This window comes from Amphibalanus amphitrite, unplaced genomic scaffold (genome assembly GCF_019059575.1).
Source record: "Amphibalanus amphitrite isolate SeventyFive unplaced genomic scaffold, NRLGWU_Aamphi_draft 000032F_arrow, whole genome shotgun sequence".
In the NCBI taxonomy this organism is placed as follows: Eukaryota; Metazoa; Arthropoda; class Thecostraca; order Balanomorpha; family Balanidae; genus Amphibalanus; species Amphibalanus amphitrite.
In genome coordinates this window covers 828,650-1,104,286 of record NW_024881528.1, presented here as the reverse complement: position 1 = coordinate 1,104,286, position 275,637 = coordinate 828,650, and the positions used below count along the sequence as shown (strand labels likewise).

At 51.2% G+C, this 275,637-nt stretch overlaps 10 protein-coding genes across 17 annotated transcripts; 6 read left to right on the top strand and 4 right to left on the bottom strand.

Annotated features, from left to right (window-relative positions):
• Positions 1 to 39,598: 39,598 nt before the first annotated feature.
• Positions 39,599 to 59,491, top strand: LOC122368685 (serine/arginine repetitive matrix protein 1-like). Its single transcript, XM_043342881.1, has 3 exons — positions 39,599 to 41,870; positions 47,666 to 47,830; positions 59,186 to 59,491. The coding sequence occupies exons 1-3, from the start codon at positions 39,828 to 39,830 to the stop codon at positions 59,489 to 59,491; spliced, it is 2,514 nt and encodes an 837-aa protein (XP_043198816.1). The 5' UTR covers positions 39,599 to 39,827.
• A 3,040-nt stretch (positions 59,492 to 62,531) lies between these two features.
• LOC122368680 (serine/arginine repetitive matrix protein 1-like) lies at positions 62,532 to 65,185 on the top strand. The gene is made up of 2 exons (XM_043342869.1): positions 62,532 to 63,773; positions 64,199 to 65,185. The coding sequence occupies exons 1-2, from the start codon at positions 62,532 to 62,534 to the stop codon at positions 64,208 to 64,210; spliced, it is 1,254 nt and encodes a 417-aa protein (XP_043198804.1). The 3' UTR covers positions 64,211 to 65,185.
• Positions 65,186 to 65,442: 257 nt separating this feature from the next.
• On the bottom strand, positions 65,443 to 89,579 carry LOC122368444 (mothers against decapentaplegic homolog 3-like). Of its 3 annotated transcripts, none has more exons than XM_043342394.1 (7): positions 89,559 to 89,579; positions 69,729 to 69,972; positions 69,014 to 69,207; positions 68,313 to 68,528; positions 67,675 to 67,953; positions 67,353 to 67,463; positions 65,443 to 67,012 (listed from the first exon to the last, which is right to left on the bottom strand). In XM_043342394.1, the coding sequence occupies exons 2-7, from the start codon at positions 69,923 to 69,925 to the stop codon at positions 66,744 to 66,746; spliced, it is 1,266 nt and encodes a 421-aa protein (XP_043198329.1). In that variant the 5' UTR covers positions 69,926 to 69,972; positions 89,559 to 89,579; the 3' UTR covers positions 65,443 to 66,743. The 3 variants fall into 3 exon arrangements, with proteins under 3 accessions (XP_043198329.1, XP_043198317.1, XP_043198322.1); XM_043342382.1 differs by lacking the exon at positions 89,559 to 89,579 and adding an exon at positions 86,028 to 86,052; XM_043342387.1 differs by lacking the exon at positions 89,559 to 89,579 and adding an exon at positions 79,415 to 79,593.
• Positions 89,580 to 91,214: 1,635 nt separating this feature from the next.
• Positions 91,215 to 114,999, top strand: LOC122368676 (trichohyalin-like). Its single transcript, XM_043342853.1, has 12 exons — positions 91,215 to 91,266; positions 110,477 to 110,727; positions 110,950 to 111,081; positions 111,224 to 111,336; positions 111,517 to 111,828; positions 112,154 to 112,596; positions 112,847 to 113,109; positions 113,428 to 113,598; positions 113,857 to 113,958; positions 114,244 to 114,438; positions 114,542 to 114,804; positions 114,975 to 114,999. The coding sequence occupies exons 2-12, from the start codon at positions 110,581 to 110,583 to the stop codon at positions 114,997 to 114,999; spliced, it is 2,166 nt and encodes a 721-aa protein (XP_043198788.1). The 5' UTR covers positions 91,215 to 91,266; positions 110,477 to 110,580.
• On the top strand, positions 114,978 to 118,163 carry LOC122368435 (translation initiation factor IF-2-like). Of its 2 annotated transcripts, XM_043342359.1 has the most exons (5): positions 114,978 to 115,125; positions 115,350 to 115,481; positions 115,847 to 116,180; positions 116,640 to 116,771; positions 117,345 to 118,163. In XM_043342359.1, the coding sequence occupies exons 1-5, from the start codon at positions 115,023 to 115,025 to the stop codon at positions 117,649 to 117,651; spliced, it is 1,008 nt and encodes a 335-aa protein (XP_043198294.1). In that variant the 5' UTR covers positions 114,978 to 115,022; the 3' UTR covers positions 117,652 to 118,163. The 2 variants fall into 2 exon arrangements, with proteins under 2 accessions (XP_043198294.1, XP_043198304.1); XM_043342369.1 differs by lacking the exon at positions 116,640 to 116,771.
• A 98-nt stretch (positions 118,164 to 118,261) lies between these two features.
• Positions 118,262 to 124,236, top strand: LOC122368429 (dynein regulatory complex protein 10-like). The gene is made up of 7 exons (XM_043342346.1): positions 118,262 to 118,688; positions 118,819 to 119,386; positions 119,557 to 119,795; positions 121,385 to 121,534; positions 121,916 to 122,045; positions 122,239 to 122,364; positions 124,048 to 124,236. Exons 1-7 carry the CDS (start codon positions 118,654 to 118,656, stop codon positions 124,177 to 124,179), a joined length of 1,380 nt encoding a protein of 459 aa, XP_043198281.1. The 5' UTR covers positions 118,262 to 118,653; the 3' UTR covers positions 124,180 to 124,236.
• Positions 124,237 to 125,125: 889 nt separating this feature from the next.
• Positions 125,126 to 131,694, top strand: LOC122368401 (dnaJ homolog subfamily C member 21-like). 4 transcript variants are annotated; one of them, XM_043342333.1, is made up of 11 exons: positions 125,126 to 125,286; positions 127,235 to 127,338; positions 127,553 to 127,681; positions 128,065 to 128,173; positions 128,349 to 128,454; positions 128,790 to 128,957; positions 129,281 to 129,475; positions 129,646 to 129,779; positions 129,931 to 130,067; positions 130,339 to 130,667; positions 131,205 to 131,694. In XM_043342333.1, the coding sequence occupies exons 2-11, from the start codon at positions 127,239 to 127,241 to the stop codon at positions 131,397 to 131,399; spliced, it is 1,602 nt and encodes a 533-aa protein (XP_043198268.1). In that variant the 5' UTR covers positions 125,126 to 125,286; positions 127,235 to 127,238; the 3' UTR covers positions 131,400 to 131,694. The 4 variants fall into 4 exon arrangements, with proteins under 4 accessions (XP_043198268.1, XP_043198248.1, XP_043198261.1 ...); XM_043342313.1 differs by having other exon boundaries at positions 125,131 to 125,151; XM_043342326.1 differs by lacking the exon at positions 125,126 to 125,286 and adding an exon at positions 125,623 to 125,764.
• Positions 131,695 to 148,998: 17,304 nt separating this feature from the next.
• LOC122368389 lies at positions 148,999 to 170,893 on the bottom strand. 2 transcript variants are annotated; one of them, XM_043342300.1, is made up of 5 exons: positions 170,763 to 170,893; positions 165,324 to 165,407; positions 153,229 to 153,412; positions 151,252 to 151,408; positions 148,999 to 150,206 (listed from the first exon to the last, which is right to left on the bottom strand). In XM_043342300.1, the coding sequence occupies exons 2-5, from the start codon at positions 165,370 to 165,372 to the stop codon at positions 150,120 to 150,122; spliced, it is 477 nt and encodes a 158-aa protein (XP_043198235.1). In that variant the 5' UTR covers positions 165,373 to 165,407; positions 170,763 to 170,893; the 3' UTR covers positions 148,999 to 150,119. The 2 variants fall into 2 exon arrangements, with proteins under 2 accessions (XP_043198235.1, XP_043198227.1); XM_043342292.1 differs by lacking the exons at positions 165,324 to 165,407; positions 170,763 to 170,893 and adding an exon at positions 163,165 to 163,466.
• A 728-nt stretch (positions 170,894 to 171,621) lies between these two features.
• On the bottom strand, positions 171,622 to 212,340 carry LOC122368664 (dedicator of cytokinesis protein 3-like). Its single transcript, XM_043342844.1, has 34 exons — positions 212,191 to 212,340; positions 209,913 to 210,093; positions 202,192 to 202,288; positions 198,010 to 198,158; positions 194,366 to 194,500; positions 188,588 to 188,672; positions 187,888 to 187,923; positions 187,306 to 187,451; positions 186,329 to 186,413; positions 184,959 to 185,262; positions 184,601 to 184,733; positions 184,282 to 184,396; positions 183,284 to 183,449; positions 182,781 to 182,911; positions 181,945 to 182,086; positions 181,271 to 181,461; positions 181,006 to 181,106; positions 180,464 to 180,707; positions 179,999 to 180,185; positions 179,584 to 179,708; positions 178,886 to 179,158; positions 178,612 to 178,734; positions 178,147 to 178,306; positions 177,558 to 177,792; positions 176,369 to 176,531; positions 175,685 to 176,122; positions 175,161 to 175,469; positions 174,663 to 174,881; positions 174,335 to 174,466; positions 173,862 to 174,088; positions 173,357 to 173,614; positions 173,027 to 173,163; positions 172,705 to 172,799; positions 171,622 to 172,519 (listed from the first exon to the last, which is right to left on the bottom strand). Exons 1-34 carry the CDS (start codon positions 212,225 to 212,227, stop codon positions 172,139 to 172,141), a joined length of 5,940 nt encoding a protein of 1,979 aa, XP_043198779.1. The 5' UTR covers positions 212,228 to 212,340; the 3' UTR covers positions 171,622 to 172,138.
• A 34,644-nt stretch (positions 212,341 to 246,984) lies between these two features.
• Positions 246,985 to 270,760, bottom strand: LOC122368385 (putative ferric-chelate reductase 1 homolog). Its single transcript, XM_043342279.1, has 12 exons — positions 270,489 to 270,760; positions 262,537 to 262,877; positions 256,079 to 256,273; positions 255,568 to 255,780; positions 254,960 to 255,070; positions 254,549 to 254,699; positions 252,016 to 252,129; positions 251,460 to 251,581; positions 249,483 to 249,606; positions 248,336 to 248,565; positions 248,040 to 248,126; positions 246,985 to 247,793 (listed from the first exon to the last, which is right to left on the bottom strand). Exons 1-12 carry the CDS (start codon positions 270,490 to 270,492, stop codon positions 247,695 to 247,697), a joined length of 1,791 nt encoding a protein of 596 aa, XP_043198214.1. The 5' UTR covers positions 270,493 to 270,760; the 3' UTR covers positions 246,985 to 247,694.
• Positions 270,761 to 275,637: the final 4,877 nt, after the last annotated feature.

Sequence of the window (275,637 nt, the reverse complement as noted above, 5' to 3'; positions counted from 1 at the left end):
CGAGGAAACCTACAGATACCTGCTTGCCTACATCCCAATAAGATTATCAAAGCAGATCGTTACAAACAGTGTGGCATCACCACATCACTTTCTGTGATAATCCGTAACACTCGGGTATAAACTGATAATGAAATGAATCGATCGAAACCAATACTTTGCGTATCAGTCATCCATAACATCAAATTTTCTTTGTGCAAACCACTTAAGAAAATAATTAGTTTAGGCCATAACCGGTGACGCCAACAGCCCTATAAATTCTCTTCCTCTATGGGCGCCATACCATCTTTGCAGACATGAATGGGAGGCACTGCGCGGCACGGCCGGTCGCGCCCGGCCCCGCCTCCGTGGCGTGGCCTTGGCCATGGGCGGGTCGCCGGCGCCGGCGCCGCCTCTCGCAGGCCTGTGCCAAACGAGCGTCGGTTTTGGAGTGGCCGAGGGGTACTGGGGGCTGGGCGGCGACCGCGCCAGACGTGGTTATCGTACCCCGAGCCGGACCTGCGGCCGCCCACAGACGCATCGGCCGGCGGCCAGGAGGCAGATTATCGGCAGGTTTTACTGACAGAGGGCAGTGGCCCCATGGGGTGCTCGCTTCAAGGTCGTCATATGCATAGCCTTGACAATTGCCGTTAAGACCCGGCTTATACCCATGTCCTTGTGTGATTGTTCCAACTCCCTGTGCGAATGTGTAACTAACCAAGGTATGAATGTATAGGTACTGAAGAAAAAAAAAACAAAAAAAAACGTAGTGTCTAGTCAAAGCTATTTTTAGCTTTGATTTCTTTCCGCCCCTTGTATGCATGACTCATAACACTACTTGCATCTGTATTTGGCTGCACAGGTTTTTTCGCTTCTTTTTGTTATTTTCCTTTTCTTAGCAGGGAGTGTCACGACTTGCATATTTTTGTTTTTGGTGTTAACGTATGGTTCTATGGTCGTGCGGGACCGTGGGTGGACACTCCTGGTCGTCTGTTCATGGGCGGCGGACTATTTCGTAGATTAGTTAGAAAAAAAAAGACGTGTACTTCCTCTGTTTACCTGGTTTTGTTAGATAACATCTGTTTAAAGTATGCGTTGCGTTTTAGTTACTAATCAGCATACCTATACGTAAACGAACTATCTGCAATCTGCATGGTAGAGGGTTTCAGCGCGGCAATACTCATTCATTTTAGCTGTTCTGTTTTCAAGATTTAATCCGCGCCGTGCTGGGGGGGGGGACGTTTTCACGCCCCCCCCCCCCCAGGTTTTTCGCGAATATCTCAATTGGCAATTGGCATTACGTTTTTGTTAACCTGTTCATACATCTTTTCCGCACATGTGAGAATTTCAGACCCGGGTCGTTCAAGGTCAGATCACCAGGTCACGTCAAATGACCTTACCTCAGAAAAAGTTCAAAGACTCGCTGTAGCTACACTCGGATTCTCGATATGTCTGACCTAAGGTTAGGTAAATTTTGCGACCTCTCCATTATAAGTCAATGGGAGAAAATTAAATTGCTCCTCGTTTGGACGGATGTCGTTCTAAACCTTCTCAAACATCTGTTCATATTAAACATGACACACTGAATTGGAAAATTTCACCTGTGACCCCTTTGTGTGCCCTTGAGGTCATCTCGAGTCATGAAAGGTCACCAGCAGTTTTTTTACCATGACTTGACAGAGACGTGCTAGAGCAGTGAAAACGCGTCAGATGTGTCCAACTCAAAGATATGGATCGTCTGATATACAACATGACCCTTTCCGGTCCAGTCATGACCTTGACCTGAGGTCAAATTTTCAAAATAACCTTTCAAGGTCAACTCACAACTTATTTGACGCGTCTCGACGAGAGGAACACGATGCCGGCAAAAGTAATGTCGTGGCGTGGCTTTCTTGAGCCAAAAGTTATTACCGAAAAACATTTTTTCGTGAAAAGTGCTATTTTTAGAGTTTGTGCCCTCTGGGGACTAAACCGTTGATCTGAGGTCAAATATGAGAACAGTACTCAGAAAGGTCTGTAAAAGGGATATCGAATGCGCTTTTCCACGGCGCTGTAGCTCTATTGGTTCCCGAGTTAGCCGTTGGCAGTTTTAAAAGTTGTTGAAATGGACAAAAATTGATCTTTGATTACCTCTGGTAACCTGACCTTTGACCTGACCTTAAAAATGACCGAAGTATTTCCGCCATTATTTTTTACGCTCTTGCTTGTTTCCATCATAAAAAGCTCTCAGGTATTTAGTAAAGGACCAAACGCGACGTCTGTTCCACCTTGTGTCATTGAATGATTCACAATGGTCAGTAAAGGCGAACGTTTCTTGCTACATTAGAGAAACGGTTATCGTGAAAATTGACTTTCGCAAAGAACTCTATCTCTAACAAGTGCATTCATGTTTGACGAGCAGGCCAGAGCACGGAGAGCACAGAGCCCTCTATGTATCCCTGCTAGGCTGAGTGTCCCGAGTACCGATCCTGTGCGATCTGACTGGAAACACTCGACTCGCCGTACAGACCTCGGGCGCATTAGGTGGCGCTGCCGTAGCTGGCGGACAGAGGTCGCCGCTAACCTCTACAGGAGCCGGTAGGCCTGTGAGCCTCATCGATGCAGCAATAGATATGAGCCAAGACAACACATGCCTGTACTGTATGAAATCCGCCGGACCGCCTCACTTCTCGTACTCATGCAAAATAAACACAAAAAAGTAAAAGAGTGCATTTGTTTGGGATAGCTCTAAATTAGGGACCTTTCCTGGCTTCAGGAAATTCATTGGACACCCACAGCGGGGTGATGGCAAAAGCCGATACAATTAGGTACGGTGGCAGGAGAGATCCAGCAAACAATAGGGAGACACTACATAAACCGTGCTTTTGCAACTTACTCATTGAATGGGCGGTGCTACTCATTGCCAAATATGCTGGCTTTACCTACCCATCAGCCGGGGCCGCCGATTCTGACGCAGATCCGGCCTCATGGGGGTCGAGGGCTAGATAAATCGGCGCTCTGGGGTTCCTTAGAGGCGTCTTGCAGCGCAGGCCGAGGCCACACCTGCCGTGAACGCCCCACGGGCCTCCACAAACGGCGCCCGGCCCTTTACTGCAGCTATGGCAACAGGCGCACGGCAGCTTCTGCCGGCCGAGCCCCCAACAATCGGCAGCGGACGGCTCGAAAATGCGGCACTGTAACAGGTGCGCCCCCGTAATACAGGAAACATAGTAGAGCGCCGTACCCAGCGCCAGCACTGCCGACAGCAGCAGACACAGCGACAGGAGAACCATCGCGGCGCGGCAGGAGTGCGGCTGGACGTTGCAGGTGCCGGGACAGGTCGAGTCTGAGATCGAACACGGTGGCCCGTTGCTGTTCAAGTACCCAGACCGGTGACATTATCGAGCCGTCCGCCGCCGGCTGCGCCGCTCTCGGCCGGCAGAAGCTGCCGTGCGCCTGTTGCAGAACATGCCGTAACGGGACGGGAATCGTGTGCGCGGAGCGTTCACGGCCTGTGTGGCTTCGGTCTTTTCTGCAAGACGCCCCGAAAGGATCCCAAAGCTCCGATTTCACCAGGCCTCCTCCCCCCCCCCCAAGGATTTTGCGGCAGAAGAAACGGCTCCGGCTGACGGGCGAAGCCAATGGACCCAGCGCCATCAGACAAACGGCTTGGCTGATAGCTGAAGCCGATAGAGCTCGTTGGCAATGGCGGGTGACGCTCAAAATTGAGGACACCTTACGGTGTGTAACGGCTTATTGGTAGCTGTGCCTGTAAATGATGCAGATAAGCTTCACATCGCTATGTCTTGCCACGTCTCTGTTATGCAGTCAAAATGAATGGGTATTGGGTACATTTGGAAAATGCATTTCTCTGAGGTCCGGTCAAAGATCCATAGATCGGGTCCGATTTGACAATTTGCGAGTAGGTATAAGTATAATGACAGTCTAGCTGAAAATGTACAGGTCTCGCGGGTTTTAGCGCTAGGTTTTGCACCTGGAAAATTTAGTGTACTTCAGGCTATATCTTCGTCGTCTTAAGCTTTTAAGTGTTGAAGATGCGATCGACTTGTTGGGTAACAAGCCGGCCATGATCGTGTAAAATGGCTTCATCGTAGATCGATTAGTTTCTGAGATATAACCGGAAATGTAAAAGTGCAAAACCTACCGCTTAATCTCGCGAGAGCCGTACCAGCATTACTCTGTATATCGTGTTGATGATCTTAAATGACTTGTAAGCTTATGTTTTGGCTTAGAATGGCTCTGGTTCTTTTTTGTAATGCTCTTCTAAAAGGTTGTCTTCGCCAAATTGCCTTGTATTTGTCGATTGCCATCACACACCACCGTCCAGTCACATGGCTTGGACACGACTCCTCCTCCGTGCCGTCCGACGAGCTGGCATGGCCCCGAAACTGGGACGAACGGCCGCCGGGACCGCTCCGACGCCATATGTGCCCCTCCGTCCACATCGGAGGGGACGGGGCAGACGGCGGCCAGCCGACGCTCCCCGCGGCGCCGAGGCGACAGGCACGGTTCGTCGGAAGGTCATCTCAGGCTCAAAAGAAACGATATATACCATTCGAAAGCTGACGGTGAGCTGAATCCAAAAATGTAATTTTTATCAAAATCGATCGATGGCCTTTTTTGAAAATTGTGTTTTTGTAAAAACTTTATAATTTTTTATTCAACGGGCTGTCCCGGACATTCTTGAAAACATAAACATGTATTTTTGAGTTCCAGTGAAAGCTGAAAGCCAAAAGAACAATATTTAGCGAAGCAATATTTCCTAACATTGATATGCGTCTCCCACAGCCGACAATAAGGCGCAATCACACAGCTCAGTGTCACGATGGACTAAAGTCGGCCACACAGAAGCGTGAAATGACCCTTATCGACTCGCAGACCCGGCGCTCTCAGCCCGCCTGACCGGCCACGGTAAGGAGGTTCGGCTGTCGTTCTACTAAACGGGCGTCATATTTGTTAGTTTAACGATTCAAGTCGGTACTTGAGTTATTCAGGATACATGAGCAGAAGATTCATTGCTCTGTCATCTTCACATCATGCATTAATTTGCATTTGTTCATGTCTACTTTGCTCAATTGAGCCTGGTATCATGCCCATATAAGGAAAATTGGCCGCGCTGAAATGTCAGAGGTTGCACCGGCCTCAGCTCGGGTGGAGTGGGGGTAGCGCCCGGGTGGGCAGGGTAACCTTTGACCGGTCGCACGGCCGAGCAGCTGTCACCAGTACAGCCTCTGACAGTGATACCCCGCTCACTTCCCCTGCGCGGGCACTGAGCGCAGCTGGATGGAACAAAACATGTATAAGAAAAATGTAAATTAAAGCATGTTGTAAATCAAGCAGAACAATGAATTTTCTTCACAGGTATCCTGAATAACTTTAATAGCGATGTGGACAGTTAAACTGACAAATATGACATTTATTTAGTAGAACGAGAGCCGAACGTTCTTTCCGTGGCTGGTCAGGCGGGCCGAGAGCGCCGGGTCTGCGAGACGATAAGGGTCAATTCACGCTTCTGTGTGGCTGACTTTGGTCCATCGTGACACTGAGCTGTGTGATTGCGCCTTATTGTTGGCTGTGGGAGACGCATATTAATGTTAGGAAATATTGCTTCGCTAAATATCGTTCTTTTGGCGTTCAGCATTCACTGGAACTCGAAAAAACATGTTTATGTTTTCAAGAATGCCCGGGACAGCCCGTTGAATAAAAAATTATAAAGTTTTTACAAAAACGCAATTTTCAAAAAAGGTCATCGATCGATTTTGATAAAAATTAAATTTTTGGATTCAGCTCACCGTCAGCTTTCGAATGGTATATACCGTTTCTTTTGAGCCTGAGATGACCTTCCGACGAACCGTGCAGGCTCCTACACTCAATTCTCACACTACAGTTCTTTTGCCGCTTTCGAAAGTCGTTTGTCGTTTGCTTCTTATTTAAATCTTATTTTTCTTATTAGAATAAGATTGCAACATTGGAGAAAAATGGTCAAGCAAAACACCCATCAACTTGAATTTCGGACATGTCCTGATCAAAACATATCTCTCGACTCTCACACTTCAGAACTGCACTACGAGACAAACCGATTATGCTAGCATTGGCTGTTTTTATCATTTCATCGTTTGTAAAGTTGCCCGTGTGTTATGTGATACTGTTACAAGATACGAAAGGAAGTCTTGTGAAGTTCTCAAGAAGCGACCGACCATGACTGAACAGTGCGCATCCGTGTTGTCTCGGAGTGCCCTCGAACTAGTTCCCATGGTGTCTGCTCTCGCAGTTCCGCTCCCGCCCCCCGTCTCTGTGACCCCGTGAACCCCGGCTACTGCTGCCGTACCCGGGCGCCCCGCCCCCGACCTGTGACGTCACACGGCCAGGCCCCGCCCCGCCGCGTGCGTCTCTGAGAGGCAGGGCGCCCGCGTGGGTTTGTTGTGGTGCGCTGGGCGGTCGGTGCGCAGCGGCACGTGAGGCTGCGTCTGCACTCTGAGGAAGACAGGACAGTTTCGGAGATATTTCAAGCAGAGAAGCGGCAAACCAGAAAAGTCTTGAAGCAGGAACGCCCACAAGAGCACCTGTGCGGGCCGACGAAAGTTGCGGGGGCCAAAAGCGTTCAGCTGATCGGTGAGTGTCGCCTGGCCGACATATGACACTGACATGTCATGCATGACCTTGCGTGTAAATTTGATACTACCTGAACCGGTGTCACTGACCTGAGGTTCGACATATTTGGCTTGTTTTATCATGAAGCGAAATTCGAGCTTGTCAGTCAAGCAGAAGTTGCAGTTAGCTACCTCATTGGTCATTTCAATTACCATAGATAACATGAATCTGGATTGGACACGAAATTTGATAAATGCAGAATGGGGCCGAAAATTTATCAGTAGGATCCTTTGTCTGTTGTCCGCGCGATCGATCTACTGAAATTTACCATAACTTGCATTGGACGATGCATCATTTAAACCAAGATTTAAACATTTGAAACTGTATTCTGTATAATTTCGCAAAGTATTGAATCAGAGCACAAGTATTTGTGGTTTACTTTTATTTATTGTGATCATAATCGATTCAACATATTTTCCGAATCATTCAAGTGATTGATGCTTAGGCATATGCGCTTCGTTTACAATTTCACGCTTGTTAGCTTATGGCTTACATTACAAAAGGAAACACGGTAAAGGAATGGTGACTGGAGAGCCTTTCAAACAGCAAAGCAAGGAATAAGAAGCGCTTTTACAGAGAAGACGAACAACAAGCGACAAGCGCGTTTTTCCTGACAAAAAAAAAAAACTCCACTCCGATGAAAACCCTACCACACAGGATCGAGACCTCAACCAGGAGCGTTCCTGGACTTTAGACGGACTTCAAATGTTTGCCCTCTTTTCGTTAAAGAGAGGAGCTGCAGTGCTCTTGGCTTCGTAATGCTGAAAATCTCGTCTCTTCGGAAAGGCCACAGTCACACCAATATGCATAATGCTCACATAATAGTAAGCCAAGCGTCCACTCTCATCAGGTGCCCAGCTAGGCCGTCAATTTGAGAAAGACTTACTTTGGTACCTAGTAACTATGCTTTGAAACGAAAGTTAACAATTTTAAGAAAACTGATGAAATTTTGGCGCCGTAAATTGGATACAGTACGGATCAGCGAGCCGAGGCACCATGGGTCGTCAGCACTGCAAGTTCACCGATACAGCTACAGGGTCCCTGGAACCATAGTAACATCAAGACGCCTTTTGGGGCAACAAACGAGCGAGCGCCAGAGTGAGCCATGTACAGAGTTAAGTTTTTGCGATTTGCGGTCGGCGAGATACAGACTCAGACGCACGCTCATAGGCACTGGTATAAACGGCTCTATAGAAGACCCGTTAACTACTCTAAAATGGCTCACGCCGGGTGAACTTCTTGCCCTCTACGCCAGAAGAACGTCGAAGCTGCTAGACTTTCCAACGGCTACTGGACGCTGTAGGAGCTTACAAGCACTGCATCGAGCTGTATGGAAGACGACGCGTTCCCAGAGTGCGAGGACTCGGACGAGGGAAGACCGTCACCCAATGGCTGGTCTTCTGCTCAGTTGCCCGCCCACTGCCCAGTGGCATCGAGAAAGAGGATCGTTTATACGATTGACTAGATTCAACCGTAGATGTGATTTCAGAGGACCCGAAGTGAACAGCTTTGTGGAGTGGCTAGGGCGGCTGGGAGTTGAGACGCCTGTGTGGTGGTAAGGTAGGAAGCCCAAGGACAAAAAAAAAACAGACTATCCTACTCATTGCTCCTTCGACATGTAGCATGAACCAAAGACAACTGTTCTCTAAACAGCCTTCTGCCTAAACAGTAAACGATTCCCAATCCGCCCTCGCCGCCTCTCTCCGCAACAGCTCAGCCGTCCAGAGCTCCCTGCTGGGCTGAAGGATTCTCCGAGGACTGTCAGCCGGCCACCTCAGCATGGGTGCCCTCGCGCTGCGGCCTGGAGTGCGATGTGAGAGTCGATGTCATTGCCAGGAAAACGAGCGATGTCGACCAAAATCGAGTCCCGGTGGACCTCTAGACGGCCCACGGAGACGCAGCCGCACACGAGGGCCCGCACCATCCAGGCCAAGGCTATAGAACTCCATCCAGGCATGGCTGGCCGGAAGGCACAGACAGCTGATGGGATCACTACTACCACCAGCTATCACTGATGGCGACAGGACGGTTCCTGCGGCTGACGTCCACCAGCTCCGAACCGGTCAATTGCGGAGTGTGAGCACTGCAACGACCGCCACTGTTGAGCGGCACCCGGCTGTCGGGAGGATTCAAGTCCACCTGCGTTGCCCGGCGCTGCGATGCACGTACCTACTCGACGTGTCACAGTTTGGAGGGGCGGAAAACGGCGAGTGTACCCTCTCAGGCGTGAGGCGAACATGCTCATTAGTCATTAATGTTTTATGTTGTCTGCGTATTTCGCCCTATTTCCACTCGTTGTGGCGTCTTGTAACCACTGCATAGCTAATGAACCACTTGTCAATGTTGCAATATACGGTTCTAATACACCCGTTTTTAATTTATTTCTTAAGAAATATGAGCAAAAAACATCAAAACGTCGAAGCAAAGGTATTGCCATTTAAGAGGCAGCCCAAACGACACTTGAACTTGTTTTGTTTGACTTATTTTGACAGAAAAGCAGTCGATTCCCCATTCCGAAAATTTCGGCCCCATTCTGCATCAGCCTGATTTCGTGTCCAATCCAGATTCATGTTATCTATGCAATTACCTATCCGTAGATATATTTTGTGATACCATACCCTACTACGGGCGAGAATAAGAAGGCATGCTTTGGTAATGTGAATGATACGATAGGTTCTATATTCATGTTTTAGGTACTAAGGCAGCACATCTTTGTTGTTCCCTGGCATATCATATAGTTAGCCAGGTGATGATTAAATATCCCCGTGAAACTTTCGTGTCTATTCCTAAACAAAAGTGCCGGCATTTCATCCCATCTTTGACCCTGAAAAAGATGGACCAACTAAACGTAAACACAGTAATTATCATGGCTTCTGGCGCTTTCCGTGTGTGTGAATGATCTTACGTACAGATGAGACGCTGGAAGAAATGGTTAATGAAACGCATTGCTTGATCGTTTTTTATATTAAATGGAAAACCAACCACAAGAACGTATTTTTATTCATTAACCACCGTGTCTTTCTGACTTACCCTTTCAAATATGTCCACATATCGTCTTTTCGTTTTTTTTTGGGGGGGGGGCTGACGTCCTTATCGCCGTTATTTGTTAGCTCCTGCATGAAAGCTGATTTAATCAGATGACAACTTAACCGGTCTGGATTACTTTAGTAATATAGGTATGAATATGTTAGAAAAGGCCAAAGAAAACTTTCGCCAGTTTGCAGGTGATAAATGAAGACCAAAACATTGTATTGAGGATCACTTCACACTTGTAAGCTTTACAATCACACTTATATGTGGCGTCCACGCTGAATTTTTACTACGCTTCTGATGTACCGGGAATTTCGGATTTCTTTAGAACTGGGTATTTGATGTCTGCGTGCTTTTAAGAATCACCCGAAATGCGTTGTATGTTGCCACTAGCCAGTAAGTGTGATTGAAATCGGAGAAGAAAAACACCGGTGTTATGGTAATGTCATGAAGTGTTTCGAGTTACCTCTGTTGACCTCCCAGGGCGGCTACGCTCCTTGACGCCCCCTTGTTGCCGAATGTTCAGACGATTTATCTCTCAATAAACTACGCAGTTGTTTAACTCTGTGCTGGTCTGGCGTTGCCGACAACAAGCAACTCACCGATCATTTCCAATGTAGATGCTGACTGGAGCTGGGCTGGAGGCGCTGTGCCGACCCTGCCACCGCACTATATACGGGCAAACAGAATGCGATCTCTCATTGGCGAGCCACGCGGAGACTCATCACGAGGTGCCGCCTCGTGCGCAGTCAGCCTGAACCATCCGGGTGGACGGCGCCCCTCCCCTCACGTGCCCATGTCCTATGGGTGTGTCTGGTCACCCGTGACTGACGCCCGTCTAGTGACCCGTGGCCGGCACCTCTTCTCTTGGACTCCATGTCCCATAATCATCTGCAGTGATCACAGGCCTTCAAAGTCCACTCCTTTTAGCTGCAGAGGTGGCTCTAGATATTTGGGCCGTCATTATAGCCCCTCATCTTACGTCTGCGCACAGCTGTTCCGGGGCTCGTCTCTTACGAAGTAAAGCGGATAAGTTGGTTCGGGATGTAAGCTCGCCGACCTCAAAAACAGTCTTTTTCGAAGGATGGTTTTGGGCCACATTTAATATTGGGCCACATTTAATCCCAATAGGCAAAAGGCACTTATATACCAGCCGTCAACATACAAGCCGTCTGTATGTGTGGATATTCTATTTGTCGTTTCCTGTCAAAGTAAAAAAGTCACAAAACATTGTCAATCATTCGAAATGACCTGTCAGGTTTTAGGGAGTTGTTGATGAGGGATTCCGAATTGGACAAAGGAAACGTTGGTCGGGGTGAGTAGTGTCGAATTCGATTTTTACAGTCGTTTTTATCCGTGGTTCTTCAAGTGTCTACGAATATACAGACTATGGTGAAACTTGTTCATTGTCAGCTTATCTCTAGGTATTTTTGAAGATCCCGTAATTTATGCGCAATAGCTAGGTACCCACCCATCTATAGCGTCCCAAGTACACCGCAGTTTTTATGCGTTATCTATCCGCAATGCCGCGGTATTGCGGCCAGGCCTTCTAATTCTATACTGTGTGATCCAGCTCGGATGGTGTCTCTCTTCTGCATAGCTCGGTGATGGAGACAGAGCTGACCTAATGAGACAACCGACCGGGGAGACCCCGGTCGGTATCTGCCCGACCCCGCTCAATCCGAACAAAGACCGGCTGACCCCCGCTGCTGAAATGAGCCGCCGCGGCCACGCGCTGAGAAAGTCGCCGCCCGATCGGTGCGGCGGCGCGCTCATTGATTTGTTACCGGGCCCGATCTCGGCAGAGATAAGCAGCCAGGCCGGAGACAAAAACCGGCTAATCGGTTTTTCCTCGGCGGCCGCTGGCGAATGAGTTGCTCGTTTCCAGCTCGCTCTCAGCAGAGGTGAATGGCAGTTCCACGCTCCAATAAAACGGACCTGGTGTTCCCGGGCCCCGACAAACGGACAAAGCACTGCGGCGTGATGGCGCATTGCGTACGAGCTGCACTTTCAGATGTTGAATCATTGAACCTGTGTGTCGTGCAGGCTCGTTAACTTTTTTATACGTGATAAACCTTACGTTGGGGAGGAATATCAGCTGCTCGTTCCGGTGATATATTCGTCCCAATGCCTGCTGCAACCGGTGCCAGTCAAATTGCAGTTTCTGATAGATGGCTGTGATTTACGGTCGTGTTTGCTTTACGAGCGCGCGGCGAGGCAGATGCGGCGTCGTTAGCGGCGCAGTGCGGCGGTCGCTGCGCGGCGCCGACACGCGACTCCCAACTATGGCGTGCTGCGCCAGTCACGGCGCCGTGCCGCGGCGCATTTGTCGACCGGCCGAGCTGTCACGTGATTCACTGGCCGTTGGTGACGTTGAATCACGTGACAAATGGCTCTCCCACCGGGCACGAGTGGCGTGCTGCGCTCTTAGGTCAGCGTGGCGCAGAAGCATGGCACAGACCGGTACGGCCCACTCCTTCAGGGCAATCTTTTCTGCTGCAAGGTCTGACCAAAGACGAGTACCGGTGGTACGGCGCAGAACGGTTCAAGAGACTTTCGTCATGAAGAAATGCAAACTTTTTCACTCACAACGTCTCGCCGCCGACTTAAGGCATGTCGATGCTTTAGATAAGCACCGGAAGGACCAAGCTAGTGCTGGTGGGAAATGCGGAACTGCTCCTGAGGTCACCCCTCCCCGGACGTTAGATGCCTCCTTGCTGCCAGCCCGACAACGGAAGGAGTGAGCCGGAACTTGTCAGAGGGCCAATTACGCCAATTACCGTGAGCTCGGCGACCTGCCGGCCCGATGATCGCGCGATGAGGTCGCCGCGTCCCTGACCCTGTTCGCCGCGTGTGCGGGGATGATGGCGGTGCGGGCCCCGCAGCCAGGCCGCCGCTCCTCGCCGCTCTCACGTGCACCGAGCAAACACGACAACGCTCCTACCGCTCCGGACAGGACAGACGGGACAGGCGGAATGGACAGACCGCGCAGACAAACCAGACGGTGCAGACCAGACAGATTGGACAGTTCTAGCTGTCGCAACCCAAAAATCTGTTAATTTCAAATATATGTATGTCACATGTCCACTGGAAATCGCCCTGGACGATTGGTTTCTTTTGTCAAGAACCGACGTGTATAGAAGGCCTGTGCTAATAAGTCATTGTCTTTTATGACGTCGACCAGTTTCTGATCACAATGCCGTAATCTATCGACATCCACGGTCCTTTCAGAGGAGTTGTGTAACGTAATTTCAGTTAAAATTCCGCGGCTACTCACTCACTTTCACTGCAAGATCACTCCCTAAACACTTTCAATAAGATTGCTGAATGCCTATACTCGTACTAGTATGCTGAATGAGCTACCAAACAAGGAGAGATCGCTTCAGCACTGCCTATCACGCCCATCATGGCTCATTAAGGGCTGACACAAGTTCGAAGATAGCCATCAGTCTGTCAACTGGTGTATCCCACAATTGACCGTGGTTTCTGACCGGCTGTCATGATCCGATAACGATCGCCATCGTCCGTCAACAGGTTCCGTGGTTCACAATCAAACAGCATTTCCCATCAGCATTTGCAGCTGATGATCGCCTCGGCCGATCAGCCATGCTCTCAGCCGTCCCGGTCAGTCTTCCGTTCACTTCCGCCTGCCCTGCGCTGCCCTTCCGAGCCGCGGCGGCCGGGTCGACCACGCCGCTCGGAGTCGACCAGCGGCTGACCTTGCCGGCCAGGAAGCGGCCGCTGCGCGCACGTCCGAGCTCAGAGCGGCGCGCGCGGCACGTGACCGGCATACCCACTGATCGAGTCGAGTCTGCGGTCTGCCGGGGCACTGGAGCACAGGCGCGCTCAGCCGGACCTCACACACGGCTGACCCCGTGTATGGTGGAGAGGATGACCCTGCAGTGAATCGGCACGACTCTCCTTTACTTCACGACCTTCTTATTGGTCCGAGTGGACCAACCACGTCTGTAGAACATGTGGATGGTGATGGAAGGTCAAACCGCTCAGAGTACTGATTAGAATGTAGTGGTGGTTCTGTACAGACCCAGTACTCGCAGACCAGCTCGTGTTGCTTCCTCCCAAAATCTGGGCCTTGTTCTAGCTATTGAGGAAGTAGTGAGGAGGCCAGTAGCCTCACTCGCTCTACGCCGAGCCAAACACAGGTTCACGGGAGCGGAGTGAACGTCAGTGATAACTAGTGAAGGATTCCTCCCAAAGCACTGTTTCCTGGTCGAGCTGAGGAAGCCCTGGTCAGCTCTTAAAAGTCATCTCCGACCAGACACCACTTACAACAACGCCAGCCCCTTTCACGTTCGTACATAAATGTTACCGCAAGCGTCCGGCACCTTTTATATGTATGTGCGACTGGCAACTGCCCAGTGTGGGGACATGCTCCCAGCAGACAAATTTTCGTTAGCTGTGTTTCTGGGACAGCAGCTAAGCAGCTGCGTCACTGCAGCGGTCACTGGGCGCATCCACACGGCTCCTCATCAGCCAGCCTGCGTCATCCCGCGGTGCATGATGAAGCCCTCGTGAGTAGGAATGTGTAATGCTAGGTTCTGGTTACAGATGCAGGCTCCCGCTCTCTGCTTAACAATCAGCGACCCGGTAGTTGCACTCTGCACAGTCACGTTGAAGTGAGGCCCGTCCTAGCCCATCATTGTTTGACACACTTGGCCGCATCGTACGTTGTTGGATATTTTGGCATTCACACCATCTAACAGGCACAACAATGGTCTATTAACCCGCGCCCTGCTGGGGGGGGGTGTTTGAACACCCCCCCCTGTGGTTTTTCGCGAATATCTCAAAAACGGCGGCGCGGAGCGCCGCCGTTTTTGGTACACCTTATCATACATCAATTCTACACATGTTGTGAAAATTTCAGACCAAGGTCATTCAAGGTCAGGTCACCAGGTCACTCGAAGTGACCTCACCTCATAAAAAGTTTCAATGTCTGTCATAGCTACACCGAGTGACCGATCGCTTTGAAACTTTCAGCGATTGCTAAGAGCATTAGCATGTACAAAATGTATATCTCAGAATTTTGATATCGATGACCTAAGGTCAGGTCAATTTTGCGACCTCACCATTATAAGTCAATGGGAGAAAATTGAAATGCGCCTGTTTTGGACGAAAGACATTATAAACACTCCCAAACACTGGATTACAAGTGGTTTAGACACACTGAACATGAAAATGGTGTCTGTGACCCCTGTTTATGCCCTGAGGTCATCTTAGGTCACGAATGGTATCTAACAGTTTTTCGCAAATAACTTTTGATAGAGGCATGCTAGAGCGATGAAAACGCCTTAGATGTGTTCAGCTCGACGATACGGATCGACTGATATGCAACATGACCCTTTCCGGTCAGGTCATGACCTTGACCTGAGGTCAAATTTTCAAGTTGACCTTTCAAGGTCAAATTATAGTTCGTTCGATGCGTCTTGACGAGAGGAACACGATGCCGGTAAAAGTAAGCTCGTACAATGCTTGGGTCAAAAGTTATTGCAGAAAAACTGTTTCCGAAAAAATCGGCTATTTTTGCAGTTTTTGCCCCCTGCAGGCAAAACCGTTGACGTTAGGTCAAATCTGAGAGAATTACTCAGAAAGGGCGTTAATAGGGCTATCGAATGCGCTTTTCCGCGGCGCTGTAGCTCTATTGGTTCCCGAGTTATGCGTTGGCTTCTTGGAAATTTTCGACATTCGACCTGGAAATCGGCGAAAATTTGCCTTCAATGACCTCTGGTGACCTGACCTTTGACCTGACCCAAAAATTGACCGAAGTGATTTCCTCATTATTTTTGACGCTCTTTCGAACGCCGCCTTCCGCGTATCGCTACGTGGCCCAGGAGCCGAGTTAGAAGGGGGGGGGTGTTCAAACACCCCCCCCCCCCCCAGCAGGGCGTGGAAATCCAGGACCCCCAGCCGGGCGCGGGTTAACAATCGACAGTGGCAACCGCCGATATTTCGAGCTATGCATTACCCCGAGGCAGGTCACACACCGAATACGCATTTTCTGGAGATACAGAGGCGCCCCACCGATTTCTCATCGTCCAAAAACTGCCAACATCAGGATCTGTAATAACAGTAGCAGCAACAGCAGCAGCAGTAGCAGCGGCAGCATCCCTGCCGAGCGGCGGGTCCGACTCCGAGAAGGGTCGACCGCCTACGTGCCCGGTCATCTTGGCAAGGTCGTGTCTCGGTCAGAGCGTATCGCGCTGCTCCGGTCTGGCGACCCCGTGTGTCGCGTGGGACGAGCTCTGCGAGCCGCGGTGGTCCGACGACCCTGTGTGTACCGTGTGGGCCGAAATCTGCGTGTGGAACGCGCTGCAGCTCCGCCAACACGGCGCGGTGACGACACCGGGCAATTAACCCGACACCGCGCGCGCCGCGCCGTGGGAGGACGGCGGTAGACAAATAGAGCCGATTGATTCGCCGAGTGTGGCAGTGGCAGCGGCGCCGTCACGGCCGCCAGATAATCAGATAGGCCCGCGCCGTCATCGCCACCCCGCAGCTCCATTCTACCGCCGCGTTGCATCACGACGCTAGAACAATTCAGTGCCGTCTTGGCCCTCGGCTGAGACGCGTTTTATGCGGCTGTTTTCAACAGTTGGCGCCTCACCAAGGCCGGCAGGCCGAGAGGAACGCGTTTCATCATGTGCCGGCTGTAACAGCCTTCTTGGCCCCTGCAGGCGGCGCAAAAACGAGCGCCGTCCCTCTGTTCGACGACAATGGCGGCCGGCGATTCGTTTTCACTGCTCCGGCGGCGCCGCCGGACATTCTGGGTCAAGAGCGACGCCCGGCTACTATGCTGATCGGCGCGACCGTCCACGCCCCGGCGCGCTGATTCCACACGCGTGTCACGCTCCCCGGCGGCCGCCATTAGTTCTATGCGTGACCGGCAGTCCACGGCAGCCGCCGGGCCCCCGGTCTCCCGGACTCTCAGAGGCACAGAGGCCGTTACGCAATGTCGTGATACCGTGTTGGTGTTAGTAGCTGGGTGCCCTCGGAGTAGCAGAGGCGGGATCAGGGCGGCTGTCTCCGGAGAAACACGCTCTGCTTCCGACCGTGTTTTGACAGATGCGCGCCAAGACGCCTGATGTCAGAAGTGAGCTTGAGCACCGCCTCCGCCGGTGTGGCGGCCCTGTCTCACCTCAGCGACTACTATCCGCTGCATCAGGACACTTATTCAAGGGTCGTGTGCCCCAGTGAGGGATCGGACCGGAGCTTAGGGTGTTGCTGGTATTACAGAGTGACTAGGGGAGAGTGGGGTAATTTGGCCGGTGGTGTAAATTGGCCGCCCCCACCTGTACGAGCGCTAATAAAAGTGAATGAAATAACTTTAGTCTCTATCCATTTGTCATCGTCATAACTAACTCCAGAACAAATGTCAAAACTTTCCCCCTCTTAGTTTTATTCAAAATTAATAAAGCGTGAATTTCGCTAGAAAATGGTAACTTTTACTTCCGTTTAAAAATTTGTATAACATGTAGTATTTGGGCTGTAAACGAATTCAAACATTATAGCGCCATTCTTGAGGGTGTTCAGCGGTTCCAAGAGCAATTTCATCTAGTTCTATACAGCCATGACGACTTTATAGACAAAAATTTTCAGAATGGCGATGTGGGGTTATTTGGCCGGGACTAGCGGGGCAACTTGGCCGGTGCGCTCAGAGTCACTATGCTGGGACGGCCAGGTTGTCATGGTCAATTATACCATAAAGGACATAATTCATTACCAACTTTGACTACCTTGATGACATATTTCCTATTGGACAGCTGTAAGGGCATGTGACGTCATCAAAGGCTACCTAACGCTTTTTTGCTAATAAATACTTACAGAAAAAAGATACAGCCGCGCAAATGGTCTCATTGTGTTCAGCTCGTCAGGGCGCATCGAATGATATACATGATGACCTTGAACTCGCGTAACCTTGAGGTCAAGCGACCTGAGGTAACGTGACCTAAAGTCAACCTTTGACCTTGACCTCTCGAGGTCAACACATACATGTTTCGATGCGGAATGACGAGAGAATTACGATGGTACTTTTAGTTTTGGCCTAGCTTGATTACTTCAAAAGCTATTCGTAAAAAAACTGTCATCGCATCTAGAGCCGCTATTTTGACTATTTTCGACCCCTGTGACGGATGAGTCAACCTCCAAAATGCTTCAAATGCGTCGTAGGACACGCGTCATTGCTGAATGTGAAGCTGACTCACCTATAACAAAAATCATGGCCTGAAACTAACACCGGCCAAATTGCCCCACACCCCCGGCCAAATAACCCTGCTAGTGGGGCAATTTGGCCGCTTTGCAGACCTTTGTAATACGTCACAATTTCAATATAATTAGTTACTCTATCATTTCAAGTTTACTGTCCAGGAAAGTAAAATGTATGCCACACCTGGCAGCGTTGAGAAAATGCAGAAATGTGTTGTCGATTTTTAGTTACATCGTTTTCTAAAAAAAGCGACCAAATTACCCCACTCTCCCCTACTCATGTCGCAGGGTCGCGGCCCGGCTCACTGTGCCCCATTTTAGACACATATCCTGTGCGTCATCAGAATATCACGCGGAATCGTTGGTGGGGAGGGGTGTGGTCGACAGGGCTGCACGTTTCCGCCGATCACGTGCTAGCCTGCAACCGGGAGGGGGACGGGGAGGAGGTCTGTTCTCGGAACGCCCCGGGCTGCTCCAACAGCGCGCACTTTTCCTGGGCCGCCGCGTGACCGGCGGCGCCGACCCAGTCCCTGGAGCGTGTATACCGTGTCCGACTCCGCCCAGTCACGGCCTGGGGACACTGCGGTCGGTGGGACTTGCAAGGCTGATTGATTCGAAAAATTATGAATGGATCCATTTTTTAATACAAGTAAAGTAAACATAGTATTTTCAATTGTTTCAGCTGAGCTAATTTCTTTCTGTAACTCTTTCGAATGAAACTAGCCTAAGGCACAATTTGAGACACTGCTTGCGCACACGTTTTATGCACATCAGTTTGGTTAGGGTGATACATTTTCGTTGGTTTTGGGATCAAGATACTCGCTTGTCGCAGCTCAATTCATGGAAATGCTTGCAATAAGAATGGTCGGGAAACGTAAACAGCATTTTTTTTATTTTAGCCGGGACTAACACGGTAATTTTACTAGAGGCCCGCATTGCACAGTGTAAGTCCTGGGAAAGTCACAAACAGTATACCGGAAGTGGGACAAAGTAGCAGCCTGCAACAAATCGGCGGAACTTGGATTGCGCAACAGAATACGTAAAGCGACATTATACATCTTGAAACACACAGTCATACATATCCGACTCTAAGACGTGAGATTATGCGTCACCCTCCGTATCGGTTTTGTTCCCTCCCGCCGCGGTCGTCCGGTCTCGGCTGAGTGGGCCGCTGAGGCGCCGCGGGGCCGGCCGTGCCGCACTCAATAGCGCCGTCCCGAGCTGCCATTGTTGCCGCGACCTCCGGCGCCTGTGGCCGCAGCGGCGACCTCCAGCTCCTCCGCGGGCCGGAGAGCGTCTGTTTTGCAGCGGCCGGGGACGGGAGCCGGTCATTACTAGGGGTCACACCGCGCCGGAACCGCCGCCGCCGGCGACACAACGAGCGGCGCACAAAAACCCCGGTCCGCGCGCGGCGCTGACCCGGCCGGGTCGCCGGTTCAAGGCCGCGCCGTATGTGGGTCACCGCGCCGGTGCGCGGAGGTCACGGCGCTGGCTACTTCCTCCTGTGGCGACCGTCCCACTGCGCGTCACGCACACACACACACGCACACAAACAGACTCAGATGGACACTTACGTCGTCGCGCACGTATATGTAAGCACGCATGTCGCATACACAACCTGGAGAGTGACAACCACTACCTTGAGAGAATCGAGGTTGGCACGACATTGATGTATCGCCTCATTCCCGTTCCCACCGTATGCACCGCGAACGGTATATTTTGGACAGGCGATACGATAAGATCCATCTACATTCGACAGTTTCTCCTGTGCTCGGCAGGCTTCACTGCTTCAATTCTCCTCTGTCATAGACATAGGATTTCCGGTTCTTTTCAAACGACTCTCCACTTTGGTCTTGCATCCTGCTCTGTATTTCTATTAGGACTCAGGACCTTCTTGAACGGCTCATATCCAACCTCTCTGTGGGTCTAGCCTTCCTCTCCGAGGGCGCTGCCGTCTGATCTCCGCAGCCACTGCACCAGGAAGCGCCGGTGGCACAGGTCGCAGGGCCCCGCTCTACTCGTGGGAGCCGCCGCCGCCGCTCTCAGAGATTTCCCGTCCCAGTTCGTTCAGGGTCAGCGCGCAGCCAGTTCCCATGTTCACCGAGAGTAGAGTGGAGCGCCGGGTGGCGTAAATGCTGGACATTACACTGCGGCCTTCCTCACCCCGCCCTCCGTGCAGTAGATGTGGTAAATGGGCCAGCCAGAGCCGTGTAAACTCATACATCTTCCGTGTATACTTACTCATACATGTGGCATGCACCCCAATTACAACCCGCTTGTACTTACAAGAGCACGTGCCATGCCTGCGTGCATGGCGTTACGATGTGTCTGAGTGCTTATCAAAGTAGGAAATGCAGAGTCCTGCCCCAATCACACTCGGCAGCCTTTTTTCGTTTCGCGTTGATGTGGTTTATGAGGGGGAGTGGCCGACTCCACCGTCTATTCCGCATTTTAGACCTGTGATCTGAACTCTGCATACTCTGCAGCAGCGCGTGTGGCAGGCAGTCATTATAACGGACCTTGGTCGTGTTTGTCGGCCCCACGCCGAGCCGGCCGCCCCGCTCTCGGTCTCGTGTGTCACGGAACGTCGTGTTATCCGCGGGATGCATCGAGCGCCGTTCACGGCCGTCACAGAGCGCGTGTGTGTTTGTCTCGTACGAGCGTCAACCATCCATTGTCACAGTCGGAGTTGTTGGAGAATGGAAGGGCGTGGCGGGCTCGTGCTGAGTAGAACTTGATGTTTGTGTGTTGTGACGTCTGTGCGACCGGTTCCGTTTGTGTGTCACGCTCGCTCACGAACCTGCAGCCCCGCGGTGCCCTTAGATGACTGCTGAGCTCCTAGGTTAATATCGAGCCATATGACCAGCGCGTGCGGGTGCACAGTGATACCCTGCGCTGCCCGGTTGTGACGGTGCGCACTGTAGGGTCTTATTAGGATCTCCAGACGTAACTAGATGGCGTTGAGCCTTAGTCGAGTCCATGTCAAATTCAAGGAGAGGTCACTACCGAGCTGGGCCCGATGGGGAGGTGGGCGGGGGCGGGGGTGGCGAGGTCACGGTGCGGGTGACCTGTCAAACAGCCCCGGCGCGGTGGGGCACTGCCGTAGGCAAATGGCGCACTCCAGTGTTGTTCCATATCGCGGTGCCGTGGGCCAGGCGGCCGGTTAGCTTGGCAGCTTGGAAGGAAAGGATAATGAGGCATGGTTTTGCTGTGGCCGGTTCACCTACTGTTACTTATGATGCACCCAGAGTAATGCAAATGTGGCGTTGATAATGCAGCTGGCAATGGAATGCTAGCGAATGCTCCGAGCGCCTAGCTATAAGGATTAAGATTATTTATGTCTCCTGAAATTTTCGTTGAATATAATTCAAGCACTAGAGAGATCGTATTCGTTCGCCAGTTTTTTGACCGGCTGGCGTTTCTTGCGTAGAGCGCGCCCTTGGGCAAAGATTTAGGTATAACGCAGGTGATTTTTTTTTTTGCTGGTAAGACGCCTTTAGGGTCAAATCAAGCAGGGGCGGCGGAACACCTGTAATGAAGTGGGGGCACTGCCGACTTTTGGTCCCATTCTTTCCATGCAACGCCCATAGGGCTAATGTTAAAATGCCAAAATCAAACGGGGGCACGGTGCCCCGATGCCCCCCTCCCCACCCCAACCCCCCCCCCGTTCCGCCACCACATGAAATCAAGTCGCTAAGAGACGATGAGGAAAAGTGGACGAACGCCACATTTCTGTGCATGAAGTCTCGAGTTATAAAAAGCTTAAAGTTATTTTACGTGTAAGCTAAAAAAAAACAATAAGATCAGTTAATAAAAAAAATATTTGACCCGAAATTAACTTCTGTTTTGTCTGACCATGATTCCATGTATGGTATGACCCCGGTCCAGCCTGGTTCAACTCGGCCCAACCTGGTTCGGCTCCCCCTATGTTAATATAAATTTGGCCCGAACCTTTTGAATGGAAGGAATCACAAGGACAGAGTCCCCGCTAAGCTGAGCTTGTTAAGCGTTGAAACCTGCCATCTACCATCCGATCAAGCAATTCCTGGTCTATTGCAGACTATGGTTTTGAGGTTTAGTCTATGGCAAAATGGTCTGTGGTTTAGAGTCCAAATTTTAACGTGCGCACATAGCCGCGCACGGCCGGTCCCCTCGCTGACTTCGCCTGGCAGCGGCCTGCCACCAACCACAACCATACCCGTCAGGAGGCTAAAAAACGTCAAGCACACGTCGTGTTTCGAACCCGGACTTTTGCAACCGGGACGTGCGCCTTCACCACATGGCACATGGAGTCCAACGCTCTACCGACCGAGCTACCGGGACGGACATTTACCTTGGGGTTTCGCCTCGTGACATTGACAGACGTCAGACACTTTGGCCGAACTTTAGCCGAAACACTGAGCAAGCTGCGCAGGGCGATAGGTGCTCGTAGCGTTGAGGTTGGGTAACCTGTGAGCTGAACGCGATGTCGTGAGTTCGAGCCCCACTCCCGGGTCTGGTTTTATCTAGACACAACCAAAACCTTTCCTTCTACTGCAACACAGCTAAGCACGATGACATCTTTCCCCAATATCTTTCCCCAATATCCTCCCCAAAAGTCAAAATTATCGCTTATAAACGTTTAGCTAAGTTTCATTTTTTTTTAGGAAAATGTTTTTGGTCATTTGTCTGGAGCCATTTCAACTCTTTTTTCTTTTCTGATTCTTTTCGACCCGATAAAACCCACCAAAACTGAACGTGCCAAATGAAAAATATCTAACTCAAATAACAGTTTAGAAAAGCCTCATCATGCATCATGAAAAGCATCATGCAACTATCGACTGAAAAGTTGCATGCTATGAATACGTCCTAGATTGTTTCAATTATCATTGTTCAACATTTTGGCTGGAACTGACGCTGCATCTGGCTTGCCCGTTTGTTTGAGATAATGATTCCCTTCAGTCGCGTTCTTGCCGGTTCCACATGAACAGGATACCACCATACCGGAGTGAACGCACCCGCAACCATCATCCCCTCCCCTCAGCCTCGGCGCAGTGGCGGGCGGCCCTGGGCGGCCGACTCCCGGCGCTACGCACGCCCCATGCGCCGTGATACCGCGTCACTCCCCCTCCCTCCTTCCCCCACAATGACCGGTGACCTCACTTCCCTCGGGATTTGGACTCGCCCTACCCCGACCGTAGCGCCACGTGGTGGCTCTGGAGATCTTAAATAGACCCACTGTACACCCGCCCGGTGGTCACAAAGGGAAATGTCATCGAACCTCGTTAGCAGTGGGCGTGTGAGCCAGCGGGGAAAAATCTGAACGATATCACCACCAATTACCAGATCACTCTCTCTGAACGGACCAGGACACCGGCGTGCACCAGTATCCTGGAAAACGGTACCAGCCTCGGGCAGTAGCAGCGCCGCCGTAACGGGGCCGGGTTAGTGTACTCTTATCGATTAAAAATTGCGGTCGAACCATTTTCATACCAGCACTGCAGCTGGTGGGTATATTATCATCGCTTCTTTCCGTGATTCCACCTTTGTATTCTTTTCTGTCGTATAATTGCATTAGGTCTTTATCATCTTAATTCCATTCCGTGCGTAGCTGTAAGGGTTGGATCGTGAACGGCCGGATATAAAATGGATTCAGCCAACCCCTGGCATGACGAAGCATCAGAAAAAGAGGGTTTCATTTATGGTATTTCACGCGGCGTTTTCCTTTTGTTCGTGCTGGCGCGCTCGGGAACAGGCTGATCGTGAGCTCCACGAGGGAAAAGAGTTACCTTTATGGCACATTACGGACCGGCTCCGATTGTACGTGAATGCGGAGTGTTTTATTGGCATTTACGACCGATATTAACCTGTCGACTGGCGGGACTGGGACGATCACAGCTCTTTGATTTGGCTCGTAACCGCTCAGTGCTGCGTGCGCCCGGCCGCCCCGTTCGGTCTGTAGCCGCTCCACACTGGGCCGATCGCCAGGTCTAGCACGACATGAGTAAAAAAATCGAACTTTGTGAATGTGCAATGAAACCTATACCAATTTGTTCAAAAATGATCATACTACATTGCTGTGGTCTTTGTTTTCCAACACAATTGCTATTTCATGGCGAAAACTCAGCTTAAACACGAACTTCGGAATCGTTTGGACAGAACTCGTCCCCCGCACTCTTCGACAACGTATCTTTGATCCACGAAAACAATCACAATTTGAGGAGGAATTCCACATTTATATACATCAAACGATAGCTCCGGGTCTGCAGAACACACATATTCACATGAAAATGGCGAACTCATACTTGGTTATGATGTATTGGCACCGCAAAGATTTAAAGACGAAAATATAATTTCACATAATTGATGTCACACACAAATAGAGTTTTGAAAAAAGTACCGCAGAGTACCGCTTCGAAAATCTCGCTACATGTCAATGATTCATTGCACTACAAGATCCAACAGTCATTTTTTTGCGACTTTTTGCGACTTTGGATGTAGCAGCCAAACATCAACCCGCGCCGGACCGGTGCTCGGCGTCAAACGCGCCGGGCCGGGAGGTGTTGATTGAACACTCCCCTTCTAACTCGGCTCTTGGGCCACATAGCGACACGTAGTAAGTGGCATTCGAAAGAGCGCCCGAAATTCCAGATGGAGTAATTAGTCATTTCTAGGTCAGGTCAAAGGTCACGTCACCAGAGGTCATCAAAGGTAAAATGTTGCATATATCAACATTTCTCGAAAACCGGCCCTTACCTCGGGGACGAATAGAGCTACATCGTCGCGGAAAAGTGCATTCAATTGCTCTTTTAGCGGTCTTTCTGAAATAAGCCCTCAGATTTGGCTTAACCCTCGCCCCTAGTGGTGTTTTTCCAGCCGCGAACGTATAGAAGGGGTCCGTTGGACCCCCCCGCCGTTTCGCCCCTGATCGAGCTAGAGCTTCGCGGAAAAGACGAGCGTGTTGCCCGTGACAAGAGGAAGCTGATGATACCCAATTGTAAGGTCCTAGGTCATCGGTTGACCTTCCAAAGTCAGGTCAATGACCCAAAAGTCGGGAAAATCGGGACCTGTTAGAACGTCGTAAAGGGTGGCTGGCGGCTGCTATGGGTTTTTTGGGTGCTGATCACGAATATAATGTTATTTACGATCATACATGATGTCTTCATACATTTAGGCCAGGTCGGGTCAGGTCAGGTCAGCTCAACCAGTAAGGGTTTTGCCGGGTATTTGCAGTAGCTGGCAACCGCCTCTGACAGCTTTGTAACATGTTACGAAGGCACCAAAGCTACATAGTAAATGTTAAAATGGTTGCTAGATTCGAATTCAGCTTCAAAAACTAGCCTAGAAACATGTAAAACTCGAAAAAGTGAACCAAGGTCATCAAAGGTCAATGACCTTACCTAACCTTCTGGTTACCTTGACACCCACCCTAATGCATGGGAGCAACATAATATCCCATGTTTGAACGCTTTAAACCAAGAAAAGACTGCAAACCCGCGGCTAATGCGAGGCTACATACGCTGAATCGCGATTCCGGCCAAACATGGTCTCGAAAGAAAGTCACAGGTCAAAGATAATTAAGGTCAGGGTCATGAAATTTTCAGGTTAGCTGTAAAAGTAGTTATCGCGAGGGTACTGAAAGTTTCGTTGCAATCGGCCGCTTTTTACGCGAATTACTCGCGAAAAACCAAGGGTTCCGTTCGAAGATTCAGGCCCTGTCGCGCTAGAATGGCATATCGGCCCACTGTGCGCTCCGTGCACGGTCGCTCAGGCCGGTTGAGACCGGGGAGAGGGTCTGGCTGATGTCGCTTTGGGTGGGATGCTTTTCTCCGCCGCCTTTGTCGACTGGACGACAGACGGATCGCTGCCATCACCCTCCCACCGCCGCAGCAGGGATATGGTGGCAGTATTGCCATCAGACACTAATGAAACCCATATTTCCACGCTGCTGTGGTATCTTCAATGCGTGGATGTGGTGCAGCGGTCTCCTTCGAGCTCGGCTGGCTTCTAATAAACAGTACGCTCAGAGAATTGTCATTGATGTTTTCTCGACTCGATCCCCTCTCCGGAACCACCATCGGAAGCTGCAACCATCACCGGTCCACTCGGTGGCACGGTGACAGCGGCTGTATCTAAAATCTAAATGCGTGGCTATGTGGGTGTCAAATGACTCGTGACCGGCCGCCGCCCAGCCACGTCCCTCTTTGACCACGCACTTATGGCACTGCACCAGGGTAGGGCTGTTTCACGTCTGTGAAGGGCGTCACACAGTGTGTTAGCCGCTTTGAGCACGCAATATAGTTTATCTACATCTGGATTCAATCATTTTTATCTCACTCTGCTACACACAACGTTATCTATAATGGCACCCAATTACAGTTAATTGGTTTTGTTCTAAATTGAGCACATACCTGCCAATTAACATCGTTAATTAGCCATCTTGGAGGCCACACCAACCTACATACGTGCTTCACTTTCCTTGGGGTCAGACTTGTGTTGCAGCGTGTGTGTTGCTACCGCTTTTGTTTTCTTTCAGTATATTTTGTGCTACTTGAACTATGCATTTTAAAGCTAGGCTGTAAGTGATTCGATGCCTATGAATCGGGCCTTAAATGAATGTTAATGATAACACATTTTTATGTTTGAACCATTGAATAAATGACAGCTGAAGCGTCCTGTTTACAGGTATATATCATCATTGTCAAATTATCAGGGAATCTGCCGGGGCAGGTGTGACCTGAGTGACCCGCGGAGGTCCTCCGTGACCCGGAGAAGCCCAGTGCGACCTGAAGCGGCTGGCTCTCCGTCCGTAACCGGGTGTGACCTGCCACTCTGCTACAATGCCGTCCTTCGGCAGCGGCCGGGATGACGAGCACAGGATGGCCGTCTACCGTTCCGGCGACCACGCTCTCTCCACGGTGAGTAGACGGAGATCATGCTCTCAGTTCTATCACATACACATCACATGTATAAGCTCAGCACGGCTATCCTAATGGAGTTCGCCCTCGCTGCTGGCTGGGCTGGGTGCTCTGCTCTTCCACTAAAGTCATTCATGTGAAATTATTTTGACTTTAGAGAGTATTAATCCTGCGAGCTGGGAGGGCCAGGAAAGTTGACACCGACTGTCACTACTGACCTGTCACATTACCGGGTGAGGGCGGGCTCCCGCCCCTCGCCCACACAGCCCGCCAGTCGTCAGCCGACACCGGCGCCTTTCTGTCCACCATCCGGAGAGAAACGTTCGGTGTCATGTTTACATGCACCGTGACGGAGAGCGGCGGCCGTCGGGCGGCCCGCCCCGGTCGGTGACGGAGAGCGGCGGCCGTCCAGCCGGCCCGCCCCGGTCGGTGACGGAGAGTGGCGGCCGTCCAGCCGGCCCGCCCCGGTCGGTGACGGAGAGCGGCGGCCGTCCAGCCGGCCCGCCCCGGTCGGTGACGGATGTGACGGTACCTTCCCCGAGGGAGGGGCGGGGCGGGGCGGGGCGGCTGTCGGGGCACCCCGCCGCGACCTGTCAGCGCGGAGCCCACGCCCGCGACCGTGGCGCCGCGCGGCGGCCGGCGCCGGAAGCTGCGATACGCCGCCTGCCCACGCCCTACCTCGGCGTGTCGCCGTGAGCGGCCAGTCGGAGAATCGGGCGTCCGTAAAGTAAAGAATCGGGATTGTCACGGAGACTAGGATCCCGTATGCTTCGAATCTGTGTAGTCCTCTCAATTTTGATCTCAAAGTTCATCCTCGGCTTAGAATCGACGGGGTTCAAAAGCTGAACTGGAACGGAGCCCCTGGGACTTCTAAACTGTAGTTCAGCCGAAAAATCCAGCCAACATACAACTGACTGCATAACTTAATAAATACTACCTACACTTGTAGAGTAGCTTACCGCAGCTTGTTACAGACATGACAACTGCCACTTGCCTAGTAGATTATTGCCTGAGCTGTAAGTTGTAGCGTAAGATTACTAGCCTATCTTCCTAAAACTATAAAAAGGGTCGCTAATTATTGCGCCCGTTTTCGTGATTTTTTACTACTCACGAAAACTTTCTCCTGACGCTTTATATGAAGCAATGATGCCCTAGATCAAATGATGTGTGAACTAATTTTCTATCTTCTTTTCATGCATGTGCCAAAGTACAGCAAAAGTCATATGCGTTGTTACAGCGTGTCTTTATTTGAAGAAAAGTATTGGCCAGTCTGCCGGGGACTACTTTTCCTCGTGCCTCGCTATGATATATGCATTACGACTGCTTTTATCCTGTGCGTGAATGCTGAACCGCCCTAGCTGAACTTCTGTCACAACGCTATCGAGCTCTGCCGGGTTTGGTACGGATTGGCCGGGAATTTATGGTCTATGCAAATGTCGGGCCCGGGGCGGCCACCGATCTTCCGTTAACCGCAGCCCGATCGGCCGGCAGATGTATGACAGCGTACAGCGCTCCTCCAAGGGTGTCATTACACTCATACCTATGCATGCCACGGGTAGATGTGCATGAGAGCCGGCAATTACTGAGTGAGTTTATCGGACACGGGCTGCTCTGTACCGGTTCACTTATATCGCCGCCGAGCGTCGGCCTAGCTCAAACTATCGCAAGCAGTCCCTAGCTCAGAATCTCAGAAACTAGAGCTAAAAAGCTGAAATTGTGAACATGATTATAAAAATAAAAATACCTACGTTGAGAATGAAAATCCAAACAAAATGGAATTGTGTCGGCTAGGTGTGTCGTTCAATTGAGAACTGTTCGTCTATCTATTCTAACTACATGGGTGATAATGATGTGATAAACGATATCACATAGAGTGCGTTCCTTCTGTTTCAGAGCAATGGATCCGACAACGGGGATGAAGGTGAGTGTATCAATGGTCGATTCCTCTTGCTCTGACACTGTTAACCTGACTAGCCGTCAACTCGGACCTTTGAACCATCGACAGTGCTAAAGCTAGTTCACTTCCCATGAACAGCCCGCTTCTACGATCCTCACTCTTCTCATTTATAAATTAGTCTGGAAATATGCCTTTATCCTGGACCTACTTGGCATATTTGAGCTATTTGTTTCGATAATTAATCCACGCCTGGGCTCTATTCGCGCTAATGTATTCATTAGTTTTCTTATGGTTGAGCCGCGTAGCTGATAAATACAGGGTCATGTCTGCCCACACGGCAGGATCTCCGGGTTTTGGCTAATGGCTCCCCGCCCACGAACCCAGACACACACCATGTCAGGTGGAGGTCGGTGCCAGAGATATGACACGGTGTCATTGTCATGACCCTAGTCACGCACCGTGTCAGGTGGGGGCGGTGTCGGCGATATATGACACGCTGTCACTTGTGTGATTTTACGACCCCTGTCACGTACTGTATCAGACCGTAGTCGGTATTGTGAGATGACACGGTCTCACAATTTGTCACAGCCATAAGGCGCCTGTTGTTTCGCACAGAGTTGCTGTCAGTGAGCTGAAACGGTTTCCTCTATATCATTTTCACAGTCTGCCTTCAAGATGCACTGTGTTATGACCAATATAAGCATCTCGTGTAGGTCATACCATTTCACTTTATTGATTCAGGGATGTTATATCACGTGTCTCTCGATATTGTATATATGTATGTATATATGTATTTACGATCATGGGCGATCCACACATGGCGTGGCGATTACTGCCCATCGCCACGCGGGCATATTCATACAGCTCTATTAGCTGTGTAAATTATTTGCGCACGGTGGTTGACGGCCTGGTCCTCTCGCGCGTGAGGTACTGTATTGCGATTTATGGCTGTGGCACATCCAAGAATGACGCTAGACTGATGAGCGTGGTTAACTTCGCCACCAGAGTCGTCACTGGCCTGCGGAAGTATGACCATGTGTCTCGCGCGCGGGAGGAGCTTGGTTTTATCTCCCCTCGACTGATGTGTGACGTGTCCACCATGACTGTGGCTCAGAAGGCGATTGTATGCGGGGAGCCCACGGACATCTCATCCCAGTTTGTGACATTTGTGGACTCACGTCAGCGCTGTGATCGTGGTACCCGGCAGGACCGGCGGCTGCGGCCTCCACTCATGCGTACAGCCGCCGGCCAGCGGTCTTTTGCCTACCGTGCCGCATCACTCCTGAACGAACTGCCTGCGAGCACATTGGAGCTGAACCCGGCACGCTTTAAGCGAGCAGTCAAGTCGGTGGTGTGCAATAGGGGTGGGGAGGGTGGACGGGGTTAGCATTTTCTGACGTATGAGTGTTGTTTGACTGTGTGCCTGTTTTTACCCCTCAACCATATTTCCCGTTGATCGTTTTATCTCTTGACTTGTGACACAGAATAGCCACAATGAGTGATGTGGAGTTGTCAGCAATTGTCAATACAATTAGCTGAAACACACTGGTCGGAGACTGCATTCTATCACCTCTAAGTAACACTGAATACTGTGCCGTCTTACATTGGAGATTGCGACACCGCACAAGTAGCTACCACCTTTGAGCGGGAAACTGCAAGGCTGCACACACAAGTAACACCAAATACTGTGCCGCCTTACACTATTGGAGACTTCGTCACTGCACAAACAGCTAGCAATTTTTTAGGGGGAAACGGCAACTTGAACTACATTTGGGCATTGGGGCGCTGCGTAGACAGCTAACACAAGAGTGGAAACTGCAACCCGATCATATACACGTACGAGCTGGTTTGCAGTACGTAACTTCAGGCCTCCCGGGACTGTATTGCCACACAGACAGACAACACTGGCGGGAAACTGCAGTGCCTTGCATCTTGCACCAGTATCGCTAGCACCTAGTGCTGTTTCTGAGGCTCACTTCCTCAGTGAGACTGGAGACTCGACTGGAGACTGGTCCCATGGCTCAATTGAGGAGTGTTTGGTTTTGTTTAGCGAGGACACGTGCGGGCTAATCTCTTCTTGCTGTGCTAACTCGAGCCGTTTTGACGCCGTACCCAGGCTTTTGCGCATAATTAAAAGCGGTGACTTTGCGAGCAGTTTTTGATGCTTAAATACATATTATGCCTTGGTTTGATAATTTCCCGTCTAAGGTCATCAGATTACTTTAGTTACCACTTACCTCCCCTCAAGAAGAAAAAAGTTCCTGAATGCTCGGCCTAGCCTTAACGACTGAAGCATTACTTCCAACATTAATCATCCCTCCTTCCTGTCTCCAGACGAGTGGGTCACGCGCCGTCGAGTGGAGGTGATCACCACAAAGAACATCGAGACGCGCGTGCAGCGTCAGCTGCTGGTGGACGAGGACGGTAACGTGGTGGAGGACTCGGGACCCATCATCAGCACCGATACCACCGTCGACACCACCGAGAAAAAGGACGAGAATACCGAGGTGAGTTCTTCCACCGATACCACCGTCGAAACCACAGAGAAAAAGGACGAGAACACGGAGGTGAGTGGATGAGAGGTGGTGTAATGTTCAAGTACGTACGCTCAAGCTAGCTGCAGTAGGTATGTAGCTGTATATCGGTTGCTCTCGCTCCAGTTAAATTATTTTCCACTAGAAAGTGATCTCACTTTATCAGTTAAGTAATCTTGGCTCAGTAGTAAAGTGATCTTTTCAGTAGGTAAAGTGTCTTGAAGGTGAGGGCCAAGAGTAATCTTGGCCCTCACCGCTATCGCAGACTACCCCGTTGGGAGTCTGATGCCTATATCGAACACAGGAGATGCTCGAACCCGGCTCCCGGGCTAATGCCACCAGCCAGGAATTTAGCTCTCAACCAGCTCAGCACGCCATTCTTCTGGCTAGCATGTTAAATTGTTTTCATCTGCAAAGCATCGTTTGCTTGATTCATTCACCATGCTTTACACCTCCGCGGCACGCCGGCACTGCGCACTAGCGACAGCGCCTCTAGCGGCGCACTCTGTACTAATAGTATTGCTTCTCCCAGGAGGTGACGGCCGCGTAGCTCGTATGTACCGCTACGGTAAATACCTGCCACGATTTCTGTGGCCCGTACTTATTTCGAATAAAATGCGCAGGCTGCAATTAGTGACAAATCGTTCTTAAACTTTTCGTATGACCAATGGGTTTTCTCTTCTTCCCTTTCTCTCCGAACGACTGACTTAGTAGTTATTTCCGTCAGTTAAGCACTCTCATTTAATTTCAGCTCTCTCCTGTCAGAGTTTTTAGATCGGATGCCTCTTAACCCACTGCGGTGAAGCTTTGTCACATGCCCTGAATAAGTTTCTGAAGAATGATGGCTATCCTGCTCCATCAATACTACATTTTCCGAGAGTAGGTACAGGAAATCGCAGAATGCTGTCGGTTCAGACTAGTTCTCTCTCTGTGCGCGCGCAGATTAAATCTCCTATCTGTCACTGTCGCACGTCGTGCCGATCCGCCGCGTCTTCATAATCGTCCCGTAAGTGTGCCGTTTGACGGAGCGCCTTTATTGAGCTGCCAGTCGTCAGGCGCGCTCAATGTACAGTTATTCACCAATTGAATGTGCTGACCGGTCGCTCAGGGTCTCTGTGGGTGGGTGTCGCGCGTCACACACTTCATACGGCCGTGGCACAGAGGCCGAGAGCTCAGTGACCCCAGACCGACTGAGCCCGAGACCAACCGTGAACCTAAGACCTGCAGAGTCGAGATGATCGGTAGATGAAGCACAATAAAAATAGACAGGCATAGACGGAAAACATGATCACTCCACGAATGGTGATTACAGCTAACCACTGGGTGACCCGACCAGGTTGGTTAGGTCTGGATGGGACGTAATGCTGTCAGTAAGGTTAAAGTGCGGCATTTACGTCACTCCCGCCTCAGACCGTATGGCGTCACCGCCATCTCAGCCCGGGCCGCCGGCAGTCTCAGTCTCGGTCGCGGCGGTCGCGTGCGGCGGTCACCTTCACTGAGGGATCATCGGGGTCACAGAGGTCACCCCGCCGACCCGTCGCCGCCGCGGTCCGCCCCATCGCGGGTCAACGGGTGACGCGTCGGCCGACTCCGCGGGCTCAGAGCGCCATCAAACCCGGCCGCCGCGCTTTATTGGCCTCGTTCGGGGTGCCTAACGACTGATGGCTCTTACCAACTCAAATGTCAGAGGCGACCGGTCTCGTTGCATGACCACATACATTCACGACCGCCAGCAATGATGCACTTACACATTACAATTTCAGTGCGTTGCACAACACCTTCTAGGCACTCTAAGAAGTTCTTCGCAAATATCGGAGTTACCATTCGATCTCCTTGATAAGAAATGTTGCAACTCGTGAAGATATTTCAACTGATTTCGAGAAGCGCTAGGCCCTCACAGGTTCTGTTATGCGATGCATCTGATAAAATACCTTCGGGCGGGCGCTGTTCGTTAAAACAAGCCTGATACCGCCGCCCCACACGAAGCTGCACTCTCTGTGTTATTGAGACTCTGAAAGGCGACTTAAAAGGCACGGCGTGTCCCGCTGACAGGGATGATATGTGGGGGCCATCTGCGCGTGCAGGTGACAATAAACAGCCTCGTTACCTGAGTGTCCACTGCGGCGACAACACGGCTACGGTTCGGCGTATGTATGTTGGTACGTGCACAGGTCCATTAGCTTTGTCTGCAGAGTCGAGTGACTTCGGGGAAGGAGGGGCACTAGCAGTGGATCACGTGATGTAGCCGGACAGTGGACTCTTGAGAGTGCAGGGCCTTATCATTTTCGAACACAGTGTCGGAGAGTGGCTACTGGCTAGGGTTGGACCATCTTTGCCGCCAGGTATTTAAATGCACTGCGTGCGTGAGCTGTCACCTTCCATCCATAGTTAAAAACCGGCCCAGTATCCCATGTCTGTCACGGCCTTCTGTCTGTTGACGCTTTACGATGCTTGGTCTGGTGTGTAGGTTCCAAGAGCTGCGTCTGAACCAGTTCGGTGGACCATCTGCTCGCCACGTCTGGGTCTGGTTACCCGTCTGGGTCTGTCCGCTCCGGGCTGTAACTGGAGCGCCGTGAGCGGCGGTCTGTCGGCCGGTGTGTGGGCCGCGCCGAGATCCGGCGAGTGCCGCCCCCGCCCCCGCCCCCGCCCGGGTCGGTGACGCCACGCCGCCGCCGGCGAGGTCTGAGACGGTGAGCCGCCGCGCCCGGCCAGCCGTTCACTCATGCGCCGCCAGAGTATGTGGAGGGAGGAGATAGGGCGAGGTGCTGGCTCCGGGGCATAGTCACCAGTAGAGCGGGTAGGAGTAGCAGGACTCAGGAGACATGATTCACTGGAAAAGTGAGTCCGACCATTATACTCCGGCACTCCAAAATTGACCGCAGAAGAGCATCTTATATATCAAAACAAAAATGTGCGAGCCAAACCGAATACAGAAGCGGTAAAACATACATAGAATAGAGCTGTTGATTACAAGGTCGCTGGCTGCCTGCCTGTCTAGGTTACTGTGGATCTCCATCATATTCATCTGCACGAAGCGGATTTTGCCCAGAATGAAGGGTGTTTAGCATTTCTCACTTCGATCGATGGTGTCCCAAACGTGTTGTGAAAGGTTAGCCCAGTATGTCACCGTCTCCTTGATTTCTCCGAGTCTGGTTGCTCATGCAGCAAGAGGGAGACGTCCGCCTGGTTATGTGCACCCGGTTGACGCACCTTTTAGAGGCGGGGTGACCCACTCTTCCCACCCGCTGACTTGACTGTATGAGTGACGTCGCATGACGTCATCCGGCAGTGACATCACCGCCTGTGACCCACCGCCGCGGTGGCGTCTCCAACCCTACCACCTTCCTGTGACGCTCTTCTCGGACTGCTGGGTTTTTGGAACCGGCACCGGCTGCTGTGGGGAGGGAGAGAAGCTGGGGTCAGACCCCACCGTCAGTGGCGGCCGCTCTCATCGCCTCAGTGATCTGCAGACAGCTCGGTCAGAGGGCCAGTAGCGCCGGACACGCTCACAGTGGGGGCTATTAACCGGCCCACCGCCGACTGATGGCTCCATTCAGCGGTTCGTGGGAGGTAGATTCTCGGACTGGCTATCACTGAAACAGCTCAACACCCTCGTTGGATCGCAGGTGGGCCGTGAAGTGACGCCGAGCGTAACATCACACGGACCACCAAGCCACGAGAGAGCCGAACGGGCAAACGGACAACGAACAAACCCTAAATAAACCCTCAGCTTTTTACGAAGAGACACCCGGCACTGGCAAACGGACCGTCTCACCTGTGCTCTCTCGTCTCGTCTCGTCTCCTCCAGACGACGGCCGCCAGCGGTGACTGGCTCCAGTCGGAGCCGTTATCGGAACGAGCGGCTCGCGTGGGCGGCGCGGGCGGCGCGCGCCAGAGATTGATTCACTGCGTCGTCACATTCGCCGTTTGCGTAAGCAGATCGGCACAGCTGCGTCTCGATCGTGGCGGCCGGCGTGTCCATTTGGCGCCGCCGTCTCCGCCATCCATCAGCGAGGCGTCCCGGGGAGCGCGGCGGCCGCCGGGCCGTCCCAGAACAATACGGACAGACAGACGGGCGGACAGAGCCGCACGTGGACGGATGGACGGGCGGGCTCGGGCGGGCTGGAGGAAGGACTGGGCGGGTGGACAGACGGGCAGACGGGCGGATGGATAGGTGGACGGGCGGGTGGACAGACCTGCAGGTGGATGGACAGACGAATGGATGGACAGAAGGAAGTGTGAATGGACAATGGACGTTTGACATATGGACATTCATTTTACAATAGGTGTAAGTAGCTACATGTAGCCATGGTGTGTAGGGGTTGGTAGTGTAGGTGGGTGGGCTGTCCTTTCAGTTTTGCGCTTCACGGCCACCGGATCCGGAACTGCAGGCTAAATGGCTCTCCTGCAGATGCTGTAACTGAGCTCTGGCTGAAGATGGAGTAGCTTATACCGGATGTGAAATTTGCTCAGCTAAAACTAGAGCGATAGTGATCGTTAAATGACAATATGCAAGCATCAAAGAGCCTTTTCGCTTGGGAGCTAAACCTTGCTTGGGCGTGTTGCCTTTCAACAGTTGGTTGGACAAATTAATATTAAGCAACCGTACCACGTCATTACATTAAATCTAAAATATAATGAAGAGGAGAAGAATGCACCGTTGATATTGAGAGATGCGAATGATGTAGACATAAAAAGAACGCTAATGAACCCCTCATCTCAGCAGCTGTGCTATCTTAATAATTACATCTCCTTTGCAGATCGATACTGTAATGGATGTTTCAGTGAAAGGTAAATGCTCGGGTACTCGGAGATATTACCAGACACATTATTCACCGTCCAATCTCGCCCATCATCGCATTAGGCGGGCGGAGGCCTTGCGGCTGTGAGATGTGAGCCTCATTACACTCGGATCGTATTGATTTTGCTGCGAACGCTGCTGGCGGCGGCGCCTCTCCGGGAAGCCTCGTTAATGACGCTGCACAAAGCACGATGCCGATAGCAGAGAGGTACCGCCTCTGCCTCCACCGCCGCCGCTGCGGGTGGCAGCCGCAGCGGCGGCGGCGGCGGCACCTGGTCCTTCGGCTGCCCTTGCCCTCGGCACCGCTGCACTGAAAACAATTTTACCCGAAGCTGGCGAATTAAGCGTTGCTCTGCGGGTGGTATATGTGTATTAACCCCCGCCCCAGTGGCGGTCTCAGCCAACTTCGCCCTAGTGGGGGGGGGGGGGGGCATATGTTACCACCCACCTCTAACTCAAAAACTAAGAGGGCTAGGAAGACGCGGTAAAAAGCAGTCGATAGCTCTCAATGCGTACGTTTGAAAGTACTTAGGTCATTTTCATCTTAGAACAATATTGGGGTCACTGGAGGTCATCAAAGGTCAAAATTTGCCAAATGTCATTATATTTCTCAGAAAACATGCATTTATCTCAGGAACTATGATAGCTAGAAAAACGAATAGAAAAGCAATCGATAGCTTTTAAACTCTTCTTATGAAAAGGTCATCATCAAAATTGACCTCAGGTCAATGGTTTAGCCTCCAGAGGGCAAAAACTCCAAAAATAGCTGTTTTTACGAAAAGTGTTTTTCGAGAATAACTTTCGACTTAAAAAAGCCACGACATTTCTATTGCCAGAATCGTGTTCCTCTCGCCGAGACGCGTCGAATGAACTATAATTTGACCTTGAAAGGTCAACTTGAAAATTTGACCTCAGGTCAAGGTCATGACCTGACCGGAAAAGGTCATGTTGCATATCAATCGATGCGTCTCGGCAAGACAAACACAATGAGGCCATCCCCAGCGTTCTATCTCTTTCCAATCGAGAGTTATTGGCAAAAATCTGTTTCTAGCCTCAAATGACCTCGGATGACCTTTCTAGAGGCTATCAGCAAAAATGACACCTTGGTCATCACGGGTGGTCCAAATCATTGTGATTCTGAAATATTTGGACTGTTCCTATGCGTACACACGGATCTAGAGACATTTTCATTTTTCTCCATTGCCTTATAATGGTAAGGTCACGACACTGACCTGACCTTAGGTCACAGATATAAAAAATCCGAGATATACAAATTGTAGGCGTCTATAACATCATGCAATCCACCAAGTTTGAAACCTTTCTGACAAACACTGCAGGCTGGACATGATCGCAAACTTTTTTTTAGGCTTGGTCAGTTAACTTGACCTGGTGACCTGACCTGACATGACCTGGGGTCAAAAATTTCACACATTGTCCAAAATTGATGTACCAAAAGCTACCACAAGCGGCGCGGCGCTACGCGCCGCGGTTTTTTATTTACACGCAAAAAACGCGACAGGGTGGTAACATATGCCCCCCCCCCCACTGGGGCGAAGGTTAACTCGCCATGTCCAGATTCTAGCTAGCGGGTAAGCAGACTTGCCTGCCTTATTACTCGTAAATATGCACCGTACCCACAGTCTGCAGTAAGGTAGCTACTCAGCACCGGATATTGTCCCCGCGGGTGTCGAGTCATTGGCATAGCCCTCACTGAAAGAGTTGGAACTACTCGAGATATCGTAAACGCGTATCCGTGGATGGCGAACCTTGACATAACCTGCCCTGAAGGAGTTGGATCTACTGGCACAACTAGATGGCGTTGTCTCATACAGTTTTGAATTACAGCAAATTTTGAACTTTTTTTTGCACCAATGATATATTGGCACATTGTTTGGCGGTTTCAAGTGGGGGCGAAAGTACAATTGTTAGGGTGCATCTTTAAAACCTCTGCAATATTCATCACGGGACGATTGGCAACGCCTTTTCTTCCGAAACTACCAAGTGAAACCATTTTGATTCTTATATATGGTCACGAAAGCAGTCGCGAGACATCTTCTTGATCTCGGGCGGTCTGTACGACTACCGGTGACTGGGTCATGTCGAATTTTCTATGGGAATTCGATTTGACCGTTCCCACCGACGTGAAACTTTCTCACCGATGTTTTCTAGGTGTGCGATTGTCATAATATAGATAATTTCCCTCAAATATGGTCAAGCGTGGGAGTTTTTTTGGCCCTCGTGACTTGGTCGGCGAAGGGTAGGCGTGGAGGGTAACCCCTTTTAGTCATACCTGCTCTGAGCGGATATAACCGCTGAGGCAGATACGGCTACACTGCAATGGGACCTTACTGTACTCCTGGGAGGGTGGTTAAAAATGGTTGCGGATAGGGGTACCCGCGAAACACCGGTTTACTCGCCGGCCCTGGGTTAAACTGTTTTCAGTGTGTGGATGACCGGAGAAGTCATGCGGACGGCCAGTTTTGGCAGAGTAAACGCGCCGCCGAGAGGTCCCGTGCGGCATCCGAGAGAATCGCAGCCATTGCAAGATAATTGCGGAGATGCGAGTGGGTTTTCAGTGCAGTGGTGGGCCGGGTTGTGCGGCAGGCGGTATCAGTGGAGCAGCGCACGGCGCTGCTGCGCTGCGCCGAATGCCGGCAGCTGGAGGCCGCCGGCTGACCTGCCAGCAGCTCCGAGTCCGTATTTGGGGAGCGGGCCGAGCGGCGCTGTCGGCGGCGCCGACCGGGCGCCCCTGATTGACTCACATCGCTGGTATCCTGACCGGAGGCCGCCGGCGCCAGCCGCTGCCCGAGAAAGGAGAGAGCGCCTCCTGCGGCAGCCTGTCAGCTGGAGAGAGAGGGGGTGGTGCACGCCGGCTGAAAACACACCCGCGCTTTTTATATAGAACATTCCGGCACTTGCTGATTGCTTTAAACACGAATACTCGCCAGCTCGGTATAACAGGTGTTCTCCAGTTTGGCACAAATAGCAGGCGTGAGCCGAATTTCAACCACGTACTAACTAGATTCCACTTTGGCTCAAGGACGATAGGGTTGCAACAAAGGCAGCGACTGAGGAATGAGCTATTGGTGCAAGTTCGGAACGGGGACACATGCCAACAACTGGCAGCCGATCAAAGGCCGTTCGGCCTTCAGGAGAGGGCGTGGACTTCAACAAATTTACTCGCTAAGAATGGATCCAATTCGTCATAATATACAAACTCATCGGTTCATCTTAACATTAGATGATAACATCTTAATGAAACGATGTTTTATGTTAATCTCTAACGCAAAAATTGGCTAGTGATCCCGATCGAGAAAAATGCAAATTCATCGCGGGGCTCTGGCCTTTTGTAAAAAAAATGTTTTCAAACATTGAGGACCTTCCCCGTGGCTTTTGCGGGTTTGCTCGCGTGCCCTCGCACTCACCGCCACCAGCCTTCTGCGGGCAGCGTTTTGTCCATATCAGAGCTGACGTGACGTCATTGCTGACTGACCGGCCGGCCGAGCGCCGTGGCGGCGGCGGCGGCGGCCGTGGCGGCGGCGGCGGCGGCGGCGGCGGCGGCGGCGGCAGTCACCGACGGGAGGTGGTGGTGCGTGGAGTGTGAGCGCGCGCCGGCCGCCCAGAGTCGCGGAGTGGGCGGGGGACGGAGGGCGCGGTGACAGTGGACAGTGCCGGACCGGTGCCGCTGTGTGGCGGCGGTCAGTGTCGGACCGCAGCTCCGCCCGGCGCCAGCGGGTGTCTGAGGGAGGGTCGCGGGTCGTGTGCCGGCCGCGTCCGTCGGTAGGGCAGGCGACGCGCCGCCCGCCCATCCAGCTCACACCATGCTACAGAAGGTCTCCCCGGAACCCATGGAGAACTCGAGCGGCTACGTGTCCAACACCAACTCGATGAAGCCGCCGCCGGTCAAATACGCCACGGTGGGCCGCAGCCGGCCCGGCGGCGTGAAGCGCACCTCCTCTCTGGTGGTCTCGCAGCCAGTCGTGCCGCCGCCCGCCGTCTACAAGGCGCCGCCGAGACAGCGCGAGCTGCGCAAACTCTACAAGAACGACCTCTCCCGGCCGTCGTCCCAGGCGTCCCGCAGTAGCGGCGGCTCGGGCGCCGGGCGACGGCCGTCCTCGCGCAGCTCGCGTGAGGCCATGTCGGAGCGGGCGTCACGCCAGCGCGCTGGCTCCACCCGCCGCTCGTCCTACTCCAAAGTCCGCCGACCCGAGTCTCGCACCTCCTCCAAGGCGCTGATCCTGCGCCGTCGCGAGTCCAGCCGCCGCGACGCGCCGCAGCGGTCGTCCTCGATCCGCTCTGGCCGCGAAGCGCGCGATGTGCGTCCCGACTCGCGCGCCTCGCAGGCGAGTCAGCGGCCGGCCGGGAAGCAGTCTCGCTCCATTTTTGGCTCGTGGAAGCCGCGCATCACCCTGCGCCGCTCCAAGTCGCTTCAGGTGAAGCCGGAGCCGGTAAAGAAGCGAGAGATCCGCTTTGGCGACGAGTACGAACCGAGTGTGATCATGATGAAAGGCGTGGAGCACCGGCGGTCGGAGGCGGGCGCGCGCTCCATGTCGGCGCGTGCCGACGCTCCGCCGTCGGGTCGCCGTCTCACACAGACCCTGAACCGCCCGCCGCGCCGCTCCAGTCCGCCGACCCGCTCTCAGCGCGCCTCCAGCGCCGACGTGACGCGCCGACTGGAGCCGCTGGGAGAGGCGCCCCAGGAGAGTCCGCCGAGGGCCCGCCGGTACCGACCCAACGAGCGGGCCGGCCGCGCGCCCTCGGAGCTCTCCAGCTCGTCTCCGCGCGCGCCCGTGTGGCGGGCCGACTCGGATGGCTCTCTGTCGGACACGATGACGGCCCGCTCGCGCGGCTCGACAGTCCGCTCAGCGCGGCACGGCGACAGGTACGCGGCGCGATCGCAGCGGTCCCGCACCCGAGTCTCAGAGTCCAGCGGCGACAGAAAGAATGCCGGAGTCATGGGCTTCCTGCGGCGCAAGTTTTCACTGAAACCTCGCGACAAGCCGTCACCAGCGCCTGTGAAGAAACGCGAGCGAGCATCATCGTCATCACTGTCCTCGCTGGAGCGACCGGCGCGTCACAGCAAGCTGAAGACGGCCAAGTCTCACGAGGTACTGACGGTGGAGCCGGGGCGAGCCGAGGTGGACACGGAGCGGACTACATATCGCTCTCTGCCGCGCACACAGCACCGGAGCGGCGCCGGCGGAACGAGTCTATCGCGCCGGCTCTCCTCCCTCGGCTGGGCCACCGTCGGGCGGCCGACCGAGCGCAGCCACAGCTTCCGCGACGAGCCGCGCAACAACGAGCGGCTGGACCTGCCGGCGCCGGTAGCGCCGCCCAAAGCCACCAACGAGACGAGTCGCGGCCGGCCGCGCGCGCCACCCGAGGAGGAGCAGCCGATCCAGCCCATCATCCAGCAGCGGCGCGCCCTCTCACAGCCGTCCCTGTTCCACCCGGCTGAGGAGCGCGAGCCGCCACAGGAGCCGTTCACGCACTACGCCAACCTGCCGTTCCAGCTGTCTGCACGGCACCGCTCCTCGCCAGACCTGACCGAGCCGCTGGCGACGGCTCCGGCCGCGCGCGCCGCCTCCCAGCCGAGCCTGGTGGTGGCGGGCCGGGCGAGTCGGCGCTCCTCCGCCTCCTCCAGCAGCCTCGAGTCTCCGGACGAGCGGCGCCACTCGTCGCGCGGCCGCAGCTCGGCGCACGGCGCGCACCGCAAAGGCATCCTGAAGCGGCAGCGCTCGACTGAGCGGCGCCACGACGGCGTCAAGAACGTCAACGTGACGCGCGACCTGGACAAACACGGCCGTCAGCGACAGCACGGCGTGCTGCACGACATCGCGCACAACATCAAAAACGTCTTCCGGGTGAGTGGCCGCCTCGGAGATAGGTACGGGCCAAGAGTTTCCTTCCGGCGGGGCTGACTCCGGACCGTGGGAACCCGCCTTTGAATAATGTCACGCGGACGGGTGAGTGAACCTGGGTCACACTGCTCGAGATGACAGTGTTATCGCTCCGGGAGTTAACGAGGTAAAAAGGAGGATCTTACCTGGGCATTAGTCGTAACCTTTTTGACTTCGTCATCACGTTTGTTTCACTTCGTGGCACGTTTTTGCAATCGTGTATGACTAGCGATGCAGGCCATGGCTTTCAATGGCTTAATCCGTGCACTCTGGTCTTTCCGCAATTCTAATTTCACGATTGTTGTGCTCTTTTTTGGTCACGCTGTGGCTGATCAATCACCTTCATGTCACCCGAGCATGTGCAAAACGTGGCTCGACTCGCAGAGGAGTTTGGAACGGAGCTACTGTTTTTGACGACGTAAAGTAAAAATTCGCGGACACGGACTCGTATCCGATCAGAGATTTACTAAGCTGAACCCCTGAGTGAATACATAATGTTGGCGTCGTTCAAGAGACATTGGTTGGTCATGGTGGTTGGCTCGTGTCCTCAATATTCATAGGCTGTTGAAATCGGTGTTTGGCATGGCTAACTAAGCTAAGCCGTCGTCAGCTTGTCAGTCAATCTCGTTAGTGGCTGTTCGTTGCGGTTGGTCAGGTCGGCCGTTGACCACATGACTATGATAGTTGGACCGTATCTTATTACAATTAATGTCCGCGTCATTCTGTTGATCGGGTCATGTAGGTGGCTGTCCTTCAGAGACAGAACAGTCATGGGCTGTCACAGCCACTGTCAGGGAGAACGCAGCTTTGAATGTGTGCTATGGAGGCCATTTTTCGTGGTCACAAACATTATGCAGGAACGGCTGTGTCGTGACTTGGCTATTTGGATAGAATTCGCCGTATTTGCTCAATGTAAAACCAAACCGCCGCATGGTATATTGGTATCTGCTAGGGGACAGTTGATCCGTATACCCGACCAGCCACCCAATCGCAGTCTGGCGTTTTATTCAGTCGATAGACGGTTATCATCTCGGATAAGCGCAGCGGCAGCGCGGATCCGACATTGAGTTATACGGGATCCCCGAGCAGGGACGACCAGGGGGCGCTGACCGGTGGGTCGTCTCTCTGCCGGTCCTCTGTGACAGGCTGCGGGATACAAATGACCCCGGGTCGTTCTATACGCGGTCACAGACCGGGCGGTCGCCCTGCCGACTGACAGGCCGGCTCGATGTCAGTCGTGTCAGACGGCGCCGTACTCGCTTCATGGACCGCTGTTCGACAGGAAGTAATGCCGGCCATTGTATGACACCGCCCGGTTTTGTCAACCGCTGTCATTTACTGTGAAGCAACTAACAAGGAGCTTTGTTATGTAATGTGGTCTTAAAACAGAAAACATTGCCTGAGTGCATTTTAAATAATTGTCGCGATGCGAAGCCTTGGAAATAGAATAACCGACTTACTTGCGTTGCTCTTTCGCAGCACAACGCTAATGTTACTTCGCTCGGGATCAAGCAAGATCATTTTTTTTTCAAACTTGTATGCCTGCCATTGAATGGCAACTGACTGTTACCAACTGGTCGATATCGCTGAGTTATTGCGTATCAATCATCGCATGAATGGACCAACTCAGCCGGTTTCTTCTGCTCTCCGGACGCATGTCTCCGTATGACTCCTCCCTGATGTGTGTGTCCATGTGTGTCCTCACGCCGTTAGCGGCGGACGAATACGACAGGTGTCCGCGGTCCCCGATCTGCCTCTGCGACCGGTCGCATGACTCGGCGCTCTCCGGGGTGCCGCCGCGCGCCGTATACTAATGGTGCTGATTAGTGCCGGCCTTGGCTGCTGTTTGAACTGGTGGCCGGCGTAGGAGGCCTTAAATTAGTCGCGTCACGTGCCGGGGCGACTGGTGCCGCCTCTCGGCGAATCGCGCGTCCAAACTGAGTGGTGAAACGACTCCGTGGCGACAGGCCGGGCTGGCGTCTGACGCCGCCCCCGCTCATCAGCCTCCGCTCCGAGCGGGGGTTCACGTGAGAGTCCACAGCGGCTCCGCTGTGCTACCACAGACCGGCGCCCGGAGCAGGCGTCAGCGCCTCCCTCCACCCGCTGAGACGCCCCTCCGATCGATCCGCGCCGGCCTGTTGTGAAACGCCGCCGAGCTGTCACCTCGGCTCTGATGGCCCTGACCGCCTCCGCCTCATCAATCTCTGACGCCAACGCCGATCTTTGATAGCTCACCTCCCTCGCTGCCGACGCAAAGGGCGGCGCTGATTGTGGCCTCGCCCTCTGTTATATGACAAACGTCAGCTCCTGTCACATGATCGCCTCTGACAGATGGTACCCGAGGCAACGCCGTCGATGGCTGTTAGCTGTCGAATCCAGAGCTATCGTTACATAAACTATCGCTACATTTAGTTAGCCTTTCATAACAGATCATGTACTTTATCCCAATCAGGTCACCTCTTACTCTGTCACCTCTCACTAGTGACAACTACCCTGACGTGCTCGATCTCAAGGAGTTTCGGGGGGGGGGGGGTGATGCCTCCCTCATTGTTTCCTCTGTTAAAGACTGCCATCGCCGGCGGCCTAGCCTAGCGTCTGTAGACAGACGCAGTGACTCGCCGCCCGCCCGCCCGCGCGGGGCGGACAAGGGCGGACCGCACGCCTGCTCCGCTCCCGTTAGACGGTAATTGATGACAGATGGGCCCGTGATGGGCGGCGGCGCGCCGCGCCCTCCTCCAGAGCACCCGGCGGAGAGCGGCCCTGTCCTCCGCGCCCTCCTCTAGAGCACCCTGTCCTCCGCGCCCTCCTATAGAGCACCCTGTCCTCACAAAGCACCCAGTCCTCCTCCAGAGCGCCTGTCCTCCCCGCCCTCATACAGAGTACCCTGTCCTCCTCCAGAGCACCTGTCCTCCGCGCCCTCATACAGAGCACCCTGTCCTCCAGAGCACCTGTCCTCCGCGCCCTCATACAGAGCACCCTGTCCTCCAGAGCACCTGTCCTCCGCGCCCTCATACAGAGCACCCTGTCCTCCTCCAGAGCGCCTGTCCTCCGCGTCCTCCTCCGGAGCGCGCGGTCCTCTCGGAGAGCGTTCAGTCCTCCACGCCCTCCTCCGGAGCACCTCACATCATCTACAGAGCACCCGGTCGTCCGCGCCTGCATCCCTTTGTGTCTGTATCCCTTTCAATCTTCTCATTATTTCTGCCTTCCCTTCTTTTGACTTTTCTTTCTTTATTTCTTTCTCCCTTTCTTCTGTGGTCTGACTTTCTGCGCTAGATAGGAGCCCGGTTTAGGAGAGAGGGCAAACCCACTTCAGTTCTCTCCTCGGCTTCCGAGTTACACCCTGCAGCGCAGCAGCTCTAGAAGCTAAAAGGGTCTCATGACGTATGGGGGCTCCCTAAGGGCCGGTGGCATAACGCTCTATCAACTCTCAGTGCAATTTGTCAGTCCTGACGGTACTATTCAGAGCAGCACCGGACCATGACAGAACGCCGCGGCGCTGGGAGGGAGAATAATAGCACGGATACGGAGGGGTTTGGGTCTAATACAGCGTGGTCTTAGTGGGTCATTTTACCACAGCGCGGAAAGATAATGGGGTAAAAATGGTGTGCCAACTGGCCAGACTGCCACAACACTGCCAGATGGTGCTCTACATATACTGACGACAGACAACTTTGGTGAATGATGACAGTGCATCTGATGACTGACATCTGACGGCCGGCTGCTTACTAACATCTGACGACCGATGGTTGCTGACTGGTGGCTGTCTGCTGGTGTTTGCTGACAAACATCTGACGACCAGTCATCTGACGAGTAGTTGACTGGTGGCCGTCGGCCGGCGTTTACTGACTGACATCTGACGTCCGGCGGCTCGCCGTCTCCCACTGACACCTGACGTCTGGTCTCCACTGACGGCCGGCGCTGATACATTGTTCTGGACCGTGGGACGCCGTCTCTCTCCGCCTCCCCGCCTCGGTTGTCCGTCAGCTGTCAGCTGGGGTGCTATCTGAGCGGCCGCCGCACACAGCTCAGTCCGTATTCAGACACATCGGGTGGGCAGTGCGGTGAGGGTCGCTGCCCTCCAATACAGGTCAGGTCAGCAGTCGGGAGTGCCCAGTCCGCCCCGGTCCATCGCGGGGCAGACGCCGATCGCTCAGCAGCGACACACGCAACATGAGAGCGGGCGCCCGCGGCACCGATTCCACCCCACCGAGCGCTGCACTGTGCATACGAGGCCAGCCACTGACGGTGGCAGGCTATCTGATATCGGATTACCCTGCACCGAGGCGGCATTAAGGACGCGATCGATCATGGTTTCTGCGGGGATACTCCGGCGGTTAGCGGTCCCGTCCGGCGGCCGGTGTAGTTCGTCTGTGTTGGTTAGTGGTCGGGGACCGACGACTAGAGGAAGATGGCGTGCCGTTGCCACGTCGCGCCGCTCCGGTGACGTCCTGTGGTCGCTGTAGCCGGCCCGGGCCGTCCTGGCGGCGCCACGTGCCCAGTAAGCGGGTCTGAGCCGGCCGGCACGGGCCGCGCCACCACCGAGCCGCCGAGCCGCCGGGCCGCCGAGCTGATGGCCTTGTGATCTAATGACTCACCGCGCGCTCGTTAATCCGTGTTGAAACTGGCCTGACCCCGGTGTCGGCTGAATGGCCGGCCGTTGGGCGGCCAGGTCGTGCCCAGTCGACCGGTTGTTACGGCTTAATGAGCGGCGCGGCGCCGCCAGTACCCTATCAATGCAAGCCGCCGCGCTGAGCCGCTCCAGCCGACCGGCCGGATCTGAGGCCGCCTGGGAAGCCCGCTCCGCCCGCTCAGAGCTGCGTGTCCGGGCGACACCGGTATGTGGCGTCCCGACCTTGACCGTGGGACCTTCCGGAGCCGTCCCAGCCGCCGTCTCTGAGCGAACCGGGTCCTAATGTGCAGCGGCAAGGACGGTGTCCGAGTTTGAATGGCGCTCCCGTACAGCGATGGGCCGCAGCACAGGTGTTCGACACGTCCAGGCGGGATTACTGCAGTAGCTGACACAATGTCATCCAACTGTACCCGTGTGAACTGGCACTTTATGAAGGTAACGGGAGAAGCTTACAACAGTGGTCAGTGGTAACCCATTTAGACAACAGATACCACCTGCGCACTCGGCGAGAGTTTTACTATATTGGTGCGAGCAGAATAGGCTCAGAAGCACTGAGGGTTTGGGCAGAGCTCTCAACGAAAACAGCCGATAGCATCCGGCCATCACCGGTTACCATGCCCAACTCCGCGGGACTCGAGTTTCTGCATCATCCCAACTATAAGTTTCTCGTCCACCCCTTATACGGTGCCGCTCACTGCGGAGTCGCCGGTTAGGGCCAACGGACGGAGCAGGAAATTCGCCACCAGGAAAGGCGCGCTGCTGGCTGTGGCCGGCGCGGGCTGCCGCAGAATGTGTACCGGCCCGAAACGAGCCGACAGTGCGGAATGTATGGCGGATCTGTACAGGACGCAGCTATGGAATGTAATGACTGCGTGTATAGTGTGTGTACTTAACTGCTGAGCGTGCAAATTATCAGGAGGACGTTGTTGAGAATGCGGACGAAGACAAGGATGTACAAGGATGTACAAGGATGTATGTACGATGCAAGGTCGCCACACTTGTGATCTGTATATTTTTCTCACTCTATCTAACTCCATCTCTCTCCACCTCCCCTATCTCTTTTCACTTTCCATGTCGTTTCCCCTGGCCCGTCTGCTTATTCTAACCCTGTACCCCTCTGTGTTTTCAGCACCGGAAGAGCAGCGACCGGCAGCCGTCCGAGGGCCGCGCGGTCGTCCCCTCGGGCGACTCGGTCGTCTCGGAGCGCTACGTCAACGTGACCAACTCGCACGAGGAGCACGAGTCGGGCCGCCGCGAGGAGGAGGTCCACCATCTGGGCTCCGTCTCCAACGAGGTAAGGCGCCGCTCAGGCAGCTCACTCACATATCACTGTCTACAATCATGACTTAGTGACACAGACACAGAACAGACGGCTCACTAACTCGAGTATATCACACAGCTTTCTGGCTCGGGAATAACACAGGGACAGGTCACTGGCTCGGCTCGGATGTAGCATGGGTAGTTCACTGGCTCGGGAATAGAACACAGTTTCCTGGCCCAGGTATAGCACAGGCACAGTTCACCGGCCCGGCGCAGTTTGCAGCTGCAGACCTGCGGCGGTGATGCTCGCTGATCAGCCATGACGCAACAATAAAAAGCGCTCGCTGATTTCATAAGTGCCAATGGAGCGGGAAGCCCCACTGTCCGCCGCTGTCGGCCGTAATCAATTACATCTGTCGGTGCGCCGTGTGGCTGGTTGCGTTAGGCTGTGCTGACACAGTTGGGTCGCGGCGGCCGGGGTCGTGAGAGGCCGGGTCGTTTCGCCACCGGCAGCGGCGCGGGCCGGTCGTGTTGCACGTCAGCCCCGCCTCCGTTTGACCCGCTAACGAGCGGCGCCGCGCCGCGGGGGGTTATTAGAGGCGCTCCCAGCGGCCGACCCGGGCCGCACATTGACCTGTGACGTCACCAGAGCAGTGACGTCACAGAGGGATGGGCTGCAGGTATTGCAGCGGGTCTGGGCGTCATGGCGGCTCTTCTTTGGGGCCTTTTAACCTGTCGCGGATGGACGGTGTTACTGCGAGAGAGACTCAGTAGCTAAGTAGTTTTCAGCTGTAACTGAAGGGGTATAAGGACTGAAAAACGCACTCGTTGATCAGATCACTAGGTCCGAAGAGATTCGTTCCTCTGCCTCTCTTCTCTCCTTTCTCCCCTGTCTAAGTGCCCGCGATACCTCGACGCGATCGGCTACTCCTCCTTTCAGCGATTGACGAGCTAACGACGAACAGGCGAGAGAACCGTCATCGTAACTTTGACTGGGATCGTCCACTCCACTGTGCAGAGTGAGATGTCTCAGCCTTGTCTCTCCTCCATCGATATACGACATCCAGGCACCTGATAACTACGACCCGCCCTTGTCTGTTCAACACGTGGCCCATAATCAAGGATTGTGTGACCTACAGAAGCGAACCACAGGTCTGCTATCGAGCGCTGTTGTGAATGCCGTAAAATGGGCGGTTGCACGAAAGAGTGAACGGAAAGAGATCGGCACACAGAGCGGTAGTTTTTCTGCTCACCATCTGCTCGGTCGACCTGTGTGGGTTAGCAGTTCGTGCTGTTTATGCAGTGGTAAACATACATGTAGGTCTACTATTTGGGCGATAAGACAGACAGACCTGTGAGAAGGCGGGCCAGCAGCCAGTCAGCCGTTAGTGACTGCATGCGTCCTTGTTTAGCTTGCGTTCCTCTTGTCAGGTATGCGTGAGACCTGGAGGCCTGCAATGGATCTGTGTGAGACATAGGATGTATTCCATCGGTAACTCTGTTCCGGGGTCGGAAGGTGTGCACCTGGTCTATGAGCCTGCACCTGGATACCGGGGGATATAGTGGAGCGCGGCTGCTCCCCGGCCGGCGGCACGCCACTCCCGTCCGCGCCCGTCTGCAATGGAAGGCCACCCGGATATATCGGCCGGCCAGGGCCACAGGTGTGTGCCGTGATAGCGCGCTGATCTGCATTTCTTCACGCCCTGCCATCGGGCCGGCAAATCCTCGGACAAAGCCGACCCTGGCGGGGCGCCCAGGGCCGCCCGCCAGTCCGTCTCTCAACGAGCTCAGCGCGGGAGTATGGGGCTGAGAGGGAAGAGGAAAGGAAGAAGGCTAACACCCAGGGGGAGAGAGAAAGAGAGGAGAGAGAGAGAGAGAGAGAGAGAGAGAGAGAGAGAGAGCCGTCGCCGTCCCATCCAGCCGTCGCCACTACCTCCCCGGAGCAGTGCCCTACACGGCAGCCGACGTGGCCGTGGCAGCTGTCACGAGACTAAGTTATGGCCCGCAATGTGATACTCAGCAGTAACTGAACCCACCCCGTACTTCTGCTGCCGACTGCCGCGGTGGTTACAGATGTGCCGCGGTAACGGTAGACGGTCCGGGGAGCTTGAATGGTCATTATAGCGTGGCTGAGTCGGTAGCAGTTTGGGAGAAATTGCCACAGTTTAGCGGGAATGATAAGCGGGACGCTGTTATCGCCCGGACACAGCCACAGCCAGTTGTTTGAACTCGCAGTCCATACCAGCCTGCACTCAGTGTTGCAGTCTATAGCCATGCAAAGTCCATACAGGTATATTTTTATATTGTTCTACCGCTTCAATCAACTGTCAGGACTTCAATTCCATAACAAATTACTACCAATCGGTGGGGAATTGGGGACTTCATTGTTGAGTAATGCACAAACACCAAATTGTTGGAGACGTCAACCATGCAGTGCCGAGTAACACCAGCTGAAGACTTCAACACCGTACGATATACCACTGGACTGCGGTGATATTTTCACGCTGAACGTATATGCTGCAATATCCTGATCTCTTCCTTACACAGTACACACACAAAACTGTGCTATGGAGACTGCATTTCCGCACTGCAATAACACCAGACGGAAGAATAAGCCTCACATACCACAAGATAGGTACTGACTTCGATCGGAAACTGCATGGTGACTTCGTTTTGCTGATGCTCTAACACTAGACCGTGGAGACTTCATCTCGGCATACTCCACTAGCACTGGGTGTTTGTGGAAGTACGGACTCCACCTTCACCAACATCAACACCGTTCGCCCGGTGCAGGAACTGAGAAAACACCACTGGTCAGCAGCACAGCGGCACAGAACAAAAACACCCGGAGCTGATACTGCGGGCGAGCGGCGACTTAACAAACATACCAGTCAGAGCGCCGTGCCGGCATCAAGACCCGCCGCCGCCGTCACCGGACATAAAAACGACGCCGTCGTCGCGGATGTTGTCTTTCTCTGGACGTTCTAAAGAAGACGGTCAGCCGCCGTCGGACTGTTGTCTTGCTCTGACCTGAGCGGAGGAAAACGGCCACCCTGGAGCGGTGTTTTGCCTAAAATGGTTGGACATCAGACACTAGGTCGACATGCGCCGGTCAGTCGGTGACCTCAGGGGCCGGGCTGGGGCCTCGGTCGTGACCCCGGGTCATGAGAGGCCCGTACTGAGGCCGAGGATCAGCTCACGGTGACCCCGAGAGCGAGGGTGCGATCTGCCCGTGTGTCGTGCCGATCAGATTAGTGAGCGTTCACGCCGTTCGCTCCGGCGGCACGCGGAGGCACCTGGTGCTGGGCGGGCTGAGCTGCTGGCCCGTGGGAACGGACCGCTGCCCGTGTGAAGGCGCCCGCCGCCCGAGATACCCTCAAAGGGCCTGACGGCAACGGCACGTTTCTACCGAGCGGCCAGCCGAACAAACGAGCTGTTTGCACAGGCGTCAAATGAAAGTCGGGCAAACTGACACGGCGCAAAAATAGAGATCATGACCCACAGCAGCGCCACAGAGCAGATCGGGATCCGCGGCTGGCGTGCAAGACCGCAAACTCCCGAGTCGTGCGCCCACTACGCCTTCTGAAGTTGTTGCAGAATGGATGGCGTGTTTCGCTGATTACCGCGGCGCTAAAAATGAGGGCCGCACGGTCGTTTCAGAGCCGAATGCTCCAGGTACAGAATCCGGCCGATTTTGGACCACAATGCACCTTACACGTGCACGCAGTGACCAAATATGGTGGCGCCCGTAGACGCCAGTCAGGGTTTGGCGAAATAGTTGCACCTGATCGGATTATTCATAATTCGGCGTTGTTGGGAGGGATTGTCTTGTGATTTTGCTGGAGCGCTGAGTCAGCGACTGACTGGTCTGAGCTGAGCCGGTCATGGCGAGAGCGGGCGCTGCCGAGAAGCGCCTTGTTTGGACGGTGTCACCCGAGTGGCAGTGTCAGATACTGAGGAGTGTCAGTGCCAGATACCGTTCGAGTGTTAGCGTGAGACACCGCCTGGATGTCAGTGTCGGACCATCATGTCTCTCCACTCCGCCGCGGAGATCATGTCTCATGGAGAGACAGCTCCGCTAGTCTCTCTCCCCCTCGGCAGTGGGGCTGAGCCGGAGACCTGTCCCGGTCCCGCCGCGCCGCGCCGTAAACGGAAGACAATTCGTCACCGCCGCCTCTCGCTGCTCGCCACAAACGGTGTGATCTGGCGATAACAGCGACCGTTTTTGGTCACTTCCGCAATGGACACGTTCGGCGAGACGCGGGCTTTATTTGGCTTCATATCAAATGGTTGTTACCTGTCTGGAAAATTGATGTGCTTAGTTAAGCTTATCATAATGTTTGTCCATCAACCGCACGCAGCGTTCAACACATGGAAGTGCTTGACAAAAGTCATACTTGAGAGGAGCACGAATTACTGGCAGACACACCCTGGCGTGGCTGCACCTCTCGCCGCGGGCTGGCCCTGACGCCGGGGAGGGTCCGTCCGGCCCACAGGACACACCTATGAGGGCGGGGTGCCGCCCGGACACCGAGTCAGACCGGCACCGCCGCCGGCCGCTCTGAGAGCACCTCCCACGACCGGCTCCTTTAACCGTGAGCACACAGCGCTGCAACCCGCAGGAGCGCATCCAGCTCCCGGCGGATCGAAACGACACACAACAGGGCAGGCGTGCAGCGGAGGAAGGGTCGGGCGAGAGAGCTAACCAGACGGCAGCTGACCCTTCAGTGCTGGTCGGCGGGCAGGTCTGTCAGCTCTGACCGACCGGTGCGGCGGTGGACCGTGCAGGGTCAGCTTACATGGGACGCATCCACTGACGCGCGACGAATGGCAGCCGAGGTCTGCGCGGCCGACGTCTGCGCTGCACGTCTGTCTTCTGTGCTGCAGCTCTTACCCGCTGTGCTACCTGAGCTGCACCTGTAAGGCATCTCCTACTCATACCGCATCTTCCTCCACCCGTGCCGCACACTCCTCCAGCGCTAACCAGGTGTTCACGGACCAGGCCCGGCGGCCGTCTATCGGCGATCTGGCAGCTGTTAATGGGCTTCGTGCCGACGCGCCCGTGCCGCCACCCATGACCGGCGCTCACTGAGGCGGCGCGGCGGGTCACGCGGCGGGTGCAGGCCGAACGCCGCGAGTCGCCACTCTGGCCGTCTCTGCCACCTCAGCTCTGTTTGTCCCGCTGTCCAGAGGGCACGGGCGGCCAGCTGAAGGAGTGTCTGTCTCTGTGTGTGCTGTGTCAGCTGTGCACCGGACTGTCCGACGCTCGGACATGGAGCGGGCTAACGGTTCGGTCTCGTCTGCGGCGCCAGGGCGGGTTGGCATAACATAGCGGAACTGATTTGCATGTTTGCCGTGTGACCCGATGCATCTGATACTCGGCGTGAGACTGTCCACCGACTCAAGAACATTGCAAACGTCTCATTGTCTGGTTAGATCCAGCTGTACGCGCGTAGGCTCCGGAGTGTCAACTCGTTTCTGCCGCCGCTGGCTGCACCCGACTGCCTAATGATGGCCTCAAACCGGCTGAGTGACCCCGGCCCAGCGGCGGCTGATCTATGCAACCCATTCTGGCTGCGGCACTGAGTAATTGTGTCACCGTCTCAGGATGTCAGTTGTGTAACTGGCTGCCCGCACCCGGCCGGCTGCTCGGCCACTGGGAGAGTCGATCCAGCCTCCCACCGCGGCCTCCCGTCAGCTCCCGAGCCAGCAGACATTCCTGGGCGAGCCTGCACGCCGTCGACCGAATATGGCCCGTCCTGCCGCGCCCCCAGCAATGCCCAGAGCTGGATTCCTTTCGCAAGCGATCAGATTATGGCTCGTTACTTATGCCAGCGGTTCATGTAAAGAAGATATCATTGGGTTTCTCATGAACTGAAATAAAACTCCGCTTCGGTGAATTATGGTCATGTTTTATTCTTCGGGTGACAGTTGTGTTGATTGGTTAGCTCCTTTCAGCCCATTCTCTTCGCGTTACCTGTCAGGCTGGAGCTGACACATACATGTTGCAATGTTACTCGCTCGTCCCACCTGAGGCTTACGTGTCTCTCTTCTGTCCAGCAAAGCTGATGTATATATATATATATATATATATATATATATATATATATATATATATATATATATATATGCGCCCCGTGCCCGGCCTAGCGTGGACGATTTCATGCATTGTTGATTGTTCCGCGTCCCGGCCAGGCCCGTTCATTGGGACGGACGCAGGAGACGCTTACCATCGAATCCGCCGGGCTTATAAGACCCCCTGTTCGCTCACTGAGCCTGATTCAGTATAGAGTCGGCTTTCAGTAGGGCTGGCGTATCCTCTTTCCATGGGGATGGTGCTTGCCCAGTGCATAAGGCTGATGCACCCTGTCCTACTCGGTCAGGGTTTGATATTTCTCTATATCGTGCCCAGTAGGACCTGTGTCCGTGGTTCCCCGCCCGGCGCAGTCCGCTCCGTCAGAAGCTGAGGCGCCGACCGGCTGCGTCGCCGGTCGCCCATACAAGGCTTGGCGACCTTGGCGACACTGGGCCGGCCTGCGCGGCACGACCCGGACCAGCCGCGGCGCCCCGTGCCGGCGGCAACGTGCACAGGGCGCCGCGCCGACCCGGCTGGGCGGGCCGGCCGCCGATCCTGCCCCTACGGCCCGCAGCGCCAATTTTCCCGGTCAGTTCACAGCTGTCCCGCCTGCACGCGTAAAGGAGGCCCGCATGGACCACCGATGTTCGGCAGTCAGTTCGGTTGTCTCAACCTGCGGGAGGTTGAGTTATGATTGCAGAGGCTCGTGTATGAGGTCCAGCAATTCAGAGGTTTATGCGAGGTTAGCCTTGTGTGGGCCCAGCTGTGCACAGGGTTGCGTGAGGTCCGGCTGATCAGATGGGTGCCCCTCCAGCGCTGTGAGGCCCCGACTGTTCAGGAGTTCGTGTGAGGTCCGGTTGATCTGGCGAGTGCCCACCAGCCCTCTGCGTGTGCTCGCCGTTCCAGCTGCTCGCTGCGTGTGAGACTCGGTTGGACAGGGACTGTTAGATCCGGTTGATCAGGTGTGCGCCCGCCACCTCTCTGCGTCCGCCGGCCGTTCCAGCGGCTCACGGTCACCCGTCGAGCTGCAGTTCCTGCTGGCAAACCGGTTATCGGGGGCTGGGCGGCGGCCCGGGCTGCAGCGCCGCTCTGCCCGTGACTGGAGCCGCCCGGGGCTCGGGGAGGACGCACTGGACCCACTGCACGGACCCCCGTCACCCACAGGGCTGTCCGACCCCGTGTGATATTGCAGCACCTGACGCCTTAAATCACACACTAACACTCGTTGACCCTGCAGGGAGCGGGCTCGTGCTGAATAGGGCCTAGGGCTGGGGCTCTGGCTGTGCTCTGGCCGCAGCCGTAGTGAAAGTGCAGTCAGTGTGTGCGGCCGAAATAAATCCTACGAGCTTGGTGCCAGACTCTGGCGCCGTTCGTGATTACATCTGTACTACATATGTATATTGCGACCTTGAGTTTGAGAACACGTCGATAGCTATCGTGGCGAGGCCGTCCGGGCGGGAAGGCTGCGCGCCATTTTTGCGCTGGTTATTTCAGTCATGTTCTTATGATCGGTGAGCGCGGCCAACCGTAAACGGAAGGGTCTGCACTTTGCATGCTTATTACTCGCTGTGACGGGAAGGCGCGGGTCGACCAGGGAAAATAGACCCATTGAATGATGGCAGGTGTCGCTGCTAACCTAGTTGTTACGTTGGCATGACAGCTAGTGATTCTCGCCGTGAACACCTAGAATTATTCGAATTACATCCATGGTACGTGCTTAGTGCCGAGTTAGACGGCGCTCCGTGGACGGCGTGCTAAAATGGCCATCTTTTATAACGGCATATCCGCTGTAGTGTCCGGGATGGGGATGACCGACGGCTATTTAAGACTCTGACGTTAACCGGGTACGTCCCATGTCATCCCTCCCCTGTCTCCCTCCCTCTGCAGTTAGTCCTGCTGATTACGGTAGACTGACCGCCTGCACTCTGCAGTTCTCAATGAATTGGCCTGCTGCAGCACAGGCGTATTTTTCGCATAACTGGCGGTTGCAGTAACTCTTTCACTAATCGGACGTTCCTGTCCCAATTAGAATGGTGCGGTTGTGGATTTCATCAATGAACCTGGCTGGCTGGTCGGGTTACGTCAGGCACGCTGGGCCTGTTTTGTATTCGGGACCGCACCCTCGTTGTGTCCGTCCGCAGCGGACCGAGATCAGCTGTCTCGGCGCAGCTCCTGTCGAACGCAGCTGTCTCCTTGGGCCGGCGAGGACAGCCGATCAGACCAGCTGGGTCATCACGTATCGAATCAGCCTCTGTCCTCGGCAGTCAGCAGGTCCAATCATCGACATGCCATCCCTGCCGGCGTCGCTGTCCGACCCAGCCCTCCTCAGCCGCCGACAGGCATACATCATCAGGTTTACATCAGGTTTACCCATTCAGCCAACTATGCGGCGATGTCGACAGCGGACGCTGCGCCAAACAAGGCGGTCGCAAGGACAGGGTCCGGTTGGCCGGCCGGGCGCTGCGCTGAATAAAACATGAGCCGGCCGGCCGGGGCCGCTCGCTCGGCCGGCCGGCTGCCGCTGTTGCATAATGACCCGGGTCACGTCCATAGCCGCCGGCTAGCGTGGGAGAGTGGCCACAGAGCGGCGAGATACGATCGGGGCGAGTGCCGCGGCCGCCGCAAGGTCGACCGGCGCCTGACGGCACAGGGCGGAGCAAGGGCGATACGGATAACGATCTTCCACCCACTCTCGAGGAAGGTGGGATGGGGACTCCGAGTTCAACTGACACCCTAGCTCGTACTGGCACTTAGAGGTCCTTCTGACACTCTCAAGGTCCGACCGGCACTCACGAGGCCCGGCGTGCCCTCACGAGGTCCGACCGACCTCAGTTTTCCGGGTCGGCGGCGGTCAGTGCGTGGTTGTTCTCGGCCGGGCCGGCTGTTTGCACTAGAGCGGACCGTGAGAGGTGGCCCACGTGACTGCTGACTTTCCGGCGACCTTCTGTCGACTGCACGGCTCGGCCCCGCCCTGCACTACCTGATCCCGGTCCTACACCGCCCGATCCCCGCGCCGCCAGCAGCGCTGTCAGGGAGCCGGGGCCGCCCAGTGTGACGGGCCGGCCTGTCGGCTCCCATTAGTCCCTGCAGCTCGGCCCAGTTTCTCAGGAAAGCCGACGTCTGACCGCCGCACACTGGGCCGATCGCCAGGTCTAGCACGACATGGGTAAAAAAATCGAACATTGTGTATGTGCAATGAAACCTATACCAATTTGTTCAAAAATGATCATACTACATTGCTGTGTTCTTTGTTTTCCAACACAATTGCTATTTCATGGCGAAAACTCAGCTTAAACACGAACTTCGGAATCGTTTGGACCGAACTCGTCCCCCGTACTCTTCGACAACGTATCTTTGATCCACGAAAACAATCACAATTTGAGGAGGAATTCCACATTAATATACATCAAACGATAGCTCCGGGTCTGCAAAACACACATAACCACATGAAAAAGGCGAGCTCTTACTTGGTTATGATGTATTTGCACCGCAAAGATTTAAAGACGAAAATATAATTTCACATCATTGATGTCACACACAAATAGACTTTTAAAAAAAGTACCGCAGAGTACCGCTTCGAAAATCTCGCTACATGTCAATGAGTCATTGCACTACGAGATCCAACAATCATTTCTTGCGACTTTTTGCGACTTTGGATGTCAGCAGCCAAACTTCAACCCGCGCCGGACCGGTGCTTGGCGTCAAACGCGCCGGGCCGGGAGGTGTTGATTGAACACTCCCCTTCTAATTCGGCTCCTGGGCCACATAGCGACACGTAGTAAGTGACATTTGAAAGAGCGCCCAAAATTCCAAATAGAGTAATCAGTCATTTCTAGGTCAGGTCAAAGGTCACGTCACCAGAGGTCATCAAAGGTAAAATGTTGCATATATCAACATTTCTCGAAACACCGGCCCTTACCTCGGGGACCAATAGAGCGACATCGTCGCGGAAAAGTGCATTCAATTGCTTTTTTAGCGGTCTTTTTGAAATAAGCCCTCAGATTTGGCTTAACCCTCGCCCCTAGGGGTGTTTGTCCAGCCGCGAACGTATAGAAGGGATCCGTTGGACCCCCCTCCCCCCCTGCCGTTTCGCCACTGATCGAGCTAGAGCTTCGCGGAAAAGACGAGCGTGTTGCCCGTGACAAGAGGAAGCTGATGATACCCAATTGTAAGGTCCTAGGTCATCGGTTGACCTTCCAGGTCAGGTCAATGACCCAAAAGTCGGGAAAATCGGGACCTGTCAGAACGTCGTAAACGGTAAAGGGTGGCTGCTATGGGTTTTTTGGGTGCTGATCACGAATATAATGTTATTTATGATCATAGATGATGTCTTCATACATTTAGGCCAGGTCGGGTCAGGTCAGGTCAGGTCAACTAGTAAGGGCTTTGCCGGGTATTTGTAGTAGGTGGCAACCGCCTCTGACACGTTCGTTCGTAACATGTTACCAAGGCACCAAAGCTACATAGTAAATGTTCAAATGGTTTCTAGATTCGAATTCAGCTCCAAAAACTAGCCTAGAAACATGTAAAACTCGAAAAAGTGAACCAAGGTCATCAAAGGTCAATGACCTTGCCTGACCTTCCGGTGACCTTGACACCCACCCTTATGCATGGGAGCAACATAATATCTCATGTTTGAACGCTTTAAATCACGAAAAGACTGCAAACTCGCGGCTAATGCGAGCCGACATACGCTGAATCGCGATTCCGGCCAAACATGGTCTCAAAAGAAGGTCACAGGTCAAAGATCATAAGGTCAGTGTCATGAAATTTTCAGGCTAGCTGTGAAATTAATTATCGCGAGGGTACTGAAAGTTTCGTTGCGATCGGCCGCTTTTTACGCGAATTATTCGCGAAAAACCGAGGGTTCCGTTCGAAGATTCAGGTCCTGTCGCGCTAGAATGGCATATCGGCCCACTGTGCGCCGGTGAGCGGCTCGGTCTGCAGCCGCCGCCCTGTCGGCCCCCGATCTCGGCTCCGCGGCGGCGGTCGCGGCGCCGCCGCGCCGGTTCTGACGCGCCGCGCGGACGGCTGATCCGGCGCGATCATGTTCTGCTGGGTGGCGCGGTACCGCTGGAATGTCGCCCCTGTCGGTCGTTATACCAAGCCGACGTGCACCCTGAACAGCTGGGTGACGCAGAACGGACTGGGATGTCCCATGACCGCAACTTGTCGGTCATCAGGTCCTTCTTTGCGTACAGCGTACCGGTATGTCCACCAGTGTTCTGACACTGCCAACCTGTGACCTGTCCCTGACTTTAACTGACCTCTGTGTAACCTCCACTGACCCATGACCCCTCTCTGCTCTGACAGGAGGTGCAGCGCGCCATCCGGGACGGTGTGGACGCCCGCCGGCTAGTCCAGCGCCAGGTGAGCGCCGGCTCCGGCGGCGGCGGCGCCGTGGTGGATCCGCGCGCGCCGCAGCGCCGCCTCCTCCACCAGCACGGCCGCAGCTGGCGCACCGTCGACACCGACGACCTGCGCGAGACGAGCCGTCGGGACCGGCACGGCGAGCTGCGCACCGAGTCGGCGCATACCCACCAGCACGAGGAGTACCACGACGCCAAGGTGCGGCCACTAGAGGGAGTGCTTTCAGGGAGGGAGACGGGTGATGTGTAGGGATCAGTGTCGCCCCGTCCTCGTGATCTGGATTAATGTTTATCGATGTCCACTCCCTTGCCGGTACGCTATTGAAGTCAAAGTGGGATGTACTGCGTCGATAAGTGCTGAGAATCGATCAGGGTCAAAGACTTGCTGAGAAGAGTTCCCATGCCTCGATGTCGTGAATGTCATGGTTCCTGGTAAGATTGATATCTATTTACGTTTGAGCTGGGGTGAGTGCGCCGCTCATCCCGTAGACTCGCCGGCAGCCGCAAAGTGCACCTTTCATGACCTTTTACGAAGTTACCTTTTATGCTAACGTAATGGGGTATCTGTTGAAGGCTCATGGCTCTACGGCCATCCGTATTTTACTGGCTGGTGGGGCGGCCAGATAATGTTTCCCGATTGTGCCGCTGGCGGTTACAGAGCGTACTCCACCCTGCCGCCGCACGGCGCGCCCTCCGGAGAGAGGAGGGCTGGGGAGAGAGGAGGGGTGACCTCTGGGAACAACTGCGTCTTCCATGGGCGCCGGCCGGCCCACGCGGTATCCTTGCAGTGGCCGTGCCGGTGCGATCAGCGATCCGAATATGGTGGTGGTTGATCTTGGAGGGGGGAAGGGGGGCTGTCATGGCTTCCGGTGACAGCCCCCCTCCCTCGCTCCCCCCCCCCCCCGCTATCATATAAGCTACTGCCCCCTCCCCCTCCCGACGGGTACTCGGATGTCAGTACAATCCTTGCAGATATTTTATCGTGAGCCAGATCTGGTGAGACGGTGAACGAAGACGTGCATTTCGAAACGGCAGGCACCGATCGGCGAGAGAAAGAACATGACCGGAACCATGTTACTACAGAGGCTCACCTTCTGACATGATCTGCTCAGATAACTGCAAATATATCGAACAGTATCTGATCGTTCCAATTCCAAGTTGGTCTCATTCAAAAGTCCTGATGGAAGCTATCTATGAATGTTAAACTACGCGACTGCCATGCAGTCTGCGACAAAGCACGCTGTCGCTGACAGTGAAATGTGGCCCTGCTGGGTGCTGAGCGCTGCTGTTTCGGATTCCTCTTGCTCATACGGAGGACGGGCCTCCCGTCCACCCGACGTCGTCCTCCGTAAAAGGAGCGGCTGAGTGACAGCTGCCACTGGTCCGCGATATATCGGCCAGTCATGCAGACTGAACAGCGCACATACGCTGCCGGCCGGCCCGTGCTGCGGGGTACCGCTCCGCCCCGGCCACTCACCACCGCCGGGCCGATCCAGCCCAGACTGTGTGTCAGGACGTGACGCCGCCGACCGATACCCGCCGCCGTATACGGAGCGCCGGCGCGACCGGCGTCGCCCTCACCGCCAGATTAGGAGGCGGCCGCGCCACGCCACGCCACATCTGATACGGCCACGCCAAACACAAAGAATGTATGGGAGCGTGGCGCGGCCGACGCGTGATCAGCCTCGGAGTGGCGGACGGCGGGACCCCGGGCCGGGCCGTGGGCTCCCCTGGACCCCAGCAGTGGGCAAAAGGTCATATAGAGCACGATATCATTTCCAATGGATTAGAACTCACATCCGGAAATTGTCTCGCGAGATATGTCCTCTCACAGTGACACTCCAAGCCCTACCTCAGCTCAGGTGTGTCCGTCGCTTCTTAGAAATATGTTCGACTTATAGCGCCACTGTATGGCCCGTGTGATTGGTATCCCCAGCCAGCCCTCGCCGTCCACTGTGGTAACCTCTCAGCCGCTCTCCGCTGTGCAGGTGCCTGAGGACGGTCCTGACGAGGAAGCGCGCGAACAGGTGCGCTCGTCCAGCCACAGCCGACGCCACACCAAGGACGTGGACATGCTGGAGCACTTCTCGGTGCCGAGGGGAGGCCGACTGGCGGACGGCATCAAACTGGGAGACGGACTGCGGTGAGTGACTAACGTCTCAGGGTGACAAAGGTTGGGAGGGGGTTACCTAGAGGTTAATTAATCGTGAGAGAGGTGAGATGGATACCTGGGTGTGAATTCTGAGAGGCAAGAGAGGTTCACTAAATGACGGTGACAGTGTCAGCGGTATGACGGAATCCATCAGGAGCGAGGTAGGGAACAAACGGTTACGTTTTCCTGGTGAAAGGTGCTACAGTGCGTGTAGTAGCTGGGCTGCACGTATGTCATCCGTTTTTCCTACATTTTCTCAGGGAGAACTTACATTCCTACATACCATTTATACGGCGTTTGGTCATAGTTGTCTGGGGCTCAGCGCTCGACTGCAGCATATGTATGTTGTCCCGCATGTTCTTGCTATGTCTGACCGTCCGTTGGCCTCCCTCTCCCTCACAGGTATGTGAAGGAGAATGTCGAGGAGCAGCGGCAGGGCGACCCGGAGACGGGCGGTGTGTCGGAGCGGCTCCGGGAGCTCCACCGGCCGGCACTGCAGCACTCCAGCACTTCGATCGAGTACCGCCCCGGCGAGCATAGGGCCAGGGGTGGCCCCAGCAGCAGCTGGCTCAACGGCCACCTCAGCGCCGAGTCGCCGCCGTCGCCGCGGAGTCCAGAGGAGGACGGCCGCCGGCAGACCGGCTCCAGCCACCCGGAGACCTGGCGACGCACCGAGAGCTACACCCGAGAGGTGCGCGAGACGCCCGAGCGCACCTACATCAAGGAGACGCGCGAGTCGCCGCGCGGCGGCTACGAGCGCGTGCAGCTGGTGCCGGCCGGCGCGCCGCGACCGCCCGTCAGCTCGGCCATCTCCGACCTGGTCTCTGAGGTGGACGAGGACCCCATCTTCGCCAGCAAGTTCAGCTCGGGCAAGTCGCGCGGCGGCGGCGCCACCCTGGCGTTCACTAGCGTGCCGCGCGAGGTGGAGCGGCCGCCGTCTCCGCCCGCGCCCACGGCGCCGCCGCGGACCAAGAGGAAGAACCGGCAGAAACAGCAGGCGCCGCCGCCGCCAGAGCCGCCGCGGGAGGTCACCCACACGCCACCTCAGAGGCGCCGGACGCCACCACAGGAGGCGCGCTACTCTCCACCCCAAGTGCGCCGCATTCCCTCCCAGGAGGCGCGCTACTCCCCGCCCCAGATGCGCCGCATTCCCTCCCAGGAGGCGCGCTACTCCCCGCCCCAGATGCGCCGGTCCTCGCCGCAGGAAACGCGCCACTCTCCGCCGCCGGTGCGACGCTCTCCGCCGCAGGAAACCCGCTACTCTCCGCCGCAGGAGACGCGCTACACACCTCCCCGTCGGTCGTCAGCCGGTGAGCGCGACAGTACTCCGGTGCGCGTGCAGACCACTCAGCAGGAGGACGGCCGGATCGTGAAGGAGTACCACTTCTGCAGCAGTCCGCGGCCGCAGCGGCCGGTGCGGCGCGACTCGCCGTCGGCTGTCTGGGAGCGCAGTCGCAGCTCGGACGAACCGGACGGACCGGCGGCGGCGCGGCTCGGCGGACTGGCCGGCCGGCGGCACCAGAGCACCGAGCAACTCGACTGGCGCGCCGCCGAGCCGCCGTTCAGCACACAGACGGTGGACCGGCGGCGGCCGGCGCGGCCGCACCAGGAGCCCGTCCTCCAGACACAGACGCTCCCCAGGAAACCGCGTGAGTCGCGCGACCCGCCGTCGGCCAGTCGGCTCGGCGCCTCCTCCAAATTCGGCGGCAGCATGATCAACGTCTCCGTCCGGAACAACGTGTTTGGTAGCTCACCGGTGACGCGTCAGCCGCCGCGCCGCACTAACAGTCTGTATGAGAAGGAGGAGGGGCCGGCCGGCGGCGGCCTCAAGAGCCCCGACATCATCTCGGCCATTCAGAGGACGAGCGGTACGCGGCGCGAGGAAGACGACGATCTCCAGCGTCGGAACGTCGAGAAGGAGCCCGAGTGGCGGCCGACCGTGTCGGCGCACCCGCCGCCGCCGCCGCCGCCGCCCCCGCCCGCCAAGGTTCCCAAGGTGGCACCCAAAGTTGCGCCCAAGGTGGCGCCCAAGCCGCGACCAGCGACCAAGGAGAACTTTATGCGCGGTCTGATGCAGAACGCTCCCGAACTGTACTCGGCACTGCACGGCGACGAGCGGAAGGACTCCAAGACGCCGTCTCCGAAGCAGAGTCCGCCTCCAGCGCTGTATCGTGCCCGCTCGCCGGCGCCGCTTACCCTCGACTACGGGGCCATCTACCCGAAAACGCCGCCCGTGTTCAAGCGACTGGAGCGGCTGCGGGCCGACGAGGAGGTGGTGACCAAAGAGGGCCGCTCGCGCTCCACCACGCCCGCCGAGGACGTGCACAACTTCCGACTGGGCACCATGTCCCCGACCGGGGAGCGCACAGATCTGATCAAGGTGGGTGTCTAATGTCTATGTGGCAGGCCGGGGAGTGGTAGGGACTCTCCGCATTCCACTCAGCTGATCGAGCTCTTGGGGACTAGAGAGGGATCCGGGTTGGGAGCTGCGTGCAGCAGGAGATTATGCCCTAGTGCTGCCTGGGCCGAGCCCAGGTGTAATGTGGTAAACAGCGCAGTATTCGCAGAAGGCAGCTTTGTGCACGTGGCCAGAGCTTTCCACGAAGTGCCATTTTATCGGCGAGCTTCCGGCTCAGCAGCGTTCCGCTTCAATGCTGCATTTTGCAGTTAAGGTGCAGCCAGGTGGGGTCACTCTAGCTTTGCTTTATAGCGCATTTCCTCTCAGATAACTGACGGGTCGTTCTATGATGTTTCCGGCCCCATCTCTCTGTCAGAACCCTGCTGACGGATGGCTGTGTTTGCCAGGTACAACGGTGAGCTGCCGAGTTCCGAGTGAGCTCACAGCCCGCTGACTGTCGCCACAGCCGCCAGTACCCACCAGCCGCCACCCCGGGTCGGCCCGGCCGACTCGACGGCGCCCTGCTGCCTCAGCGTGCGGAGAGACACGGCGGAGACACAGGCCACTCTGCCTCAGCGCTGGAGAGACACAGCGGAGACACAGGCCACTCTGCCTCAGCGCTGGAGAGACACAGCGGAGACACAGGCTGCTCTGCCTCAGCGCCCAGGAGACACGGGCTGTTCTGCCTCAGAGCTGAGAGACCACTCTGTCACCAGTGGCGAGAGAGAATGTCCGCCCGTCGCCCAGTGCTGGTAGAGCAGCAGTGTGTCATGTTCAAGTGTCGTGAGAAGGACGTCCGTGCCGGCCGTTCGCCCCCGTGGATTCACTGAACCGGGAGCGTCTTAGAAAAGTGGCCGGCTCGAGCTCGCTAGGCGCCATCGAACGTTCGGCGAGTTGTTTAGGTCGAACGACCCCTGACGCGAATACCGATCGAACTGGTGAATGTTTATCGATGTAGGCACCTAACGCTTACTAGCGTGCACAGTGCGCCGCAGAGATGTTATGCCATGGTAAGTGTGTGCCGTGAATTAAACCATGGTGCTGTGTTGTGCCAATGCCTGCGTGACAAACCTAATATTAGGAGTGGCTTATTTAACTAATAATTGCCTTTTATCATCTCTAATCGTTTTCCATATCTGTAAATAGTTCGAGAAGTAGCGTTCATTCTATGAGTGTATGAGCGAGTGTCTTCGTAAAGCACAGAGCGAGTGGAGGTTGATTGAATCCATAGACGGCTGGACGGCCAGCCCGGCCGACGGCTCTGCGCATGTAAGAGAGAAAGAGAGAGAGAGAGAGAGAGAGAGAGAGAGAGAGAGAGAGAGAGAGAGAGAGAGAGAGAGAGAGAGAGAGAGACGTGTCTCTATGCATAAGCCAGTCAATAAACTGAAGACGCAGCTTTTTGTTTTGCCCTGTTGGAGATCGGTTTGAAATGCTAGCGTCAGGTTTCCACTTTGATCGTGTTAAGTCCATCTTCTGGTCTAACTTTATATTATTCATATCATTCATTCATGTCATATAGACATATTCTCCGAACTCCCGCAATTCCCGAGTAGAAATACGCCATCCTAATCATCGTCCGACCGCCTCTGTCTGAGAGCCATAGCGAACGAATACAGTAAAACTTCAAAACCAGGGGAAGCATTGACACCAATGGAGACATTACCGACTGTATTGGTACTCCGTTCTACACGCCGTCCATCAGGTCAGCTCAGGTCAGGTCAGGTCACCAGGTCAGATGGAGGAATCGCTCCCCCTGCCGCTCACACGAGTGACCGGATCACTCTTCTCTCACAGCCGCCCTCCAGCGGCGGCCCGAGCCGGCCGGCCGGGCCGCCGCTCAGTTCCCGCACATTCCCCGGCGCAGCGGAGACGTCCCCACTGTCGGACAGTCGACCCGGGCCGTCCGCCCCGGTCCGTCTCCCCCCCCCCCCCCGACCTAACGGACGCCGCCGGCGCGCGGCGCGTCTCTACACGACATGCAGTATAGCGCGGCGCACACAAGACAGTCCAGGTGAAACACAAGCAATAGCAAAGCGAGTCGCGCTCGCGCGATGGGCGCCAGCGCCGCGCAAAAGCCACAGCAAGCGCGAGTGGGGAGAGGTGCGCGCAGTCCGAGCACCGAGTCCCTGCAGAGAGTTGGCTGCTGCCGCCGGAGCCGGCCGCGTGCGGCGCCGCGGCGGCAGCCTACATGATTGTTAGCGTTTCGTGCCGGGGCACACACGACACTCCGGTCGGCATTCACACCAGCTCAGAACACCAGTCGCACCAGATCAGGGCACCAGTCGCACCATATTCACGTCAGAACGAAGCACCACCGTCCACTTCAGGGCAGACCACTGCCCACACCACCGTCCGTGCCAGGGCCGAGCGCCGGGTATGACTGTGTCGATAGCGCGTTATATTTACGTCAGTCGCAGCCCTGACTTGGTTCAGATGTTACCACGCCCTATATTTCTGTGCCGCGTTCACTTGCTGGTGGACTGGGCTCGGTCGTTTCTCACTCAGCTGCCTTCTCAGTCCCTGCAGTTCCGTCCCGCGGTCCTCCTGCCCGCGATATCCGCTGTAAGAGACGACCGGGCCGTACTATCCGCTGTAGCAGCGGACGAGTCAACTATATCCACTGTGACAGCAGATAAGGGGGCTTGGTATTCACTGCGGCAGCGTGGTATCCGCTGTAAAAGGAGAAGGGCCCGCAGCGGCCACTGTAGAAGTAAAAATGGGCCGCAGTATCCGCTTTACGAGCAGACGGGCCCACGAATCCACTGCTAAAGCAGACGGCCCTGGTATCCGCTGCAATAGCAGACGGGCCCCGACATTCTCCGCAGATCAGTCCGGCAGTGCCCGTCCCGCCGACAGACCAGCCCGGCGGCGCTGTCTGCCGCAGCGACTCAGTCTCGCAGCTTCACAGACCGGTGACTCGCTCTCAGCTGGGTGGACAGGCGGTCTGCCCGCCTACGACATGGACGAGCAGGGCAGGTGCGGCGAGCCCATCTGTGTAAGCACCCGGTCCAGCCACTGCAGCGGTCCGTTCAGGTGCAGCTCGATCCAGCAGGGCGTCGAGGTGACGATCTGCCGCCGGTACTCGGCGCCCCAGCCCTTGACGAAGCTGATCCGAATGGTGCACATGCGCGTCAGGCTGTAGACGGCCTCGAAGCCCTGGTTCACCGACTGGGCCAGCATGGCGGCGAACTCGAGGTTGTTGAAGATCTTCAGGTTACACTCTGTCGGGGAGGAGAGCCGTCAGACATCGGTGGGGTCAGAGGGAAGAAGATCGTCGAATGTGGTAAAAGGTATTCCCTGACTACCTAACGGGATCGATACCAACTAGACCAACACTACCATCCGAAAGAGAAAGGGCTCAGATATCAAGGCAGGCGGGTAAGGAACATATTTTTGACTGTGGAGGCGACCGGCAGCGACACAGCCCAATAAAGGTTTTCAGTAGCGTGCATTCACAAATAATGATGATAAATTGTGGTCTACATAACGAACGAACTACGAAACACTACATCTACAGTACTTGCACCCCATACCCCTCCACCAAGTCCCGGGTCCACTGACTGGGCGGTATTTTGCAGACAGTGGCCGGGTGCCAGCCGAACCGGTGGTTACAGTTGGGTGACTGGACAAAGATGGCCGACTCGCTCAGACACTCGGCAAACACCTCACCGCCTGAAATGCAAAGGAACGGGATGGGTAATTACATTTCTTACTATACCCCTTCAACCGAAAGATTATTCGATTGAATCGATAAGCTATCCGCGCAGCCAGCGGCGCTGACCACCTGAACTCTTCGTGCATCTGCCTCTCGTCTATGCCCCCGCTACGACCTAGATTCTACTTTTTGGTTGATTTGTTTGATTCCGAGACTTCTCTTGCTCACCGATGTAGTAGAAGCGGACGCCGTGCCCGATGTTGCGCCGCGTCTGCTCCACCACCGGGTTGCGGTTGATGTTGCTCAGCAGGCCCAGGCAGAAACGGTCCGAGCTGCTCGGGTCCGTGAAGCCGTCCACGGTCAGGCTCGGCTGGGAGGCGTGGAACGTCTCGCCGACGCGGCTCGACAGCTCGTAGTAGCTGACCGAACACCAGAAGGTGGGCTCGCAGTAGGTGACCGGCTGGGCGTCGGGCGCCACTACCGGCGGCGGCGGCGACGGCAGCACGCCTGCGGGGAGGGGGGGGGGAGGGGTCATGGTCACTGACTGTCGTTGCGGTTACCGTTGTTCCCAGCCCGTTTCCCCATCCAACGTATGCCCCTCTTGTTACCCCTCTCGCTTTCCCCTCCACTGACTGTTGTTAGTGTTCCTCTACCACTTCACCCAATGCTCCTCTCGCCACTGATTATTGCTTCGGTCACTGTTGTTACCCCTCTCCATCCCCCGCCCACTGATTGTCGTCGCAGTCCCCGCTGTTACATTTCCCCGTTGCCCGTCGACTCACTGTCGTTTCGGTCACTGTTGCCTCCCCCTTCACACACACACGCACACACACACACCGGTCCCGTTCCACGTCCCGTCGACTCACTGTCGTTCCTGTCGCTGTTGTCGCCGTCCTCTGACATGAACGAGGCCGGCGGCGAGTCGGGCACCGAGGTGGCCGGCGACTCGGTGGGCGCCACCTGCTCCATCGGTGACGTCATCTGGGCGTTCTCCGGGGGCAGCAGCGACAGCTCGTCCACGGCCGGCGGCTGCGGCGGAAACTCGCTCGGGTCGCGCTTCGGCACCAGAACGGCGGGCAGCGCTGCCGGCGGGGAAGGAAGTGTCAGTGGAACCGACGTCAGAGGGGCAGAAAAGCGTAAGAGGGACGGGAATAGTCAGAGAGACGGACGCCAGAGGGGCAGCGATAGTGTCAGGGGGACAGGGAGATGTCAGCGGGGCAGAAAAGCGTAAGAGGGACGGGAATAGTCAGAGAGACGGACGCCAGAGGGGCAGGGAGATGTCAGAGGGACAGAGAGACGTCGTAGGGTCGAAAGCGTTTCCCTCACGCAACCAGCAGGCAGCACTGCAGAGAAAACAGCACACCAGTCGGAGAGACCAGAATATACGCTGGGTGCGCACAGCCAGGCGACTTTTTACTAGATTCTGGAGTTCAGTGTTCTGCCAGGTAATTAACAGCCACTTGACGAACATCTGTACTGATTGAAACGTTTGGGGCGCTCGTGAGTTCCAGACCGTAACCACCTATTTAACCATGCTCATCTAATTTTCTTACAAAGGGTCACTCACCGAGCGCCTGTGTCCGCAGGTAGTGGTACGGGTTGACGCAGACCTCGTCCTTTTTGGATGTGAAGGAGAACTGGCAGTGCTCGATGGGTTTCAGCTCGTGGTGCGACTGTAGGTCCGGGAAGCGCCACAGTCGGCAATAGATGACGTGAGGCAGGCCTTTCTTCTCAGAGACCTGTAGCCGGCCGTCTAGGGACCTGGAGACACGGCACAGGTCAGTAAGGAGCGCGGAATGCGCTCAGCGTTCTGACCATATTAGATTAGGCAGGCAACATAACTATCATAGAACAGGGGTGCGGGACAGGAGGCTGTAAGGCAGTCCAGCCAGATGCATAGCGCACTATGACGTACTGACTATCCGGGTAATGACAATCGCCATTCGCCAGTATTACCTAGACAGTCGATTACGCAGTTCAGTAGCGTAGTCGGTACGCAACGCTCACGACAAAGGCTCCCTTAGACGACAGCAGCGGCAAGCTGACCTGACGTGATACCGTCCCGCATTACTCGCCAGTTGTGTCGTCGATAATTTAGTGGCGTAATGATATTAGCAAATACCTCTGCAACGCCGGACGACAGCACTAACCGTACCTTTGTAGCATCAATCCTACTTCTGCAGCGTCATGTCTGCCTATCGACGACATTTTTCGAACGGGACCACCGTAACACATACACGTAACACGGCGGCAGTTGTAACCGAGACTGGCCACCGCCTCACCTCGGTATGGTGATGCACTTGGTGGACGGATCCTGGCCAGAGATGGCCCGCTCCAGCTCCTCCACCGAGCCGGGACACTTCTTCAGGCGCTTGATCAGGCTCTTGACGGCCTTCTCGGACCACTTATCCTCGCCGTCACTCTTCTTCCAGTGCAGCAGTCTCTTAACGACGGGAGGCGTGAACGGGTTTATGGACATGATCCAGCCTCTGTTTGCTAAGACCAGGCATGAATAGCACTAGAGATCTGAAAAAGAGAAAACACTTTTCATAAAACGAATACAGTAAAACTTCAAAACCAGGGGAAGCATTGAAACACTAAGAAAGCCAACCTTAGATTGAAAATATGGGTTCAAGAATCAAAATCACTATAGACAGGTTGCTTTGCAAGAACAGTTCGAAATTGCATTAATATTTTCATTCTGCAGCGACATCCTTCACCGGTCAAACTGGGAATAGGATGTATCAATGATCAATGCCGCAGCATCTAAAGGAATGAGTAGGCGCACTTATTTGGGTACAGGTCGGATAATACCTGCAGGAGACGGCTGGCGGGCCGAAAAAATGTCATATAGTTTCAAATAATTACCACATACACGATCGCATGTCATATTTTAATAGATGACAGCATAATAATTTAATTGTATGGTCGTAATTCTTGTGCTGTGCTGCTCAGTGTCATAAACGGACCAGTATCTGAGCTCTTGGACGCAGTTGCGATGTGCGGCACAAGCGGGTTTCGATTTAATGACAATACCAGACACGGACTGGATACCTGACGCCTAGAGACCGAATCCGGCCTTTGATATACGGCACTGTGATTCCAGGTAATCAAAAGAAATTCGACACCAAGTTTAGTGCAACCATAGTAACTGGACAGGTAGGTACGCCCCGCTCACTGACTTCAAATGGCTGCGCGCGTCAAGACTCGCATATCCATCGACCGACGGATCGACTCAAGCCCATACTCCAGACTACAAAGCATGGCAATTTCGATGATATCTCGTCGATGTGAGCGATGTGAGCTTCGTTCTGTCGAACCCGTTGAGTCTCGGGCAGTTTTCTCCCTGCAGCTGCGGTGCCCTTTACGTGCGTACCTAGACGTATTTTAGCGGCGCCAGGTGATGACACACGAGTATAGGTACCAGCACCGCCCAAAATAACGCTACATTGGAGACAGGGCTGCGCAGTGCGCAGTCGATGTATTTTCGGTGACTCCGACTCTGGCTTTCAAAAACCTACTCCGACTCTGACTCCGACTGACTCCAACTCTGACTCCGCTGAACTAGCAGGGCTGTGGGTATCGCTAAAGCTGACGTCACCGTCGCCGCTAACCGGTAAATGTGTAGATGAAGTTAGAGTAAAAAACATCTAACCTGACCTAACCTTGCCTACTTAATCTATAACCTACCAACCTATACACCTACCAAACTACAACCTACAACCTAACAATCTACAACCTAACCTACCTACCTAACGCCGACGGTGACGCCAGCCTTACCGATACCGGACTGTGGAGGCGACAGATTTTCGGCGACTCAGACTCTGTTTTTTTTTAATCGACTTCCAGCTCCAGTCAGAAGTGTACTGTTGACTCCGACCGACTCCGACTCTGGCTCTGGCTTTGACTCCACAGCCCTGTTGAAAGACTTCAATGCAGCCAGTCATCTACCAGTATTTTCATACAATTTTTGCCTATAAATAAATATGTGAAATTCCTACTTCTGTGGTGTAATATTCATCATTTTTCAGTCCAGCTGGTGCATTTTCAGTCCCTTTTGTTGGTGGTTTTCTGCACAGCTGGTGCAGCTCATGGACTCTCCTGTCAATACCCATTGGTTGCAGTCTTGCCCAGGTTCTACCCACCGGAATTCTGAAACTCTGCTGACTGAGCTACTAGATGAACAACTTTATTGCCCTGCCAGGCCATTCTGATGTGTCAACAACATCTGAGACTGAAAAAAAAACATGATAATTGATAATTGCAAATATTTTTACTGCTAAATTTCAAGTCAAGAACATGTGCAATTTAGTGTTTAGCCTGTTTCATATGTAGGTAGAATATTCAGCATTATTGAATATCAGGTCCAATTACAACAGCACACTCAACTGCAGCACACTGCACAATGCGCATCAAATATGTTAGATATGCTGATTCCATTTTTAATTATTGATCCTGCAAGATGATCTCACCTAAAAATGGAGTGTGGCTAGAGCTGTTTGACAAAGATAGGGGTACCTGTTTCTGTCAAGTGTCACCTTATGACAGACACAGAGGAAGCTGTTTGATGATGGGACTCTAAGGTTACCTAATTAAGGCTTAAGCTGTATTAGCTTTGATAAAGTTGGGTTAACTGTAGTTGGATTGGGTAATGGGTTAATTATCTTGTCTCAAACTCATCATCATCATTAGGTATTGTAAAAATTTGCATCACTGCCTATCTTGCTATGAGCAATTGTATGTAGCTCAAAAACATCATGTCTTGACCAAAGTAACCCATCAGATCCAAGTGCGCACCTTTCTTGTCATGCGGCTACACACATCCAGACCTTATGACCCAAGTCCCAAACAATTATCTATTGAAGAAACAAATGTGAGTCTTTCACCATTGGTAGATTCTAAAAGAGCCACTTTGACTTTACAAGTTTTACACAGCCAGTGGCGTATCTAGGATTTCTCTCAGGGGGGGTCCGCAGTCAAAAGGGCCCTTGTAGCCTGAGTTGAAAGGGCGTTCAACCCGCGTCCCGTGGGGGGGGGGGGGGGGCGAAACGGCCCCCTGTCCTCTTCCGTAGCTATCTCCTAAATGACTGCAGATATCCCCACCAAACTTTCAGGACCTCTACGAGCATCCATTTTATACATTGTGACCAATTTTTTTCCAGAGGCTATGATAGGTTGGCCGCAAATGACGTCATGTTCTGCCATTTTCGACCCAAAAAAGGTTTCGCAGGAAGAGCTGTCAGCCCTACAGAGCTGTAGAAACATAAAAATGTTCCGAGATAAAAGGTGTACAATTAACCCGCGCCCCGTAGGGCTACCGGCGGACCCTACCACCCGTAGGGGGGGGGGGGGGGCCGTTTCGGCCCCCCCCCCCTAAGATCTCGGAAAGTTACCGGCCGATTTTCAAAATTCAAACGGCGTTCGATAGCCCCACCCGGTAACTACCTTGTGACCAAATTTCATTGACCTAGGTCAAACCGATGACGTCACAGGTCAGGTCAAAGGTCAGATTTTCACCGTTCACAGGCAATTCAAGAAATGTGCTGTGAAAGCGAGTAAATTGGTAATTTATTGAAAACCATCGATGGTACATTGTTCGTCAAACACATAATTTGCTATCTGAGGTCACTGATACCAGGTCAGGTCACAGCGAGGTCAGGTCACCGGGGGTCACAATATGAATGTGTCGTGTGATACATGTTTTATGGTCCATTTTACATGACAAATGCGATTATGTGGGTTAGGCAGCCTTTGGGGCCAGCCTAGGTCACGTTTTTGTGAAGGTCAGGTCAAGGTCAGGTCAAATTAGGTCAAATTTCAAAGTTGATATTTTTGCATAAAATGGGTATCGATTCGATGCAGCTCGTCACGGGGAGTCTAATGGTGGTCTTCGTTTTGCTCTACGAGTTCTAGAATTGCCAAAAATTGAGTTTGAAAATTTGACGTCATCATTTTTGAACAGTTTTTTCGCTATAACTTGGCCAAAAAACGAGGTATTGATCTGAAATTTGGTATGTAGATAGAAGACGGTAGGCACTATCACATATATTCCGGTTTTTTCGAAACTCAAAAAACTTTTTGGATTTTTTGGCGAATATATCCAAAAAAAATGCTTTTTTGATTTTTGGGGGTCAAAACTCAAAAATTTCAAAAATTCGAGATAGCAGTTTTGTAGCCCTGTCAATTCTACACCTTTTATGTCTTGATCATTTTTCTGTATCTTCAAAGCTGTAGTCCTGACAGGTCTTCTCGCGAAGGTCTTTTTTCGGTCGAAAATGACAGAACATGACGTCACTCTGACGTCATTTGTGGCCAACCTATCATAGCCTCTGGAAAAATTTTTGGTCACAATGTGTAAAATTGATGCCCGGAGAGGTCCTGAAAGTTTCGTGGCAATATCTCCAGCCGTTTAGGAGATATCGACCGAAAAGGACAGGGGGGGGCCGTTTCGGCCCCCCCCCCCTACGGGGCGCGGGTTAACAGGCCTAGGTCAAATCTGAGCACAAATTACAGAAAGAGTGTCAAAAGAGTTTTGTTTGTTTTGTTGGGCGGTCAGATGGTCAAATGGTCTGGTCAGACCTTTCGGTCTGACCAGACCATTTCAGGGCCGGAAGGATGATAGGAATTGAGGGAGACATTGGTCTGGGCGGGCACCTTGGTGAGTCACCGGGGCTGAGCCTGTCCAACAGGACAGGCCGACCAGCCCCCCAAGTGCTCACTGCACCCGGTTACGAGTGTGCTTCCTTAGGAGCTGCAGTGCGCTCCAATGGGAGCCGCCCGCATGGTATAAAGTTGCCCGTCCAGGTCCAGCCTGGATCATGGGTTGCGGCATGAAGGAGAAGGATTTGAATGTCCTGAGGATGGAAACGGCGAAACGGGTGTTAACCCGCGCCGGGCCGGGGGGGGGGGTGTTTGAACACCCCCCCCCCCCGCGGTTTTTCGCAGATATCTCAAAAAACGGCACCGCGGAGCGCCGCCGTTTTTGGCACACCTGTTTGTGCATCTTTTCCGCACATGTTGTAAAAAATTTCAGACCCAGGTCGCCTTAGGTCAGGTCACCAGGTCACGCCAAGTGACCTCACCTCAGAAAAAATAAGAATGCTCGTCATAGCTACACCGATTGATCGATTGCCTTGAAACTTTCAGCGATTGATAAGAGCAACATTATCTATAAAATGTTAATCTCGGAATTTTGATATCGGTGACCTAAGGTCAGGTCAATATCGCGGCCTCTCCATTACCTATCAGTCAATGGGAGAAAATTGAAAAGCGTCTGTTTTGCACGAACGCTATTCTAGAGACTCTCTAACATCGAGATGTAAGTAAAATTGGCACACTGAATCGGAAAATGGCAACTGTGACCCCTCGTTATGTCCCCGAGGTCATCTCAGGTCACGAACAGAATCTAACAGTTTTTCGCCAATAACTTCTGATAGAGGCGTGCTAGAGCACTGAAAACGCCTTAGATGTGTTCGACTCGACGTTGCGGATCGACTGATATGCAACATGACCTTTTCCGGTCAGGTCATGACCTTGACCTGAGGTCAAATTTTCAAGTTGACTTTTCAAGGTCCAATTATAGTTCATTCGACGCGTCTCGACGAGAGGAACACGATGCTGGCAAAATTAATGTCATGACTCTTTTGAGTCAAAAGTTATTGCCGAAAAAACGCTTTTCGTAAAAACGGCTATTTTTGGAGTTTTTGCCCTCTGGAGGCTAAACCGTTGACCTGAGGTCAAATCTGAGAACATTACTCAGAAAGGTCTGTAAAAGGGCTATTGAATGCCCTTTTCTCTGGCGCTGTAGCTCTATCGGTTCCCGAGATAGTCGTTGGCGGTTTCCAAAATGTTGAAATAGTCAACATTTTACCTTTGGTGACCCCTGGTGACCTGACCTTTGACCTGACCCAAAAATGACCTTAGTGTTTTCGTCCTTATTTTGGACGTTCTTTCGATTGCACTTTTTCGCGTGTCGCTACGTGGCCCAGGAGCCGAGTTAGAAGGGGGGTGTTCAGACACACCCCCCTTCCGGCCCGGCGCGGAATCTCAGAGCACCGGCCCGGCGCGGGTTAAAAGAGCTATTAACTACGCTTTTCCCCGGCACGGCATTCATTTCCGAGTGATGCGGTGGTTTGTTGAAAATTGTCGAAATTGGACCAGAAAATTGGCGAAATTTAGCCTTGGATGACCTATGTGAACTGACCTTTGACCTGATCTAAAAAGTGACCAGAGTAATTTCGTCATTATTGTTTGCGTCCTTTCGAACGCTGCCTTTGGCGTGCTGGTACGTGGCTCAGAAGCCGAGTTAGAAGCAGGGGTGTGGAGCGGGAGCTGGAGCCGGAGCCGCGGGAGCCGGCATAGTTTGCCCGGAGCCGGAGCCGGAGCCGTCCAAAAAGGCGGCGACTCCGGCTGCTTTTTTGAAGAGGAAAAAATTATTGACTTACATAGTTCGGTTTGACAGTACAAGGCAGTAAAACATGTGGTATTCAAAATAGCCTTGTTATGCAAATACAGAAGCAACGTGAACCAATCCTTCATCTTTTCTATTCCACCCGTATTTAATTGTATACAGGATGTACTGAGTATTGGAGCCGGAGCCGCCGGAGCCGGACCATTTTACTCGGAGCCGGAGCCGGAGCCGAATCCGATTTTTTCTCCAGAGCTGGAGCCGGAGACGTCTGAAATTTCCAAGGCTCCGCATCCCTGGTTAAAAGGACCCTGGCCGGCCGAGTGGGAGGGTGGGTGCCACCACATCGTTTTTTTTTTGCGACAGCTCGGAACGCGTCGGCAACAGAGAGCCAAAACTGGGCATAGCTACCTGACCTTTGATGCAAACCGGGCCTTGTGACACCTGCATTTTCAAGGGGGGCCTCTGGTCGTCTTAAGGACCCTCTGTTACCCTCAGAGGGACCCTCTGATGGCCTCTGCAGACCATCACTGGCCTCAAAGGGCACTCTAGTGGCCTCCATGGACCTTCTGGGTACCTGAAAGGGCCCTTTGTTTTCTCTCCAGGGGCCCTTGTTTACCTCAGAAGGTCCTCTTTTACTTCAGATGGCCGTATGTTTGTCTAATACATGAGGCCCCTGGTGGCCTGAGAGGCCCTGTTTGTGTCCCAAAGGGCCCTTTGTTGACCTCTTAAGGCCCCTAGTTGGCCTAAAAAGTCCTCTGATTGTCCTAAAGGGCCCTCTGTTCCCCTCAGAGGGCCAGTCTTTTCCTCAGAGTGCCTGCTGACCTCATATAGCCCATAGTGGCCTGACATAGCCTTCATATCACCTCAGAGGGCCCTCTGGTGTAAGGCTCAAGTGACCTTCTCAGAGGGCTCCGGCTGCCCTGTGACTGACAATTGTCCACTCTTATCCCCCTTTTGGGTGACCTATTTCCCCCTCTGACACCCAAGCCAAAATACAATTTTGGGACACTGACTCCGAGGACCAGTTGATTTTCAGAGGGCCCTCTTTGAAGTGGATGTGAGGACCCGCTATTCGCCTCAGAGGGCCCTCTGGTGGCTTCAGACTTCAGAGGACCCTATTTTGGTATCAGCGGGCGCCTCTCTGTGGCATCAGAGGGCCCTCAGAGGCCTCAAATGGCCCTATTACATCTCAGAGAGCTGTCTTTGAACTCAGAGGGATCTTTTTTACTTCTTTGTGGTGTCTAAGGGGGCCCTCTGGCCTTTGTTCGCCTCAAGGGGCCTCAAGGGGTCCTCCGATGACTTCCAAGGACCCTCTTTGATCTCAGAGGGCCTGATGACCTCATAGGGCTCATGGTGGTCTGACATAGCATCATATCACCTCAGAAGGCCCTCCAGTGGCCTGAGAGGGCACTTTGTGGCCTTTGAAGGCCCTCCATTCGCTATAGAGGGCCCTCTTTGATCTCTTTGATCTCTTCGATCTCAGAGGGCCCTCTTTGAGGTGGCTGTGAGGGCCCTTTGTTCACCTCAGAGGGCCCTCTGGTGACCTCCAGGGACCATCTTTGATCTAAGAGGGCCGTCTGGTGGCCTCATAGGATACCTTGTGGCCTGAAATTGACCCTCGTACCTCAGAGGCCCTTCTGTTCGTCTTAACAGGCCCTCTGCTGGTCTTAGCGGACCCTTTGTGTGCCTGGGAGGGCCCCCTGAGTACCTGAGAGGGCCCTCTGTGTGTTTGAGAGGGCCCTCTGTGTGCCTGAAAGGGCCCTCTGTGTAGTTTGCCTGAGAGGGCCCTCTGTGTGCCTGAGGGGGCCCTATGTGTACCTGAGAGGGTCCTCTGTGTGGCTGAGAGGGCCCTCTGTGTGTCTCAGAGGACCATATGTGTACCTGAGAGGGCCCTCTGTGTGTCTGAGAGGGCCCTTTGTGTGTCTCAGAGGGCCTTTGTGTGCCTGAGAGGGCCTCCTGTGTGCCTGAGAGGGCCCTCTGTGTGTTTGAGAGGGCCCTCTATGTGCCTGAAAGGGTCCTCTGTGTACCTGAGAGGGCCCTCCGTGTGTTTTAGAGGGCCCTCTGTGTGCCTGAAAGGGCCCTCTGTGTACCTGAGAGGGCCCTCTGTTTGCCTGAGAGGGGCTTCTGTTTGCCTGAGAGGGCCCTCTGTGTGCCTGAGGGGGCCCTATGTGTGCCTGAGAGGGCCCTCTGTGAGCCTGAGAGGGCCCTCTGTGTACCTGAGAGGGCCCTCTGTGTACCTGAGAGGGCCCTCTGTGTGTCTCAGAGGACCATATGTGTACCTGAGAGGGCCCTCTGTGTGCCTGAGGGGGCCCTATGTGTGCCTGAGAGGGCCATCTGTGAGCCTGAGAGGGCCCTCTGTGTGCTTGATAGGGCTCTCTGTGTACCTGAGAGGGTCCTCTGAGTGCCTGAGAGGGCCCTCTGAGTGCCTGAGAGGGCCCTCTGGGCTCTGGCCCCCATTCATCTCAGAGGGTCCCTTCATTCGCCCCTTCAGAGGGCCCTCTGTTTGCCTCAAAGAGCCCTCTGTTTGCCTAAAAGGACCCCCTATTCGCCTCAGATGGCCCTTTGGTGACCACAGGGGGCTCTATTGTTGCATTGTAGGCCCTCTGTTGCCTCCGAGGGCCCTTTTATCTCAGAGGGCCCTCTTTGAGCTCAGAGGGCTCTTTTCGACCTCTTTGAAATGTCTGAGAGGGCCCTCGGGCCTGAGAGGGCCCTCTGAGTGCTTGAGAGGGCCCTCCGAGAGCCTGAGAGGGCCCTCTGAGTGCCTGAGAGGGCCCTCTGAGTACCTGAGAGGGCCCTCTGAGTGCCTGAGAGGGCCCTCTGAAAGCCTGAGAGGGCCCTCTGAGTGCCTGAGAGGGCCCTCTGAGTGCCTGAGAGGGCCCTCTGAGTGCCTGAGAGGGCCCTCTGTGTGTCTGAGAGGGCCCTCTGTGTGCCTGAGAAGGTCCTGTTCGTTGTAAAGGGCCCTTAATTTACTCTACAAGGTCCCTCGTTGGCCTAAAGGGGTCCTCTAATAGTCCTAAAAGGGTCCCTAAAAATGTAATTGATACTTTTCATTATGTAAAAAAAATGTATGTGGTGAAAAGGGCCCATAAAGTGTTTTCAATTTTTTTCGAGAAAAAAAATTTGCTCCAGGGGGGATCCTAGGACCCCCAGGATCCCCCCTTGGATACGCCACTGTACACAGCACACCATACCATGCTATGCTAAAATCCCACCACTGATCATTCTGATTCGTTCCAGGCACAAGAGCTTCAGTTGTTAAGGGAAAATTGGTGAATAAAGCGGTGATTTCGCTAACATTTCCATGATGTTATGATGCTATTACCTAGGCCAGGAATTCCGAGGCGGAAGGTATGGAGCGACAAATCGAGAAGCAGGACTAAATGTCACTGTCATTTTTGCTTCATTTTACGCAAGACAGTTGATATCAATATTCATGCATGTTTGTATAATATCTTTATAGATGAATGTGTGCACATGATATCCAACTGAAAAAACTCAAATGACAACTGATAAATATAATATTCTCACTGCAGGCGTCCTGCCCTGACTCAGACTCACCTTGTAACGATTGTGGCATGGGTAGTTTTAAGTGAAAAAACGAATTAAAGCAGATTTTTATAATATACGTATCTGAATGCGATAAGGCAACCAACAGCAATCACCAGATGCCACACAAGAAGACACGAAAAACTCAATTTGTAAATAAACAACTCTCCTTCGCAACTCCCGTCCTCACATGTCCGTGAAGTTGGCGACGTCGCCAGCGACTTTTCCAGCGACGAGCACCGATTTTAGCCAAAACCTCGTTCAAGGTCAATTGGACCATGAGGATCACGAAAATCGAACCCATTCTCCCCTAAACCTTGACTTTCAAGGTCAAATTCAAGGTCAAAGGACGGGGAACTGAAAAAGTGCCAGCAAATATTGTCCGATTTTCAAAATTTTGGCACCAAAATGTAGCCCGTGCAAAGTTCTAGCCGCACATCGAAAACCATTTTCATCAAGGTCAAACTTCAAGGTCAAATTCAAGGTCAAAGGACGGGGAACTGAAAAAGTGCCAGTAAATATTGTCCGATTTTCAAAATTTTGGCACCAAAATGTAGCCCGTGCAAAGTTCTAGCCGCACATCGAAAACCATTTTCATCAAGGTCAAACTTCAAGGTCAAAGTCAAGGTCAAATGACGGGGAACTGAAAAAGTGCCACTAAATATTGTCCGATTTTCAAAATTTTGGCACCAAAATGTAGCCCGTGCAAAGTTCTAGCCGCACATCGAAAACCATTTTCATCAAGGTCAAACTTCAAGGTCAAATTCAAGGTCAAAGGACGGCGAACTGAAAAAGTGCCAGTAAATATTGTCCGATTTTCAAAATTTTGGCACCAAAATGTAGCCCGTGCAAAGTTCTAGCCGCACATCGAAAACTATTTTCATCAAGGTCAAACTTCAAGGTCAAATTCAAGGTCAAAGGACGGGGAACTGAAAAAGTGCCAGTAAATATTGTCCGATTTTCAAAATTTTGGCACCAAAATGTAGCCCGTGCAAAGTTCTAGCCGCACATCGAAAACCATTTTCATCAAGGTCAAACTTCAAGGTCAAATTCAAGGTCAAAGGACGGGAAACTTTAAAATGCTACGTCGCCAGCGACTTTTCCAGCGACGAGCACCGATTTTAGCCAAAACCTCGTCCAAGGTCAATTGGACCATGAGGATCACGAAAATTGAACCCATTCTCCCCTAAACCTTGACCTTCAAGGTCAAATTCAAGGTCAAATGACGGGGAACCGAAAAAGTGACACTAAATATTGTCCGATTTTCAAAATTTTGGCACCAAAATGTAGCGCGTGCAAAGCTCTAGCCGCACATCGAAAACCATTTTCATCAAGGTCAAACTTCAAGGTCAAATTCAAGGTCAAAGGACGGGGAACTGAAAAAGTGCCAGTAAATATTGTCTGATTTTCAAAATTTTGGCACCAAAATGTAGCCCGTGCAAAGTTCTAGCCGCACATCGAAAACCATTTTCATCAAGGTCAAACTTCAAGGTCAAAGTCAAGGTCAAATGACGGGGAACTGAAAAAGTGCCACTAAATATTGTCCGATTTTCAAAATTTTGGCACCAAAATGTAGCCCGTGCAAAGTTCTAGCCGCACATTGAAAACCATTTTCATCAAGGTCAAACTTCAAGGTCAAATTCAAGTTCAAAGGACGGGAAACTTTAAAATGCTACGTCGCCAGCGACTTTTCCAGCGACGAGCACCGATTTTAGCCAAAACCACGTCCAAGGTCAATTGGACCATGAGGATCACGAAAATCGAACCCATTCTCCCCTAAACCTTGACCTTCAAGGTCAAATTCAAGGTCAAATGACGGGGAACCGAAAAAGTGACACTAAATATTGTCCGATTTTCAAAATTTTGGCACCAAAATGTAGCGCGTGCAAAGCTCTAGCCGCACATCGAAAACCATTTTCATCAAGGTCAAACTTCAAGGTCAAATTCAAGGTCCTTGACCTTGAATTTTGACCTTGACCTTGAATTTGACCTTGAAGTTTGACCTTGATGAAAATGGTTTTCAATGTGCGGCTAGAACTTTGCATGGGCTACATTTTGGTGCCAAAATTTTGAAAATCGGACAATATTTACTGGCACTTTTTCAGTTCCCCGTCCTTTGACCTTGAATTTGACCTTGAAGTTTGACCTTGATGAAAATGGTTTTCGATGTGCGGCTAGAACTTTGCACGGGCTACATTTTGGTGCCGAAATTTTGAAAATCGGACAATATTTAGTGGCACTTTTTCAGTTCCCCGTCATTTGACCTTGACTTTGACCTTGAAGTTTGACCTTGATGAAAATGGTTTTCGATGTGCGGCTAGAACTTTGCAAGCGCTACATTTTGGTGCCAAAATTTTGAAAATCGGACAATATTTAGTGGCACTTTTTCAGTTCCCCGTCCTTTGACCTTGAATTTGACCTTGAAGTTTGACCTTGATGAAAATGGTTTTCAATGTGCGGCTAGAACTTTGCACGGGCTACATTTTGGTGCCAAAATTTTGAAAATCGGACAATATTTAGTGGCACTTTTTCAGTTCCCCGTCATTTGACCTTGACTTTGACCTTGAAGTTTGACCTTGACGAAAATGGTTTTCGATGTGCGGCTAGAACTTTGCACGGGCTACATTTTGGTGCCAAAATTTTGAAAATCGGACAATATTTACTGGCACTTTTTCAGTTCCCCGTCCTTTGACCTTGAATTTGACCTTGAAGTTTGACCTTGATGAAAATGGTTTTCGATGTGCGGCTAGAACTTTGCACGGGCTACATTTTGGTGCCGAAATTTTGAAAATCGGACAATATTTAGTGGCACTTTTTCAGTTCCCCGTCATTTGACCTTGACTTTGACCTTGAAGTTTGACCTTGATGAAAATGGTTTTCGATGTGCGGCTAGAACTTTGCAAGCGCTACATTTTGGTGCCAAAATTTTGAAAATCGGACAATATTTAGTGGCACTTTTTCAGTTCCCCGTCCTTTGACCTTGAATTTGACCTTGAAGTTTGACCTTGATGAAAATGGTTTTCAATGTGCGGCTAGAACTTTGCACGGGCTACATTTTGGTGCCAAAATTTGGAAAATCGGACAATATTTAGTGGCACTTTTTCAGTTCCCCGTCATTTGACCTTGACTTTGACCTTGAAGTTTGACCTTGATGAAAATGGTTTTCGATGTGCGGCTAGAACTTTGCACGGGCTACATTTTGGTGCCAAAATTTTGAAAATCGGACAATATTTACTGGCACTTTTTCAGTTCCCCGTCCTTTGACCTTGAATTTGACCTTGAAGTTTGACCTTGATGAAAATGGTTTTCGAGGTGCGGCTAGAGCTTTGCACGCGCTACATTTTGGTGCCAAAATTTTGAAAATCGGACAATATTTAGTGTCACTTTTTCGGTTCCCCGTCATTTGACCTTGAATTTGACCTTCAAGGTCAAGGTTTAGGGGAGAATGAGTTCGATTTTCGTGATCCTCATGGTCAAATTGACCTTGGACGAGGTTTTGGCTAAAATCGGTGCTCGTCGCTGGAAAAGTCGCTGGCGACGTAGCATTTTAAAGTTTCCCGTCCTTTGACCTTGAATTTGACCTTGAAGTTTGACCTTGATGAAAATGGTTTTCGTTGTGCGGCTAGAACTTTGCACGGGCTACATTTTGGTGCCGAAATTTTGAAAATCGGACAATATTTAGTGGCACTTTTTCAGTTCCCCGTCATTTGACCTTGACTTTGACCTTGAAGTTTGACCTTGATGAAAATGGTTTTCGATGTGCGGCTAGAACTTTGCAAGCGCTACATTTTGGTGCCAAAATTTTGAAAATCGGACAATATTTAGTGGCACTTTTTCAGTTCCCCGTCCTTTGACCTTGAATTTGACCTTGAAGTTTGACCTTGATGAAAATGGTTTTCAATGTGCGGCTAGAACTTTGCACGGGCTACATTTTGGTGCCAAAATTTTGAAAATCGGACAATATTTAGTGGCACTTTTTCAGTTCCTCGTCATTTGACCTTGACTTTGACCTTGAAGTTTGACCTTGATGAAAATGGTTTTCGATGTGCGGCTAGAACTTTGCACGGGCTACATTTTGGTGCCAAAATTTTGAAAATCGGACAATATTTACTGGCACTTTTTCAGTTCCCCGTCCTTTGACCTTGAATTTGACCTTGAAGTTTGACCTTGATGAAAATGGTTTTCGATGTGCGGCTAGAACTTTGCACGCGCTACATTTTGGTGCCAAAATTTTGAAAATCGGACAATATTTAGTGTCACTTTTTCGGTTCCCCGTCATTTGACCTTGAATTTGACCTTGAAGTTTGACCTTGATGAAAATGGTTTTCAATGTGCGACTAGAACTTTGCAAGCGCTACATTTTGGTGCCAAAATTTTGAAAATCGGACAATATTTAGTGGCACTTTTTCAGTTCCCCGTCCTTTGACCTTGAATTTGACCTTGAAGTTTGACCTTGATGAAAATGGTTTTTGATGTGCGGCTAGAACTTTGCACGGGCTACATTTTGGTGCCAAAATTTTGAAAATCGGACAATATTTAGTGGCACTTTTTCAGTTCCCCGTCATTTGACCTTGACTTTGACCTTGAAGTTTGACCTTGATGAAAATGGTTTTCGATGTGCGGCTAGAACTTTGCACGGGCTACATTTTGGTGCCAAAATTTTGAAAATCGGACAATATTTACTGGCACTTTTCCAGTTCCCCGTCATTTGACCTTGAATTTGACCTTGAAGTTTGACCTTGATGAAAATGGTTTTCGATGTGCGGCTAGAGCTTTGCACGCACTACATTTTGGTGCCAAAATTTTGAAAATCGGACAATATTTAGTGTCACTTTTTCGGTTCCCCGTCATTTGACCTTGAATTTGACCTTGAAGGTCAAGGTTTAGGGGAGAATGGGTTCGATTTTCGTGATCCTCATGGTCCAATTGACCTTGGACGTGGTTTTGGCTAAAATCGGTGCTCGTCGCTGGAAAAGTCGCTGGCGACGTAGCATTTTAAAGTTTCCCGTCCTTTGACCTTGAATTTGACCTTGAAGTTTGACCTTGATGAAAATGGTTTTCAATGTGCGGCTAGAACTTTGCACGGGCTACATTTTGGTGCCAAAATTTTGAAAATCGGACAATATTTAGTGGCACTTTTTCAGTTCCCCGTCATTTGACCTTGACTTTGACCTTGAAGTTTGACCTTGATGAAAATGGTTTTCGATGTGCGGCTAGAACTTTGCACGGGCTACATTTTGGTGCCAAAATTTTGAAAATCAGACAATATTTACTGGCTCTTTTTCAGTTCCCCGTCCTTTGACCTTGAATTTGACCTTGAAGTTTGACCTTGATGAAAATGGTTTTCGATGTGCGGCTAGAGCTTTGCACGCGCTACATTTTGGTGCCAAAATTTTGAAAATCGGACAATATTTAGTGTCACTTTTTCGGTTCCCCGTCATTTGACCTTGAATTTGACCTTGAAGGTCAAGGTTTAGGGGAGAATGGGTTCAATTTTCGTGATCCTCATGGTCCAATTGACCTTGGACGAGGTTTTGGCTAAAATCGGTGCTCGTCGCTGGAAAAGTCGCTGGCGACGTAGCATTTTAAAGTTTCCCGTCCTTTGACCTTGAATTTGACCTTGAAGTTTGACCTTGATGAAAATGGTTTTCGATGTGCGGCTAGAACTTTGCACGGGCTACATTTTGGTGCCAAAATTTTGAAAATCGGACAATATTTACTGGCACTTTTTCAGTTCCCCGTCCTTTGACCTTGAATTTGACCTTGAAGTTTGACCTTGATGAAAATAGTTTTCGATGTGCGGCTAGAACTTTGCACGGGCTACATTTTGGTGCCAAAATTTTGAAAATCGGACAATATTTACTGGCACTTTTTCAGTTCGCCGTCCTTTGACCTTGAATTTGACCTTGAAGTTTGACCTTGATGAAAATGGTTTTCGATGTGCGGCTAGAACTTTGCACGGGCTACATTTTGGTGCCGAAATTTTGAAAATCGGACAATATTTAGTGGCACTTTTTCAGTTCCCCGTCATTTGACCTTGACTTTGACCTTGAAGTTTGACCTTGATGAAAATGGTTTTCGATGTGCGGCTAGAACTTTGTAAGCGCTACATTTTGGTGCCAAAATTTTGAAAATCGGACAATATTTAGTGGCACTTTTTCAGTTCCCCGTCCTTTGACCTTGAATTTGACCTTGAAGTTTGACCTTGATGAAAATGGTTTTCAATGTGCGGCTAGAACTTTGCACGGGCTACATTTTGGTGCCAAAATTTTGAAAATCGGACAATATTTAGTGGCACTTTTTCAGTTCCACGTCATTTGACCTTGACTTTGACCTTGAAGTTTGACGTTGATGAAAATGGTTTTCGATGTGCGGCTAGAACTTTGCACGGGCTACATTTTGGTGCCAAAATTTTGAAAATCGGACAATATTTACTGGCACTTTTTCAGTTCCCCGTCCTTTGACCTTGAATTTGACCTTGAAGGTCAAGGTTTAGGGGAGAATGGGTTCGATTTTCGTGATCCTCATGGTCCAATTGACCTTGAACGAGGTTTTGGCTAAAATCGGTGCTCGTCGCTGGAAAAGTCGCTGGCGACGTCGCCAACTTCACGGACATCGTCCTCACACAGTGACGAGGACATGTAGTGCACCTTGGATTCCAGGACAAATCTTCGTATGGCATTTCTTCGTCGCGCAATTCTTCGTCCGCATTTCTTCGTCCGCAAATCTTCGTCGGCGCATTTATTCGTGTCGCATTATTTCGTCTCGCATTTCTTCGTAAGCGCAAATATTCGTAGCGCATTTCTTCGTTTCCGCATTTCTTCGTCGGCGCATTTCTTCGTCAAGCATTTTTTCGTCCACGCATTTCTTCGTCTACGCAAATCTTCGTCCGCATTTCTTCGTCCACGCAAATCTTCGTCTGCGCATATCTTCGTCCGCAAATCTTCGTCCCCGCAAATCTTCGTCCGCAAATCTTCGTCCGCATTTTTTCGTCCACGCATTTCTTCGTCTACGCAAATCTTCGTCCGCATTTCTTCGTCCACGCAAATCTTCGTCCCGGCAAATCTTCGTCCGCAAATCTTCGTCCGCAAATCTTCGTCCGCAAATCTTCGTCCGCAAATCTTCGTCCGCAAATCTTCGTCCGCAAATCTTCGTCCGCAAATCTTCGTCCGCAAATCTTCGTCCGCAAATCTTCGTCCGCAAATCTTCGTCCGCATTTTTCGTCCACACATTTCTTCGTCCACGCAAATCTTCGTCCGCAAATCTTTGTCTGCGCATATTTTCGTCCGCAAACCTTTGTCTGCGCTATCTTCGTCTCCGCAAACATTCGTCCACAAATGTGGTTCAATAAAACCATGAAGAAATATCAGACCATTGCAAGTGAATGACGAATTTAATGCATGGAATGGATGATCGAAACTTTTGAAGTCAGGTAGATGAGGTCAGTCAGGTGAAGCTATTGCTGGGAGCCGACAATTGTAACATATCCATATCATTTGTGTCCCGGACATTCTTTTTTTCGCGGTCGATGAATGACAATATAATCTCTTGTACCCTCGCCGGCATAGGCGGCGGAACGGGGAGGGCACCGGGGCACCGTTCCCCTCTTTAATTTTGGCCTTTTAACAGTAGCCCTATGGTCGTTGCATGGAAAGAATGGGACTAAAAGTCGGCAGTGCCGTGCCCCCCCCCCCCCCAATTGAAAGTGTTCCGCCGCTACTGCTCGCCGGACCTATTTGTTTTCTACATACACGCCGGCCGAGGGGGGGTGGGTACGACCCCCCCCCCCATCGCCGTTTCGCCACTGGTGGAGCTAGCGCGTCGCGGAAAAAAACGAGCGTGTGCGCCGTTACGAGACGCAGAGATTAATACCCGATTTTAAGGCCTTCTAGGTCAGGGGTCGGCTTACGGCCCGCGGGCCGGATCCGGCCAGGTAGGTGACGGTTGGATCCGGCCCGCGACCATCTGACGTCCGGCCCGCGGCTGGTATCAGCGACTTACATCGTGTTCCGGCCCGCGGTTCTTTCAGAAATCGATTCCGATATAAAAGTGACTTAAATGTGCTTTGGCACAATAGTTCTTCCTTCGCACACTTCATGAGTTTATAAACACCATTTGCGGGTTGGGTTCATGTGGTGACCCTTGGTGACCTGACCTGCGACCTGACCTGGTATGACCAGTGACCTCTACTAGCAACATACCTATGTACTAGATAACTGACGCCCTATCGCTGATTTTCGACAAAATGCGCTTTACTCGGTGTTATACCGCTTTCCCTAGAAGACCCGTGAACGGTGAAACATGTTATCTTTGACCTGACCTGTGACGTCATCGGTGACCCCGAGGTCAATGAAATTTAGCTTCCTTCCACAAATTTGACAGGGCTATCGAACGCCGTTTGAATTTTCCGGATCCGTCCAGTAGTTTCGGAGATACGGGGGGGGGGCAAAAAAATCCCCCCCCCCACCGCCTGGAAGGTTAAACGAGTAGACCACGTGAAGCCGCCAAGTGCACGCAGCCAGCAGTCGTTGAAGCTGCGCGCAAAAGCTGCTGACCAAATCTTACCGTTGCAACTTTTGTCTTTAAGTAGAATTAGACAAAAACACCCGCAAATGGTGTTTATAAACTCATGAAGTGTGCGAAGGAAGAACTAGGTATTGTGTCAAAGGTCATTTCAGTCACTTTTATATCGGAGTCGATTTCTGAAAGAACCGCGGGCTGGAACACGATGTAAGTCGCTGATACCAGCCGCGGGCCGGACGTCAGATGGTCGCGGGCCGAATCCAACCGTCACCCACCTGGCCGGATCCGGCCCGCGGGCGGTATGTCGACCCCTGACCTAGAAGGCCTTAAAATCGGGTATTAATCTCTGCTTCTCGTAACGGCGCACACGCTCGTTTTTTCCGCGACGCGCTAGCTCCACCAGTGGCGAAACGGCGATGGGGGGGGGGGGTCGTACCCGCCCCCCTCGGCCGGCGTGTATGTAGAAAACAAATAGGTCCGGCGAGCAGTAGCGGCGGAACACCTTCAATTAAGGGGGGGGGGGGCACGGCACTGCCGACTTTTGGTCCCATTCTTTCCATGCAACGCCCATTGGGCTACTGTTAAAAGGCCAAAATTAAAGAGGGGAACGGTGCCCCGGTGCCCTCCCCGTTCCGCCGCCTATGCCGGCGAGGGCACAAGAGATTATATTGTCATTCAACGACCGCGAAAAAAAGAATGTCCGGGACACAAATGATATGGATATGTTACAATTGTCGGCTCCCAAATACAATAGCTTCACCTGACTGAGTGATCTCATCTGCCATGACTTCAAAAGTTTCGATCATCCATTCCATGCATTAAATTCGTCATTCACTTAAGATGGTCTGATATTTCTTCATGGTTTTATTCAACCACATTTGTGGACGAATGTTTGCGGAGACGAAGATAGCGCAGACAAAGATTTGCGGACGAAGATTTGCGGACGAAGATTTGCGTGGACGAAGAAATGCGTGGACGAGAAATGCGGACGAAGATTTGCGGACGAAGATTTGCGGACGAAGATTTGCGGACGAAGATTTGCGGACGAAGATTTGCGGACGAAGATTTGCGGACGAAGATTTGCCGGGACGAAGATTTGCGTGGACGAAGAAATGCGGACGAAGATTTGCGTAGACGAGGAAATGCGTTGACGAAAAAATGCGGACGAAGATTTGCGGACGAAGATTTGCGGGGACGAAGATTTGCGGACGAAGATATGCGCAGACGAAGATTTGCGTGGACGAAGAAATGCGGACGAAGATTTGCGTAGACGAAGAAATGCGTGGACGAAAAAATGCTTGACGAAGAAATGCGCGTACGAAGAAATGCGGATACGAAAAAATGCGCTACGAATATTTGCGCTTACGAAGAAATGCGAGACGAAGTTATGCGACACGAATAAATGCGCCGACGAAGATTTGCGGACGAAGAAATGCGGACGAGGAATTGCGCGACGAAGAATTGCCATACGAAGATTTGTCCGGTTACGGCACCTTTACCGGGGTTACATGAGCGATCCGTTCCAAATACGCACTACGCTAATGCGCATCAGCTCCCCACAAACGGATCTACGGCACCGGTTACATGAGACTAATTCGTTTTATCTACGTCAAACGGATCTTGTTTGGCTCACCCGGGCTGACTCCTCGACGGCCGGTAATTCGCATCACAAACGGAATAGGATTAGCGTACAGTCATGGCGCAGTTGCGGCATTTACCGGGACGACTGAGCTAAATTTTAAATAATTATATCATTTGATAGGCTCAAAAACATTTAAAATTAACATGAAATCAAAAAATGAAAACAAAGTTTTCTTGTTTTAAGTCAATGGGCACTGATTCGCCATGCAGCGACAGCAGGGTGGTCAGAAAAAATTATCTATCAAAATATTTCATTCATTTTATTTCACATGCAAAGACTAAACCAAAATACCAACATTTTTTTTGTTATTTTCTACGAGGCAGCCAATAAAAAAAAATGCTTAGTATTTTGCATTTTGACGCTTCCAGTCAGCAAAGAATAGTTCTTGTGAAATACGGCCCGAATCGTGTGCCTCGGACGTTTCGGTTACATGAGCGATCCGTTCCAAATACGCACTATCGCTAATTCGCATCAGCTCCCCAAGAACGCATTCAGTGCACCGACTACAAGAGCAAATTCGTATCAGTGACGTCAAACGGGTCTAGTTTGGCTCTCGGCCCGATGCGCATTACAAACGGAATAGCATACAAATGTGGCGCACTTCCGTAGCAAAAGAGGTGACTGAATTAAAAATTTAATATCTCATGTCTTTTTTGCATTTAATCTGCTCAGAACATCCTCAATTAACTTAACAAAAAAAGTTGAACATAAAGTTGTCTTGCTTTGACTCATTGGGCACTTGCCTCTCTTGATTCGTCTGTAGTGCTGTCAGAAAAATGTTTCAACTGAAAGTACTTTGATATTTTCTTTTTGGTTTTCACTATATTTATTGACAAAATACCGATATATTTTTTTAATTATTATTTCAAAAGAAGCAAATGAAAAAAATACCTATTATTTTGCATTTTAATGTTTCTTTTTGGAAAGAAATAGTTCCTGTAATACGTATCTTGGTCCTATTCGCTTCTAAGCCTCTTTCTCAGCGGATTTTGTTTGGACCGCCGATTCGTATTAGCAGGTGGATACATGAGTCGGTAGTACGCTCCTGATTCGCATTAGCGGTGAATCCGATCGTGATACGTATTTGCTTTGCTCATGTAACCGCGGATCGGATCGCCGATTCGTACTAGCAGGTGGCTACATGAGTCGGTAATGCGTTCCTAATTCGAATTAGCGGCTAAATACGTATTTACTGTGCTCATGTAACCCCGATACTTGTGTTCATTCAATTCCCTCCTTTGTTGAAACCTTACAGCTGTCTTTTGTTTTGCAAGCCGATAAATGATAAATACATGCTTCTGTATTTGCCTTGCTTTTAAATTAAAATAAGATATTTCATTTATTCTTTGTAATATGCTTCAATTATCAGTTTGATTTTCATAATCATTATAAAAAATGTTCATTTTGAGAATGCTCATGAACATGAAAATTAAAATTGACGGTTTTCAGCATTTTACTGAAGTTTTACACTATTTTTTATTTTTAGAAGAGTTCGTTACATATATTTTTTCATAAGAAATAACGAATATAAGCTCTTTTCTTGATGAATTTTTAATTCCCCCAAAATAGGCAAAACTCATCAGCTGAGCACGTTTTGAACGTATTTCTGGAGGAAGTGCATGAAGTAATGCTTTTCGACAACTGTGGCGCGTCAAAAATAGCAAGCTCCCAAGCCTTGCCCCCAAGCCCCTTCCAAGAGGTCAAGAGGTATAAGGTTAATTTTTTAGCATGAGTGTGGGTTGTGATAGTTGTTATCAATATGGATAAAATATACAAAAATGTTAAGCAATTTTCCCCTACCAGCTACTCATGTCAGCTATAAGGTCACTCGTATAGGTCTGTTCGTGCTGGCTGGAATCATAGAGATCTTATGACATGCACTTAAAATCGTGGCGATTCAGTGGGTCTTTTTAAGACCCCGTTTTTGAGATATTCGCGAAAAACCACAAGGGGGGGTGTTCAAACACCCCCCCCAGCAGGGCGCGGGTTAAGCAACTTATTTTCAGCCAGTAGCGTGCCAATATGGCTGAGGCATTGTCAGCCTGAAGAAATCATCAAAAATATTGCTGTTCTTTCCTTACTGATTTCATTGCTGAGGTAAGCAATGAAATTTGTAGCATGATTTCATTTTCAGTGTTTTTATTGGATTCCAAGCTTGCCTAAAAAGATTCCCTCATTCAGGTTCTCATTAATCAAGGTCATAATTTGACCGGACAGGGTCACCGGTCATGCTGTATGTTAGTCGATCCGTATCGTCGAGCTGAACACATTTGACGTGTTTTCACCACTCTAGCACATCTCTATCTCTATCGTTTGCAAACGGCCTGGGCGGCCCAGTCAGTTTGCAAACGGACTGAAAAGTCAGGCCGTTTGAAAACGGTTTGAAGTTCCAGGCCGTTTGCAAACTGCATGAAATTTCAGGCCGTTTGGAAATCGCCTATATAGGCCATATGGCAGCTATTAGGCATCAGGCCGTTTGCAAACGGCCTAGCTAGGCAGTTTGAGAACTGTCTGGTCAGTGTGAAGACAGCTGGACAATGTTGAGAGCAATAGTTTGTTGAAACACGACTGTTAGCAATCTGTCGCCCCATGGACTGCCTGTGGCATGATTTCACCAGGTTCCATAAGCTGGATGAATCTTAACCCTTGCCCGTATAGGGGGGGGGGGGGGTCGAACGGACCCCTCCCCTTCGGTTTTTCGCGAATAGCTCGCGTAAAAAGCGGCCGATCGCGACGAAGCTTTCAGAACCCTCACGTTTATCATTTTACACCTACCCTGAAATTTTCATGACCCTGACCTTAATGACCTTTGACCTGTGACCTACTTTTCGAGACCATGTTTGGCTGGAATCGCGATTTGGCGTATGTCGGCTCGCATTGCCGCGTGTTTGCCGTCTTTTCGTGGTTTTAAGCGTTCAAACATCGGATATGATGTTGCTCCCATGCATTAGGGTGGGTATCAAGGTTACCGGAAGGTCAGGTCAGGTCATTGACCTTTGATGACCTCGGCTCACTTTTTCGAGTTTTACATTTTTCTAGGCCACTTTTTGGAGCTGAATTCGAATTTAGCAACCATATGAACATTTACGAAGTAGTTTTGGTGCCTTCGTAACATGTTACGAAGCTGTCAGAGGCGATTGCCACCTACTACGAATACCCTTACTGGTTGACCTGACCCATGACCTGACCCGACCTGGCCTAAATGCATGAAGACATCATCTGTGATCAAAACTAACATGTTATTCGTGATCAGCACCCCGAAAAACCCCATAGCAGCGACGCTTTACGACTTTCTAACAGGTCCCGATTTTCCCGACTTTTGGGTCATTGACCTGACCTGGAAGGTCAACCGATGACCTAGGACCTTACAATTGGGTCTTATCGGCTTCCTCTCGTGACGGGCAACACGCTCGTTTTTTTCCGCGAAGCTCTAGCTCGATCAGGGGCGAAACGGCAAGGGGGGGGGGGTCCAACGGACCCCCTCCCCCCTTATACATTCGCGGCTGGAAAAAAAACACCAATACGGGCGAGGGTTAAAACCTTTTAGTTATTGTCGGGAACAGGGCCGAGACGAGCACATGGACGACTAGAAAATGTTCGACGTAGACTAGTCCTTCCGCAGACCCGAGCATCTACCAATCTGGATCAATCAAGTTACCTTCAAAGGTTGTTGTACTTCGCCAGGCCGTTTGAAAACTGACTAAGCCGTTTTCAAATTGCCTATAGGCCGTTTCCAAACGGCCGGTGTTTTCAGGTCGTTTTCAAACGGCGTGACTCGGCCAGACCGTTTGCAAACGGACGGAGGTTTCATACGGCCTGTAACATATATGTACATATGTTGTATGCTCCCATTCAATGATACATTAACCCTCGCCGGACCTATTGGTTTTCTACGTACGCGCCGGCCGAGGGGGGGGGGGGTTGGTAAGTACGACCCCCTCGCCGTTTCGCCCCTGATGGAGCTAGAGCGTCGTGGAAAAAACGATTAAGGTCTCAGGTCAACTGGTGACCTCTGAGGTTAGGTCAAGTAACCAAGGGCACAGGTTCAGTTTTCATAAATAGCTTGGCAAAAAAAAAACGGTGGCAGAGCCGCGATTTTGGCATCATCGTGTTCGCCTCGCTCAGGCGCGTCGAATGGCATTTTTTTTTTTTTTTTTTGTTCGGGTGAGGTCAACTTGAAGTGTTCACCTCGGGTCAAGGTCAGGTCAGCGCCCCCCAGGTCACGAAGTTGGTCGGAGGAGGTCATGTTGCACATCAGTCGATTCGGCAGGTCTTCCCGAGTCCATTGGTGGCTTTCCCGGCTCGCTACATAGCTCAATTTGATCAGGAGTTATTGACGAAAAACTCCAAGTTATGACCCTAGTGACGTCATAAATGACGTCACGCAAGGTCAGCAATACAAAAGTGAAGAATTGAATATTGCAAGGAGTGCATGAAATCACGATTCCGTGTGGTTGATATAGTGTGAGATCGTTCCCGGCGCCAAAATAGCAGTTTTCATTTTTTCCCCCATTTACCTATAATGGTGAGGTCACGTGACCGAACTGATCTCATGTGATCTTTAGAAGAAAAAAAATCCGAGATATAAAAGTTGTGAGACCTCTGGAGGATACTACGTCCTGTAAGTTTCATCTCCCTGTTAAAGCTCCTTTGGCACTGAGAGCGTTGTGAAGTTGCGACATCTGAAGACCGTGCAGAGGTTCACGTATGACGTCATAGGTCAGTGACCTGACCTGACGCGAAAATGCGGTTGGTGTCAAAAGATCTGGCTTGAATCAAGGGTCAGGCTTGCGAAGTTTCAGCTCTCTATCGCCAGCGTGTTTGGAGCTATCGCGAAAAAAATCTAGGGGATGGCACCCGCCCTCCCCCCTCGGCCGGCGAGGGTTAATGATACATTTAGTAGGTACCTGTTAGGAGCATAAGGTTAAAACATGCCTAATTTCATTTCATTAATAACGCTCTAAAGCGTCATAGCTATACAAAAAAGAAAAGGTGTACCTACTTAAAGGAAACAGTCCACTTTCCTGAAATCAGTATTTTGCTATTGATTTATGATTTTTTATGCTCAAAATAATCATGAAATAAAATAAAACCTTTTTGTAAAAACAATTATTTTCTTTATTTTAATATAGGGCGAACTATATTCTATGTAAAATAATGTTTGACGCGGAAGCTTATTACGCATTGACCAATCATATTGCGTAGCTCAAACCTACGAATACTGCATTGGCTGTAAGCAGCACGCTGATTGGCTGACGATGACGTGGCTGCATTCCTGTGCAAGGCACGCATTCCTCTACAAGGCACTCTTTTCGGAACGAGAAATGGAATTTCTTCGTCTAGGGTGATCGTTGAGCCGTAAAAGCTCCTGATTTGTGCTAGTCTCAGCTCAAGCTACGAAACTGCTATTCCAGCTCAAAACCCCATGTTAAAAGTGAACTATTTCCTTTAAAGCCGATAGCCCTACGGGGCGCGGGTTAATGAAGACTTTGAAGAGAGTACCTGATTCAGTCAGTTTTAGGTCATGTCATATATCAAGTCATCAGATGTCATGTTAGCTCAAAAATTTCCTTTTTGATGCCCTGAGATTAGAAAAGAAAACATTTCAACAACCTATGTTCTGCATCAATTACAACAAAATTAAGTCTCTGTGCCATTTCTTGCACCACATCTTTCAAATTACACATCTCAAAGCAGGAGTGTTATGCACTGTACACCCTTAGTAGCAGTGACTGCAGAAGTCCTAGAGCTGCCATGAGTAAGCATGCACTGCTGGGGCTGTACCAGTACACGTTTCACACCCTCAGCAAGTCAGCACACTCTGCCACAGGTGTTAAAGTTGAGTTAGAGATGGCATCAATACACCCATCCCATCCCACTGGCACCACCTCGATTTGCAGCAATATGACCACTACATCAATGCTGTATTTACATGGTGGTATGATGATCCTCTTGGGCAGAGGTTGGGCATGCGGCATGCCTCTCATTAACCAGTTGTCAGCTAGCCCACCTGAGAGGGTTAAACAAGGTCAAAATGCTGTTTTTGGTCGTGAACCAGTTGCCTGCAATGGGCAGATATCTTACCCACCAAGCCAGGTGATGCTCCTCGTCCCTGTTGTTTTTGCACCCGCAATGTGATGAGGAATTTGGTCCTGTTGTCCCACTTCCTGCGCAGACCGGGAGTGGCGGTCGACTTAAAATGCGGCAAATGCGTATCCATTGCTGGACAGCTGGTCTCTAACGAGTTTAGCTAATGATTTCCATCATTCTCTGTGTATTCGTGTTGCGAATAAGTCCTCTAGCTCAGTCGTTTAGTCGGTCTTTGTAAACTTACGTGTTGTCGGGGTTTTAGCTGTTCGTGATGAATAAATCGTGTATTCAATGAATATTATATTCATTGTCTTCCGTTCCAAGATTACTCGTGATATACATATTTGGCGGGATTCAAAGCAAATTCCGCGATTCCACTAGATCGTGGAATGACGTGTGTGGATTGCGTGCAGTGCTTGATTCCTCATCCATCCAGCATCTAACCAGGGCCCAATCTTACCAATGCCGTGGATGCAGATGCCGTGGATGCCTACCACGGCGGCTGAGCCACGGCACTCCATTTACCCAATCTCACCAATGCCGTGCCACGGCATTTCTATTCACGGCATTTTGCCCACGGTACAATTCAGCGCCAGCAGAAAACACGCAACGTGATTGGTCAATTCTTGTCACCTTCGCTATCGGAAATTGTGCGTATTGCTTGTGAACAAGTATAGCTCTCTATTTAAAGTTTTGTCGGGCGTTTATTTGTTTTAGAGCCATACATATGTGTGAAGGACAAGTTATTTGTGGAAAACGTGATAGCAAGCTAAGAAAAACTAAAGCCTGCCTAAAGAATTCTCCTGAAAAGCGGATTACTGGCCTAGTAAACTTTCGCGAGGACATTCTCGCGCTGAGAAAATCGAGTGGATTAGATTTCAACTTCGTTTCGCTGCTCATCATTTCTATTTACTTGCTGTTAAGATATTGCAACAATTTTGAGATAAAATTATTGAAGTAACGATCTAGTGATAGCTCCGCTGTTGTTTCTAAGACATTGGAATAATGCAATTGAAATGCAGCTCGTAAAGTTTAAACTTTGGGTACATGCACCCGGCCAGCTCAAGCTATAGCCTTATTTGCTGCTTTTTACGAGCACGATAACAAAAGGAATTACTCAAAATATTGAAGAAACCCGTCTACATCTCAAAACCATAACATATCAAGAAAAAGGCATTCAGTTCAGAAGTCAGATTGAGACGCATGAAGACAGCATGCTCCGTAGCTGTCTGTGCCAGACAGAAAGTGGTAAAATATGCATTGTGAGTGCTGATACTTGTTTGACAAGTTTACGGTATTTAATTGTTTTAAATATTTACTTAGAAATCATGAAGGATGTTTGTGAGACGTCCGGACGGGGTGAACACTGAAACACCCATATTATAGCATATATAGATAGGTTTGGCATTGGTATGATTGGGCCCAGATGCTAAAATCGCCTCCACGATCTCGTATGGATTTGAAAAATAAGACCATATAATGAACAAACATGTTTATTTTTATGGATTTGATTGTGATTTTAACCCTGGAAAATACATGTTTTTTGAAATAATAACTATGCGTGTAATCGTCGCTCTAAGATGTCAAGGGCATTATATGAAGAATTCTTTACTTTAAAAAAATAATCGTGTCAAATATTGCATAGTAATATCCTCCCAGCGACCTATCCCTTTCACAACACCCGCCATTCACGGCACTAAAAGGTGGCGTGAATGGAACGGCCACCGACAGCGCAAACAGCTGATTATTTGTGTTTGTTCTGCCGCCTTCGCGGCAGCTTGTGCCACTGCCCATGTTAAAGCACTGCCAAAATGCCGTGGATAAACATCGACCGCATGCCGTGAATGAGATGGCGTGAATATCTATCCACGGCATTGGTAATATGCCGTTGCCGTGAATGGGCTCCATTCACGGCATTTTGCCTATTCACGGCATTGGTAAGATTGGGCCCAGATGCCGGAAGGTCAGCTTGCCCCTCCAGTGCGAGGATGTTTGAAAGACACAGTTTGCATCCTCTAATTTTGTTATCGATAAAACATTCGTCTCTAGTAAGGCGGACGCGCTCGTGTTTTCGTTGTTGAGGGGGCCCATGTGAACATGAAAAGACCACAAGGTCGATCGGCGTAGGACGATCTCGGCATCACGACGGACTCGCATGACGCACAGATTGAACGTGCATCAAGTGCTATGATATTCAGATACACTTTCAAATGCACATTCAAAAAAACTCACCAAATGCAAAGTTTTGGCTACCATCGTGTAGCCAGGAAAGCCCTGATTCTGAAAATATATATCCCAATACATGACACTCAATAGTTTACGAGATATACCTGTTTTCCTTTTGAAGGTCATTCAAGGTCATATAGTGGCAGGTCATCAAAAAACTCACCAATATACACCAAAATTACAGGATATATAGTACAAAGCAGCCTCCATCGAATGGTGGTAGTCGCTATTCATGACATTTCTGCGTTTTTGGTAGAGGGGCCATTTTTATTTTCAAATGCCTATCTCGCTAATGTTAACACTGCCTGACTTAAAGGCCAATAACTCCCAAAGTACATCACCGTTCTCTTTCATCTTTTGGTGACACGTTTGCAAGGCCCTGGGGCAGTTTTTGGTCAAATGCCTACCCATGACGCCTTCTCAAAACTTGTGTACGCGGCTTTGAAAATATGACATTTTTGGTGATGCGGTCAAAGTCATAAAAAAGAACTCACCAATATGCACAAAATTACAGAATATATAGTCCAAAGTGACCTCCATCGAATGGTGGTAGTCTCTATTCATGACACTTCTGCGTTTTTGGTACAGCGGCCACATTGATATTCAAATGCCTATCTCGCTAATGTTAACAGTGCCTGACTTAAACGCCAATAACTCCTAAAGTACATCACCATTCTCTTTCATCTTTTAATGACACGTTTGCAAGGCCCTAAGGCAGTTTTTGGTTAAGTGCCTACCCATGACGCCTTCTCAAATCGTTTGTACGCGGGTTTGAAAATTTGATATTTTTGGTCATACGGCCAAAGTCAACAAAAAAGAACTCACCAATATGCACAAAAATTACAGGATATATAGACAAAGTGACCTCCATCGAATGGTGGTAGTCTCTATTCATGACACTTCTGCGTTTTTGGTACAGCGGCCACATTGATATTCAAATGCCTATCTCGCTAATGTTAACGCTGACTGACTTGGATGGGTATAACTCCAAAAGTACATCACCGATCTTGTTTAACTTTTAGTGGCACCTTTGCAATGCCCTGTGGCAGTTTTTGGTCAAGTGCCTACCCATGACGCCTTCTCAAAACTTCTGTACGCGGGTTTGAAAATTTGATATTTTTGGTCATACGGCCAAAGTCAACAAAAAAGAACTCACCAATATGCACAAAAATTACAGGATATATAGTACAAAGTAGTCTCCATCGAATGGTGGTACTCACGATTCATGACACTTCTGCGTTTTTGGTACAGCGGCCACATTGATATTCAAATGCCTATCTCGCTTATGTTAACACTGCCTGACTTAAAGGCCAATAACTCCCGAAGTACATCATCGTTCTCTTTTATCTTTTGGTGACACGTTTGCAAGGCCCTAAGGCAGTTTTTGGTCAAATGCCTACCCATGACGCCTTCTCAAAACTTGTGTACGCGGCTTTGAAAATATGACATTTTTGATGATGCGGTCAAAGTCATAAAAAAGAACTCGCCAATATGCACAAAAATTACAGGATATATAGTACAAAGTGACCTCCATCGAATGGTGGTAGTTTCTATTCATGACACTTCTGCGTTTTTGGTACAGCGGCCACATTGATATTCAAATGCCTATCTCGCTAATGTTAACAGTGCCTGACTTAAAGGCCAATAACTCCCAAAGTACATCACTGTTTTCTTTCATCTTTCAATGACACGTTTGCAAGGCCTTAAGGCAGTTTTTGGTCAAGTGCCTACCCATGACGCCTTCTCAAATCGTTTGTACGCGGGTTTGAAAATTTGATATTTTTGGTCATACGGCCAAAGTCAACAAAAAAGAACTCACCAATATGCACAAAAATTACAGGATATATAGTCCAAAGTGACCTCCATCGAATGGTGGTAGTCTCTATTCATGACACTTCTGCGTTTTTGGTACAGCGGCCACATTGATATTCAAATGCCTATCTCGCTAATGTGAACGCTGACTGACTTGGATGGGTATAACTCCAAAAGTACATCACCGATCTTGTTTAACTTTTAGTGGCACGTTTGCAATGCCCTGTGGCAGTTTTTGGTCAAGAGTGCCTACCCAAGACGCTTTCTCAAAACTTTTGTACGCGGGTTTGAAAATTTGATATTTTTGGTCATACGGCCAAAGTCAACAAAAAAGAACTCACCAATATGCAGAAAAATTACAGGATATATAGTCCAAAGTCTTCTCCATCGAATGGTGGTACTCCCGATTCATGACACTTCTGCGTGTTTGGTACAGCGGCCACATTGATATTCAAATGGCTATCTCGCTAATGTTAACGGTGACTGACTTGGATGAGTATAACTCCAAAAGTACATCACCGATCTTGTTTAACTTTTAGTGGCACGTTTGCAATGCCCTTTGGCAGTTTTTGGGTCAAGTGCCTACTCATGACGCCTTCTCAAAACTTGTGTACGCGGCTTTGAAAATTTGACATATTTGGTGATGCGGTCAAAGTCATAAAAAAGAACTCACCAATATGCACAAAAATTACAGGATATATAGGCCAAAGTGACCTCCATCGAATGGTGGTAGTCCTTATTCATGACATTTCTGCGTTTTTGGTACAGCGGCCACATTGATATTCAAATGCCTATCTCGCAAATGTTAACACTGCGTGACTTAAAGGCCAATAACTCCCAAAGTACATCACCGTTCTCTTTAATCTTTTAATGACACGTTTGCAAGGCCCTAAGACAGTTTTTGGTTAAGTGCTTACCCATGAAGCCTTCTCAAATCGTTGGTACGCGGGTTTCAAAATTTGATATTTTTGGTCATACGGCCAAAGTCAACAAAAAAGAACTCACCAACATGCACAAAAATTACGGCATATATAGTCCAAAGTGACCTCCATCGAATGGTGGTAGTCTCTATTCATGACACTTCTGCGTTTTTGGTACAGCGGCCACATTGATATTCAAATGCCTATCTCGCTAATGTTAACACTGCCTAACTTAAAGGCCAATAACTCATAACGTACATCACCGTTCTCTTTCATCTTGTAATGACACGTTTGCAAGGCCCTAAGGCAGTTTTTGGTCAAGTGCCTACCCATAACGCCTTCTCAAAACTTTTGTACGCGGGTTTGAAAATTTGATATTTTTGGTCATACGGCCAAAGTCAACAAAAAAGAACTCACCAATATGCACAAAAATTACAGGATATATAGTCCAAAGTGGTCTCCATCGAATGGTGGTACTCCCTATTCATGACATTTCTGCGTTTTTGGTACAGCGGCCACATTGATATTCAAATGCTTATCCCGCTTATGTTAACGCTGACTGACTTGGATGGGTATAACTCCAAAAGTCCATCACCGATCTTGTCTAACTTTTAGTGGCACGTTTGCAATGCCCTGTGGCAGTTTTTGGTCAAGTGCCTACCCATGACGCCTTCTCAAAACTTTTGTACAAGGGTTTCAAAATTTGAGATTTTTGGTCATACGGCCAAAGTCAACAAAAGCGAACTCACCAATATGCACAAAAATTACAGGATATATAGTCCAAAGTGGTCTCCATCGAATGGTGGTACTCCCTATTCATGACATTTCTGCGTTTTTGGTACAGCGGCCACATTGATATTCAAATGCTTATCCCGCTTATGTTAACGCTGACTGACTTGGATGGGTATAACTCCAAAAGTCCATCACCGATCTTGTCTAACTTTTAGTGGCACGTTTGCAATGCCCTGTGGCAGTTTTTGGTCAAGTGCCTACCCATGACGCCTTCTCAAAACTTTTGTACAAGGGTTTCAAAATTTGAGATTTTTGGTCATACGGCCAAAGTCAACAAAAACGAACTCACCAATATGCACAAAAATTACGGCATATATAGTCCAAAGTGACCTCCATCGACTGGTGGCAGTCGCTATTCATGACACTTCTGCGTTTTTGGTAGAGCGGCCACATTGATATTCAAATGCCTATCTCGCTAATGTTAACGCTGACTGACTTGGATGGGTATAACTCCAAAAGTACATCACCGATCTTGTTTAACTTTTAGTGGCACGTTTGCAATGCCCTGTGGCAGTTTTTGGTCAAGTGCCTACCCATGATGCCTTCTCAAAACTTTGTACGCGGGTTTGAAAATTTGATACTTTTGGTCATACGGCCAAAGTCAACAAAAAAGAACTCACCAATATGCACAAAAATTACAGGATATATAGTCCAAAGTGGTCTCCATCGAATGGTGGTACTCCCTATTAATGACATTTCTGCGTTTTTGGTACAGCGGCCACATTGATATTCAAATGCTTATCCCGCTTATGTTAACGCTGACTGACTTGGATGGGTATAACTCCAAAAGTACATCACCGATCTTGTCTAACTTTTAGTGGCACGATTGCAATGGCATGTGGCAGTTTTTGGTCAAGTGCCTACCCATGACGCCTTCTCAAAACTTTTGTACAAGGGTTTCAAAATTTGAGAGTTTTGGTCATACGGCCAAAGTCAACAAAAACGAACTCACCAATATGCACAAAAATTACGGCATATGTAGTCCAAACTGACCTCCATCGAATGTTGGTAGTCTCTATTGATGACACTTCTGCGTTTTTGGTAGAGCGGCCACATTGATATTCAAATGCCTATCTCGCTAATGTTAACGCTGACTGACTTGGATGGGTATAACTCCAAAAGTACATCACCGATCTTGTTTAACTTTTAGTGGCACGTTTGCAATGCCCTGTGGCAGTTTTTGGTCAAGAGTGCTTACCCAAGACGCTTTCTCAAAACTTTTGTACGCGGGTTTGAAAATTTGATATTTTTGGTCATACGGCCAAAGTCAACAAAAAAGAACTCACCAATATGCAGAAAAATTACAGGATATATAGTCCAAAGTGGTCTCCATCGAATGGTGGTACTCCCGATTCATGACACTTCTGCGTTTTTGGTACAGCGGCCACATTGATATTCAAATGCCTATCTCGCTAATGTTAACGGTGACTGACTTGGATGAGTATAACTCCAAAAGTACATCACCGATCTTGTTTAACTTTTAGTGGCACGTTTGCAATGCCCTTTGGCAGTTTTTGGGTCAAGTGCCTACTCATGACGCCTTCTCAAAACTTGTGTACGCGGCTTTGAAAATTTGACATTTTTGGTGATGCGGTCAAAGTCATAAAAAAGAACTCACCAATATGCACAAAAATTACAGGATATATAGGCCAAAGTGACCTCCATCGAATGGTGGTAGTCCTTATTCATGACATTTCTGCGTTTTTGGTACAGCGGCCACATTGATATTCAAATGCCTATCTCGCTAATGTTAACACTGCGTGACTTAAAGGCCAATAACTCCCAAAGTACATCACCGTTCTCTTTAATCTTTAAATGACACGTTTGCAAGGCCCTAAGACAGTTTTTGGTCAAGTGCTTACCCATGAAGCCTTCTCAAATCGTTGGTATGCGGGTTTCAAAATTCGATATTTTTGGTCATACGGCCAAAGTCAACAAAAAAGAACTCACCAACATGCACAAAAATTACGGCATATATAGTCCAAAGTGACCTCCATCGAATGGTGGTAGTCTCTATTCATGACACTTCTGCGTTTTTGGTACAGCGGCCACATTGATATTCAAATGCCTATCTCGCTTATGTTAACACTGCCTAACTTAAAGGCCAATAACTCATAACGTACATCACCGTTCTCTTTCATCTTGTAATGACACGTTTGCAAGGCCCTAGGGCAGTTTTTGGTCAAGTGCCTACCCATAACGCCTTCTCAAAACTTTTGTACGCGGGTTTGAAAATTTGATATTTTTGGTCATACGGCCAAAGTCAACAAAAAAGAACTCACCAATATGCACAAAAATTACAGGATATATAGTCCAAAGTGGTCTCCATCGAATGGTGGTACTCCCTATTCATGACATTTCTGCGTTTTTGGTACAGCGGCCACATTGATATTCAAATGCTTATCCCGCTTATGTTAACGCTGACTGACTTGGATGGGTATAACTCCAAAAGTCCATCACCGATCTTGTCTAACTTTTAGTGGCACGTTTGCAATGCCCTGTGGCAGTTTTTGGTCAAGTGCCTACCCATGACGCCTTCTCAAAACCTTTGTACAAGGGTTTCAAAATTTGAGATTTTTGGTCATACGGCCAAAGTCAACAAAAACGAACTCACCAATATGCACAAAAATTACAGGATATATAGTCCAAAGTGGTCTCCATCGAATGGTGGTACTCCCTATTCATGACATTTCTGCGTTTTTGGTACAGCGGCCACATTGATATTCAAATGCTTATCCCGCTTATGTTAACGCTGACTGACTTGGATGGGTATAGCTCCAAAAGTCCATCACCGATCTTGTCTAACTTTTAGTTGCACGTTTGCAATGCCCTGTGGCAGTTTTTGGTCAAGTGCCTACCCATGACGCCTTCTCAAAACTTTTGTACAAGGGTTTCAAAATTTGAGATTTTTGGTCATACGGCCAAAGTCAACAAAAACGAACTCACCAATATGCACAAAAATTACGGCATATATAGTCCAAAGTGACCTCCATCGACTGGTGGCAGTCGCTATTCATGACACTTCTGCGTTTTTGGTAGAGCGGCCACATTGATATTCAAATGCCTATCTCGCTAATGTTAACGCTGACTGACTTGGATGGGTATAACTCCAAAAGTACATCACCGATCTTGTTTAACTTTTAGTGGCACCTTTGCAATGCCCTGTGGCAGTTTTTGGTCAAGTGCCTACCCATGACGCCTTCTCAAAACTTCTGTACGCGGGTTTGAAAATATGACATTTTTGGTGATGCGGTTAAAGCAATAAAAAAAGAACTCACCAATATGCACAAAAATTACAGGATATATAGTCCAAAGTGACCTCCATCGAATGGTGGTAGTCCTTATTCATGACACTTCTGCGTTTTTGGTACAGCGGCCACATTGATATTTAAATGCCTATCTCGCTAATGTTAACACTGCCTGACTTAAAGACCAATAACTCCCAAAGTACATCACCGTTCTATTTAATCTTTTAATGACACGTTTGCAAGGCCCAAGGCAGTTTTTGGTCAAGTGCCTACCCATGACGCCTTCTCAAATCGTTTGTACGCGGGTAAGCGAGTTAAGTCAGTCAGTGTTAACATAGGCAAGATAGGCATTTGAATATCAATGTGGCCGCTGTACCAAAAACGCAGAAGTGTCATCAATAGAGACTACCACCATTCGATGGAGGTCACTTTGGACTACATATGCCGTAATTTTTGTGCATATTGGTGAGTTCGTTTTTGTTGACTTTGGCCGTATGACCAAAAATCTCAAATTTTGAAACCCTTGTACAAAAGTTTTGAGATGGCGTCATGGGTAGGCACTTGACCAAAAACTGCCACAGGGCATTGCAAACGTGCCACTAAAAGTTAGACAAGATCGGTGATGGACTTTTGGAGTTATACCCATCCAAGTCAGTCATCGTTAACATAAGCGGGATAAGCATTTGAATATCAATGTGGCCGCTGTACCAAAAACGCAGAAATGTCATGAATAGGGAGTACCACCATTCGATGGAGACCATTTTGGACTATATATCCTGTAATTTTTGTGCATATTAGTGAGTTCTTTTTTGTTGACTTTGGCCGTATGACCAAAAATATTAAATTTTCAAACCCGCGTACAAAAGTTTTGAGAAGGCATCATGGGTAGGCACTTGACCAAAAACTGCCACAGTTCATTGCAAACGTGCCACTAAAAGTTGAACAAGATCGGTGATGTGCTTTTTGAGTTATACTCATCCAAGTCAGTCAGCGTTAACATTAGCGAGATAGGCATTTGAATATCAATGTGGCCGCTGTACCAAAAACGCAGAAGTGTCATGAATAGCGACTGCCACCATTCGATGGAGGTCACTTTGGACTATATATGCCGTAATTTCTGTGCATATTGGTGAGTTCTTTTTTGTTGACTTTGGCCGTATGACCAAAAATATCAAATTTTGAGACCCGCGTACAAACGATTTGAGAAGGAGTCATGGGGAAGGCACTTGACAAAAAACTGCCTTAGGGCCTTGCAAACGTGTCATTACAAGATGAAAGTAAACGGTGATGTACTTTATGAGTTATTGGCCTTTAAGTCAGGCAGTGTTAACATTAGCGAGATAGGCATTTGAATATCAATGTGGCCGCTGTACCAAAAACGCAGAAGTGTCATGAGTAGAGACTACCACCATTCGATGGAGGTCACTTTGTACTATATATCCTGTAATTTTTGTGCATATTGGTGAGTTCTTTTTTGTTGACTTTGGCCGTATGACCAAAAATATCAAATTTTGAAACCCGCGTACAAACGATTTGAGAAGGCGTCATGGGTAGGCACTTTACCAAAAACTGCCATAGGGCCTTGCAAACGTGTCATTAAAAGATTAAAGAGAAAGGTGATGTACTTTGGGAGTTATTGGCCTTTAAGTCACGCAGTGTTAACATTAGCGAGATAGGCATTTGAATATCAATGTGGCCGCTGTACCAAAAACGCAGAAGTGTCATGAATAAGGACTACCACCATTCGATGGAGGTCACTTTGGACTTTATATCCTGTAATTTTTGTGCATATTGGTGAGTTCTTTTTTACGACTTTGACCGCATCACCAGAAATGTCATATTTTCAAAGCCGCGTACACAAGTTTTGAGAAGGCGTCATGAGTAGGCACTTAACCAGAAACTGCCACAGGGCATTGCAAACGTGCCACTAAAAGTTAAACAAGATCGGTGATGTACTTTTGGAGTTATACCAGTCCAAGTCAGTCACCGTTAACATTAGCGAGATAGGCATTTGAATATCAATGTGGCCGCTGTACCAAAAACGCAGAAGTGTCATGAATCGGGAGTACCACCATTCGATGGAGAATACTTTGGACTATATATCCTGTAATTTTTGTGCATATTGGTGAGTTCTTTTTGTTGACTTTGGCCGTATGACCAAAAATATCAAATTTTCAAACCCGCGTACAAAAGTTTTGAGAAAGCGTCATGGGTAGGCACTTCACCAAAAACTGCCACAGGGCATTGCAAACGTGCCACTAAAAGTTAAACAAGATCGGTGTTGTACTTTTGGAGTTATATCCATCTAAGTCAGTCAGCATTAACATTAGCGAGATAGGCATTTGAATATCAATGTGGCCGCTGTACCAAAAACGCAGAAGTGTCATGAATAGAGACTACCACCATTCGATGGAGGTCACTTTGGAATATATCCTGTAATTTTTGTGCATATTGGTGAGTTCTTTTTTGTTGACTTTGGCCGTATGACCAAAAATATCAAATTTTCAAACCCGCGTACAAAAGTTTTGAGAAGGCGTCATGGGTAGGCACTTGACCAAAAACTGCCACAGGGCATTGCAAACGTGCCACTAAAAGTTAAACAAGATCGGTGATGTACTTTTGGAGTTATATCCATCCAAGTCAGTCAGCATTAACATAAGCGAGATGGGCATTTGAATATCAATGTGGCCGCTGTACCAAAAACGCAGAAGTGTCATGAATAGAGACTACCACCATTCGATGGAGGTCACTTTGGACTATATATCCTGTAATTTTTGTGCATATTGGTGAGTTCTTTTTTGTTGACTTTGGCCATATGACCAAAAATATCAAATTTTGAAACCCGCGTACAAACGATTTGAGAAGGCGTCATGGGTAAACACTTGACCAAAAACTGCCATAGGGCCTTGCAAACGTGTCATTAAAAGATTAAAAAGAACGGTGATGTACTTTGGGAGTTATTGGCCTTTAATTCACGCAGTGTTAACATTAGCGAGATAGGCATTTGAATATCAATGTGGCCGCTGTACCAAAAACGCAGAAGTGTCATGAATAAGGACTACCACCATTCGATGGAGGTCACTTTGGACTATATATCCTGTAATTTTTGTGCATATTGGTGAGTTCTTTTTTATGACTTTAACCGCATCACAAAAAATGTCATATTTTCAAAGCCGCGTACACAAGTTTTGAGAAGGTGTCATGAGTAGGCACTTGACCAAAAACTGCCACAGGGCATTGCAAACGTGCCACTTAAAGTTAAACATGATCGGTGATGTACTTTTGGAGTTATACTAGTCCAAGTCAGTCACCGTTAACATTAGCGAGATAGGCATTTGAATATCAATGTGGCCGCTGTACCAAAAACGCAGAGGTGTCATGAATCGTGAGTACCACCATTCGATGGAGACTACTTTGGACTATTTATCCTGTAATTTTTGTGCATATTGGTGTGTTCTTTTTTGTTGACTTTGGCCGTATGACCAAAAATATCAAATTTTCAAAACTGCGTACAAAAGTTTTGAGAAGGCGTCATGGGTAGGCACTTGACCAAAAACTGCCACAGGGCATTGCAAACGTGCCACTAAAAGTTAAACAAGATCGGTGATGTACTTTTGGAGTTATACCCATCCAAGTCAGTCAGCGTTAACATTAGCGAGATAGGCATTTGAATATCAATGTGGCCGCTGTACCAAAAACGCAGAAGTGTCATGAATAGAGACTACCACCATTCGATGGAGGTCACTTTGGACTATATATCCTGTAATTTTTGTGCATATTGGTGAGTTCTTTTTTGTTGACTTTGGCCGTATGACCAAAAATATCAAATTTTCAAACCCGCGTACAAACGATTTGAGAAGGCGTCATGTGTAGGCACTTGACCAAAAACTGCCTTATGGCCTTGCAAACGTGTCATTAAAAGATTAAAGAGAACGGTGATGTTTTTTGGGAGTTATTGGCCTTTAAGTCAGGCAGTGTTAACATTAGCGAGATAGGCATTTGAATATAAATGTGGCCGCTGTACCAAAAACGCAGAAGTGTCATGAATAGAGACTACCACCATTCGATGGAGGTCACTTTGGACTATATATCCTGTAATTTTTGTGCATATTGGTGAGTTCTTTTTTATGACTTTGACCGCATCACCAAAAATGTCATATTTTCAAAGCCGCGTACACAAGTTTTGAGAAGGCGTCATGGGTAGGCATTTGACCAAAAACTGCTTGAGGGCCTTGCAAACGTGTCACCAAAAGATGAAAGAGAACGATGATGTACTTCGGGAGTTATTGGCCTTTAAGTCAGGCAGTGTTAACATTAGCGAGATAGGCATTTGAATATCAATGTGGCCGCTGTACCAAAAACGCAGAAGTGTCATGAATCGTGAGTACCACCATTCGATGGAGACTACTTTGGACTATATATCCTGTAATTTTTGTGCATATTAGTGAGTTCTTTTTTGTTGACTTTGGCCGTATGACCAAAAATATCAAATTTTCAAACCCGCGTACAGAAGTTTTGAGAAGGCGTCATGGGTAGGCACTTGATCAAAAACTGCCACAGGGCATTGCAAAGGTGCCACTAAAAGTTAAACAAGATCAGTGATGTACTTTTGGAGTTATACCCATCCAAGTCAGTCAGCGTTAACATTAGCGAGATAGGCATTTGAATATCAATGTGGCCGCTGTACCAAAAACGCAGAAGTGTCATGAATAGAGACTACCACCATTCAATGGAGGTCACTTTGGACTATATATCCTGTAATTTTTGTGCATATTAGTGAGTTCTTTTTTGTTGACTTTGGCCGTATGACCAAAAATATCAAATTTTCAAACCCGCGTACAAACGATTTGAGAAGGCGTCATGGGTAGCCACTTGCCCAAAAACTGCCTTAGGGCCTTGCAAACGTGTCATTAAAAGATGAAAGAGAACGGTGATGTACTTTGGGAGTTATTGGCCTTTAAGTCAGGCACTGTTAACATTACCGAGATAGGCATTTGAATATCAATGTGGCCGCTGTACCAAAAACGCAGAAGTGTCATGAATAGAGACTACCACCAATCGATGGAGGTCACTTTTGACTATATATCCTGTAATTTTTGTGCATATTGGTGAGTTCTTTTTTTATGACTTTAACCGCATCACCAAAAATGTCATATTTTCAAAGCCGCGTACACAAGTTTTGAGAAGGCGTCATGGGTAGGCATTTAACCAAAAACTGCCCCAGGGCCTTGCAAACGTGTCACCAAAAGATGAAAGAGAACGGTGATGTACTTTGGGAGTTATTGGCCTTTAAGTCAGGCAGTGTTAACATTAGCGAGATAGGCATTTGAAAATAAAAATGGCCCCTGTACCAAAAACGCAGAAGTGTCATGAATAGCGACTACCACCATTCGATGGAGGCTGCTTTGTACTATATATCCTGTAATTTTGGTGTATATTGGTGAGTTTTTTTGATGACCTGCCACTATATGACCTTGAATGACCTTCAAAAGGAAAACAGGTATATCTCGTAAACTATTGAGTGTCATGTATTGGGATATATATTTTCAGAATCAGGGCTTTCCTGGCTACACGATGGTAGCCAAAACTTTGCATTTGGTGAGTTTTTTTGAATGTGCATTTGAAAGTGTATCTGAATATCATAGCACTTGATGCACGTACAGATTGATTGAAGGCTGGTCACTCAGCGTTCGTGACATTAATGGCCCCATTCGGCTGTTACAATCTTTAACGTTTTACACCCATCTTATGGGTTCAGTTTGACATCTTACTGTGTTTCAGATGCATTTGTAATTAACGATATGTTTTGTCTTGTTTCCAGACCATGGCTCCATCTAATTCCAATGATTACCCATTATATTTACCTCTAATATGAGTTGGTTTAGTTCAAGATATTTTACCATCGGGTAATAATTTTCAAGAGAAATGGCTGAAGCAAGTTCGGGGCAAGATTTACATGTTCTCCGTGCCAACACTGGAATGGCCAAAGAAAATGACGTCGCGCCCCTGGACCCAACAATTAGCAGCGCTGATGTTTACAGAATGTGTAAAAAGATTGCACAACTGACAAAGGTAAGTGACAAGTGTTATTGTGCAATGTGTAGTCTTTATTTCTCTCTGGCATATCCAGCCAGCAGTGCATTTCGACACAAACTTTTGGGGTATGGTTCCTGATATAAATGTCAAAACACTTAAATTTGATAAAAGTGAACCTGTTTTATGCTCATTGAGATAAGCATGCACTTATTTATGGGACACACTTTCGTCGGTGATTTCACATTTCTATGCTTTCAGGTAATATATAATCTGAATGTGAAGAACGACGAACTGGAAATTTACCAAACTCGCATGCAGCATGACTACGAAAAGAAGATGTGGAAGCTCACTGCTGATGTGCAGCAGCACGTCAGCAACGCTGCCTCCCTGGTAAGTGGATCAAGGCTCAAAGCCTGTGCTTTACCCACCCACGATTATGATGTGTCTTGTGCTGATATCGTTATATCGTGTGCTCGCATCACTGAACTCTATAATATGGCCCACATTGAAAAGTTCCCATTTGCCTCGACAGATGCGCACCGAGTCGACTCGCTCGGCTGAAATGTCTCAGCTGCGGGCCCATCTGGACGAACAGATGGCGCTGTCTAATAGCCTTGCTGAGGAGCTCAAACGGACCAAGCAACAGTAAGTCCAGTGCTTGAATAGACTCAGTGTGTTAGTACTATATCAGATAAGAACGGACATAGTTCGATGATTTAGTGTTTTGTCGCACTTATAAACTTTGCAGGCTTCTTTGTCATTACCACGATAAAGTCGTAAGTCTGTGTTTGACTGCCCATCTCTGCCTTTGTGTGTATTTCCCAGACACGAAGCGGAGCTGTCTGCCGCCGCCGAGGAGTCGGAGCGGCGGCTGGCGGCGCAGCGGGCGGCGCTGGCCGAGGCCGAGGAGGTGCAGCGCTCGCAGTCGGACAGGCTGACGGAGGTGGAGACGGAGCTGGCGGCCGAGCGGGCGGCGCTGCTCCGGAGCGGCCAGCAGAGGGACGCCCTCCAGCAGAACGTGCTGCGACTGGAGCGTCAGCTGCGGGAGGAGGCCGACCGGGCGCAGACGTGGCGCGCAGAGAGCGAGCGCGCCGCTGCCGAAAGCGAGAGGACGGCGGAGGAGGCGGCAATGCTCAGGTGGGTGTGGGCCCGGGCGGTTAACTGGTGGATTGTGGGATTGTGCTATACCACATTGTCAGTTTGACGGAAATGGTAGGTAGTTCAGGTCTAATGGTGATAAATCAGCAACCATTCCAATTTATGGTTAGCATTTTATCGGTTTATTTGGCCGTCTTTTGCATGCGCTTTGTTTGCTTTTGTTTTATGAGCGTTTCCCTCATTCCACGTGTATTGCTGATTCAAGGTCGGCATTCGGACGTGCGCTATGCTGCTGCTACCCGTCTCCACTGGCCGGTCTCACTGGTTGATGCGACTTCTGACATGTCTCTCTCCGTGTCACCAGGCGGGAGCTGGCGTCTGAGCAGCAGCGGTTGGAGCAGCTGCGGTCCGAGCTGAACGAACGCCAGCGGCAGTTGGAGGAGACGCTCTCCCGGGAGCAGGCGCTCGGCGCCCGGCTGACGGAGCGGCAGCAGGAACTGGACCGGCTGACCTCTGAACTGTCCGCCTCGGTGGCCGAGCTGCGGGACCGGGACGGACGGCTGGAGCTGCAGGAGGGCCGGCTGCGCGACCAGGACGCCCGGCTGGTCACGCTGACGGAGCACCTGCAGAGCCGCTGCGAGCAGCTGCACAGCGCGCAGGCGCAGCTGGAGGCGGCCCGACAGCAGGCGCGCCAGCAGACCGCCGAGACGGAGCGGCTGACTGAGCGACTTCAGACACTGCAGACCGAGGGCGCCGCCGCGCGCAGCCGCGCCGACCAGCTCTCCCAGCTGCTCATCGCCAGGGACGGTGGGTTCAGCTTGTTACAGGGTTATTTTGTTTTTGTTTTCTATGCTAATAGGTAACATGATTTACTATTAGTCACCATTTCATCTGCTGGGTGTGGGTGATGTATTCTCTTTTATTAAGCGGTTATTTCACACTAGAGTTTTGAAACTTGAAGAGCATGGGATCGGACGTTATTTTATGTCCTTGACTATTTTCCGTTAACGCTCGGCCTGTCCCTCTCACCCCTGACCATGCGCCTCCTCCCTGGCAGCCACCATCAGCCAGCTGGAGTCTGATCTGGCCGCTGCCGAGTCTGCCGCCGCTGAGGCCAGGGCCGCCGCCGAGTCTGCCGCTGCCGCGTCCGAGGCCAATCCTGCGGGGACTGAGACCGAGTCGGCCACAGCAGACCTACAGACGGAACTGGAGCAGACCCAGCGCCTGCTGGAGGAGTGTCGGAGCGAGCTGGAGGAGGCGCGGCAGCAGCTGGAGGAGTTGGAGACGCAGCGGGAGGAGCAGTCGCAACTGATGCAGGCCGTGAGAACTGACAGATATCTGAGGGGTGGTGGAGTATTCAAGACAGGAAACTGGGACCACCGCTCGGCTGAAGTGGGTCACAATGTTTGATTGAAGATGCGAGAATACCAGAAAAGAATTATAGTTCAATACAGTGTCGTTTCTTGTTTTACCAATTGTTCCATGCATTAATTTTCACCTGAAGTTTACGTTTTACATTGACACTGCTATCAAGCTTCGCTGATTTTTTTCAAACATGGCCTGACTTTGATGCTTGATCACTTACCCTGTCATGGGGTCGCCCTTGACGACAGTGATATAACCGTGTTTTGTTTACAGGCGCTGGAGGAGAGCGCCTCTCTCGAGTCCGACTGCCGCCGCCGGGTGGAGGCCCTGCAGACGGTGACTGCCGAGCGCGAGCAGCAGCTGATGGACGACGCTGAGACCCGGCTCAGGGAGGTGCGCCGAGACTGCAAACGCAAACTGGACGAGCAGCAGCGCGCGGCAGAGGTGAGAGTCTGAGCGCCGCGGCTGGAACGGGCAGGGGATGGGTAGATGGGGAGTTCAGTGCGCTGTTGCTAACTAGCTGACTTCGAATGACGAGTAAGCCTGTTCGGGGCCAAGTTCGCTGTTGGCTGCTGTATTAAGTATCAGCGTTTGCAGCAGTTAGCAGTCGTGGTTATGCATTGTTGCCAAGTTGAATAATGGACAGAAGATGTAGACGTCGTGTCGTTTCACGACTGACCGTCCGTTTTCTGGTTCGTTCAGGAGCGCCTGGCCAACATGCGTCACACGGTGGAGGCTGAGCTGGCGGCCCAGAGAGAGGAGCTCGACCAGCGCAGCGCCAGCGTCGACAGGAAGCTGGCTGAGGTGAGGTGAACGCTGCCGACATCGGCAGTGGGGTAGCGAGATGTGGGGCAGACGGTTCATGGCATGGCGACTCCGTCACCACCGATGTACGGTAGTATGCTAAAGTTCTTCCTCACTTGGCATCGTTTTTCTGTTCACTTGTGCAGTTGAATGCCACTGTCACATGCCACATTTAGAGGAAACGTTCTTTAGGTGAAGAGAATACGCATAATTTTTGTTGATTTTTATTCCAATGTTTTTTTTTTAGTGGAGCTGTCTGTGTAATTATGGCCATTTTCCCCGCAGATGGAGTCTCTCCGTTCGTTTGAGGCGGAGGTGGTGCAGCTGCGAGGCCTCACTCACGAGCTGATGCGTGAGCTGCGCGTGGGCACGCGCCAGGTGGAGCTGTGTCGAACACAGGAGGCGCGCACGGCAGAGGAGAACCGGCGGCTCACTGAACTGGTCAACAAACACAATAGCACGGTGGCCAGTGTACAAAAGGTATGCTGACTTCCGCACTGCTCTTTTTTCGACATGAGATGTTTGGTTATGAAAGCAAAAGGCATAAAACTCGTCGAAACTTACCCGCCCTGTGTCTCTGCAGGAGCAGCAACAGCTGCGACTGCAGCTGGAGCAGCAGCTGCGGCTGCAGGCTGAACAGGAGCGCGCCGCCCTGGACGCCCAGTGGGAGGACCGGCTGCGAGAGGAGCGGCGCACGCTCAAGGCCGAGCTCGACTGTCTGCACTCGGAGGAGAAGCACCTGGCCGTCGAGTCGATGCGGCTGGGTCGGGAGCAGCGGCTACAGGAGGCCGAGCAGTGCGCCCGGCAGCTGCAGCGGCAGGTCAGTCGAGTGCCCGTCGGTAGAAGGTAGATCCTGTTACAGGTAACATATTGATGTCTTTATTTTAGGCGTATCCAGCATAGATAGTTTATGTTTATCGGGATGTTAAGACATTGTAGGTATGAAAATGAACGTGTGTAGCGTTGTTTTTGCCTTTTAGCCGGCTGGTGACCATCTGTCTCTCCCTGGCCCTCAGCTGGAGTGTGCCGCTGATGAGCTGAGAGAGCAGCAGAACCGCCACGAGATGGAGCTGGAGGAGCGGGAGCGAGAGGCGGAGACGGTGATCGCCAACCTGCACCGTCAGCTGCAGGCGGCCACCGCCACCTCCGGAACGGAGAAAACAACAGGTCAGACGTCGGGCCTCGCTTTCCGCCGCGATTGTTTTTGGACGCTTCCCGTCAGTTGACTTTATGTACTTCGTAAATCTAAGAATATTTTTTCTTCTTCCAGGCGTCCGACTCTGAAAGGGCCCGCTCTTTCTCATTTTGCCAGATGTATCCCGCATTATTCACCCAGTTGTGAGGCTAGCTGTACACAGTTTGATAATTCACTCCTCTGCCCCTGTCTACAGGGCTGGTGGCGGTGAACGGCGGTGTAGGGGATGCGAACGGGAACGGCAGCGCCGCACAGACGCCGTCACTCGGCCGATCGCCGGACGGCAGTGATGACGAGGATGGTGGCGGCGACGCCCGATCCCGGATCGGTAAGTGTTGAATGGGGCTCGGCATCGGCAGGTTGAATTCAGAGTGAGACGCGGAAAAACAACGCAAAGAGCGGCACAACGTAGCAGCGAAAATGTCAATGTGGGAAATATGATAAAACGTCACGAATAATTATGCGTGTCATAATATGGCCATGGCAACGTAGGGTGTAGTGCAAGAAAGGCGTGAATCGGTCACAAAGCAGTCGAGTAACTGTGGGTCCAGATTTACAGACTAAATACCGGATGAAGAGAGTAGATGTTCGGAATGTTTTAGCGGGACACTGAGAGAAGGGGGACCGGGCAGTGTGGGGCTGGATAGCTTCACAAAACGGTGTGTGACTGACTGGTCCGTTCCCCGCGGTCAGAGCACGCGCTGCGGCACCGTCCGCCGCTGCGGGCCGCGCTGTCAGCGCTGCTGGCGGAGCGGGACCGGCAGCTGGCGCTGCTGCAGCACCAGCTCAGCGCCGCCGGCGAGCAGCACCGCTCGGAGCTGGCCGAGCGGGCGGCGGCGGCCGACCGGCGCGCCGAGCTGCTCCGCCAGCAGCTGTCGGACGCCGCCGACCGCGCCGAGCAGCTGCAGCGGCAGCTGGCGGCGGCGCACGGGCGCGCCGACCAGCTAACCGGCGAGGTGGCCGAGCTGAGACGGGAGCACGAGCAGCTGGCTGAGCGGGCGGCTGAGAGCGACCGCCAGCACCTCAGGTGGGTCCGGCCTTCACTGACATACGGTTTACTCGTCACCTTCTGTGGTAGATAAGAGTACGTAGCTATTTAGTTGCCGTTCCATAGATCGCGCTGTAATGATTGTGTGCGACCATAGTCTAACCTTTTGCTTATTGATCCTGCTTAGTTAATTCATATGGTTACCTGATATTAATCTAGCTTGCTATGAAATATGTGGAAATGATGTTGGCAGTTAGCCTAGTTAACCCGTAGTTGACCTGTATCGTTCCGTTTCTCTTCCAAACGGTCTCCCTCCTCCACCGTTCCCGACACTGCGTTCCTGTTCCCGATGCTCGCGTTTCTGTCCCCACCACCGGCCACCCCGAAGCTTTCCATCGGTGATTTATCTCCTCCCTCGCTGCATGACAACCCCTCGTGCCCGACCTCCGACCGCTCCCAGTCATGTATCTAACCTCCCTATCCTGGCTGGGGCGGCAGTGAGCTGGAGTCGGTACGAGCCCAGTGTCGGCTCCAGGTGGACAGTATGCAGCAGCGTCTGTCCGGCCGGCTGGCGCGGCTGCAGGCCGCCGGCCGCGCCGCCGCGGACCGGATCGCCAACCTGGAGAGACTGTAAGGACAGCTTTATGTTCCTTCTTCCTCCTCTATCACACTGAAGAGTTTAACGTGCGAAGCTTCTCTCTGCTTCCTGAGAACTTGGTTGATAACGCTCTTTTTGCAATATGAATGGTCTCTTTTATTACCGTACGAGTTCGATGTTTAGTTTACGATCCTGGTGCAGCTATGGAGAAACACTTTGGTATAAAGTACAATGATAGGGTGATGGCACAATGCACATGTTTAACGTTCATCATTGAAGTAAATGGCCTGACCTGGCCTTATTGAACCGATTGGTAAACTGAGCGATCTGAAGCCACTATCCGTAGTACACTTTAAAAATAAGTTATCAGGCGTAGGCCTGATTGTCTTGGGGTCAATGTCACGCGTGTCCCTGTCTGAACCCGCCGCTGTCTGTCCTGTCGTATGAGCTCACTTCTTATGGTCTTTATGCCTGAACGATTTGTGTTGCAGACGTCGTATTCAGCTGTTGTCGTTGCCGTTTTATGGTCTACATTCCGCGCCGTTGCCTGATCCCTCTGCCCGTGTTTCTCGTGTTCTGACTCCGGTGTGCGCGTGTGCCGGCAGTGCAGCGGAGGCGGCCGACCGGCAGCGTCCTGAGGACGCCGCCACCATCCTCCGGCTGCAGGAGGCGCTCCACCACACCGAACTGCAGATGGACGCGCTCCGCCGCGAGAAGCAGCAGATCGGCCTCGAGCTGGCCAACCGGGACGCCAGCTACAGCCGTCTGTTCCCCACGGGCGCGCCGCGCGTCGGCGTCATCGATCCCACGGCGGCCAGCGGCGGCGGCGGCGGCCGGGCCCCGCCGCCGGCGCCGCCGGCGCCGCCGGCCCGCCAGCAGCGCCGGCCGGCCGGCCGGCCGGGCAGGCGCTGACACCCGGCCCGTGCCGCCGCCGGGCTCCGTACTGCCCTCTGTCGTCTGTGGTACATGGTCCGCGGGTATAACAGAGTCTAGTCCTCAGCTGTGAACTGCCGCCCTGTTACTTGTTGTAGCTCACTAAATTGTTGCAAGTCTTTCCCGTCGCAAAGAGGTGGTAGCTTTTCACTTGTATATAGTGAAACTGGTATCTTGAAGCTCGAGGGAACTGGTATCGAAGAGTAGAAACAAAGCCAAAACCTTGTTGCTAGTCATTGGAAGGTAGAAAATGAGTTGCAGTAAACTATATATTATAACATTTGTTGCCTTTTAAATGCTGGTTTGTGCTGTTCTCTGTTAGCAACTAGGCAATGAATCGTTGTTATTATGAACTCAGGACTCAAATGTAATTCGAATATGCTGATCTTGTGAGCTAAAACAGCGCTTAGTGCCTCGCACACGAACATTATGGTGCCTTACTTTGGTCGTTGCTGTGCCTCTAACAATAAATAAATGAAAAGTAAAAACAGCCGTGGGTTATGGTTGTTGTTTATTATTGTTTTGTGAGTGTTGTGCATAGCTTTTTCGTTCGTCGCGGGAATTAGGAAGACCTTGGGAAGACCCCAATCGGTTGCCATGACAACGATCGATACGAAACAACGCTTGTAATTCTGCGAGACTGGAGGCCAGCGCGGCCAGCGTGGGTCGCTAGGACCGTTGGATTTTGTATTACGGAGTGAGCGCGTGCGGCGTGTGGGCCTTGGCGGTGCACGGATCATCGTGGCTCAAAGCAGTAGCACTTCTATGTAAACGACTTCAGTCTCACCGTGGTTGTGCCCCCTTCCACGGGTGTTTTCATAGGAATGCCTAACGTCCTGAATCCTTTCATGTGATTTATCGAAGTTGTATCTCTTTTAATTTGGCATCGCTCAATAACAATATGCGTTGCGTGCTATCGTGACTGGCAGAGCAAAGACAGTTTGAAGATAGCCATTTCACCCGGCAAATAAATGATCAACGATGGCCACACCATCCAATGAACATAGGACAGAAATGTAAGTTTCATGCCGTTATTAGCAAATTTGAAGATAGCATGTTTGGTTCGTCAGTTTCTATTACTTAGTGAACGTTTGAGACGATGCGTTTCATTGCCGCTGCTGATTGATCTGTCCTCCGTGTCACCAGGGGCCCATGCGAGCAGCGCGGCTCTGGTGACAACGAGACCACCAACGAGGTCTCGCTGCCGTGCATCGAGTCGGAGCGGATCCTGAACGCGCTGGACGAGCTGCTGGTGAAGCTGCGCACGGTGCTGCGGCTGCCGCTGGTCTGGGCGCAGCTGGTGGATGAGTGCGGCCACCACGTGGCCGAGCCGCTGGCGCACGCGGCCGCCGTCTACCTGCAGCTACGCCAGCAGTTCCACGAGGACGCCGAGCGGCTGCGCGCCAGCGTGCCGCCGCCCAGCTCCAGCCACAGCCTGGAGACGTTCGACGTGACGGATACGGCGGCCGCCGAGCCGACCGAGACGGCCGTGCCGCTGGCGCCCAGTAACGGCCTGCTGGGCACGCCGGGCGCCGACCCGCGCTGTGTGGCCGCCCTGGCCGACACCATCGAACAGCTGGCGGCGGCCAGCCGGCGGCTGGTGCGCCAGTGGCGACACCACGCCGCCTCCGCCGGCCTGGACGGGCCGCTGGCCGGCCCCGCCTCACCGCCGGCCCAGCAGTTCCTCCGGCAGATGGCCTTTCTCCGCCGCCAGGTGGGTGGATGGATTCAATGGCACGCTTCGGGGTGCGTGCTCGGTGACTGGCCAGTCATTTCTGGCGATTGGAAATACGAGGGTTACGTTGGGCTTACTTGCAGGCTGTTTTCGCGGTCTCCTTCGTTCGCTCGAAAGTACCAGTCCCGCCCCTTGACCCGTCCGTCCAGATGTACCTGCGCCTGGTGACCACGCCCGACCAGGAGGCCAGTCGCACCGAGCGTCTGAGAGAGATCTGGCGGCGCGACAACCACAACCGGCAGTTGCTGGACATGCTGCAGACCCGGCTGGACGGCCTGCTGCAGCAGCGCGATGACGACCGGCGAATCAAGAACGCCGTCATCGACAAACTGGAGGGCAACATCGCCGGCGTCGAGCGCAAGTCCACTGAGGACGTCGCCAACGTCATGTGAGTTGGAGCGTGAGGGGAGATTGGAGAGAGGATGTAAAAAGCGGTGGGGGATAAAGGCGGATGGAGAGAATAACGGGTGTGCACTTAGTTTCTGGAAAAAGATTGATCATCCGTATCTTTAAAACTATTAAAGCTATCAATACAAACTTTCGTATAGTTAATAATTACTCATTTGGGAATGAGCATGCCAAAATGCAGACCAAACCGACAATTTTTTCATACAGAAAGGTGCTTACAACCAAGTCATGAACGCGGAAAAGAGTGGCGGAATTTTCACAAAATTAACAAAAATTCCAGAGAAACAACTTCTCTTCCCACTGGCGCTTTCTGGGTATTGCTAGAAAGAGAGCTTGTGCCATTAGAGGAACGGCACAAGCACGGGGAAGTGCGTGGCACATGCACAGTGTGCAGGTGTGTTTATTCGTGGCGAAAGTGCCCCAGCAGAAGAGGCTCGTTCTGGTAAAAGGTATTCACCATCTTGTGAGTGTTCCCGATACGCTTCCCGTCCTCCCGTTTTCCATGCTTGTAAGAAAAATTTTAAATTGTGATATTGTATACCAAAAAGGGTAGAGATACCATGATCCAGCACTCGGCAGCCGATAAAAGCAGCAGAGGAGCAATGAGACATGGATCTGTAAGTTATCACGATAAATGCTGAGTGCACAGACGAATCAAGCAATCACCTGTGGATGCTGGAATTAGATCGCCTAAAAGGGAAATTTTGTGTAATGAAGATGGGGTAAAACACCACCTCCAGAAGCAGGCGCTCACAAAATGTGGAACCTTAGCCTGCTGACCACTTTCGACGCAATCTCCTGGTCAGTGGACCGCCATATCCCCACGTGCGGTATCCAATCATTATGTTAGCCCTATGTAGCCAATGCATACGTTGATATCTTTTGACAGCAGTGCTTAAATAAATAAATTTTGTCACATTGGGAACATCACTACCCGAGGAAAGTATAGGTGTCATGATCACACCACAATGCAGTCACTGTGCGCGCGGAGCGCTGGATCTACGGGACGGCGCACATGTACCGTTTGTGAGCCGCGAAGATAATCTTCTTGGCATATCTCAACGGCGACCGAATGGGGACTTATGAGGACAATGTAGTACTAAGGAAGATGTTAAGTGCATATTAGCGCCTATTTGAAGTCCATAACCCGCTAGCCATCGCCACACCTGGACCCGGAGGTGCCGCGCAATTTCAACAGGGGGCGTCTGTATAGCACGTGGGCTGTAGACCGCCTGGGAGGAGAGAGCGCCTAATTCTTTTGACAACTCTTAACTATTGTTACAATTTATATATGTGCCAAATATCATCTTAATCTAAGTTCAAACACTAAAGTTAGGTATGGCAGCACAAACTTTTTCCGGAAACTAAGTGCACACCCGTTATTAGGTTTCTGGATTTTACATCCTTTTTCTGGAATCAATAACTGACTATCTGTCACATTTATAATCTGCCTGACTAGTTCGTTGACACGTCTGTACGCGGGCTTATTGGTGAGCTTGTATGTCCCCCTGTGGATCTATATAGATGTATCTTGTTTATTCGTATCGTAACCATGTTCATATACTGCAGCGCTGAGGCCGAGGGAGACATCACAGCAGCGCGTGCGGCCTACCAGATGGAACGTGAGCGACTCAAGGTCATCTACGAAAAGAACATGGCCGGACTGCAGGAGCTGCGCGTCAGTAACAGAAAGGCCGAGGCCGCGCTCAAAAAACGGAAGTGAGTAGCGGGAGACTGAGAGCGGAGCGGTACTATAGGAACATCGGGTCGTCAGTATCGTGGGTAGCGTGTTGTGACTTGTGAGATCACGTATTAAAAGTCTGGTTTCATTTGCATTAGATCTCGACACGCTCAATGTCGTTCCAGGGTTGAAGTGCATCATTGCGCCCCTTTTTACCGATAGGTTTCCAGTCATAGATTAATACTTATTGCCACTACTATCTACCACTATCCGGCTTTAATTGAAATGTTTTCGATGTTTTTATGCGCACATTGCTCTCAAAACTACTAAAGATATCGTACTTATTTTTCCACTGAAGAAGTGGCATCGTCGTTCCTTACAATCAGTGACAGCTGACTGGTTTCTCATGCATATTTCAGGTACAAAATTGAGTCTGAGCTGGAAAACTGGTTGCAAAAATACGATGCCGAAATGATGGAGAAAACTGAAGAAATCGAAGGCTTGCAGGCCGAGTTTGAAAAGGAGACCGCTGAGCGCGAAGAATATGACGTAAGACTGAGGATCGTTTTATAGGAAATGAGACCTTATATGTGGACTCTTTTGTAAACACCGAATTGTATGAAGTAAGCAAAGGATGTTCAGTCACTGCAATAAAAAAAGCTAAACATCTGAGTGTAACTATATGCGGCTCACTGCATTATATTAGCACAGCTAACGTGCTCACTGTCCTGATATTTGGCAGGCAAAAGTGGAAGCGATAAGAGATCGATATGATTCGATCATTTTGAAGCGAGAACGGCGAGAGGAGCAGCGCATCTTTGAAGAGCAGTTGGCCATCAAGAAAGCCGCTGCAGCCCTGTACATTCAGGTGAGTGTGGTCGGCAGAACGTTACGCTCCGTAGTGTGCCTTATTGAGTTGGCGAAGTGTGGTATTTAACCCGCGCCGGGCCGGGGGGGGGGTGTTTGAACACCCCCCTGCGGTTTTCGCAGATATCTCAAAAACGGCGGCGCGGAGCGCCGCCGTTTTTGGCACACCTGTTCGTGCATCTTTTCCGCACATGTTGTGAAAATTTCAGACCAAGGTCACCTTAGGTCAGGTCACCAGGTCACGCCAAGTGACCTCACCTCAGAAAAAATAAGAATGCTCGTCATAGCTACACCGAGTGATCGATTGCCTTGAAACTTTCAGCGACTGATAAGAGCAACATTATCTATAAAATGTATATCTTGGAATTTTGATATCGGTGACCTAAGGTCAGGTCAATTTTGCGACCCCTCCATTATAAGTCAATGGGAGAAAATTGAAAAGCGTCTGTTTTGCACGAACGCTATTCTAGACACTCTCAAACATCGAGATGTAGGTAAAATGGACACACTGAACCGGAAAATGGCAACTGTGACCCCTCGTTATGTCCCCGAGGTCATCTCAGGTCACGAACAGAATCTAACAGTTTTTCGCTAATAACTTCTGATAGAGACGTGCTAGAGCGCTGAAAACGCCTTAGATGTGTTCGGCTCGACGTTGCGGATCGACTGATATGCAACATGACCTTTTCCGGTCAGGTCATGACCTTGACCTGAGGTCAAATTTTCAAGTTGACCTTTCAAGGTCAAATTATAGTTCATTCGACGCGTCTCGACGAGAGGAACACGATGGTGGCAAAAGTAATGTCGTGGTTTATTTGAGTCAAAAGTTATTGCCGAAAAAACGTTTTTCGTAAAAACGGCTATTTTTGGAGTTTTTGCCCTCTGGAGGCTAAACCATTGACCTGAGGTCAAATCTGAGAACATTATTCAGAAAGGTCTGTAAAAGGGCTATCGAATGCGCTTTTCCGCAGCGCTGTGGCTCTATCGGTTCCCGAGATAGCCGTTGGCAGTTTCCAAAATGTTGAAATAGTGGACATTTGACCTTTGGTAACGTCTGGTGACCTGACCTTTGACCTGACCCAAAAAATGACCGAAGTGTTTTCGTCCTTATTTTGGACGTTCTTTCGATTGCCGCTTACTGCATGTCGCTAAGTGGCCCAGGAGCCGAGTTAGAAGGGGGGGGGGGTGTTCAGACACCCCCCCCCCCCGGCCCGGCGCGGAATCTCAGAGCACCGGCCCGGCGCGGGTTAAAATCATGGAAAATATTGTGCAAAATACGTTGCGAATTTCTCATGATAACGACGTCTTTTTTACGTGTTGTGATGATTTTGCGTTGTTGTGTTTACCTCTATGGTGATATTTAATGTAGTTACTACTTACTTGTTATCGGACACAGTTAAACGATTTTTTGCCATCGCAATTTAGAAGTCAGTCAAGATTCAGCATACAAATTTATAGCTGTTAGATAGAATTTTATAGCTGTTAGATATTAAGGTCCTGTATTCTGTATCACAGAAAGGGTTTATAATTGCCCAACGCCGAATGCATTTTAATGCCTCGCCCTCGTATGACATCTTGTATTGTTCTCAGTTCTACCTGCAGCGATTCAATTTGCTTAGCATGCAGCTGATCGCCCATTCTCGTATTCCTCGGATTCTGAGCTGAACTCCCTCTCGCATTGTAGGCATTTTGGCGTGGCTACCGCGTCAGAAAACGACTCAAGAAGGGAAAGAAAGGCAAGGGCAAGAAAGGCAAGAAGGGTGGTGGCAAGAAAGGTGGAAAAAGTCCTAAAGGAAAGAAAGGGAAGAAGAAGTGATGCTGTCAAAGTAGCTCAAGCTCGGACTGTGGTTTGCAATATACGGATGAGAGATGAGCTGTGTGTTTGATGTCGGGCGGAGTGGCACTGGTGGGACAGCGGCCGACTTACGGCACCACACAGTTTCGCATGTCGCAGAAATCCGGCTGATGGGCGCCCACGCCTGCTTCAACTTGATCATTAGATGGCGCGGCAGGGTGGCGGCTTGAAGCTGAGATCATTTGAATCGCCACAAGGCACCATTCATCCGGTAAACATTACATGGTTGATGGTAATGCTAGCTAGTAGCTACTAAACTACGCTAGTGAGGTGTCAGGTGTGTACGTGCATGCAACTGAAACGGAAGAACAGAGGGCTCTCGCTTGCATGCGGCACGCTGGAGACTGACCCCGCATTTTTTGTCGACATTCTTGGATCACTTGTCTCCCCTATAGTAGACTTGCGTCACCTATGGTTCCCTTGGTTCTTCCCAAAGGTCAAGGCCCTGAAAACAGTTCTTCCCTACCTGTCTCATGTGACGTCATGTGACGGGAGGTTTAAGACTGCTACAATATTGATTGCCCTCATTAACCCGGTTTACATAGCATATTTGACGAGGCTCTAGCTCGTTAATTTGGCGATAATTTTGTTGCAGTGGTCTTTAAATATTTAGAGGGGATCATTTTGTAAATTGTTAAGCACCATTGGCATCTTTTGCAACATCACGGACGGAGATATAAGCTTGCAACAAACCCTATGTAAACGCGTCTATTGTCCGGTCATTATCCATTTGAGCTTTATTATACGGCGTTGAGCGTTTTCAAGGCCCTATATGACTTATGAGCGTAATGGGATTGTGCTGTGCAATGAAACGGCGAAGTGAAACTTTAGTGTGCAGGGTGTGCAGTTTCCTTCATCGAGAGAACGGAAGATTGCTGCCATATGCTGCCTGAAAGGACGGCGCTTATGGCGTGAAGAGGCGAACTGCGCCATGTGAATCTCGATGGGCTTGTTTTATTTTCATTTGCACAATAATACAAATTATTCGCGAATCAGATAATGAATTTACCCTTAAGCTTTTTTGAAATCTAACTAATCTAACTCAAGAGGCATTTCAGTTTTTGCCCGGTGAGTTGGTGCCTGGTGGCGTAGGCAAACCATTATGCTCGGCTGTTACGATGGGTCTCACGTGGTGCAATAGCAGGACGAGAGTCGATATAAGGGGCTCTAGTATTAACTGGATTATTTGCCAGCTGGCGCCGTATGGTGGCGCTAGCAGTGCTTCTTACATGTTTAGGCTTAGATATAAAAGAATGAATATCTACCTATCAATTTTTCATTTAAAGCCATTCAAGATATTTATGTCCAACCTAATACCTCGCTTATATCTATATTTAAATACCTATCGTACGTCGCCAGCTGGCCAGCCAGCTGCCGCAATCCAGTTTTTACCGAAGCCCGATATAAGAACAACAATACCTATCATTTGAAATGTCTTGAGAAAGTAAATTCCTGATGACAACACATGTGTCTGTCAGTGTCTGTACCAGTGTACTTAACAGGTTTAGTGCTACCAGGAATACTTACCAGGAATAAGTATTAAAAGGTAGGTATGCTGCAGCATGCTGCGCTCAGCAATGTATCAGTTTTGGGTATTCATTCATATTTCATTGAAACATCAACAAACTTTGGTGCTCACAACATTGAAGTGTCAAGCCAAATTTGTCTCAAACCAAACGCTGCACCAATATAGCAGTGCAGTGCAATGCAGTGTTGGGCCATGAAACATGGCCATGTTTTCTAACAAAAATTGCTTGCTGCCATTGTATTTATATATTTGAATAGCTTCAATCAAGCATAACCACATAAAAAGGGTATTAGTATATATTAGGTCCGAGTGGACAATTGTGACGCTGTTGATACAAATATGTAACAGCAAAAAATTTAGGATTTAGGTTAGGTTAGGTTGTAGGTTTGTAGGTTTTAGGTTAGGTTAGGTTGTAGGTTTGTAGGTTCTAGGTTTTAGGTTGGTAGGTTTTAGGTTGTAGGTTGTAGGTTTGTAGGTAAATAGGTAAGGTTAGGTCAGGTTTGATTATGTTTTCCTTTTATTTCCAAGATATATAAGTATCATTTTTGGATTCAGGATGTCAAATAATGTAAGAATATGAAAACTTTATCTTAAACAGTCACTCAGACTCAATGTATACTTTTACCATAAAAAGTAGGCAACTACTGAATGAATATTGACATCAGTAAGTTCTCAGAATTCATATGTTTTCTATCAGCTATTTTTTCTGGCTTTCAAAATTAATGGGTGACTAGACTGAAAATAAACACAGTCAATATTTTGTCAGTAAAACTAGCCTCTGGTGGTAAATTTAAGACCAGTTTTACTGGCATGAAACTTGTTGGCAGCTGATGTTTTAAGGTTTAGCCCATAGCCCACAAGTATGAGTCACTAAAATATAGCCACTGATAGTGATATGTGAGAATGTAAGGCGTAAGCTAAGTAGTTTTACTTTTATTTTTAGCATCAAATCATTTTTTCATGTCAGGTGAAGCTTGTGGGTGACTATATGAGGCCTAAAAATAACTGTAATATGAAACTTTTGTTTTGATATAGCTTACCTACCTCATGTCGATAATAATCCCTTTGGCCTTTTTTGCCCCAAGCATTCGCTATATGTTTGATCACCTTGGCTTTTTTGATAGTTCACAGTAGATCACTTTATCATTGGTTTACTATATCTCATCAATTTACCACTTATCAATTTGTGCTCAGGATCATAAAAGGACATGTAAACTGATGGCAAGGTGTTACTTATATTACAAGAGATATGCACAAAAGTATTTCAACCCTCCTGGACCTGGCATAGCATGCTCCCGCCCAATGATGTCATTATGAATTATTGCAATAGTAATGATAAAACTATACCATTTTAGTGCACATTTTCTGGTTTTGTGGAGTGGAATTAGGAAATGTGACAATCATTCTTGGCATTTGCCTTACATTGGCACAATTTGGCTGTTTTTGCATGTATTCTGTTTAAACAATGCCCACCTACCACTTTTTTAGATTCATGATGAAGTGCCACTACGAAGTGCTGGATGTGGAACGGACTGCCACTGATGAGGAACTCAAGAAGGCATACAGGAAGCTGGCCCTCAAATGGCATCCTGGTAGGCTGGCCCTCCACTATATTAACATAATGAATAATGACAATTCTAATTGATTTGGCTGAGACACAATTGATCCTTTTTTAAATGCAACAAGAAACAGGAATCCCTTCTACAGAGGAAATAGCATGCTAACTTCAAATGGGGACCGACGTGCTTTGGTATGACCTTTTGCTGGGCATTCACACTAATGTTCTCTTGCTGCTGCTATTTGCAGACAAGAACCCTGACCAAATCGAGGAGGCGACCGCCCAGTTTCGGCTGGTGCAGCAGGCCTACGAGGTGCTGAGTGACGCTCAGGAGCGGGCCTTTTACGACCGACACCGGGAGCAGATTCTGCGCGGCGGTAAGTCTGATGACGTGCGGCGGCGAGGCTCCGTATTCTGCGGTGGTTGGGTTTGACGCTTTACGGTGGTAAGATCGATCGATACACCAGCATCGATGGTGTACCACCATCGATGCTGTATGGTGGTACGACCTGATAGTAGTTAGGTAATGGTAGTGTCTTGTGCTTCACTGCATTAAAGTCTGATGGCACGTGGCAAGACAGTGATGTGATGTAACGTGGCATTACTGACGTAATACTGCAGAGTGGTGGGGTTAAGCACTGCAGTGGGTATTGTGTGAGCATGGGTCGGGTATGGACTAGGAATGACTTTATCTATGTTGGCGGTTTGGCGCAATTCTCACTGCATTCTGCCGTTGAGTTGTCCCGATGTGTTATTGCAGGGTTTGACAATGACTACAAGGACAACAGTCTGAACGTGTACCAGTACTTCACGGCGTCTTGCTACAGCGGTTACGGAGACGACGACAAGGGTTTCTATGCCGTTTACAGGTACAGAGACAGATAAAAGGGAATCTAAGCAGATAAAAGGGAATCTAAGCATTAGTTATCGTCTATAAAGGCTATGGGCTTAGGTCTAGGATACCAAATAATTTAGGGTACTTTTTCTTGTTTGAAAGAATATCAATTATCGATTGTGCGCAAATCTAACACTTATTATTTTCAGAGAGATTTTCAAGACGTTGGCTGCTGAGGATTCGGATTTCGCCAAAGATGGAGACAGTGATTTCGAGATTCCCGAATTCGGTAACAGCCAGAGTGTTTTTGAAGAGGTAAGTTGGCCTCGGAGACTCCGGTTTGTACCTATACCTACTTGTATTTCCTGATCATGTAAGTCTGCTTTTGAGTGTTTGGATTTGGAAGTTGGATGTTGCCATACAGAGGACAACATCGACTCTTGGCCTAAATGGTATTTATTTGTCCTCTTCATGAAAGGAATGCCATTTCTCTCAAGTTAAATTGACATTCTTTGCATATTGGAATCCAGCCACACCAGTTTTGCTGTCTCACTGCTGGTCCTGACTGGTGACGGTGCCGGCGCTCGGCGAACTACCCTGTTCCTTTAGCCCTGTGTTCCTGAAACTGACCCTGTATCCTGTTCATACAGGTGGTGCAGCCGTTCTACGCGCACTGGCAGTCGTATTGTACCCGTAAAACGTACACATGGCTGGACAAGTACGACATACGACAGGGCCCCAACCGATGGACTGTGCGGCAGATGGAGAAGGAGAACAAGAAGATTCGCGACAAGGCGCGCAAGGAGCGCAATGAGGAGGTGAGAGTATTGTAATGAGACAATTCGTAGGTGTGGTCGGAACTTTGCACTGAGTGCTGTCTCACTTTGTACGCACTTTTTCTAGCTTCTTATGGCTAAGGCTGTGTATTATTATCTCCGCCTGCACATCAATGAAGGATCATGGAATGCATGGATGCTCATGAAGAACGGTCTAGCAGTGGACTGATCCTGTGCGGAATTTACTGACGCGAACATTTAATGAGCTGATGACGACTATGCCGTTGCCGCTTGCGGCGTTACTAGTGACTTGGTTACCAATGTAACACTACCAGTGACTCTGCCTCCCCTTTTCCGGTATCCAGGTGCGCGCGCTGGTGGCGTTCGTGCGGAAGCGAGACCGGCGCGTGGCGGCCCAGCAGCGCCGTCTGCAGGAGCGTGCTGCCGAGAACGCGCGGCGCGCTGAGGAGCAGCGGGACCAGCAGCGGCAGCAGCGGCTGCGGGAGATGGCAGACTACACGGAGGCCGAGTGGAGCCGCGCCGACCAGAGCCAGCTGCAGGTGAGCAGAGCTGACCAGAGCCAGCTGCAGGTTCGTCTAATGTGGATCGTCGTTGATCGATTTGATGTTATCTTCCACTCGTTTCTCGTGTTTTGGGTATTTTGCGATTAGATTTTGCGAACGGCCGCAGCCCGCGGCGCTGCCTGAGTACCGCCTCGGTCTGGTTTCAGCAAATGGAGGCGGCGATCGCGCGGGAGTTTGGTGAGGCGGTGTCGGACAGTGAGGACTCGAACAGCGAGCAGGAGGCCGAGGACGACCACCTTTACTGCCCCGCCTGCGACAAAGTCTTCAAAACAGACAAATCGTGGGTGTGCGCTGAGGAACGTATGGGAAAGTGTTGGAGCTTTCCGATTTGTCGTTGGTCTGGTAGGATGAGTTCTATTGTGTGTAACTACAATGATTCAATATAGTTTTTCTTCCAATTGTCTTCTGACTGTCTGTCCTACTGTCGCCAGGTTCAAGAACCACGAGGGCTCGAAGAAGCACCGCGACAACGTGGCGCGCCTGCGGGAGACACTGCTGGAGGAGGAGGAGACCCTGAACGGCGACACCGGGGCGGCGGTCAGCAGCGGGGAGGGCGACCGATCTCCCGGTGAGTGGGGACCGGCGACTAGAGCGGGCGACGGAGATATAACTGTCAGCTCTGTGATGTAGCGGTGTTACGAGGCACAGGTGTCACGTGTTACCGGTGATACTCTGCGACCTGTTTCCGTGTACGTGCATTTTAACAACGTATTGCGTGCTTTATGACTATGTACTGCATGCATTTGCACTATGCGTCATTGCACTCAAGTGAGTATAGTTGAAACCGCTGACAGTTTGCTCTCTCCTAACAGCAACTTGCATCTTCCGTGCTGTTTCAGACGAGGGTCCGGCGCAACCCAGCAGTGCCAAGTCCAAGAAAAAGAAGCGTCAGAAGCGGCGGGCGGCGGCGGCTGTCGCCGACCCCGGCCTGAACATGTCCCGGGGCGCGGGTGGGGGTCTGTTCGCCGAGACGGCCGACCTGGCCGGGGACTCGGGCTCGGACGGCGAGGCACCGGACTCGGCCGATGACGCGGAGCTGGCGGCGGCCGCGGCGGCACTGCGGCTTCAGGAGCAGTCGGAGCAGCCGCAGGCGCCGCCCGCCGCGCCCCGGCTCAAGGGAAAGAAAGCCAAGGACGCGCGGAAAAAGGCCAGGGCGGAACAGCAGCAGGTCAGTTCCTTCCTAGGTGTGGTAGGGTCAGTGGCTGATCCAGAGAGAGAGAGAGAGAGAGAGAGAGAGAGAGAGAGAGAGAGAGAGAGAGAGAGAGAGAGAGAGAGAGAGAGAGAGAGAGAGAGAGAGAGAGAGAGAGAGAGAGAGAGAGAGAGAGAGAGAGAGAGAGAGAGAGAGAGAGAGAGAGAGAGAGAGAGAGAGAGAGAGAGAGAGAGAGAGAGAGAGAGAGAGAGAGAGAGAGAGAGAGAGAGAGAGAGAGAGAGAGAGAGAGAAACAGTCAGTCACTACTCAGGTCCAAATCTGTTTGACTTTTCTTCGTTTTGTCAGGTTGTATTTTGCATTTTGCTACTACTTGCTTGAAAAGGTCAAAGCAAGTCGTTTTTATGTGCGCCGTGTGACAATTCGTGTATCGATAGGAGTGTTTTGCGCACCACATGACACACTGCTGCCTTGTACGCATCTGTTTCACGCGCTGACACACCGGTCTCCGTATTCTTAGCGTGCTCCTAGTCCTAACGCACTGTTCTCTGTCGGCAGGCGGCGCCACCGTCCGAGGCGCCCGACTCAGCAGCCGCCATCCTGGCCTGTGAGGTATGTCGGTCCTCCTTCCCCTCCAAAAACAAACTGTTCGACCACCTCAAGAAGACCGGCCACGCTGTGATAAAGAAGGCGTCTGGCAAAGAGGGCGCGCCTCCGGCCACAGCCGACAAGAAGGCCAGGAGAAAACGGTGACCGCCGCGGTCGGCTGCTAGTGTCTGACTGTTGGGGCGGGACGGAGGGTATTTATTGAGTCGGCAGGGATGGGAGGCGATAGCATAACATTTCCTCCCATCTAGTCGCCCTCCCACGCCCTTTATAGGACAATTTTGAGCCAGAGTGCAACGTAATGAGGTGGTTTTCGTGTCATATCGAGGCACAGCCTATGCGGCATAGTTCGCAGTGATATATCTCATAAAGGCCTACCATTATTTGTTGAATGGTCTGTTTTAGGCTAAAGGTGTCAGACAATACATTTTGAGACTGCTAATGTCTGGGTTTCATGCTGTCCTTTCCTATAACGATGATTGATAAAACGGTTTTCAGTATTGTGTAACCAATTAAATGGGTAGCCACCAGCCGGGACCAAGATTACTTCACCAATGCATGGACCAATGCCGGGACTTCATCACAGGCCAATGCTGGGGGGTCATTTGAAGCCGATTGGTTGCCAATCTTAGGTTAGGTGTATTTATTTCTTCTGTGAATTCTGCCAGATTTCCTGTAACCAAAATTAATGAATATTAGTTCTCATTTCAGTTCTTTGGTGATTCGTTTTCCGCCTGGTGTTCCTCTCCTGATTTGGCAAAGCCGCGGTCACAAAGCTTTATGTGAGGTTTGCAGGATCACTGTGGCATTAGGTATTGAATGGAAATCATCTGGATTCTAACATCGGTGCCACTGGATCTGTTGACCGGAACTCGGTTCTAATCAGTAGCTCCAATATACGCAGAACCCATTCTGAGAAACTAGCGCTCTGAAAGTCACAAACTAAATATACGTGATAGCGGCTGGAATAACACTGCACACATTGACCGGATCTATAAACAAATGGACTACGTCATACATCACGTGACCGTCGGTCTGTTGACTCGCATGTGGTGAACCGCAGCTTATTTGTGGTTACAATCAGTTGTTGCGCTTATTCTGGATCAGGTTGATCGATGTATAATTGTTCGGCTTACTTATTGTGTTAGTGTTCCCTGTGCAGTGCTGCACTTTCCTTTGCCGCTTGTCACGTTCGTTCTTGTCATTGTCACATCATAGTCTTTCCACTGTGAAGGGAGTTTTTAATGGATGCAGTGCATAAGTGATACTTGATATTGCGCACACTGATATCTCATCTTTACCAGAAACAGTACCCACTTTCTCTGACGTTCAGTTTATGTTTGTTGATCTGCACGGTATCACAGAGCCGCAGTGGCGTGGAACTATCTCCAAAACAGACTGACGTATAGGCGAACCTATTCTGGAAATGGGATGAATGTTTCATACGATCAAGCCGAATGACATCGGTTTTGTTTACTGCGCACTGCTCTCGTGGTCTTGCAATCGCACTGACTATCGCAAACGGGTCTTCCTGCACTTCCTTTCGTGGAACTTCATCTCACGAAGCTGAAAGTCGCTGCAATATGAAACCGTGCAAGATGGATCTGCGATACTTGTCCATCTCGACCGGAGAGGACACATCAATTTAGATTATGCTGGTCACAGTTTGTTCCGTGGCGTGGTCTGTTTTCTTTCTGGTGCGATACGGGATGGGTCCCCGGGGTCCGTTCGCCCGGCGCCGGTGTATGTTGACGTTGGGCTGCCTGGCGCCGTCTCCTCGGACTAATCGCCGCGCCTCTGGCGACATGGTGACTGGGCCGGCCGGCCGGCGCGACAACATGGAAAACTCACTCCGGCGTCAACAGGGGATACACGGTATGGGCTGGTCGGCATCAATGTGGAACACTTGGATTGGTCAGTATCAGTATGACAGATCTAGCTCGGTTGGTGTCAACATGGAATATCCCAACTGCTCGTTGGTTGGTCTCGAAGGAAGGATTTCAAACCCAACCTGGAGGGGGTGCGGAGCGACCAGATCGCCGCGACCTCGGCGACTGAATCTATGCGCTTCAAACGGTCAACTGTGCTGGTTCGACTTCGAGTGGATCCAACGACAACCTGGATGGTGCTGTCATTGAAGGCTGGAATCGGTCGATGTCATCTCAGAAAGGACAAGACCATTACAGAACTGGAATGGTGCGATGCCATTCAAGAGTAGCATGTGTTGGACACAAAGCATCTGATCTGGTTTACATGTGTTGAATTTGTAGTTGAGCTAGGTGAATTGCAGTCTGCAGCAGTTTAGCTCTCGGGGGCGTGGGATGACCACTTGTATCAGCGCTGAAAAACTCGCTACTTGCAGTTGTCAATGTTGTGAAGTGATTCGTTACCGTCGGGGTCACGAGACGTCAGCGACCTTGTTGGGATAACCGGAGCCAAAGTGCGTTTGGTGCTAGTCGTTTGACGTTTCTCTGTTGTGCAGGATGTCTGAGTCAGAGTTTAATTCGGACGTCGCATCTCCAGGCGATAACGAAGCTATCGGCTTAGTCGAGTGCTGCATAAGTGCCTATTGTCACGGCCTGAGTGGGACAGGCTCAGCCTGTTTATCGAGGTGATGGGTTCAAGTGGGTACTGTGTAGGACGCTCGACCTTCCCTGTCCCGCTGAGGTGGAGGGGTATTCTGTAGATATTATCTCTTAGTAGGTAGGTACCCATGCTTCCTATAGGGGGATTTTTCTCTTCCACCCAGCAGAGTGCGTTCAGCTATTAGTAAAGTAATCTTGCGTTCAGCTGGATATCCTTACGGGACTCTGGATATTGGATAATTTCTGTCCTGGGTACACTCGGGGGCAGATTGATTTTCTACAACTCTTTATCCACCGGGTTCCTATGGCTCAGCATTGGCAGCAGCCGCCTGGTACCGGTAGACTGTGCCGCTTCACTTACTTGTCAAGCGGCACAGCCTACCCACACCGTATGCCACCGGTCTGGGTCGGTGGCTGGAAGGCGATGTGGGCCGCCTGTGACGTCAGCGCAGCGGTGAGGGCCGAGCCCGGAGGCATGGCTCGGGTCGGCGCGGCGCGGCGGCTGGCGAGGGCTGGGGAGTGAGGTGGGGTGGGAGCACGGACCATCGCGCGGCTGAGCGAGTGTAGTTAACTTTCGCGTCTCAAGGCGCCAATTATTCTACCTAACAATTGTGCTAAAGCAGTTGTTAAAATGTGAAATGTCCTATCCCCAAGACAGCGCCTATCATCATACTTGCCATGCACATTACGACACACTTAAACGTGGCATGGGGACAGCCGATAGAATTTATATCACACGTGCATCGAGTTGCGGAGCTACATTGTTTTCAACAGATAAGTATAAAGGCCTTGATTGAGCTCATTGGTGTCTATTATTTCGCACAGCAATCGTCGAGAGACGTGGGAACTGGGGTTTTTGGATAGCGCGGCGTTCCAACTTTAAGCAACTCTTACTTTTCCTCTAATGTGTGGTCGCAGCCACCAAAAGCAAACCGTTCCAACTAGGAACAAATAAGTCGCGCACCTGGGACGGTTCGAACCGGGTTTCTCCAACCCGTCACCCTACGACGCTAGCGTGTATCCTGTCGTAGGCTGCTGTGTAGAACGAACGGTCTGTGTCAATCTATCCGTGAGCCGTACGACGGCCGACAGGGTCTTAGTTGGCTGTGGCCGATGCGACCTAGTAAGGTCGTTCGAGTGAATCTCCGTGTTCTTCCCTCGCCTCAGAGTAGCCGCTCTTCTCCAAATGCCCGAGCCGTTTTCTATGTGTATTGGTCTTGCAGCGAACAGCAGAGTCGAAAAACGAATTGACAATGTCGCCGAAAGCCGCGGTCATATTGATATGCTGGCCGTCCCTAGTACTACCAATATGCCCGCAGGCGCGGCGAGAAACAAGCTTAACGTATGAGTCACCGTCCGGCTGCCGGGAGAGCCCCTACCGCGACCTTTGTTCAGTCATGACGTCACGACAATGGGTTCGTAAACGTACGAGCAGCGGCCGCCTCAGGGGTGCCGCCGTGACCTTTGCACGACACGTTCTATAGCGTATGGCACAGCGGTTACTAGCAAGGTTGAGGCCAGCGGCAGGCCCACAGCCTCCCCTGCGCAAACCTTGGATTCTTCGATATTCACGCACCAGTTCGACGCTTCACGTCAGTTAGCGCACGGTGTCCTCACTGAGCTCCAGGGTCGTCCATGGACGACCTTGGTCGCTAACTTTGAGTAAGCCTTCAGCTCTTTTTGCTTTATGTGACTGTAGGTAGGTCATCTAGGTTAACTTTGCTCAGTCCGGGGGAAACCTAGCGGTGATAACGAACCGGACTATTTATCTTTGCCTGTAACAGACCCCGATCATGGCCATGGACTCGACCGGACCGCCTCCAGGGGCGCGTCTCCCACCCGACCTTGACCCACCAGAAGGCCGCGCTCTCATCCTGATGAGCCGGCCTGATGGAACTCCACTGCGAGGGAACCCGTTCGCCATCATCAGGGAAATCCGCTCGATCTGTGACTCGGAAGTTGAAAAAACGAAACAACTCGGATCTGGCAAAATTCTCATCTCGACCTTCAACAAAGACCAAAGTTCTGCCCTTCTCTCCTGCCAAACCATGCTCGGAAAACCTGTTTCGGCTATTCTCGCTACCAACCTGATGTCATCACAGGGTCTCATTCACTGTCCGGACCTCAGCGACCTCTCTGACGAAGAGCTTCTCGCCGAACTAGCCCCGCAGGGTGTTATCGAGGTGCAGAGACTGAAATCTAAAGATCGAACTCCAAACCCCCTGATTCGACTTCGCTTCAAAGGACTCGACCTCCCAAGAAAGCTCCTCTGCGGGTACCTCTCCGTCCCTGTTCGACCCTGGATCCAGCTGCCAAGGCAATGCCGTAGGTGTTGGAAGCTAGGTCATTCCATGCGCTCTTGCCGACGGAAAGAGACTGTCTGCGGGCAGTGCTCTGCCAGGGACAGCCACCCCACAGGTGACTGTACCTCGGTCCCAAAGTGCCCTCTCTGCTCTGGTCCACACCCAGCATGGGACCGAAACAGCTGCCCCGTCTGGAAAGCCACCAAACGAGACACTCGAGAGCGAACGCCATTCCAACCCCCGCCGCTCAACTCCACAGCCTGGCCACCACTCGAGAGCCAGCACCGAACGACGCAGCCCCCTCTGGCTCACACAGACGCCTCTGTCCAGACAGATGGTGAGGTCATGGCCCCTAAGGCGACCGCAGTCCCTATTCAGACCCAGACCGAGACAGCCAGCTCTCAGACGACCGACGCCAGCACCCAAACGACCAAACTGACCACCTTCGACTCGACGTCTCAAACTCGACCCGCCCGACTGGTCTCCGCCAAAGTCCAGACTGACACCCCCGACTCACCGACACCAACCACGGACCCCGACGACTTCGGCTGCTCTCGAAGCAGGCCGTTCACCCGAGGCTACACGGCGAGCTTCCAGCCTGACAGCCCCCGAAACGACACCGACGATCCCGATCCAGACCTGATCCCGAAGAGACGTCCCAGGGGTGAGATCCCTCCACCTGAAATCGGGTCGCTGAAGTTTGAGTACGCCAGCGGCAGGCGACTTCCCTACCCTCCCTCCACCCTCTACTGGTTTGACCATGAAATCCGACTATACGACCTTGACCTTCGCCCAGAATCCAAAGCGTACAGGGCAGCCGTGGCTGGCTTCTATTTTGACGGACCCCCTCACCACGGACGCCGTATCTTCCTTCAGAGAATTCCTCCAACGGGTAACCACTAGCCCTACCAACATCGCTGCCTAGGAGTCGAGCTATGCCTCACGGCTACTCCTCCAGAGCCACCAAATTCCAGTCAAAGTTGTACCCCTGAGACGGGCGGGACATGGCTGGGGCACCCGGGTCACACCGGCTGCCATAACCCGCTGGCTGTCTCACTCGGTAGGCCGGTTTTTATTTTGGCCGATCCCTGCGAACAGCCTGCGCAATTACACTTTCACTGTCCACATTAGAGATAACGTAACGTAACTATTGCGGGGATTTTTACTGTACTCGACAGTTTTTGCCCCTTGACTTAGGCACCAGGTTTTTTCTAGTTAGGACTTTTCCTGGTAAATACATCCCACAACAAACATCACACATTGCAACACCTCACACCATCAGCAGCAAGATTTACAGCAGCAAGTATGAATATTCTACCCCTTTCTGGACACCCTTGCCTTGTTAATCGGACGCCACATGAGCCGAATTAAAGTAAAGTTTGCTTCTCTCTCTTGCTTGGGTCAGAATTAAATAGCTGACAGTAAAGTAAAGTAAAACGAAAGATCTGGCTCATTGCCAGCCTTAGTAATTTCCCCTTCCCTGGCGGTTGCCTTAGGCATGCCGGGAAGACTAAATTAAAAAAAAAGCGGCAGGCCGGTTTACATATAAGTAAAGTAATCTTGGGTTTACAAATAACAAACAAACTTGACGCGCAATTGACAACAGGTAACAGATTGATTAATAAAGTGGTGACAATATAAATGAAAATGACAACATGAAATGACAAATCGCATAGATGACAAATCGCATAGATGATCCCTACAGTACCCCCTCGCCAGACATGTCGCGGACAAAGGTGACATGGCGATATCTTACCGGAGGTCGTATGACGCGGCCGGAGCGGGTCGTCCGTAGTATCGGCTGAGGCTGCAGTGGTGCAGCGTCAGCCCGAGCGACGGCTGCAGGGCGAGTTGGTGCGTCACCGTAGATCAGAAGCTCCGGGCCGCTGGGCTCATTGCGGAGCGGTGGCGCGGCCGGCGGGCCGCTGGACTGAGTACCGTGCGGCTGCACAGTCGGCAGGTCAGACTGTCGATGACCGGATTCGTCTGGCGTCTCCAGGAAGGCGGCCTTACTCCGGTCGATGTTGCTGGTTGGCATCAGTCCGGGCGCTGGCGAAGAGGTCCGGTAGCGAACGAAGTGGGCTGAGTAGAAAGCAGGCCTGTGCTTCCGGTTGGTTGGTTCGCTGGCGGCTACCGGCTGTTTGTTGGGTGGAGCTGGCGTCGGTTGGGCAAGTCCACTCGGTGGATTGCGGCGAGGTGTGCTGAGCGGGGCGTCAGCGTCGATCTGGTGCTGCTTGGCAGTCTTCGCGTTCCGCACGAAGAGAAGTGTTGTGGCAGATGCTTTCGCCCGGCTGCACGGAGGTTCGCAGCGGCGGGCCTTGGTGCCGAAACGCTGGTGGTACCAGCAGACAGAGCTGTCTGGGTACGTCGGCGTCGGAGGGCGTGACGGGAGAGGCGTCTGACGGTCGCGTTGATGAGTCCGGTCGCGGCGGAAGAAGCTGCACGGCACTTTGCAACGGCGTGCCCTGGTGCCGAATCGCTGGTGGTACCAGCAGACGGCGTCATCTTTGTGCGTCGGCGTCGGAGAGCACGCTGGTGTCGGCAGCCGTGATGAGCGAGGCGCTGGGCGTCGGCGGGAATGGCTCCGGCCACGATCCCGTCGCAGAGCGTCTTGCAGGCGTCGGTTGCTGGCCTCGAGGTTTTGGATTCTCACGATGAGAGCCGCGATGGTAGCAAGCTGGGCTGAAGACCGGTCTGCTGCATCCAGTTGATGTGTAGGCGAGCCGAAGTTGGTTGCGGGAGGAGCGGTGTGCTGCCGGGTGGCGTCGTTCGACTCCATGGCGTGGTGCGCGAGTAGCTCGGATCACGTCGGGATCACCAGTGTCGTAGGCTGCTGTGTAGAACGAACGGTCTGTGTCAATCTATCCGTGAGCCGTACGACGGCCGACAGGGCCTTAGTTGGCTGTGGCCGATGCGACCTAGTAAGGTCGTTCGAGTGAATCTCCGTGTTCTTCCCTCGCCTCAGAGTAGCCGCTCTTCTCCAAATGCCCGAGCCGTTTTCTATGTGTATTGGTCTTGCAGCGAACAGCAGAGTCGAAAAACGAATTGACAATGTCGCCGAAAGCCGCGGTCATATGCTGGCCGTCCCTAGTACTACCAATATGCCCGCAGGCGCGGCGAGAAACAAGCTTAACGTATGAGTCACCGTCCGGCTGCCGGGAGAGCCCCTACCGCGACCTTTGTTCACAGTCATGACGTCACGACAATGGGTTCGTAAACGTACGGGCAGCGGCCGCCTCAGGGGTGCCGCCGTGACCTTTGCACGACACGTTCTATAGCGTATGGCACAGCGGTTACTAGCAAGGTTTAGGCCAGCGGCAGGCCGTCAAGGCGTGCCACTGCGGCAATTAGGTGATAGGCTACGGCATTTCTGCGGCTGCTTTCAGCTTTTAGATCCCCGGCTGTGTGCGCCCGTCTTTATTAAGACGGGCGACACACCGGCGGCGCTAAAGCCCCGCATAGAAGTGCTCGTAGTAGGCAGGTAATTTAGGATCGTTTTCGTTTTCTTTCATTCCCTCTCTCTTCTAGGGACATCCTGTCCCACACACCCCCCACATCTTTCTCTGATCTTTCGTTGCTGTTTGGGGGCATCCGAGGTCTCCGGCAGCGCCGACCCTCTTAGCCCAATTTTTTTATCCGGATCGGACTAATTTTGCTATCTGCGGTTCTGCCCGCTACTGGTTCTTAATTGTTAGTTACTTTCACACATCTCCACCAAGTTTCGTTTTCCTTCCACGTCATGGCTCCGACCACCGACCCCGGTGAGCGGGAGCCACCTGCTGTGCTCCCCACCCCCAAAGATCCGCCCGACGGCCCCTGCTTTCTCCTGATCAAAAAAGACCACGGCGATTTCACGAAGTCCAATCCATTTGCTCTGAAACGGGCACTCGACACTCTCTGCGGCCCTCTCATCTCAGCCAAAACCAATAACACAGGCGCACTCCTCGTCGAAACTACCGACAAAACCCAGTCCATCAACATTCTCCGCACTAAAACTCTGGGTGGCCTCCCGGTCACAGTAACTCTCGCCAGCCGCATGCGCATCACCATGGGCTGTGTTCGAAGTGACGCTCTGACGTCGCTCACTAACGAGGAACTCCTCCAGGAGCTTGAGTCCCAGGGGGTCTGCCGCGTTGAACGCCTGCGCTCCCGGAACGAGGCGGAGTGGGGCCCCAACCCTACCGTTAAACTGGGGTTCTATGGGGATGCTCTCCCTTACCACATCTCCTGCGGCTACCTGAGGGTCCCAGTCAACCCGTGGATCCCGGCGCCGACCCTTTGCAGCCATTGCTGGGAGGTCGGCTCCCACACCGCGCGCTCATGTCGTCGCCGCTCCCCCAAGTGTGGCCGCTGTGGCCGGTCGAACCATGTGGCGGGCGACTGTCAGGCAGAGACCCCCTCCTGCCCCTCCTGCCGTCAGGCCCATCCGGCGTGGGACTCGAACTGTCCAGTACGTGTCGATGCTAGGGACTGGCACCGGGCCGTTCAAAAAGAGCGTCGTGATGCCCACCGCGCCGCGAGTCGCCAAGCCCCTCCCGTTCAATGGCCGTTGAACCCCGCCGAGTGGCCACTCCCCTCTGAAGCCCTTCCCAGGGCAGCAGAGTCCCGCTCGACAGCGAAGCGCGATCCACGCACACCCGAACGAGACGACGGAACCGGAACGCGCCCGGCCATGGAGCTCGCCCTTCCGAGCTGGGTCAGCGAGACGCCAGCGCCCCCCGCGGCGGCCCTCAGCGCGCCACAGACCACTGACTCGCCTGCGTCTCCTGCGGCGGTCCCGAGCGACAGCGAGACGCCCGCGTCGGCCCTCAGCGCGCCCACAGCCAGCGAGACGCCCTTGTCCCCCGCGGCCGACCCCAGCGCGCACACGGAACACCCACCGACCCCGGCGCCCCAGGTTGCTAAAGCGGGTGAGTCCCCGGATCGCGAGGGAAACTATTCCCTTTCCGAGGCATCAACGGAAGCCTCCCCGGTGCTTGACCGGACGATTGTTCCCTCCACCCCAGAGACTGAGCACTACAGCGAGTCAGACCTCTCGACCGCGACCTCAAGCCCGGCCAGCCCTAACATAAGGCACCCGGTGGCACCGCCGCTCCCCAGGCCCAAGTCAGGCGCGCCGCACCCGTCAGCGGCTTCTGGTACAAGCGACACTGACGACGAGTGGCCAGAGTCTGCGCCGGAATGGTGGAAAACGAGTCCTGCGTCTCACAATCGCTCCCAGTCGCGATCCTCTTCGACAGACCGCCGTCTGACTCGCTCGGCGGTGCGCAGCCTTAATCTTTAAACATGAATCACAACCGTCCCGAATTCTTCCTTCAATGGAACACTTGCTCGCTAATACACCACTGGGCTGAATTCAAAAACTATATCTTGCATAACAAACCGTTGGTAGCCGCAATCCAGGAAACCAGATTTTTGGATTCAGACTCTATAAACTATAAATACAATATCAGGGACTACTCTCTATATACTAATAACGTAAACGTTCACCCACGCCAAGGCGGCTCGGCGCTTTATATTTCCAATAATCTTTTGCATCACCAAATCTCACTCCGCACAGCGCTTAACGTTGTCGGAGTCAAAGTCAAAATTGCACAACGTGACCTGACTATCCTCTCTATTTACCTTTCCCGTTCCTTTCCTTTCAATCCTTCTCAAATGTCAGAATTGCTTTCCCAAATCTCCCCTCCATTCATTGTGATGGGAGACTTCAACGCCTACCACCAGTCGTGGGGTTGTGCATTTAATGACACGCGCGGAACACAACTGTTTAACGTAATTGACTCACTTGATTTGATACCACTGACAAATCGCGTCCCCACGTGTACACGCATCAACAATGGCGTCGCGTCACACACCGTCATTGACTTCGCCATCACTGACACTAACACCGCACTGCTCTTCACACAGTATACTGCGGACGACCCACTTTTTAGCGATCACTACCCACTTCATTATTCCCTTGACGTCCCTTCAGGACAATCCAACTTCAATTTTCTTCCCAGATGGAACTTTCGCAAAGCCGATTGGGCTGAATATCAAAACCATATTAACGTAAACATCCAAACTCCCCCTAGAGATATTAACACTTTTCTAGATATAATACTTAACGCCGCCCGTAAATCAGTCCCACTTTCAGGCCCTCCCCGCCCCTATAATAATGCTCCATGGTGGAACAGTGAATGCCAGAGAGCGGTCGCCCTCCGGAGGCGGGCACTACGCGCCTTTAGGCGCTGCCTATGCTCAGCTCATGAGGAGGAAGCGCGTAAGGCTCGTTCTCATTCCCGCAAAATTATTCTTAGTGCAAAACAATCGAGCTGGCAACTTTTCTCGAACAACTTTAATCGTTTTACCCCCCTATCGCAAATATGGTCTCTCATAAAATGTTTCTCCAACAAACAACCCCGAAAATATAAAATTCCACACCTACACATAAACAACACCCACTATCTCACATCACTAGAAGTAGCCACACAATTCGCCATACATTATGCTAACATTTCATCAGCACAACAGTATACTCCACAACTAACCACAACACTCGATTCCCAGCTTGCTTCCCTTTCATTTCACTCCAACAACACCGAAATATACAATGCACCATTCACAGCACATGAACTACAATCAGCACTCAACAGATGTGGCAACACATCTGTTGGTCCAGATCAGGTCGCCTACGCTTTTCTCAAAAATCTCCCTGAATCTGGACAGCAAACCCTCCTGGAAACTCTAAATCACCTTTGGGAAAACAATTCGTATCCTGCTTCCTGGAGCGAAAGCACCATTATCCCTATCCTCAAACCTTCTAAACTTCCCTCAAACCCTTCTAACTATCGACCTATATCTCTCACCAGTTGTGCCTCTAAACTAACAGAAAGAATGGTTAACGGACGAATTAGGGCGTATCTCGAATCAAACAATCTTCTTTCCACTTACCAAAACGGATTCCGACCTGGTCGGTCAACTGCTGATTGCGTTACTCACATAATTGACACAATTCAAAGAGGATTTCAAAGAAGGGAATACACGATCGCAGTCTTCCTTGATTTTAAAAACGCCTTCGACAAAGTCAATAAATCCGCTCTTCTGATTAAACTTCATCGAACTGGTATTCGCGGCCATATGGCGAGCTTTATACAGAACTTCCTTGCTAATCGAACATTCAAAGTCCGTTGTGGCCACACCTACTCTCCACTCTTTACGCTAGATCATGGCCTCCCACAGGGCAGTGTAATTTCTCCTACTCTCTTTTTGATCATGATCAATGACCTTTTCAACAACACACCTAGCAATATACAACACTCTCTTTACGCCGATGACGTAGCCTTTTGGGTTTCTCATCGTGATCTTGATCAAGGCCTAACAATCATGCAACACGTTCTTGAAAACATAGAAACATGGTGTAATCAATGGGGACTCGTCCTCTCATCAGACAAATCAAAGTCGGTCATTTTTTCAAGACGACTCCCCAAAACCAATCATCGTAACCTTAGAATCAACAATTATAATCTTCAATTCGTTTCACACTTCAAATATCTAGGCATAACACTTGATTCCTTGCTTAATTTTAGTAAACACTTCGAAGACATTCAACAACGATGCGCCAGACGACTTTCGATTATGAGATGTATAGCCGGAAGGGAGTGGGGAGCCGATCGGAGAACCCTCCTCCGTCTATACACCTCCCTAATTCGTCCTATCCTGGATTACAACGGTTTCTTATACGATGATATAGCTACTAAAAAAATTGATTCTCTCCAAGTGATTCAGAACACCGCTCTTCGTATCATCACCGGTGCAATGAAAACTTCCAATATTGACAATCTTCACATTGATGTCAACATTCCTACACTTGATCGACGACGCAAATATCTTCTTCTCCGCTTTTATCTTCGTTGCTGCGCGAACCCCTCGAATCCCTCTAATCAAATACTTACAAATCGATATTCTTCGTCTCCTCCAAGCGATCCTGAAAGGAGATTCCCAGTGATCAGTTATCGCGTAGAGAAGGCTCTTAATCATTTCAACATTTCTTTCCCGTCCATTTTGCCTATCCCCCCTCTAACCTCATTCTGGCTGGCACCCATCCAGAACGTAGATCGTCTTTTCTCAGAAAATAAGAAGCATATCTCCTCACAAGAAATCTCTCAACTCTTCATACAATATGTAAATCAATACAACGATCATACTTTCTTTTATACTGACGGATCACTATCAAATGGCAAAACAGGCGCTGGTGTCACATCAAAAGTCTACGAAAACTCCATTCGCCTGCATAATCTTTTTACGGTCTTTTCAGCTGAACTATCAGCGATTCTGCTAGCTATTATCTATATCAACAAGCAACATATCCAAAAAAGCGTAATTTGCACTGACTCAGCTTCGGCAGTCAGTGCCATCTCAAGCAGGAAAAAAGAAGACAATCACATAATATACATTATCAAGAAACATATAATTACAATTCAGAAAAAAGGATTTGAATTCCGCCTGTTGTGGATACCAGGCCACGCGGGGATTCCCGGTAACACAAGGGCGGATCTCCTAGCGAAAAATAGCCTAGACAAACCGGAAAGAAACACACTTCGTTGTCCGCACAAAGATATTGTTAATCATATCCAAAATGCTCTTCTCGACCTTCGCCAATTCGACTGGAATAGTTTCCCAAATCAACATCTACACCCGATTCACCCAAAAATCAAATCATTTGCTTCTTCCAATCAAAGTAATCGTCTTAGAGAAACAGTATTGGCCAGGCTGAGAATTGGACACACCAGTGCCACTCACCGATACATCTACCAGCACGAACCCCCACCCACATGCCCACATTGCACATCACTAACACGACTTAACATTGCCCACCTCCTTCTCAACTGCCCACACTACGACCAATACCGTCAACCCATCATTCACTACACAGACACACACAACCTCAGCCTGGACCTCCCAACTCTCCTGGGTGATGATCATCCAGATCTAATTGAACTTCTCTTTACCTTCCTCAGTGATTCGAATCTCATTAATAGCATATGATCGCAACCCTGCACACAGTATTTAGATGTTCTCATGATCTTCCATCGTTGTCTCCATCCGCTTCGTTTTGCTTCCATTCGCTTCCATTCGCTTTCGTTCTCCTTTGTCTACACACGGGTCGCCTTTTCCAAATGTATATATATATATGTAAGCCGCCAAAGTTGAACCCCTAAGACGGGCGGGACATGGCTGGCGGCACCCGGTTAACACCGGCTGCCATAACCCGCAGAGGAGTCGCCGGACTGACCGGTTTTTATTTGGTCAGTCCGAGCACACCTCTTGCGTGCAAATCCACATACAATGCCACTCCTAGTGATATAACGTAACGTAATCAAAAGAAAGGGCTTTTTACTGTGTACTTTGGCTGAACGCACAGGTTTTTGCCCTCTTGGATAGGCACCAGGTTTTTTCTAGTTAGGACTTTTCCTGGTAAAATTCACCCCACAACAACACTCACCAAACAACAGCACACAAATCAGCAGCAAGTCTCAGCAGCAAGTTCTATGTAAGTAACCAAATTTATTGGTCTCGCCTATCAGGCACCTTTCGGCCTTCCCTTTGCTTTGTAACCCACCGGACGCCACATGAGCCGGTTTAACGTAGTCTTTTGCCTTTGTCTTAGTTCTTGGGCCGGAATTAAATAGCCGGCATTAACGTAACGTAAACGGAAGACCTGGCCAATTGCCAGCTAGTAACTTTCCCCCTCCCCCGGCTATAGCCACTTGGCTTGCCGGGAGGACCAAAAAAAAAAAAAAAAAAAAAAAAAAAAAAGCGGCAGGCCGGTTTACAAATAACAAACAAACTTGACGCGCAATTGACAACAGGTAACAGATTGATTAATAAAGTGGTGACAATATAAATGACAAATCGCATAGATGACAAATTGCATAGATGATCCCTACAATCCACTGAGCTGCCGAAACCAGCGACCATCCGCCGAGGTCAAACGCGATCAAATGTCACAATACTGTCATTGGCGGTCAGCGGGTGAATCTCATTTTGTTTTGTGCAGACGAGGACCATTCCCGGTAGCTCAGTGGATGAACGCTCGTGTCGTGAATTGGCCGGTGGGAGAAGCCCGGTTCGAACCCCCCTGCGTGGCCGACTTTTTGGCTCCTAGTTGGAACAGTTTGCTATTGGGGGCTGCGACCACATATTAGAGCAACAGTAATAATCGCTTTAAATTGGGGCGTTGGCTGCGGCACTACTCATAACCCCCAGTTCCCACGTCTCTGGACGATTGCCGTGCGAAACAATAGACACCAATCTGCTCAATCAAGGCCTTAATACTAATATGTTATACAAAATATAGCTCCGCACCTCGATGCACGAGTGACATAAGTTCTATCGGCTGTCCCATTGCCACGCTTAACCCGCGCCCCACTGGGGGGGGGGCTATTTATAGCCCCCCTCCCGTTTTTCTGCAATAACTTCCAAACCGCTTGACGGATCGACGCCAAACTTTCAGTACCTTCGGCTGCATCAATTTGACACCTTGTGTCAAAATTTGAACTTCGTAGCTACCATAGGTCGGCCGGAAATGACGTCAGAGTGACGTCATGTTCGTCCGATTTCGACGCAAAACATTGAACCACGGCAACCGCTCCCAAGAGCTCAGTTTTTAAGCTAGATCCAATTTCTTTGCATGAAAGGACTCAGAATTGACCGCGCTATCAAACTACTATCTCGGATTTTCAAAATTTTGAAAATTTCGAAAATTTTATACAATAATATTCAAAATTTATATTTTTATATTTTTTTTTCAAAAAGTTTTTGACTTTTCGAAAAAAAACGGAATACCTATATGTGACAGAACGCATGATTATGACTAACTCTAGCAAGTTGTAGCTCAATATCTTCAAAAATGGCCAAGTTATACGCATTATTGCAAAAAATTCACAATTATTAATTTTTCAAATCAATTTTTCAGTACGTATTTGACATCGTACACCAATATAAATGGCACCATCGTGTTTCTGAGCTCAAACTGCATCCAATAGACACCTTTTTTGTTGAAAAATTTTAACTTCAAAATTTGACCTTTTTTGACCTGAAAGTGACCTGACCAAAGCTAAATTCGACTCAAAATGACCTCGAATGACACAGACGACATCAAATTCGAAATGTTTGGCCTAAATGGACCATAAAACATGTGTCACGTGACCGACGCATGATATAATATTTTCGTGACCTGTGATGACCTGACCCTGACCTGAAAATCAAAGTACGAGTTTGGTACCCTCAAGGTATCTAGAGCATCTGTTCACGAGTGTGGTATCCAAAAATGAGCCTGATCTGACTTGTAAGACGGTGGCCAGAGCCCAAAATGTGAACAAGCCAAAATGCTAATAATTTTTACTTTGACCTGACCTGTGACGTCATCGGTGACCTCGAGGTCAATGAAATTAGGTTTCGCTCGACAGTTTTTCCGGGGCTATCAGACGCCGTTTGAATTTTGACGATCGGCCCAGTAGTTTCGGAGTTAGGAGGGGGGGCTATGAATAGCCCCCCCCCCCCAGTAGGGCGTGTTATACACAGACCCCAGTGGGGCGCGGGTTAAGTGTGTCGTAACGTGCATTGCAAGTATGATGCTAGGCGCTGTCTTGGGGATAGGACATTTTAACAACTGCTTTAGCACAATTGTTAGGTAGAATAATTGGCGCCTTGAGACGCGAAAGTTAACTACACTCGCTCAGCTGCGCGATGGCCCGTGCTTCCACCCCACCTCACTCCCCAGCCCTCGCCAGCCGCCGCGCCGCACCGACCCGAGCCATGCCTCCGGGCTCGGCCCTCACCGCTGCGCTGACGTCACAGGCGGCCCACATCACCTTCCAGCCACCGACCCAGACCGGTGTCATACGGGTGGGTAGGCTGTGCCGCTTGACAAGTAAGTGAAGCGGCACAGTCTACCGGTACCAGGCGGCTGCTACCAATGCTGAGCCATAGGAACCCGGTGGATAAAGAGTTGTAGAACATCAATCTGCCCCCGAGTGTACCTACGAGGCATCAAACAAGACAACTGTCTACTATCGGTTGGAATGCATTTATATCCACGTCAGCTGCTGTCGTCATTATAGTGACCCTCCTCAGCACCTTCTTATATGGGTGCAGGTCACCTGTCACTGGTCAGCATCTCGGCCCTTCACATGAATGACAGCTGCACCGATACCCAGCTCGGGTAGCCGATACATACACCCTTACGTCACAGAGGAATGTGCCGCAATGTCCCCCTTGAGCCTTTGTGTGAGGCGATAATCGGTCAGTGGTATTGTAATGCTGTGAAATATGAACGTTGCTCGATTGTGTTAGTCCTATATGTGCTCAGACTGACTGCATTTATTTTCTCTTAATACCTACTCATATTTCCTATGTATAGGATATTATCTGGCTTGGATAGATGCTTAACCTTTTGCAACCAGAATCAGCTGTGTTTATGCCTGGTCTTTGGGCTTCATAGCAGTGCTGCGGAGTCGATGGATTTTCAGTGACTCCGACTCCGACTCCGGCTTCAAAAAACCAACTCCGACTCCGGGCAGAACTATCGACTCCGACCGACTCCAACTCCGACTCCCGACTCCGCAGCCCTGCCAGGTCTGCGGAGTTGATGGATTTTTCGGTGACTCCGACTCCGACTCCGGCTCCGGTTTCCAAAATCGACTCCGACTCCGACTCCGACTCCTGTCAGAACTGTCGACTCCGACCGACTCCAACTCCGACTCCGACTCCGACTCCGCAGCCCTGCTTCATAGTATATCAGTCTAAAACAAACATTTCTCTGTTTGTCTCGATACATAACGTATGTTTATGCTACCGAGTCACAAATCAGGAGATCTTTCCATCGGTGTATATTTACAAAAGGCGGCTTATTGACAGAACATTTGTACACATGTCAGCACAATATAACAAGAGCAGGTATAATGCGATGCTGGCTACGTCTCACGGCTCAGCTACACGTAAATGTACTTTGTAAGGCGACTATCATCCCCTCCTTCGTTGGTCGTCGCCCCAGACGTCGGTCCATCTCAGACGCTACTCTATCCGGCTCAGGCGTCACTCTATCCCTTAGAGGCATTGTTCTATCTCTATCAGACGCCTAATCCTCTCAGGCGCCTTTCTATCCCTCTCTGACGCCTAACTCTCTCAGGCGTCTTTCTATCCCTCTCAGACGCCTAGCTCTCTCAGGCGTCGCCCTATCCCTCTCACACGTTGGCCGATTTAGAACGTCGGTCGTGCTGTTGTGGTTCGGGCCGTCTCCCAGACACCACCCCGTTGTTTTAAGACGTCAGTCCGTACGCCGTAAGACGTTACAAGCGCGTCGGTCCGTTGATTGCAGGCGTTGATTCATTCCTCGTACACCTGGATCCGCCCTCTTAGACGTTAGTTCGTCACTCAGACGTCGGTCCGTCCCTCTTGGACGTCGGTCCGTCCCTTCCAGACGTCGCGTCGTCCCTGTCGGACGTTGGTCTAACGCCACGGTCCGTCCCTCTTGGACGTCGGTCAGGCCCTCCCAGACGTTGGTCCACTACAGACATCGGTCCCTCACAGGCGTCAGTCCATCCCTCGCAGACTTGGTCGGTCATAGACGTCGCTCCGTCGCTTCAAGACGTCGGTCTGCTACAGACGTTCCGGTGCTCAGGCATCGCCTCCCGGATACCAGCCGGACCCGTCACTCAGTGAACACTTCGACAATACCGCGCCGCTTAAAATACTGACGAGACGACAACTGTTACAGAAGCCGGTCCGGGCCGAACTGACCCGTCGGCCGGGATCACGACGGGCGCAGATCGCTACAGCCTACTTTGCGACTGCACTACAGCGCTGCCCTCTCTCCCGCGGGCTCGACTGGTCCGGCCGGGTCGCTCTGCCCTCCCTCCGTCCAGCGGATTCCACACCAGAACACAGCGCAGCGGCAACTCGACCGGAGCGTTCCTTCAGCTGCAGCCGCTCCCTCACGAGGAGGCGTTCAGCTTTGACCTCATGCGCGCGTGCACCTGGAGGAACTCGGGTGTGCTCTCGGATGAGGCAGCCGGCGCGGCCTGTGAACAGAGACAGGGTAAAGGGCGTCAGTCGGAAGGTCGGTGCTCACAGCCGCCAGCTGCTGGTTTAAAGACGGCAAGTGCTTATCGGCTTGCAGCCAACGACATAGATGTCCGTGCCGCCTAGCTGAGCGAAGCCACACCAGAATCGCACATCTCTGCTGTAAACTGTTCATGCTAGTCACACAAATTACACAGTCCCCAATGACCAGCCGCTGCAGCTGGGTCGTTTACCCTCTGGCCAATCTGATCAGTAAACACTGCACACCCTGTGTTGTGTGCGTGTCGTGACCTCTCTGCAGCGCCCTGGAGCCTTTAACAGTCCCTGGGGAGCGGCCGGCTCCTGACCGACTCGGCTGTCGCCGGGGCGGGGCGGGCCTTCTCTGAAGGGTCGCCGGGGACCGCTCCCCGTGACCGGCGGTGACGGACGCGGCCCGGCACACCGTCACGGCGCGTCACGGGCGACCGTCACGGCGGGCGGATGGCGTCAACAAACACGCGCCGCGCCGGGCATACGTGCGCCGTGTCAGCCGGCCGACAGAGCCTGCGCCGCGTCTGAGCTCGGACACAGGGAGACAGAGCGGGGCCGCCGGGACCCGCCGGTCTCCCGGGGACGCCAGGCCAGTGCTCGCGCCGAAATCAGCGTTACGCTGCACCCCCGCGAAGTTTGGCAGTGCTCCTGATGAAGTCACGTGACTGGCTTTACAGCACGGCGTCAAGGAGTGGCGAGGGTGACTCGGAAATGGCGCAGTAGACCCGGTCGTGACGCAGTGTGACGGCCACTTTAGCGTTATGTTTATGAGCGCGGCGCACGCGAACGTGCACATTATGACTAATAGTCTTAATGACAGTGCACTAAATGTGTGCACATCCCGGAAACATATCGTTCGGCCGTGCCGTGGACTGGGCACTTTATGTGCTGGTAGATATACGGTAGGTGGACATGAGAACATCAGGCAGACACGCTGCGGTCAGGGAAGCTATGTTGTGTGGATGGGAGATGGAAGGCAGACTCGCTGTAGCCTCGCTCGTCTCTGGCGCTCACCCTGGGCTCAGCGCGCGACAGACGCTGCTCCATGACCATCTCAAAGCTGCTGCGGTTGTTGTGCCGACTTGTCTGCTGCTGCCGGCGCTGCTGCTGGTCGCGGTGACGCTCCATCGCCTTCTGCAGCTCCGTCTTCTGACCCAGCAGGTTCTTACCGCTGTGAATAGATGCAGTCAGAGGTCAGAGGGGTGGCCGGACAGGCTCTTAGCGCTGCGAATAGACGCGGTCACAGAGGTCAGTGGGGTGGCCAGACAGGTTTTTACCGCAGTGGCAGACTTTTACGGGCGACTGGTTACGACTCATGGGTCACGCCAAGCAGGTTCTGCAGTGTTTAGTAGCTTAAATTTGGTCACTGGCTTTTCGTGGAGTTGTCGCAAAGCTGCACTTTCGACGAGAACATCTGGTGTTGGGCACTGGTCAGTGGCCATCGATGCGGGAAAACCGAGACAGGCCCGGAGCTGAGTATCCAAGAAATGGGAATCACCAGTTCTGGTAATGACTCAAGCAGTAGGCACCGAGAAACCACGAGACCTGGCCGACGTCACTCGGCGGGTCATATCCGTGGAACTGGGTCCGCACCCCGGCAGGGTCGACGGACTGTGTTTGTTTGAGTCCTACATCGGGGTCTCGACCGAGGCCTCAGCCCGTTACGTCGCAGCTTCCCGTGACAGAGGCAGTCCAGTCCCAGACTCAGCTTTTGCGTCACACGGTCGGTCGTAAGAGGCTGCTGTCCGTCACGGCTGGGTGCCCTCTCTGGTGACCCCTGTGTGGGTGCAGAGCGGGGCCGGTCCTGCGCGTCCGGCGCCGGCTCGGAAGGGTCGGTCTCGCCCGGCCGGCGCCGGCCAGTGCCGCTGACCGTGACGGCCGTGCTGTGTTTGTGGCATCTCCGTGACGCGGGCCGGCCGGTGGGTGGGCCCGTTCCGGTCCAGATCCGACCCTCGCGACCCACCGGGCCACACCGGATGTGTTTAGCGGGGCTGGTGGGGGTCGAGGCAGCGGCAGCGGTCCGCGGCCGAACCGTGGACCTCTGCCCCGACCAGGGCCGCGCCGAGCACGACGGTCACTGCACGATCTAGGCCACACGGCCGCACCGGACGGCCACGACCTTGGGCGACCTTTGGCCCCGACCAGACGGGTGGTGCTGACCCCGCAAAGGTCGGCTGCTGCCGGCCACCGGCCTGGCCCACCGAAATAAACAGAGCCGTGCGGGCGCGCGCGGCCGCCTCCAGCCGTGTGTGTTGACGCTGCTCGTGGAGGTTCGCTGCTGACGGTGTTTGGTTAGGAAGCTGATCCCGATCTGCTAGGTTAGGTCAGCTGGATCGCCGGCCCATATCGAGCACGGGCCGGCGCGGCAGCCGGTGGAAAGGCGGTACGACATTAGTGCGGCAGTGGTACGGCTATTGCGCGGTGCAGGGCAGGACGTCAGTCGTACCGGTATGATTGGGAATATTGAAAGGATGGAGTTTTCGAGACCCATAAAACATAAGCAGACAAAGCAAATGACGCACGGCCCATCCTGACTTATAATTGATGCAGCTCACTCGTTGCATGTTTCAACTACGTGGAACATCCCTATGCATTGCAATATGCATGCATGTACTGGATGCACCTCCCACGCGATGACGGTGGTGACAGTTGGGCACCGTGCCGCTCAGGTCCGTCAGTCGGCCCTGCCTGTGTGATGCATGGGTGGGCGCTCTTCACATCAGAGAGGCCGCCGGGATGGCACGGGACGGATCAGAGCGCAGATCGCGTCATTGGCAGGCCGCTGACACGACTATTGCAGACGCCGGGGGAGAGAGGACGCAGACCGAGGTCAATTGCCGTGGAGAGGAGTGAGGACGGTCCGGGAGGACTGAGGACGGCCCGTTTACCGTCGGATGTGGTGCCAAAGTAGGTACCGTTCAAGTTGTAGTCGATAATGATTTCTCCGTCATTGGATGTCAAGACTTCATCCACACTATCGCTGCTACTCACATTTTCTGGTTGAAGGCGAGCTCCCTGTGCAGCTGCTGCTGCGGTCCGGCCATGCTGCAGTGGGGTCCGGCGGACGGCCGGCGGGTGGCGAGCGCGCTGTCTGAGGTCATGGGGCTCCCGGCGACAGGGCGCACCTCCTCCTCCGAGTCCGAGTAGTCCGGCTCCGGTAGCACTGTCGACAGATCTGCCGGACAGAGAGGTTGGGGTTCAGTATATCGGTGTGATTGGCACAGAGGTAAGGGTGCCGGGTAAAGGTGGTCAGCAATTTGACTGACAGAGAGGGATGAATGTCAGGTGCCGACTATGAAAGGTCTGATGGGTTCAAACCAAAGATACGGGGATCCGGTTGGTTTCGGTTGCAGGGAATAGACGGCCGGCGGCTGGCGTGGGCAGAATTATAGACTGTTCAGATGCCCACAGGTGATGCCGAGATCAAGTTAGGGGTGTGCAGGCCACAGCGATACGATTCCGTGATCCGGCACAAACAATGGGTGTTCTGGCAGTTACCAGGGCATTATCTGATCCGCCGGAATAACACCTGGCGGTTCCTGAAAGAGAACATCCTGTCATTAATATGGAGCTCCCGATCAACATATGGGGTTATTCTCTTAGCGACCAACTGCCTACTGGACGGTCAAGTCACTCCGAAAGGCTGCAGTCCCAATAACCGGTGCCGGATATAGTGGGCATTCGTTGATTGACATTTGGCATGTCGCTTTTCGTTCCGGTACCTATATGTAACGCTCAGCTACTGTAGAAAGACAGGAAGCTTTACGCTGCCTCCCCGTCCGTGATTCTTTCTCTCCTCGGCAGGAGGATCGGTCAGAGCCGCCGCCGCTGTCCGTCCGTAGCGATCTGACGTCCGACCCGCTGACAGGCAGCGCTGGCAGCTATATGTCAGTCCGCCGCCCCGTGACGGCCATTGTCCACCCCAGAACACACTGACAGGCGACGTCTGCATATGACGAACGTAAAACACTCGCTATCGGTGGCGATAGAAGCGAATGACACCCTACTGACTTGTGTACAATACTTGTCATCTGCATTGTAAATATTGCCAAGTGATTGAATATTAGTGATGCAGTGCTCCAGCCCACGTAGCGAATGCTGCGTTCAATATTCAGGTCTCATATTAATATGTAGATTCCGCTCGTCTGAATTATCAAAGGCTCGGCATGAGCAACGACTTGTGCAGGCCTATCGTCCTTCGGGCCATTTGTGGCGAACTGATTCATAAGGCCGAGAGCCAGGGGCATCCTGATGCGGCTCCTCAGTCTCCTCGCCGTATGCACGTATACGACCTTGCAAAGTCATAACGCCTGATGCCTTGTCTCCACCCCACACCCGTTCAGCCACCTATGCCCGGGCCGTCCTTCCACCAGTATTCGTGTCATCCTCGCCGCCGGTCAGGTCGGCCGTCGGTGCCGGCCGAGCGCTGCTGTCGTCGCCAGTCCATTCATCAGAGCCCCGCCGCCGCAGCGCCGCCCGCTGCTCTCCGGCGCGGCCGTCATGACAGTCTCTGACTCAACTGCAGCCGTATAAACTATGACATCACCTCCTTCCGAGCCAGAGCCTAACGACACTCTAATTGTCCTGGGCCGCAGCACAGTGGGCCCGCCCACACTACCCTCCAGCCAGTCGAGGGCAGCGCTAACAGACCGCAGCAGAGTAACGCTCTGGTAAATGGTTGTTTCTGTTTTCGAGGATGATAAAGCACGTCAGTGGGGTTATTAGATGATACGTGTCATGCTGGATGAGTAGACTAATTGTTATAACCGCAAACCCGAGAGCTCCATGTGGTCACTTTTTTAAACAGTGCATGCCGAAACGTTTGATGACTCGGTGATTTTTGAAATTAGCAAGTAACCGGGCATACGACAAGTATTAATTCATTCATTCATTCATTCATATTTATTTAGCAGCATAATTACTAGGGCAAGTTTCAAATACCTTGGCAAGTTCAGCGAGTTTTTCGCAAATGGGTCTAAGCTTCTAGAGTCTAGACGTCCGATCAACTCGGTTCAACCTCTAATCGATTCAAAATTTTACGCTCAATCATTTTATAGCCAACGCGACGGCCTTGGCCGCGGAGCGCGGAGCGAGCGAGCGCAATATATCTTGTAAAATAACCATCTGGTAATTTATGAGCTTTATTTACCTAAAGTCACCAAGTTATTAAACGTTTCGACATTGGTGATTTTAGGTGAATAAAACTCACAAATTACCAGATGGTTATTTATGTCGATTCATGATATCATTCGTTTCATATCAAAACTAAAAATATCCACAATACAAATGTATTGCGTCGATGAAAATATAGATATTAACAATATCATGGCTTTGAGGGGCAAGTCATTGATGTTTTGGAAAACAAAACAATTGCTTTATGAGTTACTTTTGCGAGAAACTTTGAGCACAAGTTATAACGACTTACGTATCGGCAACCGTTTATGGAAAGCCGTTTATCCGCATACTTACCTCGCCCCGTTTCGTCCTATGATGATTGACAGAGCAATGGCATCTAAAATATAGGTATCCACGTTTACGTTACCTACTTTGTCTTAGTTTCAGCATTTTCCGAGCTACTGTAAAATAATAATCAACCGTAACCGTTTAACATCCTTCGTGGACACAATTTTCGAATGAAACATTTTTGCTCTTTTTTTTTGCAGAATTGATCCATCCAGGGTAGTATGGGAGTTCTTTGAAGTCCCACAGCTATTTTTCCTCCAACCCACAGTACGAAATAATAAACTCAGTCCACCGCGGCGGGCGCGCTCACCTTGCTTGGCCGCCTTCACCGCTGCTGCTGCTGCTGCCGCTGTTCAGTCAGGTGGAACGGACCAGCCGAGACAGAGGGGGACAGAGGGAGGGAGAGAGGGCACAGAGAGGCTCCGAGACACACCTCTCCTGTCGGCCACCGGTGCGCGACTGGGGCGAGCGGCGGCGCGACGCGGCCACTAGGAGCCGGCTGGCCGCGGTCGGCGCCGCCCACCCCACGGCGTAATAATGGCGACCGGACGGCGACGGTGACGGTGACGGGACGAGTCGTGTGGAGGAGACGCCGAGAGCCGTGTGACACTGACGAAGAGCGGCGGAGACGGACGGGGAAACAGTTTGACCGGAACACAGACTGAGGATGTGCTGACCAGAGCACTGGATGTCGCTGGCGAGCTAAGTCTGGGAGGTAGGTATATATTGGCCGTCTTATGAAACAAGACAGAAGACAGGAAGCTGAATGTTGGATAGCGAGTCACTCCGACAAGCCGGATATGAACAGGCAGACCGGTACAGACTGATGCACTGTCGACACTGGATTTGACGTACCGACAAATGGGTCAGGACTGCAGTTCGCTGTCGATTAGAGCAGCGCATGTGCCGGCAGTTGGCTTGGCGCGTAATGGGAATAGTGGGCCATATACCGTCTCAGCTATTGGGCCAAAAGCCATACGCGATGTATTGGGTGAATAGCAGGTCTGTTGTTCCAAATCAGAGACTGGGATCTCTCTCTCTCACCCTCTCTCTCTCTCTCTCTCTCTCTCTCTCTCTCTCTCTCTCTTTCTCTCTCCACAGGCCACTCTTTCGCCCGTCTTATTCCTGTCACTCTCGCCGTTATCGGGATAATCTGATTGCCGACGGTTTTATGCCTTCTGGCCACTCCGGCGCTAACTGCTGCCATACGATATAATTCAGACCCTGGCAGGTAGCTTCTCTCCAGTATAATTACAGCCGGCGGCCGGGCTGGTGCCCCATGGAGGGGAGGGATTCAGTACATACCCAATGGGTCGCACTCAGTGAAAGCTCGCTCAGTCGACTCCCGCGCACCCCGCCGCCGGCCATTGTCTCATAGAAAGTGAAAACACGCCGGCAAAACACAGACTGGCGCGCCGGCACTGACTTCCGGCGAGCGCTACTTCCGGCCGCGCCGCCTCTACATCCGGCAGGTGCTGCGCCGCCACTTCTATCGCTGTACCGCCGGTACTTCCGGTGCGGTACTGCAGCCCTTTTCGGTGACACTGCCTCTATTTATGGCAAGTGTTCAGAGCAGTCAGCCATTATATTACTTCTGAGCTTACGTCAACTTCTGGTTGAAGTCCAAGTAGTATGTAGGACGCTTCTTGCGCTTTCCGTTTCTTCTGCGTATAGGTCAGTCCGTCGCCACTTTGGTAGCTGAGTGCTAATAACGACCCATGGATTCTGCAAATGCCTAAATCGGTATATTAAATGCACTGACCATGTCGCGAGCTGAAGGGCTATAAGTATCACGGATTCGCACAGCAGAGATTTGGCAGTGATAGGTACACACGTCAATCTGTATCGCTCGACGCAACTCGCCAGGTGTTTGAGCTCGTAGCCGACTGCCTAAATCGGCATATCGCTGTATTACAGGTGCGCGCCCGTGTCTGTAGGCTTTCAATAACAACTTACCGGGGAAATACGATTGAACCTACAGGATGGACGGCGCCCGCCACGTTCCGCACGCAAAGCCGCCGTATTACAATTAGAGTGTTTACGGCGAAATGGCCGAGCTGATCAGCTCACGTTCTGTGCAGAGGCGACTTATTTCCGCCGAGTGAAGGCACGCAATCCGTGCTGCACTGTCTAGCAGCGACGCAATGGAGGGTAAAGCCTCCTTCTAAGCACACGCTTCCATTGATCGGCACCTGCACGCTACACGTCAGTAAGTGCCTACTGCCGAGTATCTACTGGCAGATGGCCTTTTCTGGTCTCGCCGCAACCTACCGATCGGGCCATCCGATCTTCAGGTCGTCCGATCGAGCCTCGTCGGGTCTCTGGATCGGGCTGTGTTTGGGCGCCCGATTGGGCTGTGTTTGGTCTGCCGATCGGGTCGTGTCGGTCTCCCGATCGGCTGTGTTTGGGCACCTGATCGGGTTGTGTCGGACTGTCCTATCGAGTCGTGTCAGGTCGTTCTATCGAGTCGTGCCGGGCTGTCCGATCGAGTCGTATCGGGTCGTCCTATCGAGCCGTGTCGGGCTGCCCTACCGAGTCGTGTCGGTTTTCCCGATCGAGTCGTGTCGGGCTGTCCGATCGAGTCGTGTCGGCTCTGCCGTCCGATACAGCCGTCAGCTCAGAGTCACTTCAATCCCGTGACAGGAGTGGCACCTGATCCGGTCCCGGAGGTGAGCCAGCACCTGCCGTGAATAACAATCGGCCGGCTCATTTCCATCGGGTTGAGTGTCATCTCTCCGCATTAATAGCAGCACCTGAGCGAGAACCGGTCCTCACACAAACCACTGGTCAGGCGATATCCGCCGACGGTGCAGGATACATCCAACAGGCATCGCCGTAGATAAGTCAAACATCTCCCGATGCAAATTGACGCCCTGCGGATGAGCTACTGGCGGCGTCAGCCGGTGTTCATGATACTGCCCTGCTCGCTCTGTGCTGTCTCAGCAATGTCTCTCTAGGTTGCAGCACAGACGCCGGACCTGCCTCAGCCGTCACCGAAGCTCTTATTGTGCTCGCCTATCTTGACATCACATAATCTCCAGGCAGACTGTCGGCTGAGCTCTCTCAGCGCTGACACAGACATTGCTCGTGGTTGGCGACTGATTCAAGTAAACACGCCACAGTTGTTTGCGGCTTCCTAAGACCTGCTGCAAGCCTTCTTCTGGAACTCTTTTTTTGTAAAAGCATGCCGCTTTTGATATAGCAGAATTAAATGTAAAGACGTCTTACTTAGTACTGTCACTAACTATGTAGTCGGCTAAAACCTAACATTTGCGAAAGTACATGTGCTTTCGTGGTGCACCACATCACCACATCACAAACTATATTTTCAGCCGAATTGCCCTTTATGTCCTTATTGAAGATCGCCGCCATTTGGGCTGGTTTTTATCGTTTACAACTGACCGACCTGCTTACAGCCATTGGTCGTAGTCGGAATATGTTTAAATTCATCCGGTTACAGTCGCGGATGCGCCGGCTCCACTTTTTTTGCTGCATCGTTCACCTGCTGGCTGCTCAGCAGTGTGATTGTAAAGCATGTACATACGTAACTACAATATTTATTTTCCCAATATTTGATATTTATTTTTTTATTTTTTTTATTTATTCAAATAAATCGCCAACAGGCTCATGGCCCATTAACAGGCGAAGTCATACCACATCATAAAATACACACACAAGGTAAACACTAACCCGAAGACACGCACTCACTGATTCGCAAATAGATGACACTTAGAAATATAATATGATATAATATAAAAGTACACAGTAAAAAAAAAAAATTAAATGAAAAGAAAAAACAATAAGAATAGAAAAAGTACAAATAAACTTTAAAATATCTAAGACACGGATCTAAAAGGTATGTTCCTGCAGTGGGCCACGACGAATGATTTAAAAGAGACAAAGGTATCCGACATGAAATCCACCCGAGGATTCCTGGCGATAAAATCATTTGCCTGGGCCGCCAGCCTTGTAAAAGTTCCTGTCTTTACCGTCGAGACTCGAGCAAACGGCACATTAAACAACTGGACGTTCCGTGTCGGACGACTTGGTACATGTAGTGCATACGAGACTAATAAAAAAGACGAGTCGATGCGTCCAGAGTAAAGGAATTTCAGGAATTTCAGGAATTTCAGGAATTTGCTTTTCAGGAATAAAAGATCGAACTGAGTGCGCCGCGCTTCGAGTGACGAGACATGGAAGAAGTGTAAAAGATGACGGTATTCCAAGCAAATGGATCTGTCCAGTCCATAATATTATTTTATATTAAATATTTATGTTTCATTTTGTTCAATAAAATTTGATTCATCATTAACGTTTAATCCTGGAGCCCCTCACATACTTTTGTTAATAATGTCAGCTAACACAGATGATATAAGTATTATAGAACCAGTTAACGAGCGAGCAATAAATTAATTAGGAACTGCAGCAAAAAAAGATACAAATGCAGGTATTCAAGTGTCACTGGGCCTGCCCTGCAATATGGCATGCAGGAGCATAATATGGGAAACAAAAGGAAGCATCGCAATGCTTATAGTGCCACCTCCTACAATTTGGATCTACGGTAACCTACCTACTCCGAGCTCCACGGCCCCCGCTGAGGCGACGGCGGCTGTTCACTCACAAAAACAGACGAGTCGCCCTCGAGTGGGGCCGATAGAACGACGGGGGCGAAACGTCGGAGACGGAGACGGGCAAAACGTCTATCTGGCGCCGCCTCTTAATGCGCTTACATCTTATGTATGTAGTTAAATGTGTTGTATCTGTTTGCATGGGGCCATGGGTTATAGTGGACTCAAAACCAAATACCTCAAAACCAAAGATGTGGCGTCATCAGTCAGATCTTACGAATACCGTAAAGTGGGGCTATTTGAGACAGTGGGGCTATTTGAGACAGTATTGAAAATCGCCATAAAATGAAGATCGTTTGATTTTTGTGTGATATTTTTGCTCAGGGAGGTGTGGAATCGAGCAGTAAATCGCCTGAGCAAAAAATTAAGCATAAATTATAAGTGGTTTTTATTTTATAGCAATTTTAAATACTGTCTCAAATAGCCCCACTGTCTCAAATAGCCCCACCTTACGGTATGTCAAACATCAATCAGTCTCGATACTGCGGCATTTAAATTTAAAGCCGTCGCATTCGTTTTCTACTTATCAGCCACATTGAACAAATGTGAAAAAAAAGAAATTAAGTAAGTATTTGTAGTTTTACGCAAATCCGTCTTAATAGCATATAATGTAACGCGGTCCTGTAATGCCTTTCTGTGGATCGGATCTCTAGGCATTTGGAATTCGGAAAGAAGGCCGGTGGGAAATCTCAGCTCTGCTGATCAATTGATTGATCTCCGGACAGATGTGCTCGCTCGTTCCGATTGGGCCGTCGCAGCCAGGTTCAGCAGCTCAGTCGGTTACAAGTAGTCGAGTCTCATGGTTGCACGCCTCAATGTTGCAGCCCGCTGGTCAGTATTTGATGGTTACAGCTCCGTTCGATGCGGTCATCCCACGGTTACAGCTCACTCGGTTACAGCTCTTTTGGTCGGCTCATGGTTGGTTGGTTACGCTTCCGGGCAGTTGGCGGCTGCAGCTCGACTTCAGTTACAGCTCTGTTGGGTTGCAGCTCGCTAGTTATGGCTCTGTTGGGTTTACCTGTGGTTGCAGCTCGCTATTACAGCTCGGTCGGTGGGTCCATGGCTCGGCGGTTACAGCTCCGTTGGATGCGGTCACCGGTCGCCGAGCGGCCGATTGTCGCTGGGCCCGGGCCGGCCTGGAGTGGCCGCCAGTTCTGTTTACTGTCAGCCACCGGCGACCACCGGCTACCCGCCGCACTGGTCCGGCCCACGGCCTGAGATCATTATGCAAGCCACGGCGGAAGATTTAAGGCCGCGCTCTAGGAGCCGTGCGGTGGCTAGCCCGCTGTAACCGGTGAAATAAGACGCCTTTCACGACCCGTCAGCGGACGCAGCTCCCACTGCCGTATATGTAAACAGAGGCCGGCCCGTTCTAATGGCGCCCAGCTGGTCAGCCAATCACTGGGGGAACAGCCGAATCGGCCTGCTGCTACCGAGCTGGTCAGGGGAAACGAACCGGGACTCATTGCGCGCCATCATGGCTTAAAACTTAGCCTAACATTTATAGATTGTTTGAAATCGTACCCAGTGACGCCTGGCTGAAATTTTAATTAACTGTGCGCTGAATGTTTTATACAGATTGGCTAAATCGCCAAGCAATGAAGCATGGAATTTGTTTGACTCAAGCGCATGAACATCCTTGCCAAATTAAAAAAAAAAAACTTTGCTTGGGAGCTGTGCGTTTTTTTGTTTCCTTTGCAAAGCAGGCATAGATGGCTTATGTTGTCATTGATGGAACTGAAGCCCAATTAATAAATTGGCTATTTTCATCATGTATCGGTCGTTAACTGACTATCCTGTTTAATCCACGGGGCACGAAAAGACAAAATAGTGAAACTAAAAATGCCTAGGACTTAGGAGATATCGCGGCGGATTTTAGAAAAAAGACGTTCATTCTTTCGTTCCTTAAACTCAGTAAATGTTGTGCTGTGTGCAGAATGTTCTATGCAATATGCATGATACGAGTATATCATGCAATGCAATGTGCAGCGCAATGTTCACTGTGCAGTTGCCTACCTGTCGCCAGCTCCGGTCTCACGGTAACTTCCGTCCTTGACTCAGGTAATTAACAATGGTTCTGCAATCTGCATCATGTATTTGTCTCATAAACTCTTTCACGCGTCGGTTCATTTCGCTAGCCATATACGTTTCTTTATTATTATTAGCCCAGTAGGGTGTCATGAACCAACACCAGATCACCTGTGTCCTTTTGATTAGCGAGCTGACTGTGCGACCCATCCCGGCCCTGACACCCGTTCGATAGGTCCCTGTCGTCTGGTGATGACGCTGACATCTCACCCTCACAAAGGTGATCGAAGCCAGTAGGTGGGCTGTCATCGAGCCAGCCTATATTTCTCTCCACAGGTGCCTCCAATTAAACACCACAAATCTCGCCTCCTGTTAATGTCGCGTTATAAACGGTCATTTTTCCACCGCCGCGGGGAGGCGTCGAGATGGATATCTGTATACGAAACATCACACCGGCCATGGCAGCGAACATCCGCCCCCATTCGTTCTGACGCCAGCGACAATAAACACATGGGCCCATTGTGGCTCTATATAACTGACGTCAGGTGCGCTGATCCCTAGGGACGCGTGGCGTCGCAGTGCGGTAATTGACGGATGGGGAGGGGAGGGGTAACAAGGTGTTGATACGCCATTGTTGATTGGCATCTTTCGTGAGGAGACTTAAATCGACTCTACCATTTAAATGACTTCAAAGGTGCATCGAAACAGCCATGGAGGCGTAAACGTTGCGTGAAGTGAATTACATTTTCATAACTACCTGGATTTGTATCTTTAGCAATTAAACATATCTGAACAATGCGGCGCTTACCTTGTATCAGACTGTCATGCAGCTGTTTTACTTCAGGGCTAGGAAGCTCTGCTCTATCAAAGGTCTCGTCCATATCCGGTATTGTTGGGAGCGACATGGCTGACTGACACTGACACAGTTCGTCTCAACGCTCAGTCCCGTGCGTTTAACTCAGAAACTTCACGAGTCTTTCGCACAAACAGCTGCTCTAATTCATCAGACGCCTCTCGGCAGCCGGCGCTCTGCACTCTCCCACGGAGGACTCGCACCTCGCGTACCGTCACCTGCACGGGGGTCCGTCAGCCCTCACGGTCGGAACTGCCGCCCCGAGCTCCGGCGCCACGTCGTCGTCGAGCTCTATCAGACGAGCGGTGTATCGCGTCCGCTGACAATGCCAATCTGCTGATAATGCCGTGGTATGGCGTGATTTCCCAACAACACCACCGGCCGACCGAGCCCCCCCCCCCCATCCAGGTCACACCCATGGGATGAGTTAGTGCCCTGAGGGCTGAATGAAATGTGACCCGAGGTCAAAAATCGTCATTTACTCTCTCTCCACGTCACTGTCTTGTAGTCGTGTGACTACGCTCCACCGCTTATGGCTTTTCAATGTTCATTGGTATCTCGAATTAGCCATGGTTTTAGCCAGATAAGTCACGTGCTAAGGCTGCCCCTCCCCCGACCCCAGTCACGGTCTTCGCTTGATAGGAGGGCGGGCGGAACACGCAAACTTATCGGAGCCGGATGACGGGCGATAGCTATATCCTGCCTTGAACACCGAAACGCACAAATTCTTGAGATATCAACGTCAACTGAAGTGCCTTCGAGTAGGTGTGCAGCAATACAAAACTGCAAAACTTTCCGGGAAACGGCCTCGGGCAATCCCAATCTCATGGCATTGTGGAAGTGGTATTTACGGAGCTTCCGGCCTGATACATTGCCCGTGATTCAGAGCTCGATACATTTATGTTCTCACCGGTAGAGAAAATGGATAAGTTGGCATTGTGGGAGGGATGGATCGAAAGCCAGGAAATTAGGACCTACATTGATAAACGGAAGCACATTAGTCATTTCCATCAATTTCCCAGCAGCTTAGCTGAAATATCGGTACCGTTTAGCTGTGATCCCCGTCACTCCGGGGATGAAGCGCACCGCTGGCGCTCTGTATATATCAGGCGATCGTGAACTGTATCTACGACCGCGTCTCGTATATCTAGCCGAGTCAGAGTCCAGCCCATTAGCTGGATGACGCCGTTTTCCGTCCAGGCCTGCCCCACGCACCGTCTCAGTGTATATTTAACCGGCCGCCCCACGCAGCGCGGCACCCCTCTCCCTGCCGCGCGGTGACCTTTGTGACTGCATGGCGGGAGGCACGGGCCGCTGGCAGCCCTGCAATATCACCGCCGTCCGCCCCCGTCACTGCCGGCGTCACTGGAACGCTGCCCGGTGACGGGCTACTGATCCGCCCACGGTCCAGTAGTCGAGGATTATAACTTTAGAAGGGAAAGGCAGAGGAGCTTAATTACCATCATTGGTTTAGGTCATGCATGCATGGAGATTTCGAGCATTTTATATTGGAGAAGTTGTCCTTTAGCCGGCGTTACTCGCTGTACACGTCATCTGTCCCCTGATAACCATGTCCGTGAGCCTCATCGCCTTGGGGAGCCAGCTCTCTGCACGAAGGCACGCTGCACCGGGCGCACCTGTAACGATCGGTTGTGTGGCCAGGCCGTTTTAGCAGCCGAACGAGCGGCAATGAAACATCCCCTCCTCCCGGCGCCAAAGTCACCTTGTGTGCCGCCGCGGGGCCCGGATCTCAGGTGAGCTGTCCGCCGGTCGGTCTCACGGCTGGGAGCTGGGATAGTCATGAGCTCAGCCAGGCTGAACGAGATGGGACCGCGAACGGATGGCGTCGAGACGGAACGATGCGGGGCGGAACGCGACGGGACGAGTTAGGGTGAGACGGGATGGTATGGTACGAGATGTGACCGGACGGGACATAGGAGGGAATGGGATTATGGCGTGTGATACTGTGATGTGTTGGGACAAGATAGGACGGGACGGCACCGTCTGGAGTGGAATAGGGCTGATTTTCGTGGGCTGGTATGGGACGAACTAGGTAGGGACGGAATGGGACGGGACGGTCGACAGCACCGACTGACGCTCCTACTGGGACTTACCTGGGTTCTGGTAGATGTGCATGTGCGGGATCTGGGCGATAACTCTCATCTCGCTCGCTGCCTCGAAACACGACAACTGCGAGCCTGGAACGCAAAGAGAAAGGTCGGTGACGCCAGTGCTGGTGCAACTGACTAGCAATGTGCAACAATCCAAAGTGACATTGACCTGTCACCAGGAATTGGTAATGCAGTGGTGAACGACCGACATGCTATTGCATTTACATTTTACCACATGCAACCAGTCGTCGTTTTAATTTCGCGGCTTTGTCTGATGTACGATTTTAGCAGCTTTCAGTCCCGGCTGTCGTGTTCGTTTTTCCTGATCTTTATTTCATGCTTCAGTGAAAACAGGTGCATTCATGATCGGCCTAACCAGAAGTAATGTGTTGCGTCCTTTCGGCCGCCACCGATTGTTTTTCGTGCAGTTGCGATGCAGACACCCGCACGGCTGCCGTCTCCAAGTAACCGCAACAGCACCTTTACGCGGCTCTCGAAAATAGAAATACTCACGCAAAGCGTGACAGTACACGTCGTGCTTTCTCGAAATCGAATCGCATTTTCTGGTTCTTGTCATTCTCAGACTGTCAATAATTGACGGAGACTACACTTCTCGACAATTATTGAACTTATTAGGTATATGTCTGAGTTCTGACACTCCAATGAAGTGGATGCTGCGCGATAAAAATTTCAACTGTTTGTGACAAAAATGTTGTAAACCGCAGTCTTTATTGCTAAAACGATTAAATAAAACTAAATTTGCGACATGCTCAGTTCTCATTGGCATTTATAAGTGCCACGGTCGTCCCGGGATGCAGTTGGACACTTCCCAGCTGCCGTGAGCCGTTTTTATTCCGGCCGTTCGCGCAGAAGACTGACACGGACCATTGTCCGTCCGGGGCCGACGGTCACGATCGGTGGTGCACGGGCGTCAGCGCAGAGCGCTGTACTGTGTTTGGCCGAGAGCCGCGATAGAACCAGATAATGACTCCTCCGGGGCATGTCGCGTCATCACATCGTGAAACAGGCCGTGAAAAACATGGATATACAGAGCAGTGGCGCTGCTCGGCGGAGCACGGGTTCCGTTAGCGCGGGGCGGCGGACAAACAGCGTCTATATCACCAAACAGAGCCGCCTCCGCGCCCATCCCTCAGCTACTACGGCTGGTGCTAAAAACAGGCGTCACCAGCCGCCCGGAGACCAGTTTCGGCAAACGGTGTCAGTGCCGAGGGCGGGCCGAGTGTCCGAGTGGGTCACCAGAGCCCTGCCCATTGGCCCCGGGGAGGCGGGCCGACGAGCTTGTAACTCGGTTGGTAGACTAGGCAGAATTTAGAGAGGAGGCACGCTGCAAGTGAGCCTTATCGGGATGCAAAGGCACCTTTACTGGCAATATGCAAGCTGGTTATGTTTAATGAAAGAACAAAGAATAAAATCAGTACAAAGCACTTCTGACCCTCCCCCGGGCAGTCTGAGCTCTCCATCATTCAATATGGAGTACCGGGAGCACCGACCGTCTGTCACAGTCACTACTGACGGACGGTCAGCCGACTGCCCCATCGGTCAGCGGGCCACCCCCATCGGTCAGCGGGCCACCCCATCGGTCAGCCGGCCACCCCATCGGTCAGCCGGCCACCCCCATCGGTCAGCCGGCCACCCCCATATCGGTCAGTGGGCCACCCCCATCGGTCAGCCGGTCTGTGTGGGGACACGGCAGGCGCCTGTCGCCGGCGCGGACGCCGCGGACGACAGACGCCGGTCATTAAGGCTGTGTTTACGTGCTGGCCGGCCGGCGGCCTGTAATCGGTCCGACCGGCCAGCCGGCCTCTACCAGCGCCCTCCTCCGCCGGCCGACACCGTTAAATGGCCCTCTCAGCCGCCCGCGCCGGTTGCAGGGCGTTCGATATCACAGGTTGCTAGCGCATCTGATGCAAGGGTCAATAAGAGCAATATCATGCTGGCTACATGTCCGTATTAATCGTTATGTTTACATCGCTAGATGAGCGTAAATTTACATCATTTGTGCTCAACAAAACTGGAGAGAGATGGTCATGTCAGCTTGCAAGGGCTGTGGTTATACTTCTAAGAAGGAAGCAGTACCAAGTGCACATCCGGTAAAATGACAATATGCAACTGAATGGGCAAAGGTAAACAAACCGCGATTACAGCATGATTATACGGATCCCAACCGTGCAAGAGATCGCAGCTATTATATCAAAGTTGACAGTTGTGACGATACTGCAGCACGGCCAGGTCCGGCTGAGAGGGGTTCAAACCTGCACACAAAATATTTATATTCCGAGCGAGCATCCCTCATTAAATGCAACATGTAGGTAGAGCAAACGGCAGTACGGGACCATGAGCTTGAGCACCGTTTAAAACAAATTAATAAGTTGAACGGTCCCCGGTTCCCGGATCATCCCATCGGGGACGATCCGGGGCTCACACCCCCCCCCCCCATCAGAAGACGACGATATGTGATGGACATTGGACAGTAAGTGCGGGTAAGGCTTCTAAAAGGACCGTTAGCAGGAGAATTTGGCCCTGGTGGCGCAGTTGGTTAACCCTATTAGTGGCAGGCTCCTGGCTACCCCTATTAGTGGCAGGGGGGGGGGGGGCTGTTTACGACCCCCCCCCCCTGATATCTCGAGATCTAACGGGTCGATTTTCAAAATTCTAACGGCATTCGATTTCGCTCAACGTGATCTACATTTCTAAAAAATAAAAATTAAAAAATGTCAATAGGGGGGTAGAGGGGGTAAAAACGGGCAAATTGCAGATACATTTTAGACTGTTTATCACGGCCAGGTTTCTGAACCAATCTTAACGCAACTTTTGCCGATCGATAGAGAATGAACCAGGAATTCACATGGATCCTAAAAATATGCATTTTCAAAAATCATAGGCGGATACAGATCATTGAGATTGGGGGTACACAAAAAGTATAGTAAATAAGGTTTTTGTTGGTACTGTTTCTAAAAAAGTGGTAATGGTCTTGTTATGTTACAATTTTCTTATGAGAGAACGACTACAATTGTATTGGTCATGCATAGGCGGTGTCAGGGCACCTATGTTGGGAGGTAAAACATAACCCCCCTTTTTGGACGCCTGGATCCGCCTATTATAGCAAAAACGTGTCAAAAGAGGATGCACAATAACTTTGTATATGTTATCACATGATACCTTTCATTCACTGTTCGTAAAACTGGTGCATACAGTTATAATTCATCAGCATCGTGATCTTCGCCCAAATGACTCGCTTCACGAATAGGACCCCCCAATTCCCAGTGCTCTGGAGCCGCCCCTGGTAAAGTTATGAACTTGAAATTTTCAGGGAATGTGCCCAATTTAGTTTTAGGAAAAGTCAGAAAATTTCAGCATCGTAGCTTCAGCGGTTTCGGAGATATTCCCGAAAAACCTGAGGGGTGGATGAAAACAACCCCCCTGCCACTAATAGGGTTAAGGCGTCGGCCCGCGGTGCGGGTGGCTCTGGGTTCGATTCCCGGTGTCGCCCGTCCCGCGGGCGTCGTCCCCAGCTGTGTCACCAGGAGTGGGGAGGGCTCCCACGTTAGCCGTAGCCTAGGGGGGAGGGTAAGGAAGAGGAGGAGCAGGAGCTTTCCTGTAAGTGGGCGCATCAGCCTGTTGGAAGGATGACGAAATAAATAAAATAAAATAAAAAAAGAGTCGGTCATAAAGGTGTAATACCGTACTATGGACACAGCTGTGGATTCTGGCGCCGCTCGTCTGCGACCTGCGTGAGATGTCCGCACGGCCGGTCCGCCACAGTCGAACAGTGGGCTCCACGCAGGTGAGCGGTACCGTTATCTACCGTCGGTCTCTCGCCGGGCCGCTCTCGCGCCGTGAGAGCGGTTGCAGCGGTGTGGAACGGGCCACTCACGAGCCCACCGGGGACCGGCACGCCCACTGGCGCCCGCCGCCGCGCCGGCCGAGCTGTCCCGTCCCACCAGACCGGGAGTTGCACCACCGAGACACGTAACCGACAGGGAGCGGTGGTCACCTCGTGGGAACTGGCGATTATCCCACAGACTACTTCCTAGTCCAAGAGAGCGGACGGTCACAGCTCGTGGACCTGGCTGCTACCGGACCAGGGAGGTCCAGAGGAGGTGCCCTGCGTCCTCTGTCAGCCGTATCGTGGTGCCTCCAGCGCCACCTGCAGGGCTGTCCCCCGCTCGGGCCTGATGGCTCAGATGGGACTGCGACAGGAGATGTCAGGGCAGCAGTTGGAACTGATCTGCGGTAATCCGGGAAACCTGGGCACACTGTTCCGAGCTGAGGTAACACCTGAGGTAATTACCACGTTCTGTGGTGACTGCGCCAGGCGCCAGCTCTCCTGCCGGGAGTATGCGGCGGTGCGGCCTCCTACCGGGCCAGGTCGTACCCAAAACGTCAGCTGGGCTGCGGCCGAACGCTCCCACGGCGCCGGCCGACCGCGAACAGAGGCAGTCAGCCTCCTCTGCAGTTCACACAGAGTTCAGCTGCAGTCTCCTGGACTGGAGACGACGACCGTCAGCCTCCCCTCCAGTCCTCTCAGCGAGCTAGGCCCGTCACCGACGACGACCGTCAGTCTCCCTGGATGTTCTGACTTCTACAATCCATTTACCTATATCGGAATCGGAAGAAATAGCTGACGGGCCACGAATGGACAATATTAGCGATGTCGACTCTGATGCCACCCAGGGGGACCTCCTCCAAATTCCATTCCACCAATCGCCGGACGGGGTGAGAGTCGATCTCGAGGCCCAGCGCCCGCTGAGATACGGCATTTATTTCTACTGCCTCTTTCGTCCCGTCCAAACCGATTTAAGGATCAAGCATCCATAGCCATCACAAAAACATTTTTTTTTTATAAACACGTCTGACGTCCTACATATATACTTACCTATAGATGTTTGCCAGTGAAAATTTTCACCAATAAATCAATCTATCAGCCTTCCAATCAGTGCGGAATAGTGATTACTCCTGGGATGAGTGCTAATCGCTGATCTGCAGAGCGTTTAGCGATATCGGCCAGCATCTGGAGCATCTATCATCTGCACCTGTGGCCTGCTCCGCACTGCAGCAGGCCCAGAGAACTCCGCGTGGAGCCGTGACCCCGATCTGGATCACGAACCGGGCAGGAAGTGGGCCTGACCGCGAGCCACTCCTCGGAACAGTGCGGCATCGGCCTGGGTCACTCTACAATTCAGCTTATCGTCAGCCGTCCGCCCGTCCCGCCCACTCCCTCATAAACATCAGCTCAGGGCACGGTTATCCTCTCACAAACCGTTTGGATGAACACGGAAGCGCCTTTTTCGTGGTGAACCTTTTCACAAACATCACGTCTATAACGGTGTCACGGTTTACACTCCCCACGATTTTCTGTGATCGAGCCGCTGTCAATGACAGCTCGCCGTTTGATAGGACTCTTTGTTGTCCGCATCTCACCTGTGTTTAGCAAAATCCTCTGGTGTCTGTGGGCCGCTCCTCACAGTCACACACACTGTTCGCGCGCCACACCAGACGGGGTGAGTGGGGGAGCCGCGCCGCGAGTCTGCCCAGCGCGCGGCGGCCGCGCGCTGGACCGTGACGAACGACAGAGCGCCGCTCTCCTGCGGGCGGTGGCCGGGAGTAGGTAACTACAATCGCTGCCGGCACCGCCCGGTTTGTGAGAGTAGTAGCGATCGCCGATCGGAATGAGAGAGCAGTGTCGTAACCGTCTGTGGGAGAAGTGTCGTAACTCGTAACGTATCCGCCTGTGATAACAGTGTTGTAACTCGTAATATACCTAACTGTCTAAGTGCTGTGTCGTTGATAAGCGTGTGTAAGGTACACGAGTGTAAATGACAACAGTTAACCCAGTCTGCGAGCTATTGTATCCGTTTGAGATAAAGGCGCACGGCCAACAAGCCTGTAGCGTTGTACCCGTGCGATGAATACCAACTGCAGACCAGTCGTAGTGTTGCAGGCATCTGCGCGGATATTGTTACATAAAAATTGGATCTTTTTCCGAATAATGATGCAAGCAATGAAAGGCTCTTATTGCAGAACATGTCATGTCTTCACATTGGTTCGGGTGCCTTTCCCGTGCAAAAATCTGGGTTATCCATCACAAAAGGAGGGACGGAAGGTCGGCCAGAAATGGTTGTTACGTTAGCCGCCTACTCAATTTGAGTTCTCAAGTAAAGCGGTGTTATGGTGCGTCAGATATTTGGCCCTATTTTTCGAAATTATCCTTCACCGCCCTCCAATGCGTGCGGCATTCACCGCCATTGTCGAGACAGCACCCCACAAAACTCGCACTACATACAAATACTCGTCATATTGGCTCAATTCAGTGTAAACAGGCGCAGTGGGCGCTCAGCACTGCCACCACTGCCAGCACATATCCGGCGATAAAACGGGTCGCCGCGGCGGCACGGACACGGCACGGCACACCGGGCACCGGGTGGCACACGGCATGATATGGGACTGTAGCACACGGCGCACCGCTGCGGGAGAACGCAATAGCACACCGCCAATATAGCAGATAGTCCTCAGCGGGCTGCGACGACGCGCACGGTATGATATGGGACTGTAGCACACTCTGCGCCGCGCACTTTTTATCACAGGCGGGCGCCGCAGGTCAGCAGGCACACGTGACTAGCTCCGGCCGGAGGCGGCGCACTCTGACGCTAGCCCCGGCGCATATTCGCACTCATATACACACGCACACGAATACGCAAGGAGGCATTCGTTCACACGCACGCTTGCACACCGCAGTGCGCACACAGCTCTTTGGTATACAGGATAGTTCGCAGCAGCAGAGACCGGCGCCGGACCGCTCACGACTCCGGCCGCTCGTTGATCCCAGCCACATCGGCGCAGATCCGTCCGGGCGACACGAAGAACTTGTAGTTGGCCTCCTGTCTGTAGGCGCGCATCTGAGCCGTGTCCAGCACCTTGTACGTCTCGCAGTCGGTGCCGTCGCCCTGCTCCGGTGAGACGGCGCCGTCGGCCGGCGGCGGGGGAGGCGGCTCGAAGTCGGGAGGACTATCGCTGTCTGCCAGACTGCCGCGGTCGCTGGTAGGAAGGGAGACCGTGGCTGGGGAGGGAGTGCGCGTCTTGACCGACACGGCGGGCGAGGCCGGCAGCTTGGGCGGCAGCGGCGGCGGCGTGCCCGCCTCCCGCTCGGCGCCTGAAGAAGACAGCGCCGGAGCGGATACCTGGCAGGACGGAGACGGGTCAGATGTCATGACAGATCACAAACATCTGACAAAACGAAGACAAAAATCATGTCTCTGGCAGTTTTTAAGCAGATGGGTGGTTCCGAGTATCGATAGAACCAGATGTACAAATATCTACAAGGCATCTTAGTTAGAGAGCTTCTCGGCTTAATTCGGAGTCTCACCTTTTTGGAGAAGCGTGACGGCAGAGAGGGCGGGTTCTCGTAGACCCCATTACAGGTGACTGATGATACGGAGGTAGTGTGACGCTTCTCTGGGGCTGTGGCAGACGAAACAGTGTGTCAGCACGACTGACGGGATAAGCGGTCACAACAGGACCGCGTCTAAACATGGGTAGCTGACAGAAAATGACAGCTGTTGAGACACACTGCACATGAATCGCACATAGTAAGTAAGCAGAAAACATTACTTTCAGCAGCGGCTACCGGCAGAGCCTACCATCGTCACCATCTCCCCAGCGTCAATCGGTCAGCGTTCGAGACTTACGTTTGGGAGGCAGTGGCGGCGCGGCCGGGTCCCAGTCACTCAGCTGGGACCGCCGGCCGCCCAGTCGAGGGCTCTCCGTCCACGATCGGGCGTCAGAGGCCCGCTTCGGGGGCCGGTCCGGCACACCGTCCCCGTCCCTGGAGGTCAGAGGTCGGGTCAGGTCACTGAGTACTGAATCGAATTAAGATAGGTAACAGATCAAAGTCAAGAAGTGTAAATCACAATTCATATCCTCCGCATATGCGAGAACAAACCTGGTCTGACAGAATACACTATCACTGCCAGTAACATCTCCGCCCACCGTTCATCCATGCCCACCCCCTCACTGACCCCTTGCCGCAGGTCATGACGATGTAGTCGTCGTGTCGCCGGCCGGCGGCGCTGCCCTGCGAGCCCAACGACCCACGTCCCGGCGAGTCAGCCCACTCGGACGGCCGTGAGTAGATGGAGTCGTCCTCGACAGAGTCGCCGGCCACCAGGTGACCGTACACCGAGCACGACGAGGAGGACGAGCGGCTGCTGCGGCACGAGGACGACGCAGCGCCGCCCGGAGCGCGCTTCTCGTTCGGCACCGGCGGCAGGGGCGTGCTGCCGACGGGAAACGGACATGGGATGGTCAGATAATACACATCAATTGTTAGGTGATGAGCATTGATCAGACAATAGCTAACATTGCACAGATATCGGTCGACATTTACACAGAGACAGGGAAGGTAGATTCAGATTTGGAGGGCATTTGGAGCAAGTGGACGACACACATAAGGGTGACGTCGCCACACCCGAGTATACCGGGTTTTTCGCCCCACCTGAGAATGCTGTGTATGTGGCCTCTCACCTGAGTATGCTGGGCTTGTCGCCACCGCCGCCGCCGCTGCGCCGGTGGCTGTTGTGCCGGCTGAGCCGGGCCGGTCCCGGAGAGTCGGCCGCCGCCGGCAGGCTGCACGAGGCGGCCGCGCTCTGGCGCAGCTGCTGGAAACACTGGCGCAGCCGGCGGTGTAGCGGCTGCACGGCCGGCGGCGCCAGATCGCCGTGCACCTTCAGACCGTGCTCCAGAATCGCCAGCTGGAGGACGGGAGTACGGGAACGTCAGACATATCGCAAGGGACATCATGGGGCGTCATCATGTTACATCACGGGGCAGCGGTCAGATCACGGAAAAACGACTATTTCATCGCAGGGCGAGGAACTACTTTTTTGCTTTTTTTTTGCCCTAAACAGGAACACAAGCTGCACCTGCATGCATACGAGAGCGGAGCCTGCATCTGATCGCAGCAGCTATGAGCGGAGAGGAGGGAAGTGTGACCTCACCTCCTCCTGTATAAGCGCCTTCAGCGTCGGAATGTGCGCAGCCAATTCCGGGTGCTGAGACGCAAAGTCGCCCGTGAAGAACGCCTCCTGGAAGTTGGCGATGCCGCCGTTCACCGCCGCGTCGATCATACCCTGAGCAGAGAGGAGTGGCACGTCAGGTCAGGTCATGCACCGTCAGGCAATTACTGATAAGGAAAACAACCTTCCTGGTTCGCTTAATTTCTATGTGGCTTTAATATCGGGCAAAGCAACGCACCCGATTTATTTCTGCTGTGTCACTTCATTCTAAATCACCGGTAGGGGCCATGAAAGGTCGAGCGTCCCTCACCTGGAGGCGCATGCTGAGCGGGCTGACATTATCGGGAGCGCCGGGCGCCGAGTGCTGGGCTATCAGCTGGCGCAGCTGCCGGTTGGCAGTCTGCACGGTCTCACACGCGTGCTGGATCGGAGAGACCATCTCCCGGCGGCTGGAGGTGACCGGGAACCAGCGCAGGATACCGGGCAGGGGCGCCTCCGTCTGCAGCGTGGTCCGCTCCAGCCACAGAGTCTGAGCGGGCAGTCAGACGGCAGGGCAGAGGTCAGAGTTCATACGAGAGGTCAGCAAGGAGATCATAGTTTGGCAGGGCAGACACGTCCAGGTCGAAAGCTTATATTCGTTTTAGCTAATAACAGCCTCTACCGTTCTTGTATCCTCCTTTACCACTCGTCCTCATTCAGACGCTGCCTCCCATTCTTTACCCTGTTCTCATCCGCCATGATTGGTCTATCTATTCCCTGCTGCCCCACTGTCGCCGCAAGATTCTTACTCTTCACCCTTGACCCTCACCTTGAACTCGTTCTCCCGGTCGACGGTGCCGCGGTGCACGGGCCGGTCGAACCGGAACGTGTCGATGTCGTTGACCAGGTAGTAGGCACGGATCTTCTCGGGCACCTCGATGCCCTGCAGGCCGGCCACGTCGCGCGACACGGGCCGCACGTTGCAGATCTGCAGCCACTGGCCGTCGGCGTTCAGCAGGTTCGGCTCGGGCGGCGCCAGAGAGGTCATCACACGGCCGGCCGGGAACTCGGTCTGCAGGCGCTGGGTGAACGCCGCGATCCGCTCGTACTCGAGGCCGCGATACACAAACACCTTGTTCTGTGGACGGAGAACGAACCATCAATGAATTGGTCAGGTGTGCACACAATATTGCAGGAACGATCACTGTGCATGTGCTCGAATGCGTTCAACCAAAAATAGGAAGACCAGAGACCAAGATCGTAACAATTGTATCCTCAGGCTGAAGTCTAGGTCTAATAAGCTTACCAATAAAACAACAACTCCTATTTCAAGTCCGCTGTACCCTGACTCACCCTGACGAACAGCGGGAAGCCCTGTCCGTAGAACCCGACTCGGAAGTACTCTGGTTCTGGCCGGAGCTGCGTCATAATCTGGTCGTAGAACCTCGCCATCGTCCTTAGCACCTCGCTCAGCTTGCTGTAGTCGTAGATTTTGGTCTCGTGCTTCTCCGCCAGCTCCTTCAACAGCGGGATGCCGGCCTCCCAGCACTTGCCTCTGTCCAGGTAGTCGACCATCAGGTTGAGCAGCTGCTCCTTGCGCTGCCACTCGCACTGCACGGGGAAGCGCAGGTCGGCGTGCAGCACCCGGGTGCTCCACTCGAGCTGGTCGGCGTGCAGCTTGAGCGCGAACGCCGCCTCCACGTAGTTCTCGGCCGAGACGTGCAGATCATGCAGCTTGTAGATGTAGCGCTGGTACATCTCGGCCCGGTTGATCTCGTTCTTGTAGAAATTCTGTCGAGGTGGGGGCGGATTAGACGGCAGTCAGTTACGCACAATATGCCCTGATCGATAGGTAGGTATATCAACAGTACAGCAGCCCACAACACTGAGCAAAAACACGTCTGTAGCTCCCACTAAACATTTTTCAAATACACTGAGAAATGTCCAATGACCTACTATGGGCCCTAAAACCACCGACAGAAATAAAACACTGTTCGGCACTGCCTTCTGACCGACAGCTCCATAACGTCAACTGACCAGCAGGTTGACGGTGCAGCTCATCCGTTTGTCCCTGTTCTCGTCACCCTCCATGACCTGGCGGTAGTCCAGCAGCCGCTCCAGCAGCCGCGTCACCGACGACACGAACCCCACGCCGGCCTCGCGCCAGGCCGGCGCGCAGCTGTTGACCCGCTCCATCAGACTGGCCAGCAGAGGTCACAGGTCAGAGGTCAAAGGTCAGAGGTCAAAGGTCACAGATCAGGGTCACAAATCAGAGGTCACGGGTCATGGATCACAGATCAGGGGATAGTGGTCACAGGCAGCAAGGTCAGAGGTCACAGGCTGCGGGATCAGAGACCACTGATCAAAGGCAGTGCCTATGGATGACTGTCAAATGTCACTGACCAGATGTTCACAGCCGGGACGGGGTAACAGGCCACGATGAGAGGACGGAACAAGGTATCGTGGATCACAGACCACAAACGGCAGAACACTTGGCAGTATAAGGCTCGGTTTCCAACAGTTTTGAGCTGTGTCGAACACATTAGTGCAGCACATTTACCCCGACATAATATCCACAGAACGCGGGGCATGACCACCTATTTCAAATACCGATCTTAACTGGCTGGCTGAAGTCGCCATCAAAATAAGCGACGCATATGTAACACAGAGCTTGTGTAGGTGTACATAATTCAACTATGTGCAAGGCGCAATCTAGCAGCTAGACAAAATACATATGTTTACAAATGGACAAGAAAGCGTTACAGACGGAAACGACGATTATGGCAGCCGATGAATTGCTATAGCACAATTGATAGGATATTGCTCAACGCCGGGGAGACACACAGCTGGACTAGCCAAAGATAACGAAGGGGAAAGGCCGGAGGCCAGGCCAGGAAACGATCACAAGAAGCACTTACAATTCCACAAGTCTGTCTCTGCGTGAAAATACATACAGCCGTTAGTATCACCCGGATACTGGTTAATCGTGTAACATCATTTTAATGTTTACAATGGAACAAAGTCAGTGTACGGGTGTACGGGACGGGAGACTGGGCCGTCCAAACAAGAGAAACACGCTTGTTAGTTATTTGTGTCTAGGGTTGAGAGCACTTACGACACATCAACACCAAAATAGCTTTTTAGTGTCATTTGAATAGCATATTATGCTTCAATCAGCCCACGCCCAGAGCACTGTGGACCCCTGCCTATCCCACTTCCCACTCACATGGTGTCGAAGAGCCGCCGGTACTCGTCGTCGCCCTTGTTCTCGCTGACGAGGATGTCCAGCTTGTCGATCAGCTCCGTCTCCACCTGTTTGAAGCAGCCCTTGGCGTTCTGCTCGGCCTCCATCATGTCGTAGAAGACGGGCAGTGTGGCGCGCCGCAGCTCCGTCTCGGGCACCAGCGTCACCTCCAGCAGCGGACCCACCAGCGCCGGCACAAAGTGGCCCTTGTGCTCGCCTGACGGAACAGGGACACATCGCCTGGATTCATATCCGCGCCAGACAAGGTGAGTAGACGCTTTGGCCCCAAAGTCGCCAAATCGAGGTGAACGAGCACGTCATTTCTCAGCCCGGACGACTAAAGTAATAACTATGCTTCAATGACCGCCAAAGCTTAAAACTCACCGGAGATGCCTCTAAGCGACAGCTGACCCACCGGCCGACAGTGAACCAATGGCCAGCCATTATATTGAATGAATGAATGAATGAATGAATGAATGAATGAATGAATGAATGAATGAAAGGCTGGTGAATAAATGAATGAAACTAATGCCCCGTCTCGTATCAGCGTAGTCGGCGGACCACCACCTACCGAGAAGACTCCACATTGAGAGCAGCTGGAAGCCCATGAGCACGCGCATGTCCTGGTACTTCTGTAGCAACTTCTCGCGCTTCACCTCGGAGAAGGTCTCCAGCTGCAGGGCCGGCTGGGTCAGGAACGTGACCGATAGCGTCAGGTAGTTGAGCCACAGCTGAAATAGAGAATGGGACAGTGTGGGTAAAGGCACAGCGATCGACAACAGCTCAACACAACCTGAATATAACGTGACAAGAGAAACGAGTTGAATCAATACTTTAGTCAAGCTCTTCGTAACAGTATAAAAGAAGTCATGAGCAATGTTAGTCGAGAGATAGCCATTGGAAACATAATAGACTTGCACCATTCGATTAACTGTCGCGGTCAGACCAGTCACACGTCTCAGGATATGGCCAGAGACAAATGAGTCAAACGCAGATGCGCCAGAGTGCCATGGCGTGCAACCTGCTGTGTACCGACCTGCTGGCTGAAGTGTTTTCCCTCGAGGAAGCGGTCCCTCAGCGGGATGGCCAGCTCGGTCAGCGTGTTCAGGATCACCTTGTTGACCGTCATGTGCAGCACGCACCAGTCCTTGGGGAACATCTGAAACGGACAGGCGGCGGGCCCAGACAGTGACAATATACAAATCCCAAAATTACAACATGTGAATCTGTAATAAAATCCAGCATTAAATAATGCACAAAAAGAAAGCAAAATCATTGAGCGCACATCTCGCCCCTCTCTCCGTACTGACCTGTTCGGTGACCAGCTCCCTGAAGACGGCCATCAGCCGCAGCAGGAAGTGGGTCAGCTGCTCCGAGTCTCCCACCTCGTCCCACAGGTGGCAGTAGTGTCGCGGCGCCATCAGTCGCAGCAGGGAGGCCAGGGCGGCCACCAGCCGGCCGCGCTGGCCGCCGCCCGCCGCCGGTGACGAGGACTCGAGCGTGAGCACGGCGCGGGTCAGGGTGTCGAGCAGGTAGACGGAGACGATCTCCACCTCCCGGTGCAGGTCGGCGCCCGACTCCACCTGACGGGACGGGGGAGGGGATGTATGATGCTGACATCGACTGTGTTCACGGCTGAACACGGTATATTTGCTGATGTTCTCTGATGTGAACTGGAAAGAAAACAAAAAGATATGGCCAGGATGGCATACGAGGAAAGAAGTATTTGCGAATCAGAAGTGAAAAGAGTGTCAGATGCGCCGATATAAAAATACAGCCTGTTCAGGTTTGGTGCAGACACCCTACCGCGTCAGATCACCCAAATGTATCAAATTCCAGTTGCTCCGACACATCCTGAGTCACCATCCCATCTCAGCCGATAAGGAGTTGAGAGATGAGCTGGTTTCTCTCACCCTGATAAATCACCCACATCAGCAATATGATGGTGAGTCTGAGCACTGAGCAGCAACTCTCTCGGCAGGTTTACCGAGTATGCACCCGAACTCACCTGCAGCGTCTGTAGTATAGTGAGCAGCTCCCCCAGCAGGTCTGTACACAGCCGCAGCTCCTGTCCGTGGCTGATGTGGTGCCGCAGGTGTTTACATGCCGTCTGCAGCAGCAGTCGCCGAGATTCTGCCAGAGCACAGACAACGGTGAGCCCATTATTAGGCTTTACAACACACGCACAATATACGAAAGTGTGGTGTTTATGCCAGCCAGAAAGAGCCAGGAAAAACATATCTTGTTTACCTCAATCGATCGCTTTTGTTCGCCCCAAACGAATCCATGCTTTTATCATGAAGACACCAAGAGAATAGCACACTTGCTCGCTAATATGTCAATTTCGTTGCAACACCAAGCTATGCACTCTGACGGCTCGCCGGGTCCGAACCCCGCGTGCGGCACCGACCAAAGACACTGACCCTGGTCCTGGAAGAGCGGACTGCCTGCCACCGTCCTCATGGCTGCCAGCTTGGCCTGGGCTACGATGGTGGGCGCCTCGCGCGGCAGTGACTCCAGCATCAGTGAGAGCCGTCGGGCGATCTCAATGTCGGAGAGGACGGCCCTCAGCTGGACGAACACGGCCGGCACAGAGTGCAGCATCGCCACCTGACCGGACACGGGCATACGGTGGGTAAGAGGTCAGGAGAGAGGCAGACCACAAGTCACAGCACAAGTTATATAGGGGCCACGACCACGACATATGTGACAGCCGACAGGTACACTACAAGACCAATTGGCGGCAGGTGGCCATGCCCTTTCCGGTAAGGATTGCAAATACGATGAGTATAATTGAGCGAAGATAAGACCAGCCACACTCAAACGTCAGTAATTTTGGAGGCATCACCGTTGTTAGTCCCCTATTCCGTCCATCAGCGGCCGCCCACCTGCGTGCCGGTGGCCGCCTCGGTCGAGGTGGACAGCATCTTGTTGAATGCGTTGAACAGGCTGTAGAGGTCGGTGCGGAAGCTCTCTTCGTTCTGGCCGCCGCTCTGCTGCGCGAACAGCAGCCGCGACTGGATGACGAACCGGAAGATGAACTCGAGGCTGCGAAAACACTTGACCAGAGGCTCCTGTTTCTCGGCGACCGACACCTGGTCGGCGTAGTGGCGCACGCAGCTGATCAGACCCCTGCGGACGGAATGGAGAGCTCGGGTCAGTGCTGGGACACTTGAGAATAACAGACGGAACCGAGAAGGTGTCACGACCAAACATTTGAAACACATCGGTCCCTTTTACGGAGGACCGACAAAATAGCTGAAGCAGGCGGACTGGGCGGGCGGTGGCATGGGAACATCTCGCTTCACGAAACTATGCACAAATAGACGGCAAGCCCTAAAGACAAAGCTAAGAATAGGAGCCTCACAGCACCGGCTACACCAGGGGACGGACGTTTCAGCGGTGGGCCAGCTCTCAACCAGCTGCTTACTTGTATACGAGAGCGGCTGCGAAGTGTCCGTTGACGTAAGCGTCCACCACGGGCCGGAAGTGTTCAAACTTGCTGTCCTGAAGGTGGCTGAAGATACTCACCTGTTGATGAATAACATGTGACAGAAACAGCAGACACCATACGTCCTGACATTGATAACATAACTCTAAAGACTTAAAAGACAAAGACAAATTAGCCGATGGGACTAGCAACCAATGCGAACGGGAGATCGGGTGGCACCGAATGTGCCGAAGTCGAAACCTACCAGCACTTGGAAGACGAGTCCGGAGTGCTGGGTCGAGTTGCCGTCCTCTGTGGAGAACATGGAGAACAGCGAGTCCAGCACGTCCTGCAAGAACTTGACGATCTCCTCGCCCTTCAGCTTCATCATGCGCGTCAGCGTCTCGACGATCCTGTCCGGGCTCTGCTTCCACTTCAGCAGCGACAGCAGATCAACTGGAATGGAGCGGTATGATATCGGTTATCGGAGTCTATACCGGCTCACGCAGTTCGAGTGGCATGGGTATAACTCTGGAATATGCACATAACAAGTGCAAATGAGAAAATACTCGGCATCTAAATAAGAATGTAGGGCTGCTGAGGCGCCACGACGTAGTCCATGTTCTCTGACAATTTGAAGCTGGCTAGTCCCATGACATGCCACGTTCACTCACGTTCCGCTAGGTCACCACCACGGAATATTGACTCAGTAATTGTCGGTCAGTGTGATTAACTGTTTCATGACTACGGTACGTTAGCACGATGCCACGTTTATTCCCCATTCTAGAGCAAGCTAATAAACCAATACCGTTCAGGGCCCGTTGAGTCACTGTTCTGGGACAGCCTCATAAACTTGTTAATTTACTTTTCTGACTCGCTGTAACAGATCGTTGACTCACTGTTGAGTCACTGTAACAGCGTAACATGCTGTCGACTCACTGTTCTGTGTCAGTTTCGTGGAGCAGAGTAGCGTCTGCACGCAGACCAGCTCGCGGCCCGTCCGTGTAAAGTGGTGGTTGCCGCCGGCCGGCTCCTGGGCCAGGCCCGTGTGCCAGGGTAGCGACAGGTAGCAGGCGGGGTTCTGCGGACACAATAACACAGCAGCGTCGTGTCAGTCACATACCACAGTGCCACGGTAGCGACAGGTAGCAGGCGGGGTTCTACGGACACAATAACGCAGCAGCGTCGTGTCAGTCACATATCACAGTGCCACGGTAGCGACAGGTAGCAGGCGGGGTTCTGCGGACACAATAACGCAGCAGCGTCGTGTCAGTCACATATCACAGTGCCAGGGTAGCGACAGGTAGCAGGCGGGGTTCTGTGGACACAATAACACAGCAGCGTCGTGTCAGTCACATATCAGAGTGCCAGGGTAGCGACAGGCAGCAGGCGGGGTTCTGCGGACACAATAACACAGCAGCGTCGTGTCAGTCACATATCAGAGTGCCAGGGTAGCGACAGGTAGCAGGCGGGGTTCTACGGACACACAATAACACAGCAGCGTCGTGTCAGTCACATATCAGAGTGCCAGGGTAGCGGCAGGTAGCAGGCGGGGTTCTGCGGACAAACAACACCGACACAGGCAGCGTCAGTCCCCTTTAAATTTGGAGCCATTTACAGCGATGGTGGAGACTTTCTTGATTTTGGGTAGATCAAAAAGAAATTGCATTAACCGTTACTCCAACTCGGAAAGAACGTAACTAAGACAGACTACATATTTTTTACGACCATCAGCCATTAGATGCCGATTTGAACGGACTACTATGGACACGCACCAGCAGTTTGTGCCTGTCGTCGCACTTGTAGACGCAAAGCTCGTGCGTCCCGTCGCGGATGGTGGCCCCCTCGTCGTCCATCAGGCAGGCGAACGCGAACCCGAACAGCTTCTTCTCCCCCTTCTCCTTGGCTGCAGGGTGGGGGTCAGGTCAGATACGGCAGATCGGGACTGAGGAGAGTTCAGGGCGAACAGATCGTACTGTGCCATTAGCACCTCTGAGATCAGGTCCCAGTGGGACACATAAAGACTTGCGGTAAGACGAAGGTCTATCAGAAGCACCCTGCATCTTTGGGAGGATGTAATAACGGCACACAGGTGACTGCAAGTGCAGAGCATGAGCACGCAGGGCACGCTGTGGGTTACGGAGCCATTCGGAACTATGCAAGTCAACTGAATACTCAAGGCTAGTGGACAAGGTCGACATAAAGGACTTATTGAACACTAAACAGCCAAAACACAGGAGGCAGACAGACACAGAACTAGAAGTCGGCCGTGACTCACTGCTGGAGCAGTGGCTGAACTCGAGCCGCAGGTGGGAGCCCGTGAACGAGTCAATGGGCACCGCCAGTCGGATGGTTTCGTTCCAGCGGGGCGCGTTGTTGTGGTACAGGATCAGCGAGTTGTACAGCCGCCGGCCCGGCTGGCCGCCCGCAGATACGATACACTCCTGAGAAAGGACGGATAGGCGGTTAGTGGTGGCGTGGGAGACGATCAGTTGGAGACCATGGGTAAATTTACACAGAATCAGTAAATGACTACATCAGTAAAATGACAAGGAAGTGTTCAAAACTATAAGTAGCCATAGTGACACAAGAAGAATGAGGATGGAAAGCAGAGTACAAACTGGAGACCAAACGGAATAATAAATACTACACTTATATAAAAAAATCATGCATGACAATAGCATAGCATATCCTACATAGCGCGATATAGAGCAGCGAACAATTTTCGCTTATAGCTCCAAATCCATGCCCAGCCACTGGTCAAACATCTCTCTGCGCATTTTCCTCGGGTGCTGCGCAGCAGAAGAGCCTACACTGAACCATGCAGACAGGATACTGCCCATGTCGTTACCCCGCGTTACAAGGACACGGGGACACCAGCGGTCAGATGCGGCGGGGCGCGGCGGGACTGCAGGGACATATCACCGGGCAGCGCTGAGATGAATTATACAACAGAGCGGCGCCCGGCCGGAGCGAGACGCCGACGGAGTGCCGGCGTGGTGCGGGGCCGGGACTGGCCTGGTCTTCCCCGTGTATAGACCCGCCACATTATGACTGGACACACCAGGAGCGTGCAGCAACCGCTCGGAGCTCCAGACATCGAGCCGCTGCAACTGCTGGAGGTATTTCCCCCAACGGTTCCCACTTATCTATGACAAAACTGCCCTCTGGTCAGTAGAACCACCCCTCACAGCTTCGGATGCACTCCCAGATGCGAGCGATCTCCCTCTTCCCCTCCCTCCCTCTCTATCCGTTCCTCCCTCTGCGGTCTCTCACCTCCAGCACTCGTCCCTCGTCGCGCACCACCATCACACACACTTCGATGTTCTTGCCGGTCGACTTGCCGCCGCGCTCGAACTCGCCCCGCTCGAGCGTCAAGTATAGGTCGTTCCTGAGGACAGAGGACTTGGCGTCAGACATTTATCGCTCCTGGGAATTCATGAGCGTCAGTTACGTGCTGTTTCCGAGTAGGGCAGAAAATCTGATCAAAGCCACGGCGTTTGGCAAATGGCAACAGTACTGACACATCTCTTGAGCGCACCCAAGGGCTTGACTCGCTCTCTCAGTCATCCACAAACAGCAGCACAGTACGAACCTGACGTCTCCCGGCATGATGACGTCCGGGAAGCCCAGTTTGCGTGTGACGGCCGAGTGCTTCAACAGAAGGGGACTGTCGCGCCGCAGCTGAGCCAGGCTGCCCTGGAGGAGCCGCAGCGACAGTACGACCCCTGAAACGTAGATGATGGCAGAGAATCAGTTGTCAGACAGCCCTGGAGCAGAGCGGAGGCAGGATAAGGAAGAAAGCATCACATAAGAAAAAACAAGACGAAGCAGCTGTGCGGCAAATAAGGGATGCCGCCGCAAAATAAAAACTGTCCAAAGGAACATCGGACTCACTTAAACTTCTCTAGCCGGCCCGTCAACGGCACATCGTAGTTACCCCGTTATCTCACCGTAGTTGCCCTGCCCGGAGATGACGCTGGCCTTGCTGGCCTGCCGGATGACCAGCTCGTGCAGCTGCCAGAAGTCGCGCTCCTCTGCCTGCTGCAGGCGTACCGTCAGCTCGCGCTCGGGGCCCGCCTCGGCCGTCCGACCGGCGCACAGCACGTCCCCGATATTGAGCGCCGCGCAGCCGAACGGCCGCCGGAACCGCTGTACAGCCGGCCGACGGGACGACTCGGCCGGCAGCATACGGCCCACCCGCAGCACTTGAACCACCAGGTACAGCTGAGAGCACTGCTCCAGGGAGCCCAGGTCCTGCAGGGGGGGGGGGGGACAGGTCAGCACCTGCAGCTGAGAGCACTGCTCCAGGGAGCCCAGGTCCTGCGAGGGGGGTGGGAACGGGTCAGTACGGACAACACCAGGTACAGCTGAGAGCACTGCTCCAGGGGAGCCAAGGCCCTGCAGGGAGGGAGGAGGGAGGTACGGGTCAGTAAAGCTGTGAGCACTGCTCCAGGGAGCCCAGGTCCTAGATGGAGGGAGGGACGGGTCAGTAGGGACACCGCATGGGCACTAGACACGTCTAAGCACTGAACACTGCACAGTGAACAAAACAGCAGACTGAATCGTCATATCATTTACTACGTGGATGTAGACTGTAGAGGAAGCGGTGAGCCCAAACCGCAATTCTGAGATGCGAATCGGCAAATGATCTACAATTCGTATTGGCAAATGATTCAGGCTGGGTCAGGGAGGTGTACTGGGGGGTGGGGGGGGGGGGGAGGGACCCGGTGAAATCAGCTGACAGCGGTCACGTGCCGGGGCCGTGCCGACCTTGAGCCGGCCGGCGCAGTGGGCACCGCTGGCCGCCTGACGTCACGCAGTGGCCACTGACCGCTCCCGTGCGCCGGTACTGATTCAGAGAGGAGGGAGGACGGGCTGAGGGGACATGAGGGAGAGGAGAGTGCTGAGGGGGGGGGGGGGTGAGGGAGGAGGGAGGACAGTGCACCATGACCCTCATTGAGCGGGTATCAGCACCAATCGCCACTGCGGGGTCAGTGTCGACTGTCGACCCATCACCGCTATCGGAGGATTGTTCGTCTCAGTGGCTCCTGAAGGAGGCTTAGATCCAGTCTAACTAATTAAGGACAACCCAAGGCCATATAAGCCGGTGCGAGTGATCGCGCGCTGCCGCAAGTAGCTCTGCTACCCGGTTGGCATGGCAACAGCAAGGAATCGTGTACAGTATCTGTCAAATGTCCAATTATATAACTACTAGTCTGTGTAATGCGTCCTTCACGCCAACTCGGAGGAACGAGGATGAATTAACTCTAGTGAAGACAAGATCTATAAGAGGGATGAGGCGTTAGCTCAGTAAACTCACAGTGAACACGGTAGACGCGTTGTTGGCAGGCTTGTTGTAGAAGTTCGAGGCGCCATCGCGAGCTATTTCCACCAGAAACCGCTCACTGAAGCGAAAGGAAGGGGGCGTCAATAGTCCATTTGATAGGTACCAGAACACATTTGACTGTCAACCAGCTGATACGGTACACGGAATACAAACATTATATCAATACCAAGGGTGTAATTTCTGTCTGAGAGCAGTGATAGCAACAAAGGGGTAAATGGAAAAACCGACCAGGGCAAACAGCAATGATCTTAGAATCGGGTATAACCACTATTGACGCTAATTACGAGGTACAGCTGATGTATGCTGCAGAAAACCGATCACCGTCAAGCCAAAAACAATCCTAGTCGTCTGAGCATGAGTGTAAGTGTGTTAGAACAGGTAACGGCTGCTGGGGCTACTGAGAACATTATCTGCAAGAACATCACTCCCATGCCAGCACTTCAAAGAAACCCCACTGAACTATTAGCCATAAAGCCGGGACGGTCTCCGCTGAAAGGAGCCCTTTCGGCGGCGCTGCGGCCGGTTTCCCGGAATCCGCGTCGCGGGGGCGGGCACAGCACGCCCAGTTCTGAACACCCGCCCCGGGCGCTGTGGTTCGAGCCAGCAAACAAAGGGCCAACGTCAACAAACGGCGCGGGGCCGACGGCCGACGCAGCCGCCCGTCGGACCGTCGGCCCGGCGCCGCTCACAGGCGGCGAGGCTGGGCAGGCTGATAGAAAATCACACACTGAAAACACCGCTCTGTGAACCGAGTGTGCATCACAGGGTACTGAGAGCTTAGATCTGGCAACACATTTCCTCGGACTTGGAGCAGAGTAGACGGACTGACTTCACACTTCTGTGGACTGCTGGCACAATACAGCCCAACTAATTGGGAGTACCAGAATATTGACAGCACGGCTCATCAGAACCATACAGCAATGTATTCCGCATACAGCGCGGCCACCTACCTGACAAAGCGCGCCCTCTTGGCGTCGTACAGCGAGAAGAACAGCTGCGCGTCCTCGCCGGTGGAGTACCCGAAATCCCGCAGCGCCAGGTGAAGGTTGTGGGCCGCCGCCTGCTTGGTGTCCTTCTTACGCAGCGTGCCGCGGATCTGGGGAGCGATCAAAGACAGGGTGTCTTAGTGACGGCACCAGACTGATACAGTGACGTCACCAAGCTGACTCAGTGCCGTCAGCAGCAAGCCACCGGCAATCACAGCGAAGGATTATAAGGAGTTGAACTATGAATGCATGCAATTCACACATCCAGCCAAACGTGATAATACAGTCAACTCACCATTCATAGCTTTATGAAAAAGACAGCATAAACTACACGGATTCCGTTATCTCACACAGCTATCATAAACGCATGTTCACTGTTCAGTGAAAGATAGTACGCGCTATGAAAGATATCGCGGAAGCCCCGCTGATTCGGGCTGACTGGTTATCGTTCTTTTTGCCAGCTAGCAAGGTCGGCCAAGTCCACTGGCCACGGTGAAGCCCGTAGAACGCCGTTACACACGGAAACACAGACTAGCGCCCACTTACCGACATGCCCTGTGATGTCTCCAGGCTCTGAGTGTGCTGCAATATAGAGAGAGGACGAACATCAGCCCTGACAGCGCCCGGACAGCACAGAGACGAGTCTCTGAGGTAACCACGGCAACACAAAGATGATGGACATTAGCAGACGACGCCCCGACAGCAAGAGAAGACACAACGGACGTAAGCTCAACGGCGACACAGAAATAGCGAACATTTATGTATAGTCGACTACAGAATGATGTTCCACTTTTCACAGGCGATTATTTGCCTGGAGTGGTAGGCTGTGCCGCATCACACGGACTGAGTTCACAAATTATAGCTTTGTCCCAATGCTCACAATCGATACGCTTAATTGCGTGATAAACGGCACAACTTAGCGCTCCGGCCAGCTGATAGCTTCTGAGGAGTGGAACATCATTCTGTAGTCGACTATACTCCGATGGTAGGAACCCGACAACATAGAGACGGATCACTCACGAGTAGGATGTCTCGTTAACACAGAAATAATGCACCTCTGATATATGTAAAGGCTTTGACGGCACCCCGACTGAGCAGAATCCCGAAATCCTAACACATCACGTTCAGCCAGTCAAGCTTCCCACGGGCTGTCGGTTGAAGTGCGACCTCCCGTTGTCTGGTATGTGATAGAGCGATATCTCCCTGCGCCGGCTATTTGATGAGCGGAGATAGGTGGCGTGCGTACCACTTGATGAAGTGCCACCACGGAGAGGAGGTCCGGGTCGACCATACATCCATCGACCCGGGGTACCAGGTCCAGGCCCAGCTGCCTGAAACAGGGGGATCACATGAGGTCAAACCAAGTCAGACAAGGTCAGACGCGTCATACATGATTTCGGGTCAAAGGTCATCGATAGAGGCGACCGAACACATTACGGTCAAAACGTGAGTAGAGACAACGCAGAACGGTTGATAGGAACACGATGAAATGGCGATTGGTGACTCATGGGTCAAAGGTGGGTTAAATGTCCGACAGTCTCGGGCAGGTCATTTAAATAGCACCTGGTTGTTATCAGCAACACCTGAGCCCACTTCAGAGTCGGCGCGGTGCCGCCTCGGTGACTGATATCACAGGCAAACACCGCCGTGCCTCTGCACTCGGTCAGGTGCTCGGTGGCGTCAGAGCCGACAGCTCAGCAGGTGCCGCCGCTGCCGAGGGCACACCCATCGGCGGCGGTCAGTCAGAGGGTAAACCGGGGCGGAAACGGCAGGGCGCCCCGCGAGCTCTGTGCCTCAGTGACTAATCATACGGCGCCGGACCACTGTATTCGTAATGTCCTAGTGAATGATCCCTGTTATTGTCATCACCTGGATTTGCACCTGACTGGTGAAACTGCACTAATTGGTGACACAGGGTGATGGCGCCCTCTGGGGGTGACCGTCAGTCACCAGTCGGCGGCGCCGGAGGACCCCCCCCCCGCCTGCAGGCGCGCCCCGCCCCTCTGCGGGAGGTGGTAAACACGGGGCGGACCCCACGTCACCGCCGCGGCCGCAGGAATGTCACTACGAACGAACGCCGGCGGGCACAGCAGTAAGCCGCTCTCGGCAGCCGCGGGGCTGGGTGGGTGAGTAGGCGGGGTCAGGACAGACGCGGTCATACAGACCAAAGGCAGCCGCGGCCGACCAACACACCTCAAATCAGGGTCTGGTCAGTACTCAGTCCGCAACGTGTCGTCGCGTGTCCACACATACACCTTTTTACGGCCAAATATAGAAATAGTGCACAAAGTTCAGAAATAGTGCAACCATTTCGACAGTTCGGCATAGTGCACCGCTTCTTAGGCCGAGTGCATGAAATTCAGTAATAGTGCACACGGCTCCGAAACAGTGCAAGCAATTTAAAAGAGAATGCATTCATTTTCAGTAGTTGCGATTTCAGTTTCGCCAGAGTGCATTGCTTCGTCATATGCATTGGTATTCGGCGTACCGCAAAGCAATTTAGTTAACCTTCAAGCGAATTCGGTGCCCCATCTAGAAAATATTTTTGACAACGCTCTTGCTGTTCATCAAGTGTAGCGTGGTGCCGTTCAAACAAGCTGCTAATGAAATTTTACTAAATTATTGAAATTTTACTGCTAATAAAAATTAACAAGATTTTAATGAATGTAATGAAAAGGCCCAATTTAGGCGGCAGTGCACACATTTCAAAAATAGTGCAGGCGATTTCGACAGCACGGCATAGTGCATTGATATATTGAATCGCGGCACGATATTCGCCATATTGCAGCCATTTCGTCATAGTGCAGGTTTAAAGTGACCCAGGTTCAGGCATATTAGACATATCGCACATTATTCGTCAGATCGTTTCAATTTCGGGGTCCCGCATGTAATTTAGGCACTGTTCAGTAACACGGCATTGCATAAATGAGTAATGACAATTTTTATTTGACATTCCACGCTACCTCAGCCTCCAATGACACTCTTAGTCAGTCAGCAACGCAAAAAAGTCAAGTAGCCAGCTGCACTGCTCTGGATGCAAAAGGTAGAGGGTATTTAATGTTTCATCTGGGTGCCTTAGCTTCAATCATATAAGATATAGTGCACATAATTCGTCGGGTGCTTATATATTCGGCATGAGCAATATTTTTTCGGCTTTGTTCAATCAAATTCGCCATGATGCTGAAAGGCGATAACAAGAATCCATAGCATCTTAGATCTATGGATCTTTCCATAGATCTAATCCATAGATCTTTTTGAACCAGCAACGAAGTTATGCACCCGATTCAGAAGCTCTGAATGCCACGTGACCGCCACTCGACCGTGTCACCGAGTTCTTAGAGCGAGACTAATGATAAGTTAATTCCTGAGAGCTGAAACTGCATTTGAGCAGGTTTTTGACCAAGATTCACGCTACTCTTGACAGGCAGATAGGGGCTTTCAAAAATATTTTCCCAATCCAGCAGCGAATTCACTTGAACATCGCCTAAATCGCTTTGCTGGACGCCGACTATCAGGCCACATGACGAAACCGTGCACTATGACGAAATTGAACCTACGGCTCATTGAATTTGAACGCACCATCTTCTAAATTGATTGCTCTTCATTTGAAACGTGTGCACTATTACCGAATATCATGCACTTGGCCGAACTAGAGGTGCACTATTGCCGAACTGTCGAAATCGGTTGCACTATTATACTGAACTGTGTGCACTATTTCTATATTTGGCCGTAAAAAGGTGTAGCGCATTTCACGTTCACGTGACATCCCACATTCTTCATTAGCTCCAGAGCTTTGCTGAGGGCTTAAGTTGCGTAGGAAGGTGAGATTTGTTTACATAGTCGCTTATTTATACCGTGCTGGATTTATTTGAACGTTGCCGTAAGCACATGCCGTATGTCGAAATTGAATTAACCTGACGAATTATTATTTGCACTAAGTCCAATATGTCTGAGCCTGGGCCACTTTTAACTGCACTATGACGGAGTCAGTGGCGGTCGCAGGGGGGGGGGGCATCAGGGCCATGGCCCCCCCCCCAAAGGCAAATCAGGGGGGGGCCATCATATCATTTGGCCCCCCCCAAACAACCGATGGGCCCCCATGGCCGTATGGGGCCCTGGCCCGTATTCGATTGTCACGAGGCTCGAGAAACCCACGCCAGCTATTAACAGCTCCCATACCAGTCTTTGAGGGTCCTACACTGACCTGTGAGGGCCCTTCAGTGGCGGTCAAGCGTCCACATTGACCGCTGAGGACCCGTATTGACCTCTGAGGGCCCTCCACTGGCCTTTGAGGGCCCCTAAACCGGCCTCAGGGGCCCAACCGGCGTCTGAGAGCCTCACACCGGCCTCTGGTGGCCTCATTTCTGTCTCTCGAGTCCCAAGACTAGCCTTTAAGTGTCTGTGAGGGCCCCGCACTGGATTCTGAAGACCCGATGTCGAGCCAGCATCGGCCTCTGGGGGCCCATCTTGGCCTTTGAGGGCCCTCCGCTGGTCTCTGGGGTCCAACGCCGGCCCATGCCGGCCTTTTAGGGCCCCACCCACACTGACCTCTAAGGGCCCATGCTGGCCTGTAAGGACCCAAATTAGCCTCTGAGGCCCCCGCACTGGATTCTGATGACCCAATGCCGGCCGCTCAGGGCCCGCATCGGCGTCTGAGGGCCCATCTTGGCCTTTGAGGGCCCTTCGCTGGCCTCTGGGGTCCAACGCCGGCCCATGCCGGTCTTTTAGGGCCCCACACTGACCTCTGAGGGCCCATGCTGGCCTGTAAGGATACACATTAGCCTCTATGGGCCCCACACTGGATTCTGAAGACCCGATGCCGGCCTCTAAGGGTCCGCATCGGCCTCTGAAGGCCCATCTTGGCCTTTGAGGGCCCTCTGCTGGCCCCTGGGGTCCAACGCCGGCCAATGCCAGTCTTTTAGGGTCCCATTCTGATCTTTGGGGGCCCCATGCTGGCCTGTAAGGGCCCATATTAGCCTCCGAGAGCCCCCCGCACTGGATTCTGAAGACCCGATGCCGGCCTCTAAGGGTCAGCATCGGCTTCTGCGGGCCCATCTTGGCCTTTGAGGGCCTTCTGTTGGCCTCTGGGGTCCAACGCCGGCCCATGCCGGTCTTTTAGGGCCCCACACTGACCTCTGAGGGCCCGTGCTGGCCTGTAAGGACCCACCTTAGCCTCTGAGGGCCCCGCACGGGCTTCTGAAGACCTGATGCCGGCCTCTAAGGGCCCGCATCGGCCTAGTCTGAGGGCCCATCTTGGCCTTTGAGGGCCCTCTTCTGGCTTCTGGGGTCCAACGCCGGCCCATGGCGGTCTTTTAGGGCCCCACCCTAACCTCTGAGGGCTCCATGCTGGCCTGTAAGGACCCATATTAGCCTCTGAGTGCCCAATTCGGTCTCTGATGGTCTCAAACTGCCCTTTGCAGGCCCTGTACTGGTCTCTCAGGGCTCTAAACTGGCCCCTAAGAGCCAAAACCAGCCTCTAAAGGTCCCACGACCCACACCGGCCTCTGATGGTCCCATTTCTGTCTCTGGGACCGAAACTGCCCTTATGTGCCTCTGAGGGCCCCGTACTGGCTTCTGAAGGATCGATGCCGGCTTCTGAGGACCCATACCGGTCTTTAAGTGCCTCATAGCGACACCTGAGGCCCACACTAGCCTCTGAGGGGCCCGCAAACTGGCCTATGAGGTCTCTACACCGGCCACTGATGGCCCTATTGGGCTCAAGCCTTACCTTTGGGCGTCACGCACTTGCTTATGAAGGCCCACATCAGCCTCTGGGGCCCTACCTGGGGCCTTTGAGGCCCTTCGCTGACCCTTGGGTCCAACGCCGGCCTCTGGGGGTCTGACACCGTACTCTAAGGGCCCCATTGCAGCCTCTAGGCGATAGGTACCTATCGCCGAAGCGCTATCGATGGGCCCATAAGTGTAGGAACCATGGGTGCAGTGGGCGCAGTTGCACCAACAATAATTCTGCAGTGAGTGCAGACAATGTATTCTGCATCCACAATAATCTGGAACAAACCCCCTTTCCTCAGCAACACTACTTTCCATGCAGCACGACAAATTTAGGATATTTTGCCCACTATCCGTCTTTCGAAGCATTTCCTACTGTAATGGTCTTCAAAATTTGCATTTGTGCTCAAGTAAAAAAAAGATTAAACGGAAGTCGGAACACATGTGATTGAACAGTGAACAGATACCGATGACCCACTGTTAAAAGTTTTAGCACGATGATCTTAAAAAATGGCAAAGTTTTTTTTTTGCAAAGAAAATGGCAAAGTTAGCCGCCTATACTTTTGCGGTAGTCCATTCACAGTTGCGTGAATTATTGACATAATCAATGCTTCAAAATGCACTTTTCGGTACCTTTTCGACATGGTGCACCCTCAAAGCTCTCAATGAGCCTCCGTTCGGGTGCCGCTCCCTACCCCCCCCCCCCCCGCTTCACCGGCCATGGCCTAGATTTCTGCACCCGTGCACTACGCCCGTGGGCCCCTTTCAGCTAGCACCGGGCCCCCGGGTCAGCGCAGGGGCCCCTTTGCCAAGTTGGCCCCCCCCAAACTCCAAGTCTGCGACCGCCCCTGGACGGAGTGGGGTGCACAATGACGAATATCGTGCCGCAATTTAATATATGAAGGCACTATGCCGAACCATCGAAATCACCTGCACTATTAATGAAATGTGTGCACTTCCGCCTAAATTGGGCGTAAAAAGGTGTAGATAATACGCATGGTATGCCTGGGATCGCCACTGCGTAGCGTCGGCACTTCGTCACCGCCCCTGCCAGTGGACAACCCCTCCCTCCCCAATTTCATCTTCCAGCTGCCTCGCGCAGAGATTAACTCCTCCCCATCTCTCAGCTACCGTTCATGAGGACAAGCGGGGCAGAACGGATCGGGCACAATGACGCCGCAGTGACGCCGGGCGGCGCGTCAGTCGAGACGCCGCACCACCACAGCCGGAAACCATTACCCACTCGGGCGGCCCGGCCCGTCGGCGAGTTCCGGCCCGACCCTCCCCGCCGCACCGGTCGCGGGGACACTCATACCCGGTACCGGAGACGATCCGGTGCAGAGTAAACACATCGGCCCGGCGCGGCGGGTCGGATTCCAAACCGGGAGAGGGCTGACGGCCCGGGTCGGAGCCGCTGCACCGCAGAGACCTGCGCAGAGCACGGCGCACCCGCCGGGACAGGTCTGGAACACGAGAGCGACTCCCGCAGCGCAGAGCCCGCCGACGCCGCGGGCGCACACGAGCTCCCAGGCTCCGTTCGTCGCCGCCGGCATGGAAAGACGCCGACCACATTCCGGCGCCACCGCAGCAGGCGTTTTCACTTTCGGACCGTGTCGGCAAACAGCCGCGGCGGGCGGCAGAGGTCGGCCTTCGGAGCGCAGGAGATATCGGCGCCGCGGCGGCCCGCCTCCCTCCTCGGCTCGAGAGGAGACCGGCCACCCCTTCTTTCTCCGCGGAAGCATCGCCTAGCTGGCACGCAATCAATCACCGATCGGCCGTCAATTGGCAGGACAGTGGCACCATGCCTAGACAGTGGCACCATGCCCGAGGCGATATGTAACGAATCGCACGCGGCCAGCGTCCTCAGAAGCCCGTTTTTCCTCAGAGCACTTATCTTCCGACAACTTCATTCACTCATAAATAAAGGAATAAACTCCCGACTCCGGACTCCATCCCGCTAACTGTCCCACGCCCCTCCCCTCCTCCCCAGTCCGTCCCGCCCCGATGAGCCGCGGTCGACGGCGAGCCGCCCGGAACTGAAATACGACCCTCCTCGCCTCGCCGGGGGCGGCGGGCCTAGAGGGCGGACGGGAGCCGCTGTGACCGTCCGCAGCCCGCGGTCCGACGTCGGCCGCCGCCGGCGCTACTGGCCGCCACCGTCAGAGAGAACTGCGGCGGCGGCAGGCGGTCCGACTCCATCCCCTGGCTGACACCGTCACTTTACTGCCGCCCCTTCGTCATCATTTATCTCTGTGACGACGCTGCAGGGTCCGGACCCCGATGGGGTGTTAAAATGTTGGACCGACACTCAGATAGGAGAATGAATGACGAAGATACAACGGAAGTCAGGAGACGATAGAAAATGTGCTCTCCTGGAGGCCAAAGTCCGGCCAATTCCGTACCCTTCTGTATGCAAAAATATGCATATTGACGTTTTGGTGTTCCCAAACCAGCCTGATGAATGGCCTACAGTTCAGCTGAACTCACTATTTCTGTGTGTCAACCGATTGCGGTTCTTAGTGAGTGACCGGAAGACTTGTTTATAATAGGCATCCGCTTATATTGTAAATGTTTATGGGGCAATCCGTAGTTCTCACGGTGCGCTACAGTTTATAGGGCCGCGTTTACAGTAACCGCCTGATAGCGTTTGCTGATAGATGCCTGTATTTGTCGACCGAAGCGTTTAGAGCACAGCAGCCGGTGTGGCGGCATCCGATGTTTGCTCACTCGAAAAACGCTGACGTCACGTGCGATAAAATTCGCCGACCGGACGGGAAAGCGGCCGAGCCACGGAGGCGGTCACACTGGCTCCAGGGCACTGGATGGTTCGTCTGAATGGACACTTTTACCGTTCCGTCCGTAGGGGACTGGGTCACGAGTGCATATTATGTAGTGCATTTAAACGGTGCACGACGCACTTGACCGTTATCGGATGTGACTGGTTATCATATAGTCTACGAAGGATAATTATCAAATATATCGAAACGGTCTAGCACATATCTTATCTTGAAAGCAGAAACACACCTGGCCAATATCTGAGCCAGTGCAATGTAGTCGTTACTCAATAAAAGTACCGACGAACACATTTACGCCATATTGACCAACACTAGACGTAGGCAGGATCTTGGACCTATTCTTGCCGGGCGGATTTTATTAAACCATAAAATGAAGCAGTATATGAGCCTCCCATTCATATTCATGAGCCGGTTATCCCAGTGGAAAATAGCGCCCGTCGACCGTCGACGAGAGCGCGCCGGGCAGCCCTGTGTGCAGCCGCTGCGTCCCGTCCGACCCTGTGGAGACGCCGCCGGCCCGGTGCCGACCCGGCCCTGAGGAGACGCCGCCGCCGCCCCGTGCCGACCCGGCCCTGTGGAGACGCCGCCGGCCCGGTGCCGACCCGGCCCGGTGGGGAAGCCGCCGCCGCGCCGGTGGGGAAGCCGCCGCCGCCCCGTACCGACCCGGCCGGCAGCCGGCGGCGCTGTACTTCCGTCCGCCGTCAGCACTCCGATTGGGGTCGCGGTGGAGCGGGCCGGCGGCCGCAGCGATTAGCGCCGAGTCCGGGTCACAGGTGCCGGCGCCGGCAGCACCTCAGACAGGGCCGGCGGCCAGCGGCACCACGGCTCACAAATCGCCGCTGGTGGCACCTGTCAGCGCCGGCGGCACCTTAGTCAGTGCCGTCTGTGACATCTCGGACAGCGCCAACAGTGCCACAGCTCCCACTTTATTGGTGCACCGCGAATGAAGGCCGGTATTTACATACAGACGCACTGCATAAATGACCTTTCGAATAGCAAGACGAAATTTTAGTGAGATATACGCTGCAAAAAGACGGAATTTCAGTTTCAAGTATTCAGCAATGACCGTGCGATAAATAAGGGCAAGTTTTCATGCGTCGCATCCAATTCATGCTTTCGATTCCACAAACATTTAATGAGGAATCACCAGTTTCCGTGCAGTGTTATCGCTAACAGTGAAGCGTGCGGCTGCCTTGGCTAAACTTATCACCACTGGAACAGTTCGCCATTGTGTGGGGGTTCGTGTGGAGCCCTGCCGTGCCGCCGCTCCCATACAGACGACCGCCATCACCGCCGACCGATGGGCCTTCCGTTTGACCTCTGTATCAGATGGGCTCCGACCGGGCCACACCCATCGACCACAGCTGAGTGCTTGGAAACGGCTGCCGAACGGACGGAGCGGAATATTGGGCCACTGTACGCTGAAGGGACGGAATGTCCCGTAACTCACTACGGACGGACAACACGGTCCGTAACCCATCTACAGACGGGAAGGCACGTTCCGTAACTCACAAACAGCAGACAGGAATGTCTCGCACGGCCCGAGCTCCGAACAGACGGACAGATGACAGCGCGGTCCCGCCGACCGCTCGCGCTGGCGGTGACGGTCTCTGACGAGTGACGATGGTGTATCCTATGATGGTAATGTGGTAGGATACTCCGCGGAGACAGTGCCAAAACCCTGACAGAGGCTGTCACAGTCAGCTGTCGTCAGAGCTGCCGGTGACAGTGACCGTTGGCCTCGCTGGCAATGACAGTCTCTAACAGGTGGTGTAGTGATATGCCTATTCTATATACCAGTGCCCTGATACAGTCAGTGCCAGAACCCTGACAGCCCTGTCACAGTCAGCTGTTGTCATAGGGTAGCTGCTGGCGACAGCCGCGCCGGTGGCGACTGAGCGCAGCCGACAAAAGCAGCTGTCCGTGTCACTATCCCGGAGAGCTATTCTGTGCCGCTGCCACTACCAGCACCCTGCACATAAACAGACCACCTATTGCGCAAACCTGAACCAGCGCAAACGTTCGGGTGGCGTGCCGACGCATCTTATCCGAAAATAACGCTGGTGGTACGACGATTTTTGCTGAAGACTACAGCATGCCTGTCGTTATCCCGCTCTCCCGTCTGCTTCCCGTGGACACTGACCTGTTTCCCCAGTCGATTTTGGCGGTGACCCGGACGCGTAGCTCGCGGGTTTGGTCCTGGGTGAGTGTTCCGGTAAGCAGCTGCCGCCGCCAGTCCAGCAGTTCGTGCATCACCTTCCATAGGGAGGAGACCTCCAGCGACTCCCGGTCCTGGCGAAGGGGAGAGGGAATACGTCAGTGACCTAAGAACACGCCGTCAGCGACAAAGAGAAGACGAGCACCTCCAGTGACTCTCCGTCCTGGCGACGGGGAAGACAGACAGCGTCAGTGACATAAGGAACACGCCGTTAGCGGAAGGAACACCAACGCCATATGTTCGTGAGAATCGTTCAGTTCACCCGTTCGATGCGGAGATGTTCGTGCGTGCTCGTGATCGTTCACTCGTTCTCGTACTCGTTCTCTTTCGTCACCCGGAGGATCATAAAGTTATCGTTCATATATGTAAAAGTCTATTCTTGATTGATAGCGAAACGATTAAAACGGGTAAATACGGCGGTCACAGATGCAGCGCAATTCGTCGTTCTCGGCACGTCGTTCACGAAGGCCGCGTCGGCCACGTCGTAACACCGGGCCGTGTCGCGCCGGCGGAGTCGCGTTCGAGACCGTTCGTACTCAGGCCGCGTCGGCCACGTCGTATGACACCGGGCCGCGTCGCACCGGCGGAGTCCCGTTGAAGACTGTCGGGCCCCCGTCCCGTCTCAGCCCTCGTGGTAGCACAACACGTGGGCATGAGAACCAGGACAGGGGCCAGATGACACGATTTACACATGTGCGCGCGGCGCGGCGCGGCGGGCCGACCGCCGCGCTCCGAGCACCGGCCGTCTTCGTCAAGATACATACAGAAACGTATTTGCTCGCTAACACCATATACGTGGCATCAGCGACAGAGGGAGTACCTTCAGAGACCCATAGACAGTATCGGGTATCGATGGGCGATACCTCTTGAACGATTCAGTGGCGACACCGTCATCGACCTCCCGTCTGCAGCTAACGGCCGAGTCAGCCAACTGACTGATGGCTAATGCAAAGACGGAAGCAGTCCATACAAACGCCAAACGGTGTCACCCAAATACGCCCTCCAAACACACCCTCCCCGTGAAACTGGGTGGCCCTGATCGGAGCAAACATCAGATATGCAAAGTGCAATGCCATCGAACAAAAGCATGTCTACATAGACAATAAACATAGACAAGAGGCTGCCTCTGAACAGCATCTGGATGATAAAAAGACTGAAGCAGGTATGAATGAATGAATGAGGTATGAAGGTTTCACGTCATACCAGCTTCCGACGGGTCAGACCCCTTAACAAACAACTGGTACACTAGCATATGGGACGCACTAACAAACACCTGCTTATTGACGCGACACCGCTAACAAGCGCCTGATAGGCACTAGGTGTGACATTCCAAACACACACCTGCGGGGCAACACACCGACAGGATCACCAAGCACCTGCTTCAAACACACTCGAACGGCAAACATGTGAGCTTGTTTGAATAGAATTTTGGTAATCTTTTACGACTTATGATCACAAGATATAAATGCCATTCAATCCATGGAATGTATGTGGCGGCTCACATCATACCTAGCACACTGCGCCGGTGTAGGCGGCTGGGGCGGCGGGCGGCGGCACCATGCGGTATAGAATAGCCGGGTGGGCGGCGCCGCGACCCTGTCCGTCGAGCGACCTTGACGCGCCGCTTCTGCACACGGTGTCGGCACATTCCAGCTGGCTCCCGTGGCACGCGGAGGCCGTGAGAGGCGACACACAGAGAGAGGTGGGAAGGACACAGGAACGCGCCGCCTCTGCGCGTATTGTGCCGCGCCTTTCAGCGGGCTCATGTGAAAAGCAGCCACAGGGGAGGTCGGAACGGAGGGTGACAAAAAAAGATGGAAAAAGGAGAGGGGGAGGATCAGAGAGAACGGACTCTGCCTTCGCACACATCGCCAAGGGTAAACTCGGCATAATCAGACCTGGTTTATCTCGGACGACGCACAACTACTCGGGGACCGGGACGGATCAATCCGTCTCAGTCCGACTAAACCGGACCGGATTCGCTCGCTGTCTGATCCGATTCCATCCCTCTTCCCGTCTGTCGCCGGTCCCTCTGCCAGTCTGCCCCAGTCCCTCTACACGTCTCGTCGGCCCCCTGTCCTCTGTCGGTTCCATGACAGCTGAACCAGGGACAACTGAACCAGTGACAACTGAACCAGTGACAACTGAACCAGTGACAACTGAACCAGTGACAACTGAACCAGGGACAACTGAACCAGTGACAACTGAACCAGTGGACAACTGAACCAGTGGACAACTGAACCAGTAGACAACTGAACCAGTGACAACTGAACCAGTGACAGCTGAACCAGTGACAACTGAACCAGTGACAACTGAACCAGTGACAACTGAACCAGTATGACAACTGAACCAGTGACAACTGAACCAGTGACAACTGAACCAGTGGACAACTGAACCAGTGGACAACTGAACCAGTGGACAACTGAACCAGTGGACAACTGAACCAGTGACAACTGAACCACTAACCAGTAGCCCAGCAAGCAATTTTACTCCTGGCCTAAGCAGGCTGAAGTGCGGCTTGCCCGAGATTTTTAGTCGGGCTTAAGTCGGCTAGCGCTTGGACTAAAGTCAGCAAGCGTTTGGGCTAAAGACTAAAGTCGGCGTATGACACAAAAACGCCGACTAAAGCCCATGCTCTGCCGGAGGTATATGCCCTCTCGACGAGCTCAGGACAGCCGTTGTTTAGCCCTAGTTGTGCGACGTTTGGCGTAAGCCCGATGTAAGCCCGAGCAGTGAATCCATTTATATACCGGAGATTCCTCTGGGCCCAGGCGGGCTGAACTCTGCCAAGCCCATGTTGCGTGCCCTGTCTGTCCCGAGTTAGGCCATCAAAGTGAATATTATTTATACGTTGCTAACTATTCGGGCGTCCCAAGTGGGCGTAACGGTTACCACACCAGTTCGCGACCACCAGGCTCTGTCAGCCCTGTCAGCCGTCGTACGGCTCTCGGACGGACACTCTAATAGATCGGACACAGATCAATTGGCAGACCGGCACTCGGCAGATTGGCACAGACCGTCCGTCCAGCCACACGCTACCTTATACCTATACAGCGCAGTACGACATTAGTTGTTTCTGGTTCAGTTGTCCACTGGTTCAGTCGTCCACTAGTTCAGTTGCCATACTGGTTCAGTTGCCATACTGGTTCAGTTGTCACTGGCTCAGTTGTCCACTGGTTCAGTTGTCACTGGTTCAGTTGTCACTGGTTCAGTTGTCACTGGTTCAGTTGTCACTGGTTCAGTTGTCATACTGGTTCAGTTGTCACTGGTTCAGTTGTCACTGGTTCAGTTGTCACTGGTTCAGTTGTCTACTGGTTCAGTTGTCCACTGGTTCAGTTGTCCACTGGTTCAGTTGTCTACTGGTTCAGTTGTCACTGGTTCAGTTGTCCCTGGTTCAGTTGTCACTGGTTCAGTTGTCACTGGTTCAGTTGTCGCTGGTTCAGTTGTCGCTGGTTCAGTTGTCACTGGCTCAGTTGTCACTGGTTCAGTTGTCCCTGGTTCAGTTTTACTGGTTCAGTTGCCCCTGGTTCAGTTGTCACTGGTTCAGTTGTCTGCCTACCCCTCTGTCGCCGGTCTCCTGTCCTCTGTCGCCGGTCTCCCTCGCTCCGATATCGTCCCTGGGGCGGCGGCAGCAGACGGCGCGGCGCCGCCGCCGCCAATGTCGGCCCAGAACCCCCGCCAGCCAGTGTCGGCTCAGAACCCCCGCCAGTCGGGATCGATGGGCATGATTAACGCTACCGCCGCGCCGGTACCGTCTGGCCAGACCGTATCGGCTGGCAGCGGCGCAAACTGCCCGAACGGCCAGCTGTAAAGGGCCCAGAGGTAACGGCCTGCACGGAAACGTGGAAAATGAGGCACGTCGGTATACAAAGGGCGGGGACTGACGTCAATACAACCGAGAACACACGACGCCAGGCAAACGGAAAAATGCAATGCCCATGCAAACGGGACAAGCTAAGTCGGAAATGCTGGAAAACATGGAGCACTGTATGAGCTGCTGGCAGGTGCGCACTGCGCATGTTCTTAAGCCATAAAGTTAGAAGCATACACTTGTGCACGCGCACGCAGGTAGGTACACGCACGCAGGACAGCGTGGGCTACACTCACCACAAAGAGCTGTTTCCATTTTTCGCTCCACTCGCGCAGCACCTGTGTAACCTCGGTGACCACCCCGTCCTCGATGGCAGTGATCAGCTCCTGGGGCCTGCCGACAGACACAGACATACGGTCAGAGCTGACAGAGCACGGAGATACACACAGAGATATACACACGGTCAGAACAGGCGGGCCGTAATCAGCTCCTAGTCCTGCCGACGGCACACACTAACACGATGGAGCTTATTCAACCACGGGACCTGGGACAGATAAGGTCAACGGAGCCTGTGCCCGGGGCCAGAGAAACACACAGTGTCAGCTGGTAGCAGCATTCGTAAAATGGACGCGAGATAGAAACCAGGTGACGTTCGTCCGCTGTAGTGCCTTCCGCGATAGACGGAGGTATCACGGGCATGAACCCCTGTGTCAATGGTCTCCCGAAGTCCAAGAATATACTCGATATGCCGTATCAAGTGCCGGCAACCATCTTTGCCGTTCACCACATAATTCTCGTCATTCGTCTCCCCACTGTTCTCTGTTTTGTGTGGTGAATTGAGATAAATGTGCGGTTGGATGCTGGAGCCAGTCCAGTGTTTCAGACTCTCAGCTCCCACTATCGGAGGCTGTACGGATGCTGGCAGAGCCCCCGAGACCCGACCGTGACTGCTGGCAGGGGCACCAGCGACCGGTTCACGTGTTGAAATCATTCCGCGGTATTTATGCTAATTGTGGTGAATTCCCGCACAACACCAAGATGCAACATGCTGCTCATAAACATATTAAGGGCTGAGTGAGGATTCACAACATGACTGCGAGCTGCCATGCCTTATGTAAGGTGGAATCAATGACCGAGGCGGTGATGCAAAGCACCGGCCACAACAAAGCTAATCTCCTCGCCCGCTAAGTGCGTAAATATGGGGTGAACGTCAGCGGCCGGCCGGCTCAAACGCTCCAACGTATGACATAACCGGTACTGCAAGTCGGCAAGGAAACGTGGGCGTCAGGCGGTACGACTTTCCGTCTCAGCGGCTACGGTTGGCTGGACAGACAATACGGGGCCAATGGTGGCGGGTGTCCCGTGCGGTGTTGAAACTTAGAGGCCGTTCCAGGGTCGCGCCTGTTGTAGGTCGTGTCGTCCACGGCCCACGGGAGATGTTTGAAACCAAAATAGCGCCAAGATGGATGCCGTTTATGGAAGTCCGTACGGCGTACATACAGACGTCTATGGCCGTGTATGGAGGTTGCACCAGGTGGTTTTGGACGTCGTACCACGATGGCTGCGCTGAAGGCGCTGGCGGAGGACTGTCACAGAAAGACGTTTCACCCCTGTCCTGGATAGTATTGGAGGCCATCCCGGTCGGTGTTCTAGGGCCGTCGGCCGTCGTGGGAGGGCCGAGGGCGCTGGCCGCTCTATTTCTGCCGACGACCCCCGCAGCGGCGACCGACGCGCTCGCCCCCGTCTGCCCGCCTGCAGGGCGATTCAACCGACCAGCCGCCGCGCCCAGCCACCCATCCGCCCTCCGACGGACGTCTGGCACCGGCTGAATGGGCTGAAACTGGGGACCGCATGAGGTCGGGACAGGAATTGGGACAATGTTGGGACGGGCCGACTGCGCCACGGCCCGACGGCTGAGAGCGTATATGTGGATGAGCGCCGACCGGAAGAGGACGATAACACCGACATAATCCAGGCGGCTCCTGTCTTTGGGAACTTCAAGTCCTTCAGTTCAACTTCAGACGGTCGACGACCCCCGCCAGTGACAGTGGGCGGATGCTAATAAAATCCATGCAGCGGAGCTTCTATCACTTTTACAACTGTGAATCACACGCAAGCGTCAATCCTGCAGGATTGATGGAGCGGGTGCCGGGTCCGCTGTGCCAAAAGGCAGCGTGGCTCGTGGTCACCGACTCGTAGCCATTCATCAACCGTCCACTAGATAAATAAATAAACAGCCGCACACCAGCTTCACGCGGCGAGACCCTGCGACCACCAGATGAGTCCCAGTCACTGTCACTGCCACTGTCAGTGTCACTTACACTGTAACTGCCAGTTAGATGTCAGCGTCAATGACGCCAGTGTCAGTGTGACAGTTGTCACTCACGCTTCAGTAACATGGAGCCGTCACGCGAGCAGGTCTCGTACCGCCCCGACATACTGACGCTGCTCCCAGCTAGATTAATAACGTTCTGATACACCCCTTTCGGAGCTCATCAATAACTGATGGTGCCGATAAGCGCGCGTGCTGTGCGTGACGCTCCCCCACCCCGCTCAGTCCCAATGTACGTGTAATATCGGAAAATCGCACATTAAGGGTGCATACAATATATCATAATGATTACCAATCAGGGGCTAGGGGTCACCCCAAGAGGGATGGTGGGACCCTGGACGGCAAGGCTAGCTCTGCTGCTCCCCTCTCCTCAGCGCTGACGGCCTCTGACGTCCTGAGTCAAGTGCCGTCCCTTTGTCCCTCCCACCACGCTGACCGACAGGGGCGCCCTCCCTGCAGCCATGAGGTGCCGGTCAGCAACAGCCAGGAGTGTTTGACGTTCGCTTTCTACGCCGGTCGACTGAGGCGGCCTGTCTGACCTATCTTACGGCGCTGCCAGCCAGTGAAAGTGGACGGCGACCGCTGAGAGGCAGGTGGGCTGGGGTCGAAGTGCTGCGTGTCAGGTGCCAGTGGCATTGACTCCGGTATGTCGGCGCCGCTGGCGTGTAGGATTGCCTGGCATCTGCAGAGGCGGAATATTGGAAATATCACACCAAGCGCGCCATACTAGCAGCCACAGAACAGGTGGCGGAGTGTTCTGCCGAGCGGAGACACTAGGAACTGCAAGTCACAGTGACGGTGCAAGAGTCAAAAGTGACCGAAAACCACCGAGATTCCGTGGGACGATTGCCGATAGCGGCCACTCGAATGCAGTCATTGGTACTGGTGCTGTAACCAACGAATTAAGACGGAAACGATAGCAGCTTGCGGACAGTACACCATACGGGTAGCTGGTGATGAGCAGGGGTCGGGTCGCCGGCAGCGAGCTCCAGCGTCCAACAGAGATAAGCTTTTTCAAATGAAGATGGATTGTGTTCATCAACGGCCTCTGCTAGTCAACCGTTTAGGCTGTTCCAGTGCAGTAGTCGCAACCCAATGCTTGCACTACGCCAGTCGCTACCCGGGACTGCACCACTGCACCAGCCGCTGTTTCAGAGCGTCGTGCCCAGGAGAAACCATTCCACCGTCCCCACCCGACCACCACCTCCAGACCACCACCACCGCCGCCAGACCACCATCAACCCGCCACAACCGCCTCCACCGCCGCCGCCGCCGCCGCGGGCCCGATAAGGCGGCAGTTGGCATTCCGCGCCGATCGGCAGTCACGAAAGGTGGCCGGGGGTGGACTTTCTCGGATCGAATATGGCCACGGACACCCTCCCCTCCAGCCAGTACGGAGCACACGATTTAGATTACCGCCGCTGGCCGCCGCTGCTGCTGGTAGACATGCCAGGTAGACTGGGGCAAAGCAAGGGTCAAACTGAGGAGGAACCATAGGTGAAGTGTACCAATAACCAAGCATGTCAATGGACTGTGGAGTGTTGGTTTGAACCTTGCGTCCCAAGCTAGACAATAATTGAGGTTATGAACAAGGGAGCTGTAGGAAGAATCGGTTTAAAAGCTAGCTGTTGTCAGTGATAGTCGGCATCGGAGAACGATGCAACGTGGTGAGGTTGCAATACTAAACTGGACTGATGTGAACCGGTACCGACACTGAGCGGCGGCAGCAGCCAGAGCAGGAATTTCCTGGTTAGAACGGGAGATGACACTGGGGCCCATGAGGTGACGCATTGTCGGCTCATGAGTTTGTCCGATCCCAACGGTGATCCATTGAGTCCGGTAGTTCAACCCGCTGCAACAGTCTCATCAGCTTTTCAGGCATTTAATAGCATACGCAGCAAGTTGGTGACTCCTTGCTGACAAATGAGTAGGAGACTCGGAAAGTCAGCAGTTGGACAAATACAACTATTTGCCGGTCACTATAGTCTGACTGAACCTCAACAGCAGTCGTTTCGGTCACCGGCCCCTAGCACAGCCAATGAAGCTGTCGGTCCAGCAGTCGGAATCTGTCAGACGTCGGTACAATCGTCTGGGCTGCCTGTTCAGCAGCTAAAACTGTCTGTCCAGCTGCTGAAGCTGCCTGTCCATCCGCTGAAACTGTCAGTCCAGCCGTCCGCCCGGTCCGGCGTCGGTCGTCCGCGGAGAAACCTCCCGCCACTGGCGGTCGTTTCCACCCACCGAGAAAGCAGCGGCGGCCGGCGCGGTGGCTGAGGGTGGCCGGGCCGAAAAACAGGCTGCCCGGCCGGTTTTACTGTGCGCCGCCTGGCAGGACCAGGAACGAGAGCAGGACCAGGACCAGGGACAGGGTGGCAGGCCGGGCACAGCAAACACCATCCCCGTCACCGCCCCCGAGCGGACCGCCGTGCCAGGCTCAGAGACCGGTGTTTTTGCACGCTTGGGATGGTCACGAGGCCGTCTGCTGCCTAGTCGTCGCTCTCAACTCCGGAACTGACAAAGAAATGCCATCGGAATGTCCTCGAGCCACTGCTGGGTCTCTGGCAGACGCGGGGAAGACGCACAAAAATATATAAAATTAGCCAACGAAGAAGAGGAAGCGGAAGCGTCCCTGATAAAAGATCCAAACAAAATATAAAAACAGAAGTCAAGCACCAGCTCTGCAGATAACGCCTAATGCATGGCCAACAAGGATTACGTGATGCAAGACCAACTGACCGAAACGCTGTTCTCTCCAACTGCAATATACGAACCGCCAGTCTCTCTTCTACTCCATGGTGCACCAGCGTCGGCGCATTTGTGATAATGAGAGAAGTCCCGAGCTAAACAGATGACTTCATATTCCGGAGCATGGCCCGCACTGCACCCTACATGTCGAGCGCGGCCTTGGAGCGCCTTGCAGGGCCGGGCCTGCCGCATAAATTGGCGTCATCTGCCGCGGCGCCTGTCACGGGGGAGGTCGGGCAGACGCGCCACTCAGGCCTGGCGCTAGCCAGACCGGATGTCGTCGACCCACCGCGGACAGCAGCGGGTAATCAGCTGATATAACGCTGTTATAAAGCATGGTTATAACGAGTTACAGCGAGACTTCTGGCATTAAGAAACATAGTCCATTAGATTACTAAGTTAGTTCAGAGCAGAAATGCTAACACGGCGGGCTAATCAGCTCCGAGACAGAGCGTTCTCCCTGCTCTCCCGGGGGTGGTAGCTCGGCCGGGCGGGTGTCCGCTGACCCCACTGGGCGGGCGTCTGCCCCCTCCTGCCCCACATCCCGTGGTCGGCTCCTGTGACCGCCCACAATGGGCGTCTCCAGTGGTCCTGCTGCCGACTACAATGGGCCACCAAGGCTGACTCAATTAGCTGGCGAGCAGCGGCGCGGCGGAGACGAGGCCCCCGGCCGCCGCCTCGGGCTGCTGAGACGAGCCGGAGGGTGCGCAGCTGTACAGTCCAGCCGGCTGTGGGCGCGGGGGACTTTGATGTGTGGGGTTCAGCAGATTCCAGAGATCTAAGCTAAGACCCTGGAGACCCGATCACATAGAGAAAGAAGGCTCTGTGAAGGGCAGTACCAGGTGAAGCGGTCTCGTTCCCTCCCCTCCCCCTCCCACTGATGCCTCCGGTTACCTATAAGGACGGGACGATGGATGTATTGTATTGTGCGAGTATGTGTTTCGAGCGCCGCACCACCTCAATATCCCATGGTGGTAATCAATACTTAATATCATTGGCCAGTGCTCAGCCATGCAATCATATTTCGGGCCAATGTATGCAAGCTCAACACGTTTCCAATAAATACGAGCCCGGAGCTACCAGGCTTTGTCGATCAAGCCCCACAGCCAAAACAGGGCAGACCTTCAACGTTGCTGGGGTAATATCCAACGATACGTGCGGCTGGTGCGCAGTGGCATTAATGCAGGAATGCTGACTGTCCTACTGACGCCATGGCGTGGTGGCATGTGGGCGAGGGGGAGGGGTAGGGCGACGGGCACAGGAAAACGGAAACTGTCATCGCGTGCACGCTCCCAGTGCTACAAAGACATCAGTTGCTTACACCGAATGTCATACCAACATTAAAACGGAAGAGGCCTGCCGCAACCCCGGAAGCATTATGCATGGTTTTCACGACAAAGCCTAGATCTACTTAAAACGAAGTTAACTAACAAGTTCAACAGCATAAAACCAGTTGCATGCATTGGTGACGTCTTGCGACTCAAGTTCAAGGTGGGCGGGTGGCTCGGGACTACGTCAACTCCGACCGAGCTGGTATGGTAGTCAGTAGAGCATGACAGCGTGAAGGTATGCTTTCACACTCTCATGTCGTGAACGACAGGGAACGCTTGCGCTGGCGTCCTGGATCACGGCGACGCATCTTTCCAAAACAGCAGCGAGCAGAGCTGGGGAGCGCGCTTTTCACATCCCATATGCCGTTAAATGTGTTTATGGATCTGTCAGAATCCGGTAAAACAAGCGGAAGTTTGAAGATGTCTGCGGCTTCAAGCTAAAATCTTTACCTAATCCTTTCCCAGCTCCATTCTTTAATATAGCTATCAAACACTTTTGTGGCAATGGATATTGGAATACTATGTGGATAACTCCAACATCCTTCCTTCCTAGCCGCTGTTCAATGCTTTGCCTCACCTTTCGTTTCCAACTTCCAGGCTGAGATCGATAGGCAAAACTGAACGGTCCTCCAGACATTTTAGTCTCCCTTCCTGGTAGGCAGTGGACGCTCACAAAGCCAGCCAGTTACTTGGTCGTTACCTCCCGAGGAAATATCTCATCTTTTACATGCCATCGCTTTAAAATGGCTATGTACCAAAGGAGTCGTGCGTAAATCAAACTGAACAAAACGGAAACTCTGCTTTGAAGAAACTTTCTGGGAAATCCATGCCGTCCAAAGGATGTCGCATTGAGTCATAAATTTATTATGGGAAATGTCAAATGAGCTGCAGTTCGGAAAAAATCGGGAAAGTAACAGCATCTAAGGACAAAAATGTCCACAAACAATGCATTCACAAATAAATCGGGAAGAGCTTCTGCCGTTGAAAATAGAAAAGACGCATCCACTTGATTTTTCATTTTGTAATGTAGGTACCTATACGCACTGCAATGGAACAATTCAATCGACGACCGGGCGATGCCAATGAACAAGAACAGCAGCCAGTTTCGATTGACCGCGTTGGATCTGTCCGGTGTGGCGGCGTTCATCCCCTTGCCCCGTCACACATCCGGTCGGCCGTCGAGCGTCGGACACCGTCGGCTCCCACTAGGACGGGTTGGCCCGGCGCCCACTCCCGTCGGGCTCGGTGCTGGCGCCGGACAGCGACGCGCGCTCCACGCTGATAGACCTGTTCGACCTGACAGCTGCGTTCGACCTGACCGTTCGACTCTGCGGCCGACGCATACGTTCGCGTTGGGTGGAAACCGATGGCCGATTGTCCGAGCTAAGATTACTCTACCATTTTGCTGAGTTGATGGAAATACCTTTTTACCATAGTCCGCACAGCCTCAAAGCACGGTGCTCACATAACCGGAAGTTGACCGGAAGGGACCACCTTAAATTCAGTACCCGCAGGCCCAGCATCAGGAGACCGCACTCACCCCGTCCTTTACTCTCCTTCCTGTCGGACGGGACTACCCTGCAGCCCTGCAGCCCTAGCAAACGGTACTCACCCGTCCGTTTCGACGCGGCACGGTTTGAGCTGGACGTAGGAGGCGGGGAACAGGCCGCGCCGGCCGCGGTGTCGCACCGTGTAGCCGCGGTACCATCCGCCACACTCCTCCAGAATGTGTACGGTGTCACCGATACACAGAGGCAGGCCATGGCGTACACAGCCCGCCCAGCTGTACACGGCTGGAACAGAGAGACAGACAGAGGTCAGACAGCCCGCCCAGCTGTACACGGCTGGAACAGAGAGACAGACAGAGGTCAGACAGCTCGCCCAGCTGTACACGGCTGGAACAGAGAGACAGACAGAGGTCAGTCATGGCGCACACGCCCGCCAAGCTGTATTGTATACGGCTGGAACAGAGAGGGCGGGACAGAGTAGTCAGCAATGGCGCACACAGCCCCCCCCCCCCCCCCCAGCTGTACACGACCGAAACAGAGGAACAGAGAGGTCAGTCAGGGAGGGGGGAGATACGTCAGGGCGCCAGGCAAAGCAGCAGCTCTGAGAGGACAACGGGCAAAGCAGCGACTATGAGAGGAAGACAACACTCTCAGTGCAGCTTTCACAGTGCAGCATGGGTGAAATCCACTACAGTAACACACAGCAGCATCTTCGTTACAACAGTCCCCTCACATAAGTCATGTGTGTTGGTGCTGAGTGCACATGCAATGTACATTGTACATACTGTGGAGCTCAGGACCATGCACCCATCCCGGCGAGTAAGGAGGAGAGGTGACCTCAGGCCCGTCAGCCCCCTATTTGGTGCCAGAGCTCCACTCCAGGTCCGGGACCGGTCCCCATCGGCCCCGCACCTGACACGGACATGGTCTTGGTCCGAGACCCCGTCCCCGAGAACGTGATCCCCGAGAGCCTTCGCCAGCACGTGTCGCACGTGTTAACAGGCGAGGTGGCATTTCTACCGAACAGACATTTCTACCACACAGTACGTCATGGGAAACACTGCAGTAAACATATTTTATAGGCTGACACACGGTCATTCCGATACATAAGCCGCACTTTTCAAGAAAAGGGTCGTGTAGCCCATGACTCCGGTTATTGTGATTTTGCAATTGCTTAGAAGTTTTGTTGTGCCTTTATTTGTTTGTGCGCATGTCTGTCTGCATGCGTGTTTGAATGAGCGGACTGTAGACATATTCAGGCATAGTCGGGCTATCCAGTCGGACGGTTGTCACGGTGTCTGACAGGGCTGTCTAAGTAGTCTAAGAGACTATAGTCCAGTCTCACAGCCGCAATCTGACGAGAACCCCAGTCCAGTCTGACAGCCATAGTCCAGTCTGATTGCAGCAGTCCAGTCTGAGGACTCGGTCCAGTCTGACAGACGCGGTCCATTATGATAGCACAGTCCATTCTGACAGTCCCGGTCCATTCTGAGAGCCCGCACTCCGCAGTCCAGTCTGACAGTCACAATCTGATCTGAGAGCCCGCAGTCTGATCTCACAGCCGCAGTCTAGTCCGACAGCAGCAGTCTGGTCAAAGATTTCAGTTCAGTATGTAAGCCTCAGTCGCTCACCAGTCGCCCAACCAGACGCAGTCTGGTCCGACAGCAAGTCCAGTCAGTCACCTTGGAACGGACAGGCCAGCCGGCCCACCGAAGTCGACATTTCAGTCAATAAGTCGACACTGAACACTGGACAGCCCTGAAGCCAGTCTGGATAGCGGGCAGTCCAGGAGAAATCCACCAGACAGTCGCGTCAGTCCATGAACGTTTACCAGACTGAGACAGTTCCAGTTGCGTCAGTTCAGGAGCAGTCCACCAGTGACCAGACGGCGGACAGAGGAATCTGATGATGTGAGTTCACTGTCCAATCGTCACTGTCGAGACCGTCGAGGTTGAACGACAAACAACGAGCAGGCGTGTTCAATAAGGCACGTGATTGATAGAACCCGGCCCAGGTAAATGGTGGTCCAGTTACAGCGAATTTGTCGTCCGGCCGGCAGTTTCCGGCCTCTCAGCGGTTTCCCAAGAAAGCGGTGCCCGGAGCAGCTTCAGCTGTGCGAGCCCCTCCCCCGCCCCCCGGGTAGGATCAGCTGGTAGTCACAGCGCCCTGACGACTTTCATTTTTGTCTTCAGCTCAAACGCGACACTGATCTGAATTATGAGAACTGCGTTGCCTTACGTAACAGCACATATGGCTACAGTTCGAGGAATGGCAGCGCTTCCCCTCCCTCCGGCACGAAAGGGATTCATCATTCGCCTGACATCCCAGCCAAAACAAAAGATGCGACATCACAATCACATGAATCTCATCAATGTCACTTACCAACGCCGAGCTTCCGTTCTGTCCGTTTCGTCCACATGCCTTATTAGGTCATGTCGCTTCAGGGAGGCGTCACGCACAATATCCAAACTCGCACCACTGTATTTCAACCGGAGACCGCCACAACACACCCACACCCTCCGCTTTCTCGCTCCCAACTGCCGATGCCAGGTGTGGTCCTACTAACTTGTTCCAGGCTTTTAGTAGTGTTAGTTACTACTAGATATACAGACTATGATGATAAATGTTTGCCGTCTTTCATTGATAAGAAAATTATCTATGAAAATATCAAATAATACTTTTTTGTTGACAAACATCATGATTTGTGTAAAATGAATGCTAAGAGTATTAGTAAAACTGGTATAGAAGAATTAAGAGACTATCTACTAAATGGAACAGCAGCCGAACTCGCAGGACCGGACGGCGTCAGCCACCTAGCGGTCGACAATGAAGCAGGAGTTCTTCTGATCGTGCACTAGGTAAGTCAGACGATAGTCTATGCGTTGTGTGTATAGATGACGCCACCAGGCCACTACAGACAGACATCTAGCTCGCGCATGACTGGGGTATTTTCCATAACGCGATTACATTACGCGAGTGACTGAGGGGGGGGGGGGGCTCTCCAGAGCCCCCCACCCCCTCCTATCTCCGAAACTACCCGGCCGATCGTCAAAATTCAAACGGCATCTGATAGCCCTGGAAAAAGTAAAAACTGTCGGCCGAAACCTATTTTCATTGACCTCGAGGTCACCAATGACGTCACAGGTCAGTTCAAAGTAAAAATTATCGGCATTTTTGCTTGTTAACAATTTAGCATAGGCGCGGGAGCCGGGGGGGCAGTGGGGGCAGCTTGCCCCCCCCAACTCTGGGGCCGTGGGGGCGGTGCCCCCACAGCTTTGAGACGGAATACCACACTTTTTTTTGCAAATGTTTTCTTTTTTGTTGAAAAAGCCGAGGGATGAAAAACAAGTGGCCTAAAACCGGTGAGAAAACTAGATTTGGGGGTACCCTAGGTTGATCTCTATTATGATGTGCCCCCCCAGTCGGAAAGTAGTTCCCGCGCCTATGCAATTTAGACTCTGGCCGCCAGCTGACAAGTCCGATCAGGCTCATTTTTGGTTTACGCACTCCTTGATATATGCCTTAGATACCCTGAAGGTGCCAAACTTTTCCTTCGAATTTTTCGGGTCAAGGCCAGGTCATCCTAGGTCACGAAAATTGTATATCATGTATCGGTCACGTGACAAATGTTTTATGGTCCATTTTACACGTAGATTTCGAAAATAATGTCGTCTGTGTAGTTTGAGGTCATTTCTAGCTTAAGCTTCCAGGCGGTGGGGGGGGGGGCATTTTTTTGCCCCCCCCCCCCGTTTAGTTTTTTCAATATATCTCGAGAACCGCTGCGCCGATCGTCACCAAACTTTCAGTACCCTCCCGGGAACAGCTAGCGCACATGGTGACCAAAATTTTTTCCAAAGGCTATGATAGATTGGCCGCTAATGACGTCAGAGTGACGTCATTTTTGCCATTTTCGACCCAAAAAAAGGTTTCGCGGGAAGAGCTGTCAGGCCTACAGCTTTAGGGATACAGAAAAATGTTTCAGACATAAAAGGTGTGGAACCAAGAGGGCTACAAAACTGCTATTTCAGTTTTTCGAATTTTTTGGATTTTGACCCCCAAAAATAAAAAATAGATTTTTTGAATATAATAGCCAAAAAATCCAAAAAGTTTTTTGAGTTTCAAAAAAAAACGGAATATATGTGATAGTCCCTACCGCCTTCTATCTACATACCAAATTTGAGATCGATACCTTTTTTTGGCCAAGTTATAGTGTAGCGGGGCTCGGCTGCAAGACATTTTATTGTTTGTTGATTGATTTGCGAGGCTGGTCAGTCACTGGGGCACATAGGCTGCTACACTGTACGGTGATGGGTCATTGGGTTATGGGCATTCAAAGAGGATAATTTACTCAGGTTGACTGCCCGAGGCTCTCTCTCAACCCGGTTGGGACCCCCATTAAACATATTTTTAAGGTGTGATATCCGAAAACACTTGACATCACGGCAACTGCACGGAGGCGGATAACTCCCACTGGATATAACACATTCATGCTTCCACGCGATCATCCTTCACCCATGCGCTCATTCACGTCCCTTGCATACAGATAAAATGTCAGATTTCCAGTCTGATCCCTCCCTATTTTCCTAACTTCCCCCAGTGGTGTACAGAAGCTCGTTAAATGTAAGCATACTAATTGTTTAAGTTTAAAGCCATGACATTGTAGAACGAGATCCTACTTGAAATGACTAATGCGCGCCGATGGCTACGTGGCTGTCAACGACATGGCCAGTGTCGGTTGGCAGCACTCACGTGTTCCGCACGCGTGGTATTTAATGTTACCTGGTCGGCCCCGGAACTCAAGCCGGTTCCCCGCGCCCTCATGGCGTTCCCCGCGCCCTCATGGCGTTCCCCGCTCGCCCTCATGGCGTTCCCCGAGCCCTCATGGCGTTCCCCGCGCCCTCATGGCGTCCCCAGCGCCCTCATGGCGTTCCCCGCGCCCTCATGGCGTCCCCAGCGCCCTCATGGCGTCCCCAGCGCCCTCATGGCGTTCCCCGCGCCCTCATGGCGTCCCCAGCGCCCTCATGGCGTCCCTAGCGCCCTCATGGCGTTCCCCGAACCGACCTCTATACATGCTTATTTCCCTTGCCACTTATTTACCGCATCAGATCAGTTTCCAGGTCACCAGATCACACATCACAAGATCCTTCTCCGACCAAACCTATTCAGAAAGCAGTAATTCTTCTGTGACCCAGCCGTTTTAACCTATCATTCCGGAACAAACCAATCGCTAAAATTAAGCAGCTCTAAATCACCAACGTTAAACGCCCCCTACCACTGATGCTTTAGCCAATAATCCAACTCGCACGTTTAAAGTGAGCTTAGGCCCGAATGCCATCTGATCAATCATAATTGCATATTCAATCGTTCAACCCAGACAATAACCCGTCTCTGTTTCCCATCACCCGTAAGTGTAGACAACCGTGTCGGTGAGCTTATCACACACAGGGGTGTCACATGCATAGACAGCCTCGCAGCCCCTAAACGTTACGCCACCCAATGTACCCGATATCTGTATCACTCATCTCATACTTGGCTCGTAATCCATCCTAAAGTAACCTGTCCAAAAAAAAAAACATTAATTGCGACCATGTTAGCACGCACATCGGACGTTGAACCGGGTTTTCGAACTGTACCCAGTGACGTCATCAAAGGGTCGGGATGAGGCTTTTAACTGTCCTCAGACGCGAGCGCGTACGAATGGTGCACTCTGCACCGGCATGTCAAGAGTCCTGTGTCAATGACGTCACTTATCGATGGTCAAGGCAGGAGTGGATCCGATGACGTCATCAAAGGTTCCAAACGAGTCCTTTTCCTACTCTCCAATGTAAATGCATATGAATGGCACGATTAGCGCGACGTACCGAGGGCTCCGGGCCTATGACGTCACTCATCTGAGGGCACTGTTGGCATTAGGCCCATGACGTCACGAGGGTGATCGACGTGAGTTCCTTGGTCACCATGAATAGTGGGCGCGGTCCGGGAGAGCACGCGTGGGCCGGGGCTATAGCACCCGTCAAGTGCACAATTGGAGCGGCCTGCATAGCCCCGTAGGGCACCGATCGACAAAATCTCCTTTCACATTGCCTGAGGGCAGATGTCACGCCCCTGACAGCGATCGGCCAGCTCTGCAGTGAGCTTTGCAGCCCTTTACTGGGATAGAACCAGTAGCGGCCCATAACGCACCACCGCCGCCCCTCTGAGACGGGCCCTGCTCCCCGCTGGCAGTTAATCCCCTTTAATGACCACGCGCTGGGGTCGGGCGGCTGCCTTCAGCTTGAGAATGGCGCGGGGCGCCATGCCAGTCTGTATAGGGTGGCCCTCTGGACCGTCTCCAGGAAGGAGTGATGCTCTATTACGCCACGGGGTGGCGCGGAGAGCATATTTGGCGACGATCGGTGACGTGCGTCACCGGGCCACAGTGACGTCACTCAGGGGTGGCCGTCGCGCTGGACCACCTGTCAACTCGGTCGGCCAGCTCGGCAGCGAACTCGGCAGCGGGCTAACTGGACTGGAGTCACTAGCCGTCCATACAGCACGGCCGTCCGCTGCTCCCCTCTTGGGGTCTCCCCGACCAAACGGCGGTGTACCCTGTCCCGGCGCCGGTCGGCTGGTATGCGCTAATGACCCTGACGCCGCCGCGAACCGAGCGGACGGTGAGGATTATCGGGGCGGGCGCCGGCCCGGCGCGGTTTCTGCTCGACTGCGGGGACCGCTTCCGTCTACCGCGGCGACATGCTATTATGAGTGCGGCGCGCTGGACACCTATCGTACTGATCGTTTACAATCGTGATTCCTCTCGTGTTATGTAAACAATCGACACCACTCGCAATGGAGGGACCTTTCCGGGCAAAATGAATGGGAAGACGAAAGATAAAGGAGAGAGAGATAGAGAGAGAGAGAGAGAGAGAGAGAGAGAGAGAGAGAGAGGGAGAGAGAGAGAGATTGAGAGAGAGAGAGATTGAGAGAGAGAGAGAGAGAGAGAGAGAGAGAGAGAGAGAGAGAGAGAGAGAGAGAGAGAGAGAGAGAGAGAGAGAGAGAGAGAGAGAGAGAGACGAGGGAAGTGGATGATGTGAGCGGTTTTAGGGAGGGGCTAACTGCAGGGAAGGGGAGCCAGACAACCAGACATTCATGGACGGTCGCCAGACACACCGACCGACATTTTGACAAATCCACGGACCGACAATCTAACCCATTGTGACAGAAGCACGTGCAGACATTTGGACCGACAAACCGACGGGGTGGCTAGCGAGACAGGTCGACTCTCTCACCGACTGGATGACGTGCAATCTGACGAATAAACAGACGAAGGGGCTGGCAGACCGACAGACTGACAGACTGACAGGTCAGACCGACAAACAGATGGGCTGACAGAGAGACAGACAGACAGACAGACAGACAGACAGACAGACAGACAGACAGGCAGACAGGCAGACAAACAGACAGACCGGCAGACCGACAGACTGACAGACTGACAGGCCAGACCGACAGACAGACGGGCTGACAGAGAGACAGACAGACAGACAGACAGACAGACAGACAGACTGACAGACAGACGACTTATCGACAGACTTGACGAGGACAACAGGTGGGAAGGCGGCGGTGTCGATTATTTACACACATGCTTGAATGCACTGTGAGAATGGGTCAGCTTTAATGTCCGTTAAATACTAGATAACTTGAATGGTTCTCGGGTTTAATCGGATTATCCAGACCTTTGACGAACATCTGAACAAATTAACAAGGAACGAGTAAAATTGAAGCCGTCGTTTCGTTCTCAACTAATGCTATGCCCTAATTGAACAACTAACCGCATTGATCTCCTCCTTTACAAACAAAAGTCCATGTTCAATCGTTCTTTGACAGCATAATTGTTTGTCACTGACCTGGCACGGCCCCGGCACGCTCCCGACTTGCGCCCGGCCGTCCGTCCCGCTCCGACTCGCTAATCCGCTGCTCCGCCCTGATCCCTTCCCATGCGGCAGGCCGTCCCCCGCATTCCTTCCGAGAGCGCAGCTGACCGTCGCCACCCGGCCGCGGGTTGAGTGATTAATGGCACGCGGTTGTTCCTATTCTTTCCTTGGATAATCCTATAACTTAATCACCAGGACAGCTAATGATCTAAATGTGTAGCGTACTACTGCATTTTGCCTTGTCGTAAGGAATCTGAGCGCAAAGCAATTCTGTGAGTCGATTGAGGTGATATCGAACTATTTATGAATTATAAGAATAAGTTGGACTGCTTCCCATCAAACGTTCTACTTTACTTTGGAGACCGAACTATAATTACAGTTTAAAGTTAACCATAAGCCCGTCTATTTCACTTACATTACTCCATATGACGAAATGACACGGCAAAATACAAAGTACAGCGTGATGGCACGTAGAATATTTCAAACTACTTGAAAATAAGGACCCAACAGATGCTGCATAAAAAGTATTAGCCGATCAGATAAATCTGAGGTGTGAGCTACTGATTCTAAACCGAAATTAACCTGAGATATCCAAAATGAGGGCCGGTAAATGACGATAATGGACTGACGATATTTCGCAACGAGGTATAGAATTAACTGGAACCGAACAAATTAAACAGAACAAGGAACATTTAAATGCTGGGAAACTTAGCTACGGAACCACCATCACTGAACTATACGTCACCAGTGATCAGCCGACCGGCCGGCCGGTTCAGCCGCATCGCTAGCACAGACGTTGATGTGAGACAAATCATTTGCGCCGCCGGAATCCTCGTGATTAGTGGACCCATCATGTGTCCCGTTGATACCCACACCATATTCCCCCAGTCTTGTCACCTGCAAGGCCCAATGAAGTGTCCCGGCCCCACCATAAACGTGTTTAAACTTCCCGATCGCTCCCCATTTGTGATCTCATTTCCCAATTAACTCTGAAAGAATCGTTCCACTATCCCCGGTTTTATTCACAAAGGCGAAGAGATCAAATTAGCCAAAGACTTTACACCGACCAATTCTAAAAAGAAATTGATATCAATTTAAGATAACAGCGCTAATAACCTATTTCCCTAAGAGCTAGTGGCACGAATGGCAAACCAAGGTAACAAAGTGCAATCAAACCCGGAAGCCGGACGATAGGCCAGTCAGATAATTAACATGCGCAGGTAGAAAGCATTACCCCCCCCCCCTTTTCAGAGATTAAACCGGGGAGCACCTCTGATGAGCGGAGCAGAGCCCGACTCTGACGCCACGTCACAGCGCCAGGTGCCGGGGCACGCCTTCCCTGTGACCCCGCTAATGGCCCCATCGATCATCCCCACACACCACACTCACATACACTCACACCTATCCTATTGTCCCCTCTAATCAGATCCATTAGTAACCAATAAGGCCGGATTAACCACTTCAGGGAGAGAGAGAGAGACCAGGGCGGCAGACAGGGCACATGGTAAGGAAAAGATGGGCTGAGCAGACTAGTGTCACCAGTGCTAACCTTTTGGTGGTGGGTGCTGAATCTGATACAATGGCTGGCTGGGTGGCGCTGAGCTGACCGTTGAATGACGAAAGATTGAGATGCGCAGACGAGGCGTGTGTCCGGCGCGGACTGCGAATGTGACCGGCGAGCAGATCTTGGCTCCGTTCAGGGACTTACTTGTTTCCTGGCGTTAGCCCTCTGGGTCGTCGAGCCGGCGGCGAGAAGCTGGCCATGGCCGGAGAGATGAGGGCAGGCGGCGCAGACCCGTTCACCTCTGGCGTCGCCACCGACTGGACTGTGTCTCCACTGTCTGACTCTGTCTATCCTTGTTGTCCTCCCTTCCTCTCTCTTTTCTGCCCTTTTTGTATCCCCCTCGCCGCCTCCTCGGGCCATCTTCTGAATCCTCAACTTTGCTCCGCCCCTTTTCTTCCGATATCGGTTGCGTGTTCCGTCAAAATGGTCCATTTTCCCATAAGTTTGATCCCAGTTTTGAACCTTGACTTGTCCGGCTTCCGCAGCGTACCCTCCGGCAGGCCGTAGTCATGGTGATACTCCATCTTTGAGGATGCTCCTCCCATTTCGAATTACCTTTCCTCTGATAGGTGGGATCTCATAAGCTACCACCCCTTCCCACGCAAAATGTAGCCCCCGGGGCAGGCTGCCATGGTGTCGTGGCTCCGCCCACATTTCCATCTTCCATTCGAGCCTCAGACGCACTCCTGATGCCGGTCGCTGAGGATGGGGAGAGGCGGAGCGGCGGTCCAGCTGCATATGGGTCACCGTATAATGGTGCTCCATGTCCCGGAATTCGGCGAAGTCCTTGATCAATTCCGAGCTGCCTGAAATAGCAGTATTTTCTTCCTTTAGCTCCCCCTCTCCCCCGATGTCCGCCCTGCCAGACGTGCCCTCCATGCCGATGGTGATCGCAGGCCGACGCCGGCCGTCTGGTGGGGGGGGGGGGGGAGGGTGTGGGAGTCGAGAGATGACCCATTTCGCACGGCGGCCGGTGCCGAAAACAGCTGCGCCCTGCTTGCCCGGTGACGGTTCCTGGTGTTATGCTCCTGCCACTGCGTGCCTTCCAGGTGATCGCGTGTTTTTGAATGGCACGCGTGTCCGGGTCAACTGAAGCCGACGCCGGCCGTCTGGTGGGGTGCGGGTAGGGGGCCGAAAGATGACCTCTTTCCCATGGCGAGCGTCGCCAAAGCAGGTGCGCTCTGGTGTTATGTTCCCGTCACTGCGTGCTTTCCAGGTGGCACCGTGTTTTCGATGGCGCACATGTCCGGGTCGGTCCCTGCTTTCCTTTCAGAATGTTGTTCTGTTGAGTCCGGTCGGAATTTTCTCATGGTCGTCGGACGGTCATCAGTGGAATTTGCCAGTTATTTTTGGATGCCGTGAGAGAGCCGGGCCTGGACAGATGCTGTTCCTCTGCGCCCTGTATGCGCGTCGTGCGGCGCACGCAGGTGGCTGGGGTCGGCCGCCGGACGACTGATGATCCTGTTTATGAAAAGGGCCGGGCGCCAGACGGCATAGCCGGCCGCTCACGCTTCGGAGATTAGAGTGGGAGCGGGTGGCTCGCTCCCCTCCCACGGCCTAAATGTGTTGTGTCTTCGCAGCTGCCCTCCTTTGCGCCTTGCCCCGTCCCCGGCTGAAATTGTTGGTCGGAGAGGAGCCGTCCTCGCTGCTAGTGTGCATCTTGGTTTGGCCATCTTTGGGTTGGTGTGCCGCGGCCGGAAATCGGCGTCCGCTTGGAAAATGAACGCGCCAGCGTTACAATAGCGAAAAAAACTTCAAAATTGATGACGTCAAATTTTCAAACTCAATTTTTAGGAATTCTAGACCTCGTAGCGCAAAACAAAGACCACCATTAGACTCCCCGTGACGAGCTGCATCGAATCGATACCCATTTTATGCAAAAATATCAACTTTGAAATTTGACCTTTTTTGACCTGACCTTGACCTGGCCTCCACCAGAAAGTGACCTAAACCGTACCTGATGGTCTTATAACCAATACCATTGAGTTGGAAATGAAAAACTGGCCATAAAACATGCATCGCATAACCTTAGTAAAGTTGGGCTCATGTGGCGACCTTTGATGACCTTTGGTGACCTGACCTGTGACCTGACCTGGTATGACCAGTGACCTCTAATAGCAACATATGTACTAGACAACTGACGCCTTATCGCTGATTTTCGAAAAAATGCGTTTTACTCGGTGTTATAGCGCTTTCCCTAGAAGCCCCGTGAACAGTGAAACATTTTATCTTTGACCTGACCTGTGACGTCATCGGTGACCCCGAGGTCAATGAAATTTGGTTTCCTTCGACAAATTTGACAGGGCTATCGAACACCGTTTGAATTTTCCGGATCCGTCCAGTAGTTTCGGAGATACGGAGGGGGGGGGCAAAAAAATGCCCCCCCCCCACCGCGCGGAAGGTGGCTGGTAGGCCCACCGCCTGCCGGGTTAATTTAACGGAGGTCAGGTCAATTTCAGGTCAGAAAAGGTCAAATTTTGAAAATGAAATTGTTCAACAAAATAGGTGCCTATCAGATGCACTTTGAGCTCAGAAATACGATGGTGCCATTTATATTGCTCTACGATGTCTAAAACGTAATGAAAAATGGTTTTGAAAAATATATAAATGTAAAATTTTGACAATCATGCAAATAACTTGGCTATTTTTGAAGATATTGAGCTAAAACTTGCTAGAGTAGTTCATCAGTGTGTATTCTATCACATATATTCCGGTGTTTGCGAAAAAATCAAAAACTTTTTGAAAAAAAATCTTTTTTTTTGTAATTGTAAAAACATATTTTTCAAAATTTTCAAAATTTCGAACATTCGAGACAGCAGTTTGATAGCTACGTGTATTTGTAGTCAACTGATGCAAAGAAATTGGATCTAGCCTTAAAACTAAGCTCTTGAGAGCGTTTACCGTACCCAATTCAATATTTTACATCAAAATCGGCCGACATGACGTCACTCTGACGTCATTTCCGGCCAAACTTAAGTAGCTAGAAAGTTGAAATTTTAACACAAGGTGTCAAATTGATGCTGCTGCACACAGAAAAATATTTACACCGAGCTGATTTATTTTACACCAAAGTATTTCATGACGTTAGGCGGCACGGGCGGACATCGATAGCAGCGCCTCTATCGGTCACTAGGGAAAGCTGGGCTGTAGGCGACGAAATACCGGCTGAGTTGTCACAAGTTAAATAGGTTTATAGACATCCGTCTTGTGAAAAAGTTGAACTTTTGCCTTCAATATTTCTACAGGCAATTTTAGAAGTGCCTTCACATAGATTACAAAACCGTTTAGATTATTTTATTCACTTCAAGCCTTCCCTATTGTTCTTGATGATGCGGGAACTATTTCTAATTAGTGTTTCTAGCTTAGTAAAAGAACATATTGTGCAAACGATGAAAAAAGCATAAATGGAAGATTTTAAATGCAATTTTCTGTAACAAATAATGGTAAATTCTCTACACATCAAGGAAATTGGTGCATGCTAACTGATAATTTAAAGTTCTTGGGGCCAGTTGGTTTCTTCTTTTCTTACGTCGCCCCAATGGCCGCGAATACACTTGTGATAACGCCTATCGAATATTGTACAGAGACTACAATTACGCCGAATGCACCATTTAAAGTGAGTGGTATTTTCAAAAGAATGATCGTACGCTTCCATAACACATCCCTTCTTTTTTATCAAAGTAGAAATGAAGGTGGTTAGTTTATCAAACACCGTTGAGGTACAAAAAGTATATCTAGACTATAAAAAATGGGATCAGTTTATGTACACCGAAGAAGGTATTAAAACGACATCAAAGCGGTACGTTTGCACCTTGAGACCTACAATTACCTTTTAAATACTTTTAAAAGACGCCCGTTACTTCTTAAAGGTGTAAAATATTCGTGGAGGTGTTCTCTAAGTAGCTTACTGGGGTTTCCTTTCGCGCATGCGCAAAAGGACGAATGCGCGTGAGCGTTCGCCGCCATTTTTCTCAGTCTGGTCGGCTGAGGCGTGGAGCGCATTGGCAGTGCTCAGATCATGAAGAATCAGTGGTGTTTATCGAATTGTGCGGTGCATATCGTGGAGATAAGTGGAGAATAGAAGTGGAATGGCGTGACTGCAGACTGCAGATACAGCAGTAACAGGATGACTGAGGCGGAAACGTGGAGGAGGCTAGACTGTTTCGATGCGTCCGGTTGCAGGAGCTTTTTCTGAGTGCGCCTGTCGCGAAGGTAAGTTATAACCCTACTCCGGGAGGGCCGGCTCGGAATCGGGCGGGGGCCTTTTCGACCCCCTTCAGATCTCAAAAACCACTAATCGGAGCGACAAACGGTAAACGGCGTTTGCTAGTTTGTTGAAAGACCTACAACTTTGATATATATATTTTTAGGTCCGGTCAATATTGAGGTCACCAGAGGTCATCAAAAATAAAATGTTTGAAACAGGTACTTCAACTTGTGTAGTGTTAGTGTCGCGCGCGGCCGGCTGGTGATCCACCGCACAGTGGGCCGATATGCCATTCTAGCGCGACAGGGCCTGAATCTTTGAACGGAACCCTCAGTTTTTCGCGAGTAATTCGCGTAAAAAGCGGCCGATCGCAACGAAACTTTCAGTACCCTCGCGATAATTAATTTCACAGCTAACCTGAAAATTTCATGACCCTGACCTTAATGATCTTTGACCTGTGACCTTCTTTCGAGACCATGTTTGGCCGGAATCGCGATTCAGCGTATGTCGGCTCGCATTAGCCGCGAGTTTGCAGTCTTTTCGTGGTTTAAAGCGTTCAAGCATGGGGTATTATGTTGCTCCCATGCATTAGGGTGGGTGTCAAGGTCACCGGAAGGTCAGGTAAGGTCATTGACCTTTGATGACCTTGGGTCAATTTTTCGAGTTTTACATGTTTCTAGGCTAGTTTTTGGAGCTGAATTCGAATCTAGCAACCATTTGAACATTTACTATGTAGCTTTGAAGCCTTCGTAACATGTTACGAAGCTGTCAGAGGCGGTTGCCACCTACTACAAATACCCGGCAAAACCCTTACTGGTTGGCCTGACCTGACCTGACCCGACCTGGCCTAAATGTATTAAGACATCATCTATGATCATAAATAACATTATATTCGTGATCAGCACCCAAAAAACCTATAGCAGCCACCCTTTACGACGTTCTAACTGGTCCCGATTTTCCCGACTTTTGGGTCATTGACCTGACCTGGAAGATCAACCGATGACCTAGGGCCTTACAAATGGGTATCATCAGCTTTCTCTTGTCACGGGCAACACGCTCGTCTTTTCCGCGAAGCTCTGGCTCGACCAGGGGCGAAACGGCAGGGGGTCCAACGGACCCCTTCTATACGTTCGCGGCTGGAAGAACACCACTAGGGGCGAGGGTTAAGCCAAATCTGAGGGCTTATTTCAGAAAGACCGCTAAAAGAGCAATTGAATGCACTTTTCCGCGACGATGTAGCTCTATTGGTCCCCGAGGTAAGGGCCGGTGTTTCGAGAAATGTTGTTATATGCAACATTTTACCTTTGATGACCTCTGGTGACGTGACCCTTGACCTGACCTAGAAATGACTAATTACGCTATCTGGAATTTCGGGCGCTCTTTCGAATGCCACTTACTACGTGTCGCTATGTAGCCCAGGAGCCGAGTTAGAAGGGGAGTGTTCAATCAACACCTCCCGGCCCGGCGCGTTTGACGCCGAGCACCGGTCCGGCGCGGGTTAATGTTTGGCTGCTACATCCAAAGTCGCAAAAAGTCGCAAGAAATGACTGTTGGATCTTGTAGTGCAATGACTCATTGACATGTAGCGAGATTTTCGAAGCGGTACTTTGCGGTACTTTTTTTAAAAGTCTATTTGTGTGTGACATCAATTATGTGAAATTATATTTTCGTCTTTAAATCTTTGTGGTACAAATACATCATGACCAAGTACGAGTTCGCCATTTTCATGTGGTTATGTGTGTTCTGCAGACCCGGAGCTATCGTTTGATGTATGTAAATGTGGAATTCCTCCTCAAATTGTGATTGTTTTCGTGGATCAAAGATACGCTGTCGAAGAGTGCGGGGGACGAGTTCGGTCCAAACGATTCCGAAGTTCGTGTTTAAGCTGAGTTTTCGCCATGAAATAGCAATTGTGTTGGAAAACAAAGACTACAGCAATGTAGTATGATCATTTTTTGAACAATTGGTATAGGTTTCATTGCACATCCACAAAGTTCGATTTTTTACCCATGTCGTGCTAGACCTGGCGATCGGCCCAGTGTGCACCGGCCGGCCGACCGGTGAACGGCTACCGCCTGAGGCCGCCCACTGGTCACGTGACCGGGCGGTCGGGCGGACGGGGTGCGCCGCGCGGCGGCGAGTAGAATGAGCGGGAGCGCGGAGTCGGGCGAACGCGGTCTGCGGCCGGCTCGCTGCGTTAGGGCCCTTGGTTCTCTGTTTCGGGACTGTCTGTTTGTTTTCGCTAAATCTCATTCTCGTTATTGTATCTTGGTCTAGGTTCTTGCTTTCTTTCCCGTTGAGTACACGCTACACTTGCTTGACCTTAATAGGTCAACTTTAAAATTTGGCCAAAGAAGATCACGCTGGTCGCTGGATACCAATCAACGCGTCATAACTGCAGGCAAACAGTTTGGTACATTTGCAAGTCTTTAGCACCATTCATATCGTGATTTATTAGCTAAAAACCATTGATGACGTCACATGACCTCGGATGACCCTTCCCAGTATCCCTGTCAGTAAATGGCATCTGAGTCATTACAGATCAGATAATCTGTCATAATCCTGAAAGAATCCGATGGTTTTGACTCGTTTACTCAAAGCAGGACGCATTTCAGTATTTTCACATAGACTTGTAATGTAAAGATCACGACTCTGGCCTGACCTCAGGTCACAGATATGCAAATTCTTATATATAAAAATTACACATACTGGTACTGTAATCATGGCCTGAAGAGAGGAAATCGATCCGTGAAAAACTCTAGCTCTGACGTGATTGCAAACGTTTCTGAGGTGGGGTCAAAAAACCCGCTCTGGTGACCTGACCTGACCTGAAACGGCATTTTTTGCTGAAATTTGCGTAATTAACATTTTAGGAAAAGTCACCAAGTATGAGCTGAATACCCCCGCCCGGAATAGGCTTAATACCTGTCAAGACCGTGTTTTTATTTCCGGAGGGTATATGAAAGTAAATTGCGAATCAAGTATCGAATGACTGATCAAAGTACCTAAATAGGCATTACATGAAGGATCGTTAAATGAGCGCGGGTCTTCTGGCTTGTTTCAGAGTCAGCCAAAGCTGTGGGACAGCTTCGTGGACTTATGAGCTGTTGTGATCACGGCCAGCCAAACAGTGGCGAACTCCAACGAGACGGCGTCGAAGTGATTGATACAGGACAATAATCTCATAAGGGACAATAATGCGGACGCACTTGGTTAGAGTTTTTTTCTGTTGAAAAATCAAACCTGAATTTTCTGAAAACTTTCAAAAGCTGTGCTGCACTTCTTAAAGGCCGTTGTCATGATAACAAGATCTTTGTTTGCAACTTAGCACCATGGTGATTTCCTGTTTCGTATAGGTTGACTACACCAGTGCCGCAGTGCGAGTCATTATGCGCAGGAAATTACTTTGGGATTAGCGAGTTAGGGGATCACTGAGACAGTAGAATTTGATTTGATTATGTATCTGGTGTTGGATGTTTCCACTTCATTTAGTGTGTTTCACGCGTTGCTGCTGCTTAAGTTTTTGGTGTACCCTTTGTTTAACCCTCGCCCTGGCAGGGGGGGGGGTCGATGCGACCCCCCCTAAGGTTTTTCGGAGATAGCGTAAAAACGGCGGCGCGCAGCGCCGCCAAATCTGGCACAGCCTATGGGGCAACCTTTTTACATATGACCTGAAAATTTCAGGTCCGGGTGACCTTGGGTCAGGTCACCAGGTCAGAAAAACCGGTACAAGGTCATGGTCAAATTTCAATTTTCTTTTTGCACCTGCCCAACTCACAGTTTTGGACTGATTTCCTTCAAACTTTCAGGATGTGCTAAGTTCACCGAGTTGTATAACATATAGTTCGGGTTTTTTGAGGTCACTGACCTGAGGTCAGTTAGAGGTCATTACGTCGTAATGTTAAGCCTATGGGAAAATACTAAATTCGGAAAATACTGGAGATATCCGCTTCGTTCTATCACTTTGTGCTTTGAAACCACAGTACTTAACAGCAGGTCACTTTGTGCTTCTTTGTTTGGTGTACTTATCCATGGGTCAGGTCAAATGAGGTCAACTGAGGTCAAATGACGTTTTTGCCAATAACTTGGCACATAATGACGCTAGAGCTTAAAAAATGGTATCATTGTGTTCCTGGTGATCAGCCGAATCGAATGATATGCGATATGATGCAATTTGCTTAACTTGAACTTAATTTATTAATTTAAGTTAACTTAAAATTTAAGAAAAACTTTAAGTACACTTAAGCAAGTTAAAAAGTATATCGTTCGACGCGCCGTGACGTGCTGAGTTCAGTGGTGCTTTTCTTTTTGCTCTATCTTAATTAGATCAAAAGTTATAAGCGAAAAACTTTTGACCTGTTTTTAGCGAAATTTTTACATTTATACCCCCCAAAACCCCCCTAAATATTGACCTAAAGCAACCAAATTTGCACAGGGGCGAGAACTCCAGGGGGCCCACCTACCTACCAAATTTGGTGTTTCTAGGTGCCATAAGAGCCAATCGCGAGGGGGGGGGGGGGGGTCGCATCGACCCCCCCCCCCTGCCAGGCCGTGTTATGAAAAATGCCCTGCCAGGGCGAGGGTTAAGGCATTCGAAGGCACATTTTCTGTTCCACTTGTGGTTCTGCGTTCTGTTCTAACTCCTACAATAGGTGACAAATTGTTTTGTGTTTATTAGCGGATGTCTTATTTTGCGAAACAATCGAACCTTGAGCTTGTGCATCGCGAGATGCAAAAGTGCTAACTTAGCCGTAAATAGTGATTTTCGATTTCGTTATACTTGGCTTACGACACCAGTGTTTCAAAAATGCGAATAAACATGTCTTGCATTCGTTGAGGCACTTTGTTTGGACATTTGCAGGAAGCTACGGATGTTATGTATCCTGAAATATTAAGATTAGTCAACGGTATTATTTTAATATGCACGTGTTTTAATACCTATAATATGGTTTATAAAAGTAAAATCGTTGTATTAATAGAATCGTAGAAGTATATTTTTAGTAGATGAAGAGTGTTTTCGTAGATATACCATGGGTGTAAAAAACCTCCTTCAACTGCTCAGATACACTGAGAAAATTTAAAAACGGGGTGGGGTGTTTTGCAGTGTATGATGAGTGTCAGACACTTTTAAATGTGTACTGTGACACTTATTACAGTGTCATGAAGCCTGTCATACACGGTTAAAGGTTTAGACACCCTCAAAAACTCCCTTGGGTATGCAGAATAACCATTTACCCATGGGTAAGTGGTTATTCTGCATACCCAAGGGAGTTTTTGAGGGTGTCTAAACCTTTAACCGTGTATGACAGGCTTCATGACACTGTAATAAGTGTCACAGTACACATTTAAAAGTGTCTGACACTCATCATACACTGCAAAAACACCCCACCCCGTTTTTAAATTTTCTCAGTGTATGTACTATTTGTTGAAAAGGTCTTCTAGGGTGTTTTTTAACCGCGTAAACGGGGTAGCGAAAGGGTAATAGCATACTTTTAAAAAGAGCTTCAGGGTAATTTAACACCGTTAACGTTATATCATGGTGTAGTAAAACACCCAACCCTCCTAACAGTGTTCTATTACCTTCTTCTTGGTGTTCATTTAGAAGCCAATGCGAGTAATTTAAGCGGGGAAGGGACTAAATTAACCTTCCTCAAGTGCTCAGATATGTACTGTGCAATTACACCGCTAACGGTGTCAATATTTCTTTGTGTGTGAGGGTATTGCAAGTTTCGTGCTGATCTGTGAAATGGTTTAGAAGATATTGCCGAAAAAGAAATATAGAAGATATTGACTGGGGGGGCCTCTGTAGAGCCCCCCCCCCCAGTCATGCGCGGGCTAGATTGACGTGGCTCGAACGAAGATTACTTTACCGTCGCATGTGTGCGGCGTTTGCCCACACCGTTCCGTGCTTCTATCCTCAGGATACTGCAATGCTTCTCCTCACGCCGCAACCCCCTCGGGGCTGGACAGGCAACTTTATCTCATGCGGGCTGCTCCCTTGGAGCGGCACCGCTGCTCCCGAGGGAGCGCACCTCGTAGCCGGGTGCAGTGAGTACGTACCTTGGGGCTGGGTGGCCTGTCCTCTGGACGGGCTCAGACCCGGTGACTCACTATAGGGTGCCTGCCCAGACCAATGTCTCCCCCTATATCCTGTCCCGTCATCCTCCCGGCTCTGAAATGGTCTCATTGGACCGAAAGGGCCTAACCCAACAAAACAAAACAAACACAGCGACGTTTGCCACTTGCCAGCTTCTAACGTTTTTTTTCGGGGGGGGGGGTCGGTTGGACCCCCTTGCTGTTTGGCCCCTGATCGAGCTAGAGCTTCGCGGAAAAAACGAGCGTGCTGCCCGTGACGAGAGAAAGCCGATTATACTCAATTTTAAGGTCCTAGGTCATTGGTTGACCTTCCAGGCCAGGTCAATGACCCAAAAGTCGGGAAAATCGGGACGTGCTAGAAAGTCGTTAAGTGTGGCTGTTGCGGGGCTTTCGGGGTGCTGATCACGAATATCGTGTTAGTTTTGATCACAGATGATGTCTTCAAGCATTTAGACCAGGTCGGGTCAGGTCAGGTCAGATCAACCAGTAGGGGTTGTGACGGGTATTTGGAGTACAACGTGTCGACTGCCTCTGACAGCTTCGTAACATGCTATGAAGGCACCAAAACTACATCGTAAATGTTCATATGGTTTCTAAATTCGAATTCAGCTAAAAAAAACTAGCATGGAAACATGGAAAACTTGAAAAAGTGAGCCGAGGTCACCAAAGAAAGGTCAATGACCTGACCTGACCTTCAGGTGACCTTGACATTCACCCTAATGCATGGGAGCAACATCAAATCACATGTTTGAACGTTTGAAACCACGAAAAGCTTGCAAACGCGCGGTTAACGAGCTGTCATACGCCGAATCGCGATTCCGGCCAAACATGGTCTCGAGAAATAGGTCACAGGTCATAGGTTACTGGGGTCAGGGTCATGAAATTTTTAGAGTAGGTGTAAAATTGATCAACTCGAGAGTACTGAAAGTTTCGTCGGGATCGGCCGCTTTTTGCGCTATAAGGGCATCCGACCCCCCTATACATGCGAGAGTTACTAATACAAAACTACGGCTCGACCCGTATAGTAAAGTGTCCGTCCAGCTTCAACTGCCCAGTTTTCTAAATATCGTGCACTGCCCGTGGTGATACTCCGGCGTAAATCAGTATCGACATGAATGAGTTGGGTAGCCGTAGGAAACCGTTTCATCAAAGTAAAATGACATTCAAGCTCCATTTCTGATCATAATCTGCTTGTTCCCGTAAGCAGGCTGCTAGTGCTACAGCACTACCTACCAGTAAAACGCCTTTTGGGCGAAGAACGAGCGAGCGAGATAGTGAGCCCTGCACGTGCGGAAGGGTGAGAAGGTACAGTCCACAGCAGAAGTAATGGGGGTTTCAGTCATGGGTATGTTCTGCTTCAGAAGCTTAGGAACGACTAGCCAGACTACAATGAATCTTTGAATGTAGCTTATATGTATCGTCACCCTTGCAGCTGCAATTTTAGCTATTGACATCTTCTTTTCGATCACTCCGCATTAAATAATCGCCAGTCAAAGCCAATCGTTGAGATTAGTAAAACCCTACATTACTTTAGCGGTGGGCTGTACTTCCAACGGGCTTGTGCAAAGCACCCTTCTAACCGGTCGCTAGCGGTGTGCCAAATTTGAACGCAATCGGCCCAGCCGTTCCCGAGATCTGGAAGCGGCATTTTGCACGTGCGCACGTGCAACTGGGGTCTAAACTGACTTTTGCACGGCACCCTACTAACTGGTCACCAACCGTGTACCAAATTTGAGCGCAATCGGCCCAGCCGTTCTCGAGATCTGGAAGCGCCCCCTGCACGTGCGCACGTGCAGTAGCACCCTAACCGCACCCGATACAGCTACCCTATAAAAATTACCGCATGACAATCGCCCAAGCGGCTGCTGAGATATGAGCCTCTCAAAATCACTACTTTTGCAAAACAGCTTGAACACCCTTGACTTTTCACGTGGCACGTGCCACGACGGTCACTGAGATGTATCAAAAGTAGTCAATTACGGGGTAAAAGGGATGGGGCTACCCAGCAAAAGAGACCGCAGGCCAATCGGTCTAGCGGTTGCTGAGATATAAGCCTCTCAAAAGCGTTACAGGCCGGGCTGGGCCGCTCATACTGAGATTTTTCCGTTGTAGGTATTGAAAAGACTCGCTTCGCTCGCTGCGCTCGCTCGCTCGTAATAAGTTTCACTTATGTACATATTTTCTCAAAATCCGTATGTTACCTGCCTGTTGTCTCTCCGTTTGCTTGCCTGTAAGTGTTATGTTATTGGTAGGTGGTGGTGAGCACTTGAAGAGAGGTAAGCACGATTCTACCCCTGGCTCGTGGCTAGTTTTATCTGTTTTCTAAAAAAAAACGGCTGGATCAAACCAGCCGTAGCCACTAGCAAACCTGTGACGTGTTCAGTTTTGGTGACGTCATCGCGTGAATAGTGTTTTTTTTTTCTCTCAGGAAACCACTTGACGAAACATATTGATTTGGATTTTTTCCCTAAGATTCGGGAATACTGAACCCGCGCCCTAAGGGAAGCGGGCATTTTGCCCCTCCCCTGGGGTTTTTCTTGAATGGTGAAAAAACGGCGACGTGCAGCGCCGCCAAATTACCAGTACCTACCTTTTGGAAGTTTTTGGACATCAGTTTGACACCTTCATACAAAGTTTCAAGTCATATTTCATCATAGGTCAAGTCATAGGTCATCAGGGGTTATTGAGGTCAAACTGAGGTCATGTTCGAGACCTCAGTTCGTCAGAGTTAACCCGCGCCGGGCCGGTGCTCTGAGATTCCGCGCCGGGCCGGGGGGGGGGGGGGTCTGAACGATTCCATGACAAAATATCGAAACGCAAAATATCGAATCGCAAAATATCCAACGCAAATTATCGAAAGCAAAATATCGAAATCGCAAAACATCGAAATCGCAAAATATCGAAATCGCAAAATATCGAGTCGCATAATATCGAAATCGCAAAATATCGAAATAGCAAAATATCGAAATAGCAAAATATCGACTCGCATAATATCGAAGTTGCTAAATATCGAAATGGCAAAATATCGAAAGACAAAATATCGAAAAGACAAAATATCGAACGCCAAATATCGAAAAGACAAAATATCGAAAGCAAAATATCGAAAAGACAAAATATCGAGTGCAAAATATCGAACAGACAAAATATCGAAAGCATAATATCGAATCGAAAGGACAAAGTATCGAATGCAGAATATCGAACACACAAAATATCGATAAAGCGAAATATCAAAAAGACGAAGGCATAGGCGGCACCAAGGTGTGATAATTGACGAGGCACCAAAACTTGATTCCATGACAACTGAACCAGTGACAACTGAACCAGTGACAACTGAACCAGTGACAACTAAACCAGTCACAGCTGAACCGATGACAATTTAACCAGTGAACAGCTGAACCAGTGGACAACTGAACCAGTGGACAACTGGACCATTAGTTGATTTAACCTTATTGGCGCTTCAATAGAAGGAAACAGTTACATTTGATCTAAAATAATAATCAAATCTAATCAAACCTAGTCAAGCCTAACCCAACCTAACCTAACCCAACCTAACCTAACCCATCCCAACCCAACCAAACCTAACCTAGCCCAACCTAACCCAACCCAACATAACCTAACCTAACCGCTAACCTAATCTAACCTAACCCAGCCCAACCCAACCCAGCCCAACACATCCTGTGATGCCTTTTTTTGCATATCAAAGCAAGAAGTGTCGTAAACGTCAATGCATCAGCGATTCTTTTCAATATTCTGCTTTCGATATTTTGTCTTTTTGATATTCTCCTAACCGATAATTTGTCTTTTCGATATTCTGCATTCGATATTTTGTCTTTTCGAAATTCTGCTTTCGATATTTTGTCTTTTCGATATTCTGCATTCGATATTTTGTCTTTTCGATATTTTGTCTTTCGATATTTTGCCTTTTCGAATTTCGATATCTTGTCTTTCGATATTTTGTCTTTCGATATCCTGTCTTTTCGATATTTTGTCTTTTGATATTTTATCTTTCGATATTTTGCAGCTTCGATATTATGCTATTCGATATTTTCCGGTTTCGATATTTTGCGATTCGATATTTTGCCATTTCGATATTCTGCTTTTCGATATTTTGCAACTTCGATATTTTTCCATTTCGATATTTTTCTTTCGATATTTGTCACTTCGATATTTTACCTTCGATATTTTGCGATTCGATATTTTGCATTTCGATATTTTGTCCGGAACACGTCTGAACGATTCCATGACAAAATATCGAAACGCAAAATATCGAATCGCAAAATATCGAACGCAAATTATCGAAAGCAAAATATCGAAGTCGCAAAATATCGAAACCGCAAAATATCGAAATCGCAAAATATCGAGTCGCATAATATCGAAATCGCAAAATATCGAAATAGCAAAATATCGAAATAGCAAAATATCGACTCGCATAATATCGAAGTTGCTAAATATCGAAATGGCAAAATATCGACAGACACCCCCCCCCCCCTTTTCTAACTCGGCTCCTGGGCCACGTAGCGACACGCAGTAAGCGGCAATCGAAAAAACGTCTAAAATGAGGACGAAAACACTCGGTCATTTTTTGGGTCAGGTCAAAGGTCAGCTCACGAGAGGTCACCAAAGGTAAAATGCTGACTAGAGATGTCAATCGGATACCAACTTTTTGGTATACCGATACCAAACCGATACCAACTTGGTATTCGGTATTTCAATCCTAATGTACTTGGTATTTTGTTGGTATTATGAGCCCTCACTAATGTATAAAAAGGCTGAGAAATTGGTAAAAAGTCGGTATTTCCCTCATGTTATGAAGTTGGTTCGGTATCGGTATTTCCTTACGGTTTATGTTGGAATTTGGTTTGGTATCGGTATTCAGATGTTCTGTAATTGACATCACTAATGCTGACTATTTCAACATTTTGGAAACTGCCGACGACGGCTATCTCAGGAACCGATAGAGCTACAGCGCCGCGGAAAAGCGCATTCGATAGCCCTTTTACAGGCCTTTCTGAATTTTGTTCTCAGATTTGAGATTTGACCTATGGTCAACGGCTTAGCCTCCAGAGGGCAAAAACTCCAAAAATAGCCGTTTTAACGAAAAATGTTTTTTTTTTCGGCAATAACTTTTGACTCAAAAGAGCCATGGCATTACTTTTGACAGCATCGTGTTCCTCTCGTCGACACGCGTCGAATGAACTATAATTTGACCTTGAAAGGTCAACTTGAAAATTTGACCTCAGGTCAAGGTCATCACCTGACCGGAAAAGGTCATGTTGCATATCAGTCGATCCGCAACGTCGAGCCGAACACATCTAACGCGTTTTTAGCGCTCTAGCACGCCTCTATCAGAAGGTATTAGCGAAAAACTGTTAGATTCTGTTCGTGACCCGAGATGACCTCGGGGACATAACAAGGGGTCAGAGTTGTCATTTTCCGGTTCAGTGTGTCAATTTTAACTACATATCGATGTTTGAGAGTGTCTAGAATAGCGTTCGTGCAAAACAGACACTTTTCAATTTTCTGCCATTGACCCTGTACCTAATGGAGAGGCCGCAAAATTGACCTGACCTTAGGTCACCGATATCAAAATTCCGAGGTCAACATTTGATAGATAATGTTGCCCTAATCAATCGCTGAAAGTTTCAAGGCAATCGATCAGTCGGTGTAGCTATGACGAGCATTCTTATTTTTTCTGAGGTGAGGTCACTTGGCGTGACCTGGTGACCTGACCTAAGGCGACCTGGGTCTGAAATTTTTACAACATGTGCGGAAACGATGCACAAACAAGTGTGACAAAAACGGCGGCATTCCGCGCTGCCGTTTTTGAGATATCTGCGAAAAACCTAAGTGGGGGGGGGGGGTGTTCAAACACTCCCCCCCGGCCCGGCGCGGTTTAACAAGCAATTTCAAAGTTCTTTATATGATCGTGTAGAGAAAAGACGGCGCTACAAAACTGACCTCTCGGATTTTCAAAATTTAGTGATTTTGACCCCCCAAAATAAAAAAGTTGATTTTTTTTTATAAAATAGCAAAAAAACAAAACAAAAGAATTTCGAATTTCGAAATAACGGAATACGTATGATAGTCCCTACCCTCGTCTATCGATTTACATACCAAATTTTAGATCGATACCTCCTTTTGTGGCCAAGTTATAGCGAAAAAACTGCCCAAAATTGATGATGTCGAGTTTTCTAACTTTTTTTAGCAATTCTTGATCACGTAGCGCAAAACAAAGACCACTGTTAGACTACCCATGACGAGCTGAATCGAATCGACACCTATTTTATGCAAAAATATCAATATTGAAATTTGACCTTATTTATTTATTTATTTCACATAATCCGGTCATTCCACATTACAGGGATATTCATAGACCGTCGTCATGCATGATAATCACACACGGTAAATCGCGGCACGAACCTGGCGTTTAAGCATGCGTATTGAAGTGACATGGATGTTTTCACTGATAACGAATTGGTTGTAAAGGCTAGCGGCACGATATGTAAAAAGTCTCTTTCCATGGTTGTTATGAGCACGTCCTGGGTTCAAGTGATCTGACTGTCGAGTTGTACGATGGATGGTCTCATGATTGTATGAAAGACTAGATCGAATTGCACATGGTTCACCGCTCGTCAAAATCTTATGAAGCAAACATATGTCAGAGAATTTCACAAACTGTTGAGCATCTAGCCATTCCAAATCGCGAAGTACATCAGATATGTGATCGTATTTGCGGCGGCCTGACAGCACTCTAGCGGCGAGATTAAACACTTTTTGTACTTTCGCAATCACAGTCAGGTTAGCACTGCCATAAACTTGTACACAATAGCGGATATGTGAAAACACGAGCGCGTCGATCAGGCGAGGTAAGACATCAGGTGGTAAGATATGTTTAGCATGTGAAAGAGCAATGAGTATACCTATACATCGGCTGGTAACACGAGTCACATGCAGCTCCCAGGACAGAGTCTGATCCATGATTACGCCGAGGTTTTTAACGCTGGATGAACATTGAAGCTCCTGGTTCATGAAACGAATTGTGGGAATCACGCTAATTGCTTTGAGTTGGCGCCTATCCCCGCATAAAAGAATCTCACCCCGCGTTCGATGTCTCTGGGACGACGAATATTCTACGTCGTCCGGCCAATCACGTTCCATAACCGCAGCCGAGCCCCCGCGCTGACCTTGAATGGGATTGGCCGGACGACGTAGAATCTTCGCCGTCCGAGAGACATCGAACGCGGGGTCAGTTTTACTCGCGTTTACAAGCATTCCATTTTGCATAAACCATGTTTGTAAAACATTTAAGACACTTTCTAGAGAGGTTTTCATATCTAAAATCCTAGCACGGGGTCCTGTGATTGCGATCTGAGTGTCGTCAGCATATCTAACAAATGTTATACGGAAACCATTGAGCTCGGTTGGGACATGACATGCAATGTCGTTGGACGCGATGTTGAACAGTAGCGCTCCAAGGCACGTCCCCTGGAAAGTGCCGATGGAAATGTTCAGAGGCGCCGACAGTGTATCGCCAACCCTTACGCGCTGCGTGTGACCTCTCAGGTAGCTTTTGAACCAGCCGGGTGATACCTGATGTTGCTGTAGCTTTGTCAAAAGGTTGGCATGGTCAATCACATCGAAACAGCGGCTCAGGTCTAGCAATGTTAAAATCGTCACCTCTGATTGATCCATGCCTCGTAAAATCGCATCTGTTACTGTTAAAAGCGCCGTACAGGTTGAGTGTTTAGCTAAAAATCCATGCTGGTCAGAGTTTATGAGGCCTTCAGCGTTTAAGTATGAGACAAGTTGCTCGTGAACAAGCTTCTCGACAAGCTTACATATGGTCGGCGTGAGTGTGATGGGTCTGAAGTTCGAAACGACAGCGGGGTCGTCTCGTTTATGGAGAGGTAATACTACTGCCCTTTTCCAGGATTCGGGCACGGTTTCTGAGACTATGCTTTTATTTATAATTCTGAGAAGTGTTCTACCTATAGTACTAAATGTTTGCTTCAATATAGCTATCGGTATGTCATCGTCAGTGGCTGCTGATTTGTTTGGAAGAGAGAAAAGCACTCGTCGCAGCTGGTCGAGTGTCACAGGCATAAGGTTTAATTTGCCGGTGTTGACTCGAGGGAGACGTGTGTTTAGTGGTTGTCTCCCTGATTGTGTGTAGTCACTCATGACCTTGTCCCTGGTTTCTGTGCCAATGGATGTAAAGTAGGCATTCAATTGATCGGGTGTGAGATTGACAGGCTGCGTCGGTGGTCCGCGCCTTGGGGCAATCACCGGCCGTAATTGGCGGTACAGCTGCGATGGAGGGGAGCCTCTTACGCGCTGTGAGATGTCATCGCGTCTGTCCCTTCTAATGGCCCTTTTGACAGCAATGTTGAGTCGCCTGTACGCTTCCATGTTCCCGTCTCGCCTCGCTTCTCTACGCTGGGCCATTAACTCTAACGTGTCGTCACTGACGGGCGGTGGCGAGGGGTTATGTACACGGAAACGTCGGATGGGGGCATGCATATCTAAGATGCGGTTCACCTGGTCACTGAAACACTCCCATTGACGTTCACACGTGTCGTCACGCCGCACGGTCACATGCCAGTCCGTGTTACGCACATCAGTGATGAGATGGGACATGTTCATAGCGCGCCAGTTACGGCCAGTGCGATATGCGGGCCGAGATTTAGTGCGCTGGATAGAGGTCCGTATAGTCACTCGCGAGTGGTGAGATGAGATATCACTGGGCTGAACAATGCATGATGATGTCACATCCTCTCCACACAGTTCATTCGATATCAGCACAACATCGAGCACTCAGAGTGAGTGTCGCCTCGGTGGAAAGTCGGCACTGTTACCTGGTTGTTTATGCCGTATTTCTCAAGCTCTTGAAGGCGTTTGTGTGCGGCTGGATTCGTGTTGGAGTCGGAGTTGAGGTCTCCCAGCAGAATGAGATTCTGCGCGGACTCGGCTGCGATGGCGACTTGCAGCTGGTCTTCAATGTCATCGTTATAGTCGTTGTTGATTTGGGATGTCGACGTAGACGGAGGTCGGTAGATCAGACAAACGGTCACCGATCGTCTCTTGCTTACTTTTACTTTCAGCCAGCACGTGTGGTGAGAGACAACCGGTTCACCTGCAAGTCCTCTCGAACATAGATGGCGACACCTCCGCCCGATTTCTTCCGTCCGACTAGTCTGTCCCGCCGGTAGACCTTGTAGCCGGGAAGACTGACCAGGTGGTCTGGTGTGCCGGTTCGTAGGTGGGTCTCAGTGAAGCTTAGCAGAGGATGTCTGCGCCTCCATCCTGTTGGTGTTCGGCTCTGATGTCTGGGAGCTTTGGCAGGATCGACTGAACGTTGAGTAGCTCCACAGATATGCCATGTTGAGCAGGGCGGGCGGGCCGCTCACCAGGTGGCGGTGGCGCTGCGCGGAGAGCCCGCTCCGTCTGCCGCATGGACAGTCTGAGAGGTGAGACCAGGGTCGACTCGGGACGAATCTCCGTTTCGCACCTGGGTTGTCGGTCGTCGGAGACGATGACAGGTATCCGACGGGTTGATTTGCGACCAGCTCGCACGCCTCGTCGACGGCTCCGCTTCTGTATCCCATAATGGCGAAGCCTCTCTCGCACGGCTGCTGGCGGTGGCGAGACGAGTGGCGAGTCTCGCAGTTGCAGTAGTTGGACTCGCGGATAGATGACGCCAGTGTCGCGCTGGTCGAGCGTGACCCCAGTGACCGATCCATCAGGGCACAAACACTCGCACTCAGCTGACTGCATTGAGCGACAGTCTCTCTCAAGGTCACAGGCAGTGGCGATCGGTGAGACGAATGTGGCGCAGTGCCAGCAAGATGAAACAGCTCCGCACGTCCACTCACGGGTAAGTAGGAGGAGATGCGGTCGTATAAATACCTCCCCATGGCTGTCACGGATGTCCCTGCAGCTTAGGTATTTGACTTGACCTTGACCTGACATTCACCAGAACATATAACCTAAACTGGCCTCAAAGGCTGCCTGACCCACGCTATCTCATTTGCCACGTAAAATGGGACATGCCTAAGAGCTGGACTTTTTGCACGCGTTCCCCGCCAGGGGGCGCCACTGAGGAAGCACCCTCTGACGTCACGATAAAACTGCGCGCACTGTGCACACGGTTCTGTAAGCAAGTAATATAGTGGTGGTTTCATGGTGGAAATTGGAATAAGTATTTTTGACGTTGTAAAATTTCAAGCCGTTTTTGTGAAATTAATTAGTAAATCCATTTCAAAAGTATTTATTTAAAGTGTGAAAGGAGAATAATTAGAAGAACATGCATATTTTTGTTCCAATAGCTTATTATGTGAGACATGATCGGTACTAACGGGTACTTCTAAGAAGTAGTGAAGAAGTACCAAACAGCCTGCTCGGCTACGATCGTCAGCTGTCCTTTGGAGCTGGACTTCAACGTTGTAAAAAAAATGTGTGCTGAATTAATTTTTAGTTTCACCAAAATATAAGCAATTTATCATTGCCTTTTCACTTTTGTAATTATTGTTGAGTGAAGAGACATGTTGCTAGTTCTCACGATATAAATTATTAATTAAAAAAAACGAAATGCGACGGTAAGTATCTGCTACTAAATTATCACTTTGACCAAATACATGGAGAATCTTGCTACCATTGCTTATAAAACGTGCTTATAAATACACAAATGTTTCATTTCAGACAAGAAGGATTTATTTGCCTGAAGTCTTGCGTCATGTGCTACTGCTTTGATTCCAAAGACGCTCTCCGGGTCGGGGTAATTTAGTTCTTCATCGATCGATAAGAGATTTTGATTCCATAGTGATATCCAAATTGATAAGCTCGGCACCATGGAGTAAGGGCGTCCCCACAGGGGTGACGCAGGAAATATGAATGGCGTTTACACCGACAGTAGTTTCCCACAGCCGGCAATGGGAATCTCCTGTCGGTGTAAACGCCACTATAGTCCCATCCAACTCAAACACTGGGGAATATCCCCGCACTTTTGAGGACGGAAATCTATGGACCTGCTCGAAAAATAGTGGATAAAATACGGCGAGCTTTCAGTTTTATGGTTGGGTCTCCCTTCCGAGGCACATATTTACGGGGGATATTGGGTCATATTCCCCCGGCGTCCTGATGATCGGCGCCCAGCTCAACGTCGAAGGCGCCCTGATACGCGGCACTGCTATCTGTGAAGGTGCCCAGGTTGCTGCCGCTCGAATTTTGGTCGCCTACTTAACAAAACCTCCGTTGGTGCCATCTCAGTTTCCTCCAGGTCAGGCAACCTTCACACGCCGTTGGCTACCTTGGCTGGCCGGCGACTCGTTCCCCTCGTGGCGACGCTCTTGACATCCAGTCAAAAGTTGGAGTGGCTGGCGCCCCCAGTGGGGGCCGGGGAAGGGGCAGTGGGCCTCCACGTTGCTCTCTTCCCGAGCCTATGGTGACTTGGCTCAACTCTCCTCAATAGAATCTGTATTCTGCACGCTGTATGAACATGGGCGTAGACACCACTACGGACAATACGGACAGTGGGTGTGACAATCAGTAGTGCCATTCATATAGAGGGTGTCATATATGAGCGGAGAGGCAACAGTACAGCTGAGCGGAGAGACAACATTAAAACAACAGTACAGCTGGCGTTGCATGGAGCTGCAGGCAACCGGACAGCGGAGGCTTGCGAAAAATAAACAATTCGTCACTTCAACGTATAAACAATAGTATAAAAAGCAGCATAAACACATATTCTCATGGTCGAACCCATGCACTAGCGGCTCACGGCGGGCACAGGCACGCAGTGCGGTAGCGGTACCGGATCACACGTCATGGGCGTTGTCTCAGCATAGGTTGTTATGAGCGGAGAGGCAACAGTACAGCTGAGCGGAGAGACAACATTAAAACAACAGTACAGCTGGCGTTGCATGGAGCTGCAGGCAACCGGACAGCGGAGGCTTGCGAAAAATAAACAATTCGTCACTTCAACGTATAAACAATAGTAAAAGCAACATAAACACATATTCTCATGGTCGAACCCATGCACTAGCGGCTCACGGCGGGCACAGGCACGCAGTGCGGTAGCGGTACCGGATCACACGTCATGGGCGTTGTCTCAGCATAGGTTGTTCGCAATCTAGTTGAAGCCTAAGAAGACGGCCAGTGGGGTCTCACTGCTGCTGAGGCGACCTCGGAGACGATGCGTCGCCCCTCCTGTCGGCGACCTGCGGTGAGCAGGACTCCAGATAGCTGTCTGGCACGTTGCCGACACTGCCAGACGCTGTCAGCAGGCCTCACTGCTGCAAGTGATGTGCAGATGGACGCCAGGTGACTTCGTCTGCAGGCGATTCCGGAGACCGCGGCCTCACCAGGCAGCACCACCTGCATCGCCATGTCGGTGTTTCTAGAAATGGAAAATAACAGTATCGGTGAAGGACAAGCAATACAATGTATTCTGTTTTCCTCTCTTGCAGGTATACGTAATCTACAATTATCATTGTTCCTATTTCATTCAACTGAACCTGAAAATTCCATATTGGCACATTGTTTGACTAAATTTGTGTAGTTGGGAACAGGGGCGACGCCACGGTGCGACGACTGGAGGGGACATTGACCATTTTGGAGGGGACGAGGACCATTTCAAGTCGATTCTTTCCATGCAACGCCATAGGCGTAATGTTAAAATTTAAAAAAAGGAGGGGACGAAATCCCCTCCGTCCCCCCCCCCCCCTGTGGCGACGCCCTTGGTTGGGAAGCAGATTGTTTGAAATACATGTTTGGCTGAACAGTGCGGAAAATATTTCATTGATCACTATAGCTGCAACAAAAATACTGAGACAGAAAACATTTGCGCTTACCTGGCTCCTTAGTCAGTCCCGCACAACGGAAGTGGTACCATTTGTCGCATCCGACCATCAGTGCTGCACTGGTGCTGCTGCACTCCCCACATTCCCAGTACCTTAGGAGCGTCTTGGCTGTGAAAAGATTACATGAGTCATGGCGCATACATGAATAGTAAGATGTTTTATATGTTTAACATTGCATAGCAAAGACACAACAGCTGGGAGTCAAGTGTAAGCAAGACTGTATCAAAACTTAACATCATTCCATTATTGCTCAAAACACAAGAAGTTAACATCGTTATTTCGTCTCTCAAATTCTCTTGTTAAACATCAAATTGTCTTATTAATGACCATGATGCGTGTTGAAGAGTGTAATATGACATGTGACAAATGGCAATAATAATTATTGTTTTCATCAATATAGCCAGGCATTAAGAATAGCTTTGCTAAAAATGACGCTTGACGAAGCCTCATCCTACTGGGCTGTCTGACATGTCTCCCTGTAAAAAACATGTGGCCCTTATATTGTATATATGATGAATATTAATAATGCAGAGAAAACACAGTAAAAATTTTACCCAACGTTTCATCTTAATCGACTTTGTCAAGGGTGTTTGAACAGCTTGAGATGAGTGAAGTGTAAGGGTACCTAGGTACATCTGAAAATAAACTGAATCTGCGTTCAATAAACATTGATTTTGATAATACATTTCACAAATCAACTGCTAATAACAATCATACTAAAATAGCACGACAGATAACTAACAATCGCATGAAGAACTTCTTGATTCGCCTTGACATCAACATTCATTGTCGTCCGAACGAATGTTGTCTGAAGCTACACATTTGTCTTTTCTGCGCAGCATTTGTGTTTGCCATTTACCGCACCAATGTTCGCCAGCGGTGGCGACTTTTCCTTACCTGCTCACGAAACGTCACACACGACATGACGTCACCCGAAGACGTCATCAAAAAGTCCAGCTCTTAGGCGTGTCCCGTAAAATGGACCATAAAACATGCATCACATGTATTTCATATGTTGACCCTCAGTGACCTGACCTCTGTGACTTGACCTGGTATCAGTGACCTCAAATAGCAATATAGGTATGTGTTTTATGGATAATTCCTCATCGATAGTTTTCAATGACATGCATTTTACTCGATTTTACAACACATTTCTTGAAATGCCTGTTAAAGGTGAAAATTCGACATTTGACCGGACCTGTGACGTCATCGGTTAGACTGAGGTCAGTGAAATTGGGTCACTAGGTAGTTCCCCGTTGGGGCTATCCAACTCCGTTTGCTGCTTGTCGCCATGTGCGTGGTTCTCGAGATCTTAGGGGGGGTCAAAATGCCCCCCCCCCCCATCAGGGCGCGTTGCTCGGCAGACTCTATCAGGGCGCGGGTTAACCCGCGCGTGACTGGGGTATTTTCAATAACGCAAGTGACTGGGGAGAGGGGGCGCTACAGAGTAAAAAACGTAAAAATCCAGAGTATCCAACGTAAAAAAATTCCTATCTCCGAAACTACTAGGCCGATCGTCGAAATTCAAACGGCGTCTGATGGCATTGGAAAAACTGTCGAGCGGAACCTATTTTTATTGACCTCGAGGTGAGGTCACTGATGACGTCTCAGCTCAGGTCAAAGTAAAAATTATCAGCCTTTTGGCTTGATCATAATTTAGGCTCTGGGCGCCAGCTAACAAGTCCGAGCAGGCTCATTTTTTGTTTACGCACTCCTTGGTATATGCCTTAGATATCCTGAGGGTACCAAATTTTTACTTCGAATTTTTTAGGTCAAGGTCAGGCCATACTAGTTTACGGAAATTTTATATCATGTACCGGTCACGTGGCGCATGTTTTATGATCAATTTCACTCATAGGTTTCGAAAACAGTATCGTCTGAGTCATTTGAGATCATTTTTTAGCTGCAACTAGCTGAGGTCAGGTCACTTTCAGGTCAAAAAAGATCAAATTTTGAAAATAAAATTTTTGAACAAAAAAGTGTCTATCAGATGCAGGTTGAGCCCAGGAACACGATGTGCATTACTGTACGATGTCAAAAACGTGCTGAAAATGGATTTAAAAAGCTACATTTGTGAAATTTTGACTATAATGCATAAAACTTAGCCGTTTTTTGAAGATATTGGGCTACAACCTTCTACAGTAGTTTATCAGTGGGTGTATTATCCAACGTATTTCGTTTTTTAAAGTGTTTTTGACAAAATCAGATTTTTTTTGTTATCGTATAGGTGTATATTTTCCTGAATTTTAAAAATTTTGAAAATCTGAGATGGCAGTTTGATAGCCACATTTACCTATTCTTAGTCCACTCATGCAAAGAAATCGGATCTAGATTAAAAAGTGAGCTTTTGAGAGCGATTAGGTACCGTAGTTCAATGCTTGCATCAAAATCGGCCGACATGACATCATTCTGACGTGATTTCCGGCCGAGCTACAATAGGTAAAAGCTTGAAATTTAAACACAACTAGAGGTACAGGTTTACGCGATAAGTGTATGTTTTGATTTATGTTATGTTACGGGTGCATTAGTTTGGGTGATTGACTTGTATTTTAAGATGTATTATTTGGATAGATTTGGGTAGCTGTTTTTAATTAAACTGTAAGGGTTGGTGATAGGTGCGGGGTGTTCAAGTGTTTTGTGTGGTAGTACCCTACCCTACCCTACCCTACCCTACCCTACCCCTACCCTACCCTACCCTACCCCTACACTACCCTACCCTACCCTAACCTACCCTACACTGCCCTACACTACCCTACCCTACCCTACCCTACACTACCCTACCATACCCTACCCTACCCTACCCTAACCTACCCTACACTATCCTACCCTACCCCTACCCCTACACTACCCTACCCTACCCTACCCTACCCTACCCTACCCTACAATCCCCTACCCTACCCTACCCTACCCTACCCTACAATCCCCTACCCTACCCTACCCTACCCTACCCTACCCCTACACTACCCTACCCCTACACTACCCTACCCCTACACTACCCTACCCTACCCCTACACTACCCTACCCTACCCCTACCCTACCCTACCCTACGCTACCCTACAATCCCCTACCCTACCCTACCCTACAATCCCCTACCCTACCCTACCCTACCCTACCCTACCCCACCCTACCCTACCCTACACTTACCCTACCCTACCCTACCCTACCCTACTCCTACACTACCCTACCCTACCCTACCCTACCCTACCCTACCCTACCCTACCCTACCTTTACACTACCCTACCCTACCTTTACACTACCCTACCCTACCCTACCCTTACACTACCCTACCCTACCCTACCCTACCCTACCCCACCCTACCCTACCCTACCCCTAACCTACCCTACCCTACCCTACCCTACCCCTAACCTACCCTACCCTACCCCTAACCTACCCTACCCTACCCTACCCTACCCTACCCCTACCTCTACCCTACCCTACCCTACCCTACCCCTAACTCTACACTACCCTACCCTACCCCTACCCTACCCTACCCTACCCTACCCTTACACTACCCTACCCTACCCTACCCTACCCTACCCTTACACTACCCTACCCTACCCTACCCCTACCCTACAATCCCCTACCCTACCCTACCCTACAATCCCCTACCCAACCCTACCCTACCCTACCCTACCCTATTCTACCCTACCCTACCCTACCCTACCCTACCCTACTGCTACCCCTACCCTACCCTACACTACCACCGACAGTCCAAGTTTCAGCTAAATCGGCCCAGAAACGGCTGAGATATTGCAAACACAAATTTATCGTATTTACTGGCGAATCCCCTTGGCGAGGGGTGCCCGGCGCCGGTATTCGTTGTCAAAGGTCAATGACCTCCCGGCTCTGATGCTTTTCACTCAGTTTTCTAAGCGAACAATTGAGCCTAAAGCACGTGCCTTCTGCTCGGCGCCGGTCGCGGCCCCATCACGTGCACACCGCTGAACCCACCCCCTCGAAAATTTAATACGACAAATAAGTGCACGCGTCCGACTTACAGCGAAAATTTCGCCCCCGTAGCCCTTACCGTTCCCGAGCAATAGCCTGTTGCCGATTCTAGTGTAAACCCTATGGCACACCACGTGAGCACGCGCCACGGGCGCACCCCTGGCCGCATCGTGCCCAAAATTTAATACGACCTGTTGAATGACGTGACCCACGAGTGGTAAAAATTTCACCCTCCTGCGTCAATCGACGGCGCCGTAATAAGCCTTTTAGGGAGTAACCCCGACGGCGGCGGACTTTTTAAGATTTATAAATAGTAGATGTATCATATTGATCCCGCTGAAGGTAGGTACTGCAAGCTTCGTGTTGATACGTCAAGCGGTTTAGAAGATATTGCAGAAAAACTGGAGGGGCTTTGTAAAGCCCCCCCCCCCCAGGCACCATTCAAGCACGGGTTAAACGAAAAAATGTAATTTCTATTCCTAATGCTATTTCATAGACACTTTTTCAACTCCCGCAAGTGTTCACACCATTGAGTCAGCCGCGCGTTATTTCTCGTGACGCTACCTGGTGTTTATCGCCTCGGATCAAACGACGTGCAATTTGGTGACTTTATTTCGAATCCGTTTCTTACCCGTATGGCACACGAAAGGTAAGATATTTGCATTTTTAGGTTTCACACGATGAAGGTCCAGCTATGGAACTCCTTTTCATAAGCAATTCGTTGAATTTGCCCAACCATTTGGATATGAAAAAGTAAGACACATTTCTGAACACAAGCAAATAAATACATCGTCAATAAAATGTAAACAAACCTATTTCTAATTAAACGAATCGATGAGAGATCGACCCATGGCAGTCATAATAGCCTCATAACAGTCATCAAAATAACAAACAAAACATTAAACAGGTACCGCAGAAGCCCCAGATCACATTGCAGCACCGTAACTCCCAGTCAAAGTGAGCCAGGCCCAGGTGGTTACAACCCCTACACACAATGCTATGAACGTTTCACGTTGACTGCAATTGTCGTCGCCCCAGACCACCCTTCTCGGCGTCAGTCGCTAGGTCTACAACAAACCGTCTAAGCGCGTGTCACTCCCAGCGCGCGTCGCTCTCGGCGCAGGCAGCTTGGGTGATTGTCGGACTGCCCCCACGCCCCCCAAGGTCTCGCTCAGGCGGTAGAGACTAGAGACTGTCTCCGACGGTGGTGACTAGCTGAGGCGGTAAAGACAGTCTCAGGCGGTAGATGGGATTATCTCCGGCGGTAGACTATCCCTCTCAGGCGGTAGAGACTACAGACGATCTCAGGCGGTAGAGACGATCAGGATGGTCACTAGGGCGATCACGAACCCGGCGGAGCTGAACACGTAGAAACCCAGCATAGCTCGGCGCAGCGGGGAGCCCTGAAACAGATACCAATCAATTAACTACCTACTCACAAGAGTGATGAGAACGGCTCTTTTTTCTTATCTACTTACATTAAAAGAGAACCCTTAGATATCAAATTATAGCGAGATGCTGAAAAATATCTAAATACATCCTCAAAGAAATATTTTGGTTGTACTAACACCGGAGTAAATTATCGTTGCCAACTATTCAGCCATCTATTCTTTTCCAAAGAAAAGTTTTGAGTTGTGTTGGTTGCTTACCGGCGCCTCTGTCTTGACCAGGGCATCCGTGTCCGGGGCCACCTGCGGGCTGCCCGGGAGGTCCGGGCTGCTGCATCTGTCCGTTATCTGCCGGAATGAGCGCAAACTGACCTGTTATGGGGTACATATAACATAGCGTAGTGACTAACGATGATAGACATCACTCGAAAAAGAAATATACGGCTGTCCTTATATTGTACCCATTGCACTTAATTCAAATAATACCAGCGATTATGTAGGTACGGAACGATTTTTAAGTTAAAAAAATATCCGCAGCCTGCCGTCGTGGCACTGACCAGCAGCAGGACAGAGATGACCAGGTGCACAATGACGGCGGCCACCACCACCCAGAACCAGTAGTCGGGCAGCATGATCTTGGCCAGCTTCTGGGCCAGCAGGAGCGCGGTGACGGCCAGCAGGTAGGCCGACACGCCGCCGATCCGGTGCCCCCAGGCGAACAGCGGACGCAGCCGGTGGTCCGGGTGCGGCCGCAGCGCGGCGCCAAACACCTGCACGATGGTGAGCACTGGGGGAACGAACAGCAGAGGTGAGCGGTGAGCACTGGGGGAACGGACAGCAGAGGTGAGCACTTAACACTGGGGGAACGGACTAGAGATGTCAATCAGATACCAACTTTTTGGTATACCGATACCAAACCGATACCAACTCGGTATTTGGTATTTCAATCCTAATGTGTTTGGTATTTTGTTGGTATCATGAACCCTCGCTAATGTTTAAGAGGCTAAGAAATCGGTAAAAAAGTTGGTATTTTCCTCATGTTCCCAAGTTGGTTTGGTTTCCTTATTTCTCCACGGTTTTGGTTGGTATTTGGTTTGGTATCGGTATTCCGATTTTCCGTAATTGACATCACAAGAACGGACAGCAAAGGTGAGCGGTGAGCACAGGGAAAAGGACGCCAGAGGTGAGCACTGAGCACTGGGGGACGGGACAGAAGAGATGAGCACAATGGGGGAAAGGACAGCAGAGGTGAGCACTGAGCATTGCGGAACGGACAGCAAAGGTGAGCACTGGCCGGATCAAGCAACAAAGGTGAGCAGTGACACTGACGGAATTACGGGACAGTAGAGATGAGCACTGGTGGAACATAGAATAAAGCATTGAAGTTGTATCACTTGACGGCGAAGCCCTGGGAAGGTGTTTCAAGAAGGAAGCGTTTAAGAAGATATGGAGACGGAGGACGGGAAAATTAATATGTTTGATAGACCTGGTGATCTGAAAAATCAGTGATTAAAAAGCAATGTAAATTAAATCATGAAACGCTATTTTGAATTCTAAAACATCCGTAAATCATGGAATATACCCATATACCTAAAGCAAAATTGCAACGATTCTAGCCGGTCCACAAGATGCAACAACAAATGCACCGCATTGCACGTTGGCAGTGAGTGCATAAAGATCTATCAATTGATCATCATTACTCACGGAACACGACGAATCCAACAATGTTGTGGCTGTGGTCAAAATCCAGGCCTCCTAGCTGGGCGCTGATTAGGGCAAATCCAATCCAGGTGCACAGCGCCGTCATAACCATCAATGCGCGGTGAATCTGCAAACAGGCAATACAGTTGCTAAAAAGATATTAGCCATTTTCACGACGAGCTATCCGGCGAGTGCACCTAATTTGACCAAATCTGCACCTAATCTCTTTTACAGCAAATATCTTTATTTCATGAATTTATTTCAGTGTTTTAATCGATGATAGGGTAGCCTGGGGCAAGACGCCCCAGATAATTTATGTTGCTACATAACTTTTGTCCCACATGACCTGGAAGGCTAAATTTGTGCTCAATGCGTTCTTTGGACATTTTACTTTAAATTTCACCCCTCAAATTATTTCACCTATGATCGGACTCCCAGCTAGGAAGCGATTTGTGAAGCAACTGCAAATGGGGCATTTTGCCCCAGCCCCAGGGCAAAACGCCCCACGGCCTGGGGCAAGAAGCCCCATACTCTAGATTAAAGATTAAACATGGTAGTTGGCTAAATCTTATATGAGAGGTCCGTTAGACCTCTGGAGGCACGGCACTGAAGTTAGCACATTCCATCCTGTCAGGTGTTCAGCTATGACACTATTGTATGAGCAGGTTTTTCACCTGCCTCAAAGGACCAAATGATAAATTATTGCAATGCAAATGTTTACAGAATACTTCCTTTGCCATCCAGTTGCTGAGAAAAATAAACATAAAGGCAAAGAAACTTACTGTTCGCCAGCTACCGAACATTAGAAAGTGGGTAGCCCGAACAACACATGGGGTAAAACGCCCCATGGGGCTTTTTGCCCCGCGACCTACTGGGGCGTTTTACCCCATCACGTAGTTCGGTCAGAGAACAACGCTTTGCACTCCAGCAAGACATAATTTAACACGAACCAACCCGGCATGATAAGCGTTAGACAATAGTTGTTCAAAATACATAAAAGTCGTTAACCTGATGTGGATCATAAAAGAACGCCATGATGCATAATCTGACAACAAAACATAAAAATCACTCAAAAAACACATTTTTGGCTATATCTCCCGAAAGAGTCAACACAATTTCTTTCCAGTCTGCTCATATAATGATCATATAGTGCACGTTTTATAGAAGAGAGGATGTTTCCCCAGAACTCTGCCAGTTCCGAGAAACATCGGTGAGGCGTTTTACCTCGGCGGGGCGACTTGCCCCGGTCTACCCTACTCTCTGATGATATGACAAAGCAGGCATATAAGCAATTAGTGCAACCCTAGAACAGCTACTAAGAGACACACTAAACCTAATTTGACAAAATCTGCACCTAATCTGCACCAAATGTGCACCAAATGTGTACCAGATGGCCGTCGTGAAAACGGCTACTATCGTTTACATAAACGGCGTTGAAATACACGTTACAGATACCACTTACCGTCACAAGCTGAGATGTGTTTATAGGTGAATAAATATTACTTTTAATAATGCATCAAAGCATAGCACAACGCAAACTATATAAACAATTATAATAAAACAAAAACCATGCGTAAAAATACCTATTTATTATTTAATATTATGTTTTTATTGCCCCCTTCTTCCAGACAGCATATACCTATTACCAATCTAATAAAAACAGCTCGTGTGCTACCATTGGTTACATAAGATTGATAGCTGTAACTAAACTGTGCCCGCGCAGCAGCTTTGATAACTAGGGTATGAAGTATAAATGTACTGAAATTTAGTAAGGTTACAAAATTGGCAAAATACCGCACTGGCGGAGCTCCTTTCCTCCCCCCCCCCCTAGCCCGCCCGATGACATTTGAGATCCCCTCAGAACTTGCTGACATTTGAGCGACGAGTGGCTAATGATCCGATCCCCTCACCGCCTCTGATATCTGAAATCTGCAGATCTCAGATAGTTATCAACGTGTTGATATTTGATCGCCAGCTCACCGTAAACCAGACGTCGGTGCCCAGCACTTTCTTGCCCACCCAGACGCCCCTGAAGAACTGCGCAGAGATGATGCCGATGCCAGAGGTCCCGATCCAGGCGATCAGCATGAACGCTCCGTGGGCTGGTGGCGACGAGCGATATACGATTATAATCGGTAGGGTATAAATAGCAGCTCTGTTCTACGTGGAAACCGCAAGTGGAGACCAAATAACCGTTTATCCATATTCGCCATTTTCGTCCATTCAACTAGACCATTTAACCACACATGTATTAGCATGCCTGTTGCCTAATTGTCTGGATAACACGCATGTCTGCAATGAAAGTGTAATGAAAGTTACACTTTCATTTCATAATGCAAGCGATGTTTGAAAGAAATGCGAAATGCTTGCTTATCAACCATAAATTTTTGCAATGTTAATTGCATACCTACCCAAGAATGAAGAAACACTATAAAATAGCAAGCTAATTGCTAGAATATCATATTCATTGCCAAGTCGACCGAGCGAATGTCACTCCGATGTATCTGAGAACGGTGTGATTTGCGCGACTGCCTACCTTTGATGAGGGCGGGCACGCCGGCGGCCCCGGGGGAGGAGGCGTCGGTCAGGTTCACCGCCGCGGCTGACGCCTCCCGCTTGCTGTGGTGGTAGCGCAGTTTCAGCGACGCGTCTGTAACAGACCGCAGTGCAGAGTCGTGGGCGGCCAGAGCTCCTGACACCTCCAAGGGACAGGGTGGTGTGGTATCGACCAATGAATGGGGGAACCAGGTGCGCGGCTAATTAAGGTGCTATTTCAAAGACACTTTCAGTCTGGGAACTGATAATTAAGACATTCACAATATTTGCAGCCGCATTATGTGTACAAAATTAGCCATCGAAACACTTCAATTCGGTTCAGGTGGAGCGCGGGCGTGCAAAAGTTATGGATGGGACCTACACCCCTGCATATTTAGTAGTCTGTGGTAGGATACAATGGCTAGGTAACGACAGGCAGCCGCCAAATTAACAACAAACACGAATAACTGCCGGGAATTTCATCCAGCCAGGTCAGAGGGTTCAGGCGAATAACAACAGCCTCTGTTTTCGTATAATCATATCATACTGCATGGTAACAGATCATCATGAAGTGGCAATATCTTGAACACACGTTATCGTAACTGCTAGTCACGCCGATATCTTGCGGCACATGACTTGCGCTCATGACTGGAGAATTTTACGGCCTTTGGCCGATAACCTCCCACTGCCACGGGTAGAGTCCATAGGTACCCAGACGACGCCTCAGTGAATTCCGGGCCGTATCTCGGTTCTCTAGCGGAGGGTGGATCATACGTGGCTCTCGAACTTGCTTCAATGTCATGTTCAAATGGAGGCAAGTCATGGCTGACGTCATCAGATACTACAGATAAACGCAGACCCATGAACCTTAAGAGCAAAATAAATAAAAAACATCCGTCTGACTACTATAGTTCATTTTTTTTCAAAACCGGTTTGGCTCCAAGTACGTTCTTCGACTAAGCACGCGTTTTAGCCAGCGAAACGGCCAAAAACTGAACTTGAGAAAATCGAACGTCGCCTTATTTTAACATGTGAATTATTCCCGATAAATTCCATACGTGCTTTTTAGAACTAGACATTAGAACAGTGGTGATGTCATGCTGTGAAACTTTCATTGCAATGTAATGTATACCTACCATAAACAGAACCGTTTACTCGATTCTGACCACGGAAACAGTGAAAACTGAAGCTTTCCTAAAACTTGTCGACATTTGGTGCCACCGTAGGGACATTGGGAGCCAGCTGCCACCAGTGACGTCATCATAGTATGACGATTTTTGAAGATACAATTTCCATGTATTTACCGAACATAATTTGAAACTGAATATTTTACCGGTAAGAAATTATTGACCAGACGCTGATGTTGCCAAAACTCACGTGAGACCTTCGATAATGAACTTGGAGCCAAACCGGTTTTGAAATAAAACGAACTATAACTGTGACCTTGATTTTATGCGAAGAGATTACCTATTACATAAAAACACGATTCACGATAATTGCGTCACTCCTGGCTTGTAAAAGTAGGAAATACCACATGGCGTAAAGTAGCAGTCACACAATGACCGCAATCCAATAACCTCAGCCTAAGTTCGAACTTCGAGTAATCTTGATTCGAACTGGAGGGACTCTGTGGGTGACATTTCCATAGGTCTAAGCTGTTATATGGGTATAGGACTGCAAGTGCAAAAGCGAAAAGGTGTTCGTTTGCAACAGAAGTGGGCGTTTAGAAGCATAAAGTTTGCAACCACTTATGTACATTGTACAAGCACACAAGGCACAGGTTTTGAAGAGTTCAGACATGCATTTGCCATTTGCATATGTGTCACTGGCGCACCATACAACATTTTGTTTCAGACTAAATAAGCGTCGTTTGGACTGATGATATTGAAGACGTTGGCGCTATCTGCTGAGGATCACAGCCGAAGAGCCCAACGGGTTTTCAAGACAATTGTGCAATCAGCCTCTAAGTTAGCCAGCTGCACATGTAAGCATTCATTGCGCCGTTAAAGGGTCCCTCCCACCTTCAAAAAAGTTTATGAATTGGCATGAAAGTGATGTCGCTCGGTTCAGAAAGAGCGAAAACGAATATCTACCAAATTTCACCGAAAAATATTCACCGGTTTTCAAGATATTAGACTTTTACTTTTGTTTACTTTTTGGGATCTCCGCTGTTCCTAGCGGTTTTATTTGGAAGCAATAGTTTGGCAGCTGAAGTGCGGCACTTGTTGCGCGCAAAGCAGCATATACTACCGCGTGCTACAAAACGTTTTAGTCAAACATTTAAAAATCGTTAGATATCTGCGCTGACGTCACACATTCAGAGGGGCATTCCTATGCATTAGCCCCTCTGAATCAAAATGCTGCAATTTTGAAATTCAATATTTCCGATTTAAGGCATTTCTCGATGTTGTGAGTGCCGAAACCGGTAATTGTGAGCCAGGGACCCCATTTTGGCTATCTCAACTCAAATCTAATGTTAAGGTGGGAGGGTCCCTTTAACCAATGTGACAGTCTCGCATTATGAAGACACTTACCAATGGGTCCCGTGGCCACCAGTAAGAAGTGCTCCGCCATCAAGTCGATGGTCATCTGATCTGAAATGATGAGGTCGGCTTCCTGCGTAAATGAGCACATGAAGTACCCATCCTTCTCCCAGGTCTGCACGGCACTGGCGCTCTCCGGATTCTGAAACGCACAAAACGCCCGAAAGATTGTCACATGGTGGTAGAAATAAATGTTTTATTGCATACGGACAATTCTGAAACGTCGTTACGAATCGCCTACGGTCAGTTTGGCTAATAAAATGGTTAGAAAGATTGCACTGATTAATATCGCAATGCCTCGTGTTGGTGCATCAAGCCAAGTAAAATATGTCCATAAAAATGCGCACGTAAGGGGGTGAAAGTTACAAACTTTAAACCTCGAAATAGCAGCGTTGTTCTTACCGCCTCAGACGTTATTTCGCAGTCTCTGCCCGTGTCCACGTTCCTCGCATAGTACACCTTGGGTGGATTATCGGCGCCATTTGCTGCGCAGACAATGACACCGTCGGAGCTCTGCAACACAAACGACAGACATGGACATAGTGCGTTTAGAGGGTACGAGTACACAGTGACAGACACAGATGTGATATGGCCGACATTCGTAAACATCTGTGGGCTGCTTATAACAATGAGCGTTTCTTTGTGATTATTTATGAAAGAAATGTCGAAACCGCTACTCCCCAACAACTTCGTTCACAAGGACGGAACGGAAAGCAGTTTCGAAGCAAACAAAAAAAAAACTAAAAATGCATCCAATGAAAGACGAATAATATGCATTATGCGTTCAACAACTGAAGGTGCAATAGTATAATATTGAATGCATGAAGCTGACCTCTTTGCAGTTGGCGCCTAATGTTCTAAAGCAGTAGTGGTGCTCGCAATTTTCACTATTATAATAGGTAATTGACAGTTTGACACGAGTGATAACTATCTCTTTCCATTGTGATCCCAGAAATTTGGAAGCTCCCTTCCGCTGGCGCCGAACTCCATGTCCTCCACTCAGCCCTCACCATCTTGTTGTCAGTCGAGAAGCCGACGGCAGCGTAGGTGTCATCCTGGCCGGCGGCCATCAGGCGCATCTTGAACTCGGCGCCGTCAGTGACGTAGGTGAAGAGGACGTCGCACTGCTTGGTGGCCTCGCAGCCGGCCGGCGCTCCGAAGCAGCCGTACTCGGCCGCGGAGCAGCCGGCGTACACCTCCTCGGCGCTGCTGGCCACGCTCTCCTGCACAGGCGTCAAATGATTGTAATTAAATCGGGCTACAGCCATTTGCGACGTCATAATGTCAGCACTCACTTATACATGGATAGAAGCACAACAAAACACTTAACTTTGATTGGTCAAAATGCATAGCAATAGCCAAACACTGAATCATTTCATGTAAGCATTAATTTAGCCAGTTGACATGCAGTCGTATATCTTCCAGTCCAGCCCGATCAGATCCATCACAATGTCTGGCTAATATTAAACCATAAAACGTCGGCATCTATTTGTCATGTATGCGCCTGCCGGCACGGTATACCTGGAGCGGCGCGGCGCGGAGCGTGTTCCTGGTAGCCGTGACCACCGTGATCGGCTCGGAGTGCACATTCTCCCACCAGGTGCGGTAATCGGCCACTACAGTCGCCACGAACCGGACCGGGCCACTGGAGTTGGCCGCGCTCCAGGTCACCTCCAGACTGTCCCGGCTCGTGGGCGTGCTGTGCGTCAGCGCGCTCTGCAACAGAGGGATCGGCACTCAGCGCGCTCTCCTCCGTTCCGTCGCTTCCATCCTCAGGAAACTGAAATCCTTCTCCTCTACGCCGCAACCCCCACTCCGGGCTGGACAGGCACCTTTATCTCATGCGGGCTGCTCCCTTGAAGCGGCACCGCTGCTCCCGAAGGAGCGCACCCCGTAGCCGGGTGCAGAGAGTGCTTCGGGGCTGGTCGGCCTGTCTATTCGGATGGGCTCAGCCCCGGCGACTCTCTAGGGTGTCTGCCCAGACCAATGTCTCCCCCTAATTCCTAGCATCCTTTCGGCTCTGAAATTGTCTTGTCAGACCGAAAGGGCCTAACCCAACAAAACAAAACAAAACAAACAAACAGCGCGCTCTGCAACAGAGGGATCGGTACTCGGCGTACTCTGCAACAGAGCGATCGGTACCCAGCGCGCTCTGCAACAGAGGGATCGATGCTCGGCGCGTTTTGCAACACACACAGGGACGTATAAGGGCGTTTTTGCAAGTAGTGTGGGCGACGGTTGGAATAAGCGAGCTCTGTTTTGTAAACCGCTATCTAGCCCGCAGTCGAAACTATTGCAGCAGTATATATTTACTCGCATATAATAGCCGTTTTCACGACGGCCATTTCACACACATTGAGGGTGGCGATTTCAACGAACGCTGGGGATGTTTTGTGAGACTGTTTAACGAGCTTGAGTGATATCTGTCGATATGTTGAGAAAAATCGAAGTGTTTGGTTGATGGATTGACTGTGTGTATTTTCGGTCGTAAATAAACATAGCTTAAGTGAAAAATGTGGTACACATTTAGCAGATTAGCTGCAGATTTGGTCAAATTAGGTTAATTGCATTTCTTAAGTTATCAGTTTGGGCTGCACAGATGCTTAAATGTCTCATTTAAAAAAACAAAATCAGATATTATTTTCGATTAAAACACTGAAATAAATTCATGATACGAAGATATTTATTGTAAAAGAGATTTGGTGCAGCTTTGGTCAAGGTGCATTCGCCAGATCGCCCGCTGTGAAAACAGCTAATATAGCGTTTCTGTGAAGAGACCCGCGATGTGTTGGAGGCCTAACGAATCCCAAATGATATAACAGACTCTATTCGAGCACGGTGGAGAGTGACGTCATGAACACTTGTTCACTTTTTCACCGCTAGCACTTTCGATGGCTTGGCATAAAGACAACAGGCTCGACAAATGTTATCGTTATCTTGTTTACATCATGCGTCAATTCGTTTTACCGATTAGCTTAAAGTTGCTTTCTGCGGTCACAGGAGAAATCAAGACTATCAACCCCTGTGTCAGTTAATTTATGCCCGTGAGGGAGTTTATCATGCATATCTCACCGACTGCAGAGAGGTACGCACTTGTGTCTGTCTGTACTATCTTGCGTTCCTGTTGCTACGCTACCAATGTTAGCTCCGATGTTTCGTGAGTAAATACAAGCCACTGACGGGGCGTTACGAGTTACGTGCCTGTGGCCGGTGCAGCTCAGATTTGTACGTACCTGTGGATGACAGCAGCTGCAGAGTGTTACAGCTGAGAGTGTTGCAGCTCAGAGTGTTACAGCTCAGAGTATTACAGCTTAGAGTGCCACAGCTAAGAGTGTTACAGCTTAGAGTGCAAGAGCCAGCAAGTGTTATGCACCTGTGGCGGTTAGTGGTTACAGCTCAGAGTGTTACGCATCTGTGACTGGTTACAGCTCAGAGTGTTACGCATCTGTGACTGGTTACAAGTCGACGTGTTTGTTGTGTCCGTGCGTATTGTGGGAACTGTGCAGCGAATTAGTTGAACCATGACTGTTGCGTTCGTGGCGCATAAGTGACGTTGTCCATTTCCCATGCGTGCTGAGGCAATATACCGGCTGAAGTGACACGTGGCTGTGGACTGCGAGATTCGTGGCGGCGGTACGAATGTTACGGGCGACTACGGGCACAACAAGTTTGGCGACGAGGATTTTGTGAACGGCTACGAACTGTTTTCTTGATTTCTGCTGCAAGATGGACGCTTTCTCAGCGTCGGGGCCGCCGCCGTTCCTGCCCACCCCTGGTGACCCACCGATTCCGTGGGTTCACTGGCTGCCACTGTTTCGGAATTTCCTCCTAGCCGTTGGGGGCGAGGATTTCAGTGAAGCCCGCCAACGTGCCCTACTTTTGCACTGCTTGGGCATAGAGGGACAGCGTATCTACCATTCCCTGCCTGAAACCGTGAAGCTGGAGGGGGAGACATTGTTGGAGCAAACAATTCGTGCCCTGGACAGTTTTTCCGGCCCAGGACCAATGTGGTGGCAGAACGATACAAGTTCAGGTATCGTGCCCAGAATCCTTCTGAAACAACTGCGCAGTGGGTAAGCTCACTGAGGCAGCTTGCCTCTACATGTGACTATGGCGACAGAGTGGATGAATTCGTGCGCGATCAAATTGTCGAAAAGACAAGCTCTTCTCGTCTCCGTCAACGACTTCTTCTGGAACACGACTTGGACCTGCAGAAGACCCTGACCATTGCCGAGACAGTGGAAACTGCTGAGCGGGAGGCTTTGGTCATGCAGCAGGGGGTGGCCTCTGCCAGGCCATCATCGCGTCCGGTAGCTCCTGTGGTCAGCGCTGTGCAACCTCGCCAGGGGCAGGGAGCTGTCCCTAGGCGTTCAACCTACCAGTCTTCTGGTGTTGGTGCTGGTGCTCGACCTGCTCCACCGGCTACACCACTTGCAAGTAAGGGGGCTGTTCCCGACCCCACCTGTTTCTGCTGTGGGGGCCCTCACCTGGCTCGGTCGAAGGAGTGTCCGGCTAGGCGGGCGAGATGCCACAAGTGCGGTAAGATAGGGCATTTTGCCAGTGTCTGCCGGGGAAAGAGGGCTGTGGCTGGTGTCAATGCTGTTTCCGCCACCATCATGACTGTGAATCATGGACGTTTGCATGTACCTGTGGTGCTCGGTGGCAGGTCTCAGCCCATGGTGGTTGACACAGGCTCCCCGGTGTCCATGGTACCATGGCACTGGGTGAAGGACAAAGAGGTGAAACCTACTACTAGTCAGTTCCAGGCATATGGTGGCTCTGTACTGCAGGTTCTTGGCACGTGTGATGTAGACATGGAATGTAGGGGCGTCCGCAGCTGTGTCAGTGTGTACGTGGTGCCACATGGGTGTGCCATAATGGGTCTTGACCTGATGCAGAAATTCAATGTCAATGTTGTGGCTAACGAGGTGTGCAATCTCACTGGTCCTGCTGAGCAAGGTGCCCCAGTGGGGGCTGCTGCCTATCCAGGCACCTCTTCAGCTGATGTCCCACCTGATATCCCAGTGATCCAGGGTTACCAGCACAAGGTAACTGTCAACCCAGCTGTGAGCCCTGTTCGTCAGCCTCTCCGCCGCCTTCCACTAGCTATCCGCGAGGAGGTGAGTGCTCGCCTATCAGAGCTGGAGAATGCTGGTGTGATTGAACGTGTCCACGCTAGCCCGTGGGTCTCACCGATTGTGGTTGGGCGAAAGCGTAATGGCCAGATTAGACTGTGTGTGGATCTACGTCAGGTGAACCGAGCCGTAGTGACCGACGGTTACCCTATTCCCCACATGGAGGAAATCCTTCACCGCCTACAGGGTTCTAAGGTATACTCAGTGATAGATCTGAAGGATGCCTACCACCAGGTTGATCTGCACCCTGACTCTCGTGACTTAACTACGTTCATTACCCATGATGGACTGTTCCGGTACACCCGCTGTCCGTTCGGGTTGGCTTCGAGTGGCCCAGCGTTCCAAAGTATCATGTGTGACATGTTGAAGGGTGTCAAGGGGGTCGAAGTGTATTTGGATGACATTGTAGTTCATGGTGCCAGTAAGGAGGAGCACGATCGGCGCGTGTCTAAGGTTCTTTCTGTTCTTCGCAGTCACAAGGTGAAGGTGAACGAGGCCAAAAGCGTGTACGGGGTGTCATCCATCTCCTTCCTGGGTCTCCGAGTCTCGTGTAACTCGGTGCAGCTGGACCCGGAGAGGATCGCTCCACTTCTGAAGGCCGAGTCTCCGGACAGCCCGGCGAAGCTTCGCTCATTCCTGGGTTCCGTGAGTTTTTACGCACGTTTCATTCCAGGGTTTTCAACCTTGGTTGAACCGTTGCGAGCGCTTCTCCGTCAGGACGAGTTTCAGATGACAAAAGAGGCAGTCGAGCTTGTCACTCAGGTCAAGGCTAGGATAGCTCGGTCCCCCTCACTGGCTTTGTTCGACCCCGCGCTTCCTACGGTAGTTACTACTGACGCCAGTGAGGTGGGTTTGGGGGCATACCTAAGTCAGATATGTGGGCAGGAGGAGCGTGTCATCGCTTATGCGTCCCGAGTGCTGTCCTCCGCCGAGCGGTCGTACTCGGCTGTCGAGAAGGAAGCACTCAGTGCCGTGTGGGCGGTCGAGAAGTGGCATGCGTTCTTGTGGGGACGTAGATTCTTGCTTCGAACAGATAACCAGGCGCTGATAACCATCTTCGGTCCGAAGGGATCCAACCGTGCGGGGCGCAGAATAGCGAGATGGGAAGCGCGACTAATGACCTATTCTTTTGATGTGTCGTACCTGAAGTCGGCTGATAATGCTGTGGCCGACGGGTTGTCTCGTATGCCTGTGGCTGATGACTCATGGTGGGATGATGATGAAGTGGAGATCGCTCTCATCTGTGGACAGGCAGCTGTTACACGGGACGAGTTGCGGTCGGCAGCAGCCGCCGATGAGCACTTCCAGGCGGTGATTTCCGCGGTGCAGTCAGGACGGTGGCCGCACTCGAGGGATGTTCCGCCGCAGCTCAGGGCATACCATCAGGTCAGGTACGAGCTCAGTTGTGCCGACTCATTGTTGTTCAGGGGCCACAGGCTGGTGGTGCCCTCTGCCCTCCGTAAGCGTTTGTTCGATTTGGCTCATGAGGGACATCAGGGCCAAGTCCGTACCAAGCAGCGCCTCCGCGAGAAGTACTGGTGGCCGAACATGGACCGCGAGGTTGAGCACGGTCTCGCGGAGTGTTCGCTTTGTGCCGCTCACAGTAAGTCCAGCGTTCCATGTTCGCCTCCTCTCCAGCCGATTCCGCTGCCGGAGGGAGCGTGGCGTGACCTGCAGCTGGACATTATTGGGCCGCTGTCTGGTGGTCATCCTCAGTACCGGTTCGGTCTGGTGCTTGTGGACCGATACAGTCGCTGGCCAGAGGTAGCGTTCACGCCTAGCGCTACGTCTGCGTCTGTTATCGATTTCTTGGAAGGTGTGTTCGCTAGAGAGGGCTTCCCGGAGCGTCTGCACACTGACAATGGTTCTCAGTTCTGTTCGGAGGAATTCCAGCAGTTCCTGAGAGCAGGCGGCATTCGCCACTTGAGGAGCTCACCGTACTCTCCACAAACCTGTGGAATGGTGGAGCGCCTAAATCGTACTGTGAAAGATGCAGTGGCCACGTCACGAGTACTGGGACAGTCTGTGGCGACGTACGTTCGTACTTTCCTGATGAGTTATCGGGCGACTCCTCACCCCGGTACCGGTCAGTCCCCGTTTCAGTTGCTCAGGGGCCGCGGTATGCGCACGCCTCTGGATGTGATGTCTCCGGAGCGGGCGGAGGACGCGCCGGTGCGCGAGCACGCCAAGAAGTACCAGCGTGCCTACCAACAGCGGTACGATCGTAACAGCCGCCGACGGCTCCCGAGTTGGCGACCAGGAGATTGGGTTAGGGTCAGAGTCCCGACCGGGAAAGGTCGTGAGTACGGCCCGCCGGTGCGGGTAGCACGGCAGACCGGGCCCGTCAGTTATAGGTTAGTTAACGGCGAGAGAGTCCACGCGCGACGACTGGTATCAGCGGGCGCTCCGCTTGTGACCTCCCAAGCTCCGTGGGATCCATTCTTGACTGTGGCTGATGGAAATGATTCCGCTATGTGTGATGCCTTGCCTCCGCAGTCAGTACCTGTTCTGAGGCGCAGTGCCCGGGCGAGAAGGCCTCCCGCTAGGTATTCGCCTTAGGGAGCGATGGCAAGTGACTGTGCTGGCATTTGTTATGCGGGGGAGGGTGTTGTGTCCGCGCGTATTGTGGGAACTGTGCAGCGAATTAGTTGAACCATGACTGTTGCGTTCGTGGCGCATAAGTGACGTTGTCCATTTCCCATGCGTGCTGAGGCAATATACCGGCTGAAGTGACACGTGGCTGTGGACTGCGAGATTCGTGGCGGCGGTACGAATGTTACGGGCGACTACGGGCACAACAGTGTTACGCACCTGTGGCTGGTTACAAGTCGACGTGTTACGCACCTGTGGCTGGCCGGAACAGTCGATCAGGTGTGTATCGGAGCTCGCCGTGAACCGTCCGAGCGGCGTCGGGTCGTCGCCGGCGGCGGCGCGCGCCTGCAGCAGCACCCCTCGGAAGGGCTGCTCGCCGCTGAGCGTCACCCGCCACTGGCCGGCCGGCTCGGCGGCGCGGGCGGCCAGACGGAACGGCGCCGGCCCCGGCTGAGGCTTGTGGGAGCCGTGCCGCGGCCGCAGGCTGCTGCAGACGGCGCCGTCTCCCGGAGCGCCCTCCGGCAGGGCGCGTCCGGGCACCGCCAGTGCCGTCACCGCCACCAGCAGACATAGGGCACGACCCGAGCCTGAAACTGCGCACATCCCATCAGCACGTCAGTCGCCCTGTCCCGGTCACGGCCTCAAACGAGCGCCTTTCACCAACTCAATTGTAAGACGGCTCTGCGTTCCGCAAAGCGGTGGTAGATCCGACTTTAGGGTGCAGCCGGTGCTCCATTGTCACCGCGGCGGAATCGACACCTGTGCGCCAGAACGAGCCAGGTGTGCGGCGACTCAGCGCCACCGACCGTGTCCCCCGCATGATTCAATAGGGGCGCACCACGGGCGATCGATGTGCGACCGTATCGACCGTCATCATTAGCAGAACAGTGAGTCTGCACTGGGCGGCCAAACACGCGCCGCAGCCCGCCGGGCTCGGGCTGCTTTGGGACCGTACACCGCCGCGGTGAAAGACGTAACATACAGACGTATCCTTTAGTGACTGGAACAACACAACGTCACTGCAGGTTCCAGGGCTAATGTTCAGCGTTTGGAGCCTTCTTTGGCTGAATGCTCTTTCTAACAGTGTGTTTGGGTAGCCAAAGAGTTGAGGATATCATGTCAATTGCTAAAGTCAAATACCTGAATGATCAGCTGTCACTGAAAACAGGTTTTAGATGTGACAACGATCGATGCAACACTCTGCAGGCCTCCTTTGACCATGTTAAAGGCCTTTGATCTTGTCCTTAGACCTTGTCCTTTGACCTTTTCAAAATTCAAAGGATAGGATATCATGTGTTTTTGAAAGCCAGCGAAAATACGAAAACGCTATGTCGTATGCAGTCCAGTTTTGATCTCGTATGGTAAACGAATTCCCTTCTTTTCGCATTTCACACATGCGCAATGGAGGGGGGGGGGGGGGAGAGGAATTTTGCACACCTATCCTGCTTTTCGCAAATAACTCATGCCGTAATCATTCTATTAACGTCAGCTGTGCAATACCTGCCTAAAATTATATTGTGCATCTTGCCGTGAAAGCAATAAGTAAATCAGTCTACAACGTTTCTAGTAACAGGGGTGTTAATTAAGTACGTACAAAATCCAGCCTGCCGGCGAAGGCCGGTTTTCACCGCCGGACTGGAAGACTGTTCCTCCCGGGTGCCCGCGCTGGACGGTTCCGTCTTTGCATTGCGCTGCTTAACGGTTCTGATTATCTTTTCGCGTCAACCTATCTGCAAAGACTTATAAATGTACACTGTACAGCCAATCTTATGGTAAAAGAAATACGAAAATCAACCGGTAGGGGAGAGTGGGGTGGGTTGTATCAGTTTTTACTCCGAGACCCATAACCTCGTAACTATCCGTGATAAACTCATTATTTCCATACTATCTCCTTCCTTGATTCTTCTGCTTTTTTGTGCAAAGTAACTTTTCCGCTACCTCTACCAGTTTTTCTGCTACGGTCTGCCGAATAGAACAATGTTTTTGATACAACTTGCCCCATGGCTTGGGTGAGTTGTATCACATGGTGGGGTAATTTGTATCACTAGGTATTTCACGTTTCAGGGAGTGTGCTTGCTACTGGTTTTGAACACAACAGCAACATTAAATGGTATTAATACAATGTATATGCTCAAAGGCTTCACTTTTATTAGACCAAGCTCAGGTCAATGCAATCCGAACGAAACATCGAAACGAACGAAACATTAACAGACTAGATGCAAAAGTGGCCCGTTAAGAGCAAAGAAGCCAACACATTGTGCCGAAATGGAACGAGTATTGACTAGCTACCTACAAACGCGAGACAGGGCTTAGCTTTCGCGATCAAAAGCAACATACCCATACATACATACATGTTACAACATACCCCACCCGGCTCTGATACAACATGTACCTCGCCGCCATCTTGGAAAAAAACATCCTCGTGCTCAAAAACAGCGGACAGCTGGAGAAATCCATTTTCACTCACGCAGCCTTAGAACCTACCCTCACCATGGCTACGGAGATCTTTCAAATTCGTGCACATCTAAATGCCCAAAACACACATTTTCTTGCAACTCATTTTTTAGAATGACATTAAAAAAACATAAAATCGGCTCTCAACTCGAGACGCGTCCACCCAGCCACACGACAGAACAGGGAAAGATGGCGCCCGGAAAACCTCGTCGGCTGGTCGTGTCACGAGCGCTATCTATTGGATAAGTTTGGCACAATTCGCCCTGATACAACTTGGACATGATACAACTCTCCCCGCTCTCCCCTAACATCTTGAGTTACGAGGGTGTAAACACAAAATTGTGACTGAGTCGCTTCCCACGTCGGCAGATCCCCGCCTGAACCGGAAGACATTTTACTCTTAGCAGACAATTCTAATTTCCATTATCATGGATGGATTGAATAAAGATTCTCAATATCTACTCAAAAATGTTCGTGCTGTCGGCCAGTAACTTGCTGAGTTATGGGCGTGTAAGCACCAAATAGTCCCTGAGATGAAAAATTTGACCCCGTTTGACCTCATTTGACCTTAACGATATTAAACTAATGTAATGAAATTTGCACACCATAGTTCCCCATCACCCCCACCCTCCCTCCAAATTCCGTCTTATTAGCTTTCATAGGAGGTGAGATCTTGGGGGAAGGATTGGGGGGGGGGGGGGAAATGCCATTGTCATTTTTTGGACTAGTTGAGTTATATTGGCCTTCAGATAGATGAATATTGAACCTGATAATAAAAGATAGGAAATAGGGGAGAGCGGGGAGAGTTGTATCATGTCCAAGTTGTATCAGGGCGAATTGTGCCAAACTTATCCAATAGATGGCGCTCATGACACGACCAGCCGACGAGGTTTTCCGGGCGCCATCTTTCCCTGTTCTGTCGTGTGGCTGGGTGGACGCGTCTCGAGGCGAGAGCCGATCTTATGTTTTTTTAATGTCATTCTAAAAAAATAAGTTGCAAGAAAATGTGTGTTTTGGGCATTTAGATGTGCACGAAATTGAAAGATCTCCGTAGCGGTGGTGAGGGTAGGTTCTAAGGCTGTGTGAGTGAAAATGGATTTCTCCAGCTGTCCGCTGTTTTTGAGCACGAGGATGTTTTTCCAAGATGGCGGCGAGGTACATGTTGTATCAGAGCCGGGTGGGGTATGTTGTAACATGTATGTATGTATGTATGGGTATGTTGCTTTTGATCGCGAAAGCTAAGCCCTGGCTCGCGTTTGTAGGTTCGTTCCATTTCGTCACAATGTGTTGGCTTCTTTGCTCTTAACGGGCCACTTTTGCGTCTAGTCTGTTGATGCTTCGTTCGGATTGCATTGACCTAAGTTTGGTCTAATAAAAGTGAAGCCTTTGAGCATATACATACCTACATTGTATTAACCCCCCTAATGTTGTAGTTATGTTCAAAACCAGTAGCAAGCACACTCCCTGAAACGTGAAATACCTAGTGATACAAATTACCCCACCATGTGATACAACTCACCCAAGCCATGGGGCAAGTTGTATCAAAAACATTGTTCTATTCGGCAGACCGTAGAAGAAAAACTGGTAGAGGTAGCGGAAAAGTTACTTGGCACAAAAAAGCAGAAGAATCAAGGAAGGAGATAGTATGGAAATAATGAGTTTATCACGGATAGTTACAGGCGCGCACACAGGATTTTTGAATGGGGGGGCACGACCTTCGAACTGGCCCCCCCATGCCGAAGGGCCCCCCCCAAAAAAAAATACGGCCCACGGGGCTATATTTCGGTTGGTTTGGAGCTTGAGCAATAGCTTTATCAATGCATGGTAAAACAATTATTTCGGTACCAGCTTAATTTTCAAAACATATATATTTTTACGCTAGCATGTTTTTTTTCTCAAATGCGACTCAGAGCCGGTACATACACCTAATCATCTAATTTATTACGTAAAACATTTCATTAATAAACATTTTTTGCAAGTCCCTCAGAAATCAGCCCCGGGCAGCGACTGACTGCCGGCCGGCCGACCGGCCCCGGGTGCAGCTAGAAGCAGGGGCCGGTCACTGTTTGGCCCGGATGTGTAGGAGCGGGAGCAGCACTCCTTTTTCACGTGTGTTCGCATATTTTTTTTAGGCACATCGACATGAAATGTCATTATATCTAATACGATGCGGGATCACAGACTTGAGATCCAGCTTATAACTTATATTTAATGTTTAACCAATGAATCAACTCAACAGGACTATGTACGATGCATGTCGGACACGTACCCAGAATTTCGCCCAAGAGGGGGTCACCTGCTGGTCACCTGACCCCGGACCCGCGAGTCACCCGGGGGCCCGGGGTCAGCTCAGGCAAGGATGTATCCAGGACCTTTCGATGGGAGGAGAGAGGCACGGTGGGTCCAGTCTCACTGGCAGACGGGTCTCTTTAAAACGGTCTTTGCATGAGAAAATGTGGAAAATCGGCAAGCAAAAGTATCATTTATGCCCGAAGAGTGTGCCTAATGTACACTAATGCCTAATTTACATGGTATTTTACGGGCGAGCGAAGCGAGCGAGCTCCTCAGAGTCACCGGTGTGTGGCGCACTCAGAGGTGCCAGTGAAAGGCCGTCAGATGCGCTGGTGTTGGGTCCTCACAGGCTGGTAAGAGGCCCTCAGAGTCACTGGTACGTGGCCCTCAGAGGCGTCGGTGTGGGGACTCTCAGAGCCGCCGATGTAGGCCCTTAAGATGCGCTGGTGGGGGTCCCTTGGAGGTGGGGCGAGGGGCCTCGTAGTTGCCGTTGTGGGTGCCTTTAGAAACACTGGTGTGGACCGTGTGTCTATCACAGACGGATGTGGAGCCATAGCAGCCAATCCCTCGTTGGCCGTTACTAGGGCCCTGAGCGGCCGGCGAGGTCTCTCAGAAACCGGCATTGGGCATTTATGAAGATAATTGTGGCTACATAGGAGCCAATAACGTCCCCCCACAAGCCCTGTGGTGTCCTTCCGAGTTGAAGTGCGGCCAGCGCGAACCCTCTGCTACCAACTGGCGCCGCAGGGCCCCTCGGTTTCGAAGAAACCCTAAACCCGAGAACGGGCACGTACCCCTCGCTCCCCTGCTATGTCACTGAATCCAAGTGATCAGGGACCCTTTAGGTAATCAGGGGCGTTTCAGATGACCAGGGGTTTTCAATTGATCAGGGGCCCACCAGGTGACCATGGGCCCCTCTGGTAACCAGGCGCCCCTCAAGTAACCAGGGACCCCATCAATAACCAGGGCCCCTCAGTAAACGGGGGCCACTCAGGTAAGTGTAGGAGTCCCGCAGATAACCAGGGCCGGCAAGGTTTCTCAGGTCCGTTTTTGACAAGGCTCTTATTGAGTCAGGTGCGAGCCCTTTGCCATCAGCAGAGGGCCCTTTCAAGCCTTTTGAGGGCCATTTAACGTCTCTTGAGTTCCCATTGAGGCCTTCTAAGGGCCCTTTGAGCAGTCGAGGGGCCTTTGAGGCCTTTTGAGGGCCTCTTGACGTCAGCTGAGGACCGTTGGACGCCAGCTGAGGATCGTTTTTGGGCCTTCTGATGGCCATTAGTCGCCAATGGATGGCCCTCTGACACCAACTGGGGCCCTCTGACACCAGCTAAGGGCACTTTAAGTTTGACGCTAGCTCAGGGCCATCTGACATTAGCGGGGGGCCTCTGACGCTATCTCAAGGCCCTTTGACACTCTTTAAGGCTTTCTGAGGGCCCCTTGAGGTCTTCTAAGGGCCCCTTGAGGCTTTCTACCTCTGACACCAGCTAAGGACCCTTTAGAGCCTTCGGAGAGCCGTTTGACGCAAGGACATGGCCCTCTGACGCCAGCTCAGGGACCTTTGACACCCTTTAAGGCCTTCTGACGTCCGTTTGACGTTAGCTGAGGGCCCTTTGAGGCCATCTGAGGGCCCTTTAAGGCCATCTGAGAGACCTTTTAGGTCATCTGAGGGCCCCTTAAGGCCATCTGAGGGCCCTTTGACACCATCTAAGGGCCCTTTGACACCAGATGAGGGCCCTATGACGCTAACTGAGGGCCCTTTGAGGTCATCTGAGGGCCCTTCGAGGCCATCTGAGGGCCTTTTGAGACCATCTGAGGGCCCTTTAAGGCCATTTGAGGGCCCTTTGTACACGGTCTTCGGTGGTCTAAGGATTAGTTAGAGGCCCATTTGAGGCGGCCGAAGGCCGCCTCAAATGGGCCCCTCTTCCTTCGAGTTGGGCCCCCCAACTCGAATGGGGGGGCACGGGCCCGTGTGCCCCCCCCCTTGTGTGCGCCCTTGGATAGTTACGAGGTTATGGGTCTCGGAGTAAAAACTGATACAACCCACCCCACTCTCCCCTATGTTGAAAAGCGCCCTATCTATCTTTGTTTCAATGAATTAGTCAACTTCGTGCCATTTCTTATTTTTATGAATTTAGTCCGAACCTTTTGATAGGAAGGATTCACAAGGACAGACCCCACTGCTAAGCGAAGCTTGTTGCGGTGACCCTGCCCTCTACCCTGCGATCGCGCAATTCCGGTTCTATGACAGAATTTAGAGTCCAAATTTAACGTGCGCATTGCGCACGCCGCGCACGGTCGGTCCCCTCACTGACTTCGCCTGGCTACGGCCTGCCACCAACCGCAACCATACCTGTCAGGAGGCCCATAAATGTCAAGCGCCCGCCGCGCTTCGAACCCGGACTGTTATAACCGGGAGCGCGTGCTCTCACCACGCGGAATCCAACGCTCTACCAACTGAGCTACTGGACCGGCCATAATATAACTATGTGACAGTGTCATAATAGAAGAGTTAGGAAAACTAGAAATTGTTGAAGATTTGTGTCCTCCTAAGCACGCCTCTCAATTCCTAACCGATACAAGTAAAGTGAAACTATTTTTAATTTGCCCATTTCGATAAACAATTAGGTATATCCTTCAGAGCAGTGTGAAAAAAATCAATCAGCCAAAATCTCACTTTCGCCCGATACCTATACCTCTATAGCAAATGTGGTCAGTGCAGTGAAGGCCATCAGTTCGCCTTACCGTCACATCTGAAGTTTATAAATGGGCCTGGATCAATGGAAACTCGCCGCGTCGGAAACCGGTTAGCAGGCTGTAGAAAATAATGTCTCAAACGTAGAAAGCCGATGTTATTAAAACACCACTAAGTGTCATGAATACCGCCTGTTGCGCAAGATCTCATAGCCACCATTCGGTTGCCAGTGACATTTTATAGAGCCCTTTGTGGTCATACACATATCGGCTAGCATAAATTGCTTAACGATTTCAAGTGAAAGAAAGTATCTGGGTTAATAACCTGAGCTAATGTTTCATTCAGCATATTTGGACAAGGATGAGATCACGCCCCAGGGATGGTTTGGGACGATGCTCTCTGATGAGTGCTAACTGCTAGATATCTGATTTCGAAACGAGGAGGGTGGTAAGGGCTGATCAACAACAACATATGGGCAACACGCTGTTTTACGTCTCATGGCTGCGGCCTCATCCATTTAGCCCTGTTCGCTTAAAAAGAAAACAATTAATAAAATGAAAATACTATGCTCGAATGGGCATCATCCGAGTGTAGATTATTTCAATTTTTCTTAGTTCACTGACAATGTGACAGCAACGATAAAAATGGTACCAAGATATCGTGATTCGCGGTGCTCTACGGAATTTCGTTTTTTTTTTACAAAAGATGTTCCTCCAGACACAAGTCCCCCATTTCCAAAGCACCCCCGCTCTGTTTACCCGGCACTCACCCATGGCGAAGGTGTGTGTCTCCGGTTGTCCGTCAGTCTCGGTGATCTGACCGGCAGCCGCCAGGTATGTGCGCCCTCCGCCGGCGGACTCGCGGGCCCTTCTGATGCCGCGGGCGGTCCGGCGCCGCCGGGGTCCGCGCCGCGCCGCGCGGCGGGGGGCAGCGCGTGCCTCAGGCGACCGCAGGGTCGATAGCAGCCCGACAATCGGCCGTTACACGCCTGGCCATTGAAAAGCAACGGACAGCTTCGCGAAGGCAATTACTATGGAATGCCTTTGCCATGGGTAAATGAGGGCCCCGAACTACAGAGACGCGAGGGCTCGGTACAAGAACCTCTGTGTGTTACCCGAGCAGCAAGGTCGTTGGTCGTCCAGCGTCCCCACTGCCTCCACAAAGGCTTGTTGATGCGCCTAGTACCGTTCTGTAGTTCTCCGTATTCCCTGTTTACATGCTATTAGAGCTTCTGTATGGGTGCAGCACACGCAAGCCACTGTAAACGTTTGTATGCTAGGTCGTGTGATTAGGTCATACAAAAGGAGGCCGGTATGAACAAATCTTCAGGAACCGCGGAGGTCTGATGATGGTGATGACTTGGGGCTTAGGACTCCCGGCCTGCGGTAGTCATCGGTGCCCATCAGGAATGTGAACCTTCACACTCTCAGCGGTACAAGGCTTGGCTGAACTCGTAAGCGAGCTCGTAATTCAACAGCAGTTACAGACGGTTTTTAACACTGAAATAAGTTCAAAAGTATTTCAATGTATTTGGACATTGTTATTTATTTTTCAACGTGCGCTAACTACTTTACCATACCAAGTAGGAATATCTGGAGAAATATCATGTTTTTCTTCCTCAATAAAATTTAATTGAAAGGAAAAGAGACTAAGAGAACTGAAGTGAACAATATTCAGGCATTGGCAAGGAACTGTATGTACCACTACCTACATACTCGTAGGCACATGCATCTATGATCTTGCGTGATGTACATGCTTGCATACAAAAGCATGATGTTTATTCACATTCGATGACAACACAAAAGCAAATATTCTAAATAGCCAGACGTTTCGGCCTCAGAGTGCCTTCGTCAGTGACCAATATCCAGATACTATTACATTAATACATTAATCAAAATCTTTTACACTTTGAAAGTAAACATGACCTGGACATTTTTCAACCATTCTCTTGTCTAGGTCATGTTTACTTTGGAAGTGTAAAAGATTTTGATCAATTTATTAATGTAATAGTATCTCGATAATGTCACTGACGAAGGCACGCTGAGGCCGAAACGTCTGGCTATTGAGAATATTTGCTTTTGTGTTATCATCGAATGTGAATAAACATCACAATGTGTGACACGATGCGTACAAAAGGAAGTACCTAACACAACTGAAAAGACAGGACGCAGTTTTGACGGAAAGAAAAGATAGATGAACACTTCCCAAATCATTAGACAGCCAAATATTTCGCGTCCTTGGATGAGCTGTTATTCCCGTCAGGTCTGCACGTAGGGTTGAGTGCTGCGGTGGCAAACAATGCCAGCCAGCCAGACTGGCATTTGAAGTTATATGATGCAACTGCCGTATCTGCCCACGCCCGACAGACTTGCACCTGGTCAAGATTCCGAAGCCTCATGGTTATAGGCTGCTTATAAATATTAAAAGACCACCAGGCAACTTCTCTGAAAATTAATTGCGTCCGTCAGCTTTCGCGCTCCGAACTTTGTTTATGCCCCACTAACGAATTGAAATAATGAACAGGTTTAGCTGACATTTATGAGTGTCAGATATTCAAATGTAGCAGGTGTTCTTATGAATAAGATTGTTACCCGCAGCGAACAACAGACACGTAAATGCACATAATGAAACATGTTTTCATAGTATCAAATCGGCACTAAGTGACCGCCCACCAAAAGATGTATCACCATCTGCCGTTTCCTTGCAATTTAAAACAGCATCGTTCTTGTTGTAAGGTTCGGATGAATGTGAACAGAATGCCCTGTTATGTGCACAGCAATGCACGTCACTTACGCTGTCACATTACCATGTGGTGGGCAGATTGCTACACATGTCACATGTAAGAGACGTAGATGAGCTGACTGCTCTATGTACCTATATTAGCCGTTTTGAAGACGCATTGTTTGGCGAATGCACCAGACTTGACCAAATTTGCACCAAACCTCTTTTACAACAAACATCTTCATATCAGGAACTTATTTCAGTGTTTCAATAGCACATAATGTCCGATAATTTAAAAAATAAGGTACATAACTACTGTGTTGCACTGCATTGTGTATAAGCAACTGCGCAGCCCGATCTTATAGCTTCCAAAAAGCACGATGAACATAATTTGACCAAATTTGCACCAAATCTGCACCAACTGAGCCAAATGTGTTCTAGATAGCCGTCGTGAAAACGGCGATTTTTAATCTGATTTATCTTTGAAGAATATGTATGATATACATGAAAGAAGATAGAAGAAGAAGAAGAAGAAGAAGGAGATCTTTGAAGATCAGATTTAAAGAGATGAAAATAGATCAGATCAGATTCTCTGCCGCTGCCCCCATGTGTCTCAAGACCTCCTTTTGTAGGTGGTAAAATTGCCTGGACTAAAAATGAATAACAAAGTCTTTTGAAAAAAATCTATCAGAGAGGCATGTGTATGAAGCATGCACGACAGGCATATTTTCTCTGGTTTCGCCACTGAAAATAAGTATCTATGGCATGGAGTAATATAATGCCAATTTTTATGAGTGAATGCCTGCTACAGTCACTGCAGTCAGTGTACCATAATTCATGCATGTTTGCATAACAACAGAACTCTGCGAATAGCTGGCGCTTATTGCGTTGTGTTCGTTCCTTCCGCTTATTTTGTTCGCGGAGGTTAAAGATCGGAATTATTTATAGGTAAGCCGTAAGGAAGGCCATAGGTGCAATGCATTTGAATTCTGTCGCTTGCCTTTCTAGGTGTACAGCCTCGCCGAGACGGCTGAGATCCAGTTCGTCCAGCCATGGCGAAACTAAATAAATTAACGATTGATAAGAGCTTAGGACAAGTAAATAGTTCGTTAGGACAAGAAAATAGTTCCCATTGTTTATCCCATTACAAAATTAATGATTGCTGAATACTGATGCAGAAGAAAACCACGTGAATGTCTGGGCCCGTTACAACCAGTTAGATATGCAGGCAACACTGAGCACCAAACGATTCGTTCCGTGCTGCTGACCTGTCTGACAGTGTATGCTACCAACACCTTGCAGCGGTCTGATCCCAGTGGCCGCTGCTTTCATCGTAGGGTTCACAGGCACGCTCCCAGGGACCGATCGGGCCACTTTGAGTCGAGCTGTGATGGCGTACCTATACAATATACATGTGACCGAAATGCGCTGAAGACGTCACAAAGTGTTACAGAATGGGACGGTGTCTGACCAGCGGACGTGACACGAACCGGTGCCCACCATCGATCTTAGCGCCTTTTGTGTCCCCTGCACGTGGCTAAATGTGCGCCATGAGTTGCCAGGTGTGTTCCTTAATGAAGTGGTCTTGAGAAATCAATGCCCAAATGAAAAAGATTTGCTGTTTCGAAAAAGAATATTGAAATAAAAACTGAATCCCGTAAGACCGATCGATTTTCTTCATAAGGGGATACAGAATTGATTGGTTGGTTTGGAATAGTAGCGACAGAAAATTCCTCGATATTTTGTAATATTGTATTGCATTGTATTATTGTATTGTATTAACATTTAAATGTCCGTCCGTGTTCCCACAGTTTTTCAGGACATTTTAAACATGGTAGAGTTGTACACGGCAGTAATGTTAACACAAATTTCACACAGATGTACACGGCAAGGTGCCAACGTACGGTAACATACACTACATGGCACACAGCAAGGCACATAGTACACACTACACATTACACAGTATACGCGATCCGTGATACGATCCCTGAGCAAGTGAGCTGGTATGGTTCACGCGTTTTTGCACCTAAGTTTTTTCCTGAATTCTTTTTCTGACGCTGTTTGTGTAGTTTCTATTGGAAGTCGATTCCATTCAGTTGCGGCTCGGTACGGGAAAGATCGTTGTGTAATAGACAGACGCACTTTTGGAAGGTGGAGCCGATTGGTGCATGCCAGGCGGGTCACTCGAGTGGTTATGTCTGATCTTTGGTGAAACATCCCTTTTAGAGCTTTGGGGGCGTTGCAGTTATTCAAAGCGCGAAATACTTTTAAACAATCACGCTCCTTGATGAGCTCTTCAATTGTTGGCCACTGAAGCGCACTTAGGGTGGGTGTGATGTGCTCATGGCGGCGTGTTCCGGTTACTACACGGGCTGCGAAATTTATTACTTTCTGAACGCGAGATATTTGGTTTTTGCAGGCCCCACCCGAAACTGGTATTGCATTATATTATTGTATTGTATTAAGTAGATCGTCTACAGGCCATAGTACCCAGTTACAGACGAAAACAATAGTAATAAAAACGCTAAATGACAGTGATGAGTATAAAATCACATGAGGAAAAAATATACAGCTAAAGGTATGAATAATAAAAAATGCCTGAACGTAAAAAAATGAAACAACAAAAAACACAACGCTGCCCGAAGCTTAGCCGCCATAGATTCCCGAAAAATAGTGGGTCGGCCGTCAAAAACTCCAGCTGAAAGGGAATTGAAACTTTTTATCACATCTATGGAGACTTACACACAAAATGGTCTGCAATCACCTGTCTCATTACCTGAATGCTAACAACATTCTTTATCACAGCCAATATGCCTACAGGTCGTGCCACTGCCCGTACAAAAAACGCCGTGCTCGCTGCTGTCGATTGGTTCAACCGTAACTTCGAGAGGGGTGAAATATCATCGATTACGGCCGCTGACCTAAGGCCTTTAACAGCGTCGACCACGGCGTCCTCCTATCAAAGCTAGGATGGTACGGAATCGATCCTGGATGGTTCCAGAGCTACCTGAGAGGCCGGAGGCAGCTGGTGAGGGGTGGATCGGCGACATTGCCGGTTCAGCCTCGGCGTCCCGCAGGGCTCGAAAGCCGGACCGATCCTCTTCAGCATGTTCACAAATGACTTGCATTGTCACTTGGCGGGCTGCCGAGTGATCGCGTACGCTGACGTCACTCAACTGCTCGATCACTCGCCGCCC

Coding starts and splice junctions, on each gene's coding strand:
- LOC122368685 (XM_043342881.1), top strand. CDS start 39,828: ATGCTACAGAAGGTCTCCCCGGAACCCATGGAGAACTCGAGCGGCTAC. Junction 41,871..47,665: donor ACATCAAAAACGTCTTCCGG/GTGAGTGGCCGC, acceptor CTGTGTTTTCAG/CACCGGAAGAGCAGCGACCG. Junction 47,831..59,185: donor TGGGCTCCGTCTCCAACGAG/GTAAGGCGCCGC, acceptor CTGCTCTGACAG/GAGGTGCAGCGCGCCATCCG.
- LOC122368680 (XM_043342869.1), top strand. CDS start 62,532: ATGCGCCGCATTCCCTCCCAGGAGGCGCGCTACTCCCCGCCCCAGATG.
- LOC122368444 (XM_043342394.1), bottom strand. CDS start 69,925: ATGTCCATAAACCCGTTCACGCCTCCCGTCGTTAAGAGACTGCTGCAC. Junction 67,954..68,312: donor CAACAGCGACAGGAACGACA/GTGAGTCGACGG, acceptor CCCTCCCCGCAG/GCGTGCTGCCGTCGCCGCCG. Junction 67,013..67,352: donor TGTCTGCAAAATACCGCCCA/GTCAGTGGACCC, acceptor CCTCCCCGACAG/AGTGTAACCTGAAGATCTTC.
- LOC122368676 (XM_043342853.1), top strand. CDS start 110,581: ATGGCTGAAGCAAGTTCGGGGCAAGATTTACATGTTCTCCGTGCCAAC. Junction 111,337..111,516: donor CTCAAACGGACCAAGCAACA/GTAAGTCCAGTG, acceptor TGTATTTCCCAG/ACACGAAGCGGAGCTGTCTG. Junction 111,829..112,153: donor GAGGAGGCGGCAATGCTCAG/GTGGGTGTGGGC, acceptor CCGTGTCACCAG/GCGGGAGCTGGCGTCTGAGC.
- LOC122368435 (XM_043342359.1), top strand. CDS start 115,023: ATGGAGCTGGAGGAGCGGGAGCGAGAGGCGGAGACGGTGATCGCCAAC. Junction 115,126..115,349: donor CGGAACGGAGAAAACAACAG/GTCAGACGTCGG, acceptor CCCTGTCTACAG/GGCTGGTGGCGGTGAACGGC. Junction 116,181..116,639: donor AGCGACCGCCAGCACCTCAG/GTGGGTCCGGCC, acceptor CTGGGGCGGCAG/TGAGCTGGAGTCGGTACGAG.
- LOC122368429 (XM_043342346.1), top strand. CDS start 118,654: ATGGCCACACCATCCAATGAACATAGGACAGAAAT. Junction 119,796..121,384: donor GAGGACGTCGCCAACGTCAT/GTGAGTTGGAGC, acceptor CATATACTGCAG/CGCTGAGGCCGAGGGAGACA. Junction 121,535..121,915: donor GCCGCGCTCAAAAAACGGAA/GTGAGTAGCGGG, acceptor TGCATATTTCAG/GTACAAAATTGAGTCTGAGC.
- LOC122368401 (XM_043342333.1), top strand. CDS start 127,239: ATGATGAAGTGCCACTACGAAGTGCTGGATGTGGAACGGACTGCCACT. Junction 127,339..127,552: donor GGCCCTCAAATGGCATCCTG/GTAGGCTGGCCC, acceptor TGCTATTTGCAG/ACAAGAACCCTGACCAAATC. Junction 129,780..129,930: donor GTCTTCAAAACAGACAAATC/GTGGGTGTGCGC, acceptor TACTGTCGCCAG/GTTCAAGAACCACGAGGGCT.
- LOC122368389 (XM_043342292.1), bottom strand. CDS start 163,261: ATGTCGCTCCCAACAATACCGGATATGGACGAGACCTTTGATAGAGCA. Junction 153,413..163,164: donor GCATGACAGTCTGATACAAG/GTAAGCGCCGCA, acceptor TCTGTCCGGCAG/ATCTGTCGACAGTGCTACCG. Junction 151,409..153,228: donor CTCGCCTTCAACCAGAAAAT/GTGAGTAGCAGC, acceptor ATCTATTCACAG/CGGTAAGAACCTGCTGGGTC.
- LOC122368664 (XM_043342844.1), bottom strand. CDS start 212,227: ATGTGGACGAAACGGACAGAACGGAAGCTCGGCGTTG. Junction 176,532..177,557: donor CGGCGGCTCTTCGACACCAT/GTGAGTGGGAAG, acceptor TCTGCTGGCCAG/TCTGATGGAGCGGGTCAACA. Junction 174,882..175,160: donor ACCGGGAGAACGAGTTCAAG/GTGAGGGTCAAG, acceptor CTGCCCGCTCAG/ACTCTGTGGCTGGAGCGGAC.
- LOC122368385 (XM_043342279.1), bottom strand. Junction 255,071..255,567: donor TCTCGACTGACAACAAGATG/GTGAGGGCTGAG, acceptor TTTGTGTTGCAG/AGCTCCGACGGTGTCATTGT. Junction 248,566..249,482: donor TGTTGGATTCGTCGTGTTCC/GTGAGTAATGAT, acceptor TCGTTCCCCCAG/TGCTCACCATCGTGCAGGTG.